This window comes from Neofelis nebulosa, chromosome 3 (assembly GCF_028018385.1).
Source record: "Neofelis nebulosa isolate mNeoNeb1 chromosome 3, mNeoNeb1.pri, whole genome shotgun sequence".
In the NCBI taxonomy this organism is placed as follows: Eukaryota; Metazoa; Chordata; class Mammalia; order Carnivora; family Felidae; genus Neofelis; species Neofelis nebulosa.
In genome coordinates this window covers 45,738,520-46,017,553 of record NC_080784.1, presented here as the reverse complement: position 1 = coordinate 46,017,553, position 279,034 = coordinate 45,738,520, and the positions used below count along the sequence as shown (strand labels likewise).

At 44.3% G+C, this 279,034-nt stretch overlaps 8 protein-coding genes, 3 long non-coding RNA genes and 2 pseudogenes across 19 annotated transcripts; 8 read left to right on the top strand and 5 right to left on the bottom strand.

Annotated features, from left to right (window-relative positions):
- Positions 1–7,917: 7,917 nt before the first annotated feature.
- On the bottom strand, positions 7,918–42,726 carry RAB11FIP1 (RAB11 family interacting protein 1). Of its 3 annotated transcripts, none has more exons than XM_058720696.1 (6): positions 42,263–42,726; positions 27,229–27,671; positions 22,824–23,628; positions 19,458–21,332; positions 18,573–18,681; positions 7,918–11,024 (listed from the first exon to the last, which is right to left on the bottom strand). In XM_058720696.1, the coding sequence occupies exons 1-6, from the start codon at positions 42,637–42,639 to the stop codon at positions 10,806–10,808; spliced, it is 3,828 nt and encodes a 1,275-aa protein (XP_058576679.1). In that variant the 5' UTR covers positions 42,640–42,726; the 3' UTR covers positions 7,918–10,805. The 3 variants fall into 3 exon arrangements, with proteins under 3 accessions (XP_058576679.1, XP_058576680.1, XP_058576681.1); XM_058720697.1 differs by lacking the exon at positions 42,263–42,726 and adding an exon at positions 32,354–32,649; XM_058720698.1 differs by lacking the exon at positions 19,458–21,332 and having other exon boundaries at positions 42,263–42,719.
- LOC131506744 (uncharacterized) lies at positions 32,639–35,697 on the top strand. The gene is made up of 2 exons (XR_009259118.1): positions 32,639–33,192; positions 34,982–35,697. It is a non-coding gene; the product is annotated as an uncharacterized LOC131506744 (long non-coding RNA).
- Positions 42,727–81,566: 38,840 nt separating the features above from the next.
- On the bottom strand, positions 81,567–86,295 carry GOT1L1 (glutamic-oxaloacetic transaminase 1 like 1). Its single transcript, XM_058720693.1, has 9 exons — positions 86,066–86,295; positions 85,117–85,298; positions 84,248–84,359; positions 83,891–84,000; positions 83,579–83,671; positions 83,335–83,485; positions 82,661–82,826; positions 82,015–82,157; positions 81,567–81,767 (listed from the first exon to the last, which is right to left on the bottom strand). The coding sequence occupies exons 1-9, from the start codon at positions 86,178–86,180 to the stop codon at positions 81,619–81,621; spliced, it is 1,221 nt and encodes a 406-aa protein (XP_058576676.1). The 5' UTR covers positions 86,181–86,295; the 3' UTR covers positions 81,567–81,618.
- On the bottom strand, positions 85,199–108,700 carry ADRB3 (adrenoceptor beta 3). Of its 2 annotated transcripts, none has more exons than XM_058720695.1 (3): positions 107,329–108,700; positions 88,263–88,386; positions 85,199–85,298 (listed from the first exon to the last, which is right to left on the bottom strand). In XM_058720695.1, the coding sequence occupies exons 1-2, from the start codon at positions 108,500–108,502 to the stop codon at positions 88,364–88,366; spliced, it is 1,197 nt and encodes a 398-aa protein (XP_058576678.1). In that variant the 5' UTR covers positions 108,503–108,700; the 3' UTR covers positions 85,199–85,298; positions 88,263–88,363. The 2 variants fall into 2 exon arrangements, with proteins under 2 accessions (XP_058576678.1, XP_058576677.1); XM_058720694.1 differs by lacking the exons at positions 85,199–85,298; positions 88,263–88,386 and adding exons at positions 105,749–106,390; positions 106,489–106,628.
- LOC131506742 (uncharacterized) lies at positions 108,008–111,112 on the top strand. The gene is made up of 2 exons (XR_009259117.1): positions 108,008–108,094; positions 108,816–111,112. It is a non-coding gene; the product is annotated as an uncharacterized LOC131506742 (long non-coding RNA).
- A 20,900-nt stretch (positions 111,113–132,012) lies between these two features.
- On the top strand, positions 132,013–132,421 carry LOC131506086 (large ribosomal subunit protein eL43-like; annotated as a pseudogene).
- Positions 132,422–148,008: 15,587 nt separating this feature from the next.
- EIF4EBP1 (eukaryotic translation initiation factor 4E binding protein 1) lies at positions 148,009–172,090 on the top strand. The gene is made up of 3 exons (XM_058720692.1): positions 148,009–148,216; positions 168,568–168,747; positions 171,636–172,090. Exons 1-3 carry the CDS (start codon positions 148,072–148,074, stop codon positions 171,665–171,667), a joined length of 357 nt encoding a protein of 118 aa, XP_058576675.1. The 5' UTR covers positions 148,009–148,071; the 3' UTR covers positions 171,668–172,090.
- On the top strand, positions 165,901–168,561 carry LOC131506738 (small ribosomal subunit protein uS5-like; annotated as a pseudogene).
- Positions 172,091–188,521: 16,431 nt separating the features above from the next.
- On the top strand, positions 188,522–220,542 carry ASH2L (ASH2 like, histone lysine methyltransferase complex subunit). 4 transcript variants are annotated; one of them, XM_058720687.1, is made up of 17 exons: positions 188,523–188,746; positions 189,415–189,481; positions 189,608–189,753; positions 193,679–193,767; positions 194,054–194,148; positions 198,707–198,802; positions 199,431–199,526; positions 200,885–200,960; positions 201,694–201,711; positions 203,162–203,255; positions 204,006–204,223; positions 212,192–212,359; positions 212,657–212,850; positions 217,407–217,499; positions 218,792–218,890; positions 219,647–219,706; positions 219,801–220,542. In XM_058720687.1, the coding sequence occupies exons 1-17, from the start codon at positions 188,559–188,561 to the stop codon at positions 219,906–219,908; spliced, it is 1,905 nt and encodes a 634-aa protein (XP_058576670.1). In that variant the 5' UTR covers positions 188,523–188,558; the 3' UTR covers positions 219,909–220,542. The 4 variants fall into 4 exon arrangements, with proteins under 4 accessions (XP_058576672.1, XP_058576670.1, XP_058576671.1 ...); XM_058720690.1 differs by lacking the exon at positions 188,523–188,746 and adding an exon at positions 188,891–189,196; XM_058720689.1 differs by lacking the exon at positions 219,647–219,706 and having other exon boundaries at positions 188,522–188,746.
- Positions 220,543–223,040: 2,498 nt separating this feature from the next.
- On the bottom strand, positions 223,041–228,056 carry STAR (steroidogenic acute regulatory protein). Its single transcript, XM_058720691.1, has 7 exons — positions 227,986–228,056; positions 226,503–226,616; positions 226,047–226,174; positions 225,252–225,410; positions 224,932–225,116; positions 224,269–224,362; positions 223,041–223,774 (listed from the first exon to the last, which is right to left on the bottom strand). The coding sequence occupies exons 1-7, from the start codon at positions 228,047–228,049 to the stop codon at positions 223,661–223,663; spliced, it is 858 nt and encodes a 285-aa protein (XP_058576674.1). The 5' UTR covers positions 228,050–228,056; the 3' UTR covers positions 223,041–223,660.
- Positions 228,057–233,881: 5,825 nt separating this feature from the next.
- LOC131506733 (uncharacterized) lies at positions 233,882–246,655 on the top strand. The gene is made up of 3 exons (XR_009259115.1): positions 233,882–234,364; positions 235,303–235,436; positions 246,374–246,655. It is a non-coding gene; the product is annotated as an uncharacterized LOC131506733 (long non-coding RNA).
- LSM1 (LSM1 homolog, mRNA degradation associated) lies at positions 236,887–247,263 on the bottom strand. Its single transcript, XM_058720686.1, has 4 exons — positions 247,056–247,263; positions 242,776–242,844; positions 241,306–241,421; positions 236,887–237,392 (listed from the first exon to the last, which is right to left on the bottom strand). The coding sequence occupies exons 1-4, from the start codon at positions 247,099–247,101 to the stop codon at positions 237,222–237,224; spliced, it is 402 nt and encodes a 133-aa protein (XP_058576669.1). The 5' UTR covers positions 247,102–247,263; the 3' UTR covers positions 236,887–237,221.
- A 245-nt stretch (positions 247,264–247,508) lies between these two features.
- BAG4 (BAG cochaperone 4) lies at positions 247,509–278,590 on the top strand. 3 transcript variants are annotated; one of them, XM_058720673.1, is made up of 5 exons: positions 247,509–247,914; positions 265,325–265,429; positions 275,891–276,145; positions 276,593–276,847; positions 277,576–278,590. In XM_058720673.1, exons 1-5 carry the CDS (start codon positions 247,645–247,647, stop codon positions 278,059–278,061), a joined length of 1,371 nt encoding a protein of 456 aa, XP_058576656.1. In that variant the 5' UTR covers positions 247,509–247,644; the 3' UTR covers positions 278,062–278,590. The 3 variants fall into 3 exon arrangements, with proteins under 3 accessions (XP_058576656.1, XP_058576657.1, XP_058576658.1); XM_058720674.1 differs by lacking the exon at positions 265,325–265,429; XM_058720675.1 differs by lacking the exon at positions 275,891–276,145.
- The last annotated feature ends 444 nt before the right edge of the window (positions 278,591–279,034 follow it).

Here is a 279,034-nt window from a genome sequence, read left to right as displayed (position 1 = left end):
CCAAGATTCTGCTACAAAGTTCCTAGCTTGCTATAGTATAACTCAGAGAATCTTGAACAAAATTGTGCCTCTAGTAATACGATCACAGAAACCAAGCTTACAAATTTAAAATTATGTATGTTATGTTTGAATATAAATTAAAAGTCGCCAAAAGAGTCATGTAATCACACTCGTTAAGAATAAAGATTTTAACGCCTGAAAGGTTTAATCCATTGTGTCTGAAAAATAAGAAAGTTGAGTTAAATGACAAGGACCACCAAAGTCTGTCCATATGACTCCAAGAAAGCAGATGGGAGTCATCACAGCACGTGCCTAAAGTGTGTGCGGGGAATCTGTTTCTGGGGCCGACAATGGAGAATTAGGCTCCTGGCATCAGCAGATTTTAGGAGCTGTTCTGGGCTTAATTTCAACCTTACATTGGGGGTTGGGGACGGAAGGTAAGATCAGCACTTTTCCCTGAGAACAGAAAATGTTTGGACAGCTCCTGTGCAGAATGGATTGAGGAATACGGATGTTTTGTCAGCCCCTTAACAAATTGGGATACTCCCTTGAGAATAAGGTACAGGTTACAGGTTACAAGATAAGATACAACTGCCTTCCTTAGAAGACTAATAAATTCTGCGTCCTAGAACTGAAAAGATTTCAAAATTTAAAATGGCGCTTACTAACCTGAAGAGACAGACGACACAGTGACCATGTACCCAGAGAGACCTCAAAGGATTGGGGCCTCAAAAAAGAAAGGGATCTGAGGAGACAGGGCGGTAGGTTCTTTTGAAAGAGCTGTAATCAGTGGTCGGTACAGAGGACTCTCTGTATGCCTAATGAGACTGTGAGTTACCTGGACCACAGTGGGGAACAAGGGCGTCTCTGACACAAAGATTGCATATTACCTGCAATCCAAGCATCAGCTTTCCCTGCTTCAAATGTTGCTTACCTTTAGTATAAATTGGGAAGGAGGTGCTGTGCCTTACAAGGATTGCCCGTTCAACGGAAGCCCCTCCGGCTCACAAGCGCCTCCCCCTCTGCTCACAGCTGTTCCCCTCCCTTACTACCGCAAGACAGAATTTCCTGCACCTCGGATCTCTGTGGGCTAGCCGCATGCTCTCCCACTGACCAATCGTCAGTTGACCTGGGAGCACAGAGCAGCCAGACTTCCATTTTCTCCTTTTCCACACCAGTATCACGAGACCGTTCATGCACCTTGCTGAAGGGTGGAGGAACTTAAGGTGATTGTAACGTAAATGAGAAGTATGTTTGTAAAATGGGAAATTTCCTAAGACTCTCCTCACAGTTCAAGAGGTAAGCATTTAGAGAACAACCAAACCAGGGGTGCCTGGGTGGCTCGGTCAGTCGAGCCTCTGACTCTTGATTTTGACTCCGGCCATAATCTCACGGTCACGATCTCACGGCAATGAGATGGAACCTGTGTCAGGCTCCCATACCCATGGAGCCTGCTTAAGACTCTACCTCTCCCTCTGCCCCTCCCTGGCTCGCTCTATCTCTCTCAAGAGAAAATAATAATAATAACAACTAAATTTTAAAAAACAACCAAACCAAAATACCTTCAAAAGCTGTCACCCCTCTCTTTTCCAGTTTCTTTCCTTGATGTGCATACTTAAATATACCACCCCATCCCCAAAAGACTGCTTTCTCAGAGCATGCGGACCTCTTCTTTTTAGAGAAGTCCCACCTACTACCCCAGGACTGGATCACACTGGAGCATTCACCTCCTTCCCCCAACCCAAGATACAGTAATCCCCAACAGTTCATTCCCTTACGTTTGAATTACTCGCTCCAGCCCCACACCACAAGGGGGCTTCAACACAATAGCTCTGGGTGGGCACTGGCATTCAAAGTCTCCTCTAGACTTGCCCACTAGTGCGAGGTGTGTGATAAGGATTTACTTCTGGCTGTCCAGCAGATAAATTCTGAGACACACCGGCATGCTTGTGTGTGCACAAAACACCCCTCAGAGACATCCATTAGTTTTATTTTTTTTTTAATTTTTTTAACGTTTATTTATTTTTGAGACAGAGAGAGACAGAGCATGAACGGGGGAGGGTCAGAGAGAGAGGGGGACACAGAATCTGAAACAGGCTTCAGGCTCTGAGCTGTCAGCACAGAGCCCGACGCGGGGCTTGAACTCACAAACCGTGAGATCATGACCTGAGCCAAAGTCTGCCGCTTAACCGACTGAGCCACCCAGGCGCCCCCACCCATTAGTTTTAGACACTACAGTCGACATCCCTACGGGGGTGGGGAAATATGTTCCCAAGAGCAACATAATTGCACCGGGAGTGGTTCTTTATATTACCCTACAGAACAGCATCAGACTCCTCCCACCCCCAATTTTGTGCAGATCTTGAACCTAACTACATTTAAAAAAAAAAAAAAAAAAAGTGGGATTTTACTAGAGTCCTCTGCCCATGAAAGTCACCTTAAAATTCTTCTTTTCCCAACATTACTCTTAGTAAAATGGAAGAGCGGTGTTATGATCCTTCAACCAGCGCCTATAAGGGGTAGCGGAGTGAGTGATTCTCTTTTCCAGTCACAAGTGTGTGATACCCCAAGGTACCACAAGGCCCCCAGACAGGCTGGGAGGTAGGCAGAACCCAGACCAGAAGATGGCGCTCTCTAGTAAGACTTGAAAGTCCAGGGGCGCCTGGCTGACTCGGTCGGCAACTCTTGGGGTCCTGGGTTTGGGCCCCCCACTGGGGGGTAGATTGTACTTAAGATTTACAAAAACCAATTTTAAGGCTTGTAAGTCTGGGGTTCTCCACTCTCTGAGGAAGAAGTACATTTATTTGCCTTTCTCTGGAAATTAGGACCGACACAACCTCCTAGTGCCCTTCCTGCTGTTATAGACTCTTCTAAGAGTTACCGTCATTCAGTGATAGTGATGATCTGTTTACCAGATGCTCCTCAAACCCCTCTTCCCCATGCCACCACCATCACCCCCACCCCAGCCTCTGAAACTGGAACCATGTTTCTTGTCTCTGTATAACCAGTGCCCACGTGGTGCCTGGCACACGGGCTTCTGGAATGCAGAGCGCCCAGAACGTGTGGATTTGAGTAGAAAGCTACTGGGGAGGGGAGGCTGTTGGAAAGGCTGCCCCAACCATGGTCCAGATGTGAAATACAGACCTCAAGTCACAGTTCTTTCCAGAGAGGAGAGGGGAAAGGAAGACACTGCTGCTGTGGGGGCTGAAGGAAACTCCCACGCGTCCTCCTTCAGTTAGATGTGTGTATTCTACTTAGTTGTTTGCCCGTCTAGCTCTCCCTCTGATTGCAAGTCTTTGTGGGAATATGTGGCTTTGTCGTCCCGGTGTCCAGGGGCCACCTTCTATACTGAGGGCTGGCATTCAGTGAGGAGCTAGTCCACTCCTATGAACACCTGTCCCAGGTGGGCCTGTAAGAAGCAACAGCTTCTAAGACTAAACTTCTCTGAGACAAGACGATTCTAATTTAGAACAAATCACCAGGGAGAGCTGGGCTGCCTCTGCTCCTTAATCTTGGCCTCACCCCTGGGCTCCTCCCAGCTCACTGGACCGAAAGGAAACCTTATCACTCTGAGCCAGTTTCACTCCGAGCCCTGAGGACACGCTCTCCTGTCACACTAAGTCTGGCAGGTGGCTCGGGCTGCGGAGTCTTTCTGACTGGATTGCCTTCCCATCACCTCAGCTCTTTGGCGGGAACTCAATCTTCTCTACCGCTCACAGTGAGACCGCTATGGCCTACAGCACGAACTACCTAAATCCTGGTGCCAGCTAACTCCCCTTGCTCATATCCGCCTTCTCCTTTTGCATTGTTCATGCCATCCCCATTACACACATCGCCTTTCCTGGGCTGAGGATTAATGTGTTCCATTTCTTGAACTCCGAGGAACAAAGGCATCCGATAACTCTAAGAAGGTGGTCCCAGGCCACCATTCACTGCACAGACTGAGAGCATGAATACCAGTCAGCTTACTTACCTGGAACGTCCCTCCTCAGGGAGGCTGTGGCTTAGCTGGCCTCATCTTGAGAGGGAATCGAGTCATACGGTTTCCCCGCCTGGGCCAGTCCTCCAGGATCCCAAGAGAATTACAACATGATCTCCTTGGCTCCCAAAGTGATCCTAGACTAGGGGTTAGCAAACTCTGTAAAGGGCCAGATAGCAAATATTTAGGCTTGGCAGATGGTAAGGTCTCTGTTACAACCCCTCAAGTCTGCTTTTATAACGTGGAAACAGCCATAGACAATTATGGGAACAAATGAGTATGGCTGTATTCCAGTAAAACTTTGTGGACACTGACATTTGAATTTCATGTAATGTTCGTGTGTCATGAAATACTGTTATTTTAATTGTAAGAATTTCAGTATTCGGTGTGGTGCTGTTGACTATGCCCATCATTCTGTACATTAGATCTCCAGACTTAATTCATTTTATGTTAAAAAAAAAAAAAAAGCAAAAATCATTCTTGCCTCTAGGGCCATATAAAAACAGGAAGCAGGCTGTATTTACTGACCCCTGTTCTAGACCTCCAGGTCAGACAGACAAGGAGTTCAAATCTGTTCTTCTTTTTTTAATTTTTTTTTTGCTTTTTTTAAAGTTTATTTATTTTTGACAGACAGAGAGGGAAGGAGGGGCAGAGAGAGAGAATCCCAAGCAGGGTCGACACTGTCAGTGCAGAGCCCGTTGAGGGGCTCGATCTCACCGACCTGAGCTGAAATCAAGAGTTGGACACTCAACCAACTGAGCCACCCAGGTGGCCGGAAATCTGTTCTTAACTACTCACTGTGCCACCCCAGGGGAACCAAAACTCTCCCCATGTCTAGGACTCTGTTTCCTCATCTGCATGATGGAGATATTATCTACCTTGATGAGAATTAGAAATAGTACCTGTCAGCGTGTAGTGACTAGTAAGAATACAAATGCTTAATACAAAAATGCTGTTGCAGTCAAAGCTAGCCTGAAGGGCACTTGATAGGCAAGGACAACAGCTTTCTCTCTCCTCTGAGGGCTTATCAAGGGCACCAAGGGGACTATTTCCAGGGCTCAGATACAGGTTTCTGTGTAAACCTGTCGAGATCTGGGGGCTTTGGGACACGTTGGCTCACAGAGCTCAGGAAGCCTGTTTTGAATGTGAATCCGCCTTCCCCTGAGAGTGAGGGCACAGCCCCAGAGAGAACACCTGGAGAGAAGCCATGGGAACGGGATCCATTCGCTGGTGGACGTTGGGTTCCAGCAGCCTGTGCTGCTGATGTCTGGGCCCTGGTTAAAGCGTCAGAACCACACCCGGTAAATGACTGCTTTCCACGGGCAGCGGGGGGGCAGGGTGCTTCCCCAGCAAGCGTTTATTCTGGCCCAGAGGCGGCAGATGATAAGCGGAGCCGGAAGTGACCTGGATGGTATCCACGGCCACCACAGTTCTTCCGTGTGCGTGTGTGTTTCAGGGGGCGCGGGGGAGGGGGGCGGAGGGGGGGTTAGTTAGCTGGGCACGTTCTCCCCCAGGATCACTATCCGTCCTGGTTGCAGAACAGTATCCAAAGGCACGCAGAAATGTTCAAAGCAGTCCGTACTTACTGCACTGCCTGCTCCCATCTTCATTTTAAAGTGTATCTGGGGCGCCTGGGTGGCTCAGTAGGTTAAGCGTCCGACGTCCGCTCAGGTCATGATCTTGCAGCCTGTGAGCGCAAGCCCCGTGTCGGGCTCTGTGCTGACAGCTCGGAGCCTGGAGCCTGCTTCAGATTCTGTGTCTCCCTCTCTCTGCCCCTCCCCCCTTCTCTCTCTTGCTGTCTCAAAAATAAACATTTTTTTTTAAGTTAATAAATTGTATCTAGATAATTAAGACACCAGGTTGCAACAGGAGTCTAGTGCATACTGTAAGAGCTGGACCATGGTGATCACTTCCTAATGTATATAAAATGTCACGTCACTAGTTGTACACCTGAAGCAAATACAATATTGTAGGTCAACTACACCTCAGTTAAGGAAAGGAAAAAAAAAAAAAGAAACTCCAAATTAAATTTCTTTTTTTTGAAAGTCATGCTGCCATTTTATTTTTATTTTTTTAATATATGAAATTTATTGTCAAATTGCTTTCCATACAACACCCAGTGCTCATCCCAAAAGATGACCTCTTCAATACCCATCACAAATTAAATTTCTTAAAAAAATAAAGTGTATCTATTTCTTTTTTTCAACTTTTTTTTTTTTTTTTTTGGGACAGAGAGAGACAGAGCATGAACGGGGGAGGGGCAGAGAGAGAGGGAGACACAGAATCGGAAACAGGCTCCAGGCTCCGAGCCATCAGCCCAGAGCCTGACGCGGGGCTCGAACTCACGGACCGCGAGATCGTGACCTGGCTGAAGTCGGACGCTTAACCGACTGCGCCACCCAGGCGCCCCAAAGTGTATCTATTTCTATAAGAGGGAAAATGCCAGGGCAAAGAATCAAAATAACAGTGTTTAGTTACCTCCTGGCAGCTAGGAGCTTAGGATTTCTTTTGTTCTGGGCGTAAGCATGTATGACATTACTTAGAAAAATCTACAGGCCAAGTGAGTGGACAAGGGAGTGTATGGGAGAGGAAAAGACACCACTCCTTCAGAGGGAGAACAGGAGAGGGCTTTTCACCAACTGGGAAGCCAAGGTGAGAACCTGAAGCCGCCTGACAGACGCCCAAGCTCCCAGGGTCCAGGGGGGCTTGACTTCGTTCAGCTCAGAATCCTGGATTTGGGAAAGTTCACTCTTTATGCTGTTCATATATCTTACAATCGTTCTCTGTATTTTCCTGGTTGTTGTTGTTATGTTTGTTTGTTTTTTGTTATTAGCAGCTAAGCTAAGAAGACTTCAGAGAAAGGAGAGAGTTGTGTCCCTCTGAGGCCCGGAGTTTGAAAGACACAGCAGCCTGCCCCTGAGGGCTGGGTGTGGCGGCCACAGGGCTGGGGGGGGGGGGGGGGGCAGAACCAACTGCAAAACAAAAAGTGAAGGACCTCAGAGGGAAAAGTTAGGGTCATTTGCATAAAGAAACTTTCTTTCCCTAAGACTCTCCTTCCAGAGGGTTTTGTTTCCTTTTGTTTTTCTTAAATTGAACCTGGAGGGCTGTGTTTTAAGAGAAGTTGCTTTCATATCACTTTACATGGCGGCCCCACCACTGACAACTAGTTGGGGTAACCAGGGAGGCCTTCAGGACCGCCGCCCCCATCCCACCCGGAGGGGCTTCACAGGGCAGTACCTGTACCAGGCCCACCTCTGTCCCTCTACAGTGTGACTTTTATCACAGGGCAAGAAAAAGCATCTCTTCCCTTTCAAGAGGTCGGGGCCCTTGGAGCATGGACTATGGTTGGGAGGCAGGCCGACCTCTCACCTCATCAGGAAAGGCTCAGACTTCCGGGAGAGCTGAGCTCAGGAGAAGATTCCCTGTGCTTCCCCAGTACCCTCTGTTCAGGAATGGAAAAACCAAGTTGACTGAACCAGGGATTTGGCTCCCAGATCTTGGGCAGTGTGAACACAATATGAATTCAAATCACATCCCCACAGTGAAACTTTCACTCTCTAGGAAACTGGTGGGGGATTGGGGTGGAGGGATCAAGGAAGGGACCTTGCTCATACACTCAGCCAAAAGTGCCCGGTGCTGAGGAACAGGCGGCAGCTTTTAGTAGCGGGGACAGAAAATTCAAATCATGTCCTTCTGGTAAATGCCACGGTCCCTGCAGGCCAAGATTGAGGGACGTGTCGTAGGGAAGGATCAGAGATGTCCCATCCTCTGTGGGAGAAAGGGCATTGGGACCTCTGGGCACCAGGCAAGGTGGAAGCAGCAGGAATCCAGGTGAGAGACCCTTCATGGGGTGGGAAACACTGGTCATTCCCCAAGAGAAGTTTTCTAGAAGACGGAAGACATTTTGCTGCACCCACACAAAAGTACAGACACAAATCTTTGAAAGGTAGTACCATTTTATTTAGTGTTATAGAAATTTTAGGTTACTTGTTAAAAACGAAACCAAAGAAGTTAAAAATTCCCGAAGTAACAAGGCAGGGAATAGTTTTACAATCCAAAAATGCTGGGCAATCCTGCAAACGGAGGGAGGAAGAGGTCAAGTCAGTCGCTCCCATAGTAGATACTGAGAAACCAGAGTTGCCGTTCATGTGACTAGTAGGAGGTTAAGTTCTCCACCTAAGGCAATGACTCTTTCGGCCTTGAGGGATAATTCATTAGTAGTTCTCAGAAAGAAAACAGAAAGGTCAATTGGGAAAAAGGACCCAGGGAGGGAAGATCCTAATTTAACATTAAGTTGCCTCTGGACTTCAACACAGTATGTGGCTGAGGGGCGAGGATCCTCCCTCCTCTCTGACCTTCTGAGCGCCACCCGCTGCGGGCAAAGCTGGAAACGGCATGCGTACACCCCATCCGTGCACACACCTCTCCACTCGGCAGAGGCAAAGGGCAGACTTTCTTGCTCCTCCGTTCTGCCACCCTGATGTGGCTAACACACAGGAATAAGACGGAGGGCAAGAAACCTGTGAAAGTCCAATGAGATGGACAGCAAGTAGTCGGGCAAAGGACTGACATTTTTTCAGGAGTCTGACCTCCAACTGAAGTTCACTGCAAGGTGTTTGGTATTTAATCGGATGCTTCCCTAAAGTCCTGACTGCTCTTTCTGAAGGCAGCCGGGCAAGGCCAGGAAGAGGAGAGCTGCTCCAGCTTCTCCAGAACACAGCTGCCTCCCAGGGTCCTTCAACTGGGTTAGCATTTACAGCAGCCAGAGGCACGTCCCAGCTCTCTTTGTGTACTTGGGTGTGTGCCCCCCCCCCAACCCTCGCCAGTTAGAGGAGCTCCAACCCTTGCTAATGGCTCAGAGCAGACTAAAATTCTTCCTAGATAAATTCTCCCCCAGAGACCAGAGTCCTCGAGGACAGTCGTTAACTAATGACCTCCAGGTGATCTATGCTGAGAGGTGCAGGAATGCTATGAATTCGGGTTTTTTCCAGCAGTGGTAGAAGCCAGACACCCTTGAAGTAAATTGTCCTTCGTTCTCCAGAGTTCCCAAGTGGCATTTCAGAGTACAGGAATTCACTCCTCTACCCAGACTTCCCTCTCATTATCTCCAGCAGATTATCTCCAGACCAACCACCTCTCGTGAACAGGTCTCCACACCAGCCCTTCTAAGGAGAAATCATTCAGACCACACCTGCCCCCAGTACACTTGGGTTATCACAGTCAAAATATACTTATAAGTAAAAAATATATTGCAGAATAAATATATACACGCACATTTTCAGAGTTCAAGTGGAATATAAGGTTCTTTTTGCAGGTATGTAAATAACTCTCATAGCACTCCAAAAATACAAGGCATCTGAGAGGCTTACAGTGGTCCCCACTACTGTAAGACAGTATTAAATAAAATAGCTAAAGATAATTAACAGCTAATTCGATAAATCAAGTTACAGTATCATCCTTCAGATTAAAGTGCTCCGATATAACTAACATTGCAGCAAACGTGATCCTGAAAAGGGCCTCTGCTGACAACCATCTTGCCTCTTAACCTCCATATATAACAAGGACAGACAGAGAAGCAATCCCTAGCCAATCCTCAAGCCCCGCCCACCACGCTAGCCTCAGATATTCTTCCCCCAGGAGAGCGGTAAAGATTTGATCAGATCCTGTCACAACCACGAGAAAAAACTGACCAACGCAGAAATATTCTAATTCCAGTATTAGGTTCCGGACAATGAAACTACCTGAAGGATCGGAATTGGGTGCTATTAGTGAAGACGTGTCCTAGCTTAAAAAAAAAAAGGGGGGGGGGGTATCCTCCTAGATTTAAAAATACAGCAAACCAAAACTAAGTGTTATCTTCTTGCTCTTCATAATTTTATAATAAGGTGGGGGAAATGCCGGGAAGTGCTGCTGAGGAAATCCGGGGGCCAAGCAAGGCCAAAGGAATCCTACTAAAATCATTCCGTACCTGGCGGAACCATTTTAGTGAGTGTATGGGTCATCCAATCCCTTATCAAGGCACCGACTAGGCTACTCTAGCCAGCTAGGAACCCAGCTATCATGAGACTTTGACCAACCCCATTAAGTGAGTGCAAAATGATTCTCTAATTCCCTATTCTACTTCTCGTGTCTCTACAGACACACCCTAAGGATTGATAAAGAGCACATTTTAAAGGCTAGAGAGTAGTGGTAGCTAATGTTTAGAAAAGGCAGCTTGTTCAAAATCTACAAGGCACACTCAGGGGCTTTCTTTAAACTCCCCTGCTCCAGTCAAATCAATAAGACCAAGTCGAAGAAGCCCAGAAGGTTCACACGGTATCAGAATTTAGCACCCGCAGCCAAAAGCCACCCTGAGCTACTCAAAAGCCAAGCAAGTGTGTGTAACACAACACCAACCACACACGGTCCTTCTCATTTCACCCCACACTTTACTGACTTGGGGGGGAAGGGGTACGTATCTCTAAATTTCAATATCAAAGAAAGAAAATCATCCCAATGTTAAATACATGAATATCCCCTGCGCCATCTGAATCTCTGGGCCAGGAGCAGATCTTATGACCATGTCTCCGATCAGAGCATAAAATATTTACAGGATAGTCAAAGGCACAGTGGCATTTAAAAACAAAACCCTGGGACTGTACAGTAAAAGATTCATTGTAATAATTAACCTGGTCTCAACTGGTAGAACGGACTCTTGCCAGATAACACACAAGGGAGATGGATGATTTCGAGCCTGTGTGCCGGTTATCAGGCATGCTGAGTCCTTGACCTCCGGGGCAGGTGGAAACAAACTCACAAAGAAGTCTCGGTGTCGCAGGCTGACGATTCACATCTTTCCTGCCTTTTTGCCGACCTGAGTGGGAATCCGGAGGATGTTGGGGGTCTCCTCCATGACCCTGACTAGCAGGTTGTCAATGTAGTCTTCCAGCTCGCGGACCTGAAACTCCTTCTTGCTTATCGTCTCCTTCTGTTTGAGGACCAGCTGGATCAGCTCATCGTGAGTTAGCTGTGCATAAGCGAAGGCAGGGTCCGACGGGTTGTATTTCTTTAGGGGGAGGAGAGAGGGGGAGAAAAAGTGGTAAAGTCAGCAAAGAAGTCAAATATCTAAAAGAAATACAAAAGAGGAAAATGTTAGCCGTCTGAGCCTCCTGGGAACGTGTTTTCAGTTCTGGTGGAAAAGCAGTTATTGACAAAGTTTTCTGTAAAGGACCAGACAGTGAATATTTTAGGCCTTGCAGGCCACATAGGGCCTTTGTTGCCTGTTATTCAATGTAGTAACTGGAGGTCTGTGAACACCTGGGATGACTGATGTCCACCTGTAAAGTGACCAGGCCCAAACGGTGAGGAAACACTAGGTAAGGACTGAATAAAAAGCACCTAATCATACCAAGTCTCCAGTTGTGTGGGGGAGGGGGCAGGGGAGGGGGGGACGCAACTTAACTTTTCCTGAAATTTGTAGTTCAGAGGATTTAGAAGTTTAAAGAAACAAATTCCTAGAGCCACCTCAAGACACTTTTGCCTGCAGAACTCGGAGGCAATCAGTTTCACCACCCTGAGGGTCAAATAATTTCACTTAGGAAGGCTAAGAGACCACCTTCTACAAGAAGCTAAGTCAAGAGAATCCTCATGGGGAACCAGTGTGGCTCAGTTGGTTAAGCGTCCGACTCTTGGTCGGGTCATGACCAAGGCTCAGGTCATGATCTCATGGTTCAAGGGTTCGAGCCCCGTATCAGGTTCTGCACTGGCAGCACAGAGCCTGCTTGGGATCCTCTTTTTTCCCCCACCTCCCTGCCCCTTCCCTGCCCACTCTCTCTCTCCCTCAAAATAAACAAACATATTTATTTATGATATATTATAATAAAGAAATAAGAATCATCATTCACTCTTTGACAAAAACATATAGACGGCTCTGTTCAGTCTCATGACATAAGCTGCCTACACACTAGCCGGAAATCAGAGAGATAGGCCACCTCTCCCATCCTGGCTCAGAAGGGAAGCACAGTGCTTGTACGACTGGCTTAGAAGCCCACACCAACATTTCCATCCGCAGAGCAGGTTTTCACCTACCACAGGCTGCACAGAAACAGGTGAGATGTTGGACTACTTTTCAAAAAACAACTTCTCCCTTAATCTTTCTGTTGTTTTTGTTTTTTACCTTGTTGAAGGCATACATCCCTCTAGACCTCAATCGCTCTATTTGTAATTCTAAAACAACCTTCAGCCAGAAAGTTGCATGCCTGGAAAAGAATTCTGGAGACTGGCTGTACAATGTGACTGTACTTAACCCTACCGATCTGTATGCTTAAAGGTGCTTAAAATCCCTCGTACACTGTGGTGGGAATGCAAACTGGTGCAGCCACTGTGGAAAATGGTATGGAGGTGCCTTTAAAAATTAAAAATAGAACTGATCCAGTAATTCCACTACTAGGTATTCACCCAAAGAAAACAAAAACACTAATTCAAAAAGATATACGCACCCCTATGTTTACTGCAGCATAGTTTACAAGAGCCAAACCATGGAAGCAGCCCAAGTGTCCTCAATAGATAAATGGGTTAAAAAAAGAAATGTGGTAATATATACAGTGGAATGTTATTCAGCCACAAAAAAAAGAACAAAACCTTACCATCTGCAACAACATGGACGGATCTAGAGAGTATAATGTTAAGCAAAATAAGTCACAGAAAGACAAATACCATATGATTTCACTCATATATGGAATTTAAGAAACAAAACAAAGAAAGAAAAAAAAGAGACAAAAAACCTCAGACTCTTAAATATAGAGAACTAGTGGTTACCAGAGGGGGCGTAGGTGGGAGTATGGCTGAAACAGGCAAAAGGGATTAAGAGTACATCATAATGAGCACCGACTAATGTATAGAATGGATGAATCATTAAACTGTACGCCTGAAACTAATATAATACTAAATGCCAATTACACTTGAATTTTAAAAAATAATTTTAAAAAATTTTAAATGCTTAAGATGGTAAGTTTTATGTTTATTTTACCACAATTTTCTTTAATGTTTTTATTTATTTTTGAGACGGAGAGAGACACAGCATGAGCAGGGGAGGAGCAGAGAGAGAGGGAGACACAGAATCTGAAGCAGGCTCCAGGCTCTGAGCTACCAGTACAGAGCCTGCAGTGGGGCTGGAATTCATGAACCGTGAGATCATGACCTGAGCTGAAGTCGGATGCTTAACCAACTGAGCCACCCAGGCACCCCTACCACAATTTTTTTAAATGTTTATTTATTTTTGAGAGGGAGAGAGAGCGAGCACGGGGGGTGGGGGGGGGAGGTAGGGGTGGTGCAGTGCAGAGAGCGAGAGGGACAGAGGATCCGAAGTAGGCTCTGCGCTAACAGAAGCAAGCCTGACGCGGGGCCCAAACTCATGAACTGTGAGATCATGCCCTGAGCCAAAGTCAGACACTCAACTGACTGAGCCACCCAGGTGTCTCTACCACAATTTTTAAAAAACTAGTTGCACATCTATTGATACATCCTATCAAGAAAAAAAGTACTCTTTGGACACAATAGCGAAGACTATGTTCTCAAGGGTTTTTAGATCATAACTCTGTCATGTAAGGATTTTATTTATTAAAAAATGTGGATCACAGAAGATACTCTCTGTAAGACAGTTTGTGAGATAGAAACATGAAGAAGCTGTCACCTGGAGGGAGGGACAGGCAGGGATTCCTCGAGAGTAGGGACCAGGTATGCGCAGGGGTTCAGGGGCTCAGAGTCCAGAGAGTTGGACAACCAAGCGCCCACTGTCACACAAGAGATCATGACAAACTTCAGAGATGGGAGTGACGAGTCAACTAGACTTTGGGCATGGATTAAAATTGATTTCCCCCCCCAAAATAACAGAATCCTGTTTTTCACTTTAAAGGGAATATTCCCTCATAATGGAAAATCTCAACTACAGAAGATGGAAAAAATTATTGCCTATAACTCCAACACTTAACATTTGGGTCTCCTATTGTTTCCTTGGTTTCTTTATGGTATGTTTTCAAACTTTAAGCATCACGCAGAATATGGCTTAAAAGCATTTTAAAATTATTGTTTTGTGAGCATTTTCCCATCATTAAATTTTGGCAAAAATCACGTTTTTTTAACGGATGCTTAAAATTTCGTTATACTTTACCCATCTCCCTATTGCTGGATATTTAGGTTGTTTTAAAAATTATACATAACAGTTTTTATTAAAATGCCTGAGCAGAAATCTTTGATCATATCTCTAAAATATTTCCTTACGATAGATGCAGAGGATTGAAAGAGCATGCATACTTCATACCTTACAAACTGTGAAAACAGCGATTCAGTTTGATTTCATAATCCAAAGGGGAAAGAATGTAAGACTTTGAAATCATTACACGATCCTAGACATGTGATCATTTAAAAAATTGCAAAACAATCCAGCATTACAAAAAGTGAGCAACAGCATGGTGAGGAAGACGTACAAAGAAAATATCTGTTAATTCCTTGTCACATATTTCCTTCCAGGATTTTTGCATTGGACTCCCCCTCCCATAGTTGTAATAATAATAATAATGATGATGATGTCTATTCAAATTTGGGTCCAACTGTTTCCATATTAATAGGACAGATGATTTTTGGATCTAGGTGGCTGTACTATTTTTAAATTTTTTTTTTAATGTTTGTTATTTTTGAGAGAGACAGAGAGCAGCAAGCAGGGAAGGGGCAGAGAGAGAGGGAGACACAAAATCAGAAGCAGGCCCCAGCTCTGAGCTGTCAGCACAGAGCCCGATGTGGGGCTTGAACTCACCGACCGTGAGGCCATGACCTGAGCTGTAGTCAGCCGCCCAAATGACTGAGCCACCCAGGCGCCCCAGGTGGCTGTATTATTTTTAAATGGAAGTGTTAAAGCCACTTGGGTAAATAACACACTAAGTTTTAAATCATCTAGAAAGAACGGAGGCCCTAAAACAGGAACCTGCCTCCCAAAAAAAGCCATTGTAGCAATGCTTCAGCTATCTTTTCATAACTTTAGCTATGCAATTTCTTTCCCTAACCTCTGTCTTACTTTGCAACATTCCAAAGAGTAGTTACTTTTATAAATATTATTTACGGCTTAGTACAAAGCATCTATTATACAGAGGGCCAATAGCAGTCTCCAGGAAACTTTCCATATTTACTCAGAATATTTACGAGGCATGGTCCAGGACCAAGCGCTTTGTTGCAGTCAGCCAGAGGGGCAGCGGTGGGTCGGACAAACCGTAAGCAAAATAAGCAGCAGTTGCCTTTGTTGTAAGGCAAGTTATTCTCTCAATCAGGGCCAGGAGATAAGCCCCTGATTACATGAGCTTTGAAGAATAAATAAAATGGGAGCCAAGGGTCTTGCTCACTTCCCGACAGCTAGGTGTTTGTTTCTCTTTGGAGCCCAGCTGCATTCCACAGTAAAAGGAAGGAGGGATGGGAGGCTGCTCCACGACCCTGGTTTTCATTACTGTCCCTTTTATGCTGTCCTTTTGCCCGGTTTCCTGGTAAATATCGTTAACTCCAGGAAGATAAACGCGGCCTCCTCTCCACACCCACAGAAGCCAGCCAAGCTGCGTTGGTCGAGTTATGGTGTGGTTTTAGGCTATGGCTAAAACACAGCAGGCACACCGTACTGGCCACAGCTGATCATTCTGAGAATGATGCTTACTTACCGGCGGCCCTGGAAGCATGTAGTACAAGCGAAGAGAAGGCGAGGCGGCTGGAAGATGCTAAACAGCTTGCAGCAACCATCTGTCATCACCGCTCAGCCTCTTTACCTGAATCTCTGATCTCAGGGACCCTTTAGCCCAGCTCCTGGTGGCACAGGTGCAATGGAGCCAGAGGTAATACAGACTAACCAATGCTTTAAAAATGCTTGCGGAGTAAAGGAGGCATGAGCGAAAAGTTTTTATTTTAAAAACACAAAAACTGGGGCGCCTGGGTGGCTCAGCTGGTTAAGCGTCCAACTCCTGGTTTCAACTCAGGTCATAACCTCAACGTTCTGTGAGTGCGAGCCCCACATCAGGCTCTGCACTAACAGTGTGGTGCCTACTTGGGGTTCTCTCTCTGCCCCTCCCACTCGCTCTCTCTCTCTCTCTCTCAAAATAAATAAATAAACTTTAAAAAAAAGAATAAAAACACAAAAACTGGGGTGCCTGGGTGGCTCAGTCAGTTGGGCGTCCGACTCTTGATTAAGGCTCAGGTCAGGATCTCAGTTTATGGGATCCAGCCCTGCATCAGGCTCTGCGTGGACAGCATGGAGCCTGCTTGGGATTCTCAGTCTCTCTCTCTCTCTTTGTCTCTCTCTGCCCTGCTCGTGCTCCACCCCCCCCCCAAAATAAACTTTAAAACATAAACTAAACAATAAAAAATAAAAACAGAAAAGCTACTTGATGTCTTACACTGCACAAGACTGTAAGATCTCTGATTGAATGCAATTTCTAGATGCCCTAAACTAAAATAGAAATAAGGTTCATTTCTACTGACAGTGACTACCCCAGGAGTCAGTTAGGAAATTCCTCTCCACATATTTGAAATGCAACACATCCTTGCCCACCAGTCCCTCAGTAAATCATTCTCCTCCAGCCCACATGACAATGAGTCAAAGACCAGAGGTCTGCAACAAGGCAGTGTTCTAAATTCTCCTGATTTTTGAACCAGAAAGGGCAGAATGGAGACACTCTATAACTCTATAGCAGAGATCATCTGGGGCTCGGGGGGGTGGGGGGGGGTGGGTGGAGGGAGGGGTTGGTTTTGTTTGATTTGTGGGCAGGAGTTGTTGTTTTAAAGTTAGCCCAAGCTTTTTAAAGAGAAGAGACCCTCTAATCAAGCAATATTCTTCCTGGAGATTTAGCTTAAGAAGGGAAAGAGTTCTATGCAAGAAATTATTGACTATGACAGCATTCGCACTGAAAAACAGAAAACAGCCCAAATATCCAATAATAGGGGAACAGGTTAAGTAAATATTGATATAACCATTTCAAAGAATTAAGTAGCAACATACAAAAATGCTTACGGTATACTAGATAAACCACCAAATGAATAAGAGAACCAGTGTCTCCATGCAGGCAATGGGGCTGGAAAACCACCAATTTGGCCACTGATGTATTCATCAGTGGATACAAAAGCCTGAGAATGAAAGGTTGGTGAGGAGCAGGATACCTACAGAGTCTGAAATTAATTCCCCACAAATTCTTATTGATTGTAAAGGGGATAAATAGCATTGTTATCCTAGAGACGCTGGTGGGCACCACCTACAGAAAGTCATCAGAGTTAACACCCCCACTACCAGGACAAGCTGATACCATGTGCCTCTTTACACGATGCACCGGGAAGGGACACATGACTTGCATGGTTAATTCCTGCCAAGAAAGCATAACCTCAACCAAACCATGAGGTTTTGAGCAGACAAATCCAAACTGAGGAGAACTCTACAAAACAATTGATCTGAAGTCTTAGAAAATGTCGAGGTCTTGAAAGACAAAGAAGGCTCGGGGGATCCAGGATAAAAGAGTCTAGAGAGACACAGCAACATAAGAGCGAGAGATCCTGGATTGGATCCCGGACTAGAAAGAAAGACAGAAAAATGAAGGAGCACACTAATGAGACAACGGGTGGACCTGAAATTTGGGCTAGAGATGAGAAAAGAGGATTACGCCAATTTTAAAAGTCGTGATCCTGATTAAATGTCCTTATTCTTAGGAATTACATGCTTAGGTATTTTAGAGGTAAAAGGGGCATGAGGTAGGCAACTTACCCTCCAGCGGTTCAGAAGAAAAAAAAAAGTATGTATATACAAAGACAGAACAGACAGGGATGGGGAGAGAGAGGGTGGCAATGATAAAACCAATGTGGTAAGATGTCAACAATTGGTGAACTGGGATGAAAGGTATATAGGAGTTCTTTGTTCTATTCTTGCAACTTTTAATTTTGAAATGACTGCAGAATAAAGTTTCAGAAAATTATATCTATGCCATGATTACAACCCCAGGAATTTTACACTCGTGCCAAAAGATAAGAAAAGATACACGGGGAAATGAAAATATCGAATTTGAATGGACCAGATGGTGGGTGACATTTTCTTCTTACTGAAAAGAAGTAACAGTATCAATCACATTGTTTGGGGACAACAAACAATCGGACAATAAGTCAGTAACCATAAGGGGAATAGTAATTATCCAATGGAAAGTGTAGAAGCTCCCAAAGATTATCCAAAGACACAGACATAAGGTTAAATTGCTCCTGGCATTACCTGCTACCCAAGGAGGTGTACATAATGGTGGCTCTAGAAATGGGTTTTGTATAGATCCCTAATTAGCATGTCTATTTCTTTTTTTTTTTTAATTTTTTTTTTTAATGTTTATTTATTTTTGAGAGAGAGGGAGAGAGAGTACGAGCAGGAGAGGAACAGAGAGAGGCAGGCACAGAATTGGAAGCAGGCTCCCGGCTCTGAGCTGAGCTGTCAGCATGGAGCCCAATGCGGGGCTCGAACTCACGGAGCGTGAGATCATGACCTGAGCTGAAGTCGGGCGCTTAACCGAAGGAGCCACCCAGGCACCCCTAGCATGCCTATTTCTTGGAGAAAGCATACCTTCATCATGGCTTCGTTGATCATGTTCTCACTGATGATGGTGGCAGTGCCCAAGCTGGAATTAACAATCTTGGGGGCTGCTGCGTTCATTGGCTTCACGGGATGAAGTCTAAAGAGAAGGGGATAGGATCCTTAGACCTTTCTGTAATGACAAAACTGAGAAACTGTCCATCTCACAGATGGCAGTCAGCAAGACAGACAAGGGGACAGAGTGGTGATACATTGTGTTCACACCCCCAGTCCAACACACGCCAATGTTCCTGGGAAATGAAAGCAGTCAGCACAAGGCAGCCACAGGGTCAACAAAGCCCACCCACCTGACAGCCGGGGTCCTGACATTCTCGCGAGACCCTTGGTCTCCTGATCATTGTCAGAAGAACATTAAAGACGGTCTCTTACTTTTGAGACAACGACAGCCTCAGATTGCACCGTGTGAGTCCCTACAGAGCCTGCTGCTCCTCAACAGTAAAGGAAGAGTTCAGAACAAATACGCCTGCTTCACATCGGCCGGTGCTTAACGCAAGCTTTCAACCCTGCTAGGTTCCACCACTCTGTCTCCGTTGGCTTCTGATACTAGGAAGATGCTGGTCACGAGACATCTCTGCAGTCTGAGAGCCCCAAATCTGACTATGATGAACTATTCCAAAACTGGCTTCGAAGCCTGTCACTATGTCCTCCCTACAAACGTAGGAGTGTCTAAGGGAGGGATTCCCACCGCAGGGGGAGACACTTTGAAAACAGCCCCTACCAGCCAAATGCACAGTATGTACCATCAAGATATCTGTGCGGTTAGAAAGCCAGAACCTCGGCAGGCAAAAAGCAAAGGGCAGGGTGGGCAGGGTGGGGGACATTGCTCACGTGGAAACAACCTTTCCCGACTCTCACCTGTGCTTGGCTGACCCCGTTCCCGTGCTCGGCTGAGCTGAGACTGGATGTGTCTCTGAGGGTGAGACCCAGGCCTGAAGAAGCGGCTTCCTCTTGCCAGAATTGTCCACCTTACCAGCAGGACCCTCTGCTGTTGCTTTTTTTTGAGATTCTGCTGTACTGGTGTGGTGCGTGTCAGCGTGTGGGTAGCTAGGGAAAGAGTGCGGAACAGGAAAGGTCTCAGAAAAGGAGGGGCTGGGTACAGGAGAATCCAGGGCCACTTCAGGACGCTGGCTTGGCCCCCCATTTCCCGGCAACTCTTCCTTCTCGCCACCGCCAGGACCTGACCGCTGTTTATCCGAGCGTGAACTCTTGCCACGATCTGGTTTATGAATTCCCAAAGCTGTGGTCAGGAAGCTGTGGTCCGAAGAAGAAGCTGTAACGGGTGCTTTGGGCGCCTTCGACTGGGGGTCGTGCAGGCTCTCGGTGGGCGCCACCCACCCAACCGCCTGGCCTCTCGGCCCCTTTCCCATCTCAGGACAGGCAGGTGACACGCTCAAGGAAGAAGGCCCGGCTTCCGGGGCTGCCACCCAGGCCGTCTCTCCATCTCCGTCATCTTCAATCTGATCCACTCTTTCATCATCCGATGCCACTTCGGGGATGGAAGGAAGGGTTAAGCCCAGGTCAGCCAGGACTGGAGAGCTAACACCTGGGGCAGAGGGAAGGCCGCCCAGGGAGTCGGACAATAAGCCTTCGTGATCACTGGCTTTGCTCTGATTCTCGGCCATGAGCAGATGGTCTCCCTCGACCCCACAGAGGGGAAGGTCTTGCCCCGAGCTTGCTTCACTCACAGGGCCTTCTGAGAAACTCTCCTCGCAGGGGAGGGCAAGGGGATCAGCCGTGGAAGCTAGCGCACCCTGACTGGCCGCTTCCCTCTTGGAGTCCTCTGTGTGGACAGACCCGGCAGGCTCCCCATCTGACCCATTTCCAGCCGTGGCTCCTTCCCGTGGCGGCTCCTGGGGGTTCCCTTCATCCTCCTCCTCCGACCCGGGGAACTTCTCTAACTCCTCCTCCGTAAAGAGCTGCTCAGAAAATGACACCCGCTTCTTGATTTTCTTTCGGCCCTCATGGACATTCTCCTCGTGCGTCTGCATCGCACAGCCAAGAGTGGGGGATGATTCTGCCATCTGAAGAGGGGACACTGCTTCTGGAACCGCAGAAGCCGTTCTGCCGTCCTTCACTCTGTTCTCCCCACAAGACCCACATGGACTTGCGACGTCTGTGTCTTCCCCCATTGGAGGCTTCCCAGCTGGGCTTTCAATCTCGCCACTTGGGGGTGAAAGGGCGAATGTCATTTCTTGGGTCCCTTGAGATGAAGGGACAGAGGCTTGTTCTGAGGGGGGCAACCTCAGAACTTCTTGTGGCTCGGTCTCAGGCTGCTTCGGGAGAGACTTTGCTGAGTCATTACTGACGGTGTTCTCCGGGCCTACCTCACTGGTCTTCCTCGGAGAATCTTCTGGCCCTTTCCTCACTGGAGTGGGTAGCTGTTTAGAAAGTGACCCCGAGGCACAAGAAACAGTCTTTGGAACTTGTGTTAAACTCTCCTTTTGCAATTCTGCTTTAAGGAGTAAGGATGGTTCTTCAGGACCGGCCTGGCCCTTGTCTGTGGAAGGCCAGTTTTCAACCGGCGTGGATGTGGAAATGGGGGCCGCTATGGGAGATGAGAAAGAGAAGAAGACAGAAGGAGATTCAGAGGACAGTGTCTCTGAGCCATGACCCGATTTAGAAAGGACAGGTGTCTGGCCAGAACTGGAAAGAAGAGCGGAAAAAAAGAGAGGAGACTCAGGGGAAGAAGGAAGCCTGGCTGTGGGTTGAGCCTCTGGAGACACTTCCAGTCTGCAAAAAGGACAAAATAAAATCTGCAGGTCAGTTGCAGATGCATCAGAAGAGGCAAAAAAAAAAAACCCCAAAAACATGTAAAAATAAAGTTGATCCAAAGGGGAGAGCTTTTTTATACTTGGGGCAGTATCTTAAGGAGTTAAAGAAGGAGGGAGCTTCTGGGTGGGTCAGCTGGTTAAGCATCTGACTTCTGGTTTTGGCTTAGGTCATGACTTCATGGTTTGTGAATTTGAGCCCCGCATCAGGCTCCTTGCTGACAGTGTGGAGCTGGCTTGGGATTCTCTCTCTCCCTCTCTCTTTGCCCCTCCCTTGCTCTCTCTCTCCCTCTCCCTCTCTTGAAAATAAATAAGTGAACTTTAAAAAAAAAAAAAAAAGTTAAGGAAGAAACAACAACAAAAAGAAGTTAAGGAAGAAACACGAATTATTTAACACATAAAAGGGACATTTTTTAAAACATTTTTTAAAAATGTTTATTCATTTTTGAGAGAGAGAGAGAGAGAGTGCGCGAGCGTGCAGGGGAGGGGCAGAGAAAGGGGCTGGAGGGAGGATCTGAAGCAGGCTCCGAGCTGACAGCACAGAACCCAACACGGGGCTCAAACCCATGAACTGTGAGATCATGACCTGAGCCAAAGTCGGACACTCAACCGACTGAGCCACCCAGGTGCCCCATAAAAGGGACACTTTGATCACCAAGCACACCTGCCACACAAGGGCTGTTGCCACAGAAAGAGAAAGCTCCAGGTAAAGCAACAGTTTACAGTGTCTTTTGGTGATAAACAAAAAGCATCTAAAAAGTTCAAAGTAGTCCAAGAGGCACCTCAAGGCAACAGGCACAAATTTTGAAGAGGAATGGCCTGCGTGTATGTGTCTGTGTGTCTGAAATCAAAGTAAGCAGAATCTCAAAAAAAGTCTCCCCCATCCCAGACCACAGAAATACTGTTTGTGCGAACGTGAATCATGCTGAAAGCAGAAAGTTCCCGACGCACCACCACCCCCCACCAGGCTCCTGCCACGAGGGGCACCCTAAACACTCTGAGAACTCAAGGGTGGATCAAGGGTCTCTGGTGCCAGCAGACCAGAGCCAAAGTGCAAGGAGGAGAGATAACATCTGCCTCAAATGGAAATATGTGGTAAGAACTTTAAATACACACGTTCTGCGCATAACCACAACCCCAATCTGGTATTCCCAACTTGCAATACTCAGAATCTGCTACACCCTGCGGCAGTCCATCGGGGTCTGAACGTCCTACTGAGACGGGCAGACCACACATGGTGGTCGTGGCTTTGGGCCGGGACGCATCACTGCCGTCTGTGCAGGGCAGGCCGGGCAGGCAGGCCGGGCTGGTCGAAAACCACTTAGACTATCAAATGCTTGCCACACACAGGGACCGCCATAGAACGACGAGCAAGAGGTGCTGTAACGGTAGATCCCGCTGATTACAACGAGCAGTGAGGGGCAGGCCCTGCATGAGAAGGAACAAGACTCACCGAGGCTTGACAGCTTTGGTCTGCGGAGCCCTTACAGAGGGAGCAGGTGGTGTAGGTTCAGACTTGGGCTCTCGGTCAGCTTCCGGTTCTGTGATCTGCACGTCCTCAAAGGGATTCAGGGATTTACCGCGTCCGGAGACAACAGCCGTAGTATCCTTCTCGGATCTTTCTACTAGGTCTCCGTCAGGCCCCGCCTGGTCCCCCCTCGGTGTGACTTCCATAAGCGTGCCTTCCTTCTCCTTTCCTGGGACCGTAGGGGGGCTTCCGCCTTCACTGCCCTTAGCCACATCCTTCTTTCCTGTCACCAGAGACAGCAAAGAGGACTTCTTGTTCTCCTGCTTCTTGCTCTCCTTGGTTTCTTTTGTCGCCTCCAAGCTCACTGGAGCCGTGTTCTCCTGAATGTCCCCACTGATCTGCGGCCGGTAGGATGGCAGAGACATAGATTTCAGAGAGTCTTTTGTGGAAGACTCAGAGAACTGTCTGTCGGAAGACACCGCCCCAACGTCCCCAGGCTCCTTCCAGGACCGAGTGGCCAGGTTTTCGGTGGAGGAGAACAAATGCTTCTTCCTGAAGCCCTGGGGGGACGGGGAAGAAGAAGGGGTGCTGTCCTTGGTCTCGCTCTTGGCTTCTGGCTGCTCCACATAAACATGGTTCCCGTTGATACAGACATTAGAGCGAGAAAGGAAGTCATTCTTAGACCGAAGGCCACCAAGAAAGGGGAGTCCTCCTTCCTTCTTGGGAAGGTTGAAATTGATCTGGTTCAGTTGCTTAGGATGTGCACTCTCTGTTCTCTTGGGAGACAGGACTATGGGAAGAAAAGCAAAGATCCAAAGGAAACAAGATGTTAAACGAGTGGTTCACAACTGGAAGGGGGTCCGTCTCTCCACGTCTGAATACATTTTTGGTAAACCGCCATCGGGTGTGTTACTGGCATCTAGCAGGTAGAGGTCAGGGTTGCTGCTAAAGATCCTACAGCACAGGGGGCAGCCCCACAACAAAGAATTATCTGGCCCAAACTACCAATAGTGCTGGGATTGAGAAGCCCTGCATTAAACCAATGCGAAGGGCAGAATCTGGCCAACAGTAACGATTTGGTCATTGAAATTGAAGTTCAAAACACACATTTAATTCACAGTTAAAGGAACCGAATTCCTCAACTTTCATTAAGGATGTAGCCCATGAAGGTTACGCACATCAAGAGGACCTCAATAAATACCTCAGGAATAAATGAAATATCAGAATTACTCTAAGGTTGCATGATTTTACCCTTAATTAGAAAAAAAAAAAAAAAAACCCCGGATGCATACATTTTGTTAATTCCAAAAGCTTATATTAATGTATATCAGTTACAGAGCCAGACTGATTTAGAAAAGAATTTATGCATTCTTAGAAACCAGAGTGCTTAGAAATAGAGAAGATGACATGATACTATACATGGAAAATCCGATAGACTCCACCAAAAGTCTGCTAGAACTGATACATGAATTCAGCAAAGTTGCAGGATACAAAATCAATGTACAGAAATCAGTTGCATTCTTATACACTAACAATGAAGCAACAGAAAGACAAATAAAGAAACTGATCCCATTCACAATTGCACCAAGAAGCATAAAATACCTAGGAATAAATCTAACCAAAGATGTAAAAGATCTGTATGCTGAAAACTATAGAAAGCTTATGAAGGTAATTGAAGAAGATATAAAGAAATGGAAAGACATTCCCTGCTCATGGATTGGAAGAATAAATATTGTCAAAATGTCAATACTACCCAAAGCTATCTACACATTCAATGCAATCCCAATCAAAATTGCACCAGCATTCTTCTCGAAACTAGAACAAGCAATCCTAAAATTCATATGGAACCACAAAAGGCCCCGAATAGCCAAAGTAATTTTGAAGAAGAAGACCAAAGCAGGAGGCATCACAATCCCAGACTTTAGCCTCTACTACAAAGCTGTCATCATCAAGACAGCATGATATTGGCACAAAAACAGACATATAGACCAATGGAATAGAATAGAAACCCCAGAACTAGACCCACAAACGTATGACCAACTAATCTTTGACAAAGCAGGAAAGAACATCCAATGGAAAAAAGACAGTCTCTTTAACAAATGGTGCTGGGAGAACTGGACAGCAACATGCAGAAGGTTGAAACTAGACCACTTTCTCACACCATTCACAAAAATAAACTCAAAATGGATAAAGGACCTGAATGTGAGACAGGAAACCATCAAAACCCTAGAGGAGAAAGCAGGAAAAGACCTCTCTGACCTCAGACGTAGCAATCTCTTACTCGACACATCCCCAAAGGCAAGGGAATTAAAAGCAAAAATGAACTACTGGGACCTTATGAAGATAAAAAGCTTCTGCACAGCAAAGGAAACAACCAACAAAACTAAAAGGCAACCAACGGAATGGGAAAAGATATTTGCAAATGACATATCGGACAAAGGGCTAGTATCCAAAATCTATAAAGAGCTCACCAAACTCCACACCCGAAAAACAAATAACCCAGTGAAGAAATGGGCAGAAAACATGAATAGACACTTCTCTAAAGAAGACATCCGGATGGCCAACAGGCACATGAAAAGATGCTCAATGTCGCTCCTCATCGGGGAAATACAAATCAAAACCACACTCAGATATCACCTCACGCCAGTCAGAGTGGCCAAAATGAACAAATCAAGAGACTATAGATGCTGGAGAGGATGTGGAGAAACGGGAACCCTCTTGCACTGTTGGTGGGAATGCAAATTGGTGCAGCCACTCTGGAAAACAGTGTGGAGGTTCCTCAGAAAATTACAAATAGACCTACCCTATGACCCAGCAATAGCATTGCTAGGAATTTACCCAAGGGATACAGGAGTACTGATGCATAGGGGCACTTGTACCCCAATGTTTATAGCAGCACTCTCAACAATAGCCAAATTATGGAAAAAGCCTAAATGTCCATTAACTGATGAATGGATAAAGAAATTGTGGTTTATATACACAATGGAGTACTACGTGGCAATGAGAAAGAATGAAATATGGCCCTTTGTAGCAACGTGGATGGAATTGGAGAGTGTGATGCTGAGTGAAATAAGCCATACAGAGAAAGACAGATACCATATGTTTTCACTCTTATGTGGATCCTGAGAAACTTAACAGAAACCCATGGGGGAGGGGAAGGAAAAAAAAAAAAAAAAGAGGTTAGAGTGGGAGAGAGCCAAAGCATAAGAGACTCTTAAAAACTGAAAACAAACTGAGGGTTGATGGGGGGTGGGAGGGAGGCGGGGGGGTGGGTGATGGGTATTGAGGAGGGCACCCGTTGGGATGAGCACTGGGTGTTGTACGGAAACCAATTTGACAATAAATTTCATATACTGAAAAAAAAAAGAAAAGAAACCAGAGTGCTTAGGATGAGCACTGGGTGTTGTACGGAAACCAATTTGACAATAAATTTCATATACTGAAAAAAAAAAGAAAAGAAACCAGAGTGCTTAGGATGACCACTGGGTGTTGTACGGAAACCAATTTGACAATAAATTTCATATACTGAAAAAAAAAGAAAAGAAACCAGAGTGCTTAGGATGAGCACTGGGTGTTGTACGGAAACCAATTTGACAATAAATTTCATATACTGAAAAAAAAAAAGAAAAGAAACCAGAGTGCTTAGGATGAGCACTGGGTGTTGTATGGAAACCAATTTGACAATAAATTTCATATACTGAAAAAAAAAAAAAAGAAAAGAAACCAGAGTGCTTAGAAATAGAGAAGCCTTTCTTCTTATTTATTTACTTATTTATTTTGAGAGAGAAAGAGGGCGTGCATGCATGAACAAGCAGGGGAGAAGCAGAGACAGAGGGAGAGAGAGAGAATCCCAAGCAGGCTCTGCACTGTCAGCACAGAGCCCAATGCGGGACTCAGTCCCACAATCCATGAGATTATGACCGTGAGCCGAAATGAAGAGTCAGACACTTAACTAACTAAGCCACCCAAGCGGCCCAAGAAGCCTTTCTAACCAAGATCATCCATCATCATGACCATCAACACCATTTTAGTAACTGAGGAACTGAATTAAAATCTTTCTCCTAAGATTTGTTTCTTCTCTTTTTTTTTTAAGTTTATTTATTTACTTAGAGAGAGAGAGAGAGAGCGTGAGTGAGGTGAGCGGGATCAGGGCAGAGAGAGACAGGGAGACAGAGAATCCCACGCAGGCTCCATGCTGTCAGCACAGAGCCCGATGCGGGGCTCGATCCCAGGAACCGTGAGATCATGACCTGAGGCAAAGTCAAGAACCAGATGCTGAACTGACTGAGCCACCCGGACACCACATTGGTTCTTCTCTCTTAAAGCAAAGTAGACTGAGAGACAGAGAGAGAGAGAGAGAGAGCCAAGTAAGGAGGAGGAGAAAACTCACCATCCGAGGCAGAGGAGGACTCATCCTCATTTTCATCATCCTCCCACCGGGACTGAAAGCCTCCGGGACGAAGCAGCACTTTGTCTGACTTTGAAGTAGGCAGGACAGACATGGACTGGGACAGTGGTGTTTTCTGCAAATTTGACTTGGAAAACAAGGTCTTGATCTTCGACTTCTTTTTCTTGTCTTTTGAAGTAGACTCATCATCGCTGTCGGCGGAGGGTGTGACGCTGGGAATGACGGCTGAAGCAGTATCGGACGTGCTATCCTTATGCTTCCCCTTGATCTTGTCCTTCAGCTTCCCAAATGGATTCCGAGACTTGTCTTTCATGGAAAGGTCAAACATGCTGGCGGTCATGTTGTTTCTCATAAACTGGATGTCAACCTCAATTTCGCCTCGCTCTTTATCCTTCTTTCCTGGTTTGGATTTCAAGGTATACCACCTACAAGGAGAAAGGCTGAGAGGTTACCTTTGAATTGGGCCTAAAACAATGTTCACAATGTCCATTAACTTGGCCTCTCTTCTTCTCTGCTACTACCAACCTCTTACATAAATGCATTCTTGGGCTCTCTTTGGAGAGTAGAGGGTGGGGTGGGGAATGAAGGCAGAACCTGTAGTTTTATTTTTGAGAAGACATCCCGTAGGCAAAGATAGCATCTGATTCTGTACTGAACGTACAGTCACTTAAAATCTTTATTCGATAGCTATTTCTAAAAATAAAATAAATATAACAAACATTCCATCAAATCCTCTCCTAGGGCTGGTATTTGGCTTCAATAGGGGAAAGATGCAAAGATCATACACAAACAGAAGGCAAAATGGAAATTGACACATAAATCTCAGAAAAAAGGGCAAGGGTTTGTAGAACCATCCCTGCCGGGGAGTTGATAGAAAACACAGGACAGAATAAAAAAAAAAAAAATTGTTTTTCAAAAAGAGTGCAATAAGCTAGTCACGAGATGACAGATATAGTATGATTCGATTTCTATGAAGTACCTAGAGCAGTCCAATCCACAGAGTAGAACGGTGGCTGTCCAGGGCCGGGGCCAGAAGTGAATAAGAATTAGTCCTTAAGGGGTACAGTCTCAGTTTCGGGAAATAAAAAAGTCTGGACAAGGACGGTTGGCGGTGGCACAACAGTGTGAATGTATTGGACCGAGCCGTACACTAAAAAACGGTTGGTAAATTTTGTTACGTATATTTTACCACGCTAAAAAAATAATAAGAATTAGAAGTGGAAAGGAGGCATTCTTTCCTAGCTTAATACTCCTAAAAAGAGAAGATTTCAAACATTATCCAAGTATTTCAATGGGTCATTTGCAAACTACTTCAAGACAGGGCAAGTATTGTATCAGTCCAACTCGACTGAAAGACAAACTTCAGAAAAAGAAATCTCCCCTTGGCATGTTCCATCTGGTGACCTCCAAGAAGGCGAGGCGGATCCGTGGCATGACCACTACAGAGCAAATAGGTCTGAATCCACGGTCCACCAACAGCCATCCCCGGCGTTACCGTACAAACTGAGAAACCGCATTTGGATGTTCTTTGGAGTGACCTACTTAAAAGCTGAGGGCCGTGGACGTAAAGGAAATGACGGGTTTGCTCAAAAGAACACAGTTTCCTCCTTCACTCTCAGCCTGTCTTGCTCGGAGGGCAGATCCCTGCCCCACTACCTTAGTTCGTTTTACAACTGAGAGGAAAGGGGCAGAAGGAAGCAGAAACCTAACACTTAAATAGCATCTACAACATAACCTGGCACTGTGCACACTTAGGAACATCCTGGAATTAGTGTCCCAAGAATGACACACAGTAGACATTATACTCACTTTACAAAGACACTGAGGCTCACAAGTTAGGTGTTTCGTACAAGGTCTTACCACTGTTAAGGGGCATAGCCAGGATTCTGAATCAGTTCTGCGTTTCTCCAAAGGTCCTATTCATTCTCTAGCCCCAAGATTCCTGCTTTACACTCTTTGCTAACTCACCTCCCATGGGCCATGTTCACAACACACAGAGAGGAGATTCAAATTTAAATTCTTTCTAAATAAATAAACTTAAAAAAAGGGGGGGGGGGCTGTGAGGGGTGCCTGGGTGGCTCAGTCGGTTAAGTGGCTGACTTTTGATTTTGGCTCAGGTCACGATCTCAAGGTTGTGAGACTGAACCCGCGTTGGGCTCTGTGCTGAGTGGTGAGTCTGCTTGGGATTCTCTCTCTCTAGGTGCCTCTGTCCCTCGCCAGCTCTCTCTCTTTCTCAAAACAAATAAATAAATAAAACTTAAGAAAATAAATAAATTCTTTCTGAGGCAAGTTTAAGCTTCTCATTTAAAAGGCCCTACCATAAGAAAAAAAGTACCGAGGAAAAAAGTACTAAGAAATGTTCTAGGAAGAAAAGGGGGAAATCCCACCACAGTCACCACCAACCATAAATCATGAGATTACATATAGAGTCCAGTATACAAAGTCATCAAGAACAACTTAAACTTGGGGCGCCTGGGTGGCTTGGTCGGTTAAGCGTCCGACTTCGGCTCAGGTCACGATCTCACGGTCCGTGGGTTCGAGCCCCGTGTCGGGCTCTGTGCTGACAGCTCAGAGCCTGGAGCCAGTTTCGGATTCTGTGTCTCCCTCTCTCTCTGCTCCTCCCCTGTTCATGCTCTGTCTCAAAAATAAATAAACGTTAAAAAAAAAAATTAAAAAAAAAAAAAAAAGAACTTAAACTTGATTTTAAAAATACATCCAAAAATTGGAGAAAATGATATAAGCTATGATTCTGGACTTTTAGAGGAAATTTTTTATGGTTTTTAAAACCACAATCCACAGCTGGGGGGCCGGGGGGGGGGGGGGGTGGGCAGGGCAGGGGGAGACACAAGGTGTTTATGGACAACCTCACCCCTGCCAGCCTAGTGTCTTCACAATATATTTTCCAAGACCTAGCCTGGAATAGCTTGCTTATTTGTCATTTAGATGTCCAGAGGATTATTTCTTTTTCTCATCTGCCCGTCATGCGGCTAAATGGTAGCCCTGGTGATGAAGGGTGGTTAGCTTTGGTAAATACCCACTGCAGGCACCTGAAAGGGGAAGTTGCTGAAGCTGAATGCAGAGGTTCAGATGACCACACCGGCCACAAGAAGTTTGACCTCTCTGCCCACGGAAGCGGGGTCAGTCCGGCCTTCTCCCCAGCCTCCTCCACACAACTCGTACTGTTAGCCAAGCAGGGGATGCAAAGATGACCTTCAAAGCGTGCCATCGACAGTTCCTGGGACCAGCCCTCCTTTCCAAAAGTATCACCACCAGTCTGTTTACTTTGAGCGAAGCTACAACCGACTCTGGAATCCTCCCTGGGCACCTATGCCCAGGATCAGTCCCCGGGGAACTAAAGTGGGATCTGTTTGGGGAACTTCTAAAACCACTAGGAGGTGTGAATAGATGCTCCAGCAACTGTTCCTATCCTTTATTTTCACAGGCAAACCTCAAACCAAAGACCAGGTAGCCAAGAACAGCCACAGAGCTATTTAAGGATGTGAAAAGCAGACTGAATCACAGGTAAGCGTCCCATGCAAACGTTCAGAATTTTTAACAATCTGTGCTGGATTTGTTAAAGCTGGAAAAGAATACAGGAATTGTTCCGTCTAACAACATGACATTCAAACCACTTAAGCAAGGAATCTTCGGCACAAGGATAATTTTATAATAAATGAAAGCCATGATTCATAAATGTCTCTCACCCTAAGAAATCCCAAACCAGATATATGTTTGTGGGTTTCCGCATTCAAGCATCAATTTTATTTTAAGTGCTTTTTTATGCATTTGTTTTTTAGCTCACTTAATTCCAGCACCTCACGGAAGCAATCCTTGAATAACAAAGTCTCAGCAAAGCCACCCAGTGTAGGTAAGGTGGCAGTGTGGGTGTGTTCCAGCATTACCTTTCAGGTAGGCCCAGAAAGCTTGAATTATCTCAAAAATCAGGGCTGGGTTGATTTTCCTAGTCCAAAGGGCAGGGTACAGAAAGAAAGCCATAATCCCAAGGTAGTGAGTTTGTTTTTAAGCCCGTATTTCTGAAAAATTCCTGCAACCTATCAAGAAAAATCAAATGATCCCTTCTGTAACCAAATAATTATTTTAACTTATAATTAAAAATTCAATTCTTTGGAAATTAAAAGGATCTCTGAATACATAAAAAGTGATAGGAAACATGAAAAAAAACTATATTCGAAAGTAATAACAGGCATAGGGTAAAAATTCAAATCATACCAAATGGTACAAAATGAAAACTTCAATCTTCCCACCCCTCCATGCCCCTCAGTCAAGGGATGATGGTCCTGGGCACACAAAAACAAAAATGCCCATTATCCAAACAGGCTACCCTGCTATTTTAGAGTTTTGGGGGCTTTGGGGTTTTAGGCTTTTTTAATCGAACACAAGACAAGGCAAGAGCTAAAAATACAGAAAAATTCATTTATGTCTTCTATTGCCTGGGCCCGCATCGTCAAATCTTCTGGGCCTTTCAATAGTCATTTTGAGAAAAGCTAGAATTATCCAACCATGCCAAAATTCTCAGGGCCAGTCTGCTTTCAGAACGCACCATGTCTCACTCCGGGGCTCAAATACGTGGAAAGCTGATCACAGGGGGCCTTCCATCGGAATGCGGCAGGGTGAGGGGAGTATGGTTCCTACTCTTGGGAAATGAGAAGTCTCGCAGCAATGCAGGCTTTCGGGATTATCCTTGTAAAGGACTGGCCAGTATGTCTCAAAAATAACCTTTCTGCAGCTGAAACAAACATGTTTTTCCTTTGAAACATTCCGCAGGGCAGACACGTACAGAGAAATGATGACTTCAAAGATTCGCTTCCAATTTTTTTCTTACATAGCAGCCACTGGAAATACAAAATGAAAAGGCCAGATTCTGCCCTAAAAGGCATACCCTCCAGTGGGAAAGAGAGAGAGCTGGCTCACCAAACATCACAAAGTGCTCCATTAGAACCACTGTTGCCTTTTCTTTCTGACTTTGAAGCATGAGAAAATAATTAGACACGGAAAGAAATGCCTGCTAACGCATACAATTTCATCCCAAATAAGGGCTCTCACACACAAATAAGGTCCTCAGCAAAATTAAATACGAACCACCTACCTAGGGGCTCCAGCAAAACGAATTAATACTGCATACTTGTATTAGACACAGGAGGCTCCAGGGAAGGCAGGGAAAGAAAGACCACTATGGCTCTACGAGTCACTTCAACATTTTCATGTGTGTTAATTTCCAGGGCTCTCCGTCTGTGGGTCTGGTCTGGACTCAGGGTCAGTGGTAGACTGGCCCCCGCCCCAAACTGTTCCCTGCAAAATCTCAACCGTGACTTATAGCATGAGTCAGCTCCATGGTAACCACGCATCATGACACAGGGGATTATGGCCTCAGGTGAGGGAAGAAGCAGGAAGAACAGAAAGGCACCTGATGTAGTGTTTGACACAGAGGACACTCTCAATCTTTCATAGATGAAGAATTTTTAAAAAGCAACTCATTCGTTGTCTTCCCCAGGGAATAAAAAGAAGGCTGAACATGTGGGGTTAGCAGTTGAGAACATCTGAATGGGGTTCTGAAAAGGAGGGATTCCATATGGGTGAAATGTCCAGACTCTTCTCCCGGTAGCCTAGAAGCAATGGAGAGCAAACAGGGACAGAAATGTTTATGGCCTATAAAACGTCTGTGGTGTTCCCTACACGGGCGAGGCAGTTTCACATGTTTTGTTACTGCCCTTTGTAGCTGGTCTTGATTACCTTACTCTGACTACAGAATGACCAATCGGCCAACCTTGCCTCCCTCAGTGACGCTTCCCCTCTGCCCGTTGTTAACAACTTGGAAGAACTCCTGAGAGTGGCAAATGGCTCATTTTTTTACCCCAACCCCTAAAACAGCCATTCTAGCGGCACTGAAAGGCCACCTGTAGCCACCAAACTCCATCCTGAAAACTGGTAAGTGGTGTGCTAAAGGAGGCAGAACAGAAAAAGCAGGTTGAAAACGCCCTGGGTCCCTTCCCTATTATTTGCTCTACAGAAATTCTCTTAGAAAGTGAGCACAACAAGTTACAGAGAATTTTTTGTTAATTTTTTTTAATGGGCTTACTTTCATGCTAATGTGACCATTATCCCTTTTTACATATCTTCTTGAAGTGTTTTTCCTGTACATTTTAACAACCGCTAGCTGAGACACTTCAGGCAAGTTACTTAACCTCTCTGTGGCTCAGGTTCCTCTGAAACAGGGCTGAAAGCACCTAATTCACAAGGATGCTAATGAAGATTAAGGGACTTAATATATGTAGTGCCTGGCACTTAATAAGCATTCAATAAGTATTAGCTATAATCCTTACTTGGTTGTAACCAGAGTTTACATGTGATTTTATTTTTATAGCGTGTGGTGCGTTCTTGCCCTACAGTCTTCATACCCACCATTTCTAGTGGCTGTATGATATCCCGCCAAATGCGTCTATACCGTGGTTTACCCCCGCAGATAGTTCTCAGAAGGGAATTTAAGATCTCAACATTTCTGACTGGCTCTGCCCCTAGATAACCAAACCTATCCAACAAACACAAACAATAAAGATCTGCATTTGAAGGGAGGAGGAAATGGCTCAGTTACAAAGTAAGTCTGCATTACGCAATCTCCAAAATTAAAAAGTATGCGAGAGTCTTTTAAAACACCAGTCAGTGTATATTTTCTGTAACTTACTGAGAGATGTAACGATCCTCAGATCAAACCCTTTAGGGTTTCTACACAGCAGACAAGACCCAGGGCTTCCAAACTACTGCAGGGATATGCTGAGATAGCGTGACTGAAGTATAAGGATCAAGACATGTTTTCTAAGTTGAAATCACTCAATGCTAGATTCCTTATAGGTGAAGACTATAAGAAATAGCAAGTATCGGTATTTTAAGATTCTCTACAAATTAGAAAAACATCAACTCGTTTTTAAACATGGAAGTGCACCCCTCCTGTATTCATTTATTTGCCATTTTTTTTTTACTTGATCATATCTCAAAAAGCCACAAATGTTAATATTCTACCATCAGATCAGGTATCTCGCCTCTTGCCCAATTGGTCCGTCAAAGAACAATGTCGCGGCAACCACAGGGTCCTTTATTATTCATGCAAAGAGACTTGGGACAAATATGCAGTGGTTTTTGTTCACCTTCTAAGGACCAGGACAAAAGGAAACAAATACACTGTAGCATAAGGGATCCAACAGTCCACTCCCCACCCCACAAACAGGTTCACACTCTTTCTATGAGAGTTCCTGGCAAGAAAGCAGAGTGTCTATGATTTATCGTGTAATCAGCTAAGTCCCAAAAAGAGGAGGAGGGGAACCCACATTTTAAAATCCTGTTTTAACAACAAATGACTAGCAAAAATGCAAAGTTCCATTAGCATAAAAGGAAAACCCCAGTTTTGGTGCTAGAAGAGGCAACACCCTTGAAGAAATATCCCGGGACCCAGCGTGCCGCCTGGTGCCCTCCACACAGGACATCCATTCTTCATGATCACAAGAGGCCTTTTCAGACCAGGCTTTCTGGAAGCCTGAATTGTTCCACCTAGGTTAGCCAAGTCCTTTCTCATAAAAGAGTGTTTAAAAGGTGAAGCGTACAGCAGCCACACCTCTAGAAACATTTTTCTGGGATTTCTTATAAATGCCTCCCCTCTACTCCATTCAAAGCCCAGCATTCAGGAAAGGACACTTAATTAGTGCTGCCTTTTTTCTCTCCGCAGGCACATTCCTAAATGTGTCCCTCAGGGACACCCTGGAGACTAAAATCCTTGCTTTTTCTCTAACAGAAGATCTACAGCCTTCTCTCTGCAGGAAAGGAATTTCTCATCTCATTAGTGGCTAACTGCAGCTCCCTCGCCAAAGGCATCATTAGCAGAAGGGAACCTGCTTCCTTGGTGTTAAGAAAAGGCAACCGACAAGCCACAGCCCAAACTAAGAAACTGAAAGAGCAGAGCTTTGACTTCATACCTCCGGCACCCCTGGTCTTTGATCCACTGGGCTAATTCTAAGATTAAACAGTTTTCCGTGTCCACGCAGGCAAACAACCGCCCGCTCTGTGCCTACAGGGACCTCAACCATTCACTCACTCACACAGATGTTACGAGCTCCTGCGTTGGGTCACACAACAAAGAACAAGACCAAAGTGGTCCGGGGCCAAGGGAAAGGCAGGCAGAGTCAGACTTGGTCTCCTAAGGCACAGCTCGGGCGCAAGATCTGACGCAGGACACCTTAAGAGGAGAAGTTCTCGCTGCCAAGTCTTTTCCCAAACAAATATCTTGGCAGTGGACCGATTTTCTTCAAAAGCCAATACAAGGGTCCCGGTGTTGATTTTGTTGGAATTCAAAGGCCCAGAGATTTAGAGATCTGCACAAGACCCAGAACCAAAGGTCACACAAGGAACTGCTCTGAGATGAAAATAAAGCCCAAAATGACCTCCTATCACTTTCTCCATTAGCCTAGGGCTTCATCCTTCTGGAATTAGCCAGGGCTGGCGTCTCCAAAGTGTAGAGTGAGGAGCACAGTTTTCTAGGATGTATGGCAACTAAAATTGTACTATTTTTAATAGATACCTAAGATTACTGTTAAGGGCGAAAAGGGTAAGGTCAGCAAACCTATGTCAGAGTGGGTGACATTTTAATAAGCACATGTATTGCTTTCCATGTAATTATAACATTTTTTGGTTAATCGCTACAATTAAAATGACATATCAAATACTATTCATAAAAACCTCCCTCCGATGGTAGTTACAGAACTACAATAGAGGTCTTTGTAACCAAAAGGAAGTTTAAGCACAACAAAAAAGGCACAAGACTCTCCTGTACGCTCACCTTCCCTAATGTGAAAAACATGTAAATGGTTAGCTGACTAGAGTTTTATTTTTCACTTATAGGTTTCTTTTTCCTAATGTTATGTACTATTTTCCCTTTTTTAGTCCTACATTCCTTGAAGCAGTGACCTCATCAGCTGTGTTAGAGCGCACCGGTGAGATTTTACCAGCTACGTACACTATTACAAAACAAAGACTCGGCCTGTTTTAAAACTGTAAATACTTGGAGACACACATATACACACCCTGGTTTCCACCCTGGTTTCAATGGTGTTTCCTACTAATTCCTTCCAACAGGAGACTCAACTCACAGGTGTCACTGCCCAAAGCTGTCTTTGTAATGGTGACCTCACTCTGCTGGGGAAAGAAGACACCATCACTTCCTGGTTCATTTTCAACAGCAAGCTCTCTTTATTTTATTAGTTCATTCTTATCACTTCCTCTTCTCTCCCCCCACCCACATCCAATCTATCACAAATCAGGCCAACTACACTTCCAAAATATCTCTGAAATCCACCACCTCTGTCCACCTCCATGGCCATCACCCAAGTGCAAGCCACCACCACTGGTGGCCTAGATTACTGTAACAGCCTCCCATTTTGTCTATCCGATTCCAGGCTAGGCCTGCTTTGAATCCATTCTCCACCCAACAGCCACAGTGGTTTTTGACAACGTGGATCACAACACCCTTTGCTTTTAATACTCCGTGACTTCTCGCTGCTCTTAAATAAAACCCTGCCTTCCTCTTCAGCCTCCATCTATACAATCCCTCCAGCTTCCCAGGTGTTCCAGCCTCAGGGCCTTTGTGCAGGCTGTTCCCTCTGCCTCGGGCCCTTTTCCTCTACTTGTCACCAGAAAAATCTCTTTGTACTTCAGGTTTCTGCCTCAGAGAAGCATCCCCTTCTTTAAGCCATGTCCTTCCTGTTCTTTCCTCTTATGATACCCTGTTCTCTTCCTCCACAGTACTTATCATAATCCATGATTATTTATTTATGTGTTCATTTGCCTAACGTCTGTCTCCCCCACAAGGCTCTGAACTTCCTGAAAGCAAGGATCGTGTCTGTTTTGGTCACTATTGTTTACACCCCAGTGCTTGGCACCTAGAAGGTATTAAAATACATTTACTAAAAATACAAGCATGAGATCTTGCCATCTGCCACAACATGGGTGGACCTAGAGGGTATTATGCTAAGTGAAATAAGTCAGACTGAGAAAGACAAATACATACGAGTTCACTTCTATATGGAATCTAAAAACCGGAACAAATGGCAGAAACAGGCCCATAAATACAGTGAGAACAAAGTGGTGGCTGCTAGAAGGGAGGGGGTGGCAATGGGCAAAAGGGGTAAAGGGGAGTGGGAGATACAGGCTTCCGGGTGTGAAAGGCATCGGTCACAGCCGTGAACGTGCAGCATAGGGAACAGTCGGTGGTACTCTAACAGCACTGCATTGACGGATGGCGGTGAGTATAGCACAGCGTACAGCACTGTCGAATCACTATGGTATACACCTGAAACTAACGTAGTATTGTGAGTCAACTATACTTCAGTAAAAAAAAAAAAAAAAAAAAAAAAAAGGTACTAAAAATATGGACTTTAAAGACAAAATAAAGGGGGGGGGGGGGCGGTTGGAACTTTCCCCAAGCTAACTAAATATCTTATAAATGAAATCGTAACCAAACAATACCATGAGCTCCCAGGTGGCTCAGTCAAGTAAGCGTCCGGCTCCTGGTTTCGGCTCAGGTCATGATCTCACAGTTCTTGAGTTCGAGCCCTGAGTCTGGCTCTGCACTGACAGCCCAGAGCCTGCTTGGGATTTCTCTCACCCCTTCCCGGGCTTTCTCTCTTTCTTTCTTTCTTTCTTTCTTTCTTTCTTTCTTTCTTTCTTTCTTTCTTTCTTTCTCTCTCTCTCTCTCTCTCTCTCTCTCTCTCTCTCTCTCCCCCCCCCTCTTTCTCTCTCTCTGTCCCCCGCCCCTCAAAAAATAATAATAAACAAATAATACCATGAGGAACATGAGGGAGCATCTTTCCCATCACCGGAACAATGACTCTCCCCTTCTTAGTCATTTCATTCCATGGCTACAACCAGGTTGGGGTTACTTGTCCCAGAGCTGACAGACAACTCTGTCTCAAGCACTGAGCTGTCAGTTTCCTACACTGGAGTAGGAGGGGACTGTGAGAGGCAGGAGGGTTTCCAGAAAGGCCCAATGTTACCTTTAAGGGGAATCCCAAGAAAGGAAAAATTTAATCAGTAACACTGCTCCAATTTTCCAATCGGTTACAAAAAAAACCTAACTGCACTTAGGAAACTTAACAGTATAAGCACAAACACTGACTGCTTTTTTTTTTCTTAACGTTTATTTATTTACAAGAGAGAGCAGCAGAGGGGCAGAGAGAGAGGGAGACAGAGGATCTGAAGCAGGCTCTGTGCTGACAGTTCGGGGCTTGAACCCATGAACCGTGAGAGCGTGACCTGAGCCAAAGACGGACATTTAACCAACTGAGCCAACCAGGTACCCCTGACAGCTTATTATTTATCTCTCTGGTCAATTAAATCATTTCTCCACATCCAACTCTCCCAGGAAAACAACGATTGAGCCTTTATTTCTTTTTAATAACCCGGATTTCCTCTGGCAACTTATTATAGCAGCTTACTACACTTATAGTTCTTCAAAATCTCAAATCTTTCCTGTGCAACCAAACTCCCTCTTGCATCTTCAAGAGACATAAGAAAATGACTCTCCATCACTCACTCTCCCTTCACAGCTGGAAGACTGTTACAGTATTAAGTGTCATGATATTTAGTTACACAATGGCCTTTCAGTCACTAGCCTGAATGGATGTTTATTTTCATCTGTTTTTAACAGATTATTTCCCCCAAATTTTGTTGCTCTTAGTATCCTAAAAAGGTTCCCCCCACCCTTCTGGCCTCTCAGCTTCAGATCCGTTTTATGAGCGTGAGACTTAACTGGTTCCCATTTCACCAAGGCCCAACTGTGACCCCAGGTCTTAAATAAGTGCAAAAGAAACACATTTCAATTTCTTCTTCTTTTTTTAAATATTTTTTAATGTTTATTCATTTTTGAGAGAGAGAGAGAGAGAGAGAGAGCAAGCATGAGTGGGGTAGGAGCAGAGAGAGAGAGAGACATGGAATCCGAAGCAGGCTCCAGGCTCTGAGCTGTCAGCACAGAACCTGACACGGGGCTCAAACCCACAAAACGTGAGATCATGACCTGAGCCAAAGTCAGATGCCCAACTGACTGAGCCACCCAGGTGCCCCCATTTCAATTTCTTCTTAGCAAAAGGGGCCACACACTATTCCCTATTAGAAGTATCCTACCTCTATGTCAGTCTCCACTTGGTATTTTAAAGATGTGTGTCATCACACTAAATTTGAGGTCCCCCAAATTTGAGTCATGAAAAACATATTTTCTGAACTCCAAACGTATGATGGATGAGGGCTTATCAAGAGAACAAAGGGAAGTACGAGCACAGTTAACTCTTAACGTCTTGAGTTTCTGGACCCGTGACAAAAGTCATACTCTAAATAGCAGCAACTCTTCTTTGCTAGAGATTAACACACATGCATGCACACGCGCGTGCACACACACACACACCTGGAAACCAAAATTGAACTTATGTTTTGTTTCTGGTTTTTATTTTATTTTTTAAAAAATTCTGTTTTAATGTTTATTTATTTTTGAGAGCGAGACAGAAACAGAGCATGAGCAGGCGAGGAGCAGAGAGAAAGGGAGACACAGAACCGAAACAGGCTCTAGGCTCTGAGCTGTCAGCCCAGAGCCCGACACAGGGCTCGAACTCACGCACCGTGACATCATGACCCAGCCGAAGTCGGACGCTTAACAAACCGAGCCACCCAGGTGCCCCTGTTTTTGGTTTTTAATGTCTAAGGTGTAGTCAAACCATTAATAACTAGTTCAAATGATTTTCCTAGCCCAACCAGTTTCCTTCTGGTAAACTTCCACCTCTCTCGGTATGCATCACTCTCCACATGTCAGCCATCTTGAGCACCCAAGTGATGTACCAAGGCATCAGAGAAGCTCGGTTTCACTAGGTTCCCTAGCACCCTGGAAAGTCCCAGGAAGTGGCAGATGGAAAGCTTGCAATTTCACCTACTGCTGATGGGGCAAAGACTTCCTTTGCAGTTACAAAAAAAAAAAAAAAATACACATCAACTAAGCATCATTTTCCTACAAAGTTGATACTGCGACTAAGTGGTAATCAGCTCCTACAGTAGACAGGAGGAACCATCTAAGTTTAGGATTACACTGGAGAGAATGACAGAAAGGAAGATGTAGACCTCTGAACCCTTTCTGAAATAGGGAATTTAAGGAGGTTTTCATTCCTCACAAAGCAGTAACAGAACCTTCTGAGCCTATACCCAGGCCCCATTAATCCGGGAACCTGGAAACATTTTATAAACATCAATTAAGCCGGTAACAAGCTCCACGTATAAATAGGGAAACTTGGGTGTTTAGAGATCGAGTCGCTTGAAGCCTAACAATGAGTCAGGACCAGAGTGGGCACCCGACCCAGGAATCTGGAACCCTCATCTCTGGCAGGGACATGTGATCTATCCTTCAAGGGAATAAAATGTTCCAACAGAAACAGACGGCAGAAACAGATGATAATATCCACACATCTTGGGATGGGACAAGACAAAGGACAGCCAATGGCACCCAGTTGAAGCCAGAAAGGAAGCCAACCCAAGGCCCCAAATGTCACTTAATCAAATGGAAAATTAGCATTGCTTCAGCACCTCCTTAGCAAAGACACTGCTCACCTTCTGGCTTGTAAGTTGATGCCAAGAGATATCCTATCCATCCTCACCTCAAGGCTCTCTATTTTTATCTGATTTGAATTCAGAAAATGCCTATTCATCTTTGGCCAGATAAGTGAATCAGGTAATACATTCACAAGCATGCAAGCTGAAATTGGACCCACCCTGCAGAAAAAGGGAATCTGGTAACTTCAAACCCTCTGGCTTTTACTGTCCTGTTCACAAGGGAAAGTGAAAATGCCATGTATATCTAAAACACCCAATGTGAACCAGTATGCTTCACCAACTGTAGGAGCTGTGGTAATATGACTGACGTGCCTATTTACTGTCCAGCACAAAGTAACCAATTAAGCTAAGGAGCCCAGCTTTTGGTATAGGATATGAGCATAATCAAATGTTCCATAATCAAATGCTCCATGGCAAACACCTGTGAAAGAGAACAAACAAATGGGTGACACCTTGAAGTGAACTGGGTGTTGTCCAGCTTTCCCTGTGGGAGCGAGATACCCTAGCACAGAACTCCACACCTAGAAGCCACTGAGAAGCCACAGGCGAGCAGTCATCCATTCTGAGTAGGACCAGAGAGAACCTGACAAACTCCAAAGAGAAACAGTGCCTACCACCCACTTTAGCTTGGCCAAGGGCAGACCCTGGCTCCAACCAGCACACCTTACTAATTTGGGGCCCAGGACAAACAGGGTTAATAATTTTCAGTCTGAAAAGTTAAATTGTTTTAGCATGCTTTGGGGAGGCAGGGGAGGAGGGGGTTGAAAAGGGGAGGAAAGAGAGGCAAATTCTCTTCACCAACCCCTTAAGCAGTGCGGTCACACTGCAATGCCTCTGCTCTGCCCCTCGGTGAGCCTCTGGGTTTCACTCCTCCACTTAATCCTCCCTGCGTTCTGGCCCCGCCATTCCCAGCTCAGTGGCTAGGACAGTGAAATACCCAGGAGCCTTTCCACAGAAGCTAATGTGTGTATCACACATACACACTACCCACAGTAATAAGAAGAATTCGTCAGCCCACATGTATTTTCAATTCATCAAAAATTCATTAAGCGCTTACTAAGTTCCGGGCTCTGAGCGTCTCCCTGCAGATTCAAAACTACCCCAGGTACTCCCCGCCCCCACCCCGCACGCCCGCCGCAAAGAGCCCACACGCTGGGAGAGCTGGGGTTGGACAGCCGAAGGAGAAGTTGAAGTTAGGTGAGAATACGGTGACCGGCCGGGGAGATCCCTCTCGAAAGGCCTCTCTCCCTCCGTCCCTTTGGGACGCAGCGGCGCGGGGTCTGCCGCGCGCTAAGTGGATCTCAGCGCCAAGCCACACGTTCGCCCCGCACCTCCCCGCTCCGCGTCCCCTCCCCCGGCCCGCACTCACTGGGTCTTCCTGCGGCCCTGGTCCCGGTGCAGCTCCCGCAGGTCCACCTCGGCCCGGCCCAGGAACTTGTCGAGGCCGAGCAGCGAGCGGTGCAGCACGGTGAGCTGCAGGGTGGCGGCGGCCGCGGGCGCGGCCCCGGCGGACAGCAGCGGCGGCAGCTCGAAGGTGGCCTCCTCCCGCCACACCGGCGCGCCCAAGCTGCGCTCCGACACCGAGGTGGCGTACTTCTCTTTGCCCACCTGGATCACCGCGTACGCATCGCTCGTGCCCCCGGGGCCCTTGGCCCGCAGGCCCCGCGCCTGCAGCACCGTCACCTGCACGTGCGTTGGGGACCACACGGCCCCCGGGCCCCGGCCAGCCGAGGCCGCCAGGGACATGGTGAGCGCGCCGCGGCCGGCTCTGAAACGAAGAGAAGATCACCGGGATGTGCGGCCCCTGCGGCCCACCCCGCCGCCCCAGCCGCTTTAAGGCTTCCGGCCACGCCCCCCCCCAGGGCCCGCCTCCCCAGCCCGGGCCGCCCCGCCCGCCCCACCTGCCGCGCCGGGCCGGGCCGCCGCCGCACTGGCTGGAGAATACCGGGGCGCGGGAGGCCGGCGCGGCCGGGCGGGGGCGGGGACTTGGAGAATTCTGGCGTGAGAGGTGTGGTTATTTAAGGGACGAGGTCCCCAACTGCCAAAGGTCGCACGGCCCAACCGGAACTGGCCGGGGCACTGCCTTGGGAGTCAGACCTCTTTTCCAATCTGGCACCGCCAACTGGCAGGTGTGTGAGCTGGCACAGGTTACTTAACATCTTTTGGTCTCAGTTTCTTCATCCATAAAATGAGGTAACAATCGCCTCAAACAAGTGCTGTAAAAAAATAATAATAATAACGTAGCCTGGCACGCGTTAGTTCTCAATCAAGAGTAGCTATGAGGGTGATAATGAACGCGATTCCAAATTCACCGCCTTTTCTGTTTGGGACAGTCGGTGGTTTACTCTGGAGAAAGGTGGGTTCTGGGATGGCGCCAGGTGGGCGGGGGAGGAGGAGGATCGTTCGAGGGCCAGAAAAGGGGAAGGTAAGGGGGGGGAGACGGCCTGGAGGTGGTGTGGGAGTGTCTTATTTTGCCCTGCCCTCACCAAAAAAGGTGAGGCTAAGAGGCTAAATTAGGGAAGGAGAATGAAAGAGGAAGTGAAATAGGATTGCTAAACCAGACCTCAGGAACAGAGTGCCATTCCCCCGCCCCCCCCCCACAGTTCCCCAATTCTCCCTGGCTGGATCCTTTTCAGTCTCTCCCTTCTTTTTATCTCTCGGCTCCCAATCCTTTACTTCCTTGTTCCAGATATCCATTGGATTGGCAGATTCCCTTCGTTCCCAATATGCTACCTCAAAGGTTCAACCATGGGTGGGTCATCAGATTGGAAAGCACTTTGAACGTTTTAGGTTATACAGCTAAGGAAAGGCCCAGAGGAGAGAAGTAACTCGTTCAGGGTCCCACAACAGAGCCAGGACTAGAACCTAGGTGTCCTGACTCCTGTCCAATGTTTTTGCTACAGAACTCCAATCTTGAATTGCTGCTAGTTTCTCACCTGATCACTAGGCTATCCTCCCTTCAATTCACACTACACATTGCTTCACTGACCTGCGTAAACCTGCAATTTTGCCTCACCACCAACTGCATATACTTCAGACTTAAGATTTCAAGGCATTCCTATTTTGTCCCCACCCTAACTCATCCTTCTCTATCTCCCAAACAAACCTCCAGGCCTGTGCTCACTCGGTTGTCCTGTGGCTGCCCTGCCAACCCCTCTGCCTACCCCGGTCCTGCGACATTTCACCTAGATTTCCCCCCACGGTTTAGCTTCCAGTAGTCCCTGTCAGAGTGGGGACCAGGTGGTAACTTACTTGTGTCTTCCATAGCCCCTGGCAGAAACCTGGGTACACAGTAGGTACTCACAAAGCGCTGTGGAATTGAAGAGTTTGCAAGTTGTTCCAGCCTATATCAGTACATAGCATTTCCTGTTACTATGGAGGAGATTAGAAGATACATTATGCCTCAGGTTTGCAACGGAGGGTAGCTACCCTGTGGGTAAGAACTATTCAGTACATTGTAAATATTTAATGGTGATAGAAAGGGAAAAGAAAGGAGGCACCAGACAGGTAAGTGATGGGAAAGCCTAACAGAACTCTGTTGTTTTGGTGCCATTCCCCCCCCCCTTTTTTTTTAAGTTTATTTATTTTGAGAGAGAGAGAGAGACAGCCCGTGGGAGGGGCAGAGAGAGGGAAAGAGAATCCCAAGCAGGCTCCACACTGTCAGCGTGGAGCTCCATGCCAGGTTCAAACTCACAAATGGTGAGATCATGATCTGAACCAAAATCAAGAATCAAACACTTGGGGCACCTGGGTGGCTCAGTTCCCAGGCTTCGGCTCAGGTCACGATCTTGCGGTTCGTGGGTTCGAGCCCCGCATTGGGCTCTGTGCTGACAGCTCAAAGCCTGGAACCTGCTTTGGATTCTATGTCTCCCTCTCTATCTGCCCCTCCCCTGCTCATGCTCTGGCTTTCTCTTTCTCAAAAGTAGATAAACATTAAAAAAAAATTAAAAATAATAAAAAAGAATCAGACACTTAACCGACTGAGCCACCCAGACACCCCAACCATTTCCCTTTCTTGACAATATATTAGTGTCATTCAACCTCATGACTCCATTCACTATCATAAAGGTTTATTGAGAACTTACTTGGTACCTGGCATGTGCTAGGAACTACGGAGGGCACAAAGCCTTCTGAACAAGATCCAGTTCCAAGGCACACACTGACAACTGCTGTAAAGGAAGTTCTGTACTAATAAAATGCTTTGGGGGTTTTGAGGTTGGAGTGATTTTTCTTGGCGGGTGGATTTTTATGAAGGAAGTGTGGTTGAGCTGAGCCCTAAGGCATATACCACATTTGACAGGCAGAGAGGGGGGCACGGGGGAAGAATATTTCAGAAAGAACAGCCTATGCAAAGTATGAGGGCCAGAGAGTTCATGGCATGTGCAGGGGTTATGAACACCCCATTGGGGCTGGAATGTAGGATATTTTAGGAGGACACTGGGGGTGGGTTGTAGAGATACCTTGGTAAGACAGCCGAGGTAGGTGAGCCCAGATCATGTAGATCATGAACACCAGGCTAAGGAGTTTATACCACCATGTTAGGCCAGGGTGAGCCACCTTCAGAGGGTTTTGAGCATTGGCGTGATGAGGCTGTGCTTCAGGTTGTAAGGCAGGTATGAGCTGAAGTAGCCTGGCAGCCAATACCATGGCAGGTCACAGCCAGATGGTTTCATTTTCACCTGGGGACTGCCTGCCTCTGGTGCCATTCCACCCTGCCACTTACTAATCCTCAGGGTCTATTTCAAGTTGGTACCGTATTAAATAAGGCATATACTTCCCTCCCGGTTTTCCTACCTGTGCACTGCTCAACTACATCCCAGCTGAACAAAGTCAGAGATTTGGGGTCAAAACTGACCCTGGGAGGGGCACCTGGGTGGCTCAGTGGGTTGAGCATCTGACTTCAGCTCAGGTCATGATCTCACCGCTCCGTGAGTTCAAGCCCCACATGGGGTTCTGTGCTGACTGCTCAGAGCCTGGAGCCTGCTTCAGATTCTGTGTATGTGTGTCCCTCTCTCTCTCTGCCCTCCCCTGCTCGCGCTCTGTCTCTGTCTCTCAAAAATCAACATTAAAAAAATTTTTTTAATTAAAAAAAAAAAGCTGACCCTGGGAATAAAGTTTTTCAGCTCTCATCTCCTATCCTCCCCCACACTCACATTGTTAGTGCAGCCCCACAATAAAGATAGCAAGGAATTAAACCTAGCTGGAGAGCTTCATTGGCTGAGTATGACACAAAACATCCCTTCCATTCATGGACAGGATTAGAAGACAAAGTGTGGGGAGGGGGGGAAGGAGGGAGGAAAAATTATGAGCACCTTGTGACATCATGTGTTTGGGTTTCTGTCAGACACATAGGCTCTGTGGTTACAGCAGAGGTGGTAGGTAGGCTGGGGAGGACATGGCTGCCCTACAACCTCAAGAAATCAAGATCAAGATCCTTCCAGACACATGACACTGGCTGGGGCTCACTCAGAGGAGTGTGGGCTCACCAGAGCCAGGCACTGGAGATTTGTTGGAGAAGAGAGAAGCCAGGAGCTAGAGCACAAGGTGTGCTTGGAGCTGGCTTACCGCCTGCTAGACACCTTGGTGGCTGTTTTCTCCCTTCCTCCAGCCAGAGCACGTTGTCCCTCAAGACTCACTTGCTGACCACCAGGGGGTGAGCCTGTCTTCTCCCAATATTACAGCGCCCCAGTCCAGACCGGGGGGTGTGCAGGTGCAATGACAAGGACCAGAAGCCCTGTTCCCCACTTGCACTCGGAGGAATCCACCTGGGCGTCCCTCCCACCCTCTCCGGCAGCCTGGGCGGTCCTGGGGCGGCTGACCCCTCGCAGGTTCACTGCATTCCAGGAGTGTTTATAAACACCTCCACAGCCGGGGTGGGGCAAGATGACTTCTCCTTCCTCTGGCCAGCCGGCCTCTAGCCCTGATGGAAAGAGGAAAAGAGTTTCTGTGAGCCCTGAGCACGTGGACAAGGTGCCTGGCAGGTTGGACTGGACAGGTTAGCCCTCCTGCCCTCCTCCCACAGAGGAGCACACCAGGACTTCAGACACCAGCTGTGCGGTTGGGTGACCAGGGGGGGATTTGCTTTTAGGAGGAGCCGGGAGCAATCCCCCAGGATGAGGTCTCCCGTAGAGTCATGCTGGGGGTGGGAAGAGCGAGCAGAGAGAGAGCCGTTCACTACTCTGCCACTGCCAACCAATCGCTCCTGCCCACAGCTCCTCAGTCCACCCCCAACTGCAAGAGATCCAACTCAAAACCCACCTCTGGAGGCGCTGAACGAGCTAATGTGCTAGCCAGCCCCAGGGAGGAGCAGAGAGAGGCCAGTAATGGCTGCTCGAGTTTCTCCTTTGCCTCGGACTCTGGGGTGTGGTGACAAATGTCCACACATGACTCATTCACTGCCGTGCTTGGTAAACAGCCTTCTGGCTTCAAGTCCAGCCGCCTCAGACTCTTGCCCACTCTGACCAAGGAGACGATCAAGGTGCGTAGGCTCTGTGAGCAAGGGGCTCCCCTCTCAGGGCTCAGCGAGCCAGGGAAACAAGTCCCCAACATCAGGCTCTCTTTCCACTGCCCCAGTGGGTGTGGCAATGCGGAGGTTAAAACTGTGGCCACACTGGACAGAGGATGGTCCCAAGAGGCAAATGGCTAACATTTCCCCCTGCGGTCTTGCTGGCAATGTTACTTTGTTTAACAAAGCTTGCGTCATGAAAGACACAAAGGCATTCTCTTTCTAATTTGCCAAGTCTCTTCAGAGAAGGCCCTGGAATCTTCCAAGTGAAAAGTTGTCTAGAGAATGTGGACCCCTTACCTTTCCCTTCACCTCTCCCTTTAAGAAATTCCTTCTGGTTTCCTAGCTTATTTCTTGTGCTCTGTTTCGGCACTTGTTTCGTTCACCTGTAAGCATCTGGAAGCAGGAAATGTGGGCTTCACCATTTCCAGATCTCCCGATGCCCTGCTAGCAGAAGGCAGGTCAGGTTAGGCAGGAGAGGCATAGAGGACTTTGAAGCCTCCAGCATTTGTCCAGTCAAGGCCACTGGTAGCACAACCCAATAGAACCGTCTTTTGAAAACATAGGTTGATTCTTTCTGATTATAAAAGAAATATGTGTTCATTGTAGATACAAGCCATGCTTCGTCTTTCCATAATCAGTGTCATGGCATAGGGGGAAGGAAGGCAGAAGTTCCGAGCATTTACCCCTCTGCAAACTGTCCCATTGGAAGCTACCCCTCAGGGCCTTGTTCTCCTGGCCTGGTCCATGAGCCTCCGCTTTCTCAACCGCTGGGCCCCTGGACACAGACCTGTGGAGGCAGAGCCGGCCAAGACGTGGTGTAAGCAGCCCACCGTCCCTTCACTTCGCTTCCCCTTCAACGCCACAGCACACGGCACAGCGCTGACGGGCATGTCGACTGTTGACCTTAAAGAACTATAACGCAGGCCGGGAAGACTCAAGGCAGGCCCAGCATTTGACAGTTCACTAAGTCCAAGGTTGGGGGTGGGGAGCACAGCCAGAATAAAGCTCCTTACCTAGGGGTTCCCTCTAGGAGGCAACCTTTTGAACCAGGTTCAAACCAGGTCCTATCTTTAAGCACCCTCTTCTTACCTGCCCTTATAGTCCCTCTGATGAAATCTCTGCCCACCTTCGGAAAATGAGAAAGAAAATATTGTCAATAATCATAATACCTGGGTGGCTCAGTTGGCTAAGCATCTGACTTTGGCTCAGGTCATGATCTCACAGTTCAGTTCGTGGGTTTGAGCCCCTCATTGGGCTCTGTGCTGACAGCTCAGAGCCTGGAGCCTGCTTCGGATTCTGTGTCTCCTTCTCTCTTTGCCCTTTCTTCTCTCTCTCTCTCTCAAAAATAAATAAATGTTAAAAAAATTTTTTTAATAATTTTTTTTTTTTTTAAAGTAGGTTTCATGCCCAGCTGCAGCCCAACACCGGGCTTGAACTCACAACTCTGAGATCAAGACCTGAGCTGAGATCAAGACTGAGAGGTTTAACCAACTGAGCCACCCAGGTGCCTCCATTCATAATTTTTCATAAACATAGGTATTGGAATCTAATATATTCAGAAAATAGAAGAAAATGTATAACATAGAAACAGATTTTTTTTTAAACCACAGCCATAGTAAAGGAAAGAAGGTGAAAAGGAAAATGTACTATAAACATTATCAGCAGAAAAGTGCAGAAAAGCATTCAGCTTGGTGAGTCTTCAGCACCCAGATCAAGAAACAGGACAGTATCCACACCTGCAGAAACCATGCTAGAGTCCCTCTCAGTCCCTGGGTCCCCTCCTTTCCATAAGGTACCTACCACCATCCCAGGTTCTGTCCTCTATATTAGTCTTGCTATTTTTGAACATTGTATAAATGAATCATACATTAGGTATTTATTTGGAGTCAGACTCCTTTCACTCAGTATTACGAGAGTCACCAGTGGTGTTCGTGTATAGTAATTTGTTCATCTTTATTGTTTTATAGCAATACATCACAATTTATTTTTCATTCTACAGTTGATAGACATGGCTTGTAGTGGGTTGAATGACGCTCTCCCCGCCACCAAAAAAAAAAAAAAAAAAAACCCAAATGTATGCACGTCCTAATCCCTGGAACCTGTGAATGCTACTTGTTTAGAAAATGTGTTTCTGCAGATATAATTAAGGATTTGAGATGAGGAGATCATCCTGGATTGTCCAAGTGGGCCCTAGATCCAATGACAGACGTTCTTAAAGGAATGAGTCACAGAGGTTATACAGAAGGGGCCAAGGCCATGAGAAGAGGCAAAGGCATCCACAAGCCAACGAATGCCCATAGCCACTACTGGCAGCTGGAAGAGGCAAGGAACAGAATCTCCTCTAGAGCCTCTGGAAGGAGTGTAGCCCTGACATTTTGACTTCAGACTTCTGAGCTCCAGAGACAACAGAGAGAGATTTAATTACTGTTTTAAGCCACTGAGTTTGTGGTAGTTCATTATGGCAGCCATGGGAAACCAACAAAGAGCTATTAAGAATAAATTGCTGTACATTCTCATGTGTCTTTTTGTACATGTACATAAACATACACACACACACACCCCTAAGAATGGAATTGCCAGGTCGTAGGGTTGGGTATATGTTTAGCACTCGGAGATATTGCCAAATAATATTTTAAAGCAGTTACACCAATTTATACTCCCACCAGTGCTGTTCGAGAGATCCAGTTTCTCCACATTTTTGTCAACCTTGGCATCGTCAATCTTTTGTATGTGGCCCTTCTGGGAGATGTGCGGTGGTTTTAGTTTGTATTTCCCTGATGACTCGTGAGGTTGAGCACTTGTTTATTAGCCATTTGGATATGGTCTTTTGTGATGTGCTATTCAGGTCTTTTGTCCATTTTTCTTTTCTGTTATCTATTTTATTGATTTGTAATAAATATTTGTATTGTTATATAATATATATAACATATTTCTATTATATCATACATATATAATACTTTGTATATGTAATATATAAAAATGTTTTGCAAATATCTTCTCCCACTCTGTGGCTTGCCTTTTCACTCTCAGTGGTGTTCCTGGGTAAAAAGTACTTAGTTTTCATGAAATTTGAGTTATTCATCTTTTCTTTTATGGTTAGTGCTTTTGTGTCCTGTTTAAGAAATCTTTGCTGCCCCCAAAGTCATGAATATATTCTCCTTTATAATCTTCTAGAAGCTTTATTGCTTTACCTTTCACATTTAGGTTCGTTATCCATCTGGAATTAATCTGCATGTATTGTTAAAAGATATTTTTTTTTTTTTTTAAGATAAAATCATGGGGCACCTGGTGGCTCAGTTAGTTAAGACTCTAACTCTTGATTTCAGTTCAGGTCATGATCTCACCATTCACGGGATCAAGCCTTGCATCGGGCTTCTTGTTGTCAGTGGATCTCTGCTTGGGATTCTCTCTTCCTCTCTCTCTGCCCCTCCCCCACATGTGCGCACACATGTGCTGTCTCTCTCTCAAATAAATAAACTTAAAAAAAATTTTAAAACATAAAATCATGACACTCATTCACATATGAAAATAAACACATGTAAGGGCGCCTGGGTGGCTCAGTCGGTTGAGCGTCTGTCTTTGACTCAGGTCATGATCTCATTGTTTGTGAGTTTGAGCCCTGTGTCGGGCTCTGTGCTGACAGCTCGGAGCCTAGAGCCTGCTTCAGATTCTGTGTCTCCCTGTCTTTCTGCCCCTCCGCTGCTCACACTCTGACTCTCCCTCTCAAAAATAAATAAGCATTAAAAAAATTTTTTTAAAAAGAAAATAAACATATGTTAAAATTTTATTTAACTTATAAAGAAGAAAAACTGGCAAGGTGTTTCAACCTGTTCAAAGGTGAGTCCAAAGAACAGACACATTGGTAGATCAGGAATATTGAAATGAATATGCAAATTGAGGCAAAATAAATTTTTCTCTGGGGGAGATGGTATCCCTCCATGAGACAGAATTTATTTTCATGAATTTTGCTTTGCTATCAGTTATCTACAAGTTACAGAGTTATAAAATGGTTGCCATAAAATCACAATCGATAACCCAGAGGGTATGCTACAAAAACGCAGTTTTCCACGGAAGCATAAATTTTTCCTACCATATAGTATCAGATAAGAATCAAGATTCTTTTTTAGTTTTTTCACAAATATATCCCATAGACCCAGCCCCATTTATTGAAAAACCTAGCTCTTCACTGTCACAGTTATGTCAGATTTGTTCCTGACCTCTATTCTGGTCCATTGGTCTATTAGTCTATTCTTGAGCCAATACCACACTGTCTTAATTATTATAGCTTTCTAATAGTTCTTGATATTTACTAATGTAAAGCCTTCAGCTTTGTCATTCCTCCTTCTAGATTTCTTGACTATTCTTGGCCCATTGCATTTTCATGTTCATTTTAGAACCAACTTGTTCATTTCTAAAACAAAACAAGACCAAACAAAAACAACAACAAAAACTTGCTCAAATTTCGATTGAGATTGCATTGAATTTATAGATCAATGTGGGGAAATTTAATATCCTTATAATATTGAATCTTCTAAACAATGTGCAAGATATACCCTTTTCAAATTTAATTTCCCTCAATGTTTATAGTTTTCTGTGTAGGTCTTGTTCATCTTTTGTTAGGTTTATTCCTAGGTATTTGATGTTCTTGATTCTATTGTAAACAGTATCACTTTACATTTTCATTTTTAATAGCCATTCATAATTTGTAAAGTCTCTCTGATCCTGGGGCACCTGGCTTGCTCAGTGGGTAGAGCACATGGCTTTTGATCTCAGGGTTGTAAGTTCAAGCCCCACATTGGGATTACTTAAAAATAAAATCTTAAAAGGGGTGCCTGGGTGGCTCAGTTGGTTAAGCGTCCAACTTTGGCTCAGGTCATGATGTCACGGTTCGCGGGTTCAAGCCCCGCATCAGGCTCTGTGCTGACAGCTCAGAGCCTGGAGCCTGCTTCAGATTCTGTGTCTCCCTCTCTCTCTGCCCCTTCCCCACGGTGCTCTGTCTCATGTTAAATTTTTTTTTTTTTAAATCTTAAAAACACACAGCAATGTTTGGTCTTCCTCCTCTCTTTTTTTTTTCCATTTTTTTACTTTTTATTTGAGAGAAAGAGCATGGGGGGGGAGGGAGAGTGGGGAGAGAAGGGTGGTGGGGTGGGAAGAGATAAATGGGGGAGAGGGGGGAGGGAGAGAGAGGGACGGTAGGAGGAGAGGGGGAGATGGTGGGGGGAAAGAGGGGCATGGGGAGAACAGAGGGATGGGGCAGGGAGCATGGTGGGAGAGAGGGATGGGCAGGGAAAGAGAGAGTGAAGGAGAATTTTTTTTTAAATTTTTTTTAACGTTTATTTATTTTTGAGACAGAGACACAGCATGAATGGGGGAGGGGCAGAGAGAGAGGGAGACACAGAATCGGAAGCAAGCTCCAGGCTCTGAGTCATCAGCCCAGAGCCCGACGTGGGGCTCGAACTCGCGGACCGCGAGATCGTGACCTGAGCTGAAGTCGGAGGCTTAACCGACTGAGCCACCCAGGCGCCCCGAGAGTGAAGGAGAATCTTAAGCAGGCTCCACACTCAGTGCGGAGCCCTACGCAGGGCTCAGTCCCACGACCCTAGGATCATGACCTGAGCTGAAATCAAGAGTTGGTCGCTCAACCAACTGAGCCACCAAGGCGCCCCTCATTTTCCTTGTCTTCTTCTCTGAACTACACACCACCCAGTGAGGTCCTTGACGCCTACCAGGAAAAAGTGAGAGGCTCCCTTGAGAATGCAGAGATGACCATTTGAAAATGGACTTTTAGTTCTTCACCTAAAGCCCTCATTTACTTCGGTTTCTGTCTTTGTTTAATATCAAGCTTTATTTATTTATTTGAGATATAATTCACATAACATACAATTAGCCATGTTCAAGTGTGCAGTGCAGTGGTTAATCTTCGCTGTGTTGTGTAACCATCGCCACTGATGCCGGAACATTTCCATCACCCGAAAAAGAAACCCCATGCCTATGAGCAATCAGTCCAATTCCTCTTTCCCGGCCCCTGGCAAAAGCTAATGTGCTTTCTGTCTCTGTAGATTTGCGTTTCATGTACATGGAATCATACAATATGTGGCCTTTTGTGTCTGGCTTCTTACACGTAGCCTCGTGTCTTTGAGATTCGTCCAGGTCGTAGCCTGTGTCAGTACTTGATTCGTTTTTATGGCATTGCCTCTGTTTTCCCACAGGAAGGGAGTGAGGATTGGTTCGTAGGAAATCTTGAAAACAAAGACAAAGAGAAACAAGTAAAAATAAAAATTCACTTATATTCTACCTTGGAAAAATAATGACTGGTTTTGTTCCTGTTTCAGTGTATTTCTTCCCGGTGTTTCTCTCTGCCCACTTGTCTTTTATGTAGTTGAGAGTATATGGTGCACACACTTTTGTATCCCATTTTGCCCACGTTTTCTCGTTTTATTGGAAAATTTCATATAGTTAATTTCCGATGGTAGTTTAATTTCATTATGTGAATGTCCCCTCGTTTTTTAGCAATCTCCCTCTTATTACACATAATACTATACGTAATACTTCCATGAAAATCTTTGTGCATAAAACACTGCTTATATTTTAGACTTACTTCCTTAACACATTTCCTAATGATACATTCTGGGAAATGGATCAAAAGTTGTGAACATTTTTAATATTCGTTATACGTAATGATGAATGTCACTTCCCCACAGCAATGTATTGGATGAAAAGCTATTTCACCCATCCTTCTCCAATACTGAGTATAATACACTTTTTATTTCTGTTAATTTGATAGGTTAAAACGGTAATTTTTGCATTTATGCGACTGCAAAATAGGCAATTTGCATTTCTTTGATTTCTAGCAAGTTTGGTTTTTTTTAATTGTTTTTTTAATGTTTACTTATTTTTGACAGAGAGAGAGAGACAGAGTATGAGCAGGGGAGGGGCAGAGAGAGAGGGAGACACAGAATCATCTGAAGCAGGCTCCAGGCTCCGAGCTGTCAGCACAGAGCCGGATGCGGGCCTTGAACTCACAGACTGCGAGATCATGACCTGGGCCGAAGTCAGACGCCCAACCGACTGAGCCACCTAGGCGCCCCCGATTTCTAGCAAGTTTGAATATTTTCTTGCGAGTCAAATCAATTATTTTATCTTACACGCGAAGTGTCTGTTCATATCCTTTGCCCAATTTCTTTACTGGGGTCTTAGCACTTGGTTACTGATTTATAAATGTCCTTATGTAATACAGACATTAACCCTTTGTATAGTTTCTGATAGCCTATTTTTTCCCCATTTTGTTGTTTACCTTTTTTTTTTAATGTTTATTTATTTTTGAGACAGACAGAGTGTGAGCAGGGGTAGGGGCAGACACAAGAGGGAGACACAGTATCCGAAGCAGGTTCCAGACTCTGAGCTGTGGGCGCAGAGTCTGACGTGGGGCTCAAACTCATGAACCATGAGATCATGACCGGAGCCGAAGTCAGACAACCAACTGAGCCACCCAGGGTCCCCTTGTTGTTTACCTTTTAACTTCGTCATTAATTTTTCATTTTCATGTAGTCAAACATTTTCTCTTGGGGGGATGAAAGCCATGTTTTCCATTGCTCTCAAGCTTAGAATGTCTTCCTCTGGATGTGCGATTCACTTAGGTTTTCATACAGCCTTTTTTGGCCTAAATTTTTACCATTTTACATGTTAATCTTTCAGGAACTTATATTAGTATATGATGTGGTTTAAAGATAAATTTTACTTTTTCCCACAAAATGCTACTTAAATATTCAAACAGAATTTGTTGAATAACCTGACTCTTCCCTAATTGGATTTATAATCCTTCCTTATCATATAATTCTTATATTTACAGGGTCTGTTTGAAACACCTAGTCTGCCGGAGTGATTCTAATCATCTTAATAATATATAAGATTCCGTCAACTTACCCATTTTGGGAACTTTCAAGAAAAGAGAAGATATACAGTGGAGAAGGTAACCTGGATGAGCCCTCTTTGCTTGATTTTATTGAGTCCTGATATCACAGGTGAAAGCACTATCTTCTAAATGTCCATAGCCTGTCTCCAGGATGAACGACACTTAAACCATCCCATAGCATTCATGAACTAAGGAGGAACCTACTGAGAGAAAAGCTTCCTGGGATATTTTAATCAAACATTAGTAATCTTCTGAAGATGTATATCCAATAGAAAAAAAGAACACAGGTAAATATATTTAATGGTACTTTCCAAAAATACATGAAGAAAAAGAAAGGTTGGCTTATGTTTTAATGGTCCTCAACTAGATCCTCGTCTTCATACAGGAAGACAGACAAAAACTTAGTTTCATGCAGAAAGTAATTATGCAGACAAATGTAAAAATGAAACCATGACAAGTGCTATGGAGCTATCTCTTGTCAGCAGTTTTTTATTTTTCAAGTTATTTTGACAACGATTTTTCTGTCAAATACATTTGACATCAGGACACACAGGAACTAGTACTTTAAGCTCTGACAGTGACATCAGGAGGATGAGTAGAAATTAAGTGGGTAAAGAGAAGAAGAATGTTCCAAGCAGAGAAAGCAATACGTGCAAAGGCCCTGTGGCAGGACAGAGCAAGCAATGATAAGCACTGTAAAAAAGGCTACTTGGCTGGATCTCAAAAGCAAGGGTGATCGTGATATGAGACAAGGCTAGAAGAGTCATAGGATGCATACCATGTATGACCTCAGAGGCCACGGCAAGAACGCTTGCCTTAGATTCAGATTTGTTTTGAAACGATCACTGGCTAGAGTGGAAGATATACAGAAATATTAGTCAGGAGGCTCTTGCAGCAGTGCCGGCGAGAAGTTACAGCAGCCTGGACTGAATAGTAGTGGTGGAGATGGAGGAAAATGAGCGCAGGCAGTTATCCCACAGAACTCAATCAATACCCGCTCTGTGCCATGCTCTGTTCTAGGTCATGAAGACACAGCAGAAAACAAGCCAGGCCAGGTCCCTGCCCTTAGGAAGATTATATTCTGGCTCCTGGCCTCTGGCTTGCCTAACTGTGCACACAATGATGCCATTGACTGAGACAGGGAATCCTGGAAGCAGGATCAGGTGCTATTTTGGACACGTTGAGATTTGGGTACTTTTGAAACACCCAAGAGGATGGTAAATGGATATACGAGTCTGCAACTCAGAGGAGAGGTCTGGCCTGGAAATATATTTTCTTCATCAGACCTAGAACCGAACCAAGGGATAAGAGACATACCAGGAAGTATCTTTGTGTGCATAAAGCGGGGCTGGAAGTTGTACAAGAATTCATCCCAAATTTACTGCACGCTTGCAATACACTGAAAACTAACATGTTTGTGGGCAGCTACTACATATCTGTACGCATGGATTATGCACACCCACAACATACCTGCACACAGGCAATTTGCTGGTACTTGCTGATAAGTTTCGTTGTTTGCTAGAGTTACTATTTTTTTCACATACTGTGACGCTAAACTCCTCATTAAATTGTGAGAGTATTGATCAAAGTCGGCTTTATATTAGAATTATTGAAGCATATGTCTACCCTGCAAGAACTTCTAGAGGGTAGGACCCTGCCTAAATTTCATTGTTTGCCCTAGAGTTCTGCATTCGGTGCACAAAATTAATTTTTTTTTTCTCCCTCAGTCTCATTCATTCATTTCATTTATTAGGGGTCCGCATTTGTCCTTAAGACACTCAGGACAAACAGTTAAAATTGTGCACATAGCACAAATAATCATTCCTCTGTTACTTGCATTCCTAATTCCACTACCTTGCCTGTGTATATATGCATATGTGTTTGCATCTACATATATCATCTTCTTCTGTAAGAAAGTCCCAGTCACGATCACACTTCTGTTTAGATGTGCAAGAGGCCAATCTCCATGAGAAACAGAGTGGTCTGGGTAGCAATAGGCATAAATCTTAGTTTAGACGCTTTAGCTCTGGGACCTTCAGCAAGTCGTTTAATCAGTTCCAGCCTGAGTACTCTGTATGAATGGCTACAAATGGTCTCTTACATCTCCAAGATGTTTTGGAATCCAATTTGATAGTAAAAATGGCTTTTCAACACTTAGATGCCTCTGACCACACACCTTTGACTGAAACACGTCAGAGAAGGCAGGGAGATACTTCTAAGTCTTTGGTAGAGCTACATTCATCTTTTAAGATTGCGGTGGGGGGAGGGACCATTGGGGGACGGAGGTGGGGGCGTGAGTTAAAACTGAAAGCCAAGATTGGTGCTGGAAGTTACGAAGCATCATCTGGCTTGAAAGTTGCTCTAGGCAGGGGTGCTAGAAGGACCACCCTTTTGAGGAAGGGGAACAGAGGGTCCTGCAGTTTGAGAATTACTTATGTTTGTAGCTGGTATAAAAATATGACCACTGTCCTGATCGGCCTTCGTCTGAATGTTGAGGTCACCATGTGGTGCGTAATGGAAAATAAAATAAAAAATCATGAACTATCGCTCGGATGACTTAGTTTCACATTATTTTCTGCTTACGTTTTGCTCATCTAATAGACTTTTTTAGGTCATTTCAAATGTTCCGGTCTTATGAGTTTAGAGCTTCAGGGGCTCTGCAGGGAGTATTAGGGAAAGGTCATGAGTTCACAGTGGCAAATGGTTAATGTCACAGCAATCCCCAGCCTTCACCCCACCCCAAAGCTTAGTGGTAACAGCAGCAACCCTGGAAAGATGCTGAGGGGAGAGGCACCGGGAATGCCAGGAGTCAAAAGGTAAGCCTGTGCGGTCCTGTCACCTCTTTCCATGAGGAGATCCTCTCTCTTCTGTGAGTCGTGGAAGATTCTGGATGTTATGCTCAGTACGGAGTGCAGTCATTTTCTTATATTAGCGCAAGGTTTAGCCAATATCAAAACATCTGACCTTTCAGAGTCGTGTTTTTCTTTCTATTTATTTGTACCCTGCCCTGTCTCAAAAAGGACTTAAGACCATTTACAAAATCCCGTAAGTGAAGTTCAACAGCATCAAATGAGAACACCACGGTAAGGTGTGGCAGAGGAAAAACAAGGGACATAAAATCCTATCGAGACTGGCAATGTGGAGTCCCAAAGGCACACGGGGCTTTGGTGTGTTGGGCTTTTTAAAACTTGCTGAAGCTGTCAAACCAGTGTTGTGTTTGCATTCCCCAGAATCCTACCATTGTTGGGGACAAAGCCCAGTGAAACAATCAAGTCCAGATTCACTGGATAGAAGGAGACCTCCTACCTAACCCAATGCCCCAGCTCAGCAGAAAGCACCCAGTTCACTAACTAGTCCCCATGGATGCTTTCTGGAACCTGAGCCCACTGGATAGAAGCCTGAAATTTAAAGCTACAATTGAAGAGATGTTTCCCAAGTGTCTGGTCTGTTTTACTGTGGAGTCCCAGACCCCTAAGAGCACTCTGAGCTTTCTCGGGAGACAGGAATCCCAAGAGCGAGAGGAGCAGGCAAAGCCATCGAAGCTACCCTCAGCTGGGGACAGGGTGAGTCAGCAAGGCTGATGGAGGGGTGTGTAAGAATGCCTCTGAATTTCTTTTTTTTTTTTTTTTTTTTTTTTTTTTTTTTTTAATTTTTTTTTTTCAACGTTTTTTATTTATTTTTGGGACAGAGAGAGACAGAGCATGAACGGGGGAGGGGCAGAGAGAGAGAGGGAGACACAGAATCGGAAACAGGCTCCAGGCTCCGAGCCATCAGCCCAGAGCCTGACGCGGGGCTCGAACTCACGGACCGCGAGATCGTGACCTGGCTGAAGTCGGACGCTTAACCGACTGCGCCACCCAGGCGCCCCGCCTCTGAATTTCTTTACCCCTCCCGGACAAACTACCAGTGGCCACCACCCAGGATTTCACCTGAGCCACATTCCAAAGACATTTGGGATACCAGCGCACGTGGGAAACACACAAGAGAGCAGATCTCAGCCCTCCCTCCTCCCTGGGCCAGCTGAGGAGCTCTAAAGAAGCTCAAGGAGGAAGATGCTTCCCATCGCCCACACCCTCCTCTGCTGTGGCAGCTGGAAGGGAGACAGTCACCAGGGTAGAGATGCCTTCTCACGTGAAAAGTTCAGGTTTCCCCTCCTCGCCTCCCAAGTTTACTAAACAGCACCACCTGCTGTCTCCAAAGTCAGGAAACCGGAGAGAGCCGCAGGAAACCGGTGTGAGCTTCGCAGACCCCTGCTTGGGGTGGAACAGGTGTCCCCCTCACTGGGAGAGGCTCAGAAAAGACAGAAAGGGGGCAGGATCCCACCCCCCACACCGCAGGCCAGCTTTACACCCTCTCCTCCACCACCCCTGCCTCCTCCACGCCACCCCTCCCCTGTCAAAACCCACCAATTTCCCAGAGCTGTACGCTAACTCCCTCACCAGCACCACCTCAACCATCCCCCAACACCCACTTACCATCCATAAAGGGGGTCCTAGACCCGAATTCTGTCACTGACTTTTGCACTTCCTGGTAGGAAGAGGTGGTCAACTGCCTCGAGTCTGGTACGGTGGTAGACCCCTAAAAGTTCTCATAAGGGACATGTTGCCTACTGTCTTAAAAAAAATTTTTTTTTAATTTATTTTGAGAGACAGCGCAAGCAGGGGCGGGGGGGGGGGCGGAGAGAGAGGGAAAGAGAGAGAGAGAGAGAGAGAGAGAGAGAGAGAGAGAGAATCCCAAGCAGACTCCTCACTGTCGGCACAGAGCCTGATGCAGGGCTCAATCCAGCGAACCATGAGATCACAGCCTGAGCCAAAATCAAGAGTCCGATGCTTAACCAACTGAGCCACCCAGGCGCCCTCCAGTAATTTTTTTTTTTTAATTGTGGCAAAACACACATAACATAAAATTTACATTTTCAAGTGTACAGTTTAGTAGGGGTAAGTAATTCACAGTGTCCAGAACTGTTTTCATCTTAACCCTGGTAACATTTTTGACATCAGCCTTCCCCCCCCTTCCAACCTCCCCGTCCCCTCTCATATCTCAAGTTTTTCTGCATTGTCATACATTTTTTGTTTGTTTGTTTTAAGGTTTATTTTTAAGAGAGAGAGAGCACAAGTAGGGGAGGGGCAGAGAGAAATGGACAGAGGATCCGAATTAGGCTCCTGCTGACAGCAGCGAGCCTGATGGGGGGCTTGAACTCAAAACCGTGAGATCATGACCTGAGCCAAAGTCAGACACTCAACTGACTGAGCCACCCAGGTGCCCCGTGTCATACTTTTTTTTCTTTTCCCTAATTGACATCATGAATCTTCATGGAGCTCACAAAATCTACTCAATTAGCTTAGCCATCTCTCAATTTCCCACAAGCTATGTTTCAACGCTGGTTTATTTCACTTTTGTTTCTCCCTTCCTTAAGGCAGTTTTAGTTCCTTCTGACAAAGAGAAGGCAGGAAAAGAGAAAAGAGTTGAGGTTTGCCCATTTTTCTGCTGCTACAGCTTTGTGAAGAGTCTGCCCAGGAAGGAGTTAAAGAGTGGGCATCTGGGCTGCCTGGGTCCTGAGGATCCCTCCGGGGCACTGGACAGGGTTCCCTGAGTCCAAGAACTCCTGGAATTGTATGCAAATTGTATGTGCTTGTGGGAGTGCATGTGGGTGTGTGTGTGTGTGGAGGGACAGAGAGACATTCTCTACCTTTCCTCAGATTCTCAAAGGGGTCCCTAGCCCAGAAAAGCCTAAAAGCCACCAACCACCGACACCCACCCTTGGAGATTTCATTTATCCAGCTCCTTCCTTGAACAGCCTATGGCTGTGAACTACATGTTGCCCAACAGTATCCTTGCCTTGTTTTGACAGTGTGGATTGAGTGAGGGAAAACATCAAAGAGTGGCAAGGACATCACAGAAGGAAAACTGGAGCAAAGAGCTAGGAAAAAAGATTGAAGTGGAATCATGAGGGGAGGGTTAGAATCTGCCAATATTCCTGGGAAGCCAGAGAGATAAGGAGGTTACACAGAGGCCTTTTTTTACCCCCAGTGTGGCCTTTGGTGGCTCTTTGAGTTCTCGCCTAGTGACTTTAGTCACCATAGAAACTTCTGGAAGATTCCTGCTAATAATAACTCTTATTGAGCACTTATTATGCTCTTTTCAGACATGACCTTATTCATCCTCAGCACAACTCATCAAAGTGGGTATTTTAATCCTCATTTTGCAAAGGAGAAAACAGAGCCTTAGGAATAATAGGTAATTTTCCCAAGGTCAGAACACAGATTTGAACCCGGGTCTGCCTCACTTCAGAGCACATCCTCCTGACCAGTAGGCTATCCCTTGTTGTTTTAATTGTAATAAAATGAAGAAAAGCTCATTTAAAAAAAAGATTATTTATTTTTAAATGTTTATTTATTTTGAGGGAGAGAGCATGAGCACACAAGCAGGGGAGGGGCAGAGAGAGAGGGAGGGAGAGAATCCCAAGCAGGCTCCACACTGTCAGCACAGAGCCTGATGCGGGGCTCCATTTCATAAACTGTGAGATCATGACCTGAGCTGAAACCAAGTATCAGACACTTAACCAACTGAGCCACTCGGGCGCCTGTACTTTTCTTAAGAACAGAATATACCCTACGTCCTCCCAGCCCCCTCCAGGGAAATCCATTTTCACTGGGGAAATACGAAATAACCTGCTCAGGTGTGTGTAGAGGGAGATGATACCCCCAGGGGGTGCACTCCAGTAACAAGAGGTGCTTTCTGAGCCGCCTTCTAAAGACTGGACTCTGTGGAGTGGAGAGTATAAGCTTGGGGTCTGAACTAAGCTGCTCAAGATCATTAAGAAATTTGTGAGGCATAAATAGGAGAGAGGAAGGGGAGGAAAATGAGCTGGTAATCAGCCAGGGACTTTGAGGGAACAGGGAGGTCTAATAGGGAATTCACTAAGTTTGCCATGTGGGATACCAAAAGCAGATGAATATACCACGAAGAAAGAGAACTACAGGCCAATATTTCTGATGAACATAGATGCAAAAATCCTCAACAAAATACTAGCAAACGGGATTCAACAATACATTAGAAAAAAATCACACACCACGATCAAGTGGGATTTATTCCTGGGTTGCAAAGGTGGTTCACTATCCAGAAAACAATCAACACCGTGCATCACACGAATAAGAGAAAGGATAAAAACAATATGATCATTTCAATACATGCAGAAAAAAGATTTGACAAAGCACAACATCCATTCGTGATTTAAAAAAAAAGTAGGTCTAGAGAGAACATGCCTCAACATAATAAATGCCATATATGAAAAACCCACAGTGAACATCCTACTCAATGAGAAAAACTGAGAACTTTCCCCCTACAATCAGGAACAAGACAAAGAAGTCCACTCTCACCACTTTTATTCAGCATAGTACTAGAAGTCCTAGCCATGGCATTCAGACAACATAAGGGGGGGAAAAGGCATCCAAATTGGTAAGGAAGAAGTAAAAGTCTCACTATTTGCAGACGATGTGATACTACATATAGAAAACCCTAAAGACTCCACCAAAAAATGCCACAGCTGATAAATTAATTCAGTAAAGCTACAGGATACAAAACCAATGTTCAAAAATCTGTCTCACTCCTATACACTAATAATGAAGCAGCAGAAAGACAAATTAAGAAAAAAATCCCATTTACAATTGCACCAAAAATATAAAATATCGAGGAATAAACTTAACCCAAGAGGTGAAAGACCTATACTCTGAAAACTATAAAACATTGACAAAAGAAATTGAGAAAGACACAAAGAAATGGAAAGACATTCCATGCTCATGGATTGGGAGAACAGATATTGTTAAAATGTCCATACTACCCAAAGCAACCTACAGATTTAATCCAATCTCTATCAAAATACCAACAGCATTTTTCACAGAACTAGAACAAACAACCCTAAAGTTTTTATGGAACCACAAAAGACAGCCAACACAATGCTGAAAAAGGAAAACAAAACTGGACTTATCACAATTCCAGACTCAAATTACAATACAAAGTGGTAGTTATCAAAACAGTATGGTACTGTCACAAAAAGAGACATATAGATCAAGGGCACAGAAAAGAAACTCAGAAATAAACCCACAATTATATGGCCAATTAATCTTTGATAAAGGAGTAATGAATATACAATGGGAAAAAGACAGTGTCTTCAACAAATGGTGTTGGGAAAACTGGACAGCAACATACAGAAGAATGAATCCGGACTGCTTTCTTACACTATCCACAAAAATAAACTCAAGATGGATTAAAGATCTAAATGTGAGACATGAAACCATAAAAATCCTAGAGGACAGCACAAGCAGTCATTTCTCTGACATCAGCTGTAGCAACATTTTTCTAGATATGTCTCCTGGGGCAAGGAAAATAAAAGCAAAAATAAACTAGTAGGACTATACCAAAATAAAAAGCTTCTGCCCAGTTAAGAAAACAATCAACAAAACTAAAAAGCAACCTACGGAATGGGAGAAAATATTTGCAAATGACATATCTATAAAGAGTTCGTATCCAAAATATATAAAGACTTACACAACTCAACACCCCCAAAACACAAATAATCTAATTAAAAGTAGGCAGAAACATAAACATTTCTCCAAAGAAGGCATCCAGATGGCCAACAGACACATGAAAAAATGCTCAACATCGTTCATCATCAGGCAAATACAGATCAAAGCTACAAGGAGATATCACCTCACACCTGTCAGAACGACTAAACTAAAAAACACAAGAAACAAAAAGGATTGGCAAGGATGTGGAGAAAAAGGAACCCTCATGCACTGTGGGTGGGAATCCAAACTGGTGCAGCCACTCTGGAAAACAGTATGGAGCTTCTTCAAAATTTTTTAAATAAGGGGCATCTGTGTGGCTCAGTCGGTTGAGCATCTGACTTAGGCTCAGGTCATGATCTCGTGGTTTGTGAGTTTGAGTCCCGCATCAGGCTCTATGCTGACGGGTCAAAGCCTGGAACCTGCTTCAGATTTTGTGTCTCCTTCTCTCTCTGCCCCTCCTCTGCTCATGCTCTGTCTCTGTCTCTCTCTCCCTCGCTCTCTCTCTCTCAAAAATAAATAAACACTTAAAAAAAAGAATGAAAAAATTTAAATAAAATCACCCTATGGTCTAGTAATTGCACTACTGGGTATTTATCTCAAAAAATACAAAAACACGAATTCAAAGGGATACATCCACCCCTATGTTTATTGCAGCATTATTTACAATAGCCAAATCATGGAAGCAGCCCAAGTGTCCATCGACTGATGAACAGGTAAAGAAGATGTGGTATATATACACAGTGGGATATTATTCAGCCATAAAAAATAATAAAATCTTGCCATTTGCAACATGGATGGAGCTGAGTATAATGCTAAGTGAAATAAGTCAGAAAAAGAAAAACACCATATGATTTCACTCAAATGTGGAATCTAAGAAACAAAACAAATGAGCAAAGGGAAGAAAAAAGAGAGAGAGAAATCAAGAAACAGACTCTTAACTATAGAGAACTGATGGTTGCAGAGGGGAGGTGGGTGGGGTGATGGGTGAAATAAGTGATGGGGATTAAAGAGTACACTTATCATGATGAGCACTGAGTAATGTATAAAATTGCTGAATCACAATATTGAACACCTGAAATGAATATAACACTGTATGTTAACTATACTGGAATTAAAGTTTTAAATGTAATTTAAAAAGATACACATGTTTGTAAACTTAAAAAGGATTTTTGGTAGATCAATGATCTTTTGCATTCTAAGAAAATGCTACTCAGTTATATCCTGGCATTTCAAGGCCAAAAAAAAAAAAAAGTTTTCCATAGGGGGTAAATTCAGTGTCTGTCCCCGTGACAGTTTCAGCTTCGTGGTGTGAGATCAGTGTTAGAAAAGTGTGGTGATGTGCTGAATTTGCTTCAAAGGGAGAATGGTGAAGAACCAAGGCAGAGGTGGGGGGAGGCCCACCCCCACTCAGTGTCCCATATTTGTTGAGTTCCTAGGAGTGCCAGACCCTGTATGAGAGCCTAGGAATACTGCCCTACAGAGGTAACTGACTTAGGTCTCTTAAGGGAAAATTCAGGGAATAAAGACTACACCTAGGCACCCACCTTACACACTGACAACTTGGAGCTTCTGCAAAAGTGCTGGTTTCTACAGAACTGGGTAGAGTGCCCTATCCCAGGAGGCATTTTCTGGCTCTGTCTACGGAGCCAGGAGTCAACTAATTAATAAAAGTGCTATCACAAACATTTGACAGCTTGTTATATGCCGGTCACAGGTCACAGGGCAAATACGTTTCCTGCTTTATGTTACATCAAATTGTCAAAGTCAGAGAATAAAATAAAATAAACACAAAGTGCACACAAGGAGGTATAAAGGAAACAAGAAATAGGAAATAAATATGTTTGTGGGGAGCAGAGACCCCACTTTTCAGGAGAGTGCGATAAAAGCTTTTGTGAGGAGGAGGCATTTAAGCTGAGAAGTGAGACCCACACGATGAGAAAGGGGCTGACCTTGCAAAAAGCAGAGAAAGTGTTCCTGGCATGAGAGTGTGCAAAGGCCCTGAGACAGGGACACCTATTTATGTTCCAAGAACTGAAAGAAAACTGGTGTGGCTGCAGTGTGGTGAACAAGCGAGAGAACGAGGCCTAAATCTTATATCACAGAGTAGGGTTAAGGTCCCCTCTTACAGGTTTATGGGAGAGGAGTGAGTGGGCGAGTACACATATTTGGCTGCCATGGAAGGCCTAGAGGAAACAGGGAGCAAAGGCGAAGACCCGCTGCGGGCGCTCAAGAGCAGTTCCGAGTCCTTTCTCACTCCCACCCCCACGCCCACCCCAGTCCAACCGGGCTCCGCTGTGGGGTTTCCTCCGCCCTCCAGTCCTTGGGCGGAGACAGGAGCCCCAGCCCAGGCTAGTCCAGGGCCCCAGGCACATGCCTAGGTAGAGAACGCCTCCCTCCCACCCCTGGGCTCCACCTGTGGGTCAGGCTGCTCATTGGCTCCAGCGCCCATGATGGGATCCCAAAGCCAGGCCGTGAGTCACTCCTCCAGTCCCCGCGGTCCACGTTGTCCTGGAGGCCACACACTTGCCCTGTCACAGAATCCTCGGTTTTTCTTAGCGTCCTCGCCCTGGGGTTTCCTTCCACGCCCCCCCCCCCCCCCCCCCCCGATTCAGGGCCAAGCCTGGGGCCGCCTCTGCCTGTGGAGAACCAAAGAAGGCCAACCTGCCCCTACCTCCTTTTCTTTTACTGCGAGGTCTTGCCGGCACCCAAGCTGATGGAAAAGGGAAGAAGGCAGCCCAAGAAGTGCTAGGTAAAGCTCAGCACACACCCCCACAAACTGCTGGCCAAACACTCCCGCGCACATCCTCGGGATGCAACAGAACCCTCTGGAATCTCAGCGTGCTCCTACGAGAGAACCTCAGAGTTGCCAGACACCTTCACAGGCGGACTCACTTTAAGATCAAGCTCCCCGACGGCAGATCGCGGTGAAGCAATTACTGCACTTTGGAATCCTCCCTCCCGAGCACACACACACCCACCCACACCAGATATTTGAAGAAGCCAGGGCTAGCCAGGTCCTGGCCGCCAGCAATGCCGGGGAGGAACTCGACTGCCACCAGAAAAGGTGGAGCCGTGGTCTGTGCAGAAACCTCCACGAGCGTCGGCTGCAAAACCTGGCTTTTCTGCAGCCACGCCCGCTCCTGAGCAGCTGGTTGCCCGCTGGTACTCTCACCTGGCTTTCCCAGTCCTAAGAAAGGCTGTGCCCCAGTCTGTCCCTCCTACCCTTTCCTTTATCTCCCTGGCCCTACCAGCCTCTCTGCGCCAAGCTTTCCTGGCGCGCAGTATCTGCTCCGAGGGGACGCAGCTGTGCGCTCTTCCTTCTCCGCAAGACGCAGAGCTCTACAGTTGGCGCCCAGCACGCGTGGACCCTGGAGGCTCCTCTCCATGGAAGCAGGCTTCTTCTGGGCCCTGTTCTGCGTGCTTATTACCTCCTCAGGGTTAGAGGCTAGAGCCCTCAGGGGGAGAAAATGAAGGAGTGACGGCAGCAGCCTGACTGGGGGCCAGCGGCACCCTTAGGAAGGGTGAAGGCACTGCGCACATGGACCCCTGCACCCTTACTAGCTGGGTGACCCGGATTGGGCAGGTTACCGATGCTCACCAAGACAGAAGATGTTGGACGTAAAGTGCTTAGAAGGGTACAGCTCCAGATGAGCATTCAGCATCCGTTAGCTAGGATGGTAATGGTCATGACTACAGTCTGGACTCATTGGAAGAACCAGATGTGTTTACAGACCATTTACTCAACCTAAGTCCCAATGTTTCCAGTGTCCTGGGCTGGGTTACAAGGAAAACAGTCCCCTAAGAACAAAAGGTGAAAATGTATTCCCTCCCATGTTAACTCCACCGGAAAGTGCACCATTATCGAAATACTGATTTTATTTTTTTAATATTTATTTATTTGAGAGAGAGGGCACAGGCTGGGGAGAGGCAGAGAGAGAGAGAGAGACGGAGACACCGAATCTGAAGCAGGTTCCAGGCTCCAGGCTTCCAGCTGTCAGCACAGAGCTCATTGCAGGGCTACCACCAAGAACAGCGAGATCCCGAAGAGTGAGATCATGACGTGAGCCAAAGTCTGTCGCTCGACCAACTGAGCCACCCAGGAACCACTCTAAATACTGATTTTAGACCTCCACCCGCAGACCATCACTTTCTACATTTCTCTGCTTCCAAGATTTCTAATGGACTGGCCCCCATGACCTCTCCACTTTGTATCACTCCTATCTTTTTTTTTTAACTGACATCATCAATTGCACATATTTAAAGTGTACAATTTGTGGGGCACCTGGATGGCTCAGTTAAGCCACCAACTCTTGATTTTGGCTCACATCATGATCTCAGGTTGGTGAGATCAAGCCCTGCTTTAGGATTCTCTCTTTCTCTATCTCTGACCCTCTCTCCCTCTCTCAAAATAAATAAACATTTTTTTAAAAGTATACATTTGATACGTTTTGACATATGCACACACCTGTGAAATCATCACTATGACCAGGGTAGTGAACATATCTACCACCTCCAAGAGTTTTCTTGTGTCCATTGGTAACCCCTCCCCCTCAGGCCACCACTAATCTTTTTGTTACTATGGCTTAGATTGCATTTTCTAGAATATTATACAAATGGAATCATACAGTATGCACTTTTTTGTCTAGCTTCTTTTACCCAGCATAACTATTTGGTGATTCAGTCACGTTGTATATATCGATAGTTGATTTATTTTCGTTGCTAAGTAGTGTTCCATCGTGTAGGCATACTGCAATTTGTAAATCTGTCTAAATCCATTCACCTGTTCGTGAGCATTTATTCCAGTTGTTTCTGGTTATTGGCTATTACAAATAAAACCACCATGAACATTCATGTATGAGATTCTGTATGGACATGTTTTTCTTTTTCGCTTGGGTAAATACCTAATAGAGCAATAGTTGTATCATATGGTGAGTAGTGTTTAACTCCTTACAAAACTGCCAACGTGTTTTCCAAAGTGATAGTATTGTCTTACATTCCCAGGAGCACTCTATGAGAATTTCAGTTTTTCCACATCCTCACCGACACTTAGTATGGTCAGTCATTTAATTTGTATTTCCTTAGTGATTCCTTATTGACTACTGACGCTGGGCATCTTTTCATATGCTTTATTTGCCATGTGTATATCTATTTTTTCCTTGGCAATGTATCTGTTCAACTCTTTTGCCCACTTAAAAAATTGTGTTGTTTTCTTATTATGAAGTTTTTAGAGTTGTTTATATATTCTAGATACAAGTCCTTTATCAGATGGGCGATTTGCAAATATTTTGTCTCAGTCTGTGATTGTCTTTTCATTCTCTCAACAATGACTTCAAATAGCAGAAATGCTTCATTTTGATAAATTCTAATGTGTTTATTCTTTCTTTTATGGATCATTCTTTGATATTGTATCTCAGAAATCTTTGTGTAACCCAAGGTCGCAAATTTTCTCCTGTGCGTTCTACAAGTTTCTATTTTTAGGTTTTACATTTTCCATTGAGGCCTATGATCCATTTTGAGTTCAATTTTATATATGGTGCAAGGTACGGATTGAAGTTATTTTCTTTTTTTTCTTCTTTCTTTGTCTTTTCTTTCTTTTTTTTTTTTTTTTTCCCATAGGATATCCGACATGACAGCCCCTTCCGTTGCATTACTTTTGCCTCTTCATTAAAAATCACTTGTCCATGTGTATGTGTATGATCGTTTCTGAAGCTCTCTTCTGGTCTACCTTTACAGCAATACCACCCCCTCTTGATTATTTATAAAACTTCAAATCAAGTAGTGTTAGTCCTCAAACTTGGTTGTTTTTCAAAATTGGCTATTCTAGGTCCTTTGCATTTCCACATGAAGTTTGTTTATTGGTTTTATATTCCCCTTCCCTCCCACCCACCTCCCCTCTGGCAACCATCAGTTTGTTCTCTTAAGAGTCCGCTTTGTGGGGCGCCTGGGTGGCTCAACTGGTTAAGCGTCCAACTTTGGCTCAGGTCATGATCTCATGGTTCGTGGGTTTGAGCCCCACCTTGGGAACCCGGAGCCTTCTCCAGATTCTGTGTCTCCCTCTGTCTTTGCCCCGCCCCTGCTCACACTGTGTCTCTCTTTCTCTCAAAAAGAAATAAAACATGGGGCACCTGGGTGGCTCAGTCGGTTAAGCGGCCAACTTTGGCTCAGGTCATGATCTCATGGTTCGTGGGTTTGAGCCCCACCTTGGGAACCCGGAGCCTTCTCCAGATTCTGTGTCTCCCTCTGTCTTTGCCCCGCCCCTGCTCACACTGTGTCTCTCTTTCTCTCAAAAAGAAATAAAACATGGGGCACCTGGGTGGGTTCGAGCCCTGCGTCAGGCTCTGTGCTGACAGCTCAGAGCCTGGAGCCTGTTTCGGATTCTGTGTCTCCCTCTCTCTGACCCTCCCCCGTTCATGCTCTGTCTCTCTCTGTCTCAAAAATAAATAAATGTTAAAAAAAAATTTTAAAAAAAGAAAACATTAAAAAAAAAAGTCTGTTTTTTTTTTTAGATTCCACACATGAATGAAATCAGATGGCTTTTGTCTTTCTTGGTCTGACTCACTGTTGGTTTTGAAGACTATGCAGAGCTAGAGAGAGGGGATGCAAACACATTAGCTTAAAACCCCACAAAGCTCACTGCTCTAATCAAGAGTGAGGGGGTTCCAGGGTGGCTCAGTCAATTAAGCTTCAGACTCTTGACTTCAGCTCAGGTCATGATCTCTCAGTTTGTGACTTCGAGCCCCACATTGGGCTCCAGGCTGGCAGTGCAGAACCTGTTTGGGTTTCTGTCACTCCCTCTCTCTCTGCTTCTCCCCTACCTGCTCCCTCTCTATCAAAATAAATAAATGAACTAAAAAAAAAAAGAATCAGCTGGTTTTTTTTGAATAAACAGTCCCTGGATGGCTGCAAGCCTTTGACTAATTTCCAGAATTATGAAAAAGTTGTTTCTGTTCAATGTTGCCGGTTTCTCATTGTTTTTACAGAGGAGAGAATTTTCAGAGGTCTTTACTGCACAATTTTCACCAATGTCACTTCCTCCCCTCTTGTCTTAACTTTCCTTCACAGCCAGCCCTGGTGCCAGGGTCCAGACAACAGTGGCTGCCTATAAAATCTCATGACCCTCTTGCCTTTTTCTCCTCTGCCCTACTCTTTACTGCAGGATTCCTGGCCTGATCACACTGGGTTACCCTCCTTCTCTGAGTCTGCATATAAGTAGCTGAATTTTGGGGCACCTGCATAGCTCAGACGCTTGAGCCTCTGACTCTTGATTTCAGCTCAGGCCATGATCCTAGGGTTATGAGATCAAGCCCCACATCAGGCTCTACACTGACAGCATGGAATCTGCTTGGGAATTTCTCTCTCTTTCTGCCCCTCTCCCCTGCTCGTGTACTCTGTGTGTGTGTGTGTGTGTGTGTGTGTAAAATAAAAAATAAAAAATTTTTAAATTAGGGGCGCCTGGGTGGCTTGGTTTGTTGGGCATCCGACTTCGGCTCAGGTCTTGAACAGTCTGTGGGTTCAAGCCCCACGTTGGGCTCTGTGCTGACAGGTCAGAGCCTGGAGCCTGCTTCGGACTCTGTGTCTCCCTCTCTCTCTGTGCCTCCCCTGTTCATGCTCTGTCTCTCTCTGTCTCAAAAAATAAATAAAAACATTTTTAAAAAAATTTTAATTAAAAAAAAGTAGCTGAATTTTGCTGGAGAAAACCATATAACTGACCTCAAATGGGCACTCAGCACAGGCAGACAGTCTTCTTACAATTAATTAATACTCTTTCCCAGTCTTTTTTTTTTTAATTTTTTTAAAAGTTTATTTATTTTTGGGACAGAGAGAGACAGAGCATGAATGGGGGAGGGTCAGAGAGAAAAGGAGACACAGAATCTGAAACAGGCTCCAGGCTCCGAGCTGTCAGCACAGAGCCCGACACGGGGCTCGCACTCACGGACCGCGAGATCATGACCCTAGCCGAAGTCGGCCGCTCAACCGACTGAGCCACCCAGGCGCCCCTCTTTCCCAGTCTTGAAGAGAAACAGAGAAATGCGTATTGATTCCTGATTTTTCAATTCCTATGCATTATCACAGACTATCTCATTTCCTGCCTTTGAATGCTGATGAGATTAACTGTTTATCCTTCCTGTCTGCTGAATCTTTCTCCACACTCTTGCCAGTTATTTTAGTTTGCATTCTTTAATTCATGATGAACAACAATTTTTTCAGGTTGAAAATTTCCTTTTTAGTACATTTCTTGCTTATATCCTAAGTCCTTTAATAAATTGCTTGTTTATGTCCATTTTTCCATCAAAGTATTTTTTTCAAGATTTTGTTTTTAAGTAATCTCTACACTCAATATGGGGCTTGAACTTACAACCCCAAGATCAAAAGTCGCATGCTCTACCAACTGAGTCAGCCAAGCACCCCAAGGTATTCTTTTTCTTGATGTCATATATGTTGCATATCAATAAGTGTGTGTGTGTGTGTGTGTGTGTGTGTGTGTGTGTGTGTGTTTTACTTTGGAGCTAATAGCAAATGCTATTGGTCAGAACTGGTGTTTCTTAATGACATTTAAACAGCTCAACTCATAATGTCCTATACCTTTTTGTATCCCCCTGAGCTAAAAATGTTCCTCATACAAAACATAAAGGAGGCTCAAAATTTACTGTGGATGATGACTGAAATGATACAGGAATATCTTAGAGCAAAAGTTTCCTAATTCCCAAAGGCTGCTTTCTAGAGAAGCTACCTTGGCAAGTGCTTGACATAGTCTTATAGAATTTAAGAGCCAGAAGAAAGTTTAGGTGATCCTCTATTTCATTCTGGACAATGTAAGAAAACTTAAGGCAATTTAAGAAATTAAATTTAAAAATTTAAGAAGTCTGGGAAGGGGTGCCTGGGTGGCTCAGGGGGTTAAGCGGCCAACTCTTCATTTCAGCTCAGGTTGTGATCTTACAGTTCCTGAGTTCTAGCCCCACATCGGGCTCTTCCCTGACAGTGTGAAACCTGCTTGGGATTCTCTCTCCCTCTCTCTCTGTCCCTCCCCTGCTTGTGCTCTCTCTCCCAAAATAAATAAACAAACATTGAGATATATATATATATATATATATATCTCAATGTTTGTTTTATATATATATCAATGTCATATATATATATATATTTTTTTTTTTTTTTAAGGAAGTCTGGGGAATAATAAAGTTTTCAGATAAGAAAAGATCTTGAGAAAATCTTATTCCAACCTATCATTTATTTTTTTTCCAACCTGTCATTTATCAAATGAGCTCCCAAAGAAGGAAATGACTCGTCAAAGATACACATCTCATTAGAATCTCACTGGTTATTCATGTCATGAATGGACTTCAAACTACAAAGTTAGACTCTAGTCTGGAGAGATAAAAGCCAGATGCATACAGAATGTGGAGAGGGTAAATGTTCATACTTCTTGAAGCTGAACCATTCAAATTTGAGATTAACCAGTGAGATATTATTTATGTTTAGTAGTCCACTGTTTAAGAAAAGTTAGGAATACTTACTCACATGCACTTAGACATTTGATTACATTTTAAACAAAATAGAAGAATAAACCATAAAACATTTACAAAAGTTATCTATGAAAGACAAGGAAGTAGCATGGAAGGTACAGTAAAAAAATAAAATTAAGGGGCGCCTGGGTGGCTCAGTTGGTTAAGTGGCCGACTTCGGCTCAGGTCATGATCTCTCGGTCCGTGAGTTTGAACTCCGCATCAGGCTCTGCACTGACAGCTCAGAGCCTGGAGCCTATTTCAGATTCTGTGTCTCCCTCTCTCTGACCCTCCCCTGTTCATGCTCTGTCTCTCCCTGCCTCAAAAATACATTAAAAAAAAAAAAAAAACGTTAAAAAAAATTAAAAAAAATAAAATTAAAACTTAAAAAAAAAAAAACCTTGGGCACCTGGGTGGCTCAGTCGGTTAAGCATCTGACTTTGACTCAGGTCACAATCTTGCAATTTGTGAGTTCAAGCCCCTCATCAGGCTCTGTGCTGACAGCTGGGAGCCTGGAGCCTGCTTCGGATTCTGTGTCTGCCTCTATCTTTTCCCCTCTCCCCCACTTTTGCGCGTGCGTGTTCTCTTTCTCTCCCAAAGATAAATATTAAAAAAATCTTTAACTCTTAAACACAGAAAACAAACTGAGAGTTGCTGGATGGGTTTAGGGTAGGGGGATGGGCCAAATGGGCAAGGGGCATTAAGGAGGACACCTGTTGGGATGAGCACTGGGTGTTATATCTAAGGGATGAATCACGCTCTACTCCCAAAATCATTATTGCACTATATGTTAACTAACTTGAATGTAAATTTAAAATAAATAAATAAATATTTTAAAAATCTTTAAAAAACAAAACAGGGGCGCCTGAGTGGCTCAGTCAGTTAAGCGCCCGACTTCAGCTCAGGTCATGATCTTGCAGTTTGTGGCTCCCAGCCCCACGTCAGACTCTGTGCTGACAGCTAGGAGCCAATAGCTCAGAGCCTGGATCCTGCTTCAGATTCTATGTCTCCGTCTCTCTCTCTGCCCCTCCCCATTCACGCTCTGTCTTTCTCTCTCTCAAAAATAAATAAACATTAAAAATTTAATAAAATAAATTTAAAAACATAAAAAACAAAACAAGCACTAATCTTAAAAAAATTATTTTAAGAAGTCCAAGTGTAGGACAATCAGGAATGAAGATAAATGATATTACATATGTGGACGTGTGATATATTGGATGTATGTTGATAGGAAGTAATTGTTGGTTTGGAGGTGTGTGATGTTGGTATTATGGCTATTTTAAAAAGAAGAGCCCTTGTCTTTTAGGAGTACATACTAAATACTTACAGATTAAAGTATGTAACAGTTTGTTTCAAAATAATTTGGAGGTATGCCTGGAGAGATAGAAGAAACAGATTGGCCGTGATTTGGTCATTGAAGGTGGATATGGCTACAAGGGGGGTTCATTATATAATTCTTCCTACTGTGTTTGAAAATATTCATAATAAAAAGTTTAAACTCATTAATACTTTAAACAAAGAGTAGTGGGGCGCCTAGGTGACTCGGTTGAGTGTCCAACTTCGGTTCAGGTCATGATCTCTCGGTTGGTGGGTTCAAACACCACATCGGGCTCTGTGCTGACAGCTCAGAACCTGGAGCCTGCTTCAGATTCTGTGTCTCTCTCTTGCTCTGCCCCTCCCCTGCTCACACTCTGTCTCTCTTTCTCAAAAATAAATAAAAATTGGGGTCTATCCACCAAGAAGACCTAACAATTATAAACATTTATGTGCCAAATGTGGAAGCACCCTAATATATAAATCAATTAATCACAAACATAAAGAAACTCATTGATAGTAATACCATAATAGTAGGAGACTCCAACACCCCACTCACAGCAATGGACAGATTAATCAAAAAACCAACAAGTAAACAGTGGCTTTGAATGACACACTGGACCAGATGGACTTAACAGATATATTCAGAACATTTCATCCTAAAGGAGTGGAATATACATTCTTCTCCACTGCGTATGGAACATTCTCCAGAAGAGACCACATACTGGGACAAAAATCAGCCCTTAGCAAGTACAAAAAGATTGAGATCATATCATCCACACTTTCAGACCACAACACTATGAAACTCGAAATCAACCACAAGAAAAAACTGGGGAAGGTAACAAATACTTGGAGACTAAAGAACATCCTACTAAAGAATGAATGGGCTAACCACGAAGTTAAAGAGGAAATTAAAAAGTATATGGAAGCCAATGAAAATGATAACACTACAAACCAAAAACCTCTGGGACGCAGCATAGGCAGTCAAAAGAGGAAAGTATATTGCAATCCAGGCCGTCCTGAAGAAGGAAGAAAGATCTCAGATACACAACCTAACCTTATGCCTTAAAGAGCTGGAAAAAGAACAGCAAATAAAACCCAAAACCAGCAGAAGACAGGAAATAATAAAGATTAGAGCAGAAATAAATGCTATCAAAACCAAAAAAAAAAAAAAAAACCAGTAGAATAGATCAATGAAACCAGAAGCTGGTTCTTTGAAAGAATTAACAAAATTGAGAAACACTAGCCAGCTTGATCAAAAAGAAAAAGGAAAGGACCCAAATAAATAAAATCAAGAATGAAAGAGGAGATATCACAACCAACACAGCAGAAATAAAAACAGTAATAAGAGAATATTATGAGCAATTATATGCCAATAAAATGGGCAATCTGGGGGCGCCTGGGTGGCTCAGTAGGTTGAGCATCTGACTTCAGCTCAGGTCAGGATCTCACGGTCTGTGAGTTCGAGCCCCACATCAGGATCTGTGCTGACAGCTCAGAGACTGGAGCCTGCTTCGGATTCTGTGTCTCCCTCTCTCTCTGTCCCTCCCCCACTCATGCTCTGTCTCTCTCTCAAAAATAAACAAACATTTTTTAAAAATGGGCAATCTGGAAGAAATGGACAAATTCCTAGAAACATATACGCTACCAAAACTGAAACAGGAAGAAATAGAAAATTCGAACAGACCCATAGCCAGTAAAGAAATTGAATTAGTGATCAAAAATCTCCCAGAAAACAAGAGTTCAGGGCCAGATGGCTTTCCAGGGGAATTCTACCAAACATTTAAGGAAGAGTTAACACCTATTCTCTTGAAGCTGTTCCAAAAAATAGAAATGGAAGGAAAACTTCCAAACTCTTTCTATGAGGCCAGCATTACCTTGATTCTAAAACAGACAGAGACCCTACTAAAAAGGAGAACTATAGACCAATTTCCCTGATGAACATGGATGCAAAAATCCTCAACAAGATATTACCCAACCAGATCCAACAATACATTAAAAAAATTATTCACCACAACCAAGTGGGATTTATACCTGGGATGCAGGGCTGGTTCAATATCCATAAAACAATTAACATGATTCATCACATCAATAAAAGAAAGGACAAGAACCATATTATCCTCTCAACAGATGCAGAAAAAGCATTTGACAAAATATAGCATCCTTTCTTGATAAACACCCTCAAGAAAGTAGGGATAGAAGGATCATACCTCGAGATCATAAAAGCCATATATGAATGACCCAACACTAATATCATCCTCAGTGGGGAAAAACTGAGAGCTTTCCCCCTAAGGTCAGGAACAAGACAGGGATGTCCACTCTCACCACTGTTATTCAACATAGTATTGGAAGTCTTAGCCTCTGCAATCAGACAACACAAAGAAATAAAAGACATCCAAATCGGATAGGAGGAGGTCAAACTTTCACTCTTTGCAGATGACATGATACTCTATATGGAAAACCCAAAAGATTCCACCAAAAAACTCCTAGGACTGATTCATGAATTCAGCAAAGTTGCAGGATATAAAATCAATGCACAGAAATCGGTGAATAAGTGAATTCCTATTCACCAACAATGAAGCAACAGAAAAAGAAATCAAGGAATCAATCCCATTTACAGTTGCACCAAAAACCATAAAATAGCTAGGAATAAATCTAACCAAAGTGGTGAAAAATCTATACACTGAAAACTTTAGAAAGCTTATGAAAGAAATTGAAGAAGACACAAAAAAATGGGAAAAGATTCCATGCTCCTGGATAGGAAGAATAAATAGTGTTAAAATGTCAATACTACCCAAAACAATCTACATATTCAATGCAATCCCTATCAAAATAACATGAGCATTCTTCACAGAGCTAGAACAAATAATCCTAAAATTTGTATGGAACCAGAAAAGACCCTGAATAGCCAAAGCAATCTTGAAAAAGAAAACCAGGGGCGCCTGGGTGGCGCAGTCGGTTAAGCATCCGACTTCAGCCAGGTCACGATCTCGCGGTCCGTGAGTTCGAGCCCCGCGTCAGGCTCTGGACTGATGGCTCGGAGCCTGGAGCCTGTTTCCGATTCTGTGTCTCCCTCTCTCTCTGCCCCTCCCCCGTTCATGCTCTGTCTCTCTCTGTCCCAAAAATAAATTTTAAAATGTTGAAAAAAAATTAAAAAAAAAAAAAAAAGAAAGAAAAAGAAAACCAAAGCAGGAGCCATCACAATCCCAGACTTCAAGCTACACTACAAAGCTGTAATCATCAAGACAGTATGGTACTGACACAAAAACAGACCCTCAGATCAATGGAACAGAATAGAGAACCCAGAAATGGACCCAAAAACGTATGGCCAACTAATCTCTGACAAAGCAGGAAAGAATATCCAATGGAATAAAGACAGTCTCTTCAAGTGGTGCTGGGAAAACTGGACAGCGACATGCAGAAGAATGAACCTGGACCACTTTCTTACACCATACACAAAAATAAACTCAAAATGGATGAAAGACTTCAATGTAAGACAGGAAGCCATCAAAATCCTCGAGGAGAAAGCAGGAAAAAACCTCTTTGATCTTGGCCTCAGCAACTTCTTACTCAACATGTCTCCGGAAGCAGGGGAAACAAAAGCAAAAATGAACTACTGGGACCTCATCAAAATAAAGAGCTTCTGCACAGCGAAGGAAACAATCAGCAAAACTAAAAGGCAACCGACAGAATGGGAGAAGATATTTGCAAACGACATATCAGATACTAACGACACATTTGGTTAGTATCCAAAATCTATAAAGAACTTATCAAACTCAACACCCAAAAAAACAAATAATCCAGTGAAGAAATGGGTAAAAGACATGAATAGACACTTCTCCAAAGAAGACATCCAGATGGCCAACCGACACATGAAAAAATGATCAACATCACTCATCATCAGGGAAATACAAATCAAAACCACACTGAGATATCCTGTCAGAATGGCTAACATTAACAACTCAAGCAACAGCAGATGTTGGCTAGGATTCGGAGAAAGAGGATCTCTTTTGCGTTGTTGGTGGGAATGAAAGCTGATGCAGCCACTCTGGAAAACAGTATGGAGGTTCCTCAAAAAATTAAAAATAGAGCTACCCTACGACCCAGCAACTGCACTACTAGGTATGTATCTAAGGGATACAGGTGTGCTGTTTAGAAGGGACACATGCACCCCAATGTTTACAGCAACACTATCAACAATAGCCAAAGTATGGAAAGAGCCCATATGTCCATCGATGGATGAAAGGATAAAGAAGATGTGGTATATATATACAATGGAGTATTACTCGGCAATCAAAAAGAATGAAATCTTGCCATTTGCAGCTACGTGAATGGAACTGGAGGGTATTATGCTAAGCGAAATTAGTCAATCAGAGAAAAACAAATATCATATGACTTCACCCATATGAGGACTTTAAGAGACAAAACAGATGAACATAAAGGACGGGAAACAAAAATAATATAAAAACAGGGAGGGGGACAAAACATAAGAGACTCTTAAATATGGAGAACAGACAGAGGGTTATGTGAGGGTTTGTGAGAGGGGGGATGGGCTAAATGGGTAAGGGGCACTAAGGAATCTACTCCTGAAATCATTGTCGCACTATATGCTAACTAATTTGGATGTAAATTTTAAAAAAATAAAATTAAAAAATAAATAAAAATTTTAAAAAGGGGTGCCTGGGTGGCTTAGTCGGTTAAGTGGCTGACTTTGGCTCAGGTCATGATCTCGCAGTTCGTGAGTTCAAGCCCCTCATCAGGCACTGTGCTGACAGCTCAGAGCCTGGAGCCTGTTTCAGATCTTATGTCTCCCTCTCTCTCTGTCCCTCCCCTGCTCACACTCTGTCTCTCTGCCTCTCAAAAAAAAATGAATAAATGTTAAAAAAAATTTTAATAAATAAAAATAAAAATAAAAAAATAAAATAAATTTTTGAGGAAAAAATAAATAAAAATTTTAAATTTTTAAAAAAAGAGTAATGATCAGGCATCTGATGCTAAATAAGAGGTGATCAAGACAGAAACTAGTTTCAAGGAAGGCTTAAATGAACATTCAGTAAGAAATTTTTAAATGGGGTCCTGAAGTCAACTAGAAACAAAGTGTGGGAGGACAACTATTCCTCCTTCAAATGCTGCCAGAATCCTGGGCTGGGGGCATTAGAACCCCTTGTATCTCATGTAAGCCACTAGTAGAAAAGGTCACAGGCAGTGGTTTTGCTCTGCTAGTTCAATGCTTTCTAGCCTATATAATCTAAAAGTCACTAGTATTATTTTCTTAGGCTCAGAATGTTGGGGAGAACCTGGTTGAATAAATTCTATCCTCATGCTAAAACACCTTTGAGAATGGTTAAAACATGCCACCCATATGCACCGAGGGTTCGTTCCTCTAGAGTTCTTCTGACATTGAGGCTAGAAGCCCTTAGAAGCTAAGGACCAAAGGAATCTTGAGAAGAACCTGCAGGGATGCCTGGGTGAGTCAGTTGATTAAGCGACCAATTTTTTTTTTTTACTAACTTGTTTTATTTATTTTTTTAAATTTACATCCAAATTAGTTAGCATATAGTGCAAAAATGATTTCAAGAGTAGATTCCTTAGTGCCCCTTACCCATTTAGCCCATCCCCCCTCCCACAAACCCTCATGTAACCCTCTGTCTGTTCTCCATATTTAAGTCTCTTATGTTTTGTCCCCTCTCTGTTTTTATATTATTTTTGTTTCCCTTCCCTTATGTTCATCTGTTTTGTCTTTTAAAGTCCTCATATGAGTGAAGTCATATGATATTTGTCTTTCTCTGACTAATTTCGCTTAGCATAATACCCTCCAGTTCCATCCACGTAGTTGCAAATGGCAAGATTTCATTCTTTTTGATTGCCAAGTAATACTCCATTGTGTGTGTGTGTGTGTGTGTGTGTGTGTGTGTGTGTGTGTGTGTATACCACATCTTCTTTATCCATTCATCCATCGATGGACATTTGGGCTCCTTCCATACTTTGACTATTGTTGATGGTGCTGCTATAAACATTGGGGTGCATGTGTCCCTTCTAAACAGCACACCTGTATCTCATGGATAAATGCTTAGTAGTGCAGTTGCTGGGTCATAGGGTAGTTCTATTTTTATTTTTTTGAGGAACCTCCATACTGTTTTCCAGAGTGGCTGCACCAGCTTGCATTACCAAAGCGACCAATTCTTGATTTCAGCTCAGGTCATGATCCCAGGGTCAAGGGACTTAACCCAACAATGGGCTCCACACTGAGCTTGGAAACTGCTTAAGATTCTCACTCTCCCTTTGCTTGTGCTCTCTCTCTCTCTCTCAAAAAAAAAAAAAAAAAAAGGCACCTGTGTTGTTCTGGAGAAAAAGGACTGGATTGTACCTGGTTTTTTTTGCCTTCTCTTTATTGTCCCTTTGTTGCCCAGATACTATTATCTGAATGTTCATGACACCTTAAAATTCACACGTTGAAACCTAATCTTCAATGTGGTGGTGTTTGGATGTCGTTGGATCATAGAGGCAGAGCCCTCATAAATGGGATTAGTGTCCTTATAAAAGAAGCCCTAGGGAGATCCGCTGCTTCTTCCACAATGTGATATTACAGCTAGAAGATGCTGTTTATGAACCAGGAGCCGGGCCTTCCCCAGACACCAAATTTGTTGGTATTTTGGTATAACAACCCAAACAAAGACACCACCAAATCAGGGCCTTAATATAGTATGCGTTCAATAAACATGAGATGGTCAATGAAGATAGACATTCCCTTTCTCTCTGGGCCTTTTTTCCTTGCTGATTCCAGACCAATGCTTCATAAATAGACAGAAAGAGAGAGTGCTTTGCAGAGAAATGAATTGCAGCAATGAATAATCAGCACAGAATTTTTGCAAAGACTAAAGCTTTTTATTCTGACCAGAAGACATTGACTGTCTGAAGACATTACTGTGAGCCCTTGATGGAAAGGACAGCCTCATTGATGCTCTGAGTGATGTAATCTATATTGCAGGCATTGATGCAGGTGAAGTTGATCTGACTATCCTTGGGGATGTAGATATGCTTTTCCTTGACCAGGTACCCCACCTGTTCAGCTGGTGATAATCACAGGGTCTGAGATACAAAGGTGGCCACCTCTAACTCTCCTCTAGCCCAGGGTGGATTACAGAGAATAGGGAGTGTCAGCATTTCTGGGGATCCAGAAGGGTCTTTAAAGCAGCTCTACTTCCCTCAGGAAAGAATCAGACTCTGAGGTGAAGCTAGGGACAGGTCAGTGAAGTTTAATGCTCAATTATAAGCCCAAGGCCAGAAAGGGTGAGCTACCCCCTCTTAGATACTTACAGTTGAGTCCAAGGTAGCTATGGGGCCCACTCTGGTCCGTGATGTGATCCCAGGAACCAGGGGTTCCCAGGAGCCGGAGCTTCTCCTTCACCTTTTCCTTGGTCAGCATGATGTCCTCTACAAGTCCTTTCAGGCTGTGCTTCCTGCGAAAGGAAAGACAGCAAGGAATTAAAGTATGAGGTTCTACCCTCCCCCTGCTCTCAACCTCTTCATTGCCATTCCATTCTTCTTCCCTTCATAAGCCCCAACCAGGGTGCCTGAGGGCACACTAGGAGAGCCACGGTTCTGGAATGATTATAAATAGGAGGAGAGTTTCAGCCCATATAAATTAAAGCAAGCCAAGCAGGCTTGTAGGCAGATTTTGCCAGAGTAGCAAACCCTTGATGCTGCCTAACCTCCTCCTGCAATCTGAAAGAGTTCAAATAATTCACTGGACTGTGTCCAAAAAGAATGTCCTCTTACCCCCTCCCCCAAGGTAAGGCAACTTTTGGCAAGGCCCCTATAATTAGCACACAGTGGGTACTCAGCAAATGTTGATGAATGAATGGAGTCAAAGAGGCAAGGAAGAATCCTGTGAATTGGCAGGTTTACAGGTATGTCTAGAGGCTCTGCCATCCCCCTTCCTGCCCCCACCCTCTGCCCTTACCATTCTCCCTGAAGAGCAGGGTTACAGAGGATGGAGGTGATAATGCGAGCACCCCTACTGGGAGAGTTTAGCCACAGGGCCCGGGTGAGTGTCATCAGCTGGGAGAGGACACATAGCAGGAGCTGGTTGTTGAGTGCCACCACGACCAGGATCCCCACTCCTTCATCTGCAGCATTGAAACAGATAGCCCCTCAGTCTCCTCCTCCATTACCAGAGCCTTCCTTTATGACCCTACCTCCAACCTTGTAGAAGAGAGGGTTGGACTACAGGGCCCTCCTCCTTGTAGCCTAGCCAAGCAGCTATCCAGGCCCCAGGAAGTTGCCAGAGGCTCTTCTTCCAGAAAAAGTAGCCATAAGTAAGTGTCTCAAAGATGGGAGGCACTTGAAGGATCACTAAGTCCTACCCCTTCATCTTATAGCTGAGGAAACAGAGGCCCAAAGGGGCAAAATGATTTCACTGGAGTCAGTTTTAGTGGCTAGTTTTAGTAGCTGAATGGAGACAATATCACAGAACCTGACTTGTAGCTCAGTGTTCTTCCCATCTGCCTCCATGGTGCTCTCCCTGGAGGTCTTGGCTCTCTCCAGAGGGTAGAGATGTCAAATACATCGTTAGTGCCATGGCTGTGGCACCATTTCAGCACTAGGCCTTCTCTTGCCCTTCTCCCCATACTGTACCATAGATGCCAAAAGTCTTGGACAGAGACTGGCTGCAGAAGAACTCAAAGCCTTGAGACACAAAGTATTGTAAGAAATTAGTATCTTCTTCCAGGTCCCCGGTGGATAAGCCTTGATAGGGAATGTCAAAAAATGGGAATATCTGCTTTCTCTGTAGGAGAAAGGAGAACAGGAAAAGGACGAGATTGGTGGAGGAGATGGTGGATGGTGGGAGGGAGGAAAGTCAGGTGGATACTGGCCTCACCTTCATGCTGGCCATCAACCTTGCCCACTGACTTTGTGTCAACTTGCAGTCACCAGTGTTCCCGATCACAAAGATACAGCCATGTGGGGCCTGCTGCAGGTAGACATTGTCTCATCAGGCATTTCCCCTACCAAGTGGGAGTGGTACCAGGGCCCATGGAGGAGAAGGGATCCTCCATGTTGGTTCCTACTAAAGGGCTAGGCAAATCCAAGCCTAGAAAAGGTCTTTCATGATGACAGGGGTGGAGGGGAGGAAAGGAAAATAAAATCGTAATCAGGTGTGGGGAGAAGATTCTGAGCAGGGCCCCTCTACCTCCACCACATTGAGAAGCACATTGGGGTCCATGCGCAGCTTCTTGGGGTCCCAGAAGGAGTATTCGGAAACTTTAAAGCCCATGTCCTGGAAGACGAGTCCATGTGGCTCTGTGGGAACACAGCCCCCCTCCAGTTGGTACAGAAAAAATGGCGGCAGACATGCCAGAGAATGGGCCTCAAGGTCAATGGCTGAAGGTGGGACAATAACAGGAAAAGGACAAACATACTTGGCTCATCCACACCATTTTGTTCATGACAGAGAGTGAGAAGGACAACAGTGAAGATTGCAAATGGGGCAGGAATCAGGAACAGGGGAGAAGAATCTTCTGTCACCCTCACTTTGCATAATACTCACCTTTTCTAGAAGAAATAATGTAAACTACTTGAGAATCTTGACGCCAAATTTTGAGGAATTGGGCCCCAAGTTGGAAGGCACCATTGTCACCAACAGTGTGCACACCCCCTACCTGCCAGCAGAAAATAAACCGAAATAACTCTTGAGGGGAGCCTGAGTGGCTTAGTCGGTTTAGTGTCTGACTCGTGATGTTGATTCAGGTCATGATCTTACAGTTTGTGGGTTTGAGCCCTGAGTTGGACTCCATGCTGAAAGCATAGAGCCTGCTTGGGATTCTCTCTCTCCCTCTCTCTCTACTCCTCCCTCATTCTCTCTCTCTCTCTCTCAAAATAAATACACTTTAAACAAAAGAATGAACTCTTTAAAAAAGAGTAATAGTGATACTAGTGCTGCCTCAAATCCAGACTATTTCTTTTTTTTAGTGTTTATTTATTTATTTTGAGAGAGAGAGGGAGCATGTGAGTGTGCAGGGGAGGGGCAGACAGATAGGGAGAGAGAGAATCCCAAGCAGGCTCCACAGTCAGCTCAGAGCTCCACATGGGGCTCTATCCCATGAACCGTGAGATCATGACCAGAGCCAAAATCAAGAGTCAGACGTTTAGCCGACTGAGCCACCCAAGCACCCCCTGACTATTCCTTTCTCAAAAGAGCTTGTACATCAGCAGTGTGGGCTGGTGCAAAGAGCAGTGGCTTCAGGTTCTGATCCTGGCTCTGCCCTTCACAGACTAAGTCTCTGGACTCTGAGTCTCAGGGGTGTCCTCTGTCAATGCCAGGGAGCCCTCCAAGGCCCCTTCCGGGTTTAAGACTGTGCAACCCCAGAGCCCCACTCCCTGTATCTGGGTGAATAAACAAAGGGCCCTTCATCTCACTCTGTTCTCCACAATGACTTGGTTGTGCCTTCCAAAGAGGAGTTTCAAGGAGGCCTGGATGAATGATTTCATGCCCATCACTGGCATGTACTCGTAGTTCAAAGAGGGATCCTGTGCAATCTGCAGTCGGGTCTTGCGCACCACGGAAGAAACCCAGGGCTGGCCTTTGTTACTCATACAGACTGTGAGGGAAAACCACAGAGGGAGCTCTGGATGCCCTGCCTCGGGGCCTCCAGGTCTGGGCTCTGCAGATAGCCCACAAACAATTCATCTGTCTTGGCTTTCTTGGGGCTTTGGAAAGTTGCCTAGGAAAAGACAACTTTTTTCTTCCCTCCCCTTTATAAAAACAACATGCTGTCAGTGAATGTGTATAATTTTTGTCTTTTTAAAGACAAGTGAACCCTATGCCATTTTTTTTAAACCTATGTCACTTTCTTTAAAGTTTTTTGTTGTTGTTGTTGTTGTTTTTTTTTTTTTTTTGAGAGACACAGAGAGAAGGAGGGGCAGAGAGGGAATCCCAAGCATGCTCCACACTGTCAGGGCTCGAACTCACAAACTGTGAGATCATGACCTGAGCTGAAATCAAGAGCCGGAGGCTTAACTGACCAAGCCACCCAGGTGCCCCTAAATCTATGCCATTTTAAAGGGCAAAAATGATACACCACACGTGCCGTATATATACAAGGCTGAACAAAGGTAACCCTGACTTTCACAGTGGCAAGGGCTGGCTGCATTTCACAAGAGTCCATTTTGGGAGCCGTTCTTAGTTCAGGAACAGAAAAGGGGAGAGGATCAGGGAAAAAGTATAGTGCCCAAGCAGACCCTGAAGCATAGAGCCAGGGTAGAGGACATAGGTCTTACCCTATCCCTGGAAGCCCTAGTGAAAGGCAGAGGGCACAGAATGATCGAGGACATTTTCTGCTTTTTTCCAAAACCATGAGACATCTACCTTTATAGGCCAGGAACATCTTGTTAGGACAATCGTCTTGCTTGTAAGTCTTTAATAAGCTGCCCTCTAGCTTCTGGGCTAGGGGCACATCCAAGAACACTGAAAGGGTGGGCATCACTGAGATACAAGTATGGCCAAGCCTGTGCTGTCCCCTGCTCCTGCCCCAAAGCCTTCCCCCAAGCCTGGCCCAACCAGGGCTGCCTCTTTCCAGAACTGCAGCAGGTCCAATGCAGAGGCTCCAGATCGCTGGTTACCAGAGCAACAGAACCCTACAAGTCCTGGTCTCTGAGGGGGTGATTCCAGAAGGCTATGGGAATATGCCATGGCAGTTGAGGACGATCCCCTGAGAGAGTGGGCAGAGAGCAGGCGGTGGGAGGACCTGGAATTCCTAGGCACCTCTCTCTACCTCACTGCTTTCTCTTCCCCCAGTTGCCCAATCCAAAATAACAAGGCAGCCCCTTGGAAGAAAGGGCAAGGCAACGAGGCCTCTGAGCCAGGGGAGAGCTTCTCCTGCAGAAGTGAGAACCTCAGACCCAGCCATGACGCAAGTTGAGGGATACATTTCAAAAGTTTCTGCTTTCATTTTGCTAAGGGCCCCAGATTTTATTTTATTTTTTTTAATTTATTTTATTTATTTATTTTTTTTTTCAACATTTTTTATTTATTTTTGGGACAGAGAGAGACAGAGCATGAACGGGGGAGGGGCAGAGAGAGAGGGAGACACAGAATCGGAAACAGGCTCCAGGCTCCGAGCCATCAGCCCAGAGCCCGACGCGGGGCTCAAACTCACGGACCGCGAGATCGTGACCTGGCTGAAGTCGGACGCTTAACCGACTGCGCCACCCAGGCGCCCCAGGGCCCCAGATTTTAAAAAGAATGGAAAGAGAGCACTGTTTTCTTCCATAGAAAGACTTTCTTCCAAGTCTTATTTTAAATAAGACTACTATGTTTAGAAACAGTATAATACGGGGTACCTGTGTGGCTCAGTTGGTTAAGCATCCAACTCTCGATCTTGGCTCAGGCCATGATCACAGTTTGTGATTTCAAGCCCCCCATCAGGCTTGGTGCTGACAGTGCAGAGCCTGCTTGGGATTCTCTCTCTACAACTCCCTCGAGCACATGCTTACTTGCGCTCTCACTCTCTCTCAAAATCAATACATAAACTTCATTTTAAAATTTTAATTTAATTTAAAAAAAAAAAGAAACAGTATCATAGGCAGCTCAGTAAGCCAATCCTATTTTCTCTCAGTTCTAGAGCCAAGACTTCTACATGTGTTAACTGGTTCAGCGGTAGACCAAGCAGCAAGTGTAGATGGCAGATATCAAGGGCAGAAAGAGCCAGTCTCTGTAGGATCAGTCTTGCATTTTGCTTTCTTCTTTTATTTATTTTATCTTATCTTATTTTATTTTTTGGTTTATTTATTTTGAGAGAGAGAGCAAGCAAGAGAGGGGCAGAGAGAGAGGGAGGGCTCGAACGGTGAGATTATGACCCAAGCCGAAACTAAGAGTCAGACACTTAACCAACTGAGACACCCACGCGTCCCTCTTCTTTTATTTTTCAAAAATAACTTTGCAAGCCTGGAGCCTGCTTCGGATTCTGTGTCTCCCTCTCTCTCTGCCCTTCCCCTGCTTGCATTCTCTCTCTCTCTCTCTCTCTCTCTCTCTCTCTCTCTCTCTCAAAAATAAACATTAAAAAAATTTTTTTAAAGGGATGCATGGGTGGCTCAGTCAGTTAAGTATCCGACTTCGGGTCAGATCATGATCTCACAGTTTGTGGGTTCAAGCCCCACATCCGGCTCTGTGCTGACAGCTCAGAGCCTGGAGCCTGCTTCAAATTCTGCCTTGTGACAAATGATTATGAAAATTATCCCTATTATGATAGAAAACCTTAAAACCCCAAAAAACTTTAATGAAGAGCACGGATTTCCTACAGTCAATTTATAACCACTATTAACATTTTGGTGCATCCCCTTCTGGTTTCTTTTCTATGATGTTTATGTCTTAAGGTAATTGATATCAAAATTTACATGTAATTTACATGAATTCCCACTTCACATTTCAGTTGTGAGAATTTTAACATGTGTGCCAATCAGAACTGTTTATGTTGCAAGTAATTAAAAAAAAAAAAAAGCCCAGCCCAAAATAGCTTGAGCAGAGAGATCATTTATTGGCTCTAAAACTGATCAGCCCAGGATACCTCTGTTTTCAGTTGCTGTTCGGTCCAGAGTGTCAACGTGCCATCAGGGTTCCGGCTTCATTCTCTGTGATTTCCTTGGCTCTGCTCTTCTAGATGCATCTTCAGCTTTGTTCGCCAGCTGACTCTGGGCGTGGGAGCAAAAGCAAATGTAGTACAGGTACAGTACTGATGAGGGAGCATAAGGCGAGCTGAAGGCAAAGCACAAGCTAGCACACACATCCCCCCCTCCCCAGGTGGGATATATGTGATAGTCCTCAGGCACTCTTGGATGCCTAAGAAAAGAAAAGGACGATCTTATCAATAGCCTAATCTCCAGAAACTTATAGACTCAGTTTATTGGAGCCTCAACATCACCCTCTTCTTCATAGTGATGTGGAGAACAAAGGCAGAAGGAAATGGCAGATAAAACTAAATTTCCATATAACCTGCAACCCATTGGCAAATATTTGAGGCAGGCAGAATAAAACATTTCTCCAGGAACTCCCTACTCACTTAATGTAAATGCTTTGCTACAGGGAAAAACAATCTTAGCTTGACAATAGTTAGGCCTCCAGTATCCTGAGTCTTCTTTAGCATATGAAAAATCTTTGGAAACTTCCCCTTGACTTGACCTCCCCCAACTCCCAGGTATATAACCAGTCTCTCTTCAAGGTCCTGGGGCAGCTCTTTCTGTCCCCAGGTCCTGTCCCTGTGCTTCAGTAAAGTCACCTTTTTGCACCAAAGACGTCTTCAAGGATTCTTTTTTGGCTGTTGGCTCTGAACCCCATGAACCCCACCATCACCCCACAACCTCATCATATGATTCCCAACGTGTGGTTATAAGTCTTTTCATCTGGACTCTGATCTTTGGTGCATACTTGGTGAGTACTTTTTCTTTTCCTTTACTCCATCTCAGGGGCTTTTTGAGAAATATAGTCTTATTGGTACACTTTCATGTCAATTGCCCAGGCTACAATCCTTTAGCCCGTGGCTACTCTATGGGGAGGAGAAAGCCTGCCTTTTGGCTGGAAGTTAATACCCTAGTTGAAATGGTAATACTGATGAAGGAGAATGCGGCAGGCTGAGCACAAGGTAGCACCCACCATCTGCCCCTCCCAACACCCACCACCACCAGGCGGAATATGTATGATATTCCTCAGACACTCCTGGCTACCCAAGAACAAAGGAAAGGGGTTTAAGTGTTTGCCATGGTAATGTGGGAAACTAAGGTAAATGAAAAATTAAATTCCCTTACTGCCTACTGCTGATTGCCAAGTCCTTGAACTGGCAGAGTGACCTCCCTCTAGGAGCTCAGCTGCCTCGATGATGACATTTTGCTAAGGGCAAAAGAGAATCTTAGCTTAACATTAATCCAACCTCGAGGATCCTGTAAGTCTACTTCCTTTATCTCAACTCCCCCAAGATATATGCTGGCAATCATGCTCCAAGCTTATGGCCCACCAATATACATCTGAAGGGTCTCATGACTGAGATTTTATTAAGCAGTGATAAATGTGTTTCTCTAGCAACAACTAGCCCCTCAATGTCCTGGAGACCTTGCTTCCAAAATTCCTTAGAGACTTACTCTATCCCTGACCCCCTCCCAACCTGAGGATATATAATGGGTTACCTGTCAGGACCCCAGTGCAGCTCTTCCTGCCCATGAGTCCTGTCCCCATGCTTTAATAAAATCAACCTTTTGCACCAAAGACATCTTCAAGAATTCTTTCTTGGCCATTGGCTATGGACCCCATGAACCACCCCCCCATCACTTCAAAACTTCATCATTTGGTGCCCAACGTGAGACTATGAGTCTTTTCATCTGGACTCTAAGCCTTCGTACAAATTTGGTGAGTGTACCTTTCTCTTTTCCTCTTTTACTCTCATTTCAGGGTTGTTTTTGTTGTTGTTGTTGTTGTTGTTGTTGTTTTTGAGAAGTATGGTCTTATTGGAACACTTTCAGGTCGATTGCTCAGGCTGCAATCCTCTTGCCTGTGGCTACTCTATGGAGAGGAGAAAGTCTGCCTTTTGGCTGGAAATTAGTACCCTGGCCACACTGGTAATAATATTCAGAAACTTGATGCCCTGTCTTTATTCCTGTCCTTATACAAGTTGTCTGTCTTGGGCATGGGACAGCCACCTAAGTGACTAGCATGGCTGCCAATCTTAAGACTCCCGTGTGAGCTTTCCTCCTGTTTGGTCTAACGTGATCCTCTCCACATCTCTGGTCTAGCTGCTTCTGACCATGGGAACTCCACTGGGAGCCAGCTGAAACCAGTACCCAATTGAATTAAAACCCAGCTGGGGACTATTTCCTAAGAAGCCAGCTGTAAGGACTACATGTGTTGAAATGTCACTTAGATCATGATGGATTTCTAACTACTGTTTTCCATCCTTGTCCTCAACAACAGAATTGGGTAATTTTGTAAAACTTTTCCAGTGTTTTCTGTGGGTTAAAAATGGTGGATTCTGGGGTACCTGGGTGGCTCAGTTGATTAAGCATCCAACTTTGGCTCAGGTCATGATCTCGAGGTCTGTGGTTTCAAGCCCTGCATCAGGCTCTGTGCTGACAGCTCAGAGCCTGGAGCTTGCTTTGGATTCTCTGTCTCTCCCTCTCTTCACCTCCCCCGCTCGCACCCTGTCTCTGTCTCTGTCTCAAAAATAAGCATTAAAAAATTAAAAAAAAAATACCAGCGGGTTCTTCATGGCCTTCTCAGCACAGCAATATGCCATTCATATGCCAGCACCCATTTGTAGTCTAATGTTAATGCTAATCCTTTGCTAGAGGGAAAAACAACCTTAGCTTGACAATAGCTAGGCCTCCAGTATCCTGTGAGTCTTCTTTAGCATATGAAAATCCCTTTGGAAACTTCTCCTTGATTCTGCCTCCCCCCAACTCTAGAATGCAATGGGGAAGTGAGGGGAGAGCCAGCCTCTCTTCTACAGGGGCCCTTAGTGGCCAGCTGGTGATCACAGTGATTTTGTTCCAGGGACACCTTAGGTTGATTTGACACCTCAGGAACCTCTGACCTATCCCGCGTGCGGGACACCACCGGCAAGTCGGAGGGAATTTTTCTGGTAATGGACCTTCTCTCTCTAGGAGGAGCATGGGAGATTCTCTTTGGTCCCCAGGGGCTCTCCCTTGGGATGCCTCTTTAACCCACTGGAAAGCATTGGAATTGCAAAACTTGGGAAAGTACTGATCTTCTTTAACACTGCATGGTCTTCATTGGATCCAGCAGTTAGATCTCTCCTGCAGGAAACAAGGCAAATGAACAGAGATACCCTATCTAGGTCCAGCCCTTCATGGCTCTAAATCAGGACCTAGACTTAAGGGCCTCTTGCAGAATGTGTTTGCCTGAATATGTTTAACTAGTAAACTCCCTCCTGACATATTGGATGTCTAAACAGGCCTCCACCTGATAGAACTCAATCCCTGGAGGAAGCAGAGGCCATCCCTGATGAAGGGGATGCTGACTCTCTCTCTCTGTTCCTCTTCCTAATAGAGGGGGGCTTCTCCCTATTCATATCCCAGGTAATGGCTCTAATTGGAGCCAACTGTGGTTAGTATCCCTGGACTTTAAGGAATATTCTCAAGCAGAGCAGTGGCTGAAACTCCCTTTGTTTCAGGGAAATTCCCTGTCTTCTCTGGCCTGACATGGGCTGCATATTTCCACTTTGGAGGAAAACAAACATGGTGCCTGTTCCTCTGTCCACACCGACCACATGTAGAACCAGGAACCCTTTCCCTACCTGCTGGCAGCATCTTGCCTCTTCTGCCTCCTCCTGTTTCTGCACCACCTAGAGTGCGGCCTGCCTAACTGATTCTATACCATCCTCGGTGCCTGCAGCACCATTGGCTCCTCCTCCCACCCTCAGTGTCAAGGAACAAAGAGCACCCACTTGGACCGCCCACTTTAGCTTTCCCCACTAGTGTTCCAGGTAAAAATTGACAATGGGGAACAAATTGTCTTGCGTGGACACAGGTGGAACATATTTGATGTTTAAGCTACTTTAAGTTTGCTGGTTTGAGATAGACCTGTCTATTAGCATTAAATATGAAACTTTTATTCTACTAAGGTTTATTAAAAGTCAAATAAGCTCCTGTTATCTCTATTGCAATTTGTTAGCAAAAACAACTTGAAATGATGGTTAATTCTGTCTCAAAGTTTTCATGGGTAATTGTTAAGATAGCTTTCAAAATCTTTGGTAACCTGAAACTTTACAGTTTTTTTAAATATTTTTTAAGTGTTTATTTATTTTTGAGAGAGAGAGACAGAGTATGAACAGGGGAGGGTCAGAGAGAGGGAGACACAGAATCCAAAGCAGGCTCCAGGCTCTAAGCTGTCAGCACAGAGCCCGACGCGGGGCTCGAACCCACAGACTGTGAGATCATGACCTGAGCCGAAGTCGGACGCCCAACCAACTGAGCCACCCAGGTGCCCCAAAACTTTACAGTTTTGCTTCAGGTAAACACACACCCCGCTTCAGGTAAAACACCAGCCCTGGGTGAGCCCCGCTTCTCTCTCTTTCTCTCTCTCTCCCTCTCTCTGCCCCCCATGTAATTCTCTCTCTCTCAAAAAATATATATATATATACATATAAAAGAAAGAAAGAAAGAAAGAAAGAAAGAAAGATTGATTTAAAAAAACAATTCTTAAAGGAAGGTTCGAAGAGAAGCGCACCCTTATTAGCTGATCCAAAGAGCCAATTCCATTGCTAGAAATGTGGATCAAAAAAATGTTTGCACCTAATGTCTATGTCCACATAAACATGGTATGAGGTCTGGACCAGTGATCACTGTGTGTTGCTGTCCTTTCACTTTTCTAGATGGACTTTATAGCACTATCCTGCCCAGCATCAAACATTGAATGTACTGGGAATGGTTGAGTTCATTTTTAGTCCATAAGCTGCGGTATTATGGGTAACCACTTTCAGATGAAGAAAATGCATCTCACTCAGAGATCTAACTCCGAGCTGGTTGTTGAATGTGAGTATGGGTTGTTCTCTTTGGGGAGGAGTCAGTGAGTTTTTATTTGCATGTGGAAAAATTTATTGTTAGTTTTAACCATTATTAAAATTACATGTTTGGGGAAAACAAGTATGGGCTGATGAAGTGGAAGGTGGAAGGTGGTGCTTTCAAAAGGTGGAAGGTGGTGATTTTTTGCTGAGTCCACCCAGAAGCCCTTTTCCTGCTCTTTCTGGTAGCAGGCCCCACCCCACTCCCCAGCTTTGGTTCCTGAATCCTGAGTCACAGTGCTTGCTCAGACAAAAGGCATGTGGCTCAAGCCTGCCCTGCTGGAGTCTTGTTGGAGCTGGAAGAGAAGAGCTTTTCATTACTCTCTAGTCATAGAGCTATAAGGAAATGATCCTGAAGCTTTCAGAAACTACTGCCCTGTCATATAGGAAACCCCCCAAAATGATGTCAACTGCTTGTGAAGAGAAGTTGGAAGAAAGAACATTTGTTAGATGACTCAAGTCTCTGATTCTTGTATCAGTTTAGATTTGTGGTTGCAAGCAACAGAAATGGACTCTAGCTGATTTAAGTCTCAGAGGGATTTACTGGAAACATATGGTAGCTGACAAAATTGATAGGGAAGTTGGTGATTTGGAAGCAGGAGCATGGCCACCGTCAAACCACAAAAGGAAGCAGGTGGGGGATTCTACTGCTGAACAGCAGATGATGCTGTGATTTGCCCCACCCTCATAGTCCTCTGCTTGGCCTCGGGAAGGCTGGCTGCCACTACAGGTCCCAGATATGGGACTTTGTTGCCACAGATTCTGAGTGGGTCAGGACACTTGGGATACTTCCTTCCCAACCTAGAGGCCCTGAAGGGCCATGGACCAGGAAGTCCATACCTGATTGGCTGACCCCATTCACGTGTTCCTCAGCCTCCCCTCCCCCTCCTCCCCCCACCCCCCTTCCCCCAGCTAAGGGGGTGGAGCAGTTAGCCTGGTCGTTATGGCTTCAAATGTGGGAGGCCAGCTCTGCCTTCCTTGGAGACTTAGAAAATGGAGAGTTTGCCAAGAAGTACACAGTCTGGGCAGCAAAAAATGACAAATTTTCACAATTATATCACCTTTTTCCCTCTCAACTCCAATACTCCACACTTCCTCCCAGTAGTCTCAACTATTTCACAGAGTCTCAACTTATTTCACAGAGACAGAAAAGCTCTGGGAAGAGAGTTTCACATACTCCCATTACAGCTGCCAATCTATTTGCCTAAGTACCCACCTACTCCATCTTTTAGTGCAGTGCTAGGGCCCACCTCTTCTGTGCCCCATCCTGGTCCACCCTTCGCCTTTGTGCCCCAGGTCCTGGCTACACTGTCCTGCAGCTGTCCTTCCTCTCCTCTATAACCAGCCCCCTCCACTAGAACATTCTCTTGAACATACAAACAGGCATCAAAACTCCCACCTTAAAAATCAGGCAGCACTCCGTTGAACTCCCCTTCCTTCTCCAGCTGTTACCCCATGTGTCAGAGCTCATCTAAAGCAGAACTACGGTGAGTGGTGTGGGTATTGTAGGAATTAGAGCTCACACAATTGGAAGAGGACCCAGGGAAAGAAAGGGCCATGGAAGGGAGTTGGAGAATTAAAGAAAAATCAGTAATCAGGCTGTCTGACACACCTGCAGGTGGGCAAATCAGAGTGTAGAGGGAAATCCAGAAGCCAGGCACCTCCAGCTATAGAATTGGGACTAAGAAGGGAAAATGCGTGGAGAGGTCTATGGGAACATACGGCTTCTGTGCAGCTCCCTACATCTCTGAGTCTGCAGCCAACAGTTGTCAGAGTCAACAGGCTGGAAGCAGAGCTGGACATGGCATGGAGGAGAGTCTGAAGGCAAACCAGGACCCACCAGCACCTCTGCTTTCTGCAGCTCACTCTGAAGCCCTTCAGGTATTAATGGGTGCTACTTCACTTCTGCCTCTCATATCTTGGCAAATTTTTCCTCTTTGGACAACTCTACCCCCAGAATCTAATATGAATTCTGGGAAACAGAATGCCACTTGCTTTTGCCTCTCCTTTAACCCTCCTGCTGCAGCTTCTCAGTTGGCGTTGCTGGTTCCTTCGATTTCTTTTTTTTTTTTTAAGTCTGTTTCTTTTTTTTAATTTTTTTTTTAACGTTTATTTATTGTTTGAGACAGAGAGAGACAGAGCATGAACGGGGAGGGTCAGAGAGAGGGAGACACAGAATCTGAAACAGGCTCCAGGCTCTGAGCTGTCAGCACAGAGCCCAACGCGGGGCTCGAACTCATGGACCGAGAGATCATGACCTGAGCCAAATTTGGCCACTTAACCGACTGAATCACACAGGCACCCCTGGTTCCTTCTCTTTCTGACCTCTATATGTTAGAATGCTCCAGGGCTCAGTCCTCCGAGTTCCTTTTTTTTTTTTTTTTTTTTTAATGCCTGGAGTTGTTTTTATTTTTTTTCCAGCTTTACCGAGATGTAACTGACATATGACATCAGGTAAGTTTAAAGTGTCCCCTGTGTTGATTTGATGCACTCTGAATTCTTCTCTTCTCTGTCTACAGTCACCATGCAGGTAAGCTTATCCACTCCTGTGAGCTTAAATACCCAGCTGTCAAATTTATATATCTAGTTACTTTTCTCCTAACCTACAGAGTTGGAAATCCAAATGCCTATTGATATTCCAATAATTAATAGACTTTTCAAATTTACTGTGTCCAAAAACTTACACATAGCTTCATATCGCACCTCCCTCGCCCCCCACTGTGGTACGTGGCAAGTCATTGTGCCAGGTGGTCAAGCCAAAAATCTTGGTCTCATCCCTGACTTCTCTTTTTCTCTTATACCCTACATTCAAGCCCTTGGCAAATTGTGTGAGTTTTATTTTGTAACATACCTAAAGCCTGTTCACTCAATAAAAATTCATGGCTGAGATGCACGAGTTGATGAACACAGTGAACAATCTGTGTTTAAATGGATGACAGAGTGTACAGTCTGTGTGAAGATACAAAGACAAAGAACATGAGTTCTTTAGTAAATGTAAGTGTGGTTGGAATAAAAGTGTATGGGGGAGGAGAGTGGTGAGAAATCAGATTAGGAAGATAGGCACTATCCATCTAATGCCACATCTCTCTGTTGAGGGTTCTGAAACTTACCCCCAAATGCTTCAGAAAGTCATTGAATGGGGGCACCCGGGTAGCTCAGTCAGTTGAGCGTCCAACTCTTGATTTGGGCCCAGGTCATGGTCTCACAGTTTGAGATCGAGCCCCATGTCAGGCTCTGCACTGACAGTGTGGAGACTGCTTGGGATTCTCTCTCTCCCCCTCTCTCCCTTCCCCTTTCCCACTTGCGTGTGCGAGTTCTCTCTCTTTCAAAATAAATAAAGAAACACTTTTTAAAAGCCATTGAATGGGATGGAACTGGAGAGTGTTATACTAAGAGAAATAAGTCATACAGAGAAAGACAGATACCATATGTTTTCACTCTTATGTGGATCTTGAGAAACTTAACAGAAGACCATGGGGGAGGGGAAGGGGAAAAAAGTTAGAGAGGGAGGGAGGCAAACCATAAGAGACTCTTAAAAACTGAGAATAAACTGAGGGTTGATGGGGGGTGGGAGAGAGGAGAAAGTGGGTGATGGGCATTGAGGAGGGCACCTGTTGGGATGAGCACTGGGTGTTGTATGGAAACCAATTTGACAATAAATTTCATATTAAAAAATAAAAAATAAAAAAAATGAAAGCCATTGAATGATTTTAAGAACGGAATGACATTGTCAGATTTATATTTTATAAAAATCTCTCTGGGGGCTTGTGGAGGATGAATTGGAGGGTATCCAGAACTCAGCAGGCCAAGTGGAGACTATTTTAGTTAATTTGGTTAAGAAGTGATGAGGGCCTCAGCTATGGCATTCGCTAATGGGTAGACTTGTCAGATGTCCTACACAAAAATACCAGGCACCAAACCAAGCAAGAGAGAGATGTTGGTGAGCAGGGGCAGTTCTGAAAAATACTTGCTTAACATAAACAATATCTTATGTGTCACTAATAATTTCCACTTATTTTGGTACAACTTCTCTACCTCCTTACTGCTTTTTAATTTTTTTAATGTTTATTTATTTTTGAGACAGAGACAGAGACAGAGCATGAGTGGGGTGGGGGCAGAGAGAAAGGGAGACACAGAATCTGATGCAGGCTCCAGGCTCTGAGCTGTCAGCTCAGAGCCCTACGTGGGGCTTGAACTCATGAATGGTGAGATCATGACCTGAGTCAAGGTCAGACTCTTAACCGACTGAGCCACCCAGGCACCCCTCTGCCTCCTTATTGTTTTTTAAAGAAACATATTTTTCATTACAACTTGCAAGAAATGTTAAAGGACAGCAAAGGCAAAGTTTAATTTTTTTTTCATTCCGTGAAGTCAGAAGTCCAATACCAGACCACCCAGGTCAATCACAGCTCGCCAGCAACCCTACCAAGGTACCTACCAACCAGACCAAGGGGACGTGGGTAGGGATAAAAACAGTTTGCTCTTAAGACCAATTCTACCCTCAGAAAATGGGAGGAAGCCATCACTCAGCTAGGCTCTGGAACTTGAGGTTGCTGGAGCAGTAAAGTTCGCCATCAGCCCCATATGTTTCTCCTTCCCCAAAAATGGTAGGAATTTCTCCATTGGAACAGCAGCTGCCTATGCTTCCCTTAGTTCCCCAGTCTCTCTCCCTGTGGTCCTGGGAGAATGTTCCAACATCAGTTAGGCTTAGACTTGGGCCCAGGGGGAAGCCTGGGAGGAAGGGCTCACTCACATGATCCAGTGACTAGAGAGAAACCAGAGACACTGTGGGTGGCTCTGAGCTGATGCAAAGCTCTCCTGTCCCCATTTCTCTCTTCCCTGGGAAGAAGTGACCCATCCCTTGTCCCTTCTGGGAATACTAACAGCGGAAGCAACAATAGTTCATCTTGTGTTTTGTTAAAGAGATTTTGGGAACTGTGTTTGCTGTGTGTTCGTGGTATAAAGGGGTCTCCTCACTAGCAGCTCAGAAGTAAAACCTGTACTTAAATGGCTTTTAGACCTTTAGCTCCTAATTTTCTTAAAAAGTGTGGGGGGGCCAAGGAATCAGAGACTGACTGGTCATTCTCTCAGGTCTTCGTGAAAAACAAAGACTGAAAGACCCTATTCCTCGGACACCCAAGCAAGAGTCTCCGATGGTCCTTTGGAAGAATAGTAAACCATGGCAGATCATGGGATCTTCCTGAGCTTGTGGTCCATTGTCTTTGGTTTCTGATGGGAAACCTTTAAAAACACCACCAGAGAGGGGCACCTGGGTGGCTGTCAGTGGAACATACGACTCTTGATCTCAGGGCTGTGAGTTTGAGCCCCATGTTGGGTGTAGAGACAGCTTAAGAAACATAAACTTAAAAACAAAACAAAACAAACAAACAAAAATAACAAAAACAGAAAACCACCACCAGAGAAGTACAGTTAAAAAGAGCAGCCTTGGGCAGAATTGTGCAGTGAATCTACATTTGTTTTCTGTTGTTGTGTAGCAAATGACTACAAACATCACAGCTTAGAACAACACACATTTATTAACTCACAACTTCCATGTGTCAGGAGTCTGGCCATGAGGGAGCTGGGTCTTCTGCTCAGGGTCTCACCGGGCTGCAGTGACAATATCAGCCAGGGCTACAGTCTCATCTGGGGCTCAGGGTCTTCTTCCAACTCACATGATTGTTGGCAGGATCCACTTCCTCGCAGTTGTGGAACTCATAGTGGCTAGCATCCTTGAGGCCAGCAAGAGTATCTTTCTGACTTCTTCCAGCTCTGACCCCTGACTTTCTTTTAAAGGTCTCTCACCTGGTTAGGTCAGGCCCACCCAGGATAATCTACCTTTTTATTAACTTAAATCAATTGAGTAGAGATCTTAATCTCATCTTTGAAATTCTTTCACCTCTGCTACATAATATAACATAATCACAGGAGTGATATCCCATCACCTTTGCCATATTCTATTCATTAGAAGCAAATTACAGGGGTGCCTGTGTGACTCGATTGGTTAAGCGTCCAACTTCGGCTCACGTCATGATCTTGTGGTTCGTGAGTTTGAGCCCCACAGAGCCGGGCTCTGTGATGACAACTCAGCTTGGAACCTGCTTCCAATTCTGTGTCTTCCCCTCTCTCTGCCCTTCCCTGCTCATGCTGTCTCTCTCTGTCTCAGAAATAAACACTTTTAAATTTTTTTTTAAAAAGAAGCAAATTACAGGTCCCACCCACATTCAAGGGGAGGGAATAATACAAGGACATGGGTCCTTGGGGTTTCTCAGAATTGTGCCTACCACAGAGTCCAAGAGCTTCTGGAGAGAACAGCCCTTTCCTGAAGGGTAAATGGGTGGATTATAATCTTTGAGACCGGAACTCTGAGTTAAAAGATTTATGTGTCTCTCACTGTAGTGGGCTGAATAGTAGTCCCCAAATATATGTCAACTTGGAATCTCTGAATATGACCTTATTTGGATTAAGCGTCTTTACAGATATAATTAAGGTAAGGATCTTGACATGAGATCATCCTGGATTAGGATAGGCTCCAAATCCAATGACATGTGTTCCTATAGGAGACAGAAAAGAGACCCTTACAGACACAGGGAGAAAGTGAGAACAGAGGTAGAGATCGGAGTGATTTTTGTCTACAAACCAAGGAATGCTGAAAATTGCCAGGGCCACCAGAAGCTGGGAAAGAGGCATGGGATGGATTCCTCCTCAGAACCACCAGAAGGAGCCAGTCCTATTGACACCTTACTTTCAGACTTCTGACCTCCAGAATTATGAGAGAATAAATTTCTGTTGTTTTAAGCCATTGAGGTCATCAAGGTCAAATTGTTGCAGCAGACTTGGGAAACTAATACACTCACTGATCATTGTCCCCATGCGAATCAACGTCAAAAAATGGACTTGATGGTCTCAGGTGCAACACAAACTCAGACTCGATAGAGATGTCAGTTCCCAGAGATCAGAGGTGCCCTAAGAGGTAGCAAAGCAGGGCAGCTCTACAACCCAAGCTACATTCATCACGGAATGTCAGCAGATGCCCATTCATTTCTACCCTCTTTTGTTATCTCTTCATTGATGAATTTGTTTGATTCAGCTACTGTTTAAAATGTGGGGAGGCTAAAATAACTGTGGCTTAAACAAGATCGGAGTTTATTTCTCCTTCACTTAAGGGTCTTAAACATAGGCAGTCCATGGTGGAAATGGTGACTCCACATTATTGACACCCATGTTCTTCTGCCATTTGCAACACATAGTTGCCATCTCATGACCTAAGGTGGCTGCTTCAGTTCCTACCGTCACACCTGCATTCCAGCCAGTGGAAAAGGTAGAAGTTGGATGTGAAGGATGTGTCCTTTTCCTTTAATGGCAGACCTGAAAGCTGCACACCTAAACCGGCTAGACCTTAGTCACATAGTCAGACCTAGCTACTAGCTGCAAGCGAGTATCTTCAGCAAGACCCGGTGCCCAGCTAAGGGTTCTACCACTTAAGCTAAGACTCCAGTTTCTTCCTAAAACCTAAGGAATAAAAGAAACTGGAGAGGGGAGAGCAACTTCTGTCCACAGGAGACAACACAAGGTCTGACTTGTTCAGTGGCCTCCCAAATCTGGGGCCAGTGGAGAAGAGAGGAAAGTCCCCGAAATGGAAATCCATAAGTAGATCAAACGCCTACCACCCTTCAAACTGATAACAGGATGAAGAAGAACCTTGAAAATGTGGGTTTAAAACAGCAGGGATAATGGGGCTCCTGGGTGGCTCAGTCAGTTAAGCGTCCGACTCTTGATTTCAGCTCAGGTCATGATCTCAGGGCTTATCTGTGCTGACAGTGCGGAACCTGCTTGGGCTTCTCTCTCTCTCTTTCTCTCTGCCCCTCCCTCACTCTCTCTTTTTCTTTCTCTGTCTCTCAAAGTAAACAAACTAAAAAAACGTAAGAATGGGGTGCCTGGGTGGCTCAGTAAGTTAAGTGTCTGACTTCGGCTACAGTCCCACATCGGGCTCTGTGCTGACGGTGTGGAGCCTCCTTGGGATTCTTTCTCTTCTTTTCTCTCTGCCCCTCCCCTGTGTGTGCTTTCTGTCTAAAAAATAAATAAATATACTTTAAAAAATGAAAAAAAAACCAGCAGGAATAAGATGAGTACAAAAAAGTTAGGAGTATAGTATTCCTCCTTCCCATACCCTCTGTTGTGGGTTGAACTGTGTCCCCCTTAAAGAATCGCTGAAGTCCTATCCCCCAGAACCTGTGAGTGTGACCCTATTTAGAAATAGGGTCTTTGCAGATGTAATCAAGTTAAAATGAGCTCATACTGAATTAAGTTGGGCCCTAATGCAATGACTGGTATTGTTATAAATGTGGACATAGACACACAGGCAGAGGCCATGTGAAGACAAGCAGAGCTTTTGGGTTTTTTTTTAATATTTATTTTTGAAAGAGAGAGAGAGACAGAGCACGAGCGGGGGAAGGGCAGAGAGAGGGAGACACAGAATCGGAAGCAAGCTCCAGGCTTCATGCTGTCAACGCAGAGCCTGACATGGAGCTCGAACTCATGAACCATGAGATTGTGACCTGAGCTGAAGTCGGACGCTTAACCAACTGAGCCACCCAGGCGCCCCCAGAGTTGTAATCACACAGCTACAAGCCTTGTGATGCCAAAGATTGCCAGCAACCAGGAGAACGTGTAAGAGGCAGCCAAGGATTCCTCTCCTAGAGCTTTCAGAGAGAGCATGATCCTGCCAATACCTTGATTTTTTCCTTCTAGCCTCCAGAACTATGAGGAAAGTAATTTGTTATGCCAGCCCTAGCAAACTAATTGACTGTCTCCCTTTCTGGTTTCTCGTGGCCTTGTTCTAATGAACCTTTGCTATAATGTACCATAAAGCCCTGACATCCAGAAGTGCTCTGTGTTCTAAACTTCTGTCCCTCCTTAAAATTTAGCTCATCACTGGGGTGCCTGAGTGACTCCATCAGTTGAACATCCAGCCCTTGATTTTGGCTCAGGTCATGATCTCAGGGTTGTGGCATCAAGCCCCTCATTGGGCTCCGTGCTGAGTGTGAGCCTGCTCAGGATCCTCTCTCTCTCTCTCTCTCTCTCTCTCTCTCTCTCTCTCTCCATCTGCCCCCTCTTCCCTCCTCTTTTTCTAAAATTAAAGAAAAAAAGTTAGCTCATTACAAATGCTGTGTGGGAAATGGAAGGGTGAGCCAAACTAGGACCGAAACGTCAGACACAGGCCAGATGAGAGTCTAAGTGTGAAAAAGGAGCCAGAGGGGGAGATGTGCATGTGACATGGATTTGAAACCAGGGGCATCAATCTGAGGCACGGATGAACCTGCAGAAGAAAGATGAGGTGGGACGTGGCCACCCTGGCCAAAGACAAGTCCAAGATCTAGGCTGTCTACGGAGGCAGGACCATCCGCAAATCAAAACCCCGGAGGCCTGGGACTAGTCCTCACTGCCTACTCCAATGACTCCACTTACACTGGAGGAGTCCTTCGGTTTCCAAAGGTTTTCCTTCGGTTTCCTGCTTTATATGTCACCTCTTAGTTGGTCTTCAAAACCAGTCTGCGTGGGCTGAGTAGAACAATAATAGAATTCCATTCGACTCACAGGCAAACAAAATGTCAGAGATACAAGTAACCTGCTCGGTGTCACATAACTGATTATCAGTGTGTGTGGAGGGGAGGAAAATGAAATTTAGAGTCTCGTAGGCTGGGTTAGAACCTATCTGATTTCGGGGCACCTGGGTGACTCAGTCGGTTAGGCATCCAACTCTTGATTTCAGTGCAGGTCATGATCTCATGGTCCGTGAGTTCGAGCCCCATGCCAGGCTCTGTGCTGACAGTGCGGAGTCTGCTTGGGATTCTCTCCCTCTCTCTCAGTCCCCACACCCCCTCCACACACACACTTCAAAATAAATAAATAACTTTAAAAAAAGAAGAAGAAAAGAAGATATTTGGTTTCTATAAGTCTCTACTGTTTATTTGGTATCACTTCACCTACCATTTGCAGATCGCCTCTTACAGCGTTGGCTTATTGACTGATGCTCACTCAGTAAATGACCATTTCCTTCCTCCTCCCTTTCTTGCTTCTCCAGCTCCAAGTTTGGTGCTCATTACACTACCAGTGTTGCCTTTCTCTGACTAAAGTGATCTTGGCTACTCACAGTTCACCTCTCTAGAAGTCAGTTTCTTCACCCGCTTTATCAAAGGTTTGGACTAAATCATTCGCAAGGTCTCTTCCAGCCCTGATAGTCTGTGGCCTTCTGAACACTGCCCTCCTGCCGCAGGTCCCAACAGACCCACCCTGCGAAGCCCACACCTGTTGGACCTGCCATCGCCATCAGGTGGCGCCCAGCACCGTTTACGCCTTGGGTGGAGGAAAGTCTGAAGCTGCGATGCTCGACCTCTGCCAGCACAGAGCTTTAGGAGAGCTAGCCCTAGAGAGGAGAGAAAGTAAACCTGTCTCCATTTACTTTATAGATGAGGAAACGGAGGAAAGCGTTTTGCTTTTCCTTCGTATCATAATAGGACGAGCTAGGAAAGATTAGATGGCCTCCTGGAGTTCCTGCTAATTTAACTGAGTTGCCTCAACCCATTGTCCCGTAGTGGACCACATCCAGGGCTTTTTTGCACAGCATCGGGGAGGGCGTTAGCTGTGCTCCCCATTGCAGGTTCCCGCTCCTCTGGAGAGACATGCAAACACAAATATATGCACGCAGCCAGGAAGCATGAGAGGGAGCCCAGATGATTGGGTTTTAGGATCAAAACACAAAGGAGCACGATTTCCATGGCCTTCACCTATGCCCCCAGAATGAAAGGAGCAAGGCTGCTCCCAGTTTGTAAGAGCTTGAGGAATGGAGCTGGTGGGGATTGATAGCCCCGTGACTGCCCGTGACAACCACAGCCTGTGCTGACCATTGTTCCCCAGAAGAATCTACCATGGGGAGCCTCCCAGGAAAGCCTGCTCTCCACCTCCTCCTTACCCTGATTCTGCCTGCTCCTTCGAGGCTCCACCTGAAGTAGAAGGTCAAGTCACCTCTGGACTAGCCAGTCACTCCTCATCCGCTCTCTGCCAAGTTCCGCCCCCTTCGCACTGTCATCTCTGTGCATGCCCAGCTCCTGCTAACAGGTTCTAGGAAGGCCAGGGGTCCACAGGCTCGCTCGGTCTCATCGGTCTGTAAGTCTTCACCTCTCTAGCTTCGGAGGATGGTTGTTTGCTCAGGCCCCGTTAGCAAAAGCAGCCTGCTCAGCATCCAAGATGTAAATCTCCCCCAGCCTGACACCTGGCCACAAGTTGCCGGAGAGACGACCAGAATGGCTGACTCTCCATCTGTCAGATGCACTGGTGACAATTTGCAGACGGAGTCCACAGCCCAGTGCAAGTCTAAACACTCTAAAGGAGCCTGACAGCTGGCACATGGGTGTGTGTCGAGCAAGACTCACTCAGTATGAGCTCTTGGATAATGTTCAAGGACATTTCTCCAAGCCAGAGCCCCACTCTCTACCCCCCTCCCAAAAATCATCCTTCTTCCTTGCCCAGGAATGACTGGACAACTTTCCTCAGTGATGTTGCAAAAATATCCAGAGATGGAGAGAGGAGGCCCTCTTACTTATCCCAGGCCAAAGCAAGACTTCTTTCTCCACTAAGCATTCAAAAGTTGAGTCCTTGCCAAGAAACCTCCCACACACCTCGGACCCCAGAGATCTCACACTGCTCTGGATTCAAAAGGAGAAAGTCATCTTTGGTATGCAAACATCCTGAGAAATAAAACATGGGCTCCTGGGGAAAAGGGAGCCGCATAGCCCAGGTCAAATTCACAGGGAACACCCATATGTGGAAATCCACTGGGCTTATCCTCAGGACAGATCAAAATTTCATAACTCCGGGGCCCCCAAGCCCACCTTGTGCACCGCACACCGCTGTCGCACAGCACATTAAATATTTGATGATTTCCTGGTCATCCTGTACCTCAGCCTGGGCAATGGTCTCTGCTTACGGAGTTTAAGTAAGAACTCACAAAATGATTCAGTGGTTGCCACAGAAATTTCCTTTCCATAGGGAACTGCTGATAAGGTTCATAAGAATTGAAATAAGGAAAAAATTTTATCAACTGGCTCAAACTTGGGACTCCAGTTTTTCTTCAAGAGGATAACATTGATTTCTGCAGCCCAGGAAAGGTAGAGGTTATGGAAAGGAAGCATCAGAATACATTTGTAACCAAAGACATTTGCCCAACACAGACAACACTCTGGGCCTCCAGACACACATACATGTACAACACTAGACAAAACTGGTTCCCGCGGGCAATGGGATCTTAGGAATTCACTGCTGGCTTATAGTGGGAGCTGACATATGCCCATAGACCCTGATCCTGAGCACAGCAAACTCTGTCCTCCTATGAGCACTACACTCAAGTCTTTGGGTAGCATGGCTTTGCTACCACTTGCAACTGGGTTCCATGAATTTTGGAAAGGTGGAGATACAGGAGTGTCAAAGGCTTAAACTCACTCCCCTTTACCCAAACAGACTTCTCATTTTTTGTTTCATGAGGATTAGGAAGAAAGGGGCAAGGACTAGTCCTAATTTACTGCATCTGTCAAAAGCCAGCTCTAAGAAGGGTGTAAGTGGATTATGGGGGTGGTGCGGGATGGAGAAAAGAAGGCAATGGAGGAATCGCATTCAGTAATATTTATTCATTTGATGCTAAAAGGAAAAGAAGGGATCTGTTCTAATGGTTCAGCCTCCTATGAATCCCGGGGCCACCCCCCCACCCCCCTCCAAAAAAAAACCCTGAAGAAGTCCTTCCGGCACTGCTGTGAGGTAGATCAGAGCTGTCCTGTGTCCAAAGTGGGGGAGGCCGGTGCTTAGAGATCCGTAGCGATGTGTCAGGGACAAAACCCCAAAGCTGCACCTTTGCTAGCTTCCTGCTCCCAGCTTAGGCCACAGAGCAAGCAGCGAGCGTGGGGAGCACTGAGTGGTCCGTCAGGAGGGATGGAAGGAGGAGTGCTGTCTCTGCCCTAAGCACACAGCACAGAAGTGAGCAAGGTGACAGGTGTCCCACCAAAGCTAGTTCGGCTGCTCCAGGCTGCTGGATACTTCAGCTGCTGAGGTAGTGGTGAAGTTCAGGGCTTAGAAAAGTTCTCTCAGAAAGAGAGAGGCAGAGAGGATAGTGAAAACCCACCTGCTAAAGATTTTCCCTCCCCAGTCGGCCCCCCTCCCCACCCCAAGGCCAAGTCACCAGTTTCTGGAGGTCAGAGATTTCCAGCTGGGAAACTCCACAGGGCTCATTGTAAACAGAGGCCAGAGGCTTTCCAAAAGTTCTGGATGAACAGAGTTGTTTCTTGTCGTTCAGGACCTAAGAAATTCCCCCAGGAAGCCCTGAAAAATGGAGATAATATATCTTGGGGTGAGGGGCACAGGGTGGGAACAGAAGCTCTAAAGAGCAGGGGTGAAAATCGGGGACCCTGGGAAGAATATGTATGTAATCACACAAAAGCATCCGGGCTCCACCCAGCCACAAAATACCCACCCCCATCTCCAGCCCTGTTCCTGCCAGGGAGAAGAACTGGGGCTCACAGGTTCCCCTACTCCTGTTTACCCTTCATAGCCGAAGTAGAGTCTCACCTCCACAGCCATCAAACCTTTCAAAGAAACCACAGCTGAGGCTAAGGGCGGGGCGGGGGGGGGGTGCTCTATTCTTCTCCGCAAGTCAAAGCCAGCCCAAGTGCAGGCAAGAAATATGCGAGGCCAAAGAACTGGGCTAGAAAATCTAGAGCTGACCAGGCAGGCCCACGGTAAAGCCGCACTTCCTGGCCACACTTCCCGCACTGGGTCTTGGGGTGAAGAACAATCCTCCGCCTTTCTTTGCTTCAACCCTGGGGCAGGTGGGTGGGATGCTGGAGAAAAAAGTGTCCTGGGTTCCCTTTTGGTTCCGTCCTCCTTGTCCCCCTTCTTTCGCTGCAGAGACCTCCCCAACCCCACCTTCTCCTCCCGAACCCCAAACTCTGAGAAATGACCACATGAGACACCGAATGCTTCCAGATCCTGAGCCGCCAACCCCTTCGCTTCGGTTACCTACCCGACTCTGCGGGCCTGGTCAGCGCCGCAGGGGCATCCGAGGTTTCTCCAGCCCGGGAGGCTGCTGCGTGGCGCTCCTCCCGCCGGCAGCGGCACAGCAGGCGGCGAAAGGCGCTGCGAAAGTCGGGGCTGCGGCAGTAGATGAGCGGGTTAAAGGCGGAGTTGGCATAGCCTAGCCAGTTAAGGGCCAGGAAAGCCGGGCTGGGAACCAGAGAGGGGCCCCCGAGGGCGCGCACCACGTTGGCCACAAAGAAGGGCAACCAGCAGAGAGAGAAGGTCCCCATGATGAGACCCAAGGTGCGCAGGGCTCGGTGTTCCCGGAGAGGCAGAAGGCGCGCGGGCCGCCGACCGTAGGAGGGCACCCCTGCGGGAGAAGCGCACGGCCTCGCCGGGGCGGGGGACAGAGAGCGAGACGCGGCCGGCGGAGACTCCCCTGGTGGGAAGCGGCCCAGCTCTCCGCGCAGCAGGCGCAGCTGGCGCGTAGCCACGACGAAAACGCGCGCGTAGACGAAGAGCATCACAAAGAGCGGAAGGTAGAAGGAGACGGAGGAGGAGAGCAGCGCGTAGGGTATGTTGGAGGCGAAGGCGCAGCAGTGCGGATTGGAGTGGCAGCGCTGCGCCTCGGCGTCGGCTCCCACGCGCCACCATTTGCTCATGATAGGCGCAAACGACACCGCCGCTGACACGACCCACACCAGTACCACGGCTGCCCGGGCGCGCCGTTTGGTGACCAGGGCGCCGTAGCGCAGCGGGTTCGTCACTGCCAGGTAGCGGTCCACGGCCAGGGCGCACAGGGTTTCAATGCTGGCCGTCACACACAGCACGTCCACTGAGGTCCACAGCTCGCAACCAGTGGCGCCCAGGGGCCAGTGGCCGGTCAGCGCCAGGGTGGCCCCCGGCGGCACTACCAGGAGTCCCACCACCAGGTCTGCTGTGGCCAGCGAGGTCACGAACACGTTGGTCATGGTCTGGAGTCTCGGCGTCCGAGCGACGGCCACGATGACCAGCAGGTTGCCTCCCACGGTGGCCAGCACGGCCAGCGCCAACAGCGCCCCCGCCAATGCCACCGCCCACGGCACCCCCGGCAGCCCACTCGTGTTGGCAGTATTGGGCGTCAGGGCGGGGGCATCCGGCCACGAAGCCAGAGAGCCGTTCCCGTGAGGCCACGGAGCCATTCCCGCGGCGTGCGTGGGGCGGGAGGGAAAGAGAGAAGGGGTCTCCCAGCTCACCCGGCTCGGGGGCGGGGACAGCGGGGCGTGGGAGCGATTTCCCGGGCCTGGGCCATTTTCCCTAGTTGACCGGGGCGAGAACGCTCAACCTCCCCCCCTCCCCACTACCCGCCCCGGTGCCACTGCTTGGGGTGGGGAGGAGTGGAGGCCCTTAAAGGGGCAGCGGCCAACAGTCTCTATGCTGGGCGAAGGAAGGGAATTGGAGGGAGGGGAGGGAAATGAGATGGATGTCTGAGTTTTCCTGTAACCTTATCTGGAGTGCCAACACCCGGACTTCTCTGCCACCATGTGCCCACTCCTGCCGTGACCACCGCAGGCACTCAGCGCAACACTCCGTCGGCACTGATTGCCTGGAACGCTGCACCAATTTCCCCGGAAGGTCCTGCAGCGACGCTAGCAGAAAGGTCATGAAGACATCACCACCACCGCCTTACCTTGTCAGAGGAAAAGGGAACCCTCCCAGGGCCAGCAAAATGATCCCCACTAGCACCGCACCTACTTGAGGGTCCTTCTCTAACATATTGTAAGTCAAAGTATCTTCTCTCTTTTCCCAAGACTTCGCGCCAATGAGACTTGGCCCCTTTCCTTTCTATTTCATTCACCTGCCCTGCCCCTCCAGTTCTCCGTTGTCTTGTTGCTGTTCTTTTCAGTTAGCAGGGAAATTTGATGTTTTCCTGGAGTCTTTATATTTGCCTGCTCATTTGAATTTTGATTAGGCTTCACACAGCCTAAGATGCTGAAAGTTTCCATTTCTCCATCTTCCCCATTGTCCCTTGCCGCTTCCACACACCTTTCCACCTAGAGAATTTCTAGATGGGTCCCTGCTTTTAAAATTTCTTTAAAATTGGGGGCACCCAGGTGGCTCAGTCGGGTAAGCATGGGACTTCGGCTCAGGTCACGATCTCAAGGTTGGTGAGTTTGAGCCCTGCCTTGGGCTCTGTGCAGACAGCTCAGAGCCTGGAGCCCTGCTTTGGATTCTGTGTCTCCCTCTCTCTCTGGCCCTCCCCTGCTCTCTCTCTCTCTCTCTCTCAAAAATAAACATTAAAAAAAATTAAAAATTACCTTTATTTTTTTATGTTTATTTATTTATTTTGGGAGATCGAGTGAATCCCAAGCCCGCTCCGTACTGTCAGGCGCCCCGACATAACACCTTTATTAAATCCTATCACAACCTGATCCTGGAGCAGTCTTGCTTCCACCCGGGATAACAACGGGACAAAAGGGGAAAAAATGATCATGGAAAATGCCTCCAGGGCCATACCCTCACATGTCTCTTTTGAACAGCTCTATATTTCAAAAGAACTCTGTATGGTCTAAGCAATCCCTCTGGGAGGCTGAGCCTGGGGTTGGGAGTAAGAAAGACTGGAGGGGACGTGAGGGCCTAAAATTATCCTTGAGGAGAAAGAACCAGTTTTGTCTCCCAGGGACCCAGCAGCCCACCCACAAGCAGGGTTTGTCAGTGGCCCTCAAGCAAATGCCTTCCACGCCCATGCAGTACCCCAAGCCTTTGGACCCCAAGTACCTTTGGATCCAAGGAAATGCCCACTAGGTGGAGGTGGAAAGCCTATCCTCTGCCCTCCATCCCCCAGTCCTGCCCAAGTGGGCAGGCCCTACTTGGCCTTGAGTCTTGGCTGTGCCCTCTTGCTGATCATCAGGATGTCCACTTCCCAGTTGGGTTTTGCAACACCCCAGAGTGTTGCCAGTTATCTCAAAGGGGTGTCGTAAGATTCTCAAAGAGTAATCTCTAAAACAAATACATATCATTCAGCAATTTTTTCCAGGACATCAGTTGGGGGCCAGGGTGGGGGAAGGGGGCTAGGAAGTCAAGCAACTTCAAAGGCTGTCATTGCTTTAGGGGGTGACTTCTTTATTCCGAACAAGTGTGTAATAATGTTTACATTTTCCAAAAAGACAAGCTTTCCGAAGCCACATGAGTGTGCTTGAGTTTGGGGACTGATTAGGGCAATAACCAAAGGAGAGTGTGAGCAGAGAGATTCCAGGCCCTGTTAGTGAAGGCTTTTATGAGTAAGCAGGGCACTGCCGAAGCACCTGGCATGCTTCCCTCTACTCTGGCCCTTCCTGCTCTCATTCCTAGTCTGGCCTCCCCCTGCCCAAGAGGCTGACAGCCAGAAGGGCTCCTTCTTTTGCCACTTTGGTCCATGGAATTATTCTGTTTTTCTTGCTTTTGTGCTTTTCAACTTAATCTTTTTTGTGTTTATTTATTTTTGAGAAGAGAGAGGGAGGGAGGGCAAGGGACAGAGAGAGAGGGAGACAGAGGATCCAAAGCAGGCTCCACGATGACAGCAGAGAGCCCCTCTCGGGGCTCAGACTCTGGATCCATGAGCTCATGACCTGAGCCAAAGTCAGAGCTTAACCAACTGAGCCACTCAGGTGCCCCGGGTATGCATTCAACTTTATTCAACCATCAAAATATTCAAAATTCATGTAATAGAAAGTTCCCTTTTTCCTGGTTTTCAGCACCCTCACAAGTACCCACCATTAGTCTCTTTTTATCCATCTAGTGATATGTTATATGTAAATAAATCAATACAAGTACATGTGCTTTTGTCCTTTCTTTTCTACACAAATGGCAGTAGAATATCCCCACTATTCAGCACCCTGCTTTTTTTTTAAGTTTTATTTATTTATTTAGAGAGAGACAGAGACAGCGTGAGCAAGGGAGGGGCAGAGAGAGAGAGAATCCCAGACTGGCTCTGCACCATCAGCGCAGAGCCCGATGTGGGGCTCAAACCCATGAAACCATGAGTCTGATGCTTAACCGACTGAGCCACCCAGGTGCCCTGCATCTTGCTTATTTTAACTTAACAATGTATATCTGTAATCCTTCCATACCAATACATAATAGCTTCCCATTTTTAATATTCCATAATATAGCTATACCATAACCTATGAAAACAATTGGCTACTGACGGACATCTAATTTACTTCCAATCTTTACTAAAAGATGATAGTGCAGTGAATAACTTGAAACATGTCATTTCACATGTGTGTAAGTATATTTATAGAATAAATTCCTGCAGGGGCGCCTGGGTGGCTCAGTTGGTTAAGCATCCAACTTTGGCTCAGGTCATGATCTCACGGTTCATGAGTTCAAGCCCTGCGACAGGCTCTGTGCTGACAGCTCAGAGCCTGGCCTGCTTCAGATTCTCTCTCTCTCTCTCTCTCTGCCCCTCCTCTGCTCGTACTCTGTCTCTCTCTCAAAAATAAATTAATTAATTAATTAAGAAAAGAATAAATTCCTGCAGATAGAATTCCCGTATCATAATTTATAAATTTACATTTGCAATTTAGAATTTACTGCCAAATTACCCTCCCCAGGCAATGTACCCATGTATATACTCTTGCCATCATTTTTTTTTCTTGCCATCATTTTTGCTAGCCAGCTGGAGGTTGGAGGCAAGTGACCTGCTCCTCTGGGAAGTCGTCCTAATGACTGGCCCCAGGAGAATTAGTGCTGCCTGGTCTGTAAAGGTCATCCAAGTCTGGGCAGAAGCATACATTGCCCAGGGAGAGCCCTGGGCCCCCAAATGAACTTTGTTCTGTGCCCTTGGAAGCAGACAGTGAATGTGGGCTTCTTAATCTGCTGAATTCAGGCCCCCAGGGCTGCTGTTTATGTGTTGGGGGCTCCAAGGGTGAAAGTTATCCTGTTGTGTAAGAGGGCAGTTGTGTGATGGTCTGTGATTTAGAATATGCGGTCAGTAGAACCGGAAGAGGCAGAGACTGCCTGGTGGGTAGAGATTCTAATAGTGGGAGAGGGAGTCTGTCCCTCCCTTGCTTTAGTAGCTTGTGGTCGGTCTTATGTGCATCACAACTCTATGTGTGTGTGTGTGTGTGTGTGTGTGTGTGAGAGAGAGAGAGAGAGAGAGAGAGAGAGAGAGAGAGAGAAAGAGAGAGAGAGAGAGAGAGAGAGAGAGTAAGTAGAAAGAAGCCTAGGGGAGTTTAGGTGACTGAGAGCCTCATACCTCATCCAATGTGTTAGAGGTGTTATAGGCTATGATTTAGAATCTCTCCATCTTGCTTTAAAGTTCTTGGAAGGGACCACAAACTAGGCGGAAGTTTCTTCCCTCTCTTTACCCTGCCTATCTTCTCCAAGTAGTCCAGGGGGATAAGATGGTGGTGACATAGAATCGGAGCTAAGGGGTCTTAAAGGTCAAATCTGACACCCACATTTTACAGAATTAAAAGGCCGAGGCCCAGAGGGGAAACTGAGTCTTGGCCACGATCATACAGTAAAGTTTCATTCCTGTCAGATGCACAGGCATCCAAGGAGCCAGATCGTTTTCCAGAGCACCTCCCCTCACTCCCACCAAGGCCCCAGAACAGACCACTGCCCTGCCTCTGGAACTGAAAAGAAGTCCCCAACCTAAGACTTTCCTTATGTTCTACAACATGGCGTGGCCAACTCTACACCCATCTGATGTTTACCAAGGCAAGGAGCTTGAAGGGAGGCAGAGAAGGGGCCTCCATTCTTTGGAAACAAAAGGTCCTCTGGTGCCTAAGCGCTAGCCTGGGACAGACCTTATATAGGCAGAGAAAGGGTAGACATTCAGGGTTTTCTAACAGTGCCTTTTCTCTTTCTTCCTGGCCATCAACAGAAGAAGGGACCAGGACATATTTCTTTCCCTCCTGAAGTAGAAAAAGAAATATTTGTTTTAGTCTCCTTAAATAATCATAAAGGTCCTTGACTCTTGGTAAAGCTGTCCCCCAGGGGCTGGGAAAGGTCACACACCCCACCTGCAGTGCAGACAAGACTTTCTTCGAGGATCAGTGAGGCACCACCACCCAGGGAGATGGGGTGAGATCAATCCATTGTGGGAGAGAGAGAGCAGGAGAGGCTGCCCACCAACCCACAGATACATTTCTCTCCTGGCCTTCCAAGGCACCCCTGGATACCGCTTTGCCTGATTTCTTTGCACCTCCTTTCTCTGATCAGGAGAAGGAATCAGCTTGGAAGAGGTCATATCTGCCATGCTTCTTGGATCTGTGGTCTCTCTCTTTACTCCTCCCTGGGAGGAAAACTCAAACAAGGCTGGAGCATGTCTGGCTTAAGAGGCTAGTACTCAAGCTGAACATGCTCTAGACCCTTCTCTCACATCGACCCCCACTTTCCCCAAGGAAGCAGGTCCCGGGGAAAGGGTGGCTGGTGCCTGGAAGGAAAAGAAGCAACACAAGCAGGATAGTTTCTCCTCCAACAAAGAAACTAATGCCTCACATGATTCGACCCCTCCAAATTGAGCCGGGAATGAGGAGCTATCCTGGCTGGAAAGAGGAAGGAAGCCAAATCCCACAAATCCTTTTAGATTGCCAAAAGCCCATCACGGAAGAATCAAGTCTGTGGGTAGCCAAGATCCAGATGCCAGTGGAGAGGCTGTGGTAGGGGAGAAAGGAAAGTGTTTCTTGTTTTTGAAGAAGGCATGGATGGAGAAAACGGCACTTTATTTTTTATTTTATTTTATTTTTTTTTAATCCCAAGAGGAGGCAAGACATTTTGTTTCTAGTCGGGAGGGGACTGTCTTCCCCTCTCATGATAAATGGGCAACAGGAGGAAAGGAGACATTCTCAGGGTTGCCATGCAGCTTGAGTCTTTGCAGGAGGACCTCGGTGGTGGAGGTGTGGCAGCCTGGTCTTCCAGCCTCTCAGTCACTGTTCGGCACACTTTCTCTTGTGCCAGTCCCCAGTGATAGACCAGTGATGAGGACCCATCCCCTGCCTGTGAGGTAGAGAGCTCCCAGCCCCAAAGAGGGAGCTGGGTTTCACTTTGTTCCCCCAAAGCTGTCCTGCCAGTGGTAGGCAGCTTTGGGCATAGACATTGGATAGGGTGGCTTTATCCCATGACAGAGAAAAGAAAGAAAGCAAGGAGGGCATCTCTTGGGGACATCAAGGTGACATCTTAGAAGAGGGACCGCTGTACCTTCTACCCAGCCCCCCATGAGCAGACAGGTATTTTCCCACTGCTAGTAAGGTAGTTACACTTTAATCCTCTGCCTTCAATCCTGGGTCACACATGCTACCTCTCGCATCCCTAAGCTTGACCCCAGCAGTCCTGGGCTTCTGTGAAAATATTGCTTCATGGATGTTCCACAAGATATTAGCAGCGGGAGGAGGCTGGGATGATCACGTATATTTTCTAAATTGTGCTATTCAGATGAAGCAAGGAGATTGTTGAGGGTCACAAAGGAAAGGGCACGGTGAGGCCAGGAAGAGAAGCCAGGTGACCTGGATCTCCAGCCTCTGGCTTTGGCTGGCAACTTGTCCTACCTTCTTTGCTGGAAAGGAATTTGGGGTGTAGGGTAGGGGAGTGGAGGTGCAGGGAGGGCTGGAGACTGGAAACAAGTCATTAACATTGACCTTCTCTGCTTCCTGGATTTTGAATTCCACCCTGATGCCCTGAAGGAGACGAAGGGGTTAATGCAGTGGTGAAGGAGGGTGGCCAAGGAGAGTGGATGAAGGAAAGGCAGGATTCTGAGCTGTGGCAAGTCAGGGTGGAGCTGGGCTCCTCCAGAGCAGGAAGGAGGGCTTTGTTTATAGGGGCACAGTTTATCGGTGAACCCCAAGTGAGGAGGTCCTGGAAGGGGTGGGGAACAGAGAGGCAAGGAGGAAAAGAATGTAAACAGTGCTAAGAATGTCAGCTCTCTCCTGGGAGGTGGGGGCAGTGGAAGACAGCCCTGGATTTCTAAAAAGGTCTTCCCTTTGTGGCATCTGGACCCCATTAAAATATTCTCAATGATGCCAAATGATTCCCAATGATGCTTCTGTGGGTCCCGGGGCCCTATCAGAACCACAGAGTACCGAGAAGAAATGACATTATGAAGGAAAAGAGTCCTTGTTAGGAGCACGGGGGGGGGGGGGGGCGGGGGGGAGCTCCTCCATTCCTTCATTCCCCTCTCAGGAAGGAGAAGGAGGAGCCAATGGGCCAATTGGAATCCATTTCATGTGGCGCCATGATTAGGATCCGGGGACAAAAAGGAGCCATTGTTCTTGAAAACCAGTTGGAGAGCTTTGGGTGGACACACATCCTGGAAGCTGAGACACGCTGATGTGCCTACCCAGAAAGGCAGAAACTGAAATGGGAGAGCTCTCCCAGATAGGCACACGCACAGATAGACACAAGTGTAACATGCACACAACACACACACGTGCAGATAAGTACACCCCATCTTCAGAGTCACACACACTCGGAGGTACATGCACACAACCTACAGAGACTGAGATACTGAGATGTCCCCCAAAGAGAGTCATCACATCCATATGCATACTCATGTGCGACCAGCCGAAGTCCACCCACTTGTAGATGCAAACCACACCCCCACCCCGAAGCCCAGACTTTGTACGCCACACGGGCACGCTCCATCTGTTGCGCTGGGAAGGAAACCGCAAACCGCATTGCTACAAAAAGCTCCAAGCCCAGAGCAAAAGCAGAACCAGGTCAGAGGCCGGCACACTTGGCTGCGTCTCTCACCACCCATCTCTCAGTGGTGGTGCTAATGGCACAGAACCGCAGGTCCCGAGTCTGTCGTGGGAAAGTCCTTTTAAAGCATGAAAGGCAGAGCAGCCTAAATTAAACCCAGCACCGGCCCTGCTTGCTCAGAGGGAACAAGTCACTGGCTAGCCAGCTGTCCACGTTTCATTGTCATTTGTCCCAGGGAATTTCCTCAGGAGAGTCCTTTCTTTGCAAGAAGATGGCTGAGAAAGAATGCCTACCCCACTGTGTCGATGATCCGTTGATCAGTCAGCACTACTGCGCACAACCGTGTGCTGGGCACCAGGACAGGTGCGGGAGATGCCAAGAGGGATCAGACATGAGAGCACCCTTCCAACACAACTAGAGAATAACAGCCACGTGACAAGGGCAGAAGGAGGGCAGTGAGAATCAGTGAGAGCCAGATTCCGAGCAGGAAAAAACTTCACGAAGATTGGAATTGGAGCTGAGAGTTAGCAAATAATTAGGATGGAGAAAGGCATAGAAAAAGGAAAATGGGCAGCCCAGATGATAGGACTGGCATAAGCAAAAGTGTGGAGGTTCTGGATTGGAGTGGCTTCTTTAAGCTGCCTTGCCTGCCTTGGTTAATACTCCAGGCACCTTGGGAAAGGGCCCACTGACATTGACTCACCATTCTCAGCCTCAATCCTGGATGTCTTACCTTCATCCATTCATTCCTAGTTACATTCAAACTTACAGACATGATACTCATTCGATTGTGGTTCTCCCTTCTGATTGAATTTGACAAAAGGTAATGCCTTCCTACTGAAAAGGTTCCTCATTCCCAAGGCTGGATATCCCACCCCAGTTTTCCTAGGACACTCTTTCCCTGATTGACCTGACCGTAGGATGCTCACCCACTATCACCTCCTCCAAGGGTAGCTTCTCGCCTGATTCACCAGCCTAAGAGGATGGTGAGGAACCCCAACTGGAGATATTCCCAGTTGTTGGAGGGGGTCTTTCCTGGGTACAGCTTCCAGATGCTGTAGCACACCAGGAAGAACAATGGATCAAGAAATGTTGTTTGGGGAACTTGAGGGGCTCAGTTAAGCATCTGACTCTTGATTTCAGCTCAGGTCAAGATCTCATGATCTGTGACATGGAGCCCCGAGTTGGGCTCTGCACTGACAGCACAGAGCCTGCTTGCTCTCTCTCTCTCCCTCGCTCTCTCTCTCTCAAAATAAATAAATAAACATTACAAAAATTTTTAAAGAAAAAAAGAAATGTTGTTAGATGGGCACCTGGGCACCTGGCTGACTCAGTTGGAAGACTATGTGGCTCTTGATGTTAGGGTCATGAGTTCAAGCCCCATGCTGGATATAGAGATTACTTAAATAAATAAACTTAAAAATTGTTTGTTTCATTAAAAAAAAAAGAAATGTTGTTAGAACCATTGTCAGGCCTGCTGCTTTAAGGACGATAAAGCATGTGATTTCAGGGAGATAGAAAGTTGCCTTCCTCCACGGAAAAAAAATTCTTCTTAAAATTTCATCATTATAAATGCATATATGTGTATATATATACACATATATATGTGTATGTGTATATATATATATGTACATATATATATATATATATTTTTTTTTTTTTTTTTTTTTTTACTAAAGTTTGTATCTCTTATTAAACTGAAAAGGCCTCTGAAAGGGAAAGTCTCTTGGTCAGTTATACCTTAGGGTGAATGACTTGTAAGATCCTTTCCTGACAAGTTTGCCCAAGGGATAAAATATGTGAAGACACTTGATGTTCTTGGGGAGGCTGGGAGAAATTTCTCTCCACACAGCCCAAGTATGGGCCAAGTTTGGGGGGCTGAGCACTTTGATAAAAAGGAAAGGATGGTCTCTCTGAGCAGCTTGTCTGGAGTGATGTCTCATGTGATAAGCATAACCACTGAAGTGCAATAGATTGAACCACAATCTTAAGTGAATCTTTGAAACAAGAAACATTCTTGGAGGGATGCCTGGCTGGCTCAGCTGGTAGAGCCTGTGATTCTTGTTCTTAGGGTGGTGAGTTCAAGCCCCACATTGGGCCTGAAGGCTACAGGGAGGAACTGAGGGCTTGGTGTCCCAAACCTAGGCTAATCAGTCATAACTGCCATTACATGTTAAAGAAAAAGAATAGACTTCTGGAGAGTCAAAGTTGTGAAGTGCTTTCACAGGTCATCATGTTCAGTGTCCCGCTGTTGCAGATTGAAGCTTAAAGAGGCCAAATGACTTATCTAAGATCTTACAGCATGTGGCTGATCCCCAGGTTCTTCACTCTTGGATGTGTTTCCTTTCCACCACACTCAGCTTCAGAACTGCAAAGCTGGACATTGAAAATGCACCTTTTATCCTGTCTTGGCATATTTGAGTTCATTAAAATGTATTCTCTTTAAAATTCAGCATTCTCTTGTGAAATAATGGATAGGCAATTATTGTCAAAAGCTGACAAAACAATTTGATGAAAGCTGAAGGAGAGTTTTATAATGAGCCAATCAGGGGGCGCCTGAGTGGCTCAGTTAGTTAAGTATGTGACTTTGGCTCAGGTCATGATCTCACGGTTCACAATTTCAAGCCCCACATTCGACTATGTGCTGAGAGTTCAGAGCCTGGAGCCTGCTTCAGATTCTGTGTCTCCCTTGCTCTCTGCCCCTCCCCTGCTTGCACCCTGTCTCTCTCAAAAATAAATAAACATTTAAAAAACAAATAAATAAATATTATGAGCCAATCAGTCTCACAATACCCAAACCCAATTAACTAATTTTAATCACCAAATGAGAGACGGTCAGATTTTATGTGTCTCTGAATATAACACGATAAACGTGCATGGCACCTTGACTAAGAAAAAAGAAGAGAAGACTCAAGTTACTAAAATCAGAAATAAAAGAAGGGACATTACTACCAACTTTACAAAAATAAAAAGGGCTATAAAGGAATAACATGAACGACTGTATGCCAACAGAATGGATAATCTAGATGAAATGGGAAAATTCTTAGAAACAAAAATCTCTACCAGAATTGACTCAAGAAGAAATAGAAAATTTAAGTAGATCTATAACAAGGATATTGAATCAGTAATCAAAACCTCCCAATAGAGTGGAGGGATGAGCTAAAAAGGTGATGGGGATTAAAGAGAGGGCACTTGTGATGATCACCAGGTGTTGTATGGCAGTGATGAATCACTAAATTCTACACCTGAAGCTAATATTACACCGTATATTAACTAACTTGAATATAGGGGCACCTGGGTGGTTCAGTCAGTTAAGCGCCCAACTTCAGCTGAGGTCATGATCTTGCAGTTTGGGGGTTTCAGCCCCGCATCGGGGTCTGTGCTGACAGCTCAGAGCCTGTAGTCTGCTTCAGATTCTGTGTCACCCTCTCTCTCTGCCTGTCACCCACTCATTGTCACTCTCTCCCTCAAAGATAAACATTAAAAAAATTTTTTTAACTAACTTGAATTTAAATAAAAACCTAATAAAAGAAAAAACACCTCCCCAACAAAGAAAAGAAAACAAAACAAAACAAAAACACATGGCTTCACTAGTGAATTCTACCAAACATTTAAAGCAAAATTTATCCTAATACTTCTCAAACTCTTCAAAAGAACACTTCCTAACTCATCCTATGAGGTCAGCATCACCCTGATACTGAAGCCAGACAAAGATACTACAAAAAAAGAAAACTATAGAATTATGTCCCTTGTGAATATAGACAGAAAAATCCTCAACAAAATACTAGCAAACCAAATTTAGCAGCATATTAAAAGGATAATATACCATAACCAAGTAAGATTTGTCCCAGGAATGTAACATATGAAATCAATGTTATATGTGACATTAATAGAATGAATGAGAAAAATACATGGTCTTCTCAATTGATGCAGAAAAAGTTTGATGTTAACAAAATCCAACACCTGTTAGTAATAAAAACAATAAACTAAAAATATAAGGGAATGTTCCTCAACATGATAAAACTGTTATATGAAAAACATTACACACAATAATAAAAGATCGAAAGCTTTTCTCCTAAGATCACGAACAAGATAAGGATGCCCACTTTGCCATTTCTATTCAATATATTACTTGAAGCCCTAGCCAGAGCAAGTAGGCAAGAATAAGAAATAAAAGGCATCCAAAGTGAAAAGGTAAACTATCTCTCTTTACAAATGGCATGATCCTATATGTAGAAAACACTAACTAATCCACACCAAAAATAATTGTCAGTGTTATCTAATAAATGAATTCAGCAAAGTCATAGAATACAAAAATCAACACCCAAAAATTAGTTGTATTTCTATACACTACCACCAAACAATCCCAAAATTGAGAAAATAATTCCAGTTACAATAGCATCAAAAAAAAATTAAAGTTTTAGGAATAAATGTAATCAAGAAGGTAAAAGACATGTACACTGAAAACTACAAAACATTGCTGAAAGAAATTAAGAAAACCTTACGTAAATGGAAAAGATCCCAAGTTCCTGGATTGAAAGTCCCAGTATCGTTAAGGCGGCAATACTATCCAAAGCCATCTCCGGATTCAATGCAATTCATATCAGAACCACAATGGAGGGGCACCTGGCTGGCTCAGTTGGAAGAGCACGTGATTCTTGATCTCAGGGTCATGAGTTTGAGCCTCACATTGGGTGTAAAAAAAAAATAATAAAACTTAAAAACCTAAAAAAATAATAAACTTAAAAAATCTCAATGGAAAAAATCCCAATGATGCTTTTTTTTCAGAGATAGAAAAATCCATCTTAAAATTCATATGAAACCTCAAGAAACCACCAATAGCCAAAACAAATTTGCAAAAAAAAAGAGTAAAGTGGAGGATTCATACTTCTTGATTTTAAAACTTACTATGAAGCAACAGTAATCAAAACAGTGTGGTACTGGCATAAGGATAAATATGCAGACCAATGGAATAGAATTGAGAGCCCAGAAATGAAAATTCAATGGTCAATTGATTGTCATTGATTGACCCAACCATTCAGTAAAGAAAGAACAGTCTGGGGGCGCCTGGGTGACTCAGTCAGGTAAGTGTCCTACTTAGGCTTAGGTCATGATCTCACAGTTCTTGAGTTCAAGCCCCACATCGGGCTCCGTGCTGACAGCTCAGAGCCTGGAGCCCGCTTTGGATTCTGTGTCTCCCTCTCTCTTCCCCTTCCCGGCTTTTGCTCTCTATCCCCCTCTCTCTCGCTCTCTCTCAAAAATAAACATTTTTTAAAAAGTTAAAAAAAAAAAGAAAGAAAGAACAGTATCAATAAATGATGCTGGGAAAACTAGATATCCATGTACAAAAGCATGAAGTGGGACTTTTATATTACAACTTAAAAAAAATTTTTTTTAATGTTTTTATTTATTTTTGAGAGAGTGAGTGAGCAAGCAGGGGAAGGGCAGAAAGAGAGGGAGACACAGAATCCAAAGCAGGCTCCAGGCTCTGAGCTGTCAGCAACAGAGCCCGATGCAGGGCTTGAACCCATGAACCGTGAGATCATGACCTGAACTGAAGTCAGATGCTTAACCAACTGAGCCACCTATGTTACAACTTTTAAACTCAAGCACAAATAGAGACCAGACTTGAAAATTCCCTGAACAGACAAAACCAATTTAATCATAAAGGCAAAGCTTCATTTAGCTTTTTTTTTAAGACAAGTAAGACTAACTTGACCTGGGTCATTTCTTGCTTATGCCCTCTGAAAATCATAAGCAACACTTCCCCAAGGTTTATATGAGGGAACCACTAACGTGTTCCCTAATTTAAAAACTTTCTAACACTATAACCAGTCACTGCAAAGAATAAACAGTCACTGCCTCCTCACTATACAAGCTGCTTTATAACAATATACCTCTGAGCCTCACTGCATATTTGATTTGAGTATTCCCAGTTCATGAACTCTCCTTTTTGTGTGTGCACAATAAACTTCTACTAATTAGTACTCTGGTGATTCACTGGTTTTACTTCTGCTGTTGCTGGAATTTTGACGCACCACATACAAAAATTAACCAAAAATGGATCAAAGACCTGAATTTAAGAAGTAAAACTATAAAACTCTTTATTTAAAACTTTTTTATATTTATTTATTTTTGAGAGAAAGAGACAGAGCATTAGCAGGGGAAGGGCAGAGAGGGAGAGGGAAACACAGAATCCAAAGCAGTCTCCAGGCTCTGAGATGTCAGCACAGAGCCTGACGTGGGACTCAAACTCATGAACCTTGAGATCATGACCTGAGCCAAAATCGGACACTTAACCAACTGAGCCACCCAGGCACCCCAAAACTATAAAACTCTTAAAAGAACACTTAGGGGCAAATCTTCATGACCTTAGATTTGGCAACAGTTTCTTAAATATAACACCAAGAACACAGGCATCAAAAGGAAAAATAGAGGGGCCCCTGGGTGGCTCAGTCGGTTAAGCATCGGACGTCGGCTCAGGTCATGATCTCACGGCACATGGGCTCCAGCACCGCATTGAGTGAGCTTGAGCCCTGCTTTGGGTGAGCCCCGCTTCTCTCTCTGTCTCCCTCTCCCTCTCCCTCCCTCTGTCTCTCTGTCTGTCTGTCTGTCTGTCTCTCTCTCTCTCTCTGCCTTTTGTGGGATTGTCTCTCTCTCCCTTTCTCTCTCTGCCCCTTCTCTCTGTCCCTCAATCACTTGCACCTTCTCTCAAAAAAAAAGGAAAAATAGATAAATTAGACTTTGTTAGAATTAAAAACTTGTGCATCAAAGAACGCTATCAAGAGAGTGAAATGACAATCTTCAGTATAGGAGAAAACATTTGTAAATATCTAGTAAAGGTTTCATATACAGAATATATAAGGAACTACTGCAACTCAACAACAAGAAGGCAAGCAGTCCAATTTAAAGATGGGCAAAGGACTTGAATAGATATTTCTTCAAAGAAGACCGACAGTCAATAAGCATGTGAAAAGATGCTCAACATCACAAGTCATTACAGAAATGCATACCAAAACCATAATGAGACGCGACTTCATATTCACTCAGATGGCTATAATTTTTGAAAATGGAAGACAAGTGTTGGCGAGGACGTGGAAGAACTGGAACCCTTCTGCATTGCTGGTGGGAATGTAAAATGGTGCAGCCACTGTGAAAACCAGTGACACCATTCCTCAAAAAGTTAAACACAGAATTATCACATGACACAGCAATTCTCCTCCTAGCTATGCACCCCAAAAGACTGAAAACAGGGACTCAAACAGATACTCGTAGACCCATGTTCATAGCAGCATCAGTCACGATAGCCAAAAGGTGTAAGCAACCCAAATGTCCATCAACAGACGAATGGATAACAAAATGCAGTGGAATATAATTCAGCCTTGAGAAGGGATAAGGTTCTGACACATGCTAAAACAGGGATGAAACCTGAAAACATTGTGCTAAGCAAAATAAGCCAGACACAAAAGGGCAAATATGCTACGGTTGTACTTACATGAAATATCTAGGATAGAGTCTGAAAGTGGATTAGAAATTACCAGGGGCTGAGGGGACAGGGAAGGAAGAGTTACTGTGTAATGGGTACAGAATTTCTGTTTTGGGTGATGAAAACATTTAAAGATAGTGGCAACGATCGCACAACATTGTAATCAATGCCACTGAGTTGTGCATCTAAAGTGGTTAAAATGGCAAAATTTTTTAATGTTTATTTGTTTTTGAGACAGAGAGACAGAGATAGATTGTGAGTGGGGGAGGGGCAGAGAGAGAGAGAGGGAGACACAGAATCCGAAGCCGGCTCCAGGCTCTGAGCTGTCAGCACAGAGCCCGACACGGGGCTCGAACCCATGAACTGTGAGACCATGACCTGAGCCGAAGTCAGACACAACTGACTGAGCCCCCCAGGTGCACCTAAAATGGAAAATTTTATTTATTTTTTTTTATTTTTTTTTAACGTTTATTTATTTTTGAGACAGAGAGAGACAGAGCATGAACAGGGGAGGGTCAGAGAGAGAGGGAAACACAGAATCTGAAACAGGCTCCAGGCTCTGAGCTGTCCGCACAGAGCCGGACGCGGGGCTCGAACCCACGGACCGCGAGATCATGACCTGAGCCGAAGTCAGACACAACTGACTGAGCCCCCCAGGTGCACCTAAAATGGAAAATTTTATTTATTTTTTTTTAATTTTTTTTAACGTTTATTTATTTTTGAGACAGAGAGAGACAGAGCATGAACAGGGGAGGGTCAGAGAGAGAGGGAGACACAGAATCTGAAACAGGCTCCAGGCTCTGAGCTGTCCGCACAGAGCCGGACGCGGGGCTCGAACCCACGGACCGCGAGATCATGACCTGAGCCGAAGTCGGCCGTTTAACTGACTGAGCCACCCAGGCGCCCCGAAAATTTTAGATTAAATATACTTTACCCAATTTTAAAGATAAGAAAAATTGAATAAAAATATGAGACTCCAAGAAATTTGAACGCTGAAAGGGTATTTGGTGGTATTAAGAGTTGTTGATTTTTTTTTAGATGTGATGATGTTACTGTGGTTATGTTCCTTTAATAAAAAGCCCTTCTCTTTTAGCAATAGATTGTATAATTATAGATGAAGTGATAGGATCACTGGGGTTCACTTCAAAATGATCCAGGGAGTATAGAGATGAAACAAGTCTTGCTGTGTTTTGACTGTTCTGGAAGCTGGGTGATGCGCATACGGGAGGGGAAATACTAGCCTCTCTACTTTTGAGTGTATTCAAAATATTCCACAATAAAAAAATGATAACAACCCCCCTAATCATACTGTGGTTACAACTGAGCTAAAAGGAACAGATTTTTATTTACAGCCCCCAAATCTTTATATAAGAACATCAAGATGCGAGTGGTGCAGGAGCGTAGCCTGGCTCATTCAGGCTGGGCAGAGAGAACAGAATCCCTGGAGAAACAGAAAAACGGGACCCTGAGCCCGGATGGAAATGCCAACTTCATGCCAAGGCTCCTGAACACCCACCTAGCTCCCCTCCCTCTCCCCACACGGCAAGGACCCCTCTGGCTCTTGTTCATCTCTAAAGCTGTCCTCTGTTTACTGTGACCTACATTCATCTTCCATAAAAACTTTCCAGATGGCCTTACCCACCATGGAAAGCTCAGGTAACTTTCAGCTTAGTGTGTTTTCAACACGGCAGACACGTGCTATATGCTCAAGAAGGAAAAGAGTGTTCAGATGTGCTTTCTGCCTCTCCCAGACCTCATGGTACGGAACATCAAAAACGTGGTTGTTGTTTTTTTTTTTAAGATTTTACTTTTAAGTGATCTCTACACCCAACGTGGGGCTCAAACTCACAACCCTGAGATCAAGAGTCACATGCTCTACTGACTGGGCCAGCCAGGCACCCTCAAAAACATTTTTTAGTATTTGTCCCTCAGTGGAAACAAACAAACAAAATAATAATTGTATATGGACCCTCTATATTGGCGTGTGTGCATAAAAAATAAATTTTACGGGGCGCCTGGGTGGCTCAGTTGGTGAAATGTCTGACTCCGGCTCAGGTCATGATCTCACAGCTTGTGAGTTGGAGCTCCACATGGGGCTCTCTGCTGTCAGCGCAGATTCCCTTTAGATGACTTTGAATCACTTTGGATGACTTTGGATTGCTTTGGATCCTCTGTCTCCCTCTCTCTTTGCCCCTCCTCCACTAGTGCTCTCTCTTTCAAAGACACACAAACAGTAAAAAAAAAAAATAAATTTCACGTGTATACCTTTTAAGACAGCTAATTTTTTGGACAGTTAACATTTATTGACTGCTTATGATATGCTGTGCACTGTTCTAAGTGCTCTACATATATTACTGCATTATAAGAAAGGCACAAAAATTGAGATCTTATAAGAATAATACAAATATAGGGGCACTTGGGTGGCTCAGTCTGTGAAGTGTCCGACTCTTGATTTCAGCGCAGGTCATGATCTCAAGAGTTTGTGGGGATCAAGCCCTGCATCAAGCTCTGCGCTGACCATGCAAAGCCTGCATGGGATTCTCTGTCTCGCTCTGTCTCTGCCCCTCCCCAGCTTGCACTCTATCTCTCTCTCAAAATAAATAAATAAATAAACTTTTTAAAAAGAATGAAATAAAAATAAACAATATTTAAAGATTTATTTATCAGGGGCGCCTAGGTGTCTCAGTCAGGAGAGCGTCCAACTTGGGCTCAGGTCATGATCTTGCAGTTCTTGAGTTCCACCCCTGCGTTGGACTCTGTGCTGACAGCTCAGAGCCTGGAGCCTGCCTCAGATTCTGTGTCTCCCTCTCTCTCTGCCCCTCCCCACTCACACTCTGTTTCTCTCTCTCTCTCTCAAAAATAAACATTAAAAAAATTAAAGATTTTATTTATCTATCAATAATTCAAAAGCTATTTTTGTACCTGCTAACAAGATGTTATAACTAAACTGTTCCGGAAGTGAGTGTTTCAAATGTCAGACTAACCACAGTGGCCTCAAACTATTTGTAGTTACTCTTTTTTTTTTTTTTTAATTTTTTTTTTTTCAACGTTTATTTTATTTTTTGGGACAGAGAGAGACAGAGCATGAACGGGGGAGGGACAGAGAGAGAGGGAGACACAGAATCGGAAACAGGCTCCAGGCTCTGAGCCATCAGCCCAGAGCCTGACGCGGGGCTTGAACTCACAGACCGTGAGATCGTGACCTGGCTGAAGTCGGACGCTTAACCGACTGCGCCACCCAGGCGCCCCTGTAGTTACTCTTTTAAGTTCAGCTATATACATCTACAGAGAAGTTCATCATGAAGTTTAGAGGTTGTGAAACCTATTTCAAATGCTCTTCTTAATTATGGTTGCTTTTTTTGTCCAGCTTCAAGTGAGACTGTGGTGGAGTTTTTAACCTTGTAATGTGGCTGATGAAGGGCTGTGTTAGGGCATTGGAGACGTGCAAATTCAGATATGTTGAGGAAACAGAGAGGGAGGGCATTTAGCTCTGAGGCGGGGGTAAGGGGAGGCTTTCTTTGTGGAGTGATGCTGTTAGCCAGATGAAAAGAAGTAGGGCATTCTAGACAGAGGGAGAAATCTGCAACAGCATGAGCTGAGATCCCGAGGCATGGAGCAGTGGATTCAGAGAACTATTTGTTCAGTGTTGCCGAGTTTAGAGATGGTGCGGATAGTCTTACGAGTTTGGGGGTTTTTTAGTTTTTCGTTTGTGTGGTTTTTTGTTTTTGTTTTGTTTTTTCTTTTTGGTTGGTTGGTTGGTTTTGGTTTGGCGTGTGGGTGGCTCTGTTAGAGTTGTTCTGGGCTTGTCTGGAAAACCCTCAGGGAAACAAACAAATTGAACTGAGATGCGAAGTTCTTCCCCACAAGAACACCAGCTCCTCAACATGGAAGAACATCCAAGAGGGTTGCAGAGAGCTTTAGTCCCTGACACTTATGGACTTAATCCCACTCTACTACCAGCTAGGATTCTCTGCATGGGTCCATCAATAATTCTCAGTGTCCAGGGAAAAGCTGGACATTCAAGTAACTGAGTGGCCACTGACCAGCCAACCATTTCTAAGGAGATCTCTACTAATATCCCTGATGTGAAGCTGAACCCAAGAACACAAATCCTCTCAAGGCACTGGTCTGTTTTGAGGATTCTGGCCCTCTAAAACCAGTGGGAAATGAGGAGCCATCAGATCATGGTAGGGAGATTTCCATTTCAAATCTGCTCTGATAGCCACACGTGGACTGATCTGCATGAAATAAAAAGAAAGGAATCAAGGAGCTGAAATCAGGAAACGCGTGTACCAAAAAGGAGCTCAAGGCTCATGGTGCCATTTTGGGAACCACCAGTGCCTGCATGGGGCAAATGTGATGGGATTGAGTATACAAGACTATTCCTCCCATTCTGGCAAAGGTACGTAGACCAAGATGCAGGTTCTCTTTCTGGATGAGGACCCATCTGCCTGCCTCAGTGAGCACCGTGACAGACTGAGACACTGCATTGTGCAAAGTAGGAGGACCCCAACTTTATCCGTGAACAGCTTCAAGGCTGTTGGTTCCATGTCCATTGTTTTGCTGCTACACTTACACTGTTTTCTTATACCAAACAAAAGTGAAACCTCATTAACTCTTTTTATGTGAAACCAAAAAAAAAAAAAATGAGGTTTACTGACAGTGAGAGAAGTAACAGAAATGATTAGGGATTCTTCTTTAGGGGCCCTCAGGTTCATAGATTTTGCTGTCCTGGCTTTTTGGTAACTAATGCTGCAACAGAATCTTCAAAGTTGGCTGCTCTTGTCCACATTTTCTAGACAAGAGGCTGGCAAACTACAACCCATGAGCCAATTCTGTCTGGCCCACTATCCATTTTTGTATGACCTGAGAGCTAAGTTATTTAGTTGTTAAACTTTTTAAGAGTTGAAAACAATCAAAAGACCTGGAGTCAATAACAATGTATTGTGCACTTAAAAGTTGTTGAGAGGATACATTGAGGTGAGTGTTCTTACCACAATAAAAAAAGTCAAAAGTGTATTTTACGACACATGAAAATTATATGAAATCCAACTTTAAGTGTCCCTACATAAAATCTGATTGAAACACAGCCACACTCATGCTTGTGGGGTTCATGCCACACCAATGGAGGCCAAGGGAAAGCTTGCTGCCAGCAGTCTTGTAAGGCTTGGAGGTTCCCAAGATTGATCTGAATCTATCAGACTAACCTTCTAATTCAGGGTTGTTTACAGAATATTAAACCTTTCACAGCTACGTTGGTGTTTATAAGTCAAACTCATTGTAGACTAGTGGAGGAGTTGTTTAGAGTTGACCAGTGCTGGGGGGAAATTTAAGTCAAGTGGGGCATCTTGAGGAGTTTCTGGGCTTGTGTAATGAGACAAGTTTGCCCAGTTCCTTAGGGCCATTGCAACCAGGATGTCTGGGAGGCCCAGGTCTGAACAGTCTATCTGCAATCTTTGAGGCAGCCAGCAATGCTCCACATCTATCACATCTGTCATTTGCTACTGGGAGTAGACTAGAATGAGGCCAGCCTCAGGAATGCAGCAAGTCAATGGATAGTTGCTGTTTTTCAGCTTCCTTCCAAACCCCCTCCTTCCTCTCTGCTCCCTCCTCCCACATTTTCCCCAGTGACCTAAGTACATTTAAAAAGAAGGAGGAGAAGAAGAAAGAAGAGGAGGAGGAGGAGAAGGAGGAGGAGGACAGGGAGAGGGAGGGGAGGGGAAGGGGAAGGGGTGGAGAAGGAGGAAGAGAAGGAGAAGGAGGAAGAGAAGGAGAAAGAGAAGAAGGAGGTGGAGGAGAAGGAGAGTTAGAAGAAGGCAAGAACCAGAAACTTCCCTCCTGAGAGCCCTACTGCCTGTCCCCACTGCCCTCCAAATTTCATGCTGGCAGACAACTGTGTCCAACCTCTGCCCTACTGGGGAGGTCTTCTCCAGGGACCATCCTTCCTCAGTCCCCTCAGTTTCCCTGAAGGGTGAAGGAGGAGTCCTCAGAGTGGAAAGGGAATGGCAACTTGGGATGTGAGCCAGCCCTGGCCTCTTCTGGAGCCTTCTGTGAGGGCTGGGAGAAAGCTGGCTGGTTAAAGGGGAGGGAAACAACTTCCAATGCCAGCTACTCTTCGGGACATTGGGGAGCCTTCTCTGGGCGAAACAGGGAATGGGTGTCATGAAAAACACAGGTCAAGGGAAATCATGTGATGAGGTGGCACCCTCAGCCCCGTGTTGCACTGGGCCATGGCAGCAACCATGACTGCTCAGATCTTGCTTGACCAATTAGGCGTCATTTAGTGCTCATTTCTTACTTCTTTGTTTCGTTTGGTTTACCTTACTTTCGACTCACATCCCTGAGCTCACATCTGCCCTAGATTAGAAAATGATCCCAGTGTTGCGATGCGTTTTGGGACCAAAGGCAGCAGCCCCGGGAGGGAAAAAGACATTCCAGGACAGTGTGGTGGGAATAAGGAGTTCTTAGGCTTGCAGGGAGCAGGAAGAGCACTCAGACACCATCTGTAATCACTGGGGAAACACAGTGGGTTCCATGGGCTAGAGAATTGTCTTTTTAGCCACTTCTAGTGTCTGGGATACTCTCTGTAGGCTGCAGAGAGGAAATCTCGCCGGTGCAATCCTGCCACGACCTCTTCCACCTTCCTGATATGAAAATGAAATGCTGCCTCTCCACAAACACCTCCAGCATGGAGACCCAAGGGTCACTGGCAACTGCCTTTCATTCCAGCCACTGTTCCCATTTCTCCTGGCTTCCACTCAAGCCCCCCCACCCACCCCTTAATGAGTACCAGAAGAGGAAATTCCAGCAGGATGGGGGCAGGGGGGGCTGGTCACCTCACTGGCCCCAAAGCAGAGCTTGGTGGGGGAAGGAAGGAACATATCAGTGTTATTGAAGAGGCTCTTCCTGCCCAGCTCTAGGTTATGGGCTCAGCAGCTGGCACAGGGATGAGATGAAGCTTCTGAAGTCTCAAGCTGGGGCCTTGGGTTGCTGATGCCCTCTGGAGACAAGCTGCCTGGTAGGGACCAAGAGGCTGTGAGAAGAGTAGGTTGAGAATGTTCATCTCAGGCTGTTCTGTCTGCAAAATAATGCCCACTGGGTACAGAACACCTTCCTGGGCCTGTTGAGATGCGGATAAGTAGAAGATGCAACAATGCCCTCACCAAGTCCCATGTTATTGTAGATTATTGAATACACACTGAAAAATGGGAATACTCACTAATCCTTATGGTAACAAAGGCAAAATCATTTGATGCAATTCAAGTAGGGTACAACAGGGGCAAGTTAAGTATAGGAGCTAATCCAGGAAGATTTTAGGAACGTAGGTGAGTTTTGAATTTTAAATTGAGTCCTGATGAATGAGGGGGCAAGGGTATATGGATGAAGTTTATGATTGAGAAATAATAGGGACCTTTATAGGGTGACTCTTGATTTCTGCTCGGGCCATGGTCTCGCAGGTGCATGGGTTCAAGCCCTGCAGTGACAGTGCAGAACCTGCTTGGGGTTCTCTGTCTCTGTCTCTCTCTCTCTCTCTCTCTGCCCCTCCCCTGCTGGCTCTCTCTCTTTCTTAAAAATAAGTAAACATCTGGGGTGCCTAGGGGGTTAAGCATTTAGTTCAGGTCATGATGTTGCAGTTTTGTGAGTTGGAGCCCTGTGTCGGGCTCTGTGCTGGCAGTGGGGAGCCTGCTTAAAAATTCTCTCTCTCTCTGGGGCGCCTGGGTGGCTCAGTCGGTTAGGCGGCCGACTTGGGCTCAGGTCATGATCTCGCGGTCCCTGAGTTCGAGCCCTGCATCAGGCTCTGTGCTGACAGCTCAGAGCCTGGAGCCTGTTTCGGATTCTGTGTCTCCCTCTCTCTGACCCTCCCCCATTCATGCTCTGTCTCTCTCTGTCTCAAAAATAAATAAACGTTAAAAAAAATTTTTTTTAAATTCTCTCTCTCTCTCCCTCTTTCTGCCCCTCCCCACTCATGCTGCCTCTGTCGCTCTCAAAATAAAAAATAAATAAACACTAGAAATTTCTTTTAAAAAAGAAGTAATAAGTTACATTCCTGCAGAGAGAAAGGATCTCACCTAGAGAAGGAAGAACGCAAGTGAAAAATCTTAAAACCAAAGATATCCTTTTGCAGCAAGAAATGTCAAGGTTTACAGGCACCTGGGTGGCTCTGACTTCAGCTCAGGTCGTGATCTCCCAGCTTGTGAGTTCGAGCCCCACATTGGGCTCTGTGCTGACAGAGCCCGGAGCCTGCTTCAAGATTCTGTCTCCCCCTCTCTCTGCCCCTCCCCCACTCACTCTCTGTCTCTCTCTCTCTCTGTCTCTCTCTGTCTCTCTCTCTCTCTGTCTTTCTCAAAAAAAAAAAAAAAAGTCAAGTTTGAGGTGATGGAAGACTGACCATAAGGAAGCAGCATGTTGGTGTGATAGAATGTTCAAGTGATTCAAAATTCTTTTTTTGTAACAATGCATGTTTAAAAATTCTTTCTTACTCCAGTGGGCTCAGACCTAGTTTGTGTTGACATGGCTAAACACACCAAGAAGTCAGAATTGTCGGGAAATACGGGCCCTGTTATATGGTGCCTCCCTCGGAAAAATGGTGAAGAAGATTGAAATAAGCCAGCACGACAAGTGCACTTGCTCCTTCTGTGGCCAAACCACTATGAAAAGACGAGCTGCGGGGATCCTGCACTGCGGTTCCTGCATGACAAACGCCGTGGGTGGTGCCTGGACCTACAACACCACTCCAAGGTGACAGTAAAGTTGGCCATCAGGAGACTGAAGGAGTTGAAACACCAGTAGAAGCTCCACCACTTGAAACATGGCTAGCCTACGATAAATGGGTTAATTTATATAACACAATTCCTTTGGCTTGCTAAATTTATTAATTAGATGTTCTGATTTACATTGCATTAATTTTGCTTTCTCAAAAGACTTGGAAATTAAAAATCCTTCTAATTTTTATTGGAAAAAAATTCCTTCTTACTCCAGTAAGTGTAAGATGGCGCTTACTATGAATCCTGAGGGGTGGTTGGGTGGGGGCTGGGGGGAGGGGGAGGCTGGGGGGAGGGGGGGAGGGGAGGGGGAGGGGCTAAAAGGGCAACGGGCATTAAGGAGGACACTTGGGATGAGCACTAGGTGTTATACATAGGGGATGAATCACTGAAATCTACTCCTAAAATCATTATTGCACTATACGCTAACTAACTTGGATGAAAATTTAAAAATAAATACATAAATGAATAAACTTTTTTAAAAAATTAAAAAAAAAAAAGAATCCTGGGGCTCCTGGGTGGCTCAGTCAGTTCAGCGTCCGACTTCAGCTCAGGTCAGGGTCTCATGGTTCGTGTGTTGGAGCCTTGTGTTGGACTCTGTGCTGACAGCTCAAAGTCTGTGTGTGTGTGTGTGTGTGTGTGTGTGTGTGTGTGTGTCTCTCTCTGCGCCTCCCCAGCTTGCACTCTGTATCTCTCTCTCTCTCAAAAAATAAATAAACATTAAAAATAAATCTTGAGAGGCGCCTGGGTGGCTCAGTTGGTTAAGCATCCAACTTCGGTTCAGGTCATGATCTCCCAGTCCGTGGGTTCAAGCCCCGCATCAGCCCCACTCTGTGCTGACTGCTCGGACCCTGGAGCCTGCTTCGGATTCTGTTTCTCCCTCCCTCTCTCTCTCTCTCTCTCTCTCTGCCCCTCCCCAACTTGTGCACTCTCTCTCTCTCTCTCTCAAAAATAAACAAACATTGAAAAAAGAAAAAAAAGAATCCTGGGATGAGGGATGCCTGGGTGGTTCAATCAGTTGAACATCTGACTCTTGATTTTGGCTCAGGCCATGAGCCCAGGTTCATGGAATCGAGCCCCACATCAGGCTCCACTCTGAGCATGGAATCTGCTCAAGATTCTCTCTCTCTCCCTCTGCCTCTCTCCCCCGAGTATGCTCTCTCAAAACAAAACAAACAAAACAAAAATCCTGGGATGATTTTATATTTATACCAAGACATATTGTGGATAGCCTGGAAATTATTTTGTTAAATAAATTTCTCAAAAGAGGGGAGTTTCCTAAAACATGCAGAACTGGGTTAATGGACCCTACGAATACATAAACTATATAAATGTGCTGGGGGCGCCTGGGTGGCTCAGTTGGTTAAGACTTGGATTTTGGCTCAGGTCATAATCTCACAGTTTATGGGTTCAAGCCCCGAATCAGGCTCTCTGCTGTCAGCACAGAGCCCACTTCAAATATATATATATTTATAAAAAGGAAATTCCCATGTTCCAGAACTCACAGCTAGAGAGAGCTGTCACATGAGCCTGATGTGGCAGTTGAGGGAGTGGGGCCTGGGCGTGGCTGCAGGCTGGAACTAAGACCCGGTATAAAGCTTCCCAAATTGGGGGGGGGGGTGCACCTGGGTGGCTCAGTCGGTTAAGCATCCGGCTTCAGCTCAGGTCATGATCTCGCAGTTTGTGAGTCTGATCCCCGCGTTGGGCTCTGTGCTGACAGCTCGGAGCCTGGAACCTGCTTTGGATTCTGTGTCTCCTTCTCTCTCTGCCCTTCCCCCAATAGTGCTCTGTCTCTCTCTATCAAAAATAAATAGGGGCGCCTGGGTGGTGCAGTCGGTTAAGCGTCCGACTTCAGCCAGGTCACGATCTCGCGGTCCGTGAGTTCGAGCCCCGCGTCAGGCTCTGGGCTGATGGCTCGGAGCCTGGAGCCTGTTTCCGATTCTGTGTCTCCCTCTCTCTCTGCCCCTCCCCCGTTCATGCTCTGTCTCTCTCTGTCCCAAAAATAAATAAAAAACGTTGACAAAAAAATTAAAAAAATAAATAAATAAATAAATAAATGTAAAAAAAAAAAATTTAAAGCTTCCCAAATGGGACTTGAAAAATTCTTCCCGCCACTCCAAAGAAGCAGAGAGCAAGATAGTTGTGTCTCAGAGCTCAAGATAGAGTGGGAGAAAAACACTTGTATAAGAAATTACCAACACAAGTCTACGTTGTGTGGATCTAAATTTGTACTACTTGCCCCATGATATGAGAATTCTAGGTGACGAAATTTAAAGTTCAGTGAGGCTCTGTTTCACTCCAGGGCCCCAGCAAAAGGAAATACGAAACAGTTCTACTTCTAGAACATTCTTACTGAAACAGCCCTGGCTGAAGATGAATGAATACATAATGAACACTTAGAAACCACAAGAAGTGAACCACCTGAAGAAGATTAAATAGATACAGGTAATAAGAGAATCAGTGTCCCAAGAACTAGAAATAATAGAATAATCTGCAACAAAACAAGCAAGTTTAAAGTTACTAAAGAGATAACAGAATACAGCCTATAATGAAGAAAATAGAACATTTTTAGAAAGAACAGACAGATTTGGAAAATAATCAAATAGAATATCTAGAAATTAACAATCACTGAAATTCCTGATTTTACCTTTGTGTGTGACTTGTTCTAGATAGCCCCAATTTCAATCCTGCCTCTTCACCTAAATTTGAAATAGACTACACCTCTCCTTTCACATATTTTTTAAAAAAATTTTTAGAGAGTGGGAGAGAGGGACAGAGGGAGAGAGACTGAGAATCTCAAGCAGGCTCCACGCTGAGCACAGAGCCCCACATGGGGCTCAATCCTTCCACCCTGGGATCATAACCTGAGATGAAATCAAGAGTCAGAGGTTCCACTGACTGAGCCACCCAGGTGCCCATCTTTTCTCCTGTTAAAATGAAAGTTCACAGAAGACAAAAAGCAAATGATATATTCAGAATCGTGTCTAGCACACAACCTATTAACCAAGAATGAGAAGATACCAGTCTGCCTTCAAATTTTGGGGGCCCCTGGGGAAAAGAAGTAGAACATATGACTCCCCCATGAGACACCCTCAAGAAAACAGCAGCATTGCACATTCTCCCTCCCAAGCACTATGGAGTACCTAAGTCCCTGCTATTCTTTTTTTTTTTTTTTAATGTTTATATTTGAGAGAGAAAGAGAGAGAGCGAGTGGGGGAGGGGTGGAGTGAGAGGGGGACTGAGAATTCGAAGCAGTCTCAGGGCTGACTGCAGCGAGCCCTATGCGGGTCTTGAACTCACCAACCATGAGATGAGGACCTGAGCCAAAGTCAAACGCTCAAAGGACTGAGACTCAGGAGCCCCAGTCCCTGCCATTCATGAAAGAGCTCAAAGAGGATAGGGTACTTTCTCTGGGAAATAGGACTTTCTGTGTCCCCTGGGGCCTCCTAGGGCCCCTGTGATCACTGATTCCTGAGCCTTGGAGGTTCCATCTCTGCTCTTTCAGGGAAGGGCTGGCCAGGTTTTGATCCTCCTTTCCTTTCATCCTGAGCTTCTACCATATCTGTTTTATCTTATTTGGAGTAGAGAAAATCTTCCCAGTTTATTCCTTTTTTGTTTTGTTTTGTTTCCAAAATTGTTTTAGTTATTCTCAGGTCTGTGCTTTACTGTCTAAATGTTAAGATAAGCTTATCTACATCTACAAAATACTTGGTTAGAATTTTTTAATTCCAGTGTAATGAACATACAATATTATATTAATTTCAGGTGAACAACATAGTGACTCAATAATTCTATACATTACTCATGGCTCATCATGATAAGTGTATTCTTAATCCCCTTCACCTATTTCACCCATCCCCCCACCCACCTCCCATCTGATAACCATCAGTTTGTTCTCTATAGTTAAGAGTCTGGGTTTGGGATTTTGTGTGGGTGTGTGTGGGGGGGGGATTGTTGTTTTGTTTTGTTTTGTTTCATTTCGTTTTGTTTGTCTCTTTTTCTTTCATCTTTTGTTTTACATCTTAAATTCCACATATGGATGAAATCATATGGTATTTGTCTTCCTCTGACTGGCCTATTTCACTTCCTTACTAGGATTTTGAGAGAAATTACATTAAACCTATAGATGAATTTGGAGAGAATTAACATCTTTACTATGTCAAGCCTTCCAATCTATGACCACAGTGTATCTCTCCATTTCTTTAGGTCTTTTATTTATTTCATCAGCATTTTGTAGTTTTCAGCATACAGATCCTGTGCATGTTTTGTTAAGTTTAAACCTAAGTATTTCGTTTTCTTTGGAACAATTATAAATGGTATAGCATCTTAAATTACAGTTTCTACATGTTTGTTGATTTTTGTGTGTTGATCTTGTATCCTGCAACTTTGCAGAACTCATATAGCAGTTAGAGGAATTTTTTTTTTTTTTTTTTTTTTTTTTAGATTCTTTGGGATTCTCTATAGACAATCATGTCATTTGCAAATAGGGACAGTTTTGCTTCTTCCTTTCCACTCTGTATGACTTTTACTCTTTTTCTTGCCTTATTACAGTGGCTAGAAATTCCAGTACTAAGTTGAATAAAAGTGATGAGAATAGAAATCCTTGCCTTGTTCTCAGTCTTAGGGGGAAGGCATTCAGTGACTCATCATCAACTATGATGTTAGTTGTAGGCTTTTTATAGATGTTCTTTATCAAGTTGAGGTAGTTCCCTTTTATTCCTAACTTGTTGAGAATATTTACTATAAACGATTATTGGATTTTGTCAAATGCTTTTCCTGCACCAATTGATAAGATTATATGATTTTTCTTCTTTAGCCTGTTGATATGGTAGACATTTTTGTTAATCCAGCTTTACTGATTACTTGATATGATGGACTTTTAAAATTTGAATCAGACTGGGGCACCTGGGTGGCGCAGTCGGTTAAGCGTCCGACTTCAGCCAGGTCACGATCTCGCGGTCCGTGAGTTCGAGCCCCGCGTCAGGCTCTGGGCTGATGGCTCGGAGCCTGGAGCCTGTTTCCGATTCTGTGTCTCCCTCTCTCTCTGACCCTCCCCCGTTCATGCTCTGTCTCTCTCTGTCCCAAAAATAAATTTAAAAAACGTTGAAAAAAAATTTTTAAAATAAAATAAAATTTGAATCAGACTATATATCTGGAATAAATTGTACTTGGTCATGGTATGTAAGTTTTTGTATTTATAATTATTTTATAATGATGGATTCAATTTGCTAATATTTTTTGAGGGTTTTGAAGGAGATAATTAGTATAAGTTCATAAGATATTGGTTTATAGCTTTTTTTTCTAAGTTCATAACGATACTGGCTTATAGTTTTCTTTTTTTTTAGTACTGTCTTTGTCTGGTCTCATAAAATGAATTGGGAAGTGTTCTCTCCTTCTCTGTTTTCTGGAAGAAGTTGTGGAAAATTGGTATTTATTCTTCTTTAGGAGTTTGAAAGAATTCTCCAGCGAAACCATCTGAGCCTGGGGATTTCTCTTTGGGAAGGAAATCTGTTTTACCTGGATCATGACATCTTTGTCCACTGAAGTCACAAAGATTTTGGCCAAGTTTTAGGATATCGAATTGCAGAAAACCCTGGAAATCATCACCCACATCCCTCACCACATATGAAGAAAGTGACTTGCCTAAAGTCACAGAGCTAGTTAGTAGTAGAAATGAGCCTGTGTTTCAGGATACTCAGTCCAGCTTTCTTTGCTGCTAAGTAAATGGAAGTGGCTCAAGAGTGAAGACTCAATTTTCAAACACCCTCCCATTCATTGCCACTCACTGTCTCATTGGAGGAGATCAAATGCTTCCCTGTGTATAAGCCCTCAATAAGAAGATTCCCCAAGCCCCTTCCACCCCGAAGTTAGAACCAGGAAGGGCAGGAGTCAAGAGCAGAGCTGGCAACCCATGGCCAAGGGGGCAGAGAGGCAAAACTTTGGCAAACAAATCCCCCAAGGAAGAAGAAACTATAGGGCTGATCAGCCTGGGAATCAGCCCCCTCTGTTGGTCTGATAGACACTTGGATGAGAGGCTGAGCCAAAGAGGAACAGAGACCATGGGCACCTCTCCTGACAGGGTCAGCAAACAGTAGAAAATTAGGGTTTCCTGATCACACACCCTGTTTTCCTTAGGGTATAAGCCAGAGACCACTCTCCAAACTGTAGATAAGAAGGCAGAAGATAGGGTGCCTGGGTGGCTTAGTCACTCAGTGCCTGACTCTTGATTTCAGCTCAGGTCATGATCCCACAGTTGTCAGATGGAGCCCTACATTGGGCTCTGTGCTGACAGCTCAGAGCATGCTTGGAATTCTCTATTTCCTCTCTCTCTCCCCCTCGCCTGCTTGTGCATGTGCTCCCTCTCTTAAATTAAATAAACATTAAAAAAATTTTTTTAAAAAAAGGCAGAAGAAAAGAGTGGATAGATTATACCTGCACAATAACATAACATGACATTCCCACAGCTGGATCCCCATCACTGCTTAGGATGTCATCCAGTAGAACCTTCTGCAATAGAAATATTATATATCTTCACTGTCCAATGAGATGGCCACTAGTCCTATGTGGGTATTAAACACTGGAAATGTGAATAGTGCAACTAAAAATACTAAATTTTTTATCGTAATTAATTTAAACTTAACTAGTCATATGTAACTAGTGGCTACTGTATTGGACAGCCCAGAACCAGAGAAACCCCTGTAAATGCACTCATGAACAAACCTGAAAAGCATATGAAAACCAGAAGCATAATCTATAATAAGGGAAGTACTAAGATGCGATGGCAACTCACTTAAAATTGAGACAAAACCTCACACCTCAAATTTGCACCAATATTACATGATGCTCTGGTTTCACTTTATTTTAGCTCTATGCATGCTAGCTTGGGGGGAAAAGATCACTTTTGGCAATATAAGGGAAGGAGCATATCATAGGCTTCAGGGATCCACTTGGAAGTTACTAAGCCTATATCGAGTTAGAGAAAGAACATTATGGAGATTTGGCTTGTTTTGTTCACCGTTATATCCCCAGTGCCTAGACTATCCCCTGGCAAGAAACATTCTGGGTAAAAGTTTGTTGAGTGAATGAAAGGAGAGGCAGATTGCCAGAGGAACTCGTCTTAAGAAAAAGAACAATTTACAAAAGCAAAACCTCTAGGCTCAGCCGAATGGTCACTAGAGGGCGTTCCAGCCCAGCCGCTAACTGGTGACCCGCGGCAGGTAAATCGTTCTCCCCCTTGGGAGAATTCCCGGGTTTTCCCTAGCACTTCCCACGCTCTAGGGTGGCTGTAAAAGAGTTAATCCCAGCCACCACCACTCCCTTCTTATCACACTCCCATGTCTTTCTTTCTTTTTTATTTGTCTGTATGTTTTCTCGTGTATACCAGACAACCCTCTGACTTAGATGTTAGGATCACATCTATGTATCTATGTATGGGGCAATGCAAGGCCCCCAGCACGCTAGGACGCTTAATAAATGTCATATTTTGTGCTTCAAATAAAGGAAATGGAGAGTCATAAGCAGCAGCCCACGCCTGGGAATCAGGAGGTGGGTTTCTAGACAACTCTGTTCAATGTAAGTCCAATATGGTCCCAAACACTGTGCTGTAAGATTCCCATAGGTAGTATTATCTCCATTTTACAGATGAGAAAATTGAATTTCAGAGTGATTGGCAAAGGTCACATAGATTATAAGTGGATTTTGAATCCAGGATGATTTGCCTACAAAATCCTTGGAATTAACTCTGTAGCATTGGTTTCGAGTTCAAATTCGGCAATGCTGAGAATATGGCTTTCTAGAAGATCCAGTGAGGCTAGAAGACTGAAATTGAGGGTTGCACTGGAGTCAGGAAAGGGAAAGAAAAGGCAGTTACATTGGAGTCCTTGGGGGGGGGGGGGGGGTTGGGCAAGGGTGCTGTTACCACCCAGAAGAGCAGGGTGGACCTATCACAGGCCAAAGTCTTCAAGATTTCTGTTTAAGGACTGCGTGTTGGGGTGCCTGGGTGGTTCAGTTAAGTGTCCAACTTTGGCTCAGGTCATGATCTCACAGTTAGTGAGTTTAAGCCCTGTGTCGGGTGTTGGGCTCTGTGCTGACAGCTCAGAGATTGGAGCTGAATCTGTCTCCCTCTCTCTCTGCCCCTCTGTCCAGCTCTCAAAAATAAATAAATAAATAAATAATCATTAAAATTTTTTCAACTTTTTTTTTTTTTTTTTGGGACAGAGAGAGACAGAGCATGAACGGGGGAGGGGCAGAGAGAGAGGGAGACACAGAATCGGAAACAGGCTCCAGGCTCCGAGCCATCAGCCCAGAGCCCGACGCGGGGCTCGAACTCACGGACCGCGAGATCATGACCTGGCTGAAGTCGGACGCTTAACCGACTGCGCCACCCAGGCGCCCCAAAATTTTAAAAAATAAAAGGACCATTTGTGTTGACCCCCAAATCCACAAGTAAGCCCCAAAGAGATGGCATTTGGAAGTGGGGCCTTTGGGAGGTAATTAGGTTTAGATGAGGTTATGAGGGTGGGGCTCCCTTGATGAGGCTGGTGTCCTTTAAAAGAGGAAAGACCGGGGCCCTCTCCCTCCGCTGCGTTGAGGATACAGCAAGAAGGTGGCCCTCCCAAAGGCAGGACTAGTGCCCTCACCAGAACCAAATCTGCCAGCACCTTGACCTTGGACTTCCCAGCCTTCAGAACTGTGAGAAATCAATGTCCGTCATTTAAGCAGCCCAGCCTATGACATTTTGCTATAACAGCCCAAGCAGACTAAGACACCATCCTTGCCTCCACTGTACCCTTTCCTTTTCTTTGGGATAGTTGTCTCTTCTCCTCGAATTAGAACTTTCTCTTAGGTCAAAAAAAAAAAAAAAAAAAAAAAAAGAACTTGCTCTCAGATGAAGATCCCACCTACTTCCCAAGTGCTGCAGCTAATCTCATGCACTCCAAAATTTGGAAATCCCTGCGGTGGTGGTTAAGTGCACGGGCTTTGGATTAAGCAGGTTATAAAAATAATTAAATATGAGGCTTTGCACAAAGGCCGGCTAATCCCCCACACCCACGACTCATTTTCCTCATGTATATACAGCATGGATAATACTTGCCTTATGAGGTTGTGGTGTGATTTATTGATTTTGTCAATGCCAAACCTCTTGCATTGGGTCTGTAGGCACAGAGCAGGAACTCAGGAAGTGTTCGTTTCCTTTTTTCCTTACTTGTGGTGTCACAAATGCCAAGGACAGTTTACATTTAGCAGAACCTTTAGCTCAAAGGAAAGAGCTAAAATGGAAGAAATTCAAGCATCAACCTGTGAGTGGAGAAGATATCCGGGGGTAGGGAGGAACATTTGAGGACCAAGGACCTTGACTTCTCACCTTGTACACAAGAGAATTGGGCACACGGGTCCCTGCCCTCACCTCAAAACAAGAAGAGTGCCTTGTGAGGCTCAACAGGCTTCCAGCACATACATTTGCTCAGGACCAAGATTTTCTCTGGACTCCTCCACAAGTTACTCCCCTCCTGATTTTTTCTCTACTCCACTGTGTTGGACTCCTCTGTTGTCCCTGTAGATCCAACCTCCCTCCACTCTCTTCTGTCCCACTCAGTGCCCCAGGAGGTTGGGCTATCAGGCTTGTCCTTTGTTTTCCAGCTAGATTAGGCTGTCAGGGAGTCCGGCAGGCGAGTTGAGGGCTGGAGGCCAGAGAGGTGAGAGTTTCTGTTTCCTAGCTCCCTCCCTGTGCTTGGCCAGGACTGAAGGCCACAGCTCCAGGGTGGCCTCTCCACACAGTTGTTACTGCAAATACTCAGGCGCCCAGGAAGAGACAAGCCACACACACTCGGGGAATCAGGAAAAGATTGTTTATTGCACACTGGTTCCAGCCCAGCAGTCACCTCCAAAGGCCCAGCCTGGAACCGTGGCATCATCTTCCTTTTATGGCTGGCATGATAGGGGGTTGAGAGACAAAAGAAAAGGGGGAGGGGGCACTTATCAGTGGTGCTGTCTGGGCAGTTGGTAGACACAGGAGGCAAGCAAGATTACAGAAGCCAAAGTAGTATGCAAGGGGAGCGTCCAGCCTCGGACATCTGGCTGGCCCCTTTTCTCTTGTTTTTACTGGCTTTTCTTCTCACAGTGAGCGTGTGCTTTCCCTAACAAGAACACACTCTCCCTCTTTTTGGATTTCAGTCCCCACACCTTCCCCTTGCTCCTTCAGGCCCAATTCCAGTGCCAGATACCACAGTGTATCTTCTGGCTTCCCTACCTCCTGCCCACACCTTTGTAGATCATCCTTTTGTCAAATTCTCTCCAAATAACCCAATTTGAGTGACCCTAATTGATATAACGCTGATGATGAGGATGCAAAAGGTAAGCTGAGGGCAAAGGAGCTAGCTTTACCCCTCTCCCCATGTGGGATATGTATGATATTGCTCAGGCACCCCTGCTTGCCCAAGAACAAAGGAAAGAAAACAAGTAGTTAACTGATAGAGATCACAGCTATGCAGGACGCACGAGTCTCCATCAGTTTACAAATGTCTTAGTAAATTACAAGAAAAAGGCAATCTTATCAGTAGCCTAATCTCCAGAAAGCTGTGGACTCAGTTTCCTGGAGCCCTAATATTACCCTCCCCTCCATAATGATGTGGGGAACAAAGGCAAGAAGGAAATGGCAGGTGAACTTAAATTTCCTTATAACCTGCAGCCCATTAACAAATATTTGAGGCAAATACAGAGTATGACATCTCTCCAGGAAACCCCTACTGTCATCATGTTAATGCCTTACTAGAGGGAAAACAACCTTAGCTTGATAATAGCAAGGCCTCAGGTATTTTAGAAGTCCTCTTTGGCATAGCAAAGTCCTTCTGGAGGCCTCCATTTGTCTTCACCTCCCCCAGCTCCACAGTATATAACCAGTTACTCTGCACAACCCCAGTGCAGCTCTTTCTGCCCACAGGTCCTGTCCCTGTGCTTTAATAAAATCACCTTTTTGCACCAAAGATGTCTCAAGAATTTTTTCTTGGCCATTGGCTCCAGACCTCCACTACTCCAAAACCATATCACCGAGGGCTGGGTAGGCCCAAGTAGTTGGTCTCCCACTGATCCATGGAAACCACGGGGCCACTGTTCTTCAGTTGTCACCAAAGGCTCTCTGCTGTTTTGCTCTCCTGGCCAGGACACAAAACCTTCTCAGGTGGACACACTCAGAGCCACCTGTAGGAGGGCAACCCCAAGCAAATCCCAGGTGGCGACTCCCGGCACTTGCCAGCACCAGAGTATTGTTCCCACGTGGGAAGAAGATGATTTTTATTTTTTTTAAGTTTATTTATTTATTTTGAGAGAGAGAGAGAGAGAGAGAGAGAATCCCAAGCAGGCTCCACACTGTCAGCAGGGAGACTGATGTGGGGCTCGAACTCACAAACTGTGAGATCATGAACCGAGCCAAAATCAAGAGTGGGATGCCCAACCAACTGAGCCATCCAGATGCCTGGGAAGAAGATGATTTTAAACCTGAGAATCTGCTCTTGAGGTCCTTTTATTTATGTTTTTAATTAATTTATTTTTTTCTTGAGGTCCTTTTAAAGATTGCATACCCTGCTCTGAGCCACTAAAATTTTTTGGAATCCCTTGAGCCTAGAAATGGTACTAAAATGTTAAATCCACCATTGGGAATTGTTGAAAGAGAAACAAGAAGTCCAAAATGGAGTCATTGGTCCCCAACCACAGCAAACCAAGACCTAATTGTAGTTTGAACCTCTCTCAGGAATGTGACCTTTTAAGTTAATCTGAAATTTCCTGATCAGCTCTGGTAAAGTAATCGTGTGATAAAAACCCTGCCATCCCTTCCTCCTCAAAAAAAGATGTAACAGGGGTGCCTGGGTGGCAGTTGGCTGAGTGACCGACTCTTGGTTTCAGCTCAGGTCATAATCTCATGGTTCATGAGTTTGAGCCCCACATCAGACTCCACCCTGACAGTGCAGTTCCTGCTTGGGATTCTTTCCCTCTTTCTCTGTTTCTACTTTGTTTGTGCTACCCTCACCCACCCCCCCCCACCCCCCCCCACCCCCACAAAAAAAATAAACTCTTAGAAAAAAGATGTAACAATCCTTTTCTTTGCTGATAATGTCCTTGCCCCATTCTCCTTCCTATAAAAATCTTCTATTTTGTACAAATCCTTGGAGCATCCCTGTACTTGCTAGGTGGGATGCTGCCCACTGATTGAAAATCAATTAATAAATCACAAATTGATTAAGCAATTAGTAAATCGCTTAATAAAGCCAATTAGGTCTTCAAATTCACTCAGTAGAACTCTTTTAACAGACTCCTTTATGTTAGCTCATGTGACCTCCACAATGTGTCTTCGGGCTCCCCAGCATTCAGCCCCTTCATGGTCATTGGCCATGACACCATGACTCTCACTTCTGCTTTGCCTCGGATGATAACGAATGACCAAGCTATTTCTCACTGTAGATGTTTATTTTCAGCGATAATCTGTTTATCCTCTAGTCAGTGGAGAATGTGCCTGTTTTTTTTAACGTGTCCTTTTTTTTTTTTTTTTTGGTACCTTTTGACTCCCTTCGAGAGAGAATTCCTCCCCACCCTCGCTCTGCCTCTGACAACCACCAATCTGTTCTCTGTATCTATGAGCTTTTTTTTTTTTCATTTTGTTTTTCTTTTGAACATGTCTTTTTTTTTTTTTTAATGGCTGAATCGCGATCAGGGGCAGTAAGTATAGGAAGCCCTAATTGTACAAGAAAACACAATAGCCTCCAGAAGCCACTGGGGCCATGGCGACAGGATGCATTAGCTAATTCAAAGGACTCCCAGTGGTGAATGGGGAACATTTTCAGCACCAAATATGTTAGGAATGGATTCCCTAACCTGAGGGGCTTCCTAAACAGCGTCTATTAGAGTGTGGTTCACAGACTCTGAAAGCATTTGTCACTCTTGTGGCTCCTGCTACTTTCCTCCCAGGCAGCCACTCCTGGGGGACCCTCTCTTGGCACTGCTAACCCCACACTGGTCCAGCTCAGCAGAGATGTGTTGAGACAAAAACTGGGAAGGGCCAGTGCCTGCTTAAGGATTAGACCTCTGTGCCTGGTTGGCTACCCAGAGAAATTCCACTTACTTAAAGTGATAAAATCGGTCCCTTGTCCCTCCCTGCCTACGGATCAAGTAGAGCAAGATGGGATGGAAACTTCCCCAACCTGTGTGCACAGATCATTACAAGTGTTCAGCTAAGCAGCTGCTTTCCCTGGAAGTTCAGCTCTAACCAAATATGCACATTCAATAAGGCAACTGAGCCAACCTCCTTTCAAAACAGTTCTTCCCAAGGCAAGACGATGGGCCACTTTGTTTTCTAGTGTGGTGACAAAAGGACAGGCCTGGAAGGGAGGGGACACTGGGCCATCTAGTTTTGCCTCAGGTCTTTCATCCCTGTGTGATCTTGGGCAAACCCCTGCTATTCTCTGACACTCTGGGTTTTGTTTTTTGAAGAATGTGGTGAATTAAAAGAAAAAAAAAAAAGGTGTGGAGAGCTCTCAACACTAGAACTATAAGATTTTGCCACAGAATGTTAGCATATTTTAACTCAATTTGTAGAAACCTCAACTGGAGAAAATATGTATGTAGGATCATTTGACATACATATTCCATTTACTCTTTCAGAGAATTTTCGTTTTTAATCTTTGGCCAGGACAGATTTTTCAAAGAAAAAAAAAAACAAAAAAAAACACCTGAGCTTAAAATTATACAAATTATGGAATTATTGTGGGATTTCTTTTTGACCTAAATGCCAATGAATGCTTTCACTTTCCTTAATTATTAGCTTTTTCCTCATGAACAGTGTAAATTATGGCCTGAATGATTGAAGAAAGATTAAATAAATAAATAAATAAATAAATAAGATGGTGGTAAATGTTGTCCTGGATGACTTATAATGTACCTGGCCAGAGCTAAAATTTGGTGATTGCATAGTTTCCCGGGAGGAAATTTCCTGGAAGAACTTTAGGATTGCTTTTATCATTCTGGAGCAGCACTATCCAATAGAAATACATGCATACATATTACATACATGTAATTTCTTATAGTTCGACCAAAACAAGTAAAAAGAAACAGGTAAATTAATTTTAATGTTTTACTTAATCCAATACAGTCAGAATATTTCAACATGTAATCAACATAAATTATTGAGATATCTGAAGTGTTTTTCATGCTAAATCCTTGAAATCTATTTAGTTTACACTTGTAAATATGGACTAGCCATATCTCAATTGCTCCCTAGGCACAGAAGGCCAATGTCCCCCACAGTAGGCAGTGTAGGCCTAGAGTTAGCTCAGGAGTGCCCAAACCCAGCCAGTCCTCCTACCTGGGGCCTGATCCCTCCTGTGGTCCCTTCCCAAACTCCAAAGCTGGCCAGTCATCTTTCTGAAACAAACAGACCCAACCCTAATCCTGTCACTCCCCAGTTTAAGAGGTCTCTGATATCTCCTACCCTTGTGGGACAAAGTCTCAACACCTTGGCATGATTTTTAAAAACCCATCATAATTTAGCCCCAATTTCTCTCTTTAAAAAAAAATTTTTGTTTTAAGTTTATTTTTGAGACAGAGAACTAGTGGGGGAGGGGCAGAGAGAGAGAAGGAGAAAGAGGAGGGAGGGAAGGAGAGACATAGAAACTGAAGCAAGCTCCAGGCTCTGAGCTGTCAGCACAGAGCCTGAGGCAGGACTCGAAGTCACGAGCCTGAGACCATGACCTGAGCCAAGGTCGGACACTGAGCCATGAGATCATGATCTGAGCCAAGGTTGGACACTTAATGACGGAGCCACCCAGGCGCCCCTGACCCCAATTTCTCTTTCAGAGTGTTCACCTGTCTTCTCTCCCCTTGCATGACATGGCCACAATGATAGAAACCGTTCTCTCACACAACAGGCTTTTCTGTTCCTCCTAGCATTTTTCTGTCCCCACTCAGAGAGGTCCTTGAAGACTCATTCATTCGTTCGTTCATCCATTCTTTCAAGGAGTGACTACTAAATGTCAGGTAGCGTGTGGGCTCTTGTACCCAACTCAAAGGGCTACAAGGAGCCTCTTTGGCCAACTCGTACCCTCTCCACTGCCCCCCCCCCGCCCCCCAGCCACCACTGCCATCAACCCCTCTCAGCTCCACCTGGGCTCTGGTTTTAGTTTTAATCACCCATCTGTGTGACTTGTTCACCAGTCCTCCCACACCTTCCCCCAAGCCGTGGGACGCCCATTCTTGGTTATTTCTTGTGAAGGCTCAAAACATCGAAGAGGGGTGAATGACCAATCAACCCCCACCTCCTCATCGGAGGAACTAAAGCACAGAACAGGGAGGGGACCATCCGGCCCAAAGTCCTCAGGCAGAAACCAGGCCTTCGCCAACCGCGAGGACTGCTAGATCTCGCACAGCTCTGCGACACGCCTCGGACCCGGTGTGGGGTTAACTAACCTACACCAGCCCCCGGCCCCCGGCCCCATCCCATCGCTGCCAGCGTGTCGGAGAGGGTCCCGGGAGCGAAAGGGGCAGGCCGTAGTGGGGCGGCGCCCGCACCCGCGCCGTAGGCCATGGGGAGGAGGCCTCAAACTTAGGTTGCGGAGGATCGCACGTACGGGCGGCCAAGCCTAGGAGGGTGCGGCTGCGGCTGCGGCGGCTGCGGCGGCGGCTGCTGCGGCGGCGGCTGCGGCGGCGGCTGCTGCGCGGCGGGAACTACAAATCCCAGGTGGCGCGGAGACGCAGAGGCGGAAGGGGTGGGCGTGGGCGTGGGCGGGGCGAGGAGGGACGGGCCAGAGCGGCCGGAGGGCCACGCTCTGGCTGCAGGCACTGCGAGCGGGAGACTATGTCCGGGAGCAGCAGCTGCAGCCAGACCCCAAGCCGGGCCATCCCGGCCACTCGCCGGGTGGACCTCGGCGACGGCGTGCAGCTGCCGCCCGGGGACTACAGCACCACTCCCGGCGGCACCCTCTTCAGCACCACCCCGGGAGGTAGGCGCGGGCTTCGGGTGCTCGCCGCGCGGGAGGAATGACTGGGCAGAGCGGGAGGGGTCGGGAGTGGCCAGTTGGACGGGGCGACCGGGAAGAGGGGCGCGATGACTGGAAAAAAGGGCACCACGGACGCAGCGAGGGTCACGAGCGGATGGCCGCTTCCCATTGCCTGCCCTCTGAGTGCGTCCTCCGAAGCCCCGGCTGCAAACTACCCCAATTCGTTTCCTCCTGGGAGAGACAGCCGAGTCCCCCTACCCAGACGGATACGCACACTTCCAGAACAACCACATGCTGAGGTGTGCTGCCTCTTGTGGGTGTGGGGCGTACTGAGGTAAAATAGCTCCGGCTCAGGGTGGCCTGGGAGCAAGGAGAGGCCTGGCCTGGGGTTTTTAGGGGATGGGATGGGCGTTCTTTTTTTGGGGTAAACGACTCTTGCAGAATCCCTTTTTCCTTCCCGAGGCGCCCCCAGTTTTGCGTTGGGCCTCCGCCTCTGACGAAGGATTTGGGCCGAGGGCTCTCTCCTCCAGCAGCGCCTCACCTGCACCTGTGGCAGGTTGCCCACTTACGCATGTGGGATCTACGCAGAGGGACCTGGGGCCGCGGGCAGGACTGTGCAGAAAAACACGTTCTTCTGTCCAGGGGGAGGGGGAGCCTTGTGACCTCCCTGAATGTATAAGGAAGAGGAAACTGAACTAGCACGGGTTGGGGCCAGCCTTAGGCTGCCCCCGGGAGCCAGGCATTCCTCCCAGCCCGGGAGCCCCGGCGTACAGGCGCTGATGAAACCTGCCCGCGCGTTTGCATGATGAAATCCTCGTGGCTCACCACTTCCCTGCCATCCCCGCGCTGCCCTCAGCCCGCTTTGCTCTTCTCCCCTCCCCTAAGCCCTCCTCCACCGCTCCTGCCCAAACTACCCAAACTACTCGAAAACTACTCGCAGACAGTGGCGCTCCGTTGAGAGGCACGGGTGCAGGTGGAGCCAGGGGAGCAGCAGCGTCGCGGGCCACATCACATGCTTATTTTCTCAGGCTGCGGTCCCGCCATCAGCAAGCACAGCCAGATCCGAGGTCTTGAGCCGTTTGATCCAAAACATACAACGTTAGAACTGTTAGGAATCACAGATGTACTTGTTTCATGAGGCCCCAAACTGGAAAACACATGTCCCTTGTCCGATGTCACACCGTTTTCTCAGATTGAACGAGAAATACTATCCAAGTGTAGAGGGGAAAATGCTCTCTCTTCTATTAAAAATGATCCAAGGAAAAGTTCTCAGTAAGCCTTCTGTCCACCCTTGACTCAAATTCTCTTTCCATGCTATAGTTCTTTTGTAGTCCATTTGGTCTGCTTTCTCTGTGTCATACTGTGTCTGCCAGGATCCTTCCTGACAGTTTTGGGGTTCTTCAAGTGAGGGTGTGCATCTCTGATCTTTTCAGAGTGGGCACTGAGGCAACCCTGAAGGCTCAGAGGTGCCCTTTTCTGCACTCTTTATTGCTGGATGGGGACAAGTCAGATTGGAAGGCACAGCCAAGGGCACTGTTTACAGGGAACTCTGATCTACTTCTCACCTTGGACTGGGAAATGGGTTTTTTGTTTGTTTTTGGTAAACCTCAGCATATCTCCCTGCCTTTGAAGGTCTCTAGTTGGGAGAGAGGGAAAGGGGCTCTGAGATCAGAGTGTAACTCTGTTTCTGAGGCCAACTGGAGGGAAGCTAGCAGTGCCAGGAGCCTAAAGCCAGCTTTCTTGTCCTGGAGTGTCCAGCAGGACAGGCATAACGCACAGGCTGTAACCTGGAAAAACACACCTTGTTTTTGCCAAAGTCAGCCAGTCTGGCCTGCCTCAGTTAGCCAAGGCTTGGAGTCTTCCTCCAAAGCCCGCTTCACCCTACTTCTTTGCCAGGGCAAAGAAGCTTAACCTAAGGAAAGGTCATTTCTGGCACCCTTTTGCTCTAGCCTTGAGTGCTCTTTCTCATTCCTCAATATACATGTGAGTTACCTGGAGACCTCATTTTAATGTTTATTTTTGAGAGAGAGACACAGCGTGAGAGGCAGAGAGGAGTCACAGAATTCGAAGCAGGCTCCAGGCTCTGAGCTGTCAGCACAGAGCCCGACGTGGGGCTTGAACCCACGGACTGTGAGATCATGACCTGAGCTGAAGTCAGACGCCTAACCGACTGAGCCACCCAGGCACTCCACCCAGAGACCTCATTTTAAGTGCAGACTGTTGATTCTGTAGATTCTGCCATTGGGCCTGGGATTCTACACTTCTAACCAGCGCCCAGTGATTGATCTAAGTACTACACTGAGTACTCAGGAATGGGTAGAATGTGACTTCCCTCACCTTTGCAGACCTCAGGGTCTGGCAAAATGCTGCTGCTCTCCAAGTAAACTTCTTTTGAGGTTGGGTTTGGCATCAGCCCTCAAACCAGGCTCTGGAGAGAGTCTGCACAGGTGCCCATGCTAGTTTCTTTGCAGGTGTCAGGCACTCTTGGAGTGTCCACAGGTCACTCTTGCTGGAATGGCTCTGCAGTGTTTGTCCCCAGAGGAACAGGAGCTGTGGTTGATTTGAACCATCTCATTCCTCAGGCTCCAATTTACTTTCCATGGTCATTAACCTTTCACAGGCTAAACCACTGATCTGATTAGAAGTCTGGAGAACTTCAGAGAAATTTTTTGAAAGGAGTGTTGCATATGAATGTTTGAGGCTTAAAAATCACCAGTGACACCATAGCCCCACAGAACCTTTGAATGGTCAGAAACCTTCTTCCACCCCTCTCCCATCAACCTCCATGTTCCCCATTTCATGTTGGATTATTTGACCCCAAAGCCACTAGGGTTGCTTGGCTGGTAATCATACCTAAACCCTGTAACTGGGTAAGGTTAATCAGAGGTAGGCAGGTGGGGCTGCAGGTGTTAATGGCACCCTGATATAGACAAACAAAGTCTATGCCCAGAAAGCTTACCTTGGAGCAGCTCCCAGGTCTTTGGCTATAGGACAGACAGTGCTGGGAAGAGGAGGAGGTGGCCTGGGCACTGAAGCTAGAGCATAGCCAGTGTCCGGAGGCCTCAGTCACACAGTGGGAAATTATGTCTCCTAATTACCCAGGGTCGACAGTAACTCTGATGAGACTAGGGTCTCATTATTCTAGATGGGTTAAAAGAACTTGGACATTAAGGCAGTGAGGGAAATGTAATGGGCCCTCTTCTCCCATTGAGCTGAGCTTCCTATTAAGACATTTAGAACATTCCACACTGTGTCCCTCATCAAAGACTTTGACGGGGAGCCCTGGTGTGGAGCACCCCAGACTCCCTCTGATGCCCACCAGACTCAATGTGTTTAAGGCATTGACCACATCCAGAACCTGGAAAACAATCTGACCTCAAGGGCTTGGCTTGCTACTTAGGAAGATGAAGACACACCTGAAATAGAATTAGGAGCATCAAAGTTGTAGCCGTAGAATGAGGCAATTAAGCAGATACCCCCACCCTTCATAACCAGTAGAACTTGTATGATTCTCATTGTGAGAATTGCCTGCTCCAGGTCAGCAGCCTGCTAAGTCTTACATTCTAGCAATGCACACACAGCTGTGAGATTTTAATTGCCTTCACATTTTGTTGTTGCTTTTGTTTCCAGTATCCTCAAAGGATGGCAGGGCCTTATTTGAAAGAAGAGTTTGATCTTTTACATATTGATTTTTTTTTTTTTTTTTTTTTGAAAGAGCAAAAAAGTCCTCCATTACCAAATTTAGTAAAAGGACAGGCAGGGTGGTACCTTGTCTACTGTTGTCATCACGCAGTGAGGCCTTTTCTGGTGTGGGTCTTTAAAGTTTATTTATTTATTTTTGAGAGAGAGTGCAAGCGGGGGAGGGGCAGAAAAATCTGGAGCACAGAGTCCTATGCGGAGCTTGAACCCATGAACTGTGAGATCATGACCTGAGTCCAAGTCTGACGCTTAACCCACAGCCACCCAGGTGCCCCTCTTGTGTGGGTCTTTATTTGATATCCTTGCAAAAGAGCGGGGAAGGGGCAGCGGGACCGAAAAAAGGATTGCTTCCCAGGGCGCAAGTTTTGAACCAGGAGTGTTCATTTTCACGCCTACGTTTTACGTGTTCACACAAACAAAAAAACCTGTTGCTTTCTGGGCTTAGAGCCACGCCAGTGTTCTTCCTCCGTTATGATTCATGACAAATGAATCACATGTGCTTGTTTACATGTTTGTTCCCTGGGTAGATGGGAAGTTCTTTCCGAGCAGTCTTACTCATCTTTGTATTGCAGTGACAGAGTGCTGAGTTTGGTGTTTAGCAGGTGAAGAGTTGAAAAGAATCCTGGAACGACCGTATTCTCAGGGTAACCTAGTTCCTTTGCCACTGGGCCTGGGTCTGAGCTGGCTTAATGAAGACATCTGAATTTTTCTTTTCTGCTCTTTCAGTTGCAGGGCATAATTGCTTACCTTGGAATGTCCCAGGGGCAAGACTAACTTTCCCTGAACTTTGTCACTTATCCCAGTATTGCTAATACTACTTTTTCCAACTATTGCACAGAAAGTAGAAGGAGGTAGCCTTTATACTGAACGTGTCACTACTGGGGCCAGGGTCTCAGACACTGGGATTGATGCTCCTTATTTACTTGTTTGCACCCAACCTCACTGCTAGGCAGGAGTAAGTCACATCTGCCCAGGTCATTTGGATGCTCCAGGACATGGACAACACAAGGTGTCTTGCAATCCAGTGCCCATGCCCCTGAAAGTTTAAGAGAGTTCAGATACTAGGCCCTGAGTATCACAACACTTAGTAACTTCAACAACAGCAACAGTAAATTCTTTAGGCTGGTTGGGCATTTTCTGATGATCTCCCTGAACTCACTCATCTGGCTGCATACAGTTAGAAGCTAGATTGTCTGGGGCTAGAAGGTCCAAGATGGGCATACCCACATATCTGGGGCATTGCTGGGGACACCTGGAAGGCTGGGAGTTCTCTCTTTCCTCTGTATTCTATTAGTCAAAGCAAGCCACAGGGCTACCCCAGATTCCAGGAGAGGGGAGATACCAGCCTTGGAATGAGAGGAGCCTCCTATAGGGACAGGGATGGGAAGAGTCATGGGGCCACGTTTTCAGGCAGTCTTCCACAAGGGCCAAGCCTCAAAGAGTGGTCCTTCGAGGGAACTTAACTGCCCATCCTGCTGTGTGGCCGCTCAGGGCCAAGGCCAGGTATTAGAAGCAGACCAGAACTGCAAGCCTGTGAATTGACTCTTGGTTTAAGAACTGAAGACACCTTCCTGAAAACACAGAGTTCTCGATCCGATGCCCCATTTTCAAGGCCTTATGTTCAGCTCCACAGAGCAAACTATGCGGGTGGCCATGATGCCAGGCCACTGGGCCATACCTTCCACTGTGTGTCATGCCCCTCCTTGCTAACTGCTACCTAGCCTGCCTCCTCTTTCCTCCTCAAAGCAGCTAGGCTTTGGGAACTCCCTTCAGAGGAGCCCATGCTTGCCCACCCTGCCCAGCACTTCCATCTGAACATCCTTGATTTTCTGGAGTGCTGGCAGTAGGATGGAGTCAAGTTCTGAGGCCAGCGATCCAAAAATGCGTAGGAGTGAGAATCCCGGGAGGTGCAGGTGCAGGTGGGTTCAGAACTCCCCTTGGTTTCCTGGTGACACATACAATGCGGAGGTTAACCAGGTCTTTTGCCTTAGAGAGAGTGCGTGTGTGTAAATCAATTTCTCTCTTCTGGTCTTTGGAATAAAAGGGGAAGGCAGGCCTATCTTAATTTGCTCAAGCGGCCATAACAAAATAGCACAGACTGCGTGGCTTAAACAACAAAAATTTATTTTCTCACAATTCTGGTGGCTGGAAGTCCAAGTCAAAGTGCCAGAAGGGTTGGTTTCTCCTGAAGCCCTTCTTGATGGTTGCAGATGACCGTCCTCTTTGCTGCCACTCTATGTGGTATGTGTGGTATCTCCCTCTCTCTCTTATAAGGACACCAGTATATTGGATCAAGGCCCTACCCTAACAGCCTCATTTTAACTTAATGACCTCTTTAAAAACTTTATCTCCAAATTCAGCTACATTGAGGCTGGGAGTTGGGACTTCAGCATATGAATTTGGATGCGAGGGGTTGGGGGGCAATTCACACAAAAAACAGAGCCCCTCCTCTTTCCAACCACAGCTTTTCTTGCTGTGTAAAGGGAGGCATTTCAGATGGAGGCTTAACCTGCTTGGCCTGGGTGCATTTTGAAATGTTTGGTTGGGGTGGGTGTGAGGGGGGTGAGGGAAGGGGAAGGAGCTTGGCCAGCCCTTAGAATAATTATTCCAGCTATTTTGTTCTGCACATTTCTGTAAAAACTTTGTCCCTCCCACTTAATTTTCAAAAACAAAATTTTTATTTTGGTGTTTATTTTTGAGACAGAGACAGACAGACTGTAAGCAGGGGAGGGGCAGAGAGAGAAGGAGACACAGAATCCAAAGCAGGCTCCAGGCTCTGAGCTGTCAGCAACAGAGACCGATGCGGGGCTTGAACTTACAAACCACAAGAGCATGACCTGAGCTGAAGTCAGACGCTCAACCAACTGAGCTACCCAGGCACCCCTCTCCTGCTTAATTTTCAAATAAAACAGACTCTTCCTCACATGTCAGGGCCTCAAAGGGAGGGACTAGTGAGAGGGCCCTTTGTTACTCACTGATTGCCCTCATTTGGTATTTGAGGATCTTCATGAGATTCCCGGCCCCTAAGAAACTTCCAGACTTTGGTTCTCTTTGCAGAGCTGGTAGGGCCAGAGATGAAGAAAAATCTCAGACCAAGCACACCCTGATTGTCTCCCCAAGATTTTCTCCTTGACAAGGTGACTCTGCTTGCTAAACAGACTGCTCAGCAAGGAAAGCCACCCTGACGCATCGAGCTCCTGCCTGGTGTGTGGCGGGCGGTTGGGAGCCCCCCCCACCCACCCACCCGGTAGACCCCGTGTGTTGGCCTCCAGGTTGACACAGAGCTGCTGGCGAGAGCTGAATGTAAAATTATCTGGAGTATTTTGTTCACAGGCTGCTGGCTTGCATCCGAACGAACGTAGGCATTTGAGCCTCCCCCAAGCATGTTGTGAAACACTCTCCCTTTCCCTGGAATGGGAACAGCAGTTCTAGGAATTCTGTTCTTGTACTCTGGCTCGGCCTCACGTCCCCCCCACCCCCCCTGCCCAAGGGAAGAATGTTTCCATCAGGAGAGGCGCAGGGCAAAGTGAGGAACAAGCAAGGCTCAATTTACAGAAATCCCTGCCAGCCCCATTTTGAAGCTGAGTGTGGCTACTGTAGGAAAATGGAGAAGAGATCAAGGCCAGCCTCTCTCTCAGGGAACATCCTGTTCTGGCCAAACACTCAGAAGAATAGGTAGCAGTCTGGAGACCCCTGGAATGTTCCCAGTTGCCCATGCTGGCTAAGGCACGGTAGCCTGGTCTGCCTTGCTAGTTTTAAACAGAAGTTGGTGTTTAGGACTGGAGGCAGTACAGGTTAGGTCTGCCCCCTGGATCGCCATGGAGGGGACAGCCTTTCTGAGCCTCAGCTTCCTGTCTACCAGTTGAGGATACTGTATCTCCCTTGTGGGGAGTGGGGGATGGGGCACTAAGACCTGGCCTGTCAGGCTATGAGCAGTGATTTAATCTCCACACTACTCCTGTGAGGTGTGGATTTTGTTAGTACCGTCCTCTTAGAGCTGCAGAATTCAGCGGCCCTTGAGAGTTGAGGGGCTGTTACACGGCACACCCAGGTTTGAGCCCAGAACTTGTGCCTCCAAGCCCCGTGCTGTTTGCACCGCACTGAGCACCTGCCAACCAGGAGCTCCTAAAAATAATGGTAGTGTATCAGACCTGGAACAGACCCTAAAGATTACCTACAAAGCCTGGCACATGGTTGGTACTTTAAAAATAGTTTGAATGAGCCTAGTACACTGCCCTTGTTTACAAGTGAGGAAAACAGACCCGAGGGGAATGTCTGCATTGCTTTGTACATTCAAAGAAACTGCTGTCACCACAAAGCATGTCTTGAGAAAAAATACCATTCTTGGATTTGGCGCACATCTGAAGTTTTCAAAGTCCCAAATGACACTGGTTACCAAACGTGCCGAAGCGCATGTTGGTTCTTGAAGCGTGTTTCCGTGGGCCAAAAATAGGATAGAGGGTGCCCTTACCCTACCCCTTTCACCCCCAGTCTCTTTTTCCAGGGTTGCTTACCTCCCCTCTGATTCGTCCCAGCTCTGACCATATAATTGGTCCCTAAATCATGTCATCTGAAGCTGTGCCAGTCATAATAGCTAGGATTTGTTTGCTGTTGTATTCCACACCATAACCCTATGACGTAGGCACCATCATCGTCGTCCCCATTCTACAGAAGAAGAAATGGAGGCACAGAGAGATTGAGTAATAACTTGCCCAGGGTCAGTAGAGTTAGCAAATGGGAGAGCTGGGTTTCTAACCACTGGACTGTATGGGGAGAGGAGCTCGTATTCATCCTGGCGTGTTGTACCCACACCCTCTCTCTACAGGGCAGGTAACTCTTGCAGCCCGCTGGACTTAACATCTTCCCCACATGTGTTTATGTGGTGACGTGTTTAAAAGGCTTTCACTTTGGGGCGCCTGGGTGGCTCAGTTGGTTAAGCGTATGACTTCGGCTCAGGTCATGAGCTCAAGGTCCGTGGGTTCAAGCCTGCTTCAGATGCTGTGTCTCCCTTTCTCTCTGCCCTTCTTCTCTCTCTCAAAAGTAAACAAACATTAAAAATAAATGAATAAAAAGGCTTTCACTTAGAAAATAGACTCAGTTCTTCTCTACAAGTAGTTCAGAACCAAACCTGACTGCTACCCCAGCACCCAGCAGGATCCCAGCTACACAAATGGTTTGAAGCATGGGGGGCGGGGGTCTGCCTCTGTCCTTTTCCTACCCTGCTGGGAGGCAAGTTCTGGATACCCCTGCTCTGTACCTCCAGTTTCTCCAGTCTAGACCACCCTCAGTCCATAGACCCATTCCACTTTGGGAGAGTGCAGAATTGGGGTGACACTGATTTCTCTGGATGCCTCTGACTTTTGGAGGGCTTGCTGTCTCTGTCCACACTGGCACACACAGGGTAGATCTCTCCCCTGTCTCTGATCCCCACATATGCCTCTGCTCTCAGACTTTACCCACTTGACTATAGTTGTTTGTTTACAGATCTTTCCAACTAAATTCCGAGTGAGATCAGGAAATTGTTCTTTACATGCCTAGCACTTGGCATGGTGCTGGTACAAAGGGATTCAAATACATGAGACCAACACACCTGTTTGGGGATGCAGGATCAAGCAAAGATTGATAAATGTGTAGGTGAGGGTTAACACTTGTCCATGGAGGTTAACACTTGTCCCTGGATTGGTCCCTATCCTTGGATACATGTCCTGGGAGTTACAGTCTAGCATGGACAGGGCCTAGCACACAGCCCAGAGAGGTGCTGGAGGGACGGGCTCACCACTCCACTTACCCTGCCCAGCAGAGAGCCCCCTAGGCTTTTTGTGGGGAGTGGAGGGAGTCTACCTAGTTCCAGTCAAGGCCATTTTCACTTGACTTACTAGAAAAGACATTCTGACCCTATATCCTTATTTATTTGTTTGCTTAATGCCCTATGTGTTAGAGTTTTGTATTAAAAAACAAAATATGCTCAGCGTAAAAGATGTTCGTTGTGCCTTGATCCTTATCTCACCCCCAGAAGTGACCAGACACAAAATACATACAGTTCTGTGACTCTTCCACACAATATGTTGCAGACAATGTGCACTTGTTCCAAATAGTAACCACACAGCACCGAATTATAGGTCTGATCCATAATTTAACCTGTCCTTTAATTTAAAAAATAAATCAAAGTTTTATATACATATATATGTGTGTATAATTATATAATTCTATCTTCTTTTGTATGTACTTGATTTTTTTCTGTAATACAAGTATGTGAACATTATTTGTAAATTGTTTATGTAGGTAAGTAGTTAAATCTCAAAATTACTGAAAGCCTCCCAACAAAACAGTAACCCCGTACCTCTCTCCACCCCCATCTCTTTAAAAAAAATTTTTTTTTTACATTTATTTATTTTTGAGAAACAGAGTGAGACAAAGCATGAGTGGGGGATGGACAGAGAGAGAAGGAGACACAGAATCCGAAGCAGGCTCTAGGCTCTAAGCTGTCAGCACAGAGCCCGATGCAGTGCTCAAACCCACGAACCGTGAGATCGTGACCGGAGCTGAAGTCGGACACTTAACCCACTGGGCCACCCAGGCCCACCCCCCCCGCCCCATCTCACTCTTTAGATGCAACTAACATTTTTCAGCCCTTTCTTTGGGGATTTACTTCCATATTTCTGACTTTTTCTTGACTTTTATTGATAGTTGAGGACTTATTGTTTGTACACCGTCATCTCTTCCTTTTTTTTTAATGTTTACTTTTGAGAGAGAGAGAGGGAGAGTGCGACCTGGGGGAGGGGCAGAGAGAGCGGGAGACACAGAATCCGAAGCAGGTTCCAGGCTCTGAACTGTCAGCTCAGAGCCCGACATGGGGCTTGAACTCACAAGCTGTAAGATTGTGACCTGAGTCGAAGTCGGAGGCTTAACTGACTGAGCCACCCAGGTACCCCTCTCATCTCTTCCTATTCCCTAATTTAATTATATCACAAATTAAAAAAAAAAATTTTTATTTTTATTATTTTTATTACCATGGCCCTTGATGAGCCAGGTAGTTAATTATTGTACAACTTAGAAAAATAGAGTTAATAATTGCTTCATTTTAAAATGTAATTCGTTTTCAGGGGCCTGGCTGGCTCTGTTCGTAGAGCATAGGACTTTTGATCTCGGGTGTGAGTTTGAGCTCCACATTGGGTGTAGAGATTACGTTTAAAAAACGTGCTTACACTCACTTTGAGGACCCCAGGTTCAAAAGTAACAGTGTTGGCCCTACTTTGGGGTCTAAGAATAGGCGTGATGGGTGAAGGACCTGGACTGTGGCAAGTAACCTGTTACAGACTTACAAGGTGGCTATTTGAGGCTTCTGGTGAAATCTGCACATCTGTGCTTCATATCTGTTTCCTACCCTCTAACCCACACCTGTGCACTTGTTCTGTGGTTCTGGTGTCTCATAATATTACTGGGTAGCCAGAAACAGGTGCAAATGCGTTGAGGTTTTTGCTGTGTTTAGCATGATCGGCAAATTGTGAAAATGTAGAAACACACAGAAAAGGTCCAGTGGCATAAAATAAATGCAGAGCTGGAAGTGGACTCCCTGGGGCTGCTAGACTTGGTATGTGGGACTGTGAGCCTGTGATGAGCTTCTTGTCCCTGTATAGATGCAGTGTTCTTAGCCTTAGTGGAAAACCTTGGTTTGGTGGTTTCAGCCTAGGGGGGCAAATAGATTGTAAAGGACAAAGCAGTATCTCGGTAGCATAGACCAGTGCTAGCCCTGTCTGTCTATTGAAATAGAGAAATGGGGGCGCCTGGGTGGCGCAGTCGGTTAAGCGTCCGGCTTCAGCCAGGTCACGATCTCGCGGTCCGTGAGTTCGAGCCCCGCGTCAGGCTCTGGGCTGATGGCTCAGAGCCTGGAGCCTGTTTCCGATTCTGTGTCTCCCTCTCTCTGTCCCTCCCCCGTTCATGCTCTGTCTCTCTCTGCCCCAAAAATAAATAAACGTTGAAAAAAAAAAAAAAAAAATTAAAAAAAAAAAAAATAAATAAAAAAAAAAATAAAAAAAAAGAAATAGAGAAATGGACTTAGCTTAGCCACAGAGGTTTAAACTATCTGGTTGCCCCATACATTGACACAACCCGGGGCTCGGATACACAGTTGTATTTAGTGTTTTGTGGTCTGCTAGCCTTTCCAGCCCAGGAGCTTTTGGACAAACCTTTGTCCTTGTGTGAGGTTCGTTGTTGGGATTTTGCGTTTGTTTTTGTGAATATTCCATCCCTGAGCTTTGCAGGTAGACAGATGTGATGCAAAACTCACATTCTGAGGTGTTTCTTGCAGCAGAGTAATTGATTTGCAGGAATAAGTCACGCTTTTCCGCTCAAGGGGGGGGAGGGGTGGTAATCCATGGGATAAGCTAAACTTAAGTTGTTAGAAGAATTTTATTGGAAATTTTAGCTTTGAGCTTTGTTGCTCTAGTTCCTGAAGTAACTTGGAGATGCTCCTCAATTGTCCATCCACTGCTGTGATTCCTTGGGTCCCACCCATTCTTTTACTTTAAGAGAAAACAAGTAGTTGTTGCAGGAGTGTCTGTATTTTACAGCTGCCCTTTATAAGAAGCACTTTTTCCAAATAAAACAATTTTTTAAAAATGTGCTTAGTTAAAGGATGCCTGGGTGGCTCAGTCAGTGGAGCATTTGACTCTTGATTTCGGCTCTGGTCATGCTCTCACAGTTCATGGGTTCCAGTCCCACCTCAGGCTCTGCGCTGACAGTGTAGAGCCCACTTGGGATTGTCTCCCTCTCTCTCTGCCCCTCCCCCACTCACTCTCTGTCTTTCAAAATAAATAAACATTTTTTTAAATTTAAAAAAAAATTTTTTTTAACGTTTTATTTATTTTTGAGACAGTGAGAGACAGAGCATGAACAGGGGAGAGTCAGAGAGAGGGAGACACAGAATCTGAAACAGGCTCCAGGCTCCGAGCCGTCAGCACAGAGCCTGATGCGGGGCTCGAACTCACGGACCGCGAGATCGTGACCTGGGCCGAAGTCGGCCGCTTAACCGACTGAGCCACCCAGGCGCCCCAATAAACATTTTTTTTAAATGTGTTTGGTTTTCATTCAGGTAAGTCTCCCACACCCTCCAGTACCTCTAAAATACTAAACAAAATACAGTTTTACACACAAATTCGACTTGTGGATTTATCAGTACATTCTTTCCTTCTGTCCTCAACTGACAGGGTTTGGTGGCTCTAGAACGGCTCTAGTAGCTGCTGACATGAGATCTCCTGAAGCCCTTCATCTTATTCTAATTTTGTTACAATATTCATCCTGTAGCTTTCTGAAAATGTTTCTCTTATACTTTTACTTGGTTGGTATTTGGCTGGGTATAAAATGAGGCCAAAATGAATTCTCCCTGGAGATTGTGAAGGCATTGACCCACCATCTTCAGGTTTCCAGCCTTGCCATTGAAAACATTTATGCCATTTTTATTCCCAATCCTCGCGTGCACCTGCTGTTTTCTCATCCTTTCTGGAAGATTTTAGGATCTTTTTATCCTCAGTGTTGTGAAATTCTACAGTGAATGTTAAGTTGGTGTTTTTAATTCATTACACAGGATACTCAAGGGGCATTTCAAGACTGATCTCTTTCAATTCGGGAAATTTTTCTTCCCTTTTTGTCTTTTTAGGTAAATTCCTCTTAGCAGTTTGTCTTTTCTCTCTTTCTTAACTTCTTGTTATCTGATGCTGGATTTCTAATTTGGTCTCTTTTTGTCTGTTATTTTTGTCTTTCTGTTCTTTAAAGTCTTTAAAAAGTTAGGGTGCCTGGGTGGCTATGTCGGCTAAGTGTCTGAACTTTGGCTCAGGTCATGACCTAGCAGTTCAAGGATTCGAGTCCCACATCGGGCTCTGTGCTGACAGCTCAGGGCTTGGAGCCTGCTTCAGATTCTGCGTCTCCCTCTCTCTGTCCCTTCCCCGCTTGCACTCTGTCTCTGTGTCTCTCTCTCAAAAGTAAATAAACGTTAAAAAAAAAAATTCTCTCCCTCTATCCCTATCTCCCACTCACTCTCTCTGTATCTCTGTCTCTGTCTCAAATAAATTAAAAATATATATATTCTTAAAAAAAAGGTCTTTAAAAAGTTGAAAAGTTTAAAAAACAGTAAAGTCTGGGGCGCCTGGGTGGCTCAGTTGGTTAAGCGCCTGACTTTGGGTCACATCATGATCTTACATGAATTGTAGCCCCACATCAGCCTCTGCTAATAGTGCGGAACCTGCTTCGGAACCTGTCCCTCGCTCTCTGCCCCTCCCCCACGTCTGCTCTCTCTTTTTCTCTCTTAAGCTTAAACAAACAAACAAACAGTAAAGTACCTTAACTGTTTCCTTCTGTTGGTTTGTTTGGATCTCTCCTTAGATGTAAGCTTTTCTCAGAAATGTATGGAGACATCTGGCTGGTTATATTTAAGAGTTAGGCACTCCAGAGCTGACTGGAAGCCCTTTGTGAGGTCTGGAGGCTGGTGGGTTCAATCTGGTGGCTAGCTGGTATTTTTCATTGGGAATCCCCTTCCCAAAATCAACTTCTTTTTTTTTTTTTTAATATCCTGCATTTTTTTTTACGTTTATTTTTATCTATTTTGAGAGAGAGAGCGCCCACAAGAGCAAGCAGGGGAGGGGCAGAGAGAGAGGGAGACAGAATCCCAAGCAGGCTCCTCACTCTCAGCACAGAGCCCGACATGGGCTTGAACTCTGTGAACCAGAGATCATGACCTAAGCTGAAGTCAAGAGTCAGATGCTTAACTGACTGAACCACCCAGACACCCCCCAAAATCAACTTCTATTGATCTATAAAAAAAACTTTATTTTTGCTGTTTATTCTACAGCAGAGCAGGGAGGGGGTGTGAGGCTCACCATTCAGGAGGTCAACCTAAACTTAATTTCTCTGTCTCCCCTCCCTCCTGGGGTGAGGGACATAGGGGAACTCTCCCCATTCCCATTTTCCATGTTGACTCTAATTCCTGAACCTTCCTGGGGTTCTTCAGAACCCCGCTTCCTGGTGTAATGTCCACCCCTACCTCCCTGCATTAAAATTTTTTTTTTTTTTTAACATTTATTCACTTTTGAGAGACAGAGAGAGGTAGAGCATGAGCAGGGGAGGGGGAGAGAGAGTGAGACACAGAATCAGAAGCAGGCTCCAGGCTCCGAGCTGTTTGTTAGCACAGAGCCTGGTGCGGGGCTCGAACCCAGGAACCTCCCTGCATTTAGATGCCACCCTCATCCTCTCTGTTAGAACTATTCCTCCATTCACTTTCTGTCTCCATGTATTGTGATTTGGGGTAACAGTTTGAGCCCCACTTGCTTCCCACTTGAGTATGGGCTTCTGTTTCTTGTTTTATTTCTCGGTGTTTACGAGACTTTTTTTTTTTTTTTAATTTTTTTTTTTTTAAAGTTTTTTAAATTTATTTTTGAGACAGAGAGAGACAGAGCATGAACGGGGGAGGGGCAGAGAGAGAGGGAGACACAGAATCCGAGACAGGCTCCAGGCTCTGAGCCATCAGCCCAGAGCCTGACGCAGGGCTCGAACTCACGGACCGCGAGATCGTGACCTGGCTGAAGTCGGACGCTTAACCGACTGAGCCACCCAGGCGCCCCAAGACTTTTGAGAGAAGCATCAGGGAAAAAAGTGTCTTGGCTTTGCCATCTTAGAGCTGCCTGGATCCTCAAAAGCTCTTCATGATCTTGTTTGTAGAAACCTAATGGAGTTGGATCATGTTCCCTAATATAGAGAGAAAAGGTAGGCCCTCGGCTGAAAGGGATTACATGGAGACCACGGGTGTGATACCCACATACCCCAGAAGACCACACCTGACCGACACCCAAGGAGCTGCCTACTGCTCAGCGCTTTGTAGGGACCTTGGCATCCCCCCCCGCCCCCCCCCACCCGGTTTCCATTTCCTGTTCCTGTATGCAGGCCAAGTCCCCAGCTCCTGGAGACTGCGTTTCAGCCAAGGGTACCTATTTTTGACGATATGAGACTGTGTTTTGCTGTTTGCCTCATCTGTGGGAGACATAGGGAGTTTCCAGAAGATCACTGTTGCCATGTATTGGTCGATCCCATGAAGGGACAGGGGGAAAAAAGGGTTAAAAAGCTAAAACTGCCTCCACAGGAAACATTTCCACTACATTGATCTCCAGCTCACATTCCTCACTGACCCCAGATGAGTCAGTGGGGGTTAGTGTTTCCCTCCTAGGCTTGACACCTTGCCAGCTGACTTTCTGAACACCACTGTTCCTGCCCCCCGCGTGGCCTCCCTCCCCAGCTGAAATACTCCCACAATGGGCATCTTGGGAACCACCTCTGCTGGCATTTGGTTTCTGGATTTTATTAGCGCAAATGAGGATTCCTATTTTTAAACAAGTGCCCTACCTAGGTGGAGGGCAAGGGGCACAGAAGTTCTTTCTTTTTCTCCTTTAAGTATAATTAATGACTTAAAAATCGCCCGGTATAGACCCCCAAAGAACTGAAAGCAGGCTCTCGAAGAGATAGTTACACACCCAGGTTTACAGCAGTATTATTCACACTAGCCAAAAGATGGAGGGTGAATAAACAAAATGTGGCATATCCACACAATGGAATATCATTCAGCCTTAAAAAGGAAGGAAATTCTGAGACATGGCCAACAATGTAGATGAACCTAGAGGACATCATGCGAAATGAAATAAGCCAGTCACAGAAAGACAAATACTGTATAATTCCACTTATACGAGGTACCTGGAGCAGCCCAATTCATAGATACAGAAAATAAAACGGTGCTTTCCAAGGCTTAGCGGGGAGGGAAATGGGAGTTGCTATTTCATGAGTGTAGAGTTTCAGTTTCGCAAGATGAAAAGCATCTTGGAGATTGGTTGCAGAACACCATGAAGGTACTGAACACTGCTGAACTGTATACTTAGGAATGTTTAAGATGGTGAATTGTATGTTATTTGTATTATACCACAATTACAGAAAAATTTCTGGGGGCTAGTGGCCTTTAAAGAGCTTCTCCAGGAGTGCTGACCCCCCTCTTTTGTTTTTTGAGACCCTTGGATCTCCAGCTCTTAGGTTCCACTCAGATGGGGTCAGTTCCCTATTCTGTGGTAAACAAACCAACAAAGAAGCAAAGCTGGAGGGAGGCCAGGACAGGGGAGACTCTTGCCGAGCCTTCAAGATTAAGAAACAGAGAAGAGTGGTCCCTCTCTGAAGCCAAGGCATTTACCCTCAAGGAGAAGGCACTGTTGTTCTCCATTTGTAGCCCACTGGGCTCACAGCCCTTCATGTTACAGACGAGGAGACTGAGGTTCAAACGGGGGAGGAACAGAGGTCTGTGTGCACAGGGTCACACTACTGGCCAGTGGCCGAGCCTAAAATGCAGCCTGGGTTCTGTGTTCTTTGCTTTACACTGTCAGCACGGAGCCTGCTTGGAATTCTCTCTCTCTCTGTCTCTCTCTCTGTCTCTCTCTGCCCCTCCCTTGCTTGCACTCCCTCTCTCATTCTCTCTCTCTCTCTCTCTCAAACTTAAAAAAAAAAAAAAAAAAGAAATGTGAACTGTGAACTTTAGCCCACATAGTGATGATGAACAAGACTCAACTTCAGCATCATTGCCTCTCAGCCAAGGAGAGCAAGGCCTGGGTAACTTAGGGCCAGAGTCAGACTAGGACATCCTGCATGAGTAGGCCAAGTGCACGTTTTGGTGTCTCTGACCATTTTTCTGCTCTTTAGCATCCTAGCCCTCAGCAGAAGGACCCCGACCCCACACAAGCCTACTCAGAGCCCAGAGATGCGAATGAATTCCTCTCTAGGATGCCACTCACAGAGAGCCAGTGCTCAACATCTGAGACGGGAGTCCCTGCTGTTGGGACAGCACACTGTCATAGCCTTTAAGTGAAGGAAATACTTGAGGGCTATTGATAAGGAGGGGCATTCCTGAAGTCTAAACCATAGCTTCTAGCTGCTTCTTCAGGAAAATACCAAATGGCGGATGACCTTGGTGCTGTGGAAATGGGAGGCCAAGGAGGCTTCCACAGAGTCTTAGGCAGTGGCATCTGTGGCCAGGTTGGGGCCGTGGAGCTCCAGGAGGCAAGGCCAAGGACAAGGAGTGGGTCTGCATCACCAAGCTGGGCCGCCTAGTCAAGGACATGAAGATCAAGTTCCTGGAGATCTGTCTCTTCTCCCTGCTCATCAAGGAATCTGAAATCATTGACTTTTCTTGGGGGCATCCCCCAAAGATGAGGTTTTGAAGATTATGCCGTGTAAAAGCAGACCCGTGCTGCCAGTGGACCAGGTTCGAGGCATTTGTTGCCATCAGAGATTACAATTGACACGCTGGTGTGGATGTTAAGTGCTCCAAGGAGGTAGGCACTGCCGTCCAAGGGGCCATCATCCTTGCCAAGCTTTCCATCATCCTGGTGCAGCAAGGCTGCTGAGTGGGGGGGAGACAAGATCAGCAAGCCTTATATTGTCCCATGCAAGGTGACTGGGTGCTGTGGCTGTGCTGGTGCGCCTCATCCCTGCCCCCATGGGCTGCACTGCCACCCTGGGCAACTTCACCGTGGCTACTTTTGATGCCATTTCCAAGGTCTACAGCTGTCTCACCCCTGGCCTCTAGAAAAAGATGGTGTTCACCAAGTCTCCCTATCAGGAATTTACTGGCCATCTTATAAAGACCCACACCAGAGTGTCTGTGCAGAAGACCCAGGCTCCAGCTATGGTCACCACATGGTTTTATACAAGAAAAGTAAAAGGAATTAAAGCTTGTTAAAAAAAAAAAAAAAATCAGCAACACCTGGGTGGCTCAGTTGGCGAAGCATCCAACTCCTGACCTCGGCTCAGGTCATGATCTCACGCTTCATGAATTCGAGCCCCACATTGAGTCCTGCGCTGACAGTGCCGAGCCTGCTCGGGATTCTCGCTCTCCTTCTCTCCCTGCCCCTCCCCTGCTTGCAGTCTCTCTCACCCAGAATAAATAAATAAATATTTAAAAAAATATTTTAAAAGATCATAGCTTCTAAACTCCGGGCACTTATTCCCTCTGCGGTTTGCATTACAGTTGCAGCTTGCATTCTATATTAAGTATTTCTCCTTATATCTCGTACCGTTTTAACTTAGTTTTTGTTACTTTATTTAATTACGTGCATTATTTATAACATACATACTACTATATTAAATTATATCCTGTTATGTATTGAAAGGAAACTTGATATTACGACCATATATGGAAAACCTGATCCACTTACCATAAATAGAAGGTAACTATAAAAAGAAATATGACACCAAGAGAGTTTTAAATTCTATCTGGATTCCACTGCCTGCTGAAGGCTTTGAGCCTGAGACCTGCTCTTTGTTGAAAAGGAAGAATCAGGAGCGTGAGCGAGGTGTTTAAGATAAGTTACTAGTACCACATTGGTGCTTTAGAGGTAATCCTGATTAAATAAGAACCCAACATGAATCACCTCTCATTAGTCACTGTTCTTTGATGAAATCAGCTGATTCTCCCACCAGAATCCCGGGTCCTGGACTTTAGAAAATTCTCCTTTTTAAGGTATCACTCAGGCAGCCATCCTCACAGGATGGCAGGATGGGATGGGTCCAGGGTGTGGGTGAAGGACCAACTCCCTCAGAGTTGGTCCTCGCCCTGGGGTGATCCTTGGGAAAGGAGAGGGAAGAGGGAGTGGGTAGAACACAGACCATGTGCGAGCCCTGAGGTGCAATGACATGTCAGAGCAGGTGTCACAAGGGGACACGCATAGCAGGAGAGCCTTTGGTGGGAAAGGTGGAGCCCATGTGGCACTCCTGTCCACAAAGCCCAGGAAGGGAAGTGTTCTCATTTTTACTAGTCTGGGGGAGTCACTTAATTTTCTGTTGGCTCATCTGTAAAACGGAGTTAAAGGTTCTGGATATCCCTGGGGCACCTGGGTGGCTCAGTCGGTTGGGCATCCGACTTTGGCCCCGGTCATGATCTCACAGTTCGTGGGTTCAAGCCCCCTGAGTAATAACACTAAGCACTGGTTAGGTATTCGAGCCCCACATGGGCTTTAAGGAGAGAGCCCTGGATGTGCTGATCCGAGGGGAGGAAGCATGGCATGGTGGCCTTGCCAGGCCCCTCTTCCATCAATGTGCCCCACATGATGGCGTTGGTGGTTCTGAGGCAGCAGAGTAGGGCTGCAGCCAGACACCTGAATCTGCATCACTCCTCTTTTCCTTTTTTCTTTCCAAATGTTTATTTTTGAGAGAGAGTGCTAGCGGGGGAGGGGCAGAGAGAGAGGGAGACAGAGGATCTAAAGAGGGCTCTGTGCTGACGGCAGAAAGCCTGACACAGGGCTCGAACTCAAGAACTGTGAGATCATGACCTGAGCCGAAGTCGGACACTCGACTGACTGAGCCACCCAGGTGCCTTCCCTTTTTGTTTCTTTTCTTTTCTTTTTTTTTTTTTTTTAAAGTAAACTCTACCCCAAAGGTGGGGCTCAAACTCATGATCCTAAGATCAAGAGTCTCATGCTCTACCAACTGACCCAACCAGGTGCCCCAGTCTCACTCCTCCTTGATCTGGCTTTTGCAGAAAAACTTGCTGCCTCTGCTGCAGCCATGCCTCAAAGATGTGGAAAACGCACAAGCAGGAGGTTTGAGATGGCTTTTCCAATGTCCCTGCCTCCTCCCAGGTACCAGGATCATCTATGACCGGAAGTTCCTGATGGAATGTCGGAACTCGCCTGTGACCAAAACACCTCCACGAGACCTGCCCACCATTCCCGGGGTCACCAGCCCTACCAGTGATGAGCCCCCCACAGACACCAGACAGAACCACCTGCGCAACAGCCCAGAAGAGAAGCCGGCAGGTGGTGAGTGGCCGGGCTTGGCCAGGCTCTCCCTCGGGAAGGGAACATATGCAACCCGTGGATCCCCTTCAGAGAGGAAATTTCAGGGGGGGGATTGATGGTGGCTGCCCCACCCTCTGTGGAGCAGCTTAGAGTGCAGAGGTGGCGTTGGGGGACAGTATTGTCACCAGTGCCAACTTTCCACGTGCAAGGGGCCCAAGAACTCCAGGAGAGGTGACTTGGCCCCATCAGGTAGTCTAATTAGTGGAGAGCTTGTTTGAAATGAGGGGGACTCCACACAGCAGCTTTCATAAATAAGTATAACCCTTTGTATCATTGTATTAAAGCATTTCTACTTGTCTTCCTCATGTGGGCCACACCCACAATGTGCATGTGCAGGAGAGGACTTCTCAAAGATACGGTGTACTTGCCCTCTAGGAAATCACATGTCTGCAGGATCAGAAAGGCATCCAGGATGGCTTCTGTCAGGGTATTGGTCCACTAGTGGATTCTTGATGAAGACAGGTAGAAACCGTGCAAGCGGTTATTTCTGCAGGTTTGACACTGGGCAGCTAGGTCCTTCCTGGTATCTCTCCCCACCTTCCCCCTAAGTAATCAGAGCAGCCACCCTGGTAGAGGGCCGTGTGAATGCACTCTTTGTGGTATAATGACTAGCTAGCCAGAGCGTCTGAGTGCTCCCATTGTGGGAGAACACAGTGTAAGCACTTGCAGATGACCTGAGTCAGATTGGAACCCTCTGACCCTTCCCCCGGAAGGCAGTGCACCAAGCCCAGACAGGAAGCAACTGGGACCTCAGGCTGGGCTGGCCCTGCTGACAGCAGCAGAGCCCGTGTACCCACGGCCTGCAGGATGTGATTCATAGTTACCCAGCGAACCCCACAGCCATGACAGGCAACCCTTGCCTTGCCTTTCTTTTCAGACTTGGACAAGAGCGGGAGGGAGGCAGAGCTGGGCACACACAGAGCCGAATGAAGGACGGCACCAGGCAGTGTGGCTCCCTGCCTTTCATTAGAGGATGCAGAGAAAGATGGATAGATTCATGTGGTCAGTAAGGTGGTGCTTCCCAGCCACTCACTTTTGCCTCAAACCAAAAACCGGAAGTTGAGGATGAAGGTGGTCACACCTGACATTGCTGAGCCAGCACTGCCTGAAGGCTATCCCTAACCCCTCCCAGTTTCTGGAGCAGTGATCCCCATAGCAAATGCAATGGTGGCCCAGAGGTGCCCCAGGCTGACAACCCTTAACCCACAATAATGGCCTAAGAGTTCCATTGTGACGGGGTGGTAGGGATGGACATAGTTTTTCATTTTGCTGAACAGGCTATTAGCCAAAGCTCCTAGCTTTGGACCATATATTTGTGTAAATATAACCAGAAGAAGTGGCCAGTTTCCCCGTGGGGGCCAGAGCCGGCATCTCATTATATAGAACCAGAGAGCAGCCTTACCCAGGAGATCATGAATGAGGCAGCTCCATTTCAGAAAACAACTTCCTGCAGCATGAGTTACTTGGAGATTTTTGTGGAAAGAGTTAGGGTGAGGGCAGTGAGTAGCTGAACTACCAAAATAACTCCTTTACTGCAGAGTCAGGCTATTCTGCGGGCAATTGGACATATGCCTAGTAGGTTGTATTACCATTTTCTAAACCACAGCTGACACAGTTGCTCAAAAAAGTTTTATGTTTAAGGAATATTTTTCTGTGAGGTTGTGTTTTTGTTTTAATTTTTTTTTAAGTTTATTTGTATATTTTGAGAGAGAGAGAGAGAGAGAGCGAGCGAGCACGACTGGAGAAAGGGCAGAGAGAGGAGAAGAGAATTCCAAGCAGTCTCTGCACTGTCCGTGCAGAGCCTGACACGGGGCTCGAACTCATGAACTGTGAGATCGTGACCTGAGCTGAGATCAAGAGTCAGACACTTAACGAACTGAGCCACCCAGGTGCCTGTGAGGTTGTATTTATGTCAAATCCAAGTAACCATTCACTTTTATTAAAAACAATAAAAATTGGCTCAATTGGTTAAGTGTCTGACTTCGGCTTGGGTCATGATCTCGTGGGTTTGTGAGTTTGAGCCCTGTATCGGGCTCTCTGTTCTCAGTGTAGAGCCCACTTTGGATCCTCTGACTCCCTCTTTTTCTGCCCCTCCCCTGCTCATGCTTTCTCTCTCAAAAACAAATAATACATTTTAAAAAATAAAAATCAGTGGTGGCTGGGTGGCTCAGTTGGGTTAAGCGTCCAACTCTTGATTTTGGCTCAAGTAATGATCTCACGGTTGTGAGATCAAGCCCCAAGTCAGGTTCTGCACTGGGCCTGGGGGCCTGCCTAAGATTCTCTCTCCCCCTTGCCCTCTGCCCCTCCCCCGTTTTCACATGCATGCTGTCTCCAAAAAATACAATTTTTACTTTATGTTTTTTAAATATTTTTGAGAGAGAGAACGTGAGTGCATAAGTCGGGGAAGGGCAGAAAGAGAGAGGGACAGAGGATCTAAAGCGGGCTCTGCACTGACAACGGAGAGTCCTATGTGGAACTCGAATTTGCGAACCATGAGATCATGACCTGAGCCACAGTCGAACACTCAACTGACTGAGCCACCCAGGTGCCCCCAAAATAAAATATTTTTAAAAAACAATAAAAATTGTATGCAATTCAGGACTGCCACTTCTTCTGTGGGGATACCTGGTCTCCCTTCTTCCTTTGGGACTAGGGAAGAGAGCACAGCTGGACAGGGAAACTTCAGGCCTGTTTCTAGGAATTCCTAGTGGAGTTCTGCCCTCCCTCCATTCTCCTAGTCTTGTAGGAACAACAAAATGAAAAATAATAAACCATCTCACTGGCTTCTAAAATGTGAGCCCTACCATTCACCCATTGCTTACCTGGCCATCTGTCCCTTCTCTCCCCAGGTGAAGAGTCACAGTTTGAGATGGACATTTAAAGGACCAGCCATTGGATTGAGTGATGCCTCTGGGCCCCTCTGGCCCTTCTTGGGAAGAGTAACACCAGCCAGATCTTTTGCAAGTTCTAATCCTGGGCAGGTGTTGAGCTTGGGGCCGGCCATCCCGGCCCTCTGCTCCCTTACTCAGGGCACCTGCTCCCCCTTCCTCTTCGTGAACACCAGCAGATACCTCCATGTGCCTCCATTCATGCACCCTAAGGGGAGTGACTCTCAGGAGCACACCCTGCAGCCCAGGGCCAGGAACTGGACATGGAGGAGCCCTTCTGAATGATTGTCCGGCTCTTCCAGCCCCATCCTCTGGGGGCACACCCACCCCTTCCTTAGGTCGGTGTTGTGGGAAAACTGCCCTCCCCTCCTTCCCTAAGAGAGGAAATAAAAGCCACCTTCGCCCTAGGGCCAAGAGTTGGCCCCTGTCTGAGCTCTTTTCAACTCCATGTGGATAACTAATCCCAACTACAGTTTGCATGGTGCCTCTAAGCACTTTCCTATACTTTTCCCATTGCTTCTCACACTGAACCTGTAAGGTAAGTAGGCTAAGTGTTCTCCTCATTGTACAGCTCAGAGAAGTTAAAATCACATACCAGTAAATGACGGATGGCACTGGCTTTGAGCTGTGCTGCTCTCCATCTCTTGTTGTTCAGTGCTGGGTGTGATTTCTTTTCTGGGCTTTGTCCCCCAAGCCCGTCAAGTGACCCGGTCACCTTCATTCTGTCGCCCGTTCCCTGCAAGAGTCAAAGGGGAAGAACCTGAACCTTGGCTGATACAGGCATGCAACCCTCATATTTGTCCAGTGATCCCTTCATGTGAGCTGTCATGGGAGGGCACACACATGAGACAGGTGCTCTGTTTTGAGGATTTCACTGACACACAAAATTCGTCCCTAGGGAAAGGGAGTATAAAAGAGACTGTATAGGATTGGTTATCAGGGAGTGGTCCGTGCAAGTAAATGCTTCATGGAGGTGATGCTACAGCTGGGTCCTTAGAAAGAGTGGGCTGGGGAGAGGCAGGGGCCCAGAATTGCCAGGGTCAAGTGATCTTGGGGAACCAGGACATACGAGGACGTGACATCAAGTTGCCCACTTTAGCCAGAGCAGGTAATTTGTGTGGGTGGGGACGGCTTGTATAAATGGCCATAAAAGGGCCAGATATCTCAGGGCCTTAAATGCCAGGCAGAGGTCTTGTGGAGAAGCATCAGGTGTTTCTCATTATAGGATATGCTGGCCATGGGTGGCCTTTGGCAAGAGGCAGTGGTTGACTTGGACCTTACAGTTCTGGACTCATAACACTTGTCAATCTACCATTTGGGAGCAGCAGGCCTTAGTGGTCAAGTCCTTTGCCTGACCTTTTCTACAGCCAAGTTGGAGTCCCCTCCCCCCACAAGGACTGTGAAGGCAGCTGGAATCGGTGTGCCTGGTGAGGGTGTGTGGAAGGGCCCAGCCATAGCGGCATGTTGGCTCCAGGCATACAGGATACCCTTTTCTTATAGATGGAAAGTGAGACTGGAGAAGTCATCAGAGCAAAGACAACAACGGAAGCTCTAACTAGGTTCAGCATGGAGACCAGTCAGCCTTCCCCATCCCTTAGCTTTCTAGTAAAAGCATCTTACTCTCCCCTCCTGACATCCAACCTGAGGTCTTGCCCACAAGTCTACATGGTAGACCTAGTCCCCTTGGTCCTACATCTTATGGTCCAAGAAAGTATAAAAAAGAGGCTTCTCTGACAATAAGGAAATCATAAGTTGTACGCCTTTCCCACTGAACAAAAGCATCCTTCAGGAAACAAAGGTGTTTCTTGAACATCATTTTAGCTGGGTGCTATGGAGTGGCCAAGATCTAGGACAGTCCCTGCCCTCGAGGAAGTTAAAATCTTAGGGAGATAAGGCTCCCCAGGCCCAACTGAACATCCCAGTGTAGTGAGTCGTAAAGCCTTTGTAGAGATACCCTAGGAAACCATCAGAGTTTGGCCTGCCCACCCACTGACATCACCAACAGCACTGTTGCTGGCAGTTGGGACCCCAGTGACAACTGTTAGGACAGACACCACATGCTGTGAAGCAGGGGATACAAAGAAGTGTTTCAAGCTGTGGTATATGTTTCCAAGGTATCGACCCAGTCTGGAGACGAGAGTTGCTACGAATAGGAAAAGTACACCTAGAAACATCATAAAACGATACTTCTATGTTTGTCCAGTGTGGTGGTTATGCAGATGCCATGAGTTAAGGGAATCTGAGAAGTCTTCAGAGAGGAGGAGGGTAGGACTTGATCCTAGGAAGGGCCTTCCCTGGGTCATGAATGGCCTGAGGTACAGGGGCCAAGAGCAGTTTAGCTGGAGGAGTGTCACAGCTGTTGGGTGTTCCATACACAAATGAAGAGGCCAGGTCAGGGGTAGTGGAGACAGCATATACTGGGAAAGGAGGCTTGAAGGCACTTGGTGTGGTGGAAGGCGGAAAGACGTGTCCTGGAGGTTTCTGGTCTGGGTGACCCAGAAGAGTGGTCAGAAGGGAATGCTGGGTCAGGAGTTGCACAGAATAAACAGAAGGCTAAAACCGGAACCTCAGGGAATGTTCCCAGGGAACACGAGCGGAGTAGGGACCTCGACTGCCAGTGATTTTTCCAGCCTCCGTGCTGCTGTTGGCACAGCTGTGGGCATCCTTCCAATTCCCAAGAAGCTAGATGAGGTCCTGATGGAGGCATCCTTTTGTGAGACATTCACTGTGGAAATGACGCAAGGAACGGCCCAAAGACACATAGCCAACCAAGGAATCCCATGGTATTTCAGGAGGGGCAGGGTTCATTAATTAATAGACCTACATGTGGTCTTTTCCAGCTAAAATCCAACTGCATTCTGACTTAGCAAGCCTTTGCTAAGCCCCTTATCTATACTCAGCATGGTGCTAGACCTTCCAAGCAATACAAAAGAATTTCAAGACCACCACGTGAGGAAAAAATTCAAGGAGGCATGATGAAGTGCAAGAAGGTGGAATGAGAGCCAGGCAGGAGCAGTCGGAGTATGATGGATAGGTAGGCTGCGGGGCTGGTGTCTGGAATAGATACATATGGTGTGTATAGGAAGACTATGGGGCTCAGGTGTGTTGGGTAGCACGAGCTAAATTTAGATAGCATAAGATTAGGTTATTGGGGGGGGCGCCTGGGTGGCGCAGTCGGTTAAGCGTCCGACTTCAGCCAGGTCATGATCTCGCGGTCCGTGAGTTCGAGCCCCGCGTCGGGCTCTGGGCTGATGGCTCGGAGTCTGGAGCCTGTCTCGGATTCTGTGTCTCCCTCTCTCTCTGCCCCTCCCCCATTCATGCTCTGTCTCTCTCTGTCCCAAAAATAAATAAAAAACGTTGAAAAAAAAAAAAAAAGATTAGGTTATTGGGGTAAAAAGCCATTGATTGCCTTTTGTATGTCTGGAGCTTTACTACAATCTTATTTCTGGCCCCAATAACTTAGAAGGTGGATGTTCTTATTCCCATTTTATTTATGTCCATGGTGGATGCATGGCAGAATTGGGGTTCCAGCTTCTGTCTGTCCAGGTCCACAGCCCATGCTCTTCGTACCACACTGGACGGAAGGGAGGTCTGCATTATTTAGATTCTGAGCCATAGACAACTAGGATGTTGGATGGAGGTATTAGAATAAGGCAGTGACAGGTGTTAAGGCAAATCAGGTGAAGGTAGCTAGAGTAAAGAAGTCATTCAGATGTTCGGTGGGTTGCTGAGAATTAGGGAGGTGGGGGTGGGGGGTGAAAAGTAGCGAGTGAAAGAAGGTTAGTACATTTTGTCATTTATGCAGGGTCTATTTTTTTTTTAATATTTTTAATGTTTATTTTTGAGAGAGAGAGAGAGAGAGACAGCATGAGCAGGGGAAGGGCAGAGAGAGACACACACAGAATCTGAAGCAAGCTCCAGGCTCTGAGCTGTCAGCACAGAGCCCAATGCAGGGCTCGAACCCACGGACAGCGAGATCATAACCTGTGCTGAAGTCAGACTCTTAACTGACTGAGCCACCCAGGAACCCCAGAAGGGCTATTTATTGAGTGCCTACTGTGTGCCTGCATGCAGACACTTTCAGGCACTAGAGACAGCAGTGGGCACAACAAAGCACTGCCTTCCAGGAGCTGACCTAGTGGAGGTAACACATTTAGGGATTGAGCCTGTGCATGATTCTTATCTTGTATATTCAGCTTTTGTTGCTGAAATCACAAACCTGGCCCCCTCAAAATGAGGTTCAGAATTTAGCAGAGCCAACCCTCCCTGCCCTTCTAAGCAGAGGACAGGTGCCATGTGCTGTGGGACAAGTATTCCTGCATGGAAGAGCCAACACCCCAGTGACAGGCAGTTGATACCTCATTTTCTGGAAATAACTAGAACAAACCTCCCTCCTCATCTGCAACAGGTTAAATGAATATGAGGAGTAGAGGAAACTGTAGATTGATTGGGGGAAAGCACAACCCCTGAAGATTAGGTTTTCTTGAATGTACACATTCCAAAGAATATGACTTGAATGTGCCCTGCAGGGAGGGAGGGGACCCCATGGCCAAAATGGAAACACATCCCTCCTTCCTCCAGCTGTTAAAAGGCCATAGCACAGGAAGCTGGTTTTTAAAGGAAGACCTTTGGGAGCACCTGGGTGGCTCAGTTGGTTGAGTACTGACTTCGGCTCAAGTCACGATTTCATAGTTCTGGACTTTGAGCCCCACATCAGGCTCTGCACTGACAGCTCAGAACCTGGAGCCTGCTTTGGATTCTGTCTCCCTCTCTCTCTCTGGCCCTCCCCTGCTCGCTCACTCGCTCGCTCTCTCTCAAAAAATAAATAATAAAATATTTTTAAAAATTTTAAAAAGTAAAAATAAAGGAAGACCTTTGAGCTGTCATTTGTTCCTTATTCTTAGGTTCTTTACGAAAAGTTGTGTGTGTGTGTGTGTGTGTGTTTTTAGTTTCCAGCCACAATACTCAAGTTAGTGCTGCCTCCTGCTGGAAGAGTTCGTTAAAACAAGGAAGGAAGTCTAGTCTCGGTGCTTCTGTACCATTCAGTGAGGGGTGCCACAAGGATTGTACACCTCAGCATACTGCTTCACATTATCTCAAGATTATGCGCCTGGCTTCACGCTGAGATGAATACTGAAGGAAAAGTTCCAGACAGCCTAACCAGAGTTGCTGGGGGAGGGGGGGTGGGGTGGGCAGAACCAGGAACGGCGTAGAACACTTCTGCACTGCTCAGATCTGGTTTGGGACAAGCTAGTTACAACCCTGCCTCCCCTCTCCAGTCAAACACAGCCATGCAGGCAGATGTGCTACCTTCTGACCTCAGTTCACCACTCATCAGTCAGCTCTATCCAGCTAGGAACAAAGTTTGCATGGCTTCTCGACTTGAGCTTTTGCCATTGGGTTGCATTTAAACCTTTTCCTAGTCACTCTACCCTGACATGGGAGGAACAAGACTTCCTTCCCATAGGACAGACAGGACTCTGAACTATTAAGAACTCTTTCCTTAGGCTCTATCAGGATAGGTTCAGATTTGCAGTGGAATCATGGATATAAATGTGGTTGTCCTGGGGCACCTGGGTGGCTCTGTCTGTTGTTTGACTTCAGCTCAGGTCATGATCTCACAGTTCATGAGTTTGAGGGCTGCATTGGGTTCTGCGCTGACAGATCAGAGCCTGGAGCCTGCTATGGATTCTGTGTCTGTCTCTCTGTCTGTGAAAACTAAACATTGAAAAATAATAATAATAAATGTAGTTGTGCCTCGGGTAATCCCTCAGCTCTTGGGACTTTCAAGTTCTGAGCCATTCAAGAACCACCAAGAAGCCCATCCACGGCTGTGTTTCCTGGCCCCGAGCTGAGCCTCTTAACTGAGACTAGGGACATTTTACAACGTACTAGACAGCTCTGATGTCCTACATAGTGGCATTGAACTCTACTCTGTAAGCCTGATGAACTTTGCCACTCAATTCACTGACAAATGATGCTAGTGGTACTGATTTGGAGGGAAAGTAGCATGACTTCCTCTCTCCTTTCCTCCATAGATGGTATCTGAACCAGATCAGCTTTCTGTAGTGCAAGGGGCCCAGAGGCTGTGGTTCATTACCTCCACCTATTCAGCCCTGGGTTTGGAAGATCTCAAATCACAAAGGAAGAAGATGGCACCACCATTTTTCTGCTGTAGTCAAGATATAATTGGAAATGCCACTCCATTGTCGGTGGATAGTCCCTCCTTTGACAAGATTTGGCACCTTCAAATGGAACAAAATCTTTTACCACTGACTGATTCCTCTTTCCCTCCTGGAGACTCCCAATTCTTTCTTCTTCATCTCAGACTTGACAGCTTCCCTCGTGTTCCTCCAGGGTTGAAGATAAGCCATTGCAAACAGGAAGACATTATCAACCCAAGGAGAGCTATTGATCCTGACCCATCAAGACAGTTGGCCTGCTATGTATAACATTCACATAGATGCCACACAAAGTATATGTGGCCAGTGGGTATTTGGATCCAGTGAGGGGTGGGTAGCAGAGGGCCCTGGCTCTTGGGCCTGCATCATGAAAACTTAAATCCCTGAATGAGTAGCTGCATTAAAATTTACAGTTCAGTCAGAAGCTTTCTTTTGCCAAGGAAGGGAAAGAAAGGAGGTCGTAACATTGTCTCCCCAGGAGTCTTCATGGACTCCTGAATGAAGTAAGCCCACTCTCTGATTTCCCCTACTTCAATTCTCTGATAATTGCTGTCTTCTTGACCTTTCCCAGATAGTTGGGTTTCTTGTACCGTACAGCTTCATTTATGTTCTGCGCTCCTGACTACACCTCATCCCCTACAATTCCAACAGAACAACCATCCACCACGTCCTGGTCAGAACTATGTCTAGAGCAAGGGAAAACTGTAACCTCACTCTTTCCCTGCCCACATTTTTGGCCTCAAGTATTCCACAGGGACTCTCACCAGAGAAACTCATGCCTACCCCATGTGTTCTAAACAGTATTCATCACCAGCTCCCTGAGGAACCGCAGGAAGGCAGGAAGCATCTTTTTGCTTGGATGCAGACCCCACACTAAGACTCAAAATGGGCCCCGAACTTCCAATCCTTGTCCCCTCTCCAGCTCATCCTCTTGCCCCTCATCCTGCTACATCAATGATGCTCAAACTTCAGAGGGCATTAGAACGACTTGGGGAGCTTGTTAAGACACCTTGCGAGGCTGGACCCCCAGAGTTTCTAATTCAGGAGGTCTGGGGTGGAGCCTGAGAATTTGCATTGCTAGTACATTCCCAGAATTACCTGGGAATGCTGCTAGTCCACTGTGAGAACCACTGAGCTACATAATCTGAGGACATCAGCTCTATTAGTCCAAACTATCACAGCAAGCTTGCATCCACGACAAGAGCCAGAGTGGAGAATCAGCCAGCAGGTGCCCTTACGTCCTTGGGTAGGTCCTCCTCAGACTCCAGAGGTCCCCTTGCTGAAGCCTCTGGGCCACTTTCCTCAGTGGGACTGGTGGCACCTTTGGCCTTATAGTGGGACAAGCCTTCACAGGAGAGCGATGCAGTTTGATTCATTCAACAAATATTTCCTGAGTGCCTTCTGTGTGCCGGACACTGATCTAGGTGTCTGGGATACATCAGTGAGCAAAACACAAAAATCCCCACCCACGTGGAGCTTCATTTTTTCTTTAAAAAGGAAGGATAAAACCCTTTCACTGCTTTCAGGACTCAGATATGTGGTTGCTGGGAGGAATCAGGAGTGTTTAGTTAACTCAGTTTATATACATTAGAGATTAAGGACCAAGAACTCAGGCAGACTAAATAAATGCTCCATTGAGACAAACCACCACAGTAGTTATCGTCATCTTTTTGATAGTTACAACAAACATAACATTTTGTTGTTGTTGTTTTGCTTTACAAATGATAAAAACATGGAGGTGTGGGCGGGTGAAGGGGGAGTAGGGAGCAGAGTCCTGGACATCCGACCCACTGTTCTTTTTTGGGAAAGGGCCTGGAAACTTTTGGCAAAGGCTGGTCTGGGATGCTTGCTTCCCACAGGTTCTCTCCCTTGGGTACTGAAGGCCCTCTGCTAGTCAAGAACTCTATATAAAGTACAAATACAGTGCTTCTGCAGGGCTCACACTTTAATCTTCACTAGTGTAACGGATGTGAATCTTGGTCTGCAACTCGTTAGCAAGGAATAGGATTATCCTTTTGTAATTCAACATAATTTACATTCTTTTTACATGTCTTTTTATAATCCAACAAAGTTCTCCTGAACTTGTTCTGTTGGGTGTGGTATATCCAAGTCTAACCCCCAAGGTGTCCAATGGTTTCCTCAGCCACCCCATAGGATGTTCAGTTATGGCCCCACGTGGGGCATTGAAGCCTTGGCCCTGCAGCTCCAGCAGCCCCCTCTGCTATTTCTGGGCCAGGTTAGAGGATGTGGGAGTCATCCCGTCTTGCGTGCGCTGCACCAGGGCACCCAAATCTCTGCAAGGCTCAGTCCTGGTCTGTCTAGACTTACCCCACAGTCATGGTGCATCCCTTTCTCATCTCGTAGGTAATCTACACGGGGGTAGAAGTGTGTATCCCAAGTATCTTAGTTCTGAGTTCTTTCTGTACCTCTAAGGAACGGAGATGACAGACTATTTCTCTTTCACCTTGCCCTATCTCCCCTTCAGTGACTGAAGCACAGAGCAACGCTTGTTGCATCTTAGAACCACACAGGAAGCTTTTTTAAAGCTATCAATGCCTAGGGGTGCCTGGGTGGCGCAGTCAGCCAAGCATCCAGACTCTTGATCTCCACTCAGGTAATGATCTCACAGTTTCTGAGTTCTGAGTCCATCAGGCTCTGGGCTGATGACGCGGAGTCTGGTTGGGATTCTGTCTCTCCTTCTCTCTGCTTCTACCCCGTTTGTGCTCTCTCTCTCTCTCTCAAAATAAATAAATAAATTTTAAGAAAATTTTTAAAAATTAATAAAGCTATCAATGCCTGGATCCCCCGTTCACAAGGTCAAATTGTATTGGCCAAGGGTCCTTGCCTTTTTTTTGGTAAAGTTCCTCAGGTGATTTTAAAGTATAGCCAGGGTTAAGCACTATGTGGGAAGGGAGACGGGGTAGATGGGAAATTCATTACTATGTGGAATTACTCTGCTAAGTTAGCTAATAGCTAAGCATAGTTAGTTACTACCAGCTGTATACAAAGCCCTGTTGAAAGGGATCACGTTAGAGAAGCTAGTCGGAAGGTGAAATAGGGTCAGAAATACTTATGATCCTCAGGCCAGCATTCCTGCCACCCACCCGGGAGCTTGTTAGAAATGCAAGAATCTCAGCCCCCACCTCCCCGCCCCCAATCAGACTTTCAGCATGTGCAAAGTATTGCCTAACTAACACATTTATTTTGCTAAAGCAGACTCTTGGGAGGAGGAAAGTCTGGAACTGGGTTTTTAAGTTGTAGAACTTTCTGGAAAGCTTCATTCATCTCTGAGAAAACAGCAAGAAAACACTCATGCAAGAAGTTAGTGGGGCTGCTGACAGACAAAATGGACACAGCCTGGGTGCGTTTCAGGAGCGAGGAGTAATTCAAAACAATTAGAAGCCAGCTCATCCATGTCTTCGTTTTGTCTTTAAATGAGAAGAAAATGATCCATTCCTTAAGGAGAGGGAGCATCGTTTTTTCTGCTTGAAAGATGATAGAAGTAGGTTAGTTCACTTCAACACTTACCCTGGGGAAATTACTTTGTGTGGTTTAGTTTACCTGTGTGTACAGTTCTTGAACATGTGTCCACCTTTTTCAGATTACAAATCTAGTTCATAGAAAAATCTAAGATACTACAGAAGTACATTACAGAAAGTCTTTGTAATCACCTCCATTCCCTCAGACATAACCACTGATATAAGCTGTAACTCCAGATTTGTGTATACTAAAAATATTCAAAAGTAGAATCACACCATAATACTGTTTTTTCTCTTTTTAAGTTTTTATTTAAGTAATCTCTACATCCAACATGGGGCTCCAACTCAAGACTCCAAGAATCACTTCCTCTACTGACTGAGAGAGCACCCCAATACTGTTTTTTCTTTACACTCTTTTATTCTCAAATCCAGAAGATCCATTAGTCAAAATAATTGCTTCTTAAATTAAAAAAAAAAAAATGTTTACTTGTTTATTTTGGAGACAGGGCACGCGTGAGAGCAGGGGAGGGGCAGAGAGAGAGGAAGACAAAGAATCCCAAGCAGGCTCTGCACTGTCAGCGCAGAGCCCCTAGGTGGGGTTAGAACTCACCAACTGTGAGATCATGACCTGAGCCGAAATCAAGAGCCAGAAACATAACCAACTGAGCCACCAGGGGGGCCCTGCTTAATTTTTTTTTAAAGATTTATTTTTAAGTAAACTCCACACCCAACGCAAGACTCAAACTTACAACGCTGAGATCAAGAGTCGCATGCACTACCACCTGAGCCAGCCAGGCGCGCTATTAACTTCATCCAAAATAATTAAACCCTATGGGATGAAACAATACTCTTTTGAAACTTGATTTTTAACATTTGCCACTCGAACTGGAGAGAACAGCTCAAGCAAAGAAATGAGAGACAATGGGGTGCCTGGCTGGCTCAGTCAGTGGAGCATGTGACTCTTGATCTTGGGATTGTGGGTTTGAGCCCCATGTTGGGGCTCAATCTTTAGGGGCGCCCGGGTAGCTCAGTCGGTCAAGCATCTCTTACTTTCAGCTCAGGTCATCATCTCACAGTTCGTGTGAGGCTCTGAGCCTGATGTCAGGCTCTGAGCTGACAGTCCTGCTTGGGATTCTCTCTCTCCCATTCTCTCTGCCCCTCCCCCACTTGTGCTCCTTCTCTCTCAAAATAAATAAACTTAAAAAAATAAAATCTTTAAAAAAAGAAAAAGGAAACGGAAGTGAACTGAATGCAGAGTGGGGTGCTGACTGCTTTTAAACATTTTAAAGTCAATTATTCATAAGACATCATGGTGTGTTACAAACGAAATGATCCCCCGTGTTGGTCCCCGTACAGATGAGCCAAACAGGATTATGAACACTGGTTCTACAATAAAAATGTTCTAATTTGCAACTGAGGCCTAGTGAATCACATACACTCACATAAAGACTGTGGGAAGCAAGGTTTCCAGGGGAAGTAACTTAGGCATGTGTCTTGATGTAATGTCTTGATGTAATGGACGCGGGGGGGCCAGGGGCAATCAGGATGGAGGGAAGCAGGACCAAACCTAGAGACTGGAAGATGGGGTGGAGTATGCTGAGAATGGTGGGTTCCCACAGGAATTGGGGTCATTTGCTGGGCACTCTTGGACTCTAAGTTTTCTCTGAAAGGCAGTAAGTAGCTCCCTAAAGAAAGATGAAGTGCTGCAGAGGTATCAGATGATTGGCCAGGCTGAATTGGAGTAGGAAAGCCCGAATCAGGAAGATTCAGGTGTGGTAATCCTAGTGAAGTGAAAAAAAAAAATGGCTGGGAGCACCTGACTGGCTCAGTTGGTTAAGTGTCAGACTCCTGACTTTGGCTCAAGGAGTTCGAGCCCCGCATTGCATCGGGCTCTGCACTGACAGTGCAGAGCTGGCTTGGGATTCTCTCTTTGCCTCTCCCCTGCTTGCTCTCTCTCTCTCTCTCTCTCTCAAACAAAACAAAACAAAACAAAACCACAATAGGTTGGAGGGACAAATAGGTTGGAGAAGGGACAAATCTGAGACCTAGTGGAGAAAAGTGTGGAGGGAGACAAGTTTTCTTTTTGAAGACTTTATTTACTTCCGATTTGAGCAACTCTTGGCACACTGTCAAACACTTGGAAAATACAGAGAAGAGAGAAAGAGGCGGTCTTTATAAACCCACTGCTCAAGAATAACAACTGTGAACATTCTGAATACTGTATTTGAGGATGAGAGAATGCGCTCCATATTTTCACCAAGGCCAGGCGAATAAGCAACACTCCAGCTGGATAGTCCGCTTTCTGACAAGCTGGGTGAGTTCCCCCGCTGCTGACAGGGAAACCTTCCCAAAATGTGTTTCTCCTGTTTTTATCCAGCCTAAACTTGTAAGCTGGTGCTATGAATGATTTTATTAACCTTTATCTTGAGCAGCTGTCCAGTGTGTGGGATGCCTTGCTTTCCAATTCTAGAAATTAGGTCTGGTTCCACCTTAGCCTCACCCACTTTTACCCACAGGTGAGCTGACTGTGGAATTCTCCGAATATCCTGAACTCAAATATTCTTACTTTGACCTCTCCCCATTCTAGTTCCTGCCTTTTCATCCAGACTTCTGGACGCTGAATTCCCCCGTTTCCCTCTCTGCTTCCTCAGATGCCATGGTTAATCACCTGAACTGCTTTCTTGCTATCATCTTTGGCTGCCTTTTATCCTGGCCCTTACTTTTACCTGCCTGGAAAAACTGAAAACTCAGATGATTGTTTCAAATCATCTTCGCTGTTATATAGCATTGTGGTGTTGCAGGAACTGGAAGATATAAATTGTAGGCACTATCAATATGCAGGCTCAGAGCTCAGTGAAGCCCTCGCTATCAGCCACCAATATTTTCTCATAGTCTCCTGTTCCTAGTTACAAACCACATCCTTATTCCATCCTCCCGATTTCTTCCTGTTTCAGATGAATGGATTCTCTCCTTGTCATCAAGCCAAACTTCATCTCTGCCAGTTGACTCAGCTGCTTGACCCGGTTCATTAAAATAATAATTTTTTTAAGTTTATTTATTTTGAGAGACAGTGAGTGTGCATGCATGGGGCGAGGGGCTGAGAGAGGGAGACAGAGAATCCCAAGCAGGCTCCATACTGTCAGCACAGAGCCCAACACAGGGCTCGAACTCACAGACTGTGAGATAATGACCTCAGCCAAAATCAGGAGTCAGATGCTTAACCAACTGAGCCACCCAGGTGCCCTGACCCAGTTTCTTTAGAAAGCTGTTCATCAACTACCACCTCTCCTGCATTTTCAACCTCTGGCTCCATACTGATGAATAAAAGTGTGTCATGAGCCTCTCTCCCAACCCTGCATTCCCCTCCAGCTATCATCTAATTGCTCCTTCAGAACCAAACCTTTGTTTAGGAACTATTTCAAACACACTGAAAACAGAGCAAAGAACCAGGTAACAAACAAGGATTTAACAAATGTCAACATTTTGCCACATTGACTCAGTTTTTTCTTTGCAGAAATAAAATGCCTCCAGATGTCTGGGTGGCTGTCAGTTAAGCTCCTGACTCTTGATCTCGGCTCAGGTCATGATCTCGAGGTCATGAGATCAAGCCCCGTGTTGGACTCTGTACTGACTGATAGCTTGGAGGCTGCTTGGGATTCTCCCTCTCTTTCTGTCCCTCTCCAGCTCTCTCTCAAAATAAACGAGAAAAAGAAAAAGAAAGAAAGAAAGAAAGAAAGAAAGAAAGAAAGAAAGAAAGAAAGAAAGAAAGAAAGAAAGAAAGAAAGAAAGAAAGAAAAGGAAGGAAGAAAAAGAGTGAGCCTCAAAAAACTGGAAAGATCTGTCTACACAGCTATTTCTGCTTCTATCCTTCCACTCCCTTTTCAATCCACTATAATGTGGGTTCTGCTAAATGATTCCAAGAAACTGGAATCACTCATCACTTTCATTTAAAATGAATCATTCATGGCCTTCATTTAAAATGTAGCTGATGGGGTGCCTGGGTGGCTCAGTTGATTGAGCATCCAACTCTTGATTTCGGCTCAGGTCATGAGATCGAACCCTCCATCAGGCTCTCTGCTGAGCAGGGAGCCTGTTTAAGATTCTCTTTCTCCATCTGCCTCTCCCCTGTTCATGCTCTCTCTCTCTAAAATTTAAAAAAAAAATTTTTTTTAAGGGGTGCCTGGTGGCTCAGTCAGTTAAGCGTCTGACTTTGGCTCAGGTCATGATCTCTTGGTTCATGGTTTGGAGCCCTGCGTCGGGCTCTGTGCTACAGCTCAGAGCCTAGGGCCTGCTACGGATTCTGTGTCTCCGTCTCTCTGGCCCTCCCCTGCTCACGCTGTCTCTCTGTCAAAAAGAAATAAAAATTAAAAAAAAAAAATTTTAATACAAAAAAATGAAGTTGCTGCCCAGAACACAACCCCCAGATCACAGCTCTTTGACAACAATTCTGTATCAGAGGTTGTCCAATCAATTTAGTGTCACTACTGGCATTAAAAAAAAAAAAAAAAAAAAAAAAAGACAATACAAATGTAGATTGTTTCATAAATCTTCTAATTGTAACTAATATAACGTGTATACTAGGTCACATTGCAAAATGTGTTTCTTACGGGAGTTGTGGCCAAACATTTGAAAGACATTGTTCTAAATTAGTGATCTTCAAAATTTTGTTTGCATGAATGAATTTATCATTGTAAATTTAATTACCCACAGGGGGTTTCAGACAGATTGCAAACATTAGCATTGTTAAATAAAACTAAAAAAAAAAAATTTCTGGGGTGCCAGCTGGCTCAGTCTGTGGACTGTGCAACTTTTTTTTTAATGTTTATTTTGAGAGAGAGAGAGAAAGAGAGAAGGAGCATGCATGTGCACACACACACAAGCAGGGGAGGGGAAGAGAGAGGGAGAGAGAGAATCCTAAGCAGTCTCCACGCTCAGTGAGGACCCCAAGGAGGCGCTCGATCCCACAACCCTGGGACCATGACCTAAGCCAAAATCAAGAGTCAGACGCTCAACTGCCTAAGCCACTCAGGCGCCCCAGAACTCAATTATTTGAACTCCTTCGAAGTTCTATGCCAAATCACATTGTGATCTACCACCAGTTTTTTAATTTAGATTTTCAATTACTTTTAGATTTACAGAAGTGTCACTAAGATAGTGCAAAGAGTTCCCCGACATAGCCTTAACCCAGCTCTTCCCCTAATGTTGACATCTTGAAGCATGGTACATTGATCAGAACTAAGAAATTAACATTGCTGTAATACTATGAACTACAGACATTATTGATTTCACCATTTTTTCCCTCTAATGTCCCTTTCCTCTTCCAAGATCCAATCCAGGATACGCTGCATTTAGTTGTCATCTCCTCGTCTCCTCCAGAGTTTCTCATGTCTTTCATGATGTGAAAAGTTTTGAGGTGTACTGGTTAGATATTTTCTAGAATGTCTCAACTTAGATTTGGCTGTTTTCTCTTGATTAGACTGGGGTTATAGATTTGGGGGAAGAATTCCACAGAGATGAAGTCCTTCTCATTGCATCGTATCAAAGGGGCAAATGATATCAACCTGATTTATTACTGGTGGTGTTAACCTTGACCACTTGGTTAAGGTGGTATCTGCCAGTTTCTCTACTGTAAAACTTACCATTTTCCTTTTCCATATTCTATTGTTCAGAAACAAGTATCTAAATCCAGCCCACACACTCAATAAGAGGTGGGATTCAAGCTCTACCTCGGAGGAAGCAGTATCAAAGATGTTGTAGCTGTATGTTAAAACATTTAATACTAGAGTAAATATTTTGGAGGAGATACTTTGAGTCTGTGCAAAGTATTGTTTCTTCTTAAAATTTCACCCACCACTTTTAAAATAATTATTTAAAATTTTAAAATAATCTATCAATTTTTCCGGGCACCCGGGTAGCTCAGCCGGTTGAGCATCTGACTTGGGCTCAGGTCATGATCTCCCGGTTCATGGGTTCAAGACCTGCGATGGACTGTCAGCTCGGAGCCTGTAGCCTCCTTCAGATTCTGTGTCTCCCTCTCTTTCTCTGTCCCTCCCCCACTTGTGCTCTCTCTCTCAAAACTAAATATATAAACATTTAAAAAATAATAATAATCAGTTTTTAAAATAATCTATCAACTGGTAACTCAATTAGGATCCCCTTCAATTTTGTTGAAAACAAATAATTGGGAACCAACTGGGAAATCCAAATACTTACATATTTCCAATTGTTCTTGTGTCTGGTGTCCCATAGGTTTGTACACCCTTGGGCAAGACATCATAGTAAGATTTGATTCACGATTGGAGAGAGGTATGCCTTTTTTTTTTTTTTTGTAAAGTGGGAGAAAAGTGTGTTCTCGGGCGACTCTGTAAAAATTAGGATGTACACACTGGTTTCCTGAAAACTCTCCTGGCCTGAATACTTCTAGAGGTTTATATTCTTAAGTTTGAAGACTCTGAATAAGTCTACTCCAGTGATTTCACCTACCAATACTGAGGTTGATTCCTCCCTTACCTTTGGTCGCTACCTGTTCCTTCCTCTAAGGACAATCTTCTCTCAACTGGAAAGTCCTCCAGCACCTGGCTTCCTAACTCGGGCCTCATTTTCCTCCTCTTAAAATATTAAGTGGCTTGCAGCTTCTAGAACACACATTGCTGCTTACCTCTTCCGCCTGTATGGAACATCCCCTCTCCGGTCCTAACCTATGTAGCTGGGACTCTGGACTCATACTTTCTAGGCTAAGTAGCCACTTGAAAACGTGCTCAAAGTGGCAGATCACCACGGCAGTAACGAACTGCTTCTGGGGCGGGAGGGCAGTGAGTGCTAGTGTTTGTAGAAGACATTTCCTACATTTGATGAGGAACGTTTGCAATGCACACCACAGCCTTCAGAGTCCGTAGGCACCCAGCGCTCTCAAGGCGCCTCATCAGCGCTGATTTCCAGTGTCGGCCACGAAAATCACAACATCCAGCCCGGAAAACGAAGTGAGCCCTGGAGGAAATCAAACTAGTACCTCCGCCTTCTCCTAGCTCTGTGGCTACCACTCCAAATCCCAGGACCCTGCCCGCCTCCGCCTGCCCGACCTTAAAGTGGGCCTGGAGGGCCCACTCGTCAAGGCAAGCGGTGGACCCACCAAACGCGTTTACTGTTTGAAGATTACAAAGCCAGTCAGCAACTCACGCGAGACGGAGAGCGAATTCTCGCGAGAACTCTGGGAGGCGGCAGTGATGGCGGCGGCGGGAACCGGACCGGGACCTGGAGTGGATGCAGGACCCGGCCCAGCAGCGGCAGCAAATGCAACAGTGGCAGAAGAAGGGGAGACAAAACCGGTGGTAGCGGTGGCAGCTGCCCCGGCTGGAGAGGGAACATCTGTTGCTCCAGCAGCAGAACCCGGTTCTGGAGAGGCAGAAAGTGGGTAAGATGTCCTGCAGCCCGAGGGGGACACTGGGAGGGAGGCCCACCCCTCCTGGAGTCCCGCGGCTCCCTGGAACTCTCCTGCCCGCACCCTCCGAACCTAGGCCCTGCAGCCAACGGCTCGCCCTTCGCCCCCACCCGCCTTCCAGGACTGTAGTCCCGCCCGCCGCTTGGCCCGTCCCCTTCTCCCTCCCCTCTTAACTGTGTCTGTAACTACGCCCCTTTCCGTACCTTTCGCGGGTCCTGAGAGTCAAGGTTCTTGTTCTCTCTCAGGCTCCTGAGAGGTCTGGTAGCTCACTCTTATAGCAGGAACTCCTCAGATATCCCAGAGGAGAAACCACTTTGCATTGCCGGACTGGAAGAAGTAACGGTTCCTCTGAAAACAAGAGTGGGAGAGCTGCATCTAGGCGAACCTCCCCCAGGACTAATTCCATCTCCTGTAGATTTGTCAGTAAGGACAGATTAGGCTTCCCTCTGCCCTATGGGCCTGCGTCTGTCTTGGTCATATTCTTCCTAACCCTGGGCACCCAGGCTGAGAGAATAGGCTTAGCTGAAAAAGCTGTAGGAGTGTGAAGTTCACCTGTACTTTGATCATTATCCTTAGGCATAGGCGTTTTGAGGTTTGTTTCCCTTGAAGATTCTCACTTGAGTACTTTCACTATCTTGTAGGGATGCAAATTCAGTTGATGTAGGTGGTGGTTTGGAGACTGAATCTTCTAATGGAAAAGATACACTAGTAAGTATTTCTTTTTGGATGTATGCAAGGCAAAATAGGTTCTGTTTTTTGTTTGTTTAAGTTTTTAAGTGAGTTAAATACAATAGGATCAACTGGCCTGATTCTCTAATTGCTGTGTGGACACAGGAAGGTGCTGGGGACACTTCAGAGGTGATGGATACGCAGGCGGGCTCCGTGGATGAAGAGAATGGCCGACAGTTAGGAGAGGTAGAGCTGCAGTGTGGCATATGTACAAAATGGTTCACAGCGGACACCTTTGGCATAGATACCTCGTGAGTATTTTTTGTAATCTTTGTTAAGAATCGCTTTTTAAGGGGCACCTGTGTGGCTAAGTCAGTTGAACGTCCAACTTCGACTCAGGTCATGATCTCGCGGTCTGTGAGTTTGAGCCCCGGCGTTGGGCTCTGTGCTGACAGCTCAGAGCCTGGAGCCTGCTTCGGATTCTATGTGTGTGTCTCTTTCTCTCTCTCTCTGCGCCTCCTCCACTCATGCTCAGTCTCTCTGTCAAAAATAAATAAACATTTAAAAAATGTTTTAAAAAATCGCTTTTTAGGGGCGCCTGGGTGGCTCAGTCCGTTGAGCGTCCGACTTCGGCTCAGGTCATGATCTCACGGTCCGTGAGTTCGAGCCCCGCATCAGGCTCTGTTCTGACAGCTCAGAGCCTGAAGCCTGTTTCGGATTCTGTGTCTCCCTCTCTCTCTGACCCTCCCCCGTTCATGCTCTGTCTCTCTCTCAAAAATAAATAAACGTTAAAAAAAAATTTTTAAAAATTTTAAAAAATCGCTTTTTAAAATAAATCTCAGTATGTTCAACAGTTGAATAATAATTTGTAGGCAAATATAAAAGCATATTATTTCCTATGTCTTCTAACCTCACCTTCAGTGAGTAGTAGGATTTGAATCAAGAATTGTTTTAATAATCTGAACTGTTTTCTATCTATTGAGGGTCAAGCCCTAATAGGTACAATGATAGGTATTCTCCCTGCTTTTGAGCTTACAACCTGGTTAGGAGACAAAACCATGCAATTACGAAGCATTATATAAACAGTTATGGGACAGTAGCATTTAGATGTTGTATTTGGTGTTACGGATTTTGGGGGAGAGGGTTGGTGTATATGGTGGACAAAGCCTGTTGTCAAAAATTTGAGATAACCAGTGACTCTTCATGCTTGAGCGATCCTTTTTTCCCTTTTGGCTTCAAACTCACTCCCTTTAAGTATTCTGTGTTCACTTCTCAGCAAAACATATTTCCTATCTTTTACCTCTTCTAATGAATCAAAATCACTTTATGATTGATTGAAAGTAAAAGAATTTTTGCTTTATTGTAGGGAGTTTGCCAACAGCTAGCAAGTGCTTGATGTTGACATACTGTCTATGGAAATCATTGTACTGCTGGCTCTCTTTGGTGTTTTTTATGGTTCTTATTGTGCAAGTAAATTCAGATAAGACTGCCTCAAAATAAGGCTGCACTATTCTGAAATTCTTCCTTCTTGGGTGGGTTGTCGAGGAAGCACCTTCCTTTATAATTTATTGTGTGCTTTCTAATTAAAAAGTTGTAGGGGACTTTAGAAATGCTAATGTTCTAATTAACATGTGATTAGTGATCTAGGATACAGTGTTTAAAAAAAAAATAATGAAGGATCTGGAAGAAAGAATTGATCTTGGTAGAAGTATCTATAGGGAAAGTATACAAGATAAGCAAAGCTGGTCACTTAGATAAGACCCAACTAAAATCTGGCCGCTTTGGCCAAAGAGAATTTATTTGGATAGACAGAGCCTAGGAAAGGAAATTTACCAGAGAGCTAACTTGGGGTGATCTAGGGAGGAAGCAAACCACAGTTCAAGAGTTTTGGTAGAAACCAGTTTGTACCTGAATTTGAGAAGTTACACCTAAAGCCCAACTAGGTGAGACGGATTGTCTTTCACAACTGAGATGGAGGAAGGGAGCTAGTCAGGGTAGGAAAAAGGCTGCTGTGAATACCTGATTATATTTGAATTAATAACTATACTTCTACATGTCTCTAGTTTGAGGCTTTACTTTCTGTAGGTGATTTTATCATGGTGGGCTGTTGAACAGAAAGGGTTCAAGAGCAAGGTAAAGGCAAGGGAATTCAGCCTTAACATTCACAAGAATGTTTCTTAATTTCTTGAGTGGTGACAATAGACACACATTTGGGAACCTTCTCTTCGAGGATACTTAAAGCAAGTTTCACTTGAGTCCAGATAAATCTGCTTTTATTTTGATTTCTTCTCTTACAACCTAAACCAGTCTTGTATTTTTCTATTACTTTCTCCTTTTTAAGACTAAGGTCTCCTGGGGCACCTGGGTGGCTCAGTGAGTTAAGCGCCTGACGTCAGCTCAGGTCATGGTCTCTTGGTTCTGTGAGTTCAGGCCCAGCGTGGAACTCTGTACTGACAGCTCAGAGCCTGGAGCCTGCGATTTCCCGGTGTCTCCCTCTCTCTGCTCCTCCCTCCTCCCCACCTCCGCGCGCTAGCTCTCTCTTGCTCTCTCTGTCAAAAATAAATATTAAAAACAAAAAAAAGAGTAAGGCCCCCTTATACAATACAGACAAGTTTTCACTTGCCCCCAAACTCACTTCTGAGGAGCTATCTTTGTGATACAAGCAGTCTTAATAGTTAGAACTCCTAGGGGCGCCTGGGTGGCGCAGTCGGTTAAGCGTCCGACTTCAGCCAGGTCACGATCTCGCCGTCCGTGAGTTCGAGCCCCGCGTCAGGCTCTGGGCTGATGGCTCGGAGCCTGGAGCCTGTTTCCGATTCTGTGTCTCCCTCTCTCTCTGCCCCTCCCCCGTTCATGCCCTGTCTCTCTCTGTCCCAAAAATAAATTAAAAAAAAAAAAAAAAACGTTGAAAAAATAGTTAGAACTCCTTTCACTTCCTCCCCCCCCCCTCCCGCCCCATCCTCCATATCTAATCAGTCACCAAGCTTTACCAATTTTTTTCTCTTGTATATGGGCTTGTCCTTTCCGTTTTTATTCTTTCACCCTAAGTGAGGCCTTCTTTGCCTTCTGCTGGAACTGCTACAAAAGTGTCTTACGTAGGGGTGCCTGGGTGGCTCATTCTGTTAAGTGCTCTGTCAGTGCAGAGCCCAACTTGGGGCTCAAACTCACAAACTGTAAGATCATGACATGAGTCAAAGTCAAGAGTCTAATGCTTAACTGACTGAGCCACCCAAGTGCCCCCACATTTGCTTTTTCTCATCTCTTCCTTCAGACCCAACCTATCACTTAAAATTTTAACCATGTCACTTCCCCTTCAAGGAGTTCCCATTACCCACAGAAAAAATCCAACTCTACCTGGCTCCTTGCACTTCCTGCCTTTCAAGCCTTTTTTATTTTTCTTTTTTTTTTTTATTTTTCTTTTTTTCTTTTTTTCTTCCAAATCCCCTCTCTGAGACAAACTTATCTACAGCAGTTTGCTCCTCTGCCCCCTTGTTGGCCTTTCTCATCTCTGTATATAGTTCACTTAGACAAAAGAAAACCAACTCATCTTCCCAAATCTAGTCCATAACTTACGTTCTCCAAAATGTTTCTAACTCTTAAATCTGAAGTTACTACTTGGATCCTTAAAACTCCTCTGGAGTAATTATCACCTGTAGGATTCCTTTGGTACTGAGACAAGTAATGTTTTGTGACTTACGTGTTGTCTTCTTGAATAATTATTTACATTTTTAATTAATCTTGTCATATCTTCTGTCTCCCCTTTCCAGCAGTATTATTGGCCTTTTAAAGAGATATTTAAGTATTTAAGTGTATAAATGTCTGTGTGTAAATTAGAGTTGTATATATTTAAATATAATTTACATACAAATATTTGCATGTAACTATATTTAAGGAGACTACTTTGTCTTCCACAACTGGCCTGGCATGCTCTTTTTAGGTGCTTAAATACTATAATAAACTAGCTTGGACAAGGCACCAGTGATAATCTTCCTGGTGCTGAATTATCTACTATGATAGATAATATCTTATTAAATGTTTTAACAGAAAAATCCAGGTATTTGTGAAAATATAAGCCCTGTTTTGGTTTTGATGACCTTTGTAAATTTTAATCATATATTAATATATTAACGTTATTATTTTCACTGCAGGGAAGGGATCCCTGTCGATTCAGTTGATTTACTTCTACAAAGAAGTGTGTATTTAGAAGTTCACTGATTTTTTAATCTGGCTGTTCTGCAGATCCTGTCTGCCTTTCATGACCAACTACAGTTTTCACTGCAATGTGTGCCATCATAGTGGGAATACCTATTTCCTCCGGAAGCAAGCAAGTAAGAACAAACTCACGAGTGCCGCAAAATTGTCCTCTGGGTAGCTGCAAAAGAAAAGAGATTTGGGCTTAGCAGGATCAGGGAACTCCTGCCTAGTAGCTGGTAAAAGTTATGTAACATTGGAGTTTAGCTCCAAATAATGGCTGTGGTCCACTTCAGGGAAAATCATGACTCTTATTTTTTTGCTGCTATAATTGTTAACTTGTGGATCACCTAGTTGAATATCCTTTAGGTAATATGACTATAATACTATAGATAATTTTTTCTTCCTTTTTCTTTTTAACAGACTTGAAAGAAATGTGCCTTAGTGCTTTGGCCAACCTAACTTGGCAATCTCGAACACAAGATGAACATCCAAAAACCATGTTCTCCAAAGATAAGGTAGAGAAGGGATTAATGTAATTGCAATTATGCCAAAGAATCAGGTAGAACACCTAAATATACTCTTTAACAATGAGTACTTTGCCCCCAATTTTTATGAATATATGACTATAGATTCAGTGGTTGTTACTGATTTCATGTGATTTACTAACTTCTAATATGTGCACATTATGTCAGTTGGCTAAATTATTAGTTGGGGGAATCCTTAAATAGTTTTGGTTGGCTTTATAGAAGCAAACAACTGTCTATCCCCCAATTAATAATCAGATCTTGAGGCACCTGCGTGGCTCAGTTGGTTAAGTGTCTGACTCTTGGTTTCGGCTCAGGTCATGATCTTACGGTTTCGTGAGTTTGGCCCCATGTCGGGCTCTGCGCTGACAGCCTGGTTCGGATTCTCTCTCTCTCCCTCTCTCTCTGCCCCTCCCCTACTGGTGCTATCTCTGTCTCTCTCAAACTTAAAAAAAAAAAATCTTGAGGGGGTGCCTGGCTGGCTCAGTCAGTACAGTATGTGACTCTTGATCTCAGGGTCTTGAGTTCGAGCCCCACATTGTGCATAAAGATTACTCAAAAATAAACTTAACCAGGAAAAAAAATCAGATCTTGAGCTGAACCTTCTCAGCCCCGTTTAACTATTTTTAAAGACGATTATTATAGATTTTGTCAGAGGGAAGGGGGTAGGTTTATACATGCCTTTTATTTAAACGAATTATCCTTTATTATTAAACTGCAAAACCACACAACTGAAGTCAGGACTCAAAATTAGACGACTAGCCCACCCATGAGTCTTTCCTACTGTGATTCACGGTAAGAAAATATGAAAATTAAGTAAATTTTAGAACGATGGAGTTTACATTATGCCTACTATACATTCATACCTGCCCACTTTCATTTAAGCTGAAACAAGGGGCATCTGGCTGGCTCAGTCAGTAGAGCATCTTGAGTTCGAGTCTCATGTTGGGCGTAGGTAGAGATTGCTTAAAAATAAAATCTTTAAGGGTCCCTGGTGGCTCAGTTAAGCATCCAACTCTTGATTTCTGCTCAGGTCATGATGTCATGGTTTGAGAGATCGAGCCCCATGTCAGGCTCTGTGCTGACAGTGTGGATTCTCTCTGCTTATGATTCTCTCTCCCTCTCTTTCTCTCTGTCCCTCCCCCACTCACGCTCTCTCTTTCAAAGATAAGTAACAAATATTTTTAAAAATTCAAAAAATATAAAAGATAAAATCTTGAAAAATAAATAAACAAAAATTTCACCAAACACGGGCGCCTAGGTGGCTCAGTTGGTTATGCATCTGATTCTTGATCTCCACTCAGGTCATGATCTCACAGTCTGTGAGGTGGTCTGTGAGATTGACGGCACAGAGCCTGCTTGGGATTCTCTCTGTCCCTCTCACTGTCTCTCCCTTGTTATGTGTGTGCACACATACTCTCTCTCAAAATAAACTTGAAAAAAAATTTTTTTTTCACTGAACAGTGCTTATCCTCCACTCTTCCTCTGCATTGTTATTTTCTGTTCTAGTCAGTGCTAGTTTTGACTTACAGAATTGATTTTATAACCTACTAATAGATTGCAATCTACAGTTTGAAAGACACTGGCATAGGGTATATGGTGAGACCAATATAGCTGGGATCAGACTGTAAGGGCTTTTCTACTGAATAGAAATTAGGACTTAATCCTGCAGGCTGGAGTAGTCAGACAGCCCTCTCACCTCCTTTTTATTCCTGCAGTACAGATGTGTTATGATTAGATTTGCGTTTTTTCTGTTTTTTTTATTCCTCCCAAATTCTTATTTTGAAATTTCAAACATAGAAAAATTCAGATAGTACAGTGAACCATCTGTTAGTTATTTTCCTAGATTTTCCAGTTATTAATATTTTACTGCATTTGCTTTATCTCCCTAAGTTATATGAGACTAAACTGAATACTATACCCAGTATTTTCCCATAACCGTAGTACAGTGATCATACTCAGAAAACTTAGTGTCGATATAATACTACTATCTAATATATAGTTTTTATTTTTTATATAAAGTATATAATTATATTTTCTCGTTGTTAATTATCATTTTAATATCCTCCATAGCTTTTTTTCTCTATCCAGGATCCAGGCAAAGATTGCACATTGCATTTAGTTGTAATGTCTCTCTTGCTCTTTTTTTTTTTTAAGTAGGTTCCATGCCCAACATGGGGCTGGAACTCACAACCCTGAGATCAAGAGTTGTATGCCCTACCAACCAAGCCAGCCAGGTGCCCCGTAATGTCTTTTTTGTCTTTAATCTAAAATGGTTCCTGAATATATTTTACTTTGTTTTTTTGGTCTGCTGTGACATACATTTATTTACTTATTTCTCTATAAAGTTTATTTCTTTATAAAGTTTATTTAAGTAATCTCTACACCCAGGGATGCCTGGGTGGCTCAGTTGGTTAAGCATCCAACTTCAGCTCAGGTCATGATCTCATGGTCCGTAAGTTCGAGCCCCACATTGGGCTCTGTATGGCAGCTCAGAGCCTGGAACCTGTGTCAGATTCTGTGTCTCCCTCTCTCTTTGCCCCTCCTCTGCTTGTCCTCTCTCTCTGTCTCAAAAATAAATAAACCCCAAAAAAATTATAAAAAAAAAAAAAAAGTAATCTCTACACCCAATGTGGGGCTCATGGCCCCGAGATCAAGAGTTGTGTGTTTCTCCAACTGACTAAGCCAGGCACCCCAGTCTGCTATGACATTTAAAATTTTGAGGAGCCCAGACAGTTGTTTGGCGTGATTCTTCTGTTTGCATTTATCTGATTGTTTCCCCATGATAGAGTTCAGGTTAAACATTTTTGGCAAGAATATTATGTAGGTGATGTATGTATAGTGTATTTTTTCCTTGTATCACATCAGGAGGCATAAAATACTGGTTTGTTTTATTATTAATGACCTTAAATTTGATTACTTGGGTAAAGAGGAGGTATCTATCAGATTTCTCCATTGTAAAGGGACCTTTTGTCTTTGTAATTATTAAGCAGTCTGTGTGGTGATGTGTTGAGATTGTGTAAATGTCTCATTGGGACCCCTTCAAGCAATGGTTTTAGCAACTAGCCTGATTATCCTAGCCTGAATCAGTTAATAGAGTGGTCATTGTGAAAAAGAATACATTTGTTACTTGCAATTCTTCTGTTAAGAGAGTTTTCCTTTCTGTCCATCTTTTTTTTATTTTTTTTTAAGTATCCCTGCAGATTTGTGGATTATTTTTTTTAAGTTTGTTTATTTTTGAGAGAGAGTGGGGAGGCACGGGGAGGGAGGGAGGGAGGGAGAGAGAGAGAGAGAGAGAGAGAGAGGTGGAGAGGCAGAGAAAAAGGAGAGAGAGAGTGCCAAGCAGGCTGCACCCTCAGTGCAGAGCCTGACGCAGGGCTTGATGTCACCAACTGTGAGATCATGACCTGAGTCGAACTCAAAGAGTTGGAGGCTTAACCAAATGATCCACCCAGGTGCCCCAATTTGTGGATTTCTGATTTCTGGTGCTCAGATTTGATCAGTGTATCCCCATTGAGTCTGACACCTGATACTTTTTGATATGTCCCTATGAGTTTTTGAACTCTTCCTTACTTTCTGGAACGACAGAATATTCCAGATTTCCCTTCTACTTTCCCTGATTCAACCCTGGTTCCTTTTATTTATTTAAATTTTTTTTTTTTTTTTTTTTTTTTTTTGAGTAAATTCTACATCTGACATGGAGCTTGAATTTGTACCTCTGAGAGCAAGAGCCACACACTCCACTGACTGAGCCAGCCAGGCACCCCAAATAGTTCCTTTTGGTAAAGATTTGGTTTTCATTTCATGGAACTAAGCGGTGGAAGGTTTTGGTGGTAGAGTCTAACTCTGATGGACTTTGGCAGAATGGTGACAGTGGGGGAAGGTCAATGTCAAGGCCAAGCTCAGATATTTGTTTAGTCATGTCAGCAAGAACTGGTGAGGATAATAATCAGAGCAGTGGGGATAGAAGAGGCCTGATGGGTGAGAAATTTTCTGAAATCTTAAAATTCATTTGGTGTCGGTTTAGATGTGATGGTTGTGCACAAGAGAAGAATCAAGGATGATGCCCTTGGCTTCTAGCTTGTGATTCTAGGAGGTAGGTGATTCTGAGCATTAAGAGCAAGAATAGAGATCTGCAGAGCAGATTTATGAGTTGAGATACAAAGTTTAGTTTTGTAACAAGTTTGAGGTGCCTTTGGGATGACCAAATAGAGATGTTAGAAGCAGGCAAAACAGGAGCTCAGGAGACAGAATCAGTTGGGAGTCATTGTCCAAATGTCACCCAAGGGAATGGGGAGGATCTTTCCCTCCAACTGGATTGTAAACCTTCTGAGGCTAAGACTTGTGTATGCTTACATGAAATTCCTCACAATCTGTATATTGTTTGCATGCAATTATGTATTTGTTTAATCATGAAAAAACTAAACGTGGATTTTTCTCTCGATTCTGACAAGCTCTTTGAAAATGCTGCAGTTTTCATTCCATTTTTGTGAGTATAACTTTGAAAGCAACTATAGAACTCTTAATATATTTTGTTTTAAAAAATTAGGATATCATACCGTTTATTGATAAATACTGGGAGTGCATGACGACCAGACAGAGACCTGGGAAAATGACCTGGCCAAATAATATTGTTAAAACAATGGTGAGTAGACCAAAATGATCAGACTTGACGTTTCAAAAATCCGTGTTCTTTGTAAGTATTAAATCTGTTTTAGTCTCACTGAAATAACGTGATGACTAAGAAAATGAGAACAACTTAGTTTTAAATCTTGGACAGTGAGGTATCACTGATTGTAAAGTTTAATAGTTTTCGCACAATCACCGAGTTGTGTCTGAAGTGAACATCAATGTCGTTTTATACACGACGGGGGAACCTTGGTCCACTGTGCTTTTGCAAGTATAATTTATATTGACATGGCAGACTGTTTTTCCCTTTGATTTAAAAACAAAAACAACACTGTTCTAAACATTATTGTCCTTAGAATTAAAGAGAGTACCTGGGGAGAAGGCCACAGCAAGCTGTTAACAGTGCTAACTTATATCTGTGAGGTGGAGGGATAGGGGAGGATTCCAAAGGACTTTGGCTCTCATTTCTTCAAGTTCCTCTGTTTGAATTTTTTGATGGTCGTGTATTTTCTAATCAGAGGGAAAAGCAATACTATCATTTGGGGAGGTTACACTTAGGAATTGGAGTTGCTGGTTGATCATCCATTCGATACTACTTTGAAGTATAAAATTTCCGGTAACGCTAAAGTACTGCTTCCTTTTAGAGTAAAGAAAGAGATGTATTCTTAGTAAAGGAACATCCTGATCCCGGGAGTAAGGACCCAGAAGAAGATTACCCCAAATTTGGACTTTTGGATCAGGTACTTTATATTCCCCTTTTGATTTGGAGACAGAATCAGGTTTTGTTTACATTTGTCTGTTTGCTGCAGGCCATTCCAGGCCTCTAACGTGGTGAGCCCCAAGTAAGCAGTTACTGTCATGTGTGGGGAGAAAAACCCCTACCTTAAACCAGGAGACTAGCGTTTTAGTTGTGGTTCTTCCCCTTAACATTACAACCTTTTGCATATCATTTTTATCTTTTTTAATTTTAATTTCCTCACTTGTAACACAAATATGCTGGGCCAAGTTATTTCTAATTTTCTTTCCATCTCAAATTTTACTCTTCAAAATGTGTTATTAAGAGAAATTTGTGGTGAACAATTGAGGAGAAAGAAAATGTCCACTCTTTGTTCGATGGGTCACGTTTGGCATCTCAGGAGGCCAAATCTTTCAGCTGTGCCTTGAAATGTTTGATCTGCCAACATTGAAAGTTAAAGGTTTCACATAGAAATGTTACACTGTGAGGACCCATTGCCTTTTGATGCACATAAGCCAAACGCTGACACCGGTTTTGTAGCAGAAAGGGTTTTATCGCAGGGTGCGAAGCAAGGAGATGGGAGAAAATTTCTCAAATCGGCCTTCACAAAGGGTATGGGCTGGGTGCCTTTAACGGTAGGAGTCAGGATGTCACGGGGTGGTATGTAGGTTGAATGGAATATGCTGATTTGATATAGGGACAAAAGGAGGTCTCTTCCTTTCTGGGCGTGCACATTAAGGAATCAAGCCTCTTCATGGGACGTGTGCTTAAAAAATGACAGCATAAAGGATGATGACGTGGGGTGGGGGGATCTTGGGGCATGTCCTCACAGAGGTTACTTTTGTTCACTCCTGGTCCCTTCTTCCCAGTTGCTTGGCTACCCTTATCTGTGGTCAGGCAACTCTACAAAACAGGCTCATGTGAATCAGTCAGGTTAGCCAGAGTTTTCTTAGGGTAGATGAATCAAGCATTTGTTAACTTAATGTGCTGGGGGCAGAAATTCAGATTTCTGTCTTTTCTTCTAGAATGAGAAGATCTGATTACAGTGGGCCTGAATTCCCACAGGGGGCCGAGAAAATAGCATTCATGCACTCCTGTTTGCCATCTCCCACTCGAACGCCCCCCCCCCCGCCCGCCCCCTGCCAATTCACTGTTAACCACTTCGATCCTTATACTTGGCCTGCCTCACACATGTTACTTGTTGATCTCTGAAGCATCCAGGTTTGGACCCCTGTAAATTTCAGGCTTCTTAGGATTGTCAGTTTTGATTCACATTCTACTAGGATTTCCTGGTTTTTTGAGCATTGCCAGATAGGTTTGATTATATAGCCTCCCTTTATAATTGAATGTTTTTCCCTCTAGGATCTTAGTAACATTGGTCCTGCTTATGACAACCAAAAACAAAGCAGTGCTGTGTCTACAAGCGGGAATCTAAATGGTAAGTGTTTAAATGTCTCGATGAAATATTTGTAAGCTGTTGGATCCAAATATGCCTAGAATTGGGCATCCTTTGGGTTGACTCTTAACTGGATATTTAGAAAGATGCTTTACAGTCCAAACCTCAGTTTTGTGAAGCTGGCCAAAGATTTGACAGACGGTAGTGGAGAACTGTTTGTCCCTTTACACCACAGTTTGGTCTTAAGTGAAACAGATTTAGCATAAAACAAAGTACAGGTTTAAAGGCAGATTTACTGTGCTTATTATCTTAGACTCCCCATCTATATCCTTATCACTGACACCCAGCGTGGTTTTGGTTGTTCTCTCTTACTGCTAATTCAGCTGTTATTTAACAGACTTCCTCTGCCCATCTTCTAATTGCTCTTGCCCTGAAACTTCAGTTTATTCCCATGACAGCGTTTCTATACTGATCACTAGCTGTAGATGTTTTTCTGTCAGTAATCCACCTAATGACAGGAATGGACTTCATTACTAATGGTAATCTAACAAAGGTTGGGGTAGCTGGGAGGCAACTAGCTATTCATCTAACACTTGGCAACATTAACTTGTCCTTTGGTGCAGTAGCATCTTAAATGTGTAATCACTTCCACTGTCACTAATATTCTGAGATGGGTTGGAAATAGCTAACTGTATTGTTTATCTTTTTACACCATTTTTTCCCTTTTTAATTGTTAAAATTTGACAAATACATGGTGCCACTTCTGTTCTTACAGGTGGAGTCTCTTTTGGAGGTGAATTCCTCCTCTGTCTTCTTTCATCCTCTCAGACTTAAGTATTATGTGGTTTGGAAAACGCTTTTTGCTGAGTTGTGGTAGAAGCTAAAACTAGATTAAAATTTTAAAGCATCGTGAAATGATGGCAATAGCACTTGATATGAAACCATAGTTCCAGTTGAATGTTAGTAATTAAAAGCTTGTACGTTGTCATATTCTGCCTAACATGGCCAGCAGTCACCTTAATATAGCACATCTTGTTCAAGATGGTTCTAAAACTTCTCTTTCAAATTAATTAAAATACCAATAACAGTAAGAAATCCATAGTCTTTTAAGGTAACACAAATTCAAATTGATATTGCAACAGCGTATCTTTTTAAATTGCAACCTTTTTTAAAATGAAAAATAGGAATAATACATGGTGTGTTCATAAAAGGAAGTTCTGCATCAATCTGGTCCTGTATATGCAGAATATGACCTGCTCTCAATGTCTTGATCCTTTTTATTCCAGCAGAACTGCTGAGAATTTCCAAGCTTGCCCCAAATTAAGATACAGTACTCTATGCAGCTGTTACCATAAAGGTGTTTTCCTGCAGTTCAGGGACATTTTCTGACAGAAAAACAAATTGAGAGGAAAGACAGAACTGGACAAAAACTTCAAAGTACCTATTTCAGAAATCACTAGGTAGTATTCCTTGTGGCCTTAGTACGTTGCTAAATTATTTTTTGCATAAAATATGTAAATTTTTTATTGATACTCGCTCTTAATTCCACAAGCTGGGTTAGTCTGACCTGAATTTTATGCATTGGCACAATCTTAATAATTGTAAAAGTTGCCTACTAAATTTAAAGCCTTTCTACTTGGGTCATGAACAACCAGAGTGGATACCTAGCAGCACTGGAGAGAAACACCTTTTTAGTATTTTTGTTTCTGTTTTCTATGTTTTATGTACCTTTGTCTTGTTGGGTATTCAAGTTGAGTGCTTTAGCAGATACTGTGCCTTTATTATTATATCCTGCATAGATCAAGTGAGTGAACATCTACTTGTAGTGAGGATATTTGTTGTGGGTGTTTGTATCAATTTGGGTGGAAAAAAAATTTTATCCTTGCAGTTGTTTTTAGATGTGGGTGTTTGGAGTCTGAATGTGTGAAAATGCATTTGTGTCACATCCTCAGAAAGTGTGCCAGTAGTTGCAGTTCCTTAAGAAAGGTTGAATGTGTAACACAGGTGTCATTAGTGCTAGGTTCATTTGAGCTTACTGCCAGAACCCAGTGTTCTGAGCTGTGAGACCTTCAGCCGACTCTCTCAGAACCAGGGTGAAACCCCAATATGCTTTCAGGAAGGAAATCCTCCTGTGTGTGGTGTTACACAAATGCACGACAGGAGTGTTAGTCACCATGGAATTTCCACATCCACATGAAGCTTCTGTGACAGCTTATTGAATGTGATCTGCCTTCTCTTCAAAGGGGGAATTGCAGCAGGAAGCAGTGGAAAAGGAAGAGGAGCGAAGCGCAAGCAGCAAGATGGAGGGACCGCGGGGACCACCAAGAAGGCCCGGAGGTGGGCAGAAACACCCACTCGCACTCACCACTGTTAGGCCATCTTTGGTGCTGGCACAGCCCATCAGAGGGAACAGAGCTGCACTCTTCAGTAGCTCAGGTGTCTGAGATTAAAAAGCCTGTCCATTTTTCTCAAATCTTGAGTGCTTTGAGGGATAAAATAATGCCAGGCTGGGAACCGAAGTTTACACATTTGTTTTGTTAGGGGAGTGCTGGGGCAGCACCTGGGGCGCATTGCCTGGGGAGTAGAGTTCAATGCTGTTAAGACATCCTGAGAAAGGATTGAACTTTATCTCTTTTACTTCAGCTGTGTGCCTCTGCCCTCAAGCCTCTTCCCTTCTTTTTATTCAATAAATCCTGGTCTTTTCTTATTTAAGATTGTAAGTACTCCCAGTCTTATCTCTGAGTTTCTGTTCATTAGTTTTAGTAATTAACATAATAAAGGAAATCACCCTTGTTCCCCTTCTTCCCTACTTTCTCCTTAGGACATACTGCCTCCTTTTCGTAGCTATTCCTACAGGCTAGAGTAATTTGACCAAAGCTACTTTGCTGAATTTAAAAGCGGATGCTTTTTGTTTCCCTGTTTTACCTGCAGAGGGCAGGATCCTCTGTTTGAGCAATGAAAAGCATGTGTGAAATTGCATGTGTTCCTGCTGAAATCTAATAAATCAGATGTCCTTCTTAAAGAATTGAAGCCATTTGAGCTTAAGGGGGTTTTAGTTTCTTGATATTATTTTTTTCCTTTCTGCAGTGACCCTTTGTTTTCTGCTCAGCGCCTTCCCCCTCATGGCTACCCCTTGGAACACCCGTTTAACAAAGATGGCTATCGGTATATTCTAGCTGAGCCTGATCCCCATGCCCCTGACCCTGAGAAACTTGAACTTGACTGCTGGGCAGGAAAACCTATTCCTGGAGACCTCTACAGAGCCTGCTTATATGAACGGGTTTTGTTAGCCCTGCATGATCGAGGTATGTAACATATTAATACTCAATGTCGGGGGGTGCCTGGGTGGCTCAGTCAGTTTAGTGTCTGACTCTTGTTTCAGGTCATGGTCTCACGGTTCATGAGATCAAGCCCCGAATCAAGCTCTGTGCTGATAGCATGGAGCCTGCTTGGGATTCTCTGCCTCTCACCCTCCCTGTCTCCATCTCTCCCTCTTTCTCAAAAAAACAAAAACGAACTTAAAAACACCTTTAAAATAATAATGTTCATGTTGGACCCAGATGTTACTTTGAATATTGTCCTCAGCTTTGTCCAGTTTAGAATTAGATATACATGTCGGTCTTTTACCACTCCCCTGCCACCTAGTTCTAACTAGACTCTGCTGAACACACAAGAAATAATTTCCTTGTTCTCTTCCTTTAAGCTCTAGCCATTTGTATATATACATATATATATATGGGTTTTTTTAACTTTTCTATTTTGAACTTCTTATTTTTTTAATTTTATTTTTTATTTTTTAAGTAATTCTGCACCCAACATGGGGCTCAAACTTTCAACCCCAAGATCAGGAGTTGCATGCTCTACTGACTGAGCCAGTCAGGTGCCCTTATTGAACTAATTTTAAACTTACAGTAAAGTTACAAAAATAATAGTTTTAATATATCCCTCCTCAAGCTTCTAATGGTACAATCTTATAGGATTGACAGTTGTCAAAACCAGGAAGTAAACATTAGTAAATGCTGTAATGAAACCAAAGACTTCATTTACATTTCACTAGTTTCCTCATTAATGCCTCTTTTCTAGGATCTCACAATTTGTAAGTCTCTGGCCACCTTTCCCAGGTCTGTTTTGGATTCTGTTTATATTTTGCTCACTAATTTTAGTACCTGGGTCTTTTCTGCAGTGATTATTGACATGGTGTTTGCCTGATGATTTTTTATTTCTTCTCCATTTATTATTTACTCGATTATTTATATCAGTGTGAACTCAGATATTTATTTTATTCTGTTGGGGTATACTTTATCTAGTTGCTCAAATTATTCCCGCTTTGGCCATTGGGAGCTTCTTTAGGTTAGTTCCTGTGTGGTTTTTTTTTGATAAGCCTCATCTTTTTTTTTTTAAGTACTTCTTTACTTTCTGGCATCACAAAATGTTCCTGGCTTATCTTGTATTTTCCATGCCCCAGGCCAAGTATCTGCTATTTCTCTGAAGATCCCTGGTTCCTTTGATTGGAAAATGATGTTTAGAAATAAAGACCTAAGTGTTAGTTATGCTCCCTGGGTGTCACTTCCAGACTCCCTCGACAGAAGTAGGAAAGTATATGTATACCAACTGACGCGTATACGTACAGGGCTAGACTGAGTTTGTACTGATAGCTTGGCTCCCAAATGCTTGCAGGGTTGTTCCAGACCTCCACCTTTCCTTATTTGTCACTTCTGTCTCCAACCGTGAGACACCTGACTCTATCTGCATTGTATTCCCTTGTTCACTTCTCATATGCACATAAAGCAGTCTCAGAATTGCTAACCTCTATGAGAAACCTTCACGAGCTTACAGTGTTTACGCACAGCTCTTTGTCTTTGGCCTCGCAGTATCCCTTCAAGTTACTGTTAGCTTAGATTCATTCTCTTCTTTCTCACCACCTTCAGTGTGCTTGTGTTTCTCATTTATAACAGGCTCATTTGTTAGTGTTTGTATGCTGTTTTTAGGTTCTCCCATCTCTTTCGGGTGAGGGGGAAAGAGTGTGTGTGTGTGTGTCTGTGTGTCTGTGTGTGTCTGTGTCTATGTGTCTGTGTCAGGGGGTTATGTGAAGGGTATGTGAAACATTAATGTGGTTCTAGGAGTAAAGTTGTATGGAAAGGTTAATGCAACCCCATCCCTGCAACCCCATTCTCCCTTTTTTCCCCTCACCTACCCTTTATAGGTAACCAGTCTCTTTAGTTTCTAGTTTATCTTTGCTGTGTTTCTTCTGCACAAATAAGGAGATATATGTGTATTTCCTTTTATCTCTTTTTTTCGTATGCGGAGGGCAGCATACCATAGATACTCTTTTGCGTTTTGCTTCATGTCATAACTCCACAGCACTTTGAAGAGATCATCCTAATTGTTTTCTATTTTTTTAGCTTCATGATTATTATGTGGATGTATCTGGTTTATTCAGCCATTCTGTGGGCACTTAGATTATTTCTAGTATTTCGCAATCACAAAAAGACAGTGAATAACCGCGAGCATGTGTGTTTTGTATTGTTGCTGGTGTGTTTTCAAGGTAGAATTCCAGAAGTAGAATTGCTGGAGCAAAAGGTAAGCAACTATATATGTAGTTTTGCTAGCCTTGCCAAATTTCCCTTCAGAAGGTTGTGTGATTTTGTATTCCCATCAGCAATGTAGCGTGTTTATTTCCGCATGGCCTCACAAACAGAATGTGTTGTCCTGTGTTTTAACTTTGGCCAGTCTCATAAGTGAGAAATGATATCCCAGTGCTGTTTTAATTTGTGTTTCCTTGAATTATCTGTCCCTTTATATACTAGGAATATTGGCTTTTTGTGGTACATATTGTGAACATTTTCTCCTAGTTTGTCAGTTGTCTTTTGATTTTATGACTTTTTTGTCATAAAACTCTTTAATGTTTAGTAGCTCTTTTAATGACATGATTTATTCAGAATAGCCTTCATTATCCTTTAGAATGTGAAAGTCAATTTAAATACACTCACTACTTAAAATAATAAACTCACTACTTTTAGACAAGCATACCTTATGAATTTTGTCTTTGTTTTTCTAGAGTATTAATGCAAGTTCCAAATAGCGTATTATCCACCAATAAATACCTCAGTATTTAGGGGCACCTGAGTGACTCAGTTAGTTAAGCATCCAACTTCAGCTCAGGTCATGATCTCGCAGTTTGTGAGTCCGAGCCCTGTGTTGGGCTCTGTGCTGACAGCTCGGAGCCTGGAGCCTGCTTCGGATTCTGTGTCTCCCTCTCTGCCTCTCTACTGCTTGAGCTCTCGCTCTTTCTCTCTCTGCCTCTCTCTCAAAAATAAATATGAAAAAAAACCCCTCAGTATTTGTGTCTAACAAGGATTCTTTAGAATGAAACCATTATACCATTATTATTCCTAAATAAGATGGATAATAATTCCTTAATGATCTAATACCCAGTCCACATTCACAGTTCCACAGTTGTTTAAAAAACACTTCTTTCAGTTGTTTCTTTGAATTGGATCCAAACAGGTCATATATTTATTGCATTTGGAAGCCCGTTATTGATTTCATGCTAAAAATGAACACTTGTATTGATACTGGTCATTTGGAAGTGAAGTGATGTAATTCCATGGTGTGATGTCCATTATATGTGGATTGTTTGACTTCTTGTAGTAATGAGCATACTTTGCTAGTAGAGCAAGTAGGGGAGGGCCAAATAAGTGACTTCAGGTTTTAAGAAGTGAGACTTGTCTTGTTTCACTATACTTCACAGCTTTAATTCTGGAGGAGGAGAGAAAAAGTAGGAACACTGGTCCTTAATAGTAAATTCATTTATTAGAATATATAGAAAAGCAATGCATGCTTGCCATTTATGCTACTCATGCTGAGCCTAATAAAAATTAATGATAAATCTGTATTGTATCTTTTAATGTTTTTATTTTGAAATAATTTCAGATGTGTAAAAAGTTGTAAGAACAGGGGCGCCTGGGTGGCTCAATTGGTTAAGTGTCCAACTTAGGCTCAGGTCATGATATTGTGTTGTGGTTCATGAGTTCAAGCCCCACATCGGGCTTTGTGCTGACAGCTCAGAGCCTAGAGCCTGCCTGGGTTTCTGTGTCTGTCTGTCTGTCTCTCTGTCTCTCTCTCTCTCTCTCTCTCTCTCTGCCTCTTGCTTGCTCACGCTGTGTGTGTCTTGCTCTCTCAAAAATAAACAGACGTTAAAAAATTAAAAAAAAAAAAAAAGCTGTAAGAACAGTACCAATTTTTTTTTTTTTGAACCATTTGAGAGTAAGTTGCCATGATGCCCTCTGGTTTTTGAGAACTTGATTGTGTATTTCTTACAAGCAAGGACATTATCCTTCTGTTGTTATTTAGTGCTGCTTGACAAATTAACATAAAACTTAGCAGTCTAAGACTACAAATGTTCATTATTTTCTATGGTTTTTGATGGTTTTTGAGGGTTGGGAATCTGAGAGCAGCTTGACTGTGTGGTCTGGCTCAGGAGAATTCACGTGGCTGAGATCAGGCTCTTAGATGAGCCTGGCGTCTCTGAGGACTTAGAGACTGGAGGATTTATTTCCAAGATGGCTCACTCATGCCGCTTTGACAGGATGCCCTTAGATCCTCACCATGTGGGCCTCTCCATAGACCACTTATTTGTCCTCACCCTGGAAGCAGAGTTCTGGTGCAAGTGATCCAAGATCGCAATAGAGTTTGAGTATCTTCTATGACCTATCTTTGAAGTTGGTCGCTTCAATTTTGTTTTATTTGTTAGAAATGAGTCACTAAGTTCAGCCCACACTCAGGTGGAGGGAAATTAGGCTCCACCTCTGCAAAGGAAGAGTATCAAAGAGTTAGTGGGTATTTTTTAAACTTTCATATTCTTACAGAACCAGTATATAGCCATCAAAGATGGGAAATTAACACTAATTAACTACTCTCTGATGGTCCTCAGATCATATTCAGGTTTCTCCAGTTGATCCAATGTCATTATAACAGAGGATCCAGTTGAGAAGTGTGTGCTACATTTAGTTGTCCTGTCTCAAGTCTTCTTTAATCTGGAATAGTTTTTCTGTCTTTCCTAGACTTTGATGACCTTGAAGCTTTTTTTTTCTTAAAGTTTATTTATTTATTTTGAGAAAGAGAGTGTGAGCAGGCAAGTAGTAGAGAGGAAGAGAGAGAATCCCAAGCAGGTTCCGCTCTGTCAGCACAGAGCTTGACACGGGGCTCAAACTCACGAACTGTAAGATCATGACCTGAGCCAAAATCAAGAGTCGGATGCTTAATTAACTGAGCCACGCAGGCACCCCAGCCTTGAAGCTTTTGGAAATTAGAGGCCACTTGTTTTATAGAATATCCCTCAGTTTGAGTTTGTGTGGTTGAATACTTGGGATTCGATTCAGTTCTGCATCTTTGACAGAAATATCATTAAAATGCTGTGTTCTTCATATTGCATCCTGTCAGGTGGTTCTTGATTTTAATTTGTCCCATTACTGATCATGTCCACTTTGATCATTTTGCTAAGGTGGTATCTGCTGGCTTTAGCCACTGTAACGTTAACTTATTTCCCCTATGTAATTAATAAGTGTTTTATGAGGAGGTAAGTCCTTTACTGTTTTATTCTGTCCTGAACACTTGCCTTGCTCAGCCCCCACCTAGTGATTTCAAGGGCTGAATTTCTCAGGAAGGAGTAAAGGATGAAGAATTTGTATTTGAGAAGGTAGAATTTCCCAAATACCTAAGAAAGTTCTGCTAAACAACATGCATTTAATTTAAATAGGTTACCATTGTATCTGGCTGGTACACAAGCCGTGGTGGCATAACCAAAAGAGTGCAGATCCAGGGCTTTTCAATCTCTGCCACTGTCAGCCAGGCCACACCGGCCTGCGGTGTGATCTTGAACAGCCACATGCTCTGCTTCCACATCTGCATAGTAGGCATGGTGGTTGCAAGGGTCAGAGAGTCTGCCTACCTGCCTGTCTACCTACGAAAGTACTGTGTAAGTCGTAAAGGCCTTTGTAAAAGCTAGAGCTAAGTTTTGTGCTTCCTCCAGTAGAATTCAGACAACTTCTAGTGTTAAACACTGTTTCAAATACTTTTTCCTCAATTAAGTCTTAATTGGATTTGTGATGTTTCTACATTGATAAAATCAACCTACACCACCTGGAAATGTTCTCCTATCTTTTGTCATTTTTTTCTTCACTTCCAAGTCATTATGTCCCCTCCGATTGGTTTAGATTGTCCCCTTATCTTACATAACGGCCTCATAGAAAGATGAATACGATGAACCTTCATATACTTTTCTCCCAGATTTAGTAACAATTACCAAGTTTTTGTTCTATTTTATCTGTTTATTTCTGCATCTCTCTTTTTTTTCTGAATTTGTAAGAAGTAAATCTCACCCTTCATACTCTAAAAATATGGATATTTTGTTTTATAACCACAATGCTATTATCACACTTAACAAAATAGATCATTTCTTGCTATCATCTGAATTCAGTCCATAATCAGATTTCCTTGAAATATCTTTTTATCTCCTCACAAAATACTCATTATTTACAAAGGGAAAATAGTAACTTTATAGTGGAGAAACCTGTAAGGTACCACGTTAATCAAGTGATCAAAGTTTAATACAGTATCAGCATTTTGACATCATGTGCTTCTTGATATGATGCACTGAGAGGCACAGCATTATTTCGGTGATATTCCTTACAAAAAGCTTAACCTGGGCTTAAACAGGAGGAAACATCAGACAAACCTAATTGAGGGACATTCTACAAACGAAGTGACCAGCACTCTTTAAAATGTCACGGTCATGAAGGACTTGAACTGTCCCAGATTGGAAGAAACTAAGGACACATGACAACTAAATGAAATGTGGATGTTGGATTAATCCTGAAACAGAAAAAGGATATTATTTGGATAATCGGCTTAATTTGAAGACGATGTATAGATTAGTTAATAGCATTGTATCATTGTCAATTTTCTGGTTTTGATAATTGTGTTATGACTGTAGATGGTGTTAACATTTGGGGAAGCTGAGTGAAGGGCATATGGGGAATGTGTACTGTTTTTGGAAGTCTAACATTGTTTCAAAATAAAATACCAAGTCTTTTATTAATTTTTTTATTTTATTTTTAAAGTTTATTTATTGAGACAGAGAGCAGAGGAGGGACAAAGTTTATTTATTTTGAGAGACAGAGAGCAGAGAGACAGATAGCACCAGGCAGGCTCCGTGCTATCAGTGCAGAGCCTGACATGGGGCTTGAACCCACGAACTGCGAGATCACGACCTGAGCTGAGACCAAGAGTCGGACGCTTGACCAACTGAGCCACCCAGGTACCCCTAAAATATCAAGTCTTTTAAAGGATGATTTACACAGGGTCACCTGGGTGACTCAGTAGGTAGAACATGTGACTTGGTTCCAGGGTCATGAGTTCAATCCTATGCTGGGCCTAAAACTTACTTTAAAAAAAAAAAAAAAAAAAAGGGCGGAAGGGGGCGCCTGAATGGCTCAGTCATTTAAGTGTCTGACTTCTGCTCAGATCATGATCTAACAGTTCATGGTTCGAGCCCCACTTTGGGCTCTGTGCTGACAGGTCAGAGCGTAGAGCCTGCTTCAGATTGTATGTCTCCCTCTCTCTCTCTGCCCCTCCCCTGCTCCGGCTCTGTCTCTCGCTGTCTCTCAAAAATTAATACATATTATTTTTAAATTTTTTTTTTTTTTTCAACGTTTTTTATTTATTTTTGGGACAGAGAGAGAGACAGAGCATGAACGGGGGAGGGGCAGAGAGAGAGGGAGACACAGAATCGGAAACAGGCTCCAGGCTCCGAGCCATCAGCCCAGAGCCTGACGCGGGGCTCGAACTCACGGACCGCGAGATCGTGACCTGGCTGAAGTCGGACGCTTAACCGACTGCGCCACCCAGGCGCCCCAATACATATTATTTTTAAAAAGGGGGGTGGTTTATACAAATCAGGATCCAAGCACATTACAGTTGGTTTGTTATATTTTAGGGAATAGACAGCATAATTAACTCTTAACCTGTTATCTCAAATATCACATTTAATAGAAACTAGGTTATCTGACCACTTAACTTCCGTTTTCTTCCTCTCTCCTTTGGCCGTATCTTAATGTTGAGATTTTGAACCTCCTGAACTTGAGAGCCCTGATCTGGTATTTCTGATTTTTTACTTTATTTCACTGGAGTGTAGGAGACTCCGGTTTTTGTGGCAATCGTCTTTAAGTGCCTCCAGTAAGATGCAGGCCTTTGTTTCCATCTCCACACTGCAGCTCCCCAGTTAAAGATCTCTGATGACCGGCTGACTGTGGTTGGAGAGAAGGGCTACTCCATGGTCCGGGCTTCTCATGGGGTACGGAAGGGTGCCTGGTACTTTGAAATTACAGTGGATGAGATGCCGCCTGACACTGCTGCCAGACTGGGTTGGTCCCAGCCCTTAGGTGAGTGGGAGCGATCATGAGGACATCACAGCAGGCGGAAAGGTATAGACCATGTGGTTGTGCTTCATGGCTTTTTGGCTTATTGGATTATGGGCATAAAATTCACTTCCTAAAGGATAAGGTGGTTTGCATTTCCTAGAAATATTTTTATAACTCTTTACTTGTGAGAAATAGTTTGTCAGGAATTTTGCAAAACCGACCAAAAAATACAGTGAAAAGGAGTAGAAATTTTTCTTTTAGCAAACCAGAGTCAATTTGCAATCTTGTGACTTCCTGTACATCTCTTTATTGGGACAGGTAACCTCCAAGCTCCCTTAGGTTATGATAAATTTAGCTATTCGTGGAGGAGCAAAAAGGGAACCAAGTTCCACCAGTCAATTGGCAAACACTACTCTTCTGGCTATGGACAGGGAGACGTCCTGGGATTCTATATCAATCTTCCTGAAGATACAGAGACAGCCAAGTCACTGCCCGATACTTATAAAGATAAGGTGAGTTTGTATCCCTGAGAGATTCCTGGGTTTGAAGACCTGTGGCAACCAACATATTCCTGCACCTGTGGCCTGAGTGTTCTCTTGTAATGCTGACCTAGCATTCACACTTTCTTCCAAGATTTCATTTTGAAAGTTTTTAGATGTAACAAAGTTGAAAGAATTTTAAAGTCTGTGTCCAAATACCAATCACCTAGATTCTACCTTAACCTGTTATCTGTTCATTCTTCCATCCATCCATCCATCCATCCATCCACCCATCTTGTTTTAATGCACTTCAGAAAATATTACAGCCATCAACATACCTCACCAGCGGGGGGGGGGGGGGAAGGGGGAGGGGGCGCCTGGGTGCCTCAGTCAGTTAAACATCCAGTTCTTGATTTCAGCTCAGGTCATGATCTCACAGTTTGTGGGCTCTATGCTGAGTGTGGAGCCTGCTTGGGATTCTCTCTCTCTGCCCCTCCCCCACTCACACTTGTGAGTGTGAGTGCTTGTGTGTGTGCGTGCACGCTCTCTCTCAAAATAAATGAACTTTAAAAATATGTATACATCACCTGCGCCCAAGTACAAGATACATATCATTAGCTAGAGTTCAACCTTTATTTATTTATTTATTTTGATACAAAATTTACATAAAATGAAATGTATAAGTTTTAAATGTATATTCACTGAGTTTTGAGTTTGGCCCAAACCCCTAAGGAGACAGTAGAATCTTATCACCCCAAGAAGTTCCCTCATGCTCTTTCCCAGTCAGTCCCAACTGCCATCTCTACAGAGCCAACCATTCTTGAAATGTTTTTCCCTATCATAATTCTATTCCATTAGTTTTGTTTGTTCTTAAACTTATTTTATAAATGGAACCATGCAGTACATAATCTTTTGGGTTTTGGGATTTTTTGTGATTGTTGTTTTAAATGTTTATTTTGTGAGAGAGAGCATGTGAGGAAGGGGCATTATCTATTTTCCCATTTTTTCTAGGTTTATTGATTATAGTTGACATATAATTATCCATTTTCCTATTTTTAGAAAATTTTTAAATTCCATTATAATTAGCATACAGTGTTACATTTGTTTTAAGTGTGTAATATAGTAATTAAAAAATTCCATACAGGGGAGCCTGGGTGGCTCAGTCAGTTAAGTGTCCGACTTCGGCTCAGGTCATGATCTCGTAGCTCATGGGTTTGAGCCCCACGTCAGGCTCTGCACTGACCCTGCGGAGCCTACCTGGGATTCTCTCTTTCTCCCTCTCTCTCTGCCCCTCCCTAGTTTGCCCACACTTTTTCTGTCTCAAAATAAATAAATAAACTTAAAAAAAAAAAAAGAAAGAAAAATTCAGTATATTATTTAGTGCTCATCATGATGAGTATACTCTTAATCCCCTTCACATGTTCCTTTTTTTTGTTTTTTTATTTTTTGTTTTCCCCCTTCACATATTTCACACATTCGTCCCCCACCCCCACCTCTGGTAACCACCAGTTCTCTAGAGTTAAGAGTCTTTTTTTGTGTTTGTCTCTTTTCTTCTTTGTTCATTTGTTTTGTGTCTTAGATTCCACATATGAGTGAAATCATACGGTATTTGTCTTTCTCTGACTGATTACTTTCACTTAGCATTATACCCTCTAGATCCATCCATGTTGTTGCAAATGGCAGAATTTTATTTTTTATGACTAATATCCCATTGTATGTATATACCATATCTCCTTTATCCATTCATCTATAGATGGATACTTGGGTTACTTCCATAATTTGGCTATTGTAAATAATGCTTCACTAAATATAAGTGTTCATGTATCTTTTGAAAATATCCAGTAATGGGATTACTGGATTGTATGGTTCCATTTTCCTATTGATGGACACTTGGACTGTTTCAAGTTTGGGGCTATTATGAATTAAGTTGCGATGTACATTCTTGTACAAATGTCTTTGTAAACATGTTTTCATTTCTTTGGGTCAAAGGGTAGTTATAGATTTAGTTTTAGAAGAAATTGACAGACTTTCCATTCCCACCTGTGATGTAAGGTCATTTTAGTTGCTTCACATTCTTGTCACCATTTGTTGTTTGCCAACTTAATTGTAGCCATTTTGATGGGTGCCTAGTATAGTGTCCCATTATGGTTTAAATTAGCGTTTCTTTGATGACTAATGCTGGTGAGCAGGTTGTCATGTGCTACTAGCCATTCATCTATTTTCTTTTGTAAAGTTTCTTTTCAAATATTTTGCCTTTTTTTTTTTTTTTTTTAATTTTTTTTTTTCAATGTTTTTTATTTATTTTTTGGGACAGAGAGAGACAGAGCATGAACGGGGGAGGGGCAGAGAGAGAGGGAGACACAGAATCGGAAACAGGCTCCAGGCTCCGAGCCATCAGCCCAGAGCCTGACGCGGGGCTCGAACTCACGGACCGCGAGATCGTGACCTGGCTGAAGTCGGACGCTTAACCGACTGCGCCACCCAGGCGCCCCTAATATTTTGCCTTTTTAAAAAGAATCAGGTTGTTTATCTTTTTTTATAGAGTTGTGGAGTTTTTTAAAATATATTCTGGATTACGGTCCTTGGTTAAAAATTATTTTTGGGGGCTCCTGGGTGGCTCAGTCAGTTGAGCATCCAACGTCAGCTCAGGTCATGATCTCACGGTTCCTGAGTTTGAGCCCCATATCCAGCTCGCTGCTGTCAGCACAGAGCCCACTTCAGATCAGTCCTCTGTCCCCTTCTCCCTCTGCCCCTCCCCTGCTCACTCTCTCTCAAGAACGAATACACATTACAAAAAATGACTTTTTAAAAAAATTTTTTCTCCTAGTCTGCGACTTGTTTATTCATTTTCTTAATGGTGTCTTCTGATGAACTGACATTTTTAATTTTTATGAAATCTGTCAAATTTTTTTTATAGTTCTATTGCTTTCTATAAGTTAACAATTCTTTGCCTACTCCCCACTCATGAAGATAGTCCATGTTTTCCTTTGAAAACATGGTTTTAGCTTTTACATTTAGATCTTTGATTCACCACGAATTACTTTTTGTATATGGTGTAAAGTAGAGATGAAGCTTAATTTTTTTTCCACATGGATGGGTGTGGTTTTTTTTAAATTTTTTTTAAATTTTCTTATTTATTTTTGAGAGAGAGCAAACAGAGGAGGGACAGAGAGAGAGACACAAACTGAAGCAGGCTCCAGGCTCTGAGCTGTCCACACAGAGGCTGATGTGGGGCTCAAACCCACATCATGAGTTCATGAGAACCATGAGATCATGACCTGAGCCGAAGTTGGACGCCCAACCGACTGAGCCACCCAGGTGCCTCATATGGGCATCAGTTTTTGAAAATTTTTTCTCTCAATTCTTTGGTGCCCTTTGTGAAAATCAGATGACTTTTTGGGGTCTTGCTTTGCCCTTTTTTTTTTTTTTTTAATTTTTTAATGTTTGTTTATTTTTGAGACAGAGACAGAGATCACAGTGTGAGTGGGGGGTGGGGGGGGGGGCAGAGAGAGAGGGAGGGCAGAATCTGAAGCAGGCTCCAGGCTCTGAGCTGTCAGCACAGAGCCTGATGTGGGGCTCAAACCCATGAACTGTGAGATCATCACTTGAGCCAAAGTCAATCACTTAACCAACTGAGCCACCCAGGTGCCCTGAATCAGATGGTTTTATAAGTAGAATGCAGACGTTTAGCTTTTGGGCTCTCTAGTCCATTGATCTATTTGTTGATCTTTATGCCAGTACCACACTGTCTTAATTATTGTAGTTTTAGAGTCAGTCTTTAAATTGGGTAGTATCAGTCCTTTTTGCTTCTTTGTGTTTTTGTCTGATGTGGGGTTTTTTGTTTGATTTTAATTTTGAAGATAATAATATATGCCTAGACATTCTGGAAGGATACAAGGCCACTGGAGCAGAGATCCCTTTTGGCAAAGAGAAACTAAGTGTTGAGGGACATGGGGAGAGGTAGAAAACTTTCATGTTCTTGTATATCTCTTGAATTTTTTTTTTACTATGCTTAATATATGTATGTGCTAGAGATTAAAATTTTTAAAAGTTAATGTCATATATTTCCCTGGGAGTGAATAGTTAGGCTCTTGGGAACCAACAAGGAAGGGGTGACCCAGAGGCCCACCTATAGGAGAAACAGGTAGGGAACTAGGAGGGAATGAATTGGCCCTAAAAAAAATGTTTTTATAGAATAGGAGATTTTAGGCCCAGTAAGGTTGTCATTTCTTTCACTGAGATTACCGAGGGGGAAAAAAAACTGAATTATTTTTAACTTAATGGGTATTTTTGTTGTGATGAAAGTATATATATATGTGTATGTATTTCCTCACAAATCTTAGAAAATGTCTTTTTTTGAAAATGTTTAGCAAGTATGTGCCATCTGGTATTTTTTAAGAAGCACATAGTTGTTTAAAATCTAGCAAAGCTAACCCTGCATAGATTTTTAATTTCTGTTGCAAAACACAAGGACTCAGTGCTACTTGTCTGAAATTGCCTTTTTTTTTTTTTTTTTTTAAATTTCATGATGATGTAGCTGATGCTTCAATGTTCCCTTTTTTCCCTTTCCTTCTTTCTTGGTTTTCAAGGCTTTGATAAAGTTCAAGAGTTATTTGTATTTTGAGGAAAAAGACTTTGTGGATAAAGCAGAGAAGAGCCTAAAGCAGACCCCCCATAGTGAGGTAAGTCGGTGAGTCATGATCATAAAAATGTCAGAACTAGAAAACTTTGAAGATTGGGACCAGGCTCCTAATTATAAAAGTGAGGAAAGTGAGGCCCAAAGAGGACTGAAGGGGTATGTGCTATGAGAGCTCGCCAGCCACAGAGCAAGCTCCCTCTCCTGCCTGCTGTGATTGTGGGACCAGATCGCTCTTCCTGTGTCACCATCCCACTTTCAGAGAGATGATCGGTGTTCTTCTAGGGACAGTCTCCAGTGCAAAGGGTAAAAGCAGCAGCCTAATAAGGAAATCCATATGCGATTGAGGAAGCAAGGCAGAGATATTTCTTCTGCTCAGGAAGTATCAAGTACAGAGGGAGGAACACTGAATAGAAGAGGAGGGGACCTTGCTCTGTGACCCAGAGGCAGCAGGAGCTGTAATGGCTTAGTTAGTTCCTCTAGAACTTTCTCTACTTCCCCTTTCCAAGGTTGTTGGCCAAAGTCGTACCATAAATACAGTCTGGCCCAAAATAGGAGAAGGGGTGGAAGAAAATTTTGAGCTGGAAACACTGTTCCCTAAAAATGCTGTGATCGCTGGCGAGGACAGTAATAGAAGCTAATGTAGGAGAAAATAAAGTAGGCTTCCAGTTGTTTTTAGGGGAGAAAATAGTAAAGGGAAACAGTTAATGGACCTAGGGTGATACAGCCAGAAAATCCAGCCCAGGAGAAGACAGCTCTTGCTGGGAAGAACAGGCAGAGAAAGTTACTTGAAAAAAGGGGGTCTTTTCTGAAGTCCATATGTAGTGATTAAGAGAGGATATTCAGAGTAATTTCCAGACAGAAAGGACAAAGAAAATGAGGATTCAGAAACTTAGAGGATCTGAAGAGATTTTCAAAGTAGAAATGCAGAAGTGAGAATCTGATGCAAAGGAAGGGATCAAATAAATAAGCTTAAGTAGGTACGGTTCTGAGGAATCGGCAGAAGACCAGTTTGTTTTTTATACAGATAGTATAACGAATAATAGAAAGAATGCTTTGGTACAGGTAATGTAGGAATTCCGAAGCAAATAAACCTAAAGACCACCATTTACATGGTGCATATAAATATGCTCTGAAAAAGCTGAAGATCAGCTAGATTGGTGCATGTAAATACGCCCTAAAAATGTAAGAAGACGTTATTACACCAGCTGTATGCTCTTCTGAGAAGACATCATTACCAGCGTGGTAGCAGTGCTTGTAAAGGGTTCTCCAAGGGAGTTCTTCAGTTTGCTTGTTCTGTTGTTAAATTCTGAAGTAAAACCGTCGTTTTTGTTTCAGATAATATTTTATAAAAACGGTGTCAATCAGGGTGTGGCCTACAAAGATATTTTTGAAGGGGTTTACTTTCCGGCCATCTCACTGTATAAGAGTTGCACGGTATGTATCGTCTGTTCGTCCTGTGAACAGAACTTGAGGGAAATAGGTGAATGGTTGTGATGGATGACCATTGATGTGAATTCTAGAAAGAAATCTGAGTAGCCTAAGAGTGAGATGGGAATGCGTTCCTGTTGTTACTGTTTGTTCCAAAAACAGTTGGGTGTCTTAGGAAGTATTTGCTTGGATAGTTAAAAGATTGTGCAACTAGTGTGCTCCATACTTTGACTTTGAATGTGCTGTACGGTCAATGTCATTGTTCAATGTAAAGGATGTGAAGTATATGCATGCAGAAGTCAGCTTGGTGTTATATGTCATGATAACCCACCATCATTGGTTAGTAAGTGTTGCTTATACCAATCTTTTTTTTAACACGATAAGTATTATGAAGGGTACTATGAAGGGGACTATCATCAGATCCTATTGTGGGGTTTTTTTGCTGTCTGTTTTAAGTGATTTGAAAAGGTAATATCTGGAAATTTACATATACTTTTAGTCTGTCAGTAACCACCACTGGAGTAAGATAAGGAAATCTTCAGGTAATAAACAGAAATCAACAAAAGTCTATTTTATTTACCTAATTTTTGATGGACATTAGGGTGTTGACCACTTTTAGCACTGGTAATCTATATCATTAGTTCCACTTATACCCTGAATATCATAGCTACATTTAAAAATAAAAAGTTCCCAGGTCACATTAAGCTTTTTTTCACTATTTTCCTCTGTTTTCTCCTGTCTGCTTGAATTGATCTATCCCAGGTTTCCATTAACTTTGGACCGTGCTTCAAGTATCCTCCAAAGGATCTCACTTACCGCCCTGTGAGTAACATTCACAGTGCATCCTCAGTATCTCTGCTCCTTCTTGCCATAGTTATTCTGATCACCTCCTTTCTGTTTCTTGTTCCTCCCACAGATGAGTGACATGGGCTGGGGCGCTGTGGTAGAACATACTCTGGCTGATGTCTTATATCATGTGGAAACAGAAGTGGATGGGAGGCGGAGTCCTCCATGGGAACCATGACCAGGTCCCTCTTTCTTTGCAGACATGGACTTGCTGGGGAATAAATTGGGGAGGGAGGCCTGTTTTTGTTTTTTGAACTGTTGCAAACATTCTCCCAAAGATACCGCAGGACACAGCCTGTGCTGTTAGCAAATTAAAAGTGTGGGTGAGACTGGGAGACTCCCTGCTTTTCAACACTCAACACTCTCCCCACTTCTGGTGACTGCTTCTATTTTGTGTGCCATATGCCAACAGCTGCTGACCCCAGGATCCTTTGCGCCCCCTGTGAAACTGGTGCTGTACCACGTATCCCTCCGACCAGGACTAGTTACCTTATTGTATTTTCTAAGGAGTGAATAATCTCGTCTAAGGCACTGACTTATTTAAAGACCTCTCCTTTTGTGGCATTGACTCCATCCTATCGATTTCCAAGGAAGTAGTAGGCCTGTTTCTGAGAACAGCTGAAATCAGTGGCTGTACATTCCAGATCTAAAAGGTCTTTCCTTTTGGTATGGGTTTTTATTCCTTTCGAAATATTTTTGAACACTGGGGTCTCTGAAACTACTAGGTCTCTAGAACTGTAATTGTAAAAAGAACTTGCTTGCAGCTTTAAAAATTAGAAACTCTTCCCAAATAAAACCTGTCTTCAAGTGTGTGTGGCACTCTGCTTCCCTTTCGGGGTGGGTTCCTCTTGGTGACGGGGATAGCGATGTGGGCAGTGAGGAAGGGAGCCAGCACAGTGGGAGGGAGGCGGGTTTCTGACTCTATCCCAACCCCTCTTCTCCTGCTTCCATCCTCTCTAGCCAGCTCAGCCACCCTTTTTCTCCAGTGGAAGTCACCTCAAAGAGATGAACAAGAGTTTAAAAGGGTTAATGGTGTCCCTCCAGCATTTCCCTTTGAATGTGTATGCTAATGTGTGCACGTTGTTTTCTTGCCTTACTTACCTTCCTTCCAAATACGTGACGATTCAGAATACTAAAAACTGGAATGTAAGAACGAGCCTTCCCTTGAGCTCCCTTATGGCTTCCCTGTCCCCCTTTTTAATACGTCAGTGACAACGCAGCCTCCCAGGAATTTCCCAAATTTCATGTGACTATAGGTACCTTAACTTGGTAGCTTTGACTAATAGATTTGTCTCCTAATGAACCATCCAGGCTATTTTGGCCATTCCACATCTCTTAACAGGAAACCTAACAGAATCAGTGTGATTGTAGGCTGAAGGCTCAGCCTGCCACCGCTGGACACCCATTCATTCGTGGCCGGTCTTAGAGGGCAGACTTGGTCATAAAGCTGGACCATCAGAGTTTGAAGAACTCTAAGAGAATGAGGGTAGTGTTCTGTAGAGGAAGTTGGAGGTAAATTCTTTGTAACATAAATTACCACGTATTTTATTACTTGTACACCCACTCTCCATTTGATAAAATTTCTGTACATTGGATCTTCATAAATCAGGTTACAGAAATTATGATGTTGCCTATTTATATTTCATATTCAAAAGTGTGTGTGTGTGTGTGTGTGTTTTGAGAAGGTTCATTTGAAGGACTCACAGAATACCCACTCTCCATGGAGTCCTCTATAAAATGGTGTCAGTGAGCATATCATCACTGACCACTTACTTTATTCCAACATAAAATTAAACAAGTGGGGAAGTGGCTCCCAGTCCCCTCAAAGACACAGTTGCATGGTTTGGAGAAGGCAAATTTTAACTGAGCTCCAAACGGTGGTGTGCAGCAAGAAAGCCCATTTCCTTGCTTCCAGCCTGCTCTTTTTTGAAATCAGTGTGTATCACTTTACACATCTTTAGATGGTCATTTTCCCTTACTTAGCTGGGGGTGGAGGATAGTCTGTTCTAGAAATACTTTCTACAGCTCTGAGGCTCCCTGGTAAATAATAATTTGGTCTGTGCTAAAAAATAGACTACTCTATGAGATAAGAATAAATAAGAAGAAACACTTCTACCAGATATAAAATTTCAGTACCTCCATAAATATGAGCATTCCCATGACTGCTAACCTGTTTAGTTAACAAGCCGGGGCTCTGTTTCTGGACGGTTTAAATCATCAGTGCTGTTATAACTAGAATGGAAAAGTTTCAAGTGGTAATGGCTGGCTTTTCATCCTACTCGCACTTCTTAGCAAAGTAATCCCACCCCAATCTATATTTTGAAAGCATAAATTCTCTGAATCTTGAAAGGGGAATTTGCTCTCACCATATTCCCTCTTTTGGCCTTCTCTCAAAATAGTAAAACAGTGACCTGTTAAAAGCCGTGAAATTGGCAGCCCTGAGCCAAGCTGGAAGCAGATGTAATTGAGTGAACTGAAGATTCAGTTTCCAAGGCACATGGGTGGCTCGGTAGGTAAAGTGTCCAACTTCAGTTCAGGTCATGATCTTGCAGTTTGTGAGTTCGAGGCCAATGTCAGGCTCTGCCCTGACAGTGTGGAACCGGCTTGGGAGTCTCCCTCTCTCTCTCTGCCCCTGTCTCTCTCTCTCTCTCTCTCTCTCTCTCTCTCTCTCTCTCTCTCTCTCAGAATAAATAAGTAAACCTTACAGATTCAGTTCCCTTGTTAGGTGTCAACATTCACAGAAGGGAAAATAATAAAATTTGTTTTTGTTTATCTTAGTAATATCATTAATTTTCTTCATTTGGTACCATCCTATCTTTTAATTACATAAATAAAAATCCTCAGTCATCACCTTCATCTTGCAATGCCTGTCAGCTACCAGTTCTAGAGTTCTTTTAAGAATTGATTTAGGCTTGGAGCACCTGGGTGGTTCTGTCGGTAAGCATCCGACTATTGATTTCAGCTCAGGTCATGATCTTGGGGTTCGTGAGTTCGAGCCCTACATCAGGCTCTGCACTGAGCCTGCTTGGGATTCTCTCTCTGCCACTCCTGCTCTCTCTCTCTAAATAAACTTTAAAAAATGGAATTAGGCTTGTGCTTATTGTGGAAATTAAGTACTTATGAAAGATTCTGGCAGCAGATTCTAAATAATTGAGTGACCTACGTCCCCAGTAGTTTTTCCTTTTAATGAGCTCGGGGATCTAGTTTAATTAAAATCTTTGTCCAGGACTCCTTTAGCATGAAGTTGCTATTTACTAGAATGATTTTTTTTTTTTTAAGAGTAGAATTTTTAAACAGGTACAGACTGAAGTTTGCATCTTAGTTACAACTCTTTATTCTGACTGGTGCCCATGGAAGAAATAGGGTAACTAGTTTAATTAGTTGCGTATCTTTTTCAATCAAGAAAACTTAGACTACATTTCTAGAACGCATCTGCTGTGGGGAGTTACTTGGTCTTTGGTGCAGCTCTCTACCTGTTTGGTAGAGGAGCAGAGGGTTGCTGGAGTCCCTTTTGTAAGACCCCACACACACTGCCTGCGGGGAATGGAGCTCTTGAGCCCCTAAAGTATGAGGTCCCAGTCCTTGTACTTACACCCTCTGCACCCTGTGTCAGCTAGTAGCATTTTATAAAGATGTTTTTAAATAGATGTGTAAGGGCCCAGAAGGAAGTTTTACAAATATTTTAGAGCCCTTAACCTTCATTTCAGAGCTAATCATTGAATAGAGTTAGAAAGCTCTTTCTCTTAAAAGCTCTGTCCCCATTTTCTTGGTCCTAAAATTTTGCCAGTCCCAGCATCCTAAATATACTCCAGCCCATTCCACAGTCCCCGGATGAAGAGCTTAAACAGACTTGTAGGCTTCTAGCAGGGATCTCTCTGAAGGGCATGCGAGCCAGTGTGCTAGAAACAGTTGGAAGCAGCAGGCTGGTCCTTAACACCTGGCGTCAGGAGCGGGGCTGGACTCCAGGTGCTTGCGCAGGTGGTTGGCAAAGTCCACCTGGGTCTGTGATAAGACCTGGTTGATGATCGTCTTTGGCAGCCATCCCTAGAGTAGAAGATAGAAGAATTTGGCCACCTTGTGGGTGATGTTCCCCTGTAGACACCTCTGTACCCTGTCACAAACATGGATTGCTTGGGGCTTGGTCTTCCAGCTCTGTTTATAGGTGTGACCTTGGAGTTGACCCGGGAGGACTGCCCTACTGCCCTGCTGTGTCATGACCATGTAAGAACAGTCAATTGTGTCAAGACAAAGGTCAATTGTGTGACCCTGAGCTAGCAACCATATCTTTGGGGGCCTAAGTTTCCTTCTTTCCAAACAGGCAACTACAGAGTTGAAATTTGATATGAGGTAAAAGGGAGCTATTGTAGTCTGTGGAGATGATGGAATAGCAGGCCAATACTCAAGCCTCGTCCTTCTCCCAACATTCTGTCTCTCAAAATGGAGGAGGGTTTTTCCTGTTCTTGCAGGATCACGTGGGAGGGTAAGAGTCAGTTTTTCTCCCCACCCCCTACCCACTAGCCACCTCTTGTGCCCCTCACCTTGAGGTCAATACTGAGCAGCCACGTGAGTTTGGTCTTCGAGGGACTTCCAGCCAGGGGACGGAGCACCATGCAAGTGGGACCATGCTCTCCTCTGGCAAATGGAGAGCAGTCCAGTCAGGAGGACAAGGCAGAATGCTCTTTTTATGCTGACCAGTTATACGAGCCACACTTCTCTGGTACCTTGTCTTTTCTAAGTCTCAGAACTATTTTGTCAAGGGTGATAAACTTAACAGTTGGCCTGGTTACCAGCTCACCGGAACACATGCTGGTTGGGGCTGGAGCCTGAAGGCCCCCTGTGGTCCCTGTGAGTTGCCGGATGCCAGGGAAAGGGTCCCGGGTGATGGGTGCGGCCCCTCACAAACAGCAGCTGTGTTCTAAGCAGTATGGCTTGCATTTCAGTCGCCAGGATGGCCAGACCTGAGCGTACCAGCTAAACCTCAGCCCTACCTCATGTTTTAGAAAATTATTAAGGTTCTTAAACTTTCTAGGAAGGTTGGTTAGGGCCAAACTTGTCTTCCTCCATATTCCTGTGCAAAAGACAGTTGAAGGTAGGGACCAAGGACTGGTTTCTTGGAGCCGAGGATTCATCACACCCTCGCTGGGCACGTGCCCACAAGCCTGCGTGAGGGAAGAGAGGTTTTGGGCGACTGCCAGTATTACCTGATGATGCCTTTCTGCTCGGGCATCTCACCGAAACACGTGGCCGTGCCAGCCAGCACGCAGGTGGAGCCTCGGCGCTTAGTGCAGCGCACACTCACAAAGTCCCGGGGCCCCACGAGGTTTCCTGCTGATTCTGCAGCCAACTCGTGGGTGATGACTGTATCTTTTCCAATCTTCTGCAGGACCTACCAGGCCACGGGGAGCCAGATCATTAGCCAGTGCTGGGGCTAAGGCACCACCCACAGCTTGCAACCTTTTTGGCACACCTTTCAGACTGGGCTCCCATGGGTTCCTGCCACCCACACCTGGACTCTCCTCACCTTAATCTCCTTGATGTTCGGGTTCCACTCTCCCATCGCTTCCATGTGCTCCACAAGCTCTTCATAAAGCCTCTCCATGGGCTGGTCCACCACCACCTCCAACCGGAACACCTTGCCCATATCTGGGACCACTTTACTCAGTACCGTGTCCCCATTTGCCTGTCAGGGAGAAAAAAAGGAGCTTCAGGATAAAGTTTACAGAAAAATATTCCTAGGCAGGAATGACAAGGACAGGCAAGGCAGGAAGGGGAACAGCACAAAGAACTCTAAGCATGAGGAAGCCTAAAATTACTTCTTCTAAGACAGTTGGTCATCTTTCCCGCCATGAGCCTCATACATCTGCTGAAACCTTGAGCAGTGACCTGCCTGCTTCTGGACCCTTGTTTCTTGGTGGTAAATGTGGGTAGGTCCAACTGAAAAGGTCCCCCTACCTGACCTCAGAAGCTCAAATTTCCTGAGCAAAACAAAACTGGAAGCAGGAAACTCTGGTCTACAACCAGCTCATTACGTACACACAGTATTGGGTGGGATCTTAAGGATGTTTTCAGTCCTCATTTTACACCAGAAAGATGTAGAGACCCTTAGGGCACTGCTGGGCCTGGATCCCCGATTTCCTGACTCCCAAACTAGTGTCTGCTAACTCAGAACTTGGGAGAAGGAGAGGGTTTACCTGAACTCTGGACACTAGGCAGCATGTAAGTTAAAACCACTTGCTGCGTGAGGCGGGAATTGTGAGAATGGCCTTGAGGATGGCAATGGAACAGTGAGGCACGGGGGTTCCAGGTCCACCCTCACCTGCTGGTTCTCCTTCTTCCAGCCCTCCCGGCTGCTGAGGATGCCCAGGGCCTTCTGCATGGCCTCCTCTCCCTGCTGGATATAGGCCAGCTCCTGGTCACTGTAGAGAGTGTCTTCCAGCTGAGAACCTGGATACACAGCCCAGGAGAGACCGAGCTTGCTTCCATTTCCTTAGCCTGTCCCCCGCCCCCACCTGCCACCCGCGCTTCCATCCTTTGAGTCTGGATCTGCTCTTTCCTTTGAAGAGCCAAGGCCAAAGTCATAGGGTCCGGCCTGCAGGTGAAGTTAGACACACAGCTACAGCTGACAGGGGGTCCGCAGAGCCTTGCACCCCAGTCCCACCCCCTCAAAGTGAGAAAGACCAGCTGAGGGCTAGTTAGGGGGAGGTGGGTCGTGCACAGAGCAATGTACACAAGCTCCTGCCACTGGCACAAGCCCAGAAACGTCAGCACTCACCAAGCAGAGAACTCCGACGCCGAGCCTGGTTAATCCATGCACCCGGGGTCGGGCCCCCTAGTGCCCTCCGGTTCAGCTCCTGGCCGATGGCCAGCATGGCTTGGTGCCTCAGCCCTGCAGAGAGGAGAGAATATTGTTGCGTAGAACAGAGGAATCCCCTTAGAGCAAGATGGTTCCACCCCTTCGTTTTGCCACAGAGGAGGAAACGCATGGAGGGAGAGGTAACTTGCACAGGAACACAGATCCCTGGTGGGGTCTGAATGAGAGCCAGGCCACCTCCACCCAGTGCTGTCACTCTGTGCCAGGCCGCCTTTGGGCCCAGAGTCGGTCTTCCATCTGGGCTGGCCAGGCCTGGTGCTGCCTGGAGGCAGGGGCTGCACCAGAACCTGCTGCAGTTTCCTTCTTGAAAGGGAAAGAAGCTCTGTTCAAACAAGCAGAAAAATCCTGGCTGTGGAAGGAGAATTCAAGACCCCCAGCCCTTGAGGTCTGTGTAGCTGTCAGCAGCTGGGGTCCTTCGCATGAGTAACTGCTCTGCGTGCCACTGGGGTCTGAGCAAGGGATCTTGTTGATCTGGTGGAACAGCCCTACTGCTGGGCCGGGTCTTCTAAGCACGGCTTCCTTCTAAACAGAACCCAGGGGCGCCTGGGTGGGTGGTTCAGTCCAGTTTGGGTTTTGGCTCAGATCATGATCTCACAGTTTGTGAGTTTAAGCCCTGCATTGGGATCCACGCTGACAGTGCAGGGCCTGCTTGGGATTCATTCTCTCTCTCTCTCTCTCTCTCTCTCTCTCTGCCTCTCCACTGGTTGCGTGTTCTCTCTCTCTCTCTCTCTCTCTCTCTCTCTCTCTCTCTCAAAATAAACTTAAAAAAATAAAATAAACGGAAGCCTGTTCAACCCAGGGTAATTGGAAAGGACTTTAGATTGGTTTGTGTACCCCTCAGTGACTGCAGGGGACTGACTAGGATGGCCCTGGGTCCTGATTAGCTCTACCAAACCAGACTTCGGTACCTGGTTCTGCTTCCTCCTTGTAGGATGGGAACACGACTTCCTGCTGCACCCACTTCCTCTCTCTGCCTTGCTCTTCGGGGCCTTCCCCACTTTCTTTTTTTTCTCCTCTCTTCCCTGCCCATGATGTCTCAGGCCTGCCAACACTGCTCGCTGGCGTCAAGGCTCACTCCCACCTCTGCCACTGTGGCTGTGGCTCTCTTGGTACCCTTAGTGCCAATCCAGGCAAAGTTCAAGAAAGATTGGTGCCCCAGAGAGGACAGCACAAGTGACAGAATCCAGAAGAGACGGAGGTGTCTTCATATCCAGGCCAACCATTCAGGTGGGAAAAGGGAGGTCCCAGAAGGTGAGAGATTCGCTCACATTCACCCAACAAGAGGCGCAAGTGAGATGAGCGTGGAGTGGCCGCCACCCCCCCCACACACTGTCCCAGTAACCACATGGCCTCCATGCGGCCAGCCCCTCGCCCCAGAACTCACCCTTCATGTTGCGAACGTGTCTATAGGAGCTCCCAGCGCACAGCTTGAACGTCGCTAGGAGCATTGTTTCCAGGCAAGGTAGCGGTGCTGCTGCCACTGCTGTTGTGGCCTCTGCTCTCGAGGGTGGCTTCTTCCCTCCTTTCCCAGCCGTCAAGGTCTGCCTCTGGGTCCTGCGGCTGTGGCTGCGCCCAGCTGCATGTCCCGTGTCTTAAATGCCCCCCAGCTGAAGGCTGTACTTCATCATCAGGAGATAAAAAAGCCATCACTCGCTATGCAAAGGAAAGGGTCAAGGGCAGAGGGATTGCCTCACGCCATGGCTTTGGCCATTTGCGGGGAGTGGTGGGGGGGAGGCGGGTGCACAGAAAGGAGCAGGGAGGTTGGTGCCAGACTCCACCGGATGGAGCGGGGAGAAAAAGCAGCAGCTGAGGTCAAGGCGGTTTAGAAGAAAGCGTACACCATCCAACTGTGGTTTTCAAAGAGCATGTGAAATCCAGATTTCCAGCCCTTGGCCTCAGAAACTCTAGATCTAACCCAGTCTAGAATTGAGGCTAGAATGCCCGGGTTGCCACGCAGGTATCCTGTGAACTGCACGCTACTCTTTGAGAACCCCTGCCCTGGTCTGGGACGAAGTCTTTTCCCTTTAAGGTTGAACTTGATGTTGCTTTCAAGCCAGATTCACCTGGCAAGAGTATTGGGGGCGAGAGAAGCACACTGGCTTGGCCCCTGGCCCAGGGCCTTCTGTGTGAGAGAGTTCTGTGTCCTAGCACTGCTGTCCGGAGGCAGGGAGGGAAGGCCTGAAAAGTGGGGAGCAGTGGCGGTCCCCACTGGCTCTTGCTGGGTTCCTCACTACAGAAAGATGAAGGGGACAGGACCTGTTCAGGTTGGCCCAGTACCCGGAGCCCCTACAGAACAGTGTCCCACACCCGCCCTGTCAACTCCTCATGGAGAGTGGGAAGGGTCCAGTAATCCAGAGGCCCTTGTCCTGGGCTCCTCTCCGAGCGGTGGCTGCCTGGAGGCCCATTTCTCGAGGCCCACTGTGGGCCCTCTTCCCCTGGGAAACCTTCCTTGACCACCTCAACCTTCTGGAATCGTTTGTTCCTCTGAAGCACACCCTGTCACTACCCCAAGAGGGCTCATCATCTCAGGTCCCCTTTTGTATAACAGTTGGTATGTGTTGGCTTGTCTCTTCTGTGGGACTGTTTCTCCCTGAGGCATGTCCCCTTCCCCGCATCCCACCCCCCCGCCCCCACACTCAGCTTGAGACGGGGCACAGAGCAGGCTGGTGCTTCTCTGTTGGGTGAACAGTTGCAGGGCCGCAGGGGGGGTGGGGTGGGGGCGTAGCTATGTCTTGGGCTTAGGAAACGTGCCTGTAGGCTTCGTTTCCAGCCCCTGTGGCGTCCTGGGGAAGACAACACCAAAGGGATGGGCCTTGGCCTCTGGTTCATCTCTGGCCTGGGTGAGGGGTTGGGGGGGACTTAACCTTTCACAGGCTGGAAAGAGGAGGTGCAGAGGGCATGCGGTAGAAGGGTGCAGAGGGCATGCGGTAGAAGTCGGACACCAGGTACCCAGGCTTCTCCTCTCTGCCTGTACACGTGAGCCCTCATGCACATGTGTACCTCAGTGGAGGTGGTGGGGAGGGGCTTATTATGGACGGGCGGTGCAGAAAATGTTCAAGGCCCTGCTGTTGCCATCCTATGGAGAGTTATAGCCACTGTGAGAGGGTGCAGCTGGGGGTGGGGGGGAGACTTCGGGACTGAGGCACACAGCTGTTGCTGATGTCAGAAGCTGCCACTGACTCAGGGAGGGGTGCTGGTGGCCTCCCAAGGCCAAGGCCCTTTATCCTCCCTCATCCTTTCCAGGACGAATGACTAGTTAACTCTCACTGTCCCTCTGAGCAGTAAGGTGGGGGGACAGGTCTGGAATTACCTCTGGCTCTAGGAGTTGTCTGTGTCTGGCTTTGCTATTTGAGGAGGGCAGAGCCCCCAAGGAAGCAGACCAGGTGGACACAGCAGGCCAGGGAGAGAGGCAGGGCCTGGAGAAGAGAGGACTCCGTTCATTCCTTCAACGCCCCCTTGCTGAGTGTCCACTGTGCACCCGGTGGTCAGGTGGGGAGCCTGGGGGCTGCAGTGGGGAAAGCACAGGTGTCCTACTCTTGGTCCCAGGCCCGCCTCTCGCTTCGTGATTGCGAGCCACTCACTACTTCCATCCGGACTCGCTGATCTGTGAAATGGGGATATGTTTTCTTTTTCTTTTCCTGGGTGTGACCCAGCTGAAATCAGGTGATACGTCAGGAGGCCACAGAGTAAGTCCAGACTTCTTAGCCCAATCTCTGGGCCCTCCAGCTTCACACCCTGGCTGTCTTCTCCGGCAGGGCTCAGCAAGTTCCTCAGGGGCCTGCCCTGTGCGCACCTTCATGGCCAGGTAGCTCACAGCATCACCTCCCCTCAAAGATCCCCCTTGGGCCCCACTCACTCTGCTCTTTAACTAGAATTCAATACTTTTTCCTTTGGGCCCTCTTGGTAAATGTGTAGCACAGTATCAGTAAGACCATTCTCCCCCACATACACCTTTTTAAAGTTATTTGAGTACTTTTCGCTTCACAGCAAAATTGAGAGGAAGGTACAGAGATTTTTCATGTACCCTCTGTCCCCACACGTGCAGGCCCCCCCTTTTTACATGTCTGTAAGCTCCATAAGGACCTGTAAACTCTAGGAGAATTTGGCTCTTTTGCAGGTTCTTGAATCCCCAGCACTTAGCACAGTACTAGATAATGACGAGATCTTGAATCAATGTTTAATGAATGATTAGAAAGCATAGAGTCTGGTACTTTGTAAATTCTCAGTAAATACTGATTTTCTTCTACTTCTTAAGGGTGATCAGCCTGGAAGTGAGGACAAACCCCGGGCTGCTTATAGGGTAAATGCTTATTCAGTATTGAAAAAATGTGGTGTTTTCCTCCATAGGCGCCACTGTGAGAGGGAAGCAGAAAGTTAATGCAAACTTGACTTGTTGGACTTGAGGTAATTATGGGTATAGTCAGTACTTAATTCCTTAATTCAAGTCGGTCACTGGTATTTCACAAGGTATCCTTATTTGATTCTTGTTTTTAAATGAAAGAGGAATCAATTTTATTTCTTTTTTAAAAAAATATTTATTTATTTTTGAGAGACAGAGAGAGAGAGAGACAGAGTACGAGTAGGGGAGGGGCAGAGAGAAGAGGCAGACACAGAATCCAAAGCAGGCTCCAGGCTCTGAGCTGTCAGCACAGGGCCTGATGCGGGGCTTGAACTCACAAACTGCGAGATCATGACTTGAGCCGAAGTCAGACTTTTCACTGACTGAGCCACCCAGGTGCCTCACAAGGTATCCTTATGTGTGCAAAGGAGACTGCTAAGTATCAGTTCATCGAGGGTATGGCATCTATCCCAAGAATCCAGCACATATCAGGTATTGAGCGGATTATAGTAGCTGACGCTGAGCACTCTTTCTGTTCCAGGCACTGTTCTAAGCTCTTTACCCATATTAATTTACTTTATTCTTACAACCACCACCCAAGAGGTTGTTACTATAGTCATACCTATTTTCCAGATGAGGAAATCGAGGCACTGAGGTAAGCAGCTTGACCAAACTTAGACAGCTATGAAGATGCCGGTATGCAAAACCAGACAATCTAGTCTGTGCTTTGTTATACAGCTTAAACTTTTTTTTTTTTTTTTTAAGCTTATTTACTTATTTTGAGAGAGGGAGAGGGAGCACAGGCAGGGGAGGGGCAGAGAGAGAGAGAGAGAATCCCAAGGAGTCTTGCTTTTGTCTGTCAGCGCAGAGTGTTCGATCCCATGAATCGTGAGATCATGACCTGAGCCGAAACCAAGAGTCAGATGCTCAACCAACTGAGCCACCCAGGCACCCCTACAGCTTAACCTTTTAAAATCTCAAGTTTCTCTCTGAAAACCAGGGCCAACTATTAAGTTCTATTTGGTCCCTTGTTTCCCTTTCACTCTCCATCTCCCCTACAGGTGAGCCAGACTTTAGGTCACCTTGCCCAGGGATTTGGGCACAGAAAACAAAGCTTTCTGCCTTTTGGAATAGCTTAATCCAGAAGAGCAAACTGAAGGTGGGTGGGATAAATTTAACCTTCCAGATTTTTTTGACCTGTACACTATTTTAAGAAAATTTTGAATGAGTTGCCAACATAACTATAGCAACAACAGATAGACCAGTGGCTGGCTGCCAGGGGCTGGAAAGGAGGGAGCAGTTAAATTCAAAGGGCCAGGAGTATTGGGTACATAACTATATGCGGTTGTTAAAACTCCTAGGACTGTGTACATTGAAAGAGGGGATTTTACTGTATGTAAACGATACAGCAAAAAATCTGGTCTTAGAGATAAATCCCCAGGCCATCTGGATATCTGACCTTGAAATACACTCAGCACTGAACCCTCGCTCTTCTTTTTGTCCTTGCTAGGGGCTAGTTGGCTGCCCAGAGCAGCCACGGTTGAGGCCATTTTCTACCCCTGGGTTTAGCCAAGTGACAGCAACCACTATTGAGTGGCTGGAATTAGGGGGAAAATTTTTTTCTTTTAAAAAGGGGAATGGGTACAAAAAGGGGAAAAAGAGGCAAAGTGGTGAAGAGAGATAGGAGAAAATAAAAGAAGAACTTGATTTTATTCTCTACTTCCAGAGACCCCAGACAGAACCGGAGAAGCAGAGAGGTAGGGGAGTCCTAACGAAGTGCACCCACCCAGATGAGTAAACAGCCAGCCTCCATTTCCTAGGGTTGGTTTTCTAATTCTTTCAGGCTAGGAGATCAAGGGATGGGATAGGAAAAATTACTTTTGATTTTGGATCACTTAACTGGATACAAGACCTGCTTAGTTGGTAAAAGCAAGCGTCCACCAAGCAGTCTCTTGCTCTTCTTATCTGGGAGCTGCTGGAGGGTGATATGAAAGATGGGGGTGGGGCATGGCAGTTGGGAAGAAGACAGGCTGAAAGAAGAGTATGTTCTTTCCTTCCAGCAACCTTGATGCGTCGTCCCCTACCTGCAACCTCATGTTTCCCTGGGATGCTCTTCCAGACATTTTTACATCAGTTCTCTTCACTCTTCACACTTGGAGGGCTGTAGTCTAAGGTAAGAGCACATCTCCATATTCAGTGTAAGGGTCTCTACTAATCACTCCTGCTGGTTGTTCATTGGCTCCAGCTGTCCACATGTTCAGTCTCATGGGCAAAAACCTGACCTCTCCTGGATTTAATCAACAGTTGACCTAGAACAGCAGGTGTTTGAACTGCGCAGGTACATGTATACATGGATATTTTGATAAATAGATACATACGGTACAGGATGGTAAATGTATTTTCTCTTATGATCTTTTTTTTTTTTAATGTTTATTTATTTTTGAGACAGAGAGAGACAGAGCGTGAACGGGGGAGGGTCAGAGAGAGGGAGACACAGAATCTGAAACAGGCTCCAGGCTCTGAGCTGTCAGCACAGAGCCCGACGCGGGGCTCGAACTCACGGACTGCGAGATCATGACCTGAGCCGAACTCGGCCGCTCAACCGACTGAGCCACCCAGGCGCCCCTCTTATGATCTTCTTAGTAACATTTTCTCTGGCCTTTCTTATAAGAATCCAGTACATAATACATAGAACATACAGAATACGTGGTGTTTATGTTATTGGTAGGGCTTCTGGGCAACAGTAGGCTGTCAGCAGTTAAATTTGTGGAGAGTCAAGAGTTACACGGGGATTTCTGACTGAGTGTGTGTGTGGGGAGGCTGGGGTCCCTAACCCCTGCATTGTTCAAGGGTCAACTGTAGTTTTTTTTTTTTAATTTTTAAAAAATGTTTATTTATTTTTGAGAGAGAGAGAGAGAGAGAGACAGAGTGTGAGCAGGGGAGGGGCAGAGAGAGAGAGAGACACAGAATCTGAAGAGGCTCCAGGCTCTGAGCTGTCAGCACAGAGCCCGACGCGGGGCTCGAACGCACAAACCATGAGATCATGACCTGAGCCGAAGTCAGATGCCTAACCGACTGAGCCACCCAGGTGCCCCTAGTCAACTGTAGTTCTAACAGGTTGGGGGGTCACCCTTAGGAATCAGCAACATTGGTAGAGCATGTGCACATGTGACCTTTTATCACAGATGACACTCTACTCAGCTCACAATAACTCCAAGGTGACAGCTCAGACTAGACTCTCTTGCTACTTTCCTTCATTATGAGCAGGGTGTCAGTTGTAGCTTAAAGCTGCAGGATTGTTTCCGCACGAGAGCATCGGCCTGTAACATCTGCAACCAGGATGCCTTCTTTCTACCTGAGAACCCTGGCTTCTAATGAGAAAGGAAGTTGGATGGAGCTCATCTGGTAACATGCCTTTGGAAAGGTGAAAAATGCCCCACAGATATGTACATACATAGAACTTCTTTTGGGGGAGAATGGGGGTGTGGAACTGTTTGTTAATAGCTTCTCCTCTAGTATTTTCTTGTAAGGTAGTTCCTGGGATTGGTTCCCTGACCTGGGCAGTGCTATGAATCTCACGTATGGCTCTGAGGCTACAGCTTGCCTGGTGCATCTGCTGTCTGTACCGCACTCTGCCTGAGCCTGCCAGCCCTATACTCTTGGGAGCAAAATGAGACCACTTTCAGCCATCTTCACCCATGTAATACCTCTGGGTTCATGCTGACAGGGTTTCCCTGAAAAGCCCTGCACAATGAACAGTGTGAGACTATCTGGCTTTACTAAATATCCAGGACCTGTTAGTTTATCAGAGCCAGGGGAGGGGAGCAGATACTGTGGTTTAAATTAGCTAAGAGCACGCAATATAAGGTCAAGGGCCAAGGAAAGGGAAAAAGAACAGCTGGGAAAGAGATACGCTGCTGTACTCAATGTCATCAGAATAAAGATGGACAGGAAAGGAGCTTTGGTAGATTATCCTTGTCTCCCTAGAAGGCAGCCTCATGGAAACCCATGAGGATTTAAAGTATTAAAGATAATAGAAGAAAGTATTAAAGATAATAGAAAAGTGTGAACTGAGGTTGATTCCAAAATCTAATAATGGAAGAGAGGGCTAGCAATGGTCCAGGAGAAAAAGCACCAGATTTCAGTATCTGCAAAAAGGCTGGGCTGGGCAGAGCTGAGGGCGAGCCATTGCGCCGAGCAGCCTGGAGACCAAGGAAGGAAGCAGGTAGTCGTTTCATCCTTTGGGTCAAACTCTTAGCTGCTGCTTGTGTGACAAAAGGTCAGAAAGCAATGATCAAAACTTGCTAAGGCCGGGAAATTCTATTGTGGAAATTAAGTCCCTTTTTCTCATACTGCATTCAGAATTGTTTGAAGGAGGCCGAAAAAACAAGAAAACCTAGTGAATCCCAATTTCTTGAAGGTGTCCGATGTTCTGATGCAGTGGTGCTCAGAAAAAGATGCTGTAATTCTTGTAGATATACACAGGTTTTTCAAAGGTTGGTGATTTTTTTTTCCCCTTTCTGTGTTAATAACAAATTCTGGTTATTAAACAGTAAGATTAGAGGCAAAACACTAAATCATTACGTGCAATAGTTTCTTCACAAATTATCTACTTTAAGGGGGCACCTGGGTGGCTCAGTCGGCTGAGCGTCAGACTTCAGCTCAGGTCACGATCTTGCTATTCTTGAGTTTGAGCCCCACATCAGTCTTGCTGCTTGTCAGCCTGTCAGCAGAGTCCGCTTCAGATTCTCTGTCCCCCTTCTTTTGCCCCTCCCCTACTTGTACCCTCCTCAAAAATAAATATTAAAAAGAAAACAAAAACCAAAAAACAAATTATCTACTTTAAAATCAATCCAATGATGCATAGCTCAGCAGTCAAATGGTTTACAGATATCTGGGGCAGTTTTAAAAATACCTGAACCTGTAAAACGTTAAGTATATTTAATACTGTCAATAATTCAGACATAGGGATTGGATACAAGTATCTAAGGAAAAGTTCTTTGCTCAACAGACTACAAAAAGGAAATTATCTGGAGTAATTCCACATTTAAAAAAAACGGAGTCAGGGGCGCCTGGGTGGCTCAGTCGGTTAAGCGGCCGACTTCGGCTCAGGTCATGATCTCGCGGTCCATGAGTTCGAGCCCCGTGTCGGGCTCTGTGCTGACAGCTCAGAGCCTGGAGCCTGTTTCGGATTCTGTGTCTCCCTCTCTCTGACCCTCCCCCATTCATGCTCTGTCTCTGTCTCAAAAATAAATAAACGTTAAAAAAAAATTAAAAACAAAACAAAAAAACGGAGTCAGAGAGATTAGCAGAGAGAACAGAGTTACCAGCCAGTGTGTTTGAACTCCTAGTTCAGTACGCTGCCCATCACACTACACTGCACTCTCAAAACACGGTCTGTTACACTCCCTGTACAATCAGCACCATGCCAGCAAAGTGGCATCTGCATGGGTTGTTAGCCGGGAATAACCTAGATTACCAGCCACTGAAACACCACTTCATTTGTGCTTTTTGAGTACATAGAAGAGGCTCAAGACTCAATCCGAAGAACAGGAAAACCTCATGAAATTAACAGAAGATTTAGAGAAGAAGTCACCTTCGTAAAGTGCTGGATCTCATGGGAACACAGTTTGGAATAGCTGTCGGTGAAGCAGGACAGCAAATACAGTTGGGATGCTGTTTCTCAAAACTGAGGCTTCTGTTCTCATCAGTAACTGCATACCTGGACCGAAAGTTCCTTCCTCAAGCCTGAAAATGCGTTTTTCTTACCAGACAAAAATACGAAAAGGGGAGAGGGGTGGACCTGAAAATGTTCCTTCACAACTCACTAGCAACTTGGAACTCTCACAGAACGGAGCAGTCGCAGTCCGTGGACAGCATTTACCTTTGGGAACAGAAACTTAATTTGTCAATTCACTGGAGGCAACTCAAACTTGGGAAATAACATGAGTTTGGAGATTCATATTTTATTTACAAGTAAATGAAGAATGTCTCCTGTGAACGCTAATTTGGAACAAGAACAACATAAAGAAGTAGTTGCTGGCTCCACAGTGACGTGTGAAAGGAGTCCTTGCTACTGGTTTTTCTTAAACAATGATTTTGTCATTAAAAAGGAAAAAAAACAACAAAGCCACGTGATTTCTTCATGTTGCACATGCGAAAGAATTCAAAATAAAAATGACTTTCCAAACTCTACAGTCTCTAGTCAAACGTGTGAGGAGACCAGGATGTCACTTTCATTCAGTGAGAGCCTCAAGAGCAATGGCCTCTGAGCAAATGACTTAATACTCATCAAGAGTATCTGCTCGAGGAATGGAGAGACCCCGATCCTTAAGAGCTTGAACTTTCAGCTTCTCGGCTTCCAGCTTGGTCTGCTGTTCTACCCTTTGTTCTTCTAGGATTTCTTCAATAGACACTTGCTGGAGGGGTGTGTCACTCTCCTTTTCCAAGTCCTACAAAATAAGCAGGGTTGAAAAACTTCCACTGACGACCAAGAATAGAAAACATTATAAATCTTTAGGCAAATGGATTCCTATGCCAGGCTTGGGTTATTTTTCATGATTGTGACACGGCTGAAACATCCTTCTCCTGAGGACAGAGAAATGGCAACACTCCTACAGAATACATACTTAGATGAACACAGTATTGGGGATCAGTACCAGTGTGTATAGAAAGCTTTAAGTTATCTGAAGTCCTACATTACTCAAGGACTGTTCTTCTTAAAAAGATGACATATATGCATATATATGTATGAACAGCTATTTCCCCAGCCCCAAAGGACACAAGAGAAAAGTTACTGAGGCCAAGATGGCTTTAGATAAGTTTTGTATTTTTACATGATCAAAGTCAGCTTAATTTCTGGGGGTTGTGGCTCACTAAGGTAGAGAACACTGATTCAAAGCCGTACCCCCACCCAAAGACAACAAGTCTTCTAGGGAAAACCTCATTAGACCAGTTAGGTTACTAAAAATCAGCTTGGCTCCACTATTTTAATTTAAAATATTTTTGCATTAAAAAAAAAAGTTATTTTTTCCCCTATTTTATTTTTTAAGTAGACTCCACCTCCAGTGCAGGGCTTGAACTCATGACCCCGAGAGCAAGACCTGAACTGAGGTCAAGAGTCAGACGCTTAACTGACTGAGCCACCCAAGTGCCTCATTTTTCCCCTTATTTTAAAAATACACGCTCACTGTATGAAATTTAGAAAACAGACCAGCAGAAAAAAATTTTTTTAAGATTATCTATAATTCCAGTATAGAACAATATTTTGGTGAACATCCTTCCAATTTTTCTATGTATATACTGACTTAAAAAAAATCTACAATGCAAACATTAACTAATTTTTTCACTTACTCTGGCATCATATGCTTAATATTTTTATGTCTGAACACCTTACAAACATTTGATAACTAACCTTTCATGCAGAACCTTGCTATAAAAGTATCTCATTATCCACAGATTGTTTATTCTCCTTAAACAATTCTGTGTTTCTGTAACATGGAAGGCCAATACACACAGGTATTCTTCTCTTCCTCTATGATTTTCAGTAATAAAATTCTGGGAAGGCATCAACACATCGACGATGTGCTCCAGATGCTCCGGCCTACCCTGGATACTAACACTTCACATGCCTGCCAAGGCCTCGAAAGCCACAGGCAGTGACAGCAGATGGAAGATTCTCACCAGAGAGGTTAGAAAGAAAGCCAAATAAATTACACAAGTCCTGCCCTGGGTCAAATGTTAACTGTACTGGGCAAAACATATCTAATCAAATGAAACCTGCCCTCACAATCTATGGGTAGCAGCTGCAGGGAAGATAAGGTCTTAGCCCGGTGTACTGCTTCTTGGACTTTTCAATATGCTATTCATCAAGCTATGCATGTGGTTTGATGATGCCAATTCCCAACAAGCAGTCTTACTACTTAAGGCTGTGTGCATTACTGTCCTTGAGGCAGAATCCAGGGACTTCTTAAACAAGATGTTCACAGAATCTAAATGGTTTCTGGGTATGAGCTTCCCTAGGGCTGGTACTTAGTTTCTTCACACTGACTATTGATTTCATAAGCTGTGTACGGTTCAACTTACTTGAGCCGTTAAGTGTTTAGTGGTACCACTGTAGAAATTTTGCAGCATCCAAACAATTAACATATAAGAGTACTTTCTCCACAAAAGGGCCCCTAGGAAACAATGAACCTTCAAGAACAAATGCAAGGTCATTCCTCCTCACACACATATACATCTACACAGGGGTACATTTGTGCCAACGTTAACTGGCACACAAAGCATTTCTGTGGTGTTTACAACTATAAAACCAAAGCAGAGCATGTATGAATATTTTAACTTAAATCTTTTCCTCTGATAGCAAAGTAATATGTTTACTCTTTAAACAATAGATTGAGAAAATTATAAACAAAGGAAAAATAATCACCCACACTCTTACTGTCCAGATAGGGGTTAGCTCTCTTAATATACTGGCAACAACTTAACATTTACTAGCCCCACTCCCCACACCCCAGGGTACCAGAGTGCTGTATTTCAACTTTTACATATTATGACGGGATGACAATTTCCACTGCTGAACAGTGCAAAAAATGATCTAATGGACCAAAAATAGCAACCACAAAAACATTTTAAAAATTAGAAAAAAACATTTCATACATTTCATAGCAGCACTTAGCAATACTGCTATTTATTGATAATATTGATTAGTAATCTCTAGCTGCTTCAACATGAGGTCTCTAAACCAACCTGATCCTGGCAGAATTATCTTCTTACTTTCTCAAATGGCTTATTATTGAAAATTGCTACAGACCAAACCACTCCACTCCAAAGACTTATGTAAACCTAACTTAAGATGTGGGTAGGTGTTGAGAAACTACATTGAAAACAAAATAGGAAAGGATAAAATTAAGCAAATGCCAAAGTTTTTTAGTTTGATTTTCCTGACAAACCCAATAATCAGAAGCAAAGTCAAAGGTTTTAAAGAAAGCATTTTTAAGTAAATATTTTATGTAAAACATGAAGTCAAGTTTTATCTTCTTTTAAAAATGTCTGTGAATCACTATATTGTACACCTGAAACTAATATAACAATCTCAGTATATCTTGGCCTCAGCAACTTTTCTGTTAACTGGAATTAAAAACTTAAGGGGCACTTGGGTGGCTCAGTCAGTTGAGCATCCGCTCCTGATTTTTTGGCTCAGGTCATGATCTCATGGTTGGTGAGATGTAGCCCCACGTCAGGCTCCGTGTTGGAGCCTGCTTGGGATTCTCTCTTTCTCTCTGCCCCTCCCCCACTCACTCTCTCTCAAAATAAGTAAATAGACTTTATAAAATAAAATAAGGGGCGCCTGGGGTGGCTTAGTCCGTTAAGTGTCCAACTTCGGCTCGGGTCATGGTCTCACAGTTCGTGAGTTCAAGCCCCGTGTCAGGCTCTGTGCTGACAGCTCAGAGCCTAGAGCCTGCTTCAGTTTCTGTCTGTCTCCCTCTCTGTCCCTCCCCTGCTTGTGCTCTCCTTCTCTCTCAAAAAATAAACAAACATAAAAAATTAAAAATTAAAAAAAACTTAAAAAGCTAAAAAACAAAGTGTATTTCTAATAGTTATACATGATTTTCTAATAGTTTTATATGTATTTTTATATGTATATATGCTTACATATATGTATATGCACAGTTATGTATTTACACACACACAGATCTACAGTATAACAAGTTAGAAGACTTTTCACCTGCCAACTGGTCTTCCTGGCATAGATACACAGCTACCTCTTTAGTTGTGAGCTAAGAATCCAAGGGAAGCTGAACTCTATTCTCAGGACTGGTAACAGATGGCTTCTCCTACAGCCATTCTTTCCCCTTCCCCCCTTAAAAAACAGGGACATCATATTGTACATGCAATGTGTCTTTCCCCCAAACCCTGCTCATTAGCTTTATGTCATGAAAACCTACTTGTAACCAATTGTTTAAATGACTGCAAAATATTCCAGTGTATATAAATCATTCTTTATTGAACTATTCATCTCTTGTTAGGTATTAAGTTTTTCAATTTTCTGCTATTAAAGATAACAGAAATAATATATTAATGAACATATTTGTATCAGATGGTATTTTTGTATCCGGTAAAATCAATGATACTTTGCTGCTAATGGGATCAAAATCTTTAAAATGCCAAGAGGCACTGAAACAAAGTTAATTATTCTCTGTAATTTTCCTTTTACCACTCTAGCTTTCCTAAGCTAATTTGGTGGTTTCCTATGAGAAGCTGGGAGAAACGTTAAAAATGTATTTTTTCCTTCTTGAAAAGACAAAAAGAAACCTAACTAGCATGATTATCAAGACCCACAGCAGCTTAACAGTTTTCACTTACTATTTCTCCTAGTAGGACCACATTTTCTCCTCTGACCACAAAAATTCCTCGAGGAATATCACCGTATTTTTTGCCCACATGAATACGCTCCACAGTCTGATGTAGCACTAAATTAGCTATAAGTGTATAGGGAAGAAACAAAGATATTTAGTTCAAATTATTGGGTAAAGGTCCACAACTCAAATAATCAGTTGAGTAGAAAAGATTTAGCTGAACATGACTTTAAAACTTTCTAATTCTGGTCAAAAGCTAAAATTTGAAATAGTCTTCTCCTATTTCACTAAGACATACCACTTGGGAGAGACTTCTAAACAACTGCAAACTGAGAGAGCATTTGGGATTATGTTGCACTGATGCATGAATGTTGGTGGGAATCAGTCACAAAAATTAACTTCCTTTATCAGTTAAATTGCAAATATCAACATGACTGTAAGAAAATACAAAGGAGTAGGGCACTTGGAAGACTCTAAAGCCTAAACAACTGCAGATATCAAAACTTTTTAAGACAAAAGCAATCTCTGTATGTCGTGTGGGTATGTGTATATGACGATTTACCAAAGATTTAACTTTGTTTCAGTACTTAGGATTCATTTAACCCAGTGCAGGTATCCATGGGTTATGACATACAAAAACTTTTTTTCACACTGTCAGATAACCATACCTGGTAAACTGAGAATAAAACATTTGCTACTTCCCCCCCCCCCAAAATAATTAGACAAATTTGACTTAAGATTCAGAACTCTAATCTGTTAAGAGTAACCACTTTTCTTTTAAAATTGGTACTATTTGTCTTATTTGAAGAAAAGCAAATATCTATGTTATCTTCCCCAATTCCTATAAAGTGTTTCAATTATGTTACTTTTCCCCATGCCCAAATCCACTAGCAGAGATCCAACAAATGTTGGTATGAACTGAGAAGTTCCTTGAAACAGAAGCAAGTATATATCTCTTTAGAAAAATGCAAGGTGCAAAACAAAGATCAAGACTCTTGAGTCTGATGTATCCCTAAAGTGTAAAATCTTGAACTTAACGTTGGGATCCCTAAAAGCTTCTGGAAATACCTTCTATCCAACTTTCATTGGACAGGGAGGGATTACCTTCAGTGCAGGAACTGCTTTGAAGAGTAGTGGCACCCAAGCCAATGTACAAATGAGCAGCTTTTTCAGTGGACTGAGTTTATTTCTATCATTTGGCTCCCTCTACTGGGGAAAATAAAAAAACAGTCCAAAACATTGTAATCGTATGTTCTAGTGAAAACCAGTTTTAGAAATACGAACTTGTAAATACTAGCTTTTGAATCACCTAATCATAATTTAGAAAACAATGATGTAATGACTCAAAACGTATTCCATTATGCCAGACACTTGAGAAAGCTGCAGGTAAGTCAATTTCAACATGAATTAACACAAAAATACATAACAATGGTGTCTCTCATTATCCAGAGGATAAGACTCCACAACTAGTACATACCGAATTGATCAATGCTTCTTAAAAAACCTATAAGTGTCCTTCCATCTCGAAGCAGGACCAAATGCTTTTCTGGGGAGAGGAAAAAAGATCTTTAAAAAATGAGAACTGTTAGCTTCAGGATTAGTTTACAGTATTAACAATAAAAAAAAAAGTTAATAGCAATTTAAGCTCCACCACTTCCTCTTCCAATGTATTTATGGCAGAGTTCATTGGGAAATTAGAAAGAGGACCAAGGTATTCTGGGGTTTAGATGACAACAGTCGTGGTGAAAAGGAGCAGAAGCGTGTGGCAGAGTGGGCAAAGGACTGGGTGAGGAGCACGGAAGCATGACTACCAGCTCTAGATGTTAATGTTGGCAGTTAAACCCTCCCAGTGTCATGTCAGTTTCTACATCCACAAATTGAGAAATTTAGTCTAGATGACCTCTGTGATCTTAATTCCACAATTATTTTCCTCTCAACTTAGAAGAGCTTCTATTTCACCCTTTGGAATCAGGGAAGGTTTTAAATAAAAACAATGCCTCAAGTGAAATAAGGATGCTGACAATCAGCTAGAGCAAAAATTCATGAATATTTATTGAAAGCTATGTGTTGTTCTGGGGCTGAGATATACAGTAGAGAAGACTCAAAGTGATCAACCTTATCAACTTATATTCCTGGTGGAGGAAGGCAAACAAAAACCAAAAAATGACCTACTGTGATTAGTGCAATGGAATAACAAACAAGACAGCAGGATAGTATGATGAAGAGAGAAAGTGGCTAGGAAAAACCTCTTTGAAGAGGTGACTTTCAGCTGATACTGAAGAATGACAATAAGCCAGTTGCTAGAATAGGTAGCAAAATTCATTAATTTGTTTAATGCCATAAAGTACTTTCTAGAAGCATAACAGAGAAACAAGACAGTGATTCTTCCCTGAAGGAATCTGTAGTCTTCTTTGGGCTATAATTAAGTATTACAAGAAAGCAAATCTTAATTATATGAAACTGAGAGAAACTATTTAGCTGGAGGAAGTATCTGAGTTCAACCTTGAAAGGTAGATAATTTTTGGCCTCTGGGAAGAGTGACAGGGAAGGGGAGAGAAAGGGAAATCTGTAATTTAGGCAGCAGGAAAAAAAAAAAGGTCTGTATGTATCCATACGTTTGGCTAAAAGTTGGGGGTGTAAAGGGAAGTCACAGGAGATAAAGTCCAAAAAGTACCAGAAGCAGGTTCAGCTCGCATTATGCTTCACAAGAAAACACTGAAGACTGAAACGGCAGAAAAGGGAGAGCAGAATGTGAGACATGAAAAAGAAACCTACGCCAAGCCCAATGGAAACGGAGAGGCACAGAGAACTAAGACTGTGTGTGATCCTTTTTCTTTTTTAGAGAAAGAGAGAGAGAGACAGCGCCAGCATGCACGCAAGAGAAGGGCAGAGGAAGAGAGAGAATCCTAAGCAGGCTCCATACTCAGCGAGGAGCCTGATGTGGGGCTTGATCCCATAACCCTGGGATCACGACCTGAGCTGAAATCAAGAGTTGGATGCTCAACCAATTGAGTCATCCAGGCACCCCAACACTATGTAGTTCTAAATGATGGGACTGGTCAGCTGAGTTTGTAAAGGTGTGGGAGGGTGGAGGGGGTGAGTGCTGAAGAGAGGAGTTAAGGAAATGTAGGAATTTTGAGTCTTCATGTCAGGGCGGGTCATTTATCAAAAGTTGGGAATAAAAGAAGCTTACGGTGGAAGATTATTTAGCTATTTGTGATTCTGAAGTGCTAACCAGGACACCTATGTAGAGATGTCAACAGGCAGTTGTAAATGTTAAGACTGGAATGTCAAAGAGGTCAGAATTAGAATTTTGGATAAGTCCACAGGGAGGTGATATAATTATTAAAGTCCAGGAACTCTCTTAGAGATTTAAAGAAAGAATCATACCAAAGACAGAACCTAAGGGACCACCTATTTTAGGGAATAGTGAGAGTTAGAGAGGTAATAAAATCACCAAGTATCAATCTGGCGAAATCAAGAAAAGAAAACAATTAAGAATCTAGTAGTAACAGTATTACAGTGCTGCAGAGGGGAGGGAAGAACCCAGAAGAAGGCATCAGACTGCTGCCTTTCAAGAATACAGCTTCAGGGGCACCCGGGTGGCTCAGTCGGTTAAGTGTCCACCCTCTTGATTTCCACTCAGGTCATGATCTCACGGTTCCTGAGATTGAGCTCTGCTTTGGGCTCCACGCTGACAGTTCAGAGCTTACTTGTAATTCTCTCTCTCTCTATCTCTCTGCTCTTCCTCCGCACATTCTTGCGGCTCACTCTCTCTCAAAATAAATAAACTTAAAAAAAAGAATGCAGCTTCAGCAGTATGATGACAAGAAAAATCACACTGCAGGGGTAACGGAGGTGCTCAGGAAGTAGAGTCAAATGGAAAAGATTCAAAAGGTTTGGGGGTAAAGATAGGAAAAAAGGAATGGGAGTCTGCTGAGGAGACGTAACTGAGAGAAAATAGGAGATGGACACACAAGAATATACATGAAGGAAAGAATTTAGGGGAAGAGAGAAGATATGAGAGGAAAAGGGTATTAATGGAAGAAGCAGTGGGAAGAAAGAGGAATAAAAGAGACTGAAAGGGAGAAACACTTCCTACTCAGATGAGACAATGAATGAATATGCAGAAAGACTGAGGAGAGAAGATGAAATTGTATGTGTGGTTGTGGGGGTAGTGAAGGGTGCATAAGAAATTGTTTCAAACTTTTTAGTAAAGGAAGGGGCTTGGAATCTACAAAGAACAGGTTAGAGGGCTTTACTACATTATTTTTAGTAAAACAGCAGAATGTATTAGGGGCCTCACATAATTCAGATATACAAAACGAGAGGTGGAGGCAAAAGGGCATCCACAGACGACAGAAATTGAAGATTTCATTACATATTACAGATAAGCTTGTGCAGTTCTTATTCATATATGAATATGGTCCAATTCACACTACATTTTCTTTTGACAGCAAAATCACTAATTTTGATTTAAAAAATGATTTCAGACAATGATAAAAAGAGAATATGATCATGGACTCACTTTTTATTTTATTATTATTATCTTTTAATATTTAGTTTTGGGAGAGCACAAGTGGGGGGGGGTGGATGGAGAAAGGGAGACAGAGGATCCTAAGCAGGCTCTACACTGACAAGTTGACAGCAGTGAGCCCCATATGAGCTTGAACTCACCAACCACGAGATCATGACCTGAGCCGAAGTTGGACCCTCAACTGACTGAGCCATCCAGGTGCCCCTTATTTTACTATTTTTTTAAAGATTTTATTTTTAAGTAATCTCTACACCCAACGTGGGGCTCAAACTCACAACCCAGAGACCAAGAGTCACATGCTCTACTGACTGAGCCAGCCAGGGGCCACACAGACTCACTTTTTAAATTTGCATACACAGTAACTGTGATTGTCGTGACTTGTTCAAAACCATGTAAACCATTCTGCAGCAATTACAAGTTAATGAGACAGATCACACGATTAAAATTATAAAATGTTGCTTGAGGAATAATTCACAGATGAGAGCTTAGAAAAAAGGAAAGATAGGACAACTATTAAGTTGGCTCCTCTTTTGCACAGGACTGTACTCATCTTCAGGACAATTACTGGCAATAAGAGATGTCTTATTAGGAGGAATAAAAGAAAATTGTCGAACAGAAAAAGAAAAAAAAATTGGAAGTGATTCAGCCTTTCCAGAAAAGTCAAGACCTTGTCTGACAGCGATCTCTACTATCATAACCTGAAAGTGCTTAAGACCCTTACGGTAGAAGAATATTGCAATGACTACACAGCATAAAGCCTATGTTTAGTGTCAATTACGTCCAACTACTGTTGGTCTTAAATTTTTCGTTTCTTAATGAATCCTTTCTCTATTCTGATTCATCCACCATTAACAACCTGGTACTTCGATATATCGCAGGTGGGAGACAGTAGACGGGGGGAGGGCAATTTTCGTGTTTGGGCCTCAGTAGCCGCGTCCTTCCACAGCAGGACTTAAATTCTACAGCTTGTGGCTTACCGACTCCGGGATTGGTGGAGGCTGCGAGAGGCAGGGCAGAGGTAGACGGCTAGGGGGTGGGCAAACGGAGCGTCTTGCGGCTCTTCACTCACGTGGAGGATGTCAACGCCAAACACCCTGAATTGTGTCAAAAACACACTCAACCCGCCCCAGACTCATTCTACGAGCCCCTTCCCGAAGAGATACGCGCCCAGGAGGAAGGATCTCACCCCAGACTTCATCCAGGGGAGATGAGCTACTCACTGTCGATGTCCTCGATGAGGCTGGCGGTGCCGGGCATATAGTTCATTTTGAGCTGAGATAAGGCTGCAGTGTACAGCGGCGGTGGCCCAGCGTGTCTAACACCTTCCTCCGACCGCAGTCGCCGCCTGGGCGGGACTGGGACAAGGACCCCGACCAGGAGCAGCACTTCTGCCCCGGCTTTCAGCAGCCGGGGCCTGCCGGAAACGCCTCCATATTATTCCCACCCACTTCCGGTACCACGTGCCCGTCCTCAGGAAGAGGCGGGACTGTCGTGCGGTCCCGAGACAACATTTCCCCATCCCTGATAAAAGGGGAAGAGGAATCTAGATTGACTAGATGGCAGGGAAGACGTATTCTCCCTATTGAGGAACGCGGTGCTGCCGCCTGCCTTCTTACTTCCCAGACCCCAAAGTCACGGACCTCCGTTCCTCAATTGTCGGGACTCGACAGCCGAAGGGGCGGGACCGGGTCTGGGATTGGCTGTTGTCGGCCGACCCCTTTCACTGCTGTCCAGTTCCTCTCGCGGGCAGGCGTCTGCGCAATGGGACGGTCGTGGGGGGCGGGAAGCGCTTCGGGGCAGTAGAGTCCCATGTCGGCCTTGAGGCGCTCGGGCTACGGCCCCAGTGACGGCCCGTCATATGGCCGCTACTACGGGCCAGGGGGTGGAGATGTGCCCATGCACCCACCTCCGCCCTTGTATCCTCCTCGCCCTGAACCTCCCCAGCCTCCCATTTCCTGGCGGGTGCGCGGGGGCGGCCCGGCTGAGACCACCTGGCCGGGAGAAGGCGGAGGAGGCGATGGCTACTATGCCTCTGCAGGCGCCTGGTCAGAGACAGGTCGAGCTGGAGGAAGCCACCAGGTAAGCTTTGCGCCATCTGTCCCGGGGGGTTCCGATAAGGGGAGTCTTGGGTGGGGGTTGAGGGCCATCAGGATTGATAAACCTCCAGAGTTCATAATGGATCGGGTTTCATATTTGTTTTCCTTATGGGAGGATTGGAGAGACAGAGACCGGAATCGTGGCGGGGGCGGGGGGATATGCTTGTGTTCTCTTTGCTTTTCCTTTCCTGCTTTGACTATAGTAAATGTGTCTATTACCATTAAAAAAGGAAGAAAGATACTGCGCTGACTTGCTAAGCTAAGTAGCAGGCTGCGGAGTCTCTCGCCTTGAATTGATGTTGGGCCGGAGTGACCTGGCCAAGCTTTTCGAGCTCTAACAATTTATCCTGCGTGGCTCATATGGCCGGCTCTCCCCAAGAAGGGAGGTGGCTGCAGCCCCCGCTGTCACTCAGCAACCCCTCCCGCCGGGAAGGAGCGGTGAAGGAAGAGGAGGGATCCGGCATTTAGCCCTTTGCCCCTAATACTTTGCCCAGGATTGAATCACCAATAATCAGTGTTAGAAAACACCTTTACTTGGATTATTAACTTAATCTTCACTGCGGCTGCAACGTAAATGTCATCACAGTCTCCCTATTTTATGCTTAAATAGTTGGCTCTGAGAGGTCAACTCGCTTAACTTGGTCAATAGAGGTATCCCCGGCTTTTTGAAGGTTCACCTCATTGCCACTTCAGGTTTTTCAGGAAATACCTACATTAGTGCCTGTTTTTACTTAACGAAAAGAAATCTGAAGAAGAGTTTTGCTCTCACGAAAAAAGGTGAAAAGCGAAAATAGCTTCAGCGTTTGTTTTGCAGCAAGCAGTTGTAGAGGCAGTGCGCAACTGGGCAGTGAGAGTGGCACCGCCAAGCTTCTTCCCTGGGAACTGCACTCCGCATCTCAGTATCATGCTGCCATAGCTTTGAACTGTGTCTGTGAGCATCTGTGTTTTATCTCGATTTATTTTGTGCATCCATCAGCAGGATATGTCCTAAGGTATTAGAAAAGCCTCAGAAAGGTTATTTTGAGGGTCTGGGATTGCGCAAACGTTTTTCATAAAAATTAATGGTAATCGCTTTTTTGCCTTATGCCATTTTGGCTTGCAAAAGATTTCATAGGAATGTCCTACTTTCAAGATAGCAGGGGAAACCTGTACACTCGGATTTACAGCATTTTACTCCTTGTATTCTTGCCAGATATATACTCTCTTTTGCTAATTTCAGTATTCTTAGTAGAGAATTATAATATGGTGAGGTGCACACCTCTGTTTTTGTTCAGTAATTAATAGCATCTTCGTGGGTTGAAAATGTAGTAGTGAAATGCTCATACATTGCTGGTGGGGATGTAAAATGGTTCAGTGCTTTGGAAAATAGTTTGGCAGTTCCTCAGGCATTAAGTGTAGAGTTAGTATATTATTCAGCAAGTTTGCTTTTAATTATGTACCCGACAGAACTGAAAACATGTCTACGTAAAAACTTGCATGTTTTTATGACCAACAAGCATGTTCGTGGCAACATTACTCAGAAAAGCCAAAAGTGGAAATAACCCAAATGTCCATCAACTGATGAATAGATAAAATATGGTTCACTTATACAATGGAATTATTTAGCCATAGGGAGGACATAAGTACTGATACGTCCTATGATGTGGATGAACCTTGAAAACATCATGCTACATGAACAAAGACAGTCAGAAAGACCACATACTGTATGAGTTCATTTATATGAAATGTCCAGAATAGGCAAATCTGTAGAGAGAAAGATTAGTGGTTGACAGGGGCTAGGGGGACTGGGGACTCTGAGGTGATGATAAAGGGTATGGGGTTTCTTTTTGGGGTGATGAAAATATTCTGGAATTAGATAGTGATGATGATTGCACAACTTTGAGTATACTGAATATACTAAGAATTGTTGTACACTTTATTTAAAAAAAATGTTTATTTTTGAAAGAGAGAGGGAGAGAGGGAGCATGCGCACATGCGAGCGGAGGAAGGACAGAGAGAGGAGACAGAGGATCCAAAGCCAGCCCTGTGCTGAGAGTGGAGAGTTCAGTGTGGGGCTTGAACTCACGAACGGAGAGATCATGACCTGAGCCCAAGTAAGATGTTTAACCGATTGAGCTGCCCAGGTGCACCTGAATTGTACACTTTATTTTTTTTTTAAATTTTTTTTTCAACGTTTTTAATTTATTTTTGGGACAGAGAGAGACAGAGCATGAATGGGGGAGGGGCAGAGAGAGAGGGAGACACAGAATCGGAAACAGGCTCCAGGCTCTGAGCTGTCAGCCCAGAGCCTGACGCGGGGCTCGAACTCACGGACCGCGAGATCGTGACCTGGCTGAAGTCGGACGCTTAACCGACTGCGCCACCCAGGCGCCCCGAATTGTACACTTTAAAAGGGTGGGTTTTATGCTATGATAGTCCTATCTTTAAAAAAAAAATTATACGAGAAACAACATGTTGTAGTAGCGGTTAATTGTGAAGAAGGGCTATATATTTTTTTGTCTAAATCTGGAATAAGCAGGCTATGGAACTTTAGTTCCATGGGATCAGAGTGATGAAATGCTTGGCTTATAGGTAGGCAAACTAGACCGAAGATCAGGGGAAAGAAAAGAGGACCGATACACTTCTCCTTGGACTTGCAGTATTCTGAAAACAAAAGTGTGTTTTCTGGGCGAGGTTAGAGAAGTTAAGATTTTAGAATTGTGTAGGATGTTGTAAGGTATGGTTGGAGCATAGGTGTGCGTGTAAGATGGGTGATGGTGCTGGAGTAGGAGTGGTTGGCGATGAAGCTGGAATGTGTTATGGGTATTTGTAAACCATTTCAAGAATTTATCTTTCATGTTAGTGTTCTGGAAACTTGAAAAGCATAGGATGGCAATTTCTTACACAGCAATAGAAAATTGATGCAAAAGATATGCATGTTGTCAGATGTTGCAGATGTATTTTCCAAATCCATTGTCTTTTAACTTAATGTGGTTTTTGACATGTAATAAGTTTTACATTTTTATATAATCAAATATGTCAAAAAACAAAAGGTATAGGAGGGGGCGCCTGGGTGGCTCAGTCGGTTGAGCATTCAACTCTTGATTTTGGCTCAGGTCATGATCCCAGGGTCGTGGGATTGAGCTCTGCATTGGGTTTCATGCTGAGTGTGGAGCCTGCCTGAGATTCTCTCCCCCTCCCTGCCCCTCTCCCATGCTCATTAGCGTGCACACGTGCTCGCGCGCGCTCTCTCGTTCTCTCTCTCTCTCTCTCTCTCTCTCTCTCTCTCTCTCTCTCTCTCTCTCTCTCTCTCTCTCGGGGCCAGGAGGTATATATAGGAGACTTTTGAATCTTACTACTCAAAAAATGCGGTCCATGGACCAGAAGCTTCAGTGTCACCTGGGGGTTGTTTGAAATGCAGAATCTCTCCTACTCCATACTTAATGCTGCAGTTTAGTAAGATCCCCAGGTGATTCTATGCTTGTTTATGTTTGAGAAGCACTGCTGTATAGAATTAAAGATACTGAGGTGATGTTGCATTGAACCACTACAAGGACTTGACTCTGTATTAACATATGTAAATATGCAGGGGAAGAAAATGGAAATCTAACGATCCCTGTTTTCTTTCTTTCCTTAACTTGTTAGTTATACTTACAGCACCTTTCCTGAACTAGCAGCATCTGCATCCCTTAAGAGCTTGTTGGAAATTATGTATGTTAGGCCCTGCCCCTGCCCTCCAGAATCAAGTGTGTATTTTCACAAGATCCCTAGGTGATCTGCATGTTACCCCAGAATGAGTCATCAGAGAGAGAGAGAGCTGAGGTGGAAGCTGGAAGCTGCGGTGTCTACAACCCAGTTGTGGAAGTGATAGACCATCACTGTGTGCTCTGCGTCATAGAGACCAATTCTGCTGTGTGCTATGGTCACAGAGACCACTTCTGGTACAGTGTGGGAGCCATCGCCACAAAGGTGAAAATACCACACTAGGGGATTATTGGGAGCCATCTTAGAGGGTGATTACAATGGGAAGGACTGGGGAAACAGCTCAGTTATGCTCTCAGAGTAGTTCAGAGGAGAGGTAAAAAAGGCAAGCATTTGAACAATGAATGTACACAGCTTTTTTTCAACATTTTATTACAAAAATTTTCAAACATACAGAACAATCGAACTACACAGTGAATACCTATGTAGCCACCACCTAGATTCTGTAATTAGCATTTATTATATTTGCTTTATCATACCTATGTAGCTTACTTTTACTTTTTTTTTAGGTTGTATTTTTTTTAGTAATTTCTACACTCAACATGGGGTTCAAACTCAAAACTCCAGGATCAAGAGTCACATGCTCTTCTGATTGAGCCAGCCAGGCACCTCTATCTTACTTTTTGAATGCATTTCAAAGCAAGTTGCATAGATTTGAAAGACATTTTTAAAAGTGTATGTCAATTGGAAGTGAGGGAAGCTGGAGAAACAAGGTGATTCTGAGGTTTTAGTATTTCCTAGGAGTAAATATTCCATAGTAATAAAAAGGAAGAGGAACAGGTTTGTGTTTTTTTTTAACTTGTTTTATTTTTTATTTTTTTAAAATTTACATCCAAATTCATTAGCATATAGTGCAACAATGATTTCAGCAGTAGATTCCTTAGTGCCCCTTACCCATTTAGCCCATCCCCCCTCCCACAACCCCTCATGTAACCCTCAATTTGTTCTCCATATTTATGAGTTTCTTCTGTTTTGTCCCCCTCCCTGTTTTTATATTATTTTTGTTTCCCTTCCCTTATGTTCATCTGTTTTAGTCTCTTAAAGTCCTCATATGAGTGAAGTCAGATGATTTTTGTCTTTCTTTGACTAATTTCATTTAGCATAATACCCTCCAGTTCCATCCATGTAGTTGCAAATGGCAAGATTTCATTCTTTTTGATTGCCGAGTAATACTCCATTGTGTGTGTGTGTGTGTGTGTGTGTGTGTGTGTGTGTGTGTATACATACATATATATATATACCACATCTTCTTTATCCATTCATCCATCGATGGACATTTGGGCTCTTTCCATACTTTGGCTATTATTGATAGTGCTGCTGTAAACATGGGGGTGCATGTGTCCCTTTGAAACAGCACACCTGAATCCCTTGGCTAAATACCTAGTAGTGCAATTGCTGGGTTGTAGGGTAGTCCTATTTTTAGTTTTTTGAGGAACCTCCATACTGGTTTCCAGAGTGGCTGCACCAGCTTGCATTCCCAAGGAGGAACAGGTTTTTATGGGAAGATAATAGTTTAGTTTTGTACCAGAAGAACTAGTGATTGTTTAATAGAGAAGCTTAAAAAAATACAAAGACTTGGCAAGGGTTTATGTGCTACATTTATTTCATTTCTGTTGGAAGTCGATTACTCATGGTGCTTATGATGTGCCAACCTCTGGATGCAGTGTATATGATTGATTAGAGAGAAGTTTATGATTTTGTTTTTGTTTTGGGTTTTTTGATGTCACCTTTTTTTTTCTTAAAGATTTTATTTAATCTCTACACCCAACATGAGGCTTGAACTTAAACCCCCAAGATCTAGAGTCACATGCTCTCCTGATTGAACCAGTCAGGTACCCATTGATGTCAAATTTTAGAGTCTGGCATCCAGGAGTTGTTGGTAGGACAAAACAATAGATGTGGAGTTAGGTGAGTGATGGGGGATGGCCATAGTGATTTGAGAGTTATCAAATTGAAGCATATTCGAGGTACTAAACTGGGTAATGTTCCCGTGGGAGATCTTTAAAATTTTTTTTTTTTCTCAACGTTTTTTATTTATTTTTGGGACAGAGAGAAACAGAGCATGAACGGGGGAGGGGCAGAGAGAGAGGGAGACACAGAATCGGAAACAGGCTCCAGGCTCCGAGCCATCAGCCCAGAGCCTGACGCGGGGCTCGAACTCACAGACCGCGAGATGGTGACCTGGCTGAAGTCGGACGCTTAACCGACTGCGCCACCCAGGCGCCCCCGGGAGATCTTTAAATAGTGATCTAGAATAGTGACAGAGAAAGAGGATTCCAGAAGGAGACAGTCAGAATACGTGGAAAGACAGTAGGGAAATCAGGAAAGTCATGCAATGCAAAGCAAGCAAGGCCGTAATATTGTTTTGCAGGTAAGTGGTAATGAGAACTGAAAAGATGCTGTTGGATTTGGCAATTAAAAGGGCCTTGTTGATTTTAGTGATGACAGTTTAAAATCGTATTAAAAGTAATGAATGGGAGGTTTGGATGAAAAGACAACCAGTGTAAAAACTGTACTTCCAGAAGTTTAGTAAATGAGAAAGTTAGCTGATTGCAAACCAGGATTGAGGGAAGAACTTTTAGGATTAGGTGATTTTGAATATGTTTGTAAGCAAAGGAGGGTAACCTAGTAGAATGAGAAGAAAGATGAGAACAAAAAAATAGAATGTGGCTTGTGGAAAGAGGAATTAAGAAGTGAGGAAAAGGGACACTTAGGTGGCTCAGTCGGTTAAGTGTCTAACTCCTGCTCAGGTCATGAACTCATGGTTCAGGAGTTTGAGCCCTGCATCAGGCTCTGTACTGACAGCTCAGAGCCTGGAGCCTGCTTCCGATTCTGTGTCTCCCTCTCTCTCTGTCCCTCCCTTGCTCGCACTCTGATCCTGTCCCTCCCCCCCACCTCGAAAATAAATAAAACATTAAAAAAAAAAAAAGTGAGGAAGAGCTGGAAAACCATCCAAGCCAGAGGAAGGAAAAATCAGTTTGGAGTCAGAGTGGAGGAACATTGAAGGAGTTTATAGCTCTTGGTGTCCTTGATGAAGTAGGAGGTGAGGTCATCTGAGAGGAAAGGAAATGGCAGGGATTAAGCTGGGAACTTGATATGGTGAATATTTGAAACAGGTGCTAGGGGAAAGTGGAAAATTGTAGAGAAGCACGGGAGAGACCCAAATGAGATTGAGAAAAAAAATTTTTGATGGTGGTCAATACAGGAACATAAAGTGCTTTTGTAGTGATTTGGACATAGATAGCTATAAAAACCATTTTTAATATACTTTTCTAATTGTTTTTGTCTAATTCTTGTTAACAAGGTAAACAAATTTGTAAATGGAGTTTCGTAGCAGCACTAGTCAGCTTCCTCTGCTGGTTAGATTTGCTTGGGCTGGGGTCATATTTTGGAGGCATGTTGGTAAGTCACTTTGTAAATTTAATCTTGTATCCACTTCTTCAACCCTAGTTTTCTGTTTGTTAACTAGTTCTAAGATAAACGTGAAAGGAGTTGACTCCAGCCTTCATCTACGATTTAAGTATTTCTTCTCAAAAGGGAAGTAAATTAATTTATTCTTGCATAATTTTGATCAAATTTCCAGTGCCATAAGAACTTTAATTCACATTAATTACTACCTCTTGTGAAAGCCTTTACTTAACCTCTGTCTGGTTTATATCACCTTTTAGCACCTTTGTCTAGTTTCAGACAACAAGTAAAAAGTTTGGAAAGAGTTAAGCATGTGATAAAATTGGCAACTCAGTTTATAAAACAGAGGTCAGCTTCAGCCAGCTTCCTGTGAGACCAAATGCTATTTCATAGAATTAGTGTTGTGTTAGGAGGACCTTGAGCTGCAGACTTTCATCATTACTGGGGATATTTTTAGATTTGTTCCATTTTGTCCAAAAGGGAGGAAAAAAAGAAGTGAAGACAATTTTTTTATTAAGACTTAATAAAATTAATAATAATTCTTACTACTTCATTGAAGACCTTCTCCCATCCAAGTACTAACCAGGCCTGAACTTTCTTAGCTTCCGAGATCAGACAAGATTGGGAGTATTCAGGGTGGTATGACCATAGACAACATTCTTTTTTTTTTTTTTTTCATTTTGAAAATTATGGTATAATTACATTCTCTGAATTGTACTTTTTTAAAGATATAGCTCTGTGAGTTTTGACAAACATATACAGTTATGTAACCACTACCATAATCAAGGTATAGATATTGACTTTTTTTTTTTTTTTAACATTTATTTATTATTGAGAGACAGAGCATGAGCAGGGGAGGGGGCAGAGAGAGAGGGAGACACAGAATCTAAAGCAGGCTCCAGGCTCTGAGCTGTCAGCACAAAGCCCAATGCGGGGCTTGAACTCACAAACTGGGAGACCATGACCTGAGCTGAAGTCTGATGCTCAACTGACTGAGCCACCCAGGTGCCTCTCTCTCTTTTTTTTTTTTTTTTTAATGTTTGTTTATTTTTGAGAGAGACAGAATGTGAGCCGGAGAGGGGCAGAGAGAGAGAGAGGGAGACACAGAATCGGAAGCAGGCTTCAGGCTCTGAGCTGTCAGCACAGACCCCAATGTGGTGCTCCAACTCAGGAACCGTGAGATATGACCTGAGCCGAGGTTGGACACTTAACCGACTGAGCCACCCAGGTGCCCCTTAAATCTTTCATCTTCTCTTGGGAATCTTTTTTTTTTTTTTTTTTTTTTAATTTTTTTTTTTCAACGTTTTTTTATTTATTTTTGGGACAGAGAGAGACAGAGCATGAACAGGGGAGGGGCAGAGAGAGAGGGAGACACAGAATCGGAAACAGGCTCCAGGCTCTGAGCCGTCAGCCCAGAGCCCGACGCGGGGCTCGAACTCACGGACCGCGAGATCGTGACCTGGCTGAAGTTGGACGCTCAACCGACTGCGCCACCCAGGCGCCCCGGGAATCTCTTTTTTAAAAGATGGGTCAAGGGCGCCTGGGTAGCTCAGTCAGTTAAGTGTCCAACCTCAGCTCAGGTCATGACTCATGGTTGGTGGGTTTGAGCTCAGAGCCTGGAGCCTGCTTTGGATTCTCTCTCTCTCTCTCTCTCTCTCTCTCTCTGTCTCCCCCCGCCCCACCTTCCCTGCTTGTGTGTGCTCTCTTTCTCTCAAAAATAAACTTAAAAAAAAAAAAGATGTAAGATTTAGTTTTCATTCACTTCTAAACCCTATTAAAATTATAGGAAAGTAACTTTCTTGTTTGTTGTTTGAAGTATCATTATGATCTCATTTGCATAACCTGAATAAATGTATGTATACACATATAAAATATATTCAGTATTTTCAATGCGTTTCAAGCAGTTGCAGTCATTTGATTTCTATTGCTTAAATGATCTCATATCATGCCAATGGGAGTTCCTTCTTCTTGGCTTCTGAGTCCTTTTGACATGACCCATTGATTTTTGTCACCTTCTGTGATTTCTGGTACAAGATGTGCCAGGCTTATTTTGTATATATTCTGTCCAGACATATAATCAACCATTCCTTTAAGAAGCCTTGATTTATTATTATTTTTTAATGGGGAATTGTTTTCAGAAACATTTATGTCAGGACCTAGGCAGGAAAACAACCTACTTTATTTTTTATTTTTAATGTTTACTTATTTTGAGAGAGAGAGAGCATGGGGGAGTGACAGAGAGAGAGAGAGAAGTAGAGAGAGAGAATCCCAATCAGGCTCCATCTATACTGTCAGTGCAGAGCCTGTTGTGGGGTTCAAACTCACAAATTGTGAGATCATGACCTGAGCTGAAATCAAGAGTCGGACACTCAACCGACTGAGCTACCCATGCGCCCCACACTAGTTCTTTTAAAAGAAAGAATTTGTTTTAGGAAATTAGTTAAGTGGGTGTTAGAGATCTCAAAAGGCAAAAAGAGAAAAGGGAGGTAACACAGAAGATGGTAACTGCAGCAAACAACTACAGTTCCTAGGGCTGGAAAATAAGAGAAGAGGTAAGGTTATTAGAACCAGCAAACTTGGAAGAATGGCCTGCTGGAGCTGGAATCCAGGAAGAGGCACTGCCTAGCTGCTGCTGGTCTCTCTGAGGGAGTTCTGGAAAACCAGAAGAATCTGGAGATTGCTACTAACTGCTGCCTCCAGGTTGAAGGGCATTGTTGGGCTGACACAGAAACAGCAAACAAGCAAACAGGAAGGAGCAAATCTCTTCTCTCCTCCTCTAACCTAGTGCCTCCTATGGCAGAACTGAATAGTAATAAGCAAGCAGCAGAGGAGAAATGTTCCAAATCCTGCATCACAGAAAAACATTGCATTTGCGGAGTTGAGGGACAATAGCTTAATAACTGGTACAGAAGTTAAATTTGGGTGCCAGGTATACTGATTGCAATTGTGTTATCACTGCTTCTAGACCCTTTCAATGGACGGAGTTGTGAAATAGGTTTTTTTAATGTTTTTAAATTTTTATTTATTTTTTAATGTTTATTTTTGAGACAGAGGGAGACAGCGCAAGTGGGGGAGGGGCAGAGAGAGAGGGAGACAGAATCTGAAACAGGCTCCACCCTCTGAGCTGTCAGCACAGAGCCCGATGCTGGACTTGAACCCATGAACTGTGAGATCATGACCTGAGCCGAAGTCAGACACTTAACCAACTGAGCCACCCACGTGTCCCAAGTGTTTTTTAATTTTTAAATTTTTTTTGCAAGATATTATTTTTTTAAGTAATCTCTGCACTCAACACGGGGCTTGAACTGATGGACAGCAAGATCATGACCTGAGCCAAAGTCGGGCACTTAACTGACTGAGCCACCCAGGGGCCCCATCCAAGACCATTTAATAGAGGGAAAGAACAGTCTATGGCACAACATGCAATACCATGGCAACTGGATAGCCATATACAATAAATAAAGTTTGGACTCTCATACCATATATAAAAATTAGCTTAAAATGGATCATAGACCTGGATGTAAGAGCTAAAACTATAAAACAAAACTCTTAGAAGAAACAAGGGGTAAATCTTCATTACTTGGGATTTTGGAGTGGTTATGTTACGGAGTGTTAGATAGAAAAGGAAGGAAGCCTGGATTCTTTTCACTGCCATAGTAAAGAGTTACAGGGCAGCAAAAGCAGAGCAAAGTTTCATTAAGTACACTCAAGGGAGGAGCGGACCAGTGAAGACAGACAAGGGCCCTGCAAACTCCAGGGTGTGAGCTTGTATCCGTCTTTTCTTTTGGGTGGGTTCTAGGGTCACAACATAGGCCTGGAATACATGATAATTAGTCAACTATGTATTTCCTTTCCAAGAAGTATTGGAAATGCCTGCATGGGATAGGAAACGGCAATTATTATTTGTATTCTAGAAACATAGGTCAGATAAGGACAGGCACAACAAACTTAACTCTTTCTCTGCTGTGATAATGTAACCACAAACCAACTGCTAGATGAGTGGAATAAGGTAGTCCCTGGGCGGTCCTCAGTTAGGGCTCTCTGTCAGGACATGTAAGGTCCATTCTCCTGCTGCTCATGCCTAGCTTCCTGCCTAACAGTTTCTTAGATAAGACACCAAAAAGCACAACCAACAAATTTAAAAAATAGATAAATTGGATTTCATTAAAATGAAGAACTTTTCAAGGGACACTATCAAGAAAGTGAAAAGGAATAAAATGTTTGCAAATCATATATTTGAAAAGGGACTTGTATATAAGATACATAAAGAGCTCTTAAAACTAAACAGTAGGGGGCCTGAGTGGCTCAGTCGGTTAAGGGTCTGACTTCAGCTCCAGTCATGATCTCATGATTCGTGAGTTTGAGCCCCGCGTCGGGCTCTGGTCTCAAGAGCCTGGAGCCTGCTTCAGATTCTGTCTCCCTCTCTCTCTGCCCCTCCCCCGCTTGCACTCTGTCTCTTGCTCTGTCTCAAAAATAAATAAACATTAAAGAAAAACACTAAACAATAAAAATACAAATAACCCAATATAAAAATGGGCAAAACATCTGAACAGATAATTCTCTAATGAAGACAAAAAATGGCCAATGAGCACAAGAAAAAAATGCTCAACATCATTAGTCATGAGGGAACTGTAAATCAAAACCACGATGAGATAACACTTCACACCCTCTAGGATGGCTATAAACGCAAAACTACAGACAAACTATTTCTGACAATGTGGGGAAATTGGAATTCACACATAGCTAATAGAAATGTAAATTGGTGTAGCTGCTTTGGCAGTTTCTAGTTCCTCAGATTGTTAAACACAGTTATCATATGACCTAACAATTTCACTTTTAGGCATATACCCAGGAGAACTGACAATGTATGTTCACATAAAAAATTATTCATGAAGGGGCACCTGGGTGGCTCAGTCGGTTAAGCATCCAACTCTTGATTTCAGATTAGGTCATGATCTCTCCATTTGTGAATTCGAGCCCTGCATCAGGCTCTGCGCCGACAGTACAAAGCCTGCTTGGGATTCTCTCTCTCTGCCCATTCCCTGGTTGTGTGCGTGGGTCCTCACACTCTGTCACAAGATAAATAAACTTTTTTTTTTTTTTTTTTTTTTTTTTTTTTTAAATTTTTTTTTCCCACATTTTTAATTTATTTTTGGGACAGAGAGAGACAGAGCATGAACGGGGGAGGGACACAGAGAGAGGGAGACACAGAATCGGAAACAGGCTCCAGGCTCCGAGCCATCAGCCCAGAGCCTGACGCGGGGCTCGAACTCACGGACCGCGAGATCGTGACCTGGCCGAAGTCGGACGCTTAACCGACTGCGCCACCCAGGCGCCCCAAGATAAATAAACTTTTAAAAATCTTTAAAAAATTTCATGAGTGATTACAGCAGCATTATTATTATATTATAAATTAAGATATATATTAAATATTTGTTATATTTATATATTATATGTAAATAAGTATGTAATATACATTAAATATATATATTAAATATATTTTATAGTATTATATTAACATTAACATAATGTTATAATAGCCAAAAGGTGGCAACAGACAATAAAAATGTCTGTCAACTGATGAATGGATAAACAATGGAATTTATACACAATGGAATTTATACACAATGGAATACTATTTGACCACACAAAAAAATGAAGTAGCGATACGTGGTACAACATAGTTGGACCTCAAAAATGTTATGCTAAGTGAAAGAAGCTGGCCACAAGATATCACATATATGATCCTATTTATATGAAATATCCAGAATAGTCAAGTCCATAGAGATAGAAGTAGATTCGTAGTGGCACAGGGCTGGGAGAGTGCAGAGGTAGGAGGGTATAGCTAAAGGGTACAGTATGTCCTTTGGAGGTTTTGAAAATGTTCTGAAATTGGTTCTAGTGATGATTGCACTTACCTGTGAATCTAAAAACCGCTGAATTGTACAACTTAAATGGTTAAATTGTAGTGAATTATATGTCAGTAAAGCTGTTAATAAAAATAATAACAGCAATGTTATGACTAACAGTTAACTAATGAGTGCAATTTTAGGTTTCTTTGCAGTTGAGCTTATCCCTAGCATATATTCCACTGAAGATGTATAGTAAAAATACTGCTATTTAAAAGTCATTTGAAATAATTCTTTCTTTCTGTATGGTTTTGTTACCGACTTGGTATTTAGTTATCGTATTCCTGACCTTTCCTGTAGTAAAAAAAAAAAAAAACACTTCAAGAATTGTGGCTTCCAACAGTAAACATTTATTTCTTGCTCATGTTCTGTGAGTCTGCTGTAGTGACTCTTCTCCAGGCTCCAGGTTGGGTTTGGTTTGCTCTTGTGTCTTTTTGTTCTGGGACTGAAGCTGAAATCACAGCTCCTGTATGGGATATGCTGGTTTCATGGTGGAGGACAGGCATGCAAAAGAGTTGCTAGAGTTTGCATTAATTCCTAAATCCTTTGTTTGGAAGTGGCGCACACACACATATTTGTTTCTTTTGCTTAAATGGTGAAATTACATTTTTAGGGGCACCTGGGTGGCTTAGTTAAGTGTCCGACTCTTGATTTTGGCTCATGTCATGATCCAGAGGTCATGGGATCAAGCCCTGCATAGAGCTTAGCGCTGAGTGTGGAGTCTGCTTGGGATTCTCTCTCTTCTTCCCTCTCTTCTCCACTCCCCTCTCCCCAAAATAAATAAATAAACTTAAAAAAGTGTTAAATTACATTTTAGAATATGTTTATACTTGTACGTCTAATTCAAATCCACTCTATACAATACTTCTGATGTTTCTCCATTTAATATATTATTTTTCTTTTCTAGTGTGAAAATACTGGTTCCCAATACCATTGTTCTATTTATTTCCTCTATTCTGAAATACACACAAATAGTTTAAAAATTAAAATGCTAATATCACTACTGAGAATATTCTACATAAAGTTTAATATTTCTTTGTATTTATTTTGCCTTTAGAATGTATACCACTGAGGCTATCCATTCAGAAACCTGTTCAGGAGTTACTTGAATGAATTATTTTTTGTGTGTGGTTATCCAATTTGTTAGTTTTTTAAATTTATTTATTTTTTAATGTTTACTTATTTTAAGAAAGAGAGCACAATAGCATGAGTGGGGCGTGAGCAGAGAGGGTGGGAGAGAATCCCAAGCAGGCTCTGTGTCATGAGCATGGAGCCTGAGCTTGGCCCCAATCTCACAAACTGAGATCCTGACCTGAGCTGAAATCAAGAGTTGGATGCTTAATGGACTTAGCCACCCAGAAGCTCCAGGAATCGGCTTTTAATAGGACCAGAGGCACTTCCTTCACGCTTTCTGGGAAGACAATGGCAGATAGGGTGCATTCAATTTAGTTAAGTAGGAAGATGGCACTTCTGATTCCTTTTTCCTATTTTTTTTTTAAGGTGAAATATGAGATAAAGTCAGTTGAAAAATGAGGGATGGGCTAAGAGGATACTGGTAGATTTTTTTTTTTAATGTTTATTTTTGACAGCAGAGACAGAGCACGAGCAGGGGAGGGGCAGAAAGGAGGGAGACATAGAATCTGAAGCAGGTGCCAGACTCCAAGCTGTCAGCAGAGAGCTTGATGTGGGGCTCAAACCCACGAACTGTGAGATCATGATCTGAGCTGAAGTCAGGGCTCAACCAACTAAGCCACCCAGGCACCCCAGGCTAAGAGGATATTAGAATTTGAGGGAACAAGAAGAGTGGAACTATTCTGGAGAGTGAGATGAACATTCTAAGGAAGTGTGGTCTCTACTTGAGATTTATGGCCTCTAAATAAGTGAAACCAGAGCTTGTGTTTCTCCACCAGTATTTAGAGGAAGTGCAGATGCGAAGTCAGTGGACAGTTGGGTTTAGACAGGGCTGGTTTTTTGCAGGGTGAGTGTATCTGAGGGAAGCAGTGGCAAAGGATTAGGTGTTGGTAAGCTGAGGAAGGAAGGAAGTGAGGACCTGGGCAGGGTGAGGGATAGGAGTGTGAAGTAGTGGAAATGCGGGTACCTCAGAGAGTCAGTAGGAGAGAACAGGAACCCGGTTCCTGCTAGAGGAACCTAGTTCTGGAGATTTAGGGATTAGTTCACCACTGCCGGGGTGAGTCACCTTCAACTCTTGTCTTTTCATCTTTACTCACAATTCATGTTCTTGGTAGAGAGAAATCAGTCAAATGCTTACCCTTTCACCAGGGGAAGGTAGGGAGGGCATTAATTGGGGGCATCTGCCTGATTAAGAAATTTGGTAGTTAGGATCTGAAGTATGCCTGTGATCTTTTTTTTTTAAATCTTCTCTTCTCTAATTTCTGCATTATGTAAAGGAGATGCTACTTGCCCAGCTTGTATAATGTCTTATGGAATAGTTTCGTGCTTTGAAAACAAAGCATTATGAAACTGATTAGTGCAGTTAAGCTAAGATGGTGACAATTAAACTCAGTGATTACAACTGCCAGTGAATTTCTTTGTGAAACAATTTGAAGATCTTGTTTAAGCTTAAAACTAAAACTATAAAGTTCAAAGGGAAATAACTTCTAGGAACAAGTGTATACATTAAATAGACTCTAAAATTTTTTTGAGTTGATCTAGTCTCTTGGAGTTTATTGGCTTATTGCGAATCATTAACTCTGAGTTGTAGTGCACAGCTGTAGAGATTAATGTCATAGCTAGATTTTCTTCTTGGAGTGGTAGTTGTTCTGTATCAATTCCTGATGCTGGAGTTAGTTGTAGACTGCCAGCAGAAGGTGTAGCCATATCAGAAAGCAAAGAAATATGAAAAAACTAGTATGGCAGGCCAACGAGTATTGAAGTTGTATGTGTTTGAAGTAAAGTTTAGTGGTACTATTTTCAAGCTTCAAAGTTGTTGAGATAGGCAAATATTACTCTTTAAAAACAATTTTTTTTATGTTTATTTTTGAAGGTGAGAGAGCATGAATGGGGGAGGGGCAGAGAGCGAGGAAGACACAGAATCTGAAGTGAGCTCCAGGCTCTGAGCTGTCAGCACAGAGCCTGACTGCTGTGCTTGAACTCACAAACTGAGATCATGACCTGAGCTGAAGTCAGATGCTTACTGACTGAACCATTCAAGTGCCCCTGGGCAAATACTATTCTTAACAGTGGCAAAGAACTATATTCTTGTTGTGCTAATTAAATTGGTATTGATAGGATTGGTGATTGGAGAGGGACAAAGGAATCTAGGTCTCTGGTTTTGATAATCATCTTAACATAGTAGATTTCCTTTATATGTCATTTGGTATCATAATGCATAAGAATAGACCTAGATAGTCAATAATTGCTTTTTCTAGGGCATGTGACTTACAATATAGTATTTCAAGCATCAATTTATCCCAACGTTTTTTTTTTTTTTTTTTTTTTTTTTTAATTTATTTTTGGGACAGAGAGAGACAGAGCATGAACGGGGGAGGGGCAGAGAGAGAGGGAGACACAGAATCGGAAACAGGCTCCAGGCTCCGAGCCATCGGCCCAGAGCCTGATGCGGGGCTCGAACTCACGGACCGCGAGATCGTGACCTGGCTGAAGTCGGACACTTAACCGACTGCGCCACCCAGGCGCCCCTCAAGCATCAATTTAATAATGAGTGATTTTATAGTAAAGTTCTCTTTTTATTTTTTATTGATTTTTTTATTTTTTAAATATAGTTTATTGTCAAATTGGCTAACATACAGTGTGTACAGTGTGCTCTTGGTTTTGGGGGTAGATTCCCGTGATTCATCGCTTACATACAATACCCAGTGCTCATCCCAACAAGTGCCCTCCTCAATGCTCATCACCCATTTTCCCCTGTCCCTCACCCCTCCAGCAACCCTCAGTTTGTTCTCTGTATTTAAGAGTCTCTTACGGTTTGCCTCTCTCCCTCTCTGTTTGTAACTAATAGAGTTGTTTTTTTTTTTTTGATTATTCATTTTGGGAGAGAGAGAGAGTCCATGTGCAACTGGGGAGGAGTAGGGAGAGAGAATCCCAAGCAGATTCTATGCTGTCAGCATGGAGCCCTACACAGTATGGAGTCCCATGCAGGGCTTGAACTCATGAACTGTGAGAACCCTGAGATCATGACCTGAGCTGAAACCAAGAGTCGAATGTTGAACCAACTGAGCCATGCAGGTGCCCCATTTTATAGTAGGGTTCTATTGCCTTTTTTTTTTTTTTTTTTTGATAATTATACTTGCCTCTATCAACTTTTCAATATGATGTAAGAATATTATTAAAGGTGACTTTTTTTTCCCTCCTTAGGACCAGCCACCATATCCTAGCTACAATTCTAACTATTGGAATTCTGCACGACCTAGGGCTCCATACCCAAGTACATATCCTGTAAGACCGGAAATGCAAGGCCAGGTATGGTCTAAAATTGCCAGACTTTCTGAATTTTTTCTTAATATACTGATTTTCAAAACATGTGAGATTTCATAATAATGATGTGTGGGTTTTTGTTATTTAATGGATTCTGTCTTCATGTTTTTGTCTCAGAGATAAAGAAATATCTGGGCAAATATTACCCTTAGCAAAAGTAGTTTGAAGCAAAATAGATTATTTCTTAGGACCTGGAAACAATAAACATAAAATGTACTTATTTTTCTAAGTTTGACTTTTTTTTTGAAATATAATTGACATGTAATACCATATTAGTTTCAGGTATATAATGTAATGATTTGATATTTGTGTCTATTGTGAAATGATCACCACAATTAAATCTAGTTAACATCTATCACCACATATAGTTACAAATTTTTTCTTCTGATGAGAACTTTAAAAAAATTTTTTAATGTTTATTTATTTTTGAGACAGAGACAGAGTGCAAGCAGGGGAGGGGCAGAGAGAGAGGGAGGCACAGGATCTGAAGCAGGCTCCAGGCTCCGAGCTGTCAGCCCAGAGCTGCATGTGGACCTTGAACTCACGAACTGTGGGAGATCATGACCTGAGATGAAATCAAGTCACATGCTTAACTGACTGAGCCCCCCAAGCCCCCCAAGAACTTTTTTTTTTTTAATTTTTTTTTTTTTTTTTTTTTTTTTTTTTTGAGACAGAGAAAAACAGAATGTAAGCAGGGGAGAGGCAGAGACAGAGGGGGACACAGAATCCCAAAGCAGCTCTAGGCTCTGAGCTGTCAGCACAGAGCCAGACGCAGGGCTCAAATCCACAAACCGTGACCTGAGCGAAGTCAGAAGCTTAACTGACTGAGCCACCCAGGTGCCCCTGATGAAAACTTTTAACATTTATTCTGTTGACAGCTTTCAAATATGCAATACAGTATTAACTATAGTCACCATGCTGTATCTTACTTACTCATGACTTGCTTATTTTATAGCTGGAAGTTGGAAGTTTGTACCTTTTGACCCCCTTCAGTCATTTGCATCCCTGGCCCCACCTCTAGCAACCATGTCTGTTATCTGAATTTAGGAATTTTTATTTTTTATTAAAAAAATTTTTTTTATGTTTATTTATTCTTGAGAGAGAGGGTGTGAGCAGGGGAGGAGCATAGAGAGAGGGAGACACAGAATCTGAAGCAGGCTCCACGCTGTGAGCTGTCAGCACAGAGTCCCACGCGGGGCTCAAACTCATGAACCACAAGATCATGACCTGAGCTGAAGTTGGACACTCAACCAACTGAGCCACCCAGGCGCCCCGAATTTTTTTTTTTTAAGATTGCATATGCAAATGTGATCATACAGTGTTTGTCTTTCTCTGTCTGACTTATTTCCATCTGTGTTGTCACAGATGGCAACATTTCCTCCTTTTTTATGGCTGGGTAATAGTAAATTGTTTTTGTATACACCACATTTTCTTTATTCATCCATCAGTAGACACTTAGGTTGCTTCCATGTCTTGGCTATTGTAAGTAATACTGCAATGAACATGGGGATTCAGATATCTTTTTGAGTTAGTTTTTTTGTTTCCTTTGGATATATTGCAAATAGGGGCATTACTGGGTCACTCTATTTTTAATTTTTCAAGGAATCTCCAAGCTGTTTTCTTTCCATAGTGGCTATACCAATTCACATTCCCAACCAACAGTGCACAAGGGTTCCCTTTTCTCCATATCCTCACCAGCACTTATTATTGTCTTGAGAATAGCCATTTTAACAGGTGTGAGGTGATATCTCATTGTGGTTTTGATTTGTATTTCCCTGGTGATTAGTGATGTTGAGCACCTTTCATGTACCTGTATGTCTTCTTTGGGAAAGTATTCAGGTTGCCTGCCTATATTCTAATTGGATTGTTTGTTTTTTTGCTATTGAGTTTTATGAGTTCTTATATATATATATTAGTTATTAACTCCTTATCAAATACATGATTTGAAAATATTTTCTTCCATTTAGTAGGTTGCCTTTTCATTCTGTTGGTGGTTTCCTTTGCCATGGAGAAGCTTTTTAGTTTGATGTAGTCCCACTTGTTTACCTTTATTTTTGTTGCCGTTGCTTTTGATGTCAAAAAAACTGACCTCTTAGGACAAATATTTAATTTTAAATATTTCAAGTAACTGAAAAAGTACAGAAAATATGTACATCTTTTTTTAATGTTGATTTATTTTTGAGAGCGAGAGAGAGAGAGCAAGGGAGGGAAAGAGAGAGAGGGAGACAAAGGATCTGAAGCAAGGTCTGCACCAATGCAGGGCTCAAACTCAGGAACTGTGAGATCATGACCTGAGCCGAAGTTGGATGCTTAGCTGACTGAGCCATCCAGGTGCCCCCGTACATCTTTTTATCCAGCACCTAGCTTTGTCAAATTTTTTTAATTAAAAAATTTTTACTGTTTATTTATTTATTAAATGTTTATTTTTGAGAGAGAGAGAGAGTCAGAGTGTGAGCTAGGGAAGGTCAGAGAGAGAGAGGGAGACACAGAATCTGAAGCAGGCTCCAGGCTCTGAGCTTTCCGCACAGAGCCCATTGCTGGGCTCAAACTCATGAACCGTTAGATAATGACCTGAGTGGAAGTCGGATGTGTAACTGACTGAGCCATCCAGGCGCCCCAAGCTTTGTCAATTTTTAAGTTTGCCACATTTGTTTCAGATTTTTAAAGGGGGGTAAAATAAACCCAGTTGAAGTCACATATAACACTTCTTTCTATTTCCTGAAGTTATATTTTGATCTCATATGTGTTTTTGTGCGTGTACTACTTGTATACACATTTATATAATATTATTTAACTTGTTTTTAAACTTGATATCAGTGGTTTCATACTAGCATTCTCCTGCAGCTTGCTTTTTTACTCAACATTGCTTTCCATTTTTCTATTGGATACATTTGAGGAAAGAACTTTCCTGGAGTATGGAATTGTTGGGGTTTGGTATATATGCTTATTAAATATAGCCAAATTACTTTTCACCATGGTTGTATCATTGTGGAAATGAGGAAATGTTTAAAAAGTTAGTCACCCATAATCTGCCAACCGTAATAAAGCAATAATTGTCACATTTTTTTTTTCTATTGAGGTACCATCTTTGCATATGCAAATACTTTTTTTAAAAATAAGACTGTAGTATATACAAATTTAAAGCAGTTGCATTTTAGCAGCTTTCAAAGGATCTGAATTTTAGATCCAGGTCAGAATTCTCTGTAAACTGATATTCTCTGCAGAATTAAATTTTCAGATCACCATAAAACATTAATATAATTCTTATGATAGATTTCAAATAGTCAAATAATATGTTCAATTCTGTTCTGACTTACTGGTGATACAGAGGCTGAAATAATGAAAAGAAGTTTCTTTATGGGGCTGAATAATTAATTTATTAAAAGAATCATGTTCCTGGGGTGGCTGGGTGGCTCAGTCGGTTAAGTGTCCGACTTCGGCTCAGGTCATGATCTCGCCGTTTGTGAGTTCCAGCCCCGCATCGGGCTCTGTGCTGACAACTCAGAGCCTGGAGCCTGCTTTGGATTCTGTGTCTCCCTCTCTCGCTGCTCCTCCCCCACTCATCCTCTGTCTCTCTCTCTCTCTCTCTCTCTCTCTCTCTCTCTCTCTCTCCTTCAAAAATAAATAAAAAACATTTAAAATAAAATAAAAAAAGAATCATGTTCCCTTTTTTTCTCATCAATTTGGTTATATAATCCTTTAAGATTGATTTTGAGCCAGAAGAATTCATTGAAGTTAGAGCAAGATTTGCTTATTTTACTTAAAGAAAATCTAAAAGCAATTGATTTTTCATAATGATTATGTGTAAATCAACTTTAGGATAAGGTTGTAGGAGCTCATGGAACACAAAATAAAGAAAAAACCATGTTACTACTTAATTTTTTTTTTAATGTTTATTCATTTTTGAGAGACAGAGACAGAGCATGAGTGGGGGAGGGGTAGAGAGAGGGAGACACAGAATCCAAAGCAGGCTCCAGGCTCTGAGCTGTCAGCACACAGCCAGATGCAGGGCCCGAACTCACGAACTGCAAGATCATGACCTAAGCTGAAGTCGGACACTCAACCGACGGAGCCACCCAGGCGCCCCAAAACCATGTTACCACTTATCACAGACTTGTATTTTACTTCTGTCATCTGCATTCGTGTGACTGAAATTGAGAGGCACACATTGTTATTGCTTAATGTGATATGCTTATGGTTTGGCCATATATCATAAAATTCACCCTTTAAGTGTACAATTCAGTTGTTTTTAGTCTACTCACAAGATTGTGCGACTATCATCACTATCTATTCTAGAATATTTTTATCAGTCCAGTTAGAAACTGTGTACCTATCACCCCATTCTTCTCTCCCCCTAGCACCTGGCAACTTTTAGTATACTTGTTATCTCTATGGATTTGCCTATTCTGGACATGTCATTAAACTGAATCATATAACATATATTCTTAAATGTTTATTAATTTGAGAGACAGAGGGACCGTAAGTAGGGGAAGGGCAGAGAGAGAGGGAGAGAGAGAATCTCAAGTAGGCTCTGTGCTGTGAGTATGGAGCCCAACATGGGGCTTGATCCCACGAACTGTGAGATCATGACCTGAGCTGAAATCAAGAGTCAGATGCTCAACAGACTGAGCCACCCAGGCACCCCAGGAATCATATCACATTTGATATCTTGTGACTGGCTTTTTTCTTTTAGCATAATGTTCATCCATGTTGTGACAATGTATTGATACTTTGTTCCTGTCTGTGGCCAAGTACTATCCGTTCCATGGATATACCACATTTATTTTATCCATTTATCAGTTGATAGAAATTTGAGTCTTTTTCACTTTTTGGCTGTTATGAATAATGCTGTTATAAACATTTGTTTGCTAATTTTTATGTGGACGTATGTCTTCTCTGTTGGTTATATATGTAGGAGTGGAGCTACTGGGTCACGCGGTAGGTAGTTCTGCTGTGTTTAACACTTTGAGGAGCTGGCAAAGTTCTAACAAAAAATGCTGAAGTCCTTTGATAGGGTTCTGAATTGAGAAACCATGATACAGAAAGATACTGGTCAGAAATTTCATTTAATTTGAAGGATAACTAGGATGTAAACTACAGCCTATTAAAAACTGGTCAGGAGCCCCTGTGAGACAAAAATTGGAAAAGTTCTATAAATAGAGGAAGCAACCTGTGGATGATCATAGATTTGTTAGCTCCAAAAATGAGTATTAGAGAAATTCAAGTTGATGTCGACTGCTGAAGATTATGACTCTTGGAGCACTTTTGTGGTGAAACTTTCCATGTTTTTCAAGAGAAGCACAATAGGAGGAACTGTGTTGCTGAAAGGTAATCTGTTTTTGCTTGGATTGGGTCTGTTTGCTGTAGAATGGAAAGGGAATCCGCCGAACAGTGTATCGCTGTCCGTGTGAGAGACTTGACCACTTTTCTCCTCTTTGGATTCTACATCTATACAACAGTCCATCAACTGTGAAATTGACTGTTGGAAGAAGTATTCATATGGGTGATTGTTAGCTTGCAAGGAGACACCAGATGATGTGATGTTAGTTTGACTTTTGAATGCTAGGTAATATCTATATTTACATCTAGAACAAGAGTAGCAGCTGGGATTTCTGAGTTTCCAGTCTCTTGATTTCTTCTGGAAGCCAGAATGAGACTTTTACAGAAATTTAATAACTGTCAAAGATTTTACTTAATTCTTATAGTTTCTCTTTCAGATTTTATCTGTTGCTGTATCAGCTGACAGTTTTCAAATTGTAACTTCTTTTCCTTAGACACAAGTTTCCCTTCAGTAAAATAGTCTACTTGGACACTGATGAAGTTGCTCTGGTCCTGGCAGCCCGCTGGATTCTAGACACACTTGGGATTTACGACATTTGTAATAGCATAAATTTTTTTTTTTTTTTTGCTACAAAAGTAATACAACTTTATTACTAAATATTTGGGAAATAAAGAAAAGGAGGAAAATACTAATTTTGCCATCCTAAAAGATCTATATTTTGGTAAATTTGTTTTGCATTTTTCCTGTTATGTTTACACAGCTTTAAACTTATAAACTTTTTTTATAAAAATATAAACTTTTTTGTATGGCTTTTCATTTATCATATGTACTCTGCATGTTACAGGGTAAAATAAGAGGTGAAGTTTTTTTTTTTAACATTAAGGAAATTTTCAAACATAATCAAAAGCAATGACAGTAGCCCAATAATCTCCTATGTACTCATCTTAGCTTCAGTAAATATCAGTGCACAGACTTCTTGTTTCATCTGTATCCTTGAGTTATTTTGAAGTAAATTCTGGACACCATATTATTTCACTTGTAAATACTTAAGTATATATCTTTAAAATGTAAAGAAGATTTAAAAACATAACAATGTCATTTTTCAACGTTTTTTATTTATTTTGGGACAGAGAGAGACAGAGCATGAACGGGGGAGGGGCAGAGAGAGAGGGAGACACAGAATCGGAAACAGGCTCCAGGCTCCGAGCCATCAGCCCAGAGCCTGACGCGGGGCTCGAACTCACGGACCGCGAGATCGTGACCTGGCTGAAGTCAGACGCTTAACCGACTGTGCCACCCAGGCGCCCCAACAATGTCATTTTTAAAACTTAAAAAAACTAAAAATAATTCTTTAATATCATTAAATGTCCGGTCAGTCTAACAGTGAATTTTTAGACAATAAAATTCCCTCAATGAATAGCCTGTAATGTACTTAATCATTCCATTATTAGAGGAAATTTAGGTTGTTTACAGTTTTGTGTGATTATAAATAATGCTGTGTTGAACAAATTCATGCCTATAACTTTTTCTGTAGTTGAATCTTCTCCTTAGGAAGAATTTCTAGAAGTTGAATAATAGTACAAAAAGCCACATGATGTTTTATCAAGTTTCTAACAGCATACATTGTATTAAGGATACTATTTTTAGGCACATCTAGGTGGAAGATCTTAACAGCCCTCCAGTGGCTTTAACAAGGGGTGGTTCAGTCATCCCTCTGGTTAGGGAATGCCTTGCTGGATCTTCCAAGCACCTGTCCTTGCATGGAATTTTTTGGCCATGTGGTGATAACACCCTGTCTTTTATCCTCTTGCCATAAAAATATGGCTAAGAGTTTATTTTCTACAGAATTATGATTGTCCTGCCACTTTGATCCATCTCATTTTAAAAAAGAATTATTTTGAGAGACAGAGAGCCACAAGCACAAGCTGGGGAGGGACAGAGAGGCAGGGAGATAGAGAGAATCCCAAGTATGCTATGCACTATCAGCGCAGATGTGGGGCTTGAACTCATAAACTGTGAGATAATGACCTGAGCCAAAATTGAGTTGGGTGCTTAACTGACTGAACGACCCAGATGTCCTGATCCATCTCATTTTTTGATGTGTTAGACTAGAAATCAAATTTGACTATTATTTTTTCGGTTATTAGCAGCTGTCTTTTTAAAAAAATTTTTTTAATGTTTTCTTTATTTTTGAGACAGAGAGAGACAGAGCATGAGCAGGGGATGGGCAGAGAGAGAGGGAGACACAGAATCTGAAGCAGGTTCCAGGCTCTGAGCTGTCAGCACAGAGCCCAATGCAGGGCTCAAACTCACAAATGGCGAGATCATGACCTGAGCCAAAGTCAGACGCTTAACCGACAGCCACCCAGGCGCCCCAGCTGTCTTTTTTTTTTTTTTTTAACTGAGGTGTAATTAACATGTAACATTGTATTCGTTCTAGATGTACAACATAATGATTCAATATTTGCATACATTGCATAATGATCACCACAGTAAGTCTGGTTAACATCATAGGATTCTTTGCTTGTTTTTCTACCCGAAGTGGAAAAGATTATGTAGTCTTAGACAAGTACTGGAAAACTTGATTCTGTGTTTTTATCATTTAAAAAAGATGAAGCAGAAGTTAATTGAAACATTAAGATAGTCATTTAAATGTAAAGTTTGGCTGTAATTCATTTGGATATCTAACCTAGGATTCTGGGTGCCAATAGTAGTGTGGATGGGTGATTTAAAACTATAGTGAACAGGGCGCCTGACTGGCTCAGTCAGCAGTGCATGAGACTCTTGATCTTGAGGTTCTGAGTTTGAGCCCCACATTGGGTGTAGAGATTACTTAAAAATAAAATCTTAAAAAAAAATGACAGCAACACATGAGGAATTTGCCTCTGTAGTCTTTTTTTTTAACATTTTATTTTTTATAATTTATTTATTGTTTAATTTACATCCAAGTTAGTACCATGTGGTGCAACAATGATTTCAGGAGTAGATTCCTTAATGCCCCTTACCCATTTAGACCATCTCCCTCCCCCCCCGCCCCAACCCCTCCGGAAGCCATCTGTTTGTTCTCTATATTTCAGAGTCTTTTATGTTTTGTGCCCCTCCCTGTTTTTATATTATTTTTGCTTCCCTTCCCTTATGTTCATCTGTTTTGTATTTAAATTCCTCACATGAGTGAAGTCATATACTTGTCTTTCTCTGAGTTATTTCACTTAGCATAATACCCTCCAGTTCCACCGGTGTAGTTGCAAATGGCAAGATTTCATTCTTTTTGATTGCTGAATATACTCCATTGTGTGTGTGTGTGTGCGCGCGCACACACACACACACCCCACATCTTCTTTATCCATTCATCCATCGATGGACATTTGGGCTCTTTTCATACTTTGGCTATTGTTGATAGTGCTGCTATAAACATTGGGGTGCTTGTACCCCTTCAAAACAGCATACCTGTATCCCTTGGATAAATACCTAGTAGTGTAATTGCTGGGTCATAGGGTAGTTCTATTTTTAATATTTTGAGGAACCTCCATACTGTTTTCCAGAGTGGCTGCACCAGCTTGCATTCCCACCATCAGTGCAAAAGAGATCCTCTTTCTCCGCATCCTCGCCAACATCTGTTGTTGCCTGAGTTGTTAACGTTAGCCATTCTGACAGGTGTGAGGTGGTATCTCATTATGGTTTTGCTTTGTATCTCTAATGATGAGTGATGTTGAGCATTTTTTCATGTGTCGGTTGGCCATCTGGATGTCTCCTTTGAGAAGTGTCTATTCATGTCTTTTGCTCATTTCTTCACTGGATTATTTTTTGGGTGTTGAGTTTGATAAATTCTTTATAGATTTTGGATACTAACCCTTTATCTGATAACGTCATTTGCAAATATCTTCTCCCATTCTGTCGGCTGCCTTTTAGTTTTGCTGATTGTTTCCTTCACTGTGCAGAAGCCTTTTCTTTTTTGGTGAGGTCCCAATAGTTCATTGCAGCCTGTTGTTATTTACTTGGGAAGCAGAGTGGGATAGTACAAAGAACGTGGGCTTTTCATGGGCTTTGTACTTTTCAGATCTGGGTTCATTTCTTGATATTGCCATAATAGTAATAACAACAATGATATTATAAATAATTACTATCTATTGAGCATACCGAGTGCGAGACCCTGTGCTAAGCATTTATATATATCAGCTCATTTAATTTTCACAGTAGTCCTACCAGGTAAGTTTATGATTTCCATTTTTCTGGTAGAGAAAAGCTCAGAGAGATTAAACACAAAGCCTATGGCAGAGCTTGGTCTCTCTAGTCTTCTCTTCTTTTTTTTAATGTTTACTTTTATTTTTTTTAATGTTTATTTATTTTGGAGACAGCAAGAGTCAGTGCAAGTGGAGGAGGGGCAGAGAGCGACGGAGACACAGAATCTGAAGCAGGCTCCAGGCTCTGAGCTGTCAGCAGAGAGCCTGATGTGGGGCTTGAACTCACGAACCACGAGATCATGACCTGAGCCAAAGTTGGACGCTTAACTGACTGAGCCACCCAGGCGCCCTGCTTTAATGTTTATTTTTAAAAGAGAGACAGACACAGACAGACAGACATAGCATGAGTGGGGGAGAGTCAGAGAGAGAGGGAGACACAGAATCTGAAGCAGGCTCCAGGCTCCAAGCTGTCAGCAGAGAGCCTGATGTGGGGCTTGAACCCACAAACTGTGAGATCATGACCTGAGCTGAAGTCGGATGCTTAGCCGACTAAGCCACCCAGGTGCTCCTCTAGTCTTCTCTTTTAGTTGTACCCTGGTTATTTTTTTCTGTGACTAGCCATTACCTTAGGTCTCCCAGGACCCCTCTCTAGGTGGCAGGCACAGGTTCTCCACTGTCAGTTGTAATTGTTAGGTATACTTACGGAAGTGTTTGGGAAGCACAGCCCTGAGGCCTTCACTTCCTCATTCATCACAATATACCCTGTCATTGCTACAACACAGACTCTACAGTGATAATCTGAGTTTAATATATGGTATATGGCCATAATACATGAGAGAAAGAATGCTTCACAGATTGCTTAGGCAGTTCATATTTTCATTAGTTACTGACCTTTGTCCCTTCCCAAACTTTTCAAAGTTGGGTATTAGGTCAGGGCACTTCAGTTCTTCTACTCAGTCATTTTTTTTTTTCTTTCTTTTACAGAGTTTGAATTCTTATACAAATGGAGCATATGGTCCACCATACCCTCCTGGCCCTGGGGCGAATACTGCATCCTACTCTGGGGCTTATTACACACCTGGATATACTCAGACCAGTTACTCTCCAGAGGTTCCAAGCACTTACCGTTCACCTGGCAACAGCCCAGCCCCAGTCTCTCGTTGGCTGTATCCTCAGCAGGACTGCCAGACCGAAGCACCCTCTCTTCGGGGGCACGTTCCAGGATATCCTGCTTCACAGGTGAGCAGTTATCTGTTGGGTTTTTATTTGTTTAATATTCTATGAGTGATACCATGTTTGTTTCTCTGTCCCTTCAAGGGGAGTTCTGATACATCTTAATTTGTTATTCCTTATAGCATATGGGTCCACTTATTTCTCGTATCTTGGGACAGATTTATGCTATAATTTAGCCATTGAATTTTAAGCCTTCTACCTTCTGAGTTTGATTGTCTCTAAATCTGCCCCTGGTATCTTCAGAATGAAGCTTTTTTTGGGCGTGAAGAAATGACTGCAACTGATTAGAGATGCTACCACTTAGCCTGGTAGCAGCCAAAGTACATCTGTTAAGGAGAGAGGAAGCATCTCAATCTGTTGATACTAGAGTTATTTTCATTACTTCGTTCAGGTTTTTTTGTTTTTGTTTTTGTTTTTAGCAGTGACCAGCATATTTCCTTCCTTTCAATCTAGAACCCTGGAATGACCCTGCCCCATTATCCTTATGGGAATGGTAATCGTAGTGTTCCACAACCAGGACCAGCTGTACGACAACAGGAGGACTCATGGGCTTCTCCTGGTGCTTATGGAATGGGAACCCGTTATCCCTGGCCTTCAGCTGCGCCCTCAGCACCACCTGGGAATCTCTACATGAGTGAGAGTACTTCATCATGGCCCAGCAGCAGCTCTCCTCAGTCCCCTCACTCACCACCACCCCAGCAGCCCAAGGTAGGAGGCCTTCTAAACATTGTTCTTTTCATGTTTGGGTAATTGAAAAGGCACAACATGAAACTTTCCTGCGTTGGTGTGTATTAAATGGGGACTAATTGCAAAAAGTTGGTGATTACTACCTATAGCTTTAGCCCAGTTTCTTCCTCTTTTTTTTAATACATTTTATTTTTTAGAACAGTTATAGGTTCGCATCTTTTTTGTAAAAGACAGAAAAACGCTCATTTACTGTTTGTTGTAATGCTATCTGAATGTTAAACAAAATCAAAGATTGCATTTTATTACCTCAGTCAGTACACAGAAGACGATATCAATGTGAAATTATATAAACCACAGACATAAACATCATTTGTCTGTGGCTACATTCCTTTTTAAGGTCTGTCTTAGGTTTTAACTCTTCAGAGGAAGACTATCTAATTCCTATTTATTAAGTCACTGGGTGGATTGTGAGGTGGAAAGGAGCGATTGTGAGGTGTTCGTGATGATGAACACTTCAGGGTAGATTCATTATACTCAGGAATTCTCTGCCTTTTACTGGACAGAGCACTCCTTTTGTCTTTTTAGGGTTGTGTTTTCCTCAAATTGTTAAGGAGGGATGCCTAGTTTTTTTAGTGGGGACTCTTTTCATGTACCTTCACAGTCTGGTGAAAGATGTTGGCTAACCACTCTGATGTTGATGGATTGCCATTAAAACAGCTCTTTTCCCCTCTTTGCTCTCCCACTCCAAGGACTCCTCCTACACCTATAGCCAATCAGATCAAGGCATGAACCGGCACAACTTTCCTTGCAATGTCCATCAGTACGAGTCCTCGGGAACAATGAACAATGATAATTCAGATCTTTTGGATTCCCAAGTCCAGTACAGTGCTGAGCCTCAGCTGTATGGTAATGCCACCAATGAACACCCCAGCAATCAAGATCAAAGTGATAATCTTCCTGAAGAGTGTCTATCTTCAGATGAAGGTACTCCCCCAAGTATTAAAAAAATCATACATGTGCTGGAGAAGGTCCAATATCTTGAGCAAGAAGTAGAAGAATTCGTAGGAAAAAAGACAGACAAAGCATACTGGCTTCTGGAAGAAATGCTAACTAAGGAACTTTTGGAACTGGATTCAGTTGAGACTGGGGGCCAGGACTCTGTCCGGCAGGCCAGGAAAGAGGCTGTTTGTAAAATCCAGGCCATACTGGAAAAATTGGAAAAAAAAGGATTATGAAGGACTTAGAACAAAGGGGAAGCCTGTTACTAACTTGACCAAAGAACTCTTGATTTTGGTTAATTAACCCTCTTTTTGAAATGCTTGTTGGTGACAAGAAGCAATACATTCCAACTTTCCTTTGATTAAAACTTGAAAAACCGGTAAAGGACTTGAAAGAACATTTTAGTTATGAGTTGTTTTCAGTTTTCAGACCAATGAATGTAATAGGAAACTGTGGAGTTACCATTATTGCCAAGTAGACTCACTCCTTAAGAAATTTGTGGATATCTACAAGCTGCTTCTTATCAGCAGGAGGGAAACATGCTTTATGTAACAGGCTTATCAAAAACCTACCAGATGAGACTGGATATAATCTGAGGCAAACAGGCTCTGTTTTTTTAAACATCTGGATTACTTGTCACATTTTTGTACATTGTGACTGCTTTCAACATACACTTCATGTGTAAATTACTGCTTGGACTTTAGCCTTCTTGGACCTTTGTTTTGTTTTGTTATTTGCAGTTCATAAATATAGTATTATTCTCTACTTCTTGGTACGTTTTGTAGTAATATATTTAATATAATTATTCAAGAGACTATATTGGTAGCCCGATAGTATGGCAATTCTGAATGAATTTCTATCTTTGCACCACTTGAACATATTGCAATGTGTATTGAGTTCCTGAGGTATCTTGTCTCCTTTTTTGTATAGATCTTTAGGGTAGAGTTTTACCACTCCTACTTTTCATGTTAATAGTGGAAGGCGAATTGGGAGATGGCAGGGGCATAGGAATGAGATGTTTGTGGCCATTTTCTTTTTTGCTTTTTTATTATATTTGGATAAAGATCCACCTTAAAATTTCCTTAATCCCCTCCTGCCCCCCCCCCCCATCGTCTTTTCACTACTGCTGCTTCCATGTAGAGCATTTTGATAGGTAGGGATGAAAAATTAAATGCCACAGTGAGTAGAAATAACTGCAAAAGTAATAAA

Coding starts and splice junctions, on each gene's coding strand:
- RAB11FIP1 (XM_058720696.1), bottom strand. CDS start 42,639: ATGTCCCTGGCGGCCTCGGCTGGCCGGGGCCCGGGGGCCGTGTGGTCC. Junction 27,672..42,262: donor CAGGGCCGCAGGAAGACCCA/GTGAGTGCGGGC, acceptor TTCTCCTTGTAG/GTGGTATACCTTGAAATCCA. Junction 18,682..19,457: donor ACGGGGTCAGCCAAGCACAG/GTGAGAGTCGGG, acceptor CCTTCTCTTTAG/ACTTCATCCCGTGAAGCCAA.
- GOT1L1 (XM_058720693.1), bottom strand. CDS start 86,180: ATGCCCACCCTTTCAGTGTTCTTGGATGTGCCCCTAGCCCAGAAGCTA. Junction 85,299..86,065: donor GATGTTCCTGGCCTATAAAG/GTAGATGTCTCA, acceptor TTTCCCTCACAG/TCTGTATGAGTAACAAAGGC. Junction 84,360..85,116: donor AAGTCATTGTGGAGAACAGA/GTGAGATGAAGG, acceptor TTCTGCTGGCAG/GTAGGGGGTGTGCACACTGT.
- ADRB3 (XM_058720695.1), bottom strand. CDS start 108,502: ATGGCTCCGTGGCCTCACGGGAACGGCTCTCTGGCTTCGTGGCCGGAT. Junction 88,387..107,328: donor GACCAGGCCCGCAGAGTCGG/GTAGGTAACCGA, acceptor TCCCACGCCCAG/AGTCAGCTGGCGAACAAAGC.
- EIF4EBP1 (XM_058720692.1), top strand. CDS start 148,072: ATGTCCGGGAGCAGCAGCTGCAGCCAGACCCCAAGCCGGGCCATCCCG. Junction 148,217..168,567: donor CTTCAGCACCACCCCGGGAG/GTAGGCGCGGGC, acceptor GCCTCCTCCCAG/GTACCAGGATCATCTATGAC. Junction 168,748..171,635: donor AGAAGAGAAGCCGGCAGGTG/GTGAGTGGCCGG, acceptor TTCTCTCCCCAG/GTGAAGAGTCACAGTTTGAG.
- ASH2L (XM_058720687.1), top strand. CDS start 188,559: ATGGCGGCGGCGGGAACCGGACCGGGACCTGGAGTGGATGCAGGACCC. Junction 203,256..204,005: donor ACCACCAAGAAGGCCCGGAG/GTGGGCAGAAAC, acceptor TCCTTTCTGCAG/TGACCCTTTGTTTTCTGCTC. Junction 219,707..219,800: donor AGGATCTCACTTACCGCCCT/GTGAGTAACATT, acceptor TTCCTCCCACAG/ATGAGTGACATGGGCTGGGG.
- STAR (XM_058720691.1), bottom strand. CDS start 228,049: ATGCTCCTAGCGACGTTCAAGCTGTGCGCTGGGAGCTCCTATAGACAC. Junction 226,175..226,502: donor GCGTCGGAGTTCTCTGCTTG/GTGAGTGCTGAC, acceptor CTGTGTATCCAG/GTTCTCAGCTGGAAGACACT. Junction 224,363..224,931: donor GAGCAGAAAGGCATCATCAG/GTAATACTGGCA, acceptor TCCATTTGCCAG/AGGAGAGCATGGTCCCACTT.
- LSM1 (XM_058720686.1), bottom strand. CDS start 247,101: ATGAACTATATGCCCGGCACCGCCAGCCTCATCGAGGACATCGACA. Junction 241,422..242,775: donor AAGAAGCATTGATCAATTCG/GTATGTACTAGT, acceptor ATACACTTATAG/CTAATTTAGTGCTACATCAG. Junction 237,393..241,305: donor TGGTCCTACTAGGAGAAATA/GTAAGTGAAAAC, acceptor CTTATTTTGTAG/GACTTGGAAAAGGAGAGTGA.
- BAG4 (XM_058720673.1), top strand. CDS start 247,645: ATGTCGGCCTTGAGGCGCTCGGGCTACGGCCCCAGTGACGGCCCGTCA. Junction 265,430..275,890: donor GACCGGAAATGCAAGGCCAG/GTATGGTCTAAA, acceptor TTTCTTTTACAG/AGTTTGAATTCTTATACAAA. Junction 276,146..276,592: donor CAGGATATCCTGCTTCACAG/GTGAGCAGTTAT, acceptor CTTTCAATCTAG/AACCCTGGAATGACCCTGCC.